Source organism: Mauremys reevesii, linkage group 1, assembly GCF_016161935.1.
Source record: "Mauremys reevesii isolate NIE-2019 linkage group 1, ASM1616193v1, whole genome shotgun sequence".
In the NCBI taxonomy this organism is placed as follows: Eukaryota; Metazoa; Chordata; order Testudines; family Geoemydidae; genus Mauremys; species Mauremys reevesii.
In genome coordinates, this window is record NC_052623.1 from 198,476,776 (window position 1) to 198,728,957 (window position 252,182).

Genomic DNA, 252,182 nt, shown 5'->3' on the forward strand with positions numbered 1-252,182 from the left:
ATAATTATACTTAATACTGGCTGGCAGCCGAACTACTCCCAAAACCATAAATAAACAGATTACATTTTCTTATGCCTTTATAGGTCTGAATAATCTAGCACAGCTAGAGGCATTAAAAAGTAGTTAATGATAATATAAAAAGTGTTTTTTTGTTACTTACTGAGCCAATTAAAGGTTCATAATAGTGACTGCATGACTAGACACAGTAACGTGACATATGTACTGTTTATGGACACAGTAACATATTATGTATTTTTAAGTGTAAGGCATTACATTATAACTTTTTCTATAACTGAATAATTAAAATATATTTGGAAAAAAAATAGTCCTGGAGCTGTAAAACACCTGTAAGGAGAGTTCCCTTTCTTGCAGAAAGGTGGGAAAAAGCACTTATTTATAGTCTCTCTCGATCTGGAATCTGGACTCATTAGTGCACAATGACAGGTCAGTGTAAAGCACTGTATAAGTGCTTGACCTTGTTAAACATGTAACCCATTGAGCTGCCATTGCACAATGCATTGCAGAATCCATACATCCTAAAAGTGGTACTCTCATTGTTGCTTGGAAATACTCTGCATATCCAGTCAAAACATTGACAAATGCCTTTAAAAGTTTAAAGGTGTTTGGATGCTTAATGGAGTAATCAGTGTTTTAATTAGAGAGGAGCAGCTCTTAATATTCTGATTTTGAAATAATTGATATTAGTTGTACAAGAGTAACTCTCATAAAGGCTTAAATCAATCTACTATATGCTAAAGTAGCTATGCTCTTTGGGAAACATACATAGGGCCAGCATACAATCTTATTTACAGGGGTATGAAGCCCCTTCATCTTTAGTTGACTGTTCTTGCCAAAAGCTACCCCATCAGGGCTGGGGACAAGGAGGAAAGGCTTTCAAACCACATACACTGATTTAGCTGCACCTAGTACTTTAATAGCATTTTAAACTGCTGGTGAGAGGATATATTTATCTAGCTCCCTGCCACCTTAGACGGTATCTGATGAGATATAATCTCTGATGAGATTCACTCAGGAATACAACTGTAAACCTTAATCTTTCAGACTGAAGGGATCACAGAGTAGTCTCAGAGGTGGTAGGTGTTATGGGTAGAGAAGAAAAACATTGGGGTAGTGGGAGAAAATTGAATGACTTCTAATGAAGTTATGTTCACCCCCAAAGCAGCTGTATTACTGCTGCAGCTGTGGTGAAAGTAACAAGGCTGGCTTACTTCATCTAACATTAAGTCAAATTTCTGAGCCTCAGTCCCCCGCTTGCTCTTGAACAGTTGAATATTTCAGTCAGGCAGCAATTTGGCCCTCTAGCCAAGTGGCCAAGTCAAGAGTCCTCTGCACCCAGGCCAAATAAGAAGTTAAAAACAAGGCTTCTACAAATGCTCCCTCATTTTCTCCAGTTGGAGTCCTTCCTTTTGGTTGCAGGGTTCCATCAGTTCTTTGCTGTTGGATGGGCTCTTCAGGAGTCCATCAGTACCCTGGAGTAGGTGAAGATCTCTGCTGGCAGGTTCCCCAACTTTTTCACTCCTGATATACAAAGGTTTCTGCACTACCACTCTAATTGGCATTATAGGCAGGACTTATGTTCTCCTCTGCTACACTACATAGCCCTGGACCCTTCAATCACAGAGCAGCTGTCTGCTGGTCTCTCCATCCATCTTCCTAGCAGTCCTCTACCAACCCCCTCCATGGCCCTTTCAGTATGCCTATCCCACAGGGGAATCACTACTCACACCAGCAAGCTACTGCTGTACCGTCTAGCTTTCCCACAATGAAACAAACCAGATCTTGCCATATCTCTAGTTTCTCTTGTGCATCTTTTTATAGGCTAACTCCGATCTCCCAGCAGGCCTTGCTTCTAACCCACATTCACATGACCCTCTGGGGACTGCATTTTCAGGATCAGAACATACAGCAGCGATCCAATGCCTGTCCTAAAGGGGACAGTACAGTATACACTGTTTTGCAGTGAAAAGTAAGTGGCTGAGTCCTTGAGAGCCATACACCTTGTAGCAATCCCACAGGCTCTCCTAATGAAGCTGGCAGTTCTCCTAAGAAAGCAACACACAGGTATAGGGCTGCAGCCCACAGAATCAAGTCTCTTACCTCTGCTGCCAGGTGTAACACTGACAGACCCTGGTTGTCAACTGGTGGGACTGAACCTGGGGACTCTGGAGCTTAGTGCATGAGCCAAAAGCCATAGGCCTATTAGCCAAGGCTGTAGAGCAGACTCATTAATCTCCCTTTCTCTAAGTGGTCTCAGTTCCACTAGCTGGGACAGAACACCACACCCAGGAGATGTATGGGTTACATAGGCACTCATATAAACTGCAAAGGAATATGACCCAATTCCATGGAGCTAACAGTTGGCAACCCAGAGCATGTAGCTTTTTTCCTGCAAAGAGAACATGAAAGGAACCACAAAACCAAATTGCACAAGAAAACAGCAAAAAATAAAATGAGGCCAAAAATATATAATAAATTTTAACCAAAACAAGAGATGGTGACAGTTATAATAGGGGGTGGTTATGAAAGGTGCCACTAGTCAGTATATCTTACGCAGGGCTCCAAAAGGAAAAAAAAAGGTTAGAAACTACATCTATAGAGAAAGTCATAAACTGGCATTTCAGCACAGGAAGCAGAGTTATTTGCAGAGATGATAGTGAAATGACAAACCTTTCATAGAATCATAGAATTCAAGATCAGAAGGGACCATTATGATCATCTAGTCTGACCTCCTGCAAGATGCAGGCCACATAAGCCGATCCACCCACTCCTTAGCAAGTGAACCCTGCCCCATGCTTCGGAGGAAGGCGAAAAACCTCCAGGGCCATAGCCAATCTTCCCTGGAGGAAAATTCCTTCCCGACCCCAAATATGGTGGTCAGCTGAACCCCGAGCATGCGGGCAAGACTCTCCAGCCAAACCCTCTGGAAAAGGTTACATCATACCAGGCACATAATTGACCTATTGACTAAGCCCGTTATCCTATCATACCATCCCCTCCATAAACTTATCTAGCTTAATCTTAAAGTCGTGGAGGTCCTTCGCCCCCACTGTTTCCCTCGGTAGACTGTTCCAGTATTGCACTCCCCTGATGGTTAGGAACCTTCGTCTAATTTCAAGCCTGAATTTCCTGACTGACAGTTTATATCCGTTCGTCCTCGTGTCCACATTAGCACTGAGCTGAAATAATTCTTCTCCTTCCTGGTATTTATCCCTCTGATATATTTAAAGAGTGTAATCATATCTCCTCTCATCCTTCTTTTGGTTAAGGAAAACAAACCGAGCTCCTCAAGTCTCCTTTCATACGAAAGGCCTTCCATTCCTCGGATCATTCTAGTGGCCCTTCTTTGTACCTGTTCTAGTTTGAATTCATCCTTCTTAAACATGGGAGACCAAAACTGCACACAATACTCCAAATGAGGTCTCACCAGCGCCTTATATAACGGGACTAGCACCTCCTTATCCCTACTAGAAATACCTCGCCTAATGCAACCCAAGACCGCATTAGCTTTTTTAACGCCACATCACATTGCCTACTCATAGTCATCTTGCGATCAACCAGGACTCCTAGGTCCTTCTCCTCCTCCGTTACTTCCAACTGGTGCGTCCCCAGCTTATAACTAAAGTTCTTGTTAGACATCCCTAAATGCATAACCTTACACTTCTCACTATTGAATTTCATCCTGTTACTAATACTCCAGTTTACAAGGTCATCCAAATCTCCCTGGAGAATATCCCGATCCTCTTCCGAATTGACAATACCCCCCAACTTGGTGTCATCCGCAAACTTTATCAGCCCACTCCTACTCTTGGTTCCCAGGTCAGCAATAAATAGATTGAATAAAATCGGACCCAAAACCGAGCCTTGAGGAACTCCACTGGTAACCCCCCTCCAACCGGACAGTTCCCCCTTCAATACTACCCTCTGCAGTCTCCCCTTTAACCAGCTCCTTATCCACCTCTGGATTTTCACTTCGATCTCCATCTTTTCCAATTTAACCAGTAATTCTTCATGCGGTACCGTATCAAACGCCTTACTGAAATCCAGATATATGAGATCCACCGCATTTCCCTTGTCTAAAAAATCTGTTACTCTCTCAAAGAAGGAGATCAAGTTGGTTTGGCACGATCTACCTTTCGTAAATCCATGCTGTAATCTATCCCAGTTGCCATCGGCCTCATGCTCCGGAACCATTCTCTCTTTTAAGATTTTTTCCATGACTTTGCATACTACAGATGTTAGACTAACAGGCCTATAATTCCCCGGGTCACTTTTTTTCCCCTTCTTGAATATAGGAACTACATTAGCTAATCTCCAGTCAGTCGGTACAATCCCCGAATTTAGGATTTATTAAAGATTATCGCTAACGGGCTAGCAATATCCTCGCCAATTCCTTAATATTCTAGGATGAAGATTATCCGGGCCCCCGATTTACTTCCGTTAAGCTGTTCCAGTTTGGCTTCTACCTCAGCTACCGTAATGTCTACCCCATATCTTCATTCCCATCGGTCCTCTATCACTATTCCTTAGCCCTTCATTAGCCTCATTAAAGACCGAGGCAAAGTATTCGTTCAGATATTGTGCCATTCCAAGATTATCCCTAATCTCCACTCCATTTAAAGTTTTAAGCGGTCCCACTTCTTCTTTCTTGGTTTTCTTCCTATTTATATGGCTAAAAAACCGTTTGCTATTGGTTTTAATCCCCTTCGCTAGATCCATCTCCACTCGTCGCTTTGCCTTTCTCACAGCTTCCCTGCACCCTCTGACCTCAATAAGGTAGGTTTCCTTGCTGATCCCTCCCATTTTCCACTCCCGGTACGCTTTCTGCTTTTTCTTAATGACCCCTCTAAGACGCTTGCTCATCCAGCTCAGTCTAAAACTGCTACCTACGAGCCGTTTCCCCCTTCTCGGGATACATGCCTCTGACAACTCCTGCAACTTCAACTTGAGGTCGCACTTAGGACTGTGTTCCCAGTTTCCATTTAAAAAATGCAGAGAAACAATAACCACTGGAGCACAGATTTTATTAATAGGATTGTATAGTTGTACATGTGCCTAAAGTAATAACTAGACACATTTTAAATAAACAGAAAGGACATCTGTATTTACAATATTTAATAAATGACAATGCAAATAAGAATGATGATGAGGCAGACTTCTGTTTGGAAATACAGCTGTTGTCAAGAGCTGCCTCCAGTCATTCTTCCTGTCCAATATTACTATTTTAATAGCTAAATTGAGAAAAATGGCAGAATGTTTTTTAATCCTGAGGGAGGGGGCAATCAGGAAAGAACATATTTTGAAGCTGATTTTCAGAAAAAGAAAACTAAAGCTTGGAAATAAATCATCCCCAAAATAATTGACTTCCATGAAAACAAAAAATTGAATGTTTAACTTTTAGTGTCTGTAAGGGATATTTCATCCTAAGAGTAACAATCTAAGGAAACAATTCTGCTCTCAGATCTCCATGGTAAGTCTGAATTCCAATATTCTGCATCCATCCTATGAATGAAGCACATGTTTCAGAGACATACAATTTAGTTAATGTGAGGATAAGAAGCTTTCACTACTAGTACTAAACCTTCAGAGAGAGCTCTGGTGAAAATCAAGGGGTCTAGATGTAAAGAGATATTTTCAAATAAATTTGTGGAACAGGTTTTCATGTATTCACTGTTATAACCTATTAAGATTTTTATTACAAGTCTCACAACATATGGTGTTTTTCTTAACTGTCCTGGAAGTTATAATTGAGGGAGACTTTCATTTTTTTAAAAGCAAGTTTCTAGCCCTCATGGCTGTAGAGAAATACCTGAAAATGTGATATTTAAAGGTTCAAAACCCAGCATGCCAATATAAATATCCCAACTGATTATTGTTAAAAAAATCTCATGGCTTTTTAGCACGTAACTTTTTGAATTTGGGGCTGGAAATACAGTATATGTCAGTAAAACAGGCACAACAAAACCCTTGCTACCCCAGGGGCAGATTATAAAAAGTTCCTCCTAACCTGAGGCAAGATCCTTAGTTACTGTAAAACAGCAAAGCCCTCTCCCAATGCATCAGAGGGCTTAGGGCTGATCCTCTGGGCCTGGCTCACCATAGAACTGACTCCCACGCCCTATAGAAAACCTAGATCTATCCCCATCAACTCCTTCCTCTTTCTTTCTTTCTGTCCCCTCTCCTTCCCCAGTTCACCTTTCCCTCTCCTGCACCTCCCCAGGCTCGCTAGTGCACCCACCCAGCTACACCTTTCCTCCCCCTCCCCTTAGCCCCTGCTTCTCTCGCCCCCCAAACCAAGAAGCACAGCGATAGAAGCTGGGGAAAAGAGGTGGCACCGGAAGCCCCGCCTCTCCCAGGCTAGCCCTTTCATTGGCCCCTTCCCTCATCAATCCTACGCTAGGGGCCAGCCTATTCTCTCCCCCCCCCCCCCGCCCCCTCTTGGCTGCCGAGGGGCGCCAGCCCGTTCAGCCCAGCCTTGCCTCCCACCCATTTGCTGCCTGACCTGTCAAGCAAACCCATTCCCCTTTCCGATTGGCTAACGTTCTGAGCCTTAGGGTCCCGCCCTCCTGGAAAAGCGCCCGTTCTCCCCTCCCCACCGCGCATGCGTGGGAGTGACTGTTGGGCTCAGGGGCGGGGTGGGTGTTTCAAGGAGCGCAGCAGCAGCTGCGGCGGCGGCGGCGGCGGCCGGACAGGGGGGGAGGGACGGGCGGAGCGGAGCGTTCGCTGAAGCCTGGACGTGCGCGCGCGCCCCGCTTTCCAGGAGCGGGGCAGCCCCGGCTCCGCGGGGGCGTTGCTGCGCGGCGCCTCCCGTTGTACGCACGCCCCCCCCCCAGCCCAGCCCCGCCCCGCCCCATGGGGGGCTGACTGGCGAGACCCGGGCCGTGATGAATTAACTCCCCGCGTTTTCCTGCGGGGGCAGCGGCCGCCCCCGAGCCGCGAGCGAGCGCCCGCCCGCCCGGAGAGTCCCGCTGCTCTGCTGCCTGCCGGTGCGTGCCCGGAGCCGGGAGCATGTGGGGCTGCGGGGGGGCGGCGAGCTGAGCTGAGCTGAGCTGCCCTCCGGAGCCAGGAGCGCGGCTGGGATTTAACACGCTGCTGGGGGGGGTGGACGCGTCCCTGCCTGTGGGACTGAAGCCCGGCGCACGAGGTGGGAGGGAGAGAAGGCGGAGGGGGGAGACTTACCGGGGGCACTGCTCGTTTGGCTTTCTACCCCCCCCCCAACCGCCGTCCGCTCAGATTGGACAGAGAAGGGGCAACACTGTCTCTCCTGTGAAACGAAGCTTCAGGGAGCTTGGATTTACAGAAGAAATTTCCTTCCTGCTCCTTAAGGTTTTCCTCCTCTTCAGTTTCTCACTCTTTGTACAAGATAATACACCGTGTGTATGGCTCATGTTGTTGTCCTAAACATTTGCTCGTCGCAGGCATGTTGGCTTTTCTTTTTTTTTTTAACGTGGCAAATGGAAGTCCATATGCCTTTGTTGTCTGGTGACAAGCTTGTGTCCCTGGTGAGCTGTGAGTGTACATGATCATCTGTATGTTTATTGGAGTCTTTGGAAAACCAAACAAGGGAGTGTAAGTGATCTTCATTAGTGCTAGGTTCACCAGTGGCTTTTATTTCTTTATGGGGAATCTAGGGAAGGTGGAAACAGAAAGTGTGTACTCCCAATTGTGTGTGTATGTATGGGTTTGTTTTTTGTTTATGGGGTAAAATCAACTCCATGTCTGTCCACTCACAAGTGTAAATTTACCTTCAACTTGTTTATGTATACATTGACAACAAATCCAGGGTGACTTGTCAGTGTAAACTCAGCCCAGGTGGGTTTATACTCTTCATCATAAAAAGTTAAGCCAGTTCCCAAACATACTTTTGTTGTTCTGACCGGGGAAAGGAAATGGTACTTCACTGTATGGTTTTGTTTTTTATGATAAAATGTTTTTAGGACACCTTATGATAATTCTCTTATTTCTTTATTTTTGTTAAGATCGGATCCCAGATGGCCAATTCCCTGAATGGCCGGAACCCAGGTGGCCGAGGAGGAAACCCCCGCAAAGGGCGTATTCTGGGCATCATAGATGCTATTCAGGATGCTGTGGGGCCCCCCAAGCAAGCAGCTGCTGACCGCAGAACTGTGGAGAAGACTTGGAAGCTAATGGACAAAGTGGTAAGTTTTGTGTGTATACATATTGTATTCGCCTGTTGGGGAAGGAAGCTATTTACATGGGTCCATGTGAGAATCTACATCTTCCTGCAGATTTTATTCCTTTGCCATGTGTGTCCTTCTTTGAAAAGAGTCGGACTTACATTTTAGGTCAGATAAACCTATTTGTGCAGTTGCTGGCCTCTGGTTATGTTTTTTTTTAAATAGTGTTTGAGTGAGGAAATGTACATGTTTGCCTGAAGTACTGCTGCTCTTGTTGGTCAGAGTCCATCAGAATAACTCAGATTTGTAAAGCTGTTGGGAGAAAACTACTTGTGCATCAAATATTCCTTATGTTTCAAAGTGGATCCCATTTAGTCAGTCTGCAAACAAAACCTCTTGAGCATGAAACTTCAGTTAAGCTAATCATCCTATAAAGCACTCTCATGACAGTCATATGCATACATGTTTGTTGGTAAGAATTGTGCCTGAGAAGGAAATCACTCTCTGATTATCCCTTAATGGAGTAAACAGATTAGTAAGAAATCCTTTATTTTTAAATCTTTTGTCTGCATTTTTCATGGATTTTTTTAAAAATTACTCTTACATCTTCTTTGCTTAACTATTTGTTTTGGAACTGGAAATGTATTTTATTGACAGTTATTGTGGGTTGGTTTATAGATCTTGTAGCATCTACATGTTGCTTTCTCAAAGTTGCACATTTTATTAAATACTACACAATGGAAGTGACAGCTTTCTATAAACTAAGTACAAATTAGCTAAAAAGGTGCCGAGCTAAAGTTAGGAATAGTTTTCTTACAGTCTGGGTAACAGTCTCAGGAGGCAGAGTGATTAGGTAGGAAAGGGCTTGATTTTTGAGGATAATCAGCACAGGGAAGCTTTCCTTTAAGATAACGGAGGATTGAGGTTTTAATACCTGATAGTATCAGGCCCTAGAACCAAGGGAGACGTGACCCTAAGGCTTGGTCTACAGTACAGAGTTAGGTCAACATAAGGCAGCTATGCTACAGTGTAAGTGCGATGCCTACACTACAGCCTTGCTCTTGCAGATATAAGTGCCCTACTATGTGGACATAAAACTCCACCTCCACAAGAGCCATAGGGCTTATGTTGGTGTAGTTAGGGTGACACAGTGTTGTCTTTATATCAGCTGTTGGCTGTCATTCTTGTCAATTTTATGGCTCTGGGCCAGGCTGTTGTCTCTGCTCCAAGCCGAGCTGCCACCCAGGCTCCCTGCTTGGGCTGTAGTCCAAGCTCCCCATTGAGAGCCCTACTGGCCCCTGGGATCCCCGCTCCCTGCCAGTAGCACAGCCGGACTCCAGCTGCGGATCTCCCCACCAGAGATGAGAAGCCTCCGGTAGCTTCTCCACACTCCCGGCTGGGAGCAGGAAGGCGAGAAGCCCGGGAGGACAGCTGGGGTCCAGGCAGGCTCTTCCACCCCCTCCTTCCCCCCACTGTCCCTTGTAAGTTGGTGGAAGTGCTGTGGTGGCAGTAAGTCAATCTAACTTAGGTCGATTTAAGATTGTAGTGTAGACATGTACTAAGGATCTAACTCTGGAAAGTTAACTAACTCCCTGTGGTTCATTTCATTTATTTTTAAAATACAGGCTTTTTAATGTAGAGGTCTGTGTGGTGGTGGTAAATAATTTTCATTTATATAACTTCAGGAAATCTTGATGCATCTTGCTAAGCTAGAATTATCAGAATCATTTATTGGAACCTTTATTTGCCATTCCATGCTGATACCACTAGAATAGGGGTTCTCAAACTGGGGGTCGGGACCCCTCAGGGGGTTACGAGCTGTCAGCCTCCACCCCAAACCCTGCTTTGCATCCAGCATTTATAATGGTGTTAAATATATAAAAAAGTGTTTTTAATTTATAATGGGGGGTCGCACTCAGAGGCTTGCTATTTGAAAGGGGTCACCAATACAAAAGTTTGGGACCCACTGCACTAGAATATTACTTGTATTTATTAAAATAGCCCCTAAAGCTAATTCTAAACTGTGATGTAAATGGGTGCTACTCCCAAGACTTAGTGGAGTTGTTTCTATTACTGCCAGATCTGAATTTGGTTGAGTTCTGTAAACAGGGAATGTGTCATAATTAATATTACAAATATAGGCACTTGGAGGCAGACACTACTCTTCAAGATGAAAACATCTTCCTACTGAAAAGATGACATCTGTCTATATCATGTCTGAAACAATAGAGGGAATGTACAGTTTGATATTTCCCTCTTTGCAATAATATGTCAGACCATGCAAAAAGTCTTACAGTGCATTTTTCCTTTGGTTAGTTTGAATCTTAATCTCATTGTTTGGAATTATGGATTGCTGTCACTCAGTTTTCATAGAATAACGTTGTCATTACTACATCAGTGCATCAAAACAGACTGTGTGGCATGTTCTGCAGAATTATTTGGAAAGGCTACACTTGTTTTCTTTTTGGTTTCACTGGATAAGTGTCCTCAATTTTGATCTTCAATGTGTCCTCTTTAAGATGCTGTCAGTTAATCAAATTTTATTTCCAAATTGCATTAAAGTATACCAGACAGGGTGATGTAATGGTGTCCAAATGCTGTAACTTGCTTGAGTTAAGCATTTGATACTTGTAGTGAAGAGAGCACATTTGAATAAACATAATGTTAAGTCGTCTTGACTTTCTCAGCAGTAGGCAATGGGAGGTAAATTTCTCCTCCTATATAAATAAAAAACAAGGATTAAAACCAGAAGTAGTTAGAAACCTTCCCAAGTAACTGTTGGTTTAAATACTGTTGTGGGCCTGTATCCTGCAGTTTGGTGAACCTTAGCATATGCATGCCCACACAGCGTCCCAGTGAACTCAGTGGGTCTCTGCATAATCATAGGGGTCCCCACTCAGCGATCAGACTGTGGTTTCAAGGCCTAAATTACTAGTGGTAATATTTGTCTTTAACTATAATCTCTCCTCTTCCCCTATCTGTAGAGAACAAGACAGAGAGGTTGTTTTGCCCAAGGACACAGAGAGTCACTGTCAAGACTGGGTTTAGATCTCAGAAATTTCTGGTTTCTGTTTCCTATGCTCATCACCATGCTGTCCCTGCTCTTTTTCACTGGTTGGAATTCCATATCTGAAGTAACTTGAGTAGCAAAACATTTGTTGCTCTATTTACAAACGTGGGATTATCCCAAACTACAAATCACTCTTGATAAAATCATGCAAAGTAAAATAACTATATTGTGGGATTAGGGTTTTTGGAGACTACGTAATGGTGTATGTAAAGTTCATTAGCAACATCATGCAAATCTACATGTGCATATTACCTGCCATGACTTGGAATTGTTATAGTTAAGGGTCTGTCAATTTTGAGACTTCATGATTACTCTGTTTTTCATGGTTTTATATTTTAGCTATGAGAACAGGATTAAGGCTGCAATTTCATATACAGTATCTCATCTTGAAATCTCTTTGGTACCAGTTTAAAAAAAAGCCACAACTTTCCTTTGGTAGTTGAAAGAACGTTGTCAAAATTGATGGAACAAAATGTGATGGCATGACATTCTAGATAAAGTCCCCACTGGTAAATATTTACTACTGAGAATACTTGCAAAAAATACAAAATTAATTGTTCCTGATCCAGTCTTTACTGAGTCTTGTATTTACAAGTAAACACATCAGTGCATATGGGGCAGTGTCAAGCTGAATCTAAACTTACTTTTTATAAAGTTTACTGATACACAGTAAAGAGAGTTAAGTTATATGTTTAACAACTCCTGATTAACAATAGTTTTAATATCAATTATTTTTTTTATATTTCTGTACAAACTCCTATTTTTGAATGGATAAGCAGTAGTTGCATCAAAATGTTTTTGAGCATTGGTTTATTTCATTACCTTGCATAATATCAAGCTTTGGGTGATGCTCCTGTTTCATGTTCCAGAAAGTTGGACATAATTTCCAGTGGTAGTTTTGTGCTAGTGAACACATCATATTTGGACTCATAATAAAGTTAATTCTTTGATATAGTGGATGACTGTTTTTCCCAAAATAAAATGCAGCACCTACATATGAGAATAAATTTCAGATTCAGTTAATATTGGTGCGATAGTAAAATAATAATTACAAATCATTAAAGTCTTTATAGAAAGTGTATTGAAGATGCATTGGAAAGGCCTTCTAACATCTGATATTGCAGCAAAATCATAAGCATAATAGATTTCAGAATCTAGAAAACAGAAGTACATTCTTATACGGAGCATGCCTTTATCTCAGAAGGGGGCAAACTAAGGCCCATGGGCCACATCCAGCCCATGGGACCGTCCTGCCGGCACCTGAGCACCTGGCTGGGGATGCTAGCCCTCGGCCCCTCCCCTGCTGTCTCTCCTCCCCAGCAGAGTGACGCCGCTGCGCGGGCAGTGCTCTGGGCGGCAGAGATGCGTGCTCCTGCCGAGCAGAGTGGTAGTTTGTCTGGCTCCGACAGGCACGGCAGCCAGACATGCTGCTCTGCTTGGCACGGTAAGTGGGCCAGGGGGTTGTATAAGAGGCTGGGGGCCCTGGGAGCAGTCAGGGGACGGGGAGCAGGGGGCAGTTGAAAGGGGCAGAGGTTCTGGGGGAGGGTGCGATCAGGGGATGGGGAACGGGGGGGTTGGATAGGCGTGGGATCCCAGGGGGCCTGTCAGAGGGCGGGAGTCCCAAGGGTGGATGAGGTCAGGGGATAGGGAGCAGGGGGTGGTTGAATGGGGCGGAGGTTCTGGGGGGCGGGGGTGTGGATGGGGCAGTTAGGGGACAAGGAGCAGTGGGGGTTGGATGGGTTGGGGATTCTGAGGGGGGCAGTCGGGGTTGGGAAGTGGGAGGAGGTGGATAGGAGGCAGGGGCCAGGGTGTTTGGGGAGGCACAGCCTTCCTACCCAGCCCTCCATCCATCCAGTTTTGCAACTCCAGTGTAGCCCTCGGGCCAAAAAGTTTGCCCACCTCTGCTTTATCTTGAGAGTAGCAGGGGAAACCTACCATGTAAATGTGAGAGGAGATTAACACCTTTAATAGTCTGGCTATTCAGAGCTCAGAGTTCACATTAATTTTGAGTGTTTCAAGATAGTGAAATTGTGAAATGTTTTGAAAGAAGATTGTATTTGTGATCCCATGTATGAGTACTTCAACTTTCAATCACTATGGGATACTCTGAAGTACTAGGGGGAAGTATGGTGGTTAAGCAGCACGATAGAAAGTAAAATTCATGTATAAACTGTATTGTTGTTTTATCATGGTCCACACCATAAATTTTATCCAGATAATGGAAAGCAGGAAGAACAATTTAATTTGCTGTTTAATATAGTCTAAGGACAAAGCACAATGTGTACCCAAAGCTTGCAGTATTGGCTTTGTGATTATGCAGAGCACATTACTAAAAGAAGTTACTTATAGAAGTGATGCATTTTTTTAAAATGAGGGGATGCCAAAATCCATTTTTTTCTGCTAACATCCAGTGTCTCTATTGAGTACAGTTAACGAGTGTGAAACCCAATGTATACATTTGTTATTCTTTATAACACGCAGTATAACATTTGAAATGTATAACCTTCCAAGTCACTTAACTTCACAGTACCACAAAGGAACCAATTAAGTAAATCATAACCACAGAGTTCTTCAGTATATGAACTGGTCCTTACACTGTGTTTTAAATATTGATTGAAAGTCTTATGGCCACACACCTCTCTTGTGGAGAAAAAAAAGGATCAAAATTAAAAAAAAAGAAATTAGTTACAGGGGAGCATCCCTTTGCCTGTTTCTGAATATGTGGCAGTTACATGGCATGAACAGTGTATCAAAGCACTTCACTTTTTGCTTTTAAAGTAACACTGCTATGTTTGCATCCCTGTGTCCTTATTAAGACAAGCACTGGTACATAATGGAAGCTGTCGAATCCGGGATTTGACAACCCACTGTTCTCTCGGGTGGAAGTCACCTAACAAAGGCCTCTTCATCCATTCTGGTAAGATGGCCTCTTCCAGGTGTCTTTTTCTACCTCTTGGTAATCTACCCATCTGCAATGTACAATGCCAATGCATTTATAGTTAATGCTGTCTTGGGGGCAGTGGGCTTTGATGGGTGATTCTGCACCTTGTGATCTCCCCATTTTCCCAGTAGCCAGTCTGCCATTTTGTTTTTTCAGGATTCGTTCTTTGGAATTGTGTGTGCTGTGGCTTTCTGGAGATCAGAAGTGTTACAATATCTTGCTGCATAGCCACTTTCAACTGTGTATGGTATTCTGAGCCAATTTGTTTGTATCTTGTGATGTTTCTGCACTATGTGGCAGAAGATGCTGGTTAAGTAGAGCCTTTCAAATTGTAACCTTGGAAATATACTAGTCACTGATACTCTAATTGTCACGTCCATTGGGTTCAGCTGATTAGAGAGAATTTAGTAGGAGTCATAGTCAGCAGATACTTATTCTGTTGCCATTAGTAACTTTTCTCACATGGGGCTTGACCAGCATTTAAACATATCCTGGTGTGTAAGTGTTGCTGTGCTTTGCTTGGCAGTGTAAAGCTGTTTTATCAAAGCATTAAACCTGTGACCTTTAAAAACAATTTTTCAGAAAGATCATCATGGAACAAACAGAACACACAGTTTTCTACATGAAATCAAATGGCTAAATAGGTGCAATGGAAATCTCTTCCCTCTAATGTGAAGATACTTTAAAACACTGTCTAACTTAGTCATATTTGTTTAAAATTTTTTATCCTACTACTTCAAAGTGTTATCTGTCTAGGTACTTACTGTGTATGACCCTCATCAGCATACTTACTGAGCACCTCCCATGCAGTTAAAGAGAAACAAAGTGAATGCTCTCTCTCCCTTCCCTGCCAGTAAGATAGAACTTGAATAGGTATCACCTTTTTTTTTGGTATGTGTAGAATTGATTATTTTTTTTTAAAAGAGCTATTGGGAGGGAAAGCTACATAGAAGAAATAGGCTTTGCATTTGGGCCTATGGCCCTTGAAGTTCATATTCTTTGTCTCTTGCAGACACAAATTCCATAGTCTAGGTCCAGTTCCCCTGAAAGTTTGCCTCATGAGGGTCTCCCACACAGTTGACTGTTTGAGCCAGTGAAGAGAAGCTGTGAAGGGAAGTCAGAGTGGTGGAAAAAAAGGATATGATGTCTAGGGTAGCTCTGAGCGGTCCCATGGAAACCTTTGAATATAAGGACCCCATTTAATTCTGCACTTTAGGTAGCATCTTACTAATAATATAATCATATTTTATTTCATTGTTGGAGTTAAGATACATCTCAATGTGAGAGAGGATATCACAGTCTGCCCTTTCTATCTAATGGAGAACATGGAGAATTGTAGTGATGTGTTCACAGTGACCCATGTTGATGAGTAGATGGGTTGTTGCATTTTTTGTGCTAACTAGAGATGGTTTTTCAGGGTGAGAGTTTCATTCCATGTGAACTGCAGTAGTCAAACCTGGAGATTACAGCTATAAGGATCACTGTGATTAAATCTGGTTCTGATAGGATGGGTTGCATACTCTAGCCATGCACTAGAGGAAGTAGATTCCCCAGTATCACAGTGATAAACATGGTATAATATGTTGATATCCTGTTATGCATAGGATACCTCAAGGATCTTGTATATGCATTAACTTGTCTCAATCAAGGAAAAGTTTCTTTTTCAACTTGCTCAATTGAATGTTTGTTTTTTCTTTGATAGATTAAATGCCTACATGCTTAATCCAAGTCACAATAAAAAAGTAATCAGTGGTCTGATTCATACCCTATGCTATTGCTAGGTTTGTGTCATAAAGCTCAGCGTAGCGTGACTTTGTTTTTCAGAAAGGTATGTACTACGAGAGCTCGGTTGCTTTAGGAAGCCTTTTACGTCAACTGTTGTCATTTCTTGTTGCTTACTGTTAATGTGAACCCTTGTGGTAAGTCTCAGGACATCCTGACTCTAGGAGCCATATGGTTTACACAACCAACTCTTTACAGACACCTTTCCTCCATACTGAAATCTGGTCCACTATAAAAATAAGTGTAGAAAAACCTTCACAACCTTAGTGAGTGGGTGCTTGGACTCTTAAGCATTTGAACTAAACTCCAGCACTTGTTTTGTGATAAACTTATTAAAATGATAAAGTTAAGAGGAGTTGAGTTTTATTGTCGAAATATTTTCATATAACTGAAGGGCTAGTGCTAATCTTGAGGTGTCTAGTACTGTTCTGTAATTGGTCTCCATGTAGTCTGCAGAAAGTGAAGCATGGTAAACCAGACTGACCACAGAATCCTGTTGTTAGCTATATATGACTGTATTGGACTAAAAGAGACTTTCTAAAGCACCTGAAAGAGGAACTTGAGTCTTGTTTTTTCACAGTGTCCCCTTTGTTCAACTGTCTGGCCAACCAGCCATAGAAAATCCTCAACCAAAATAAGCAACTTGTGTATATACAGGCAGCATACCCTGTGAAATAGTGTGTTCACCTTTCTGGTATACATAAAGCCACCTTTCTTTCACTTATACTAGTATGACTTTTCTCTTTGTGCAGCGTGTCTTTAAACATATGAACTAATTATTTTAATCATCCGGTTTCCTTAGGAGGAGTTAAGAGTTTTAATAATTTCAGTTTAATTTTTAAAAAGTGGATCAATTTAGCATGATTGTAACTTTCTGGGTTTGTTTTTTGGCTGATATTTTGTCCGAATAAACACTTTCTTGGGCTAGATGCTCCAAGGATGTCATCACCCTCTATTTGTGATTATAAAAACCCTCCCATAAAAAGTAACTGACACAAATCATTTTTACTTCAGATAAAGTGAAAGGGTGGAAAGAGGAAAACTGCTGTTGAAAAATACACCGTGAATGAGGGCCAAGAAAAATAAGGGAGAAAACACATACAAATCTTATGTTTAAATGCTTTCCCCTCTGTAATATAAAAATTTCTCATCAATGGTTGCCAGTTTGAGTTCTGTTGTTGTGTCCTACTTGGGCTAGTAATAAGTTTTAAAAGTCAGAACTGAATTAAATTTTGACTTCGCTTTACCAGTACAAAAACCACCCTAGACCTAATTACAATATATGTATATAACACTTACATTCAGAAAAACTGCAATGTGCTTTCCTTCTGTCTCCACTCCTGCCAAATATGGAATTTTCCACTCTGTTTATGTTGCAGCATGGAATTAGTGACAATTTTAAGATATGGTTGGTATCTCAAGACTTTGGAGGGTTAGGAATTTAGGCTTTGTACCACAGGAAATAGCTTAGAGTTTCTAGGGGGATGCCTCGTCCCCTGGCATTGTCCATGATACTGGACTTTGAAGTCATGACATTAGTATGAATAGAAATATTTGAAGATTACTGTAACAGGGTCAGCACCTGCCTCTCATGAGCACTTCCTTTCTCAGTGCCTGCAATCTTTCAGTTCTGTTCAGCAGGGCGGCACGCATCTCTTGGCAGGTCTTCAGCGACTCAGTCCTCTGGCCCTGCCACCTGCGCTATCCCTGTAGGCCTCCCTGGGCTCTGGTCCTCAGCCTGACCAACAGGGTCTATCTCAGTACCCTAGTTGGTAAGCTTATATATGAAGGTTCCTTCTCTGGGGTGGAGCAGCACCCCCATGGTTTCCTCCCTTGGGGCTTGTCGTCTGCCCTTTAATTCTCCGACCCTGGCTCTCCAGCTGGGTCAGTCTAGATCAGTTCCCTTCCGGGGTTAGCAGTTCTACAGACAGTCTCTTCCCTGGGCCTGTCTTCAGTGGGTCTTGGTGGCTGGCCAGAAGCTATTCCCTCTCTTCCCTGGTCCCTTCTAGCAATATCCGCCTTAACCCTCGCAGCCAGCCAGGAGCACCTCTTGCTTCCCCAGTCCCTGCAAGCAGACTGCACTCACTCTGGCCCTACAGCTCCTTTTATATGAGCCTGCTGGGCACTCACTGGCTGCTCCCTAAAGCCACTGTAGCCTACTTGGAGGACCTCTCCACTGCTCCTTTCCTAGGATGGGTGTGGCAGGCCCCTGAGGCTCCTGCAAGGGGCCTTTGGGCCTAGTCCACCCCATCCCAGTTACATATTAGTGATTTAGCCACATTACCCCCCAAAAAGGGAATCCTCAACTCATGCCTATAAAACCTGTATTTCACACTACAATTTATTTTCTTATAAGTATTTTCATTGATTTACTACATATACATATGTAGAGTGTGTGCATATGTACCACAGTAATTCTGTATAGAATCACACATACGGGGACCACTTAGTTCATCAGTGAAATAGAACCATCTGTAGGGTGGAATGCAGCAGCTCTAGGGAACTGTATGTGAAGTCTATATAGTAGTTTAGAACAGAAAAATGAAGTAAAATACCATCTTCAATTAAAATTACAGGAGAATTTAGGTAGCCAGAATAGAACTGCCTTTAATTGGTATATGGTCAGAACACAGGACTAACATTCTGCTCTTTCAAAGTGGATAGTAAGGGTCATCTTGAAGTTTGCATCTTTAGTGGCATAGTGTCCCCTGCGAACATATGGGACATTAGTTTAGTTCTAGGTTGGAGTGAAGAATGGTGCTCACTGGGTCATTAACACAATTTCTTGCTGCACTGGGATTTAACCTACTTAGTCATGAGATCTAACAAGATCACAAGACAGTTTAAAAAAGTCAATTACATTTTGAAGGCAGTAGTTTAAATAAGTGCATAGATTACCCATAAAGGAGCAGGCTGTCGTGGTTGGTGTAAGAAGCACTTTGTATGGTAGATTTGATTCAAATAAATATGTACAAAATAGAAATCTATTCATTTGAAGCTTATTCTGGTTGTCATTTGTTTTTAAAAGGAAATTAACTGAAGTGTTTAAGTTTTTAAATGGGACCAATTATATATAATGACTCAAGATGCATGTAGATGCCATCTTTTAGTAGAATCCTGAAGTCGCAAATGTTGAGTTTATAATAATGCATTTTTTGGGGGGTCTCTGTAGTATAAGTGGTGCAGAGCAAGCAGGCAGAGGTGCTCCTATTAAAAACACATGCATAAAATGTGGAGAGGAGTGGCTAGGACTACTGGATGATTCTTACAAATGCCAATAAAAGGTTAAGTTCTCCATAAAGTAGACAGTAACAGTGACGTCAGTGGCACTGCATGGGATATAAGTCAAAGCAGAATTTTTAGACCTCCCTGCTTGGAGGCCTGAAAAGTATACCTGCCTCTGCTTATTTCAAGATGTCAAATCACTTTTTGCCCCTATGTATTTCTTTCAGATGTGCAGTGATCAGAAAGTGCCTTTTTTTAAACACTGTTGTTTTTGCTTCTAGGTCAGACTGTGCCAAAATCCCAAACTTCAGTTGAAAAACAGCCCACCTTACATACTTGACATTTTACCAGACACTTATCAACATTTGCGACTTATATTGGGCAACTGTGACGACAACCAGAAACTTGCACAACTCAGTGAGAATGAATATTTTAAAATCTACATTGACAGTCTCATGAAAAAATCAAAACGGGCTATAAGACTCTTTAAAGAAGGCAAGGAGCGGATGTATGAGGAACAGTCTCAGGACAGGTAAGAGAAATATTTACATATCAATACAGATTGTCTTGCTTGTCCGCATTTTTAACATTGTTTATCTATATGCACAATGTTTTGACATTTTAGTTATTTAAAGAGGAAAATATTTATTGTTTGGATGCAGTTACCCTGCAAGTCAATCAGTAATTCACTGGTTTTGTTCCACTAGGTACTCTTTGTGTCAATGTACATGAATTCAAAACTAAGGGCATTTCCTTTATAAAACATGTATTTCTTTAGAATTACTCCTTCAGCTGACCTACAGTATGTAGCTCCTTTCCTAAGAGAGAGAGAGAGTGCGCCTCTAGTTAGAGCATTGCCAATGTAATCTACTGCTTATAAAGAGAAATTGAGAGATCCACTATGGATATTGACTGACATTTTCCCCAGCAATAAAATGGAACAAAACTGTGATGCTTAGAACTTTTGGAAAGATCACGGGTCGCGTAGGGTGCTGTGATCCTTCAGAGTGGTGCTGAGAAGTCTTTTGAAAGGTCTAATTGATTTCTGCTTTGCTGAGAGCTGGTGCTGTTAACAGAACAGTGTTGTCCTTTTTATGTGTGTAGCAGTCAGTATGCACTTGTTAGCTTTTAGCTTAATGTATTTTTTCAGTTTTACTGGGTGCTCACTTCTGATTTAGAAAAGGTATGTGTTGGGGTGCACTTGTATCATGGGTCTGCGCTTCCGTAATGCAAGAATCTTCATTGGAATATTCTTTAGATTAATCCAAACAAACACAAGATGTTGTATTTTTAGAATTTTAGCCTACTGGGGGAAATGGAGGATTGCCTCCCTGCAACTTTTTCTGCACCTGTATTCAGGACCAGTGCTGCAGTATAACAGTTTCACTGCTGATGAAACTCTATGGACAGAAGCAGTGAAAATGAACAAGTTCTTATAGAGGTCTCTGCTGTTGCTGCCTCTAATTTAGAATGTTTTCCTGACCAACCTGCTAGTGTTAAAAGACCACAGCTTTATTATGTACCACAGTCCCGTATATTAGCTCAAACTTGGTTAAATTGTAGAGAATAAAAAAATACCCCACTCCCACACCTGCAGTTGATTGCGTTTGAGAGACTGCATGTCTATGAAGACTTTCAGACTAATGTACTGAAAGAAAGAAAATGTGATATTTGGCTTATTTTAGTGCTAAGGAAGTTCTGTCCTAACCATCTTTAGTATGGGTCCATAAGCATCTGAAGGGATGTTTTCACTGGAGATAGTATGTGACCAGAATGCAACAGTGATTTCTTCTTTTAGCATTCCATTGGTAGTGTATGCAGAAGTCATTGTGCTTAAAAGTTTTCATTTCCTTTGATGGTATGGGAGATTGGACTTAAAAGACTGCATTATGTAAACAGATTTTATTTTGACTTCCCCATAGCATTGTTAGTTGTGTGTTTGGTACAATACCTGCAAAAAATTAAAGCAATTTTCAGTGTCACTTCTTCAAAAACAAAGCCTGATTTGGTTTGTACAGGCACTCAAACCTTCCCTTAGGGTCTATATAGGTTAGAATAGATGTTAGAGAGGTTTCCCTTCAGTTTTCTGCTTCAAACTCTGGATAATAGTGATGATGGCGACATAGAAATGTGTTTTGTGAAGCAGGTGGTGTATCGAACTCCACATTTCCTTCTCCTATCTTTTACTAACTATCAGGGGTTTTTTTTTTGGTTACTCTTATAAGTTGATCTAGGAAAAAGTATTTAAAAGCAAGCCATATCAATGCAGTGTATTGGCCACCAGTAGCTACTCAGGGTTTTGTTGTGAGTTAGTATCTCTGGAAGTAATGATTCTCCTCTTCTGCTTGTCTAATATGGAGTGAAGGTAGGAAATGGGATGACTACAGTATAGAAGAGTATAAAAAAAAAATCAAATCAAACACCTGTTACTTGTGTTTAAATGGGCAGTGCTGGCATGTGTACGTTAGACATAATGGGAATTGTGGTCTGCATGCAATTTTTGTACTGATTTAACTATTTCAGTTAAGGATATGATTTTTCCACCTAAATAGTTAAATTGGTTACCCCCATGCCAGTGTGGATCTAGCTATATTGGCGTAAAGGTGTGTCTTAGTGGTATAGCCTATTCTCCTCCTGTGATCGGAATAAGCAAAGTACTGTAAGCAGCTTTATACTGATATAACTGCATCCACACTAGGCAGTTGTATCACTTTTTGCCAGTATATTTAAAGGAGTCCAATTTTTCTTTGTAGACAAGTCTCAGATTCTTATGTGCATGTTATCTTAACCAGGAAAAAGCTGCTAATGCTAAAAGACTAATCCTGGGAATGATATTATTTTCCTACACAGAGTTAATTCTGAAATACTGTATAATTTAAGACTTTAAGCTTTTGAATGCTTTAAAGATTGATATGTCACTTCAACAACTCATGCTTCATGGAGCATTTTTGTTGACAATAACATAAATGAATGGTAATCTATATTTCCAAAACTATTTCAGTGCACTCTCACTCTCTATTCTGTGAGTGCATTGCTGTGTATGTGAACATCTACCAAGAATGTGTTAGCAATGATATTTAGTTCCATATGTGTCCCGCTTAAAAAGTTGAATGAAAACAGCTTAACTTGCCAAGTCCCATGTTCAGGGCTGTCTTTCCCCTACAGTAATTTGACATACCTAACAATTATGGTCTTGGCAGGTAAGTAAAGGAGAATGTTATTTTTAACATTTGTTTCTAAATGTATTTGTTTCAGGCTAATATAGGATTTATCAATGCTGTCAGAACATAAGAGCTTAATTTTTTATATGCCCCCCCACATACTTTTTTAAAGGACATTTTTCAACTTGAAATCTAGTCAGTTCTCAGACAAGCAAGCCAACAACAACAACAAATAATTAAAAGCAGTTTGACACCTGGCCAATTGGCCAATTTTTGTGGGTTTAAAGTCACACTTTCTCTTTTGTAATCAGTACGGGTCTCCCTTTTTGCTGTGAAAAAGGCCCTTGTGAAAAGGGGAAACTGACAGTTTGACAATATATATGTGTATTTCTTTGTTTACTTTTAATATAAAGGAAAACTGACTGGAGAAATAACTTTTTTTCCTGATCTTTCAGTTTTAGTAATGTTACTTGTAATGATACAGTAGGCTTAAGAAAATGCTGATAAAAATAATGACTTTTTGATCTGAGGTGAACACTGTTTATAATGAAGAACTGGTAATAAATAAGATCCTGTGAAGGAGGTAATATAGTCACTCATTTGGATCATATGCTGGCATCTTAAATAAAAATTAATGATGAAACTCTAGTATCTGGTAATCTAATTATTTCGTACCAAACTGTACATGACCACTGTGTAACCACTTTTGACTATCATATATATTTTGGTTGACCTATGGGATAAATGTCTTGCTAAACATTGATGGTAAAAGAAAATAAATGGCTTATGTTCACTAATTAGTTTATAATTTGGTGTATAATGATCCTAATCCCTTTCTCTCTTCCTCCTGTATTAAACAATTATTTTCTCTTATTCCTCTTTTATGAAGTAGGATATACAACTATCCCTTTTCATCTAAAAGAACTTCCTGCTCAGTCAGCATCTAAAATGAGGGCTCTATTCATCACAATTCACTATGTACATTGTATAACTTTTCATATAGATTTTCTTTTATAATTTAAAAAGGTTATAAAAAGCCTATTAAAATGACTGGGTCAGGTACAACTTTAAAAAAAAAATGGCAGATTCCTATGCTTTGTTGGGTCTTGTTTTTGCTTTTCATTTATTAGGAAGCTGACTAAAACTGGAAAGCATCATTTATGTGAAATATAAGCTTCCGTTTGGCTTGCTGCATCCTAGAATTGTCCATCCAGAAAAAATAAGACTCCTGCAGGCTGTCTGTTTTTTCAGACAGTTATGCTAGTCACGCACAGAATTTGAGTTATCGTAGAAAGAAGGGGTTTGGAAAAGGGGTGAAGGGCAAATTACATTTATGTTCATTAAAGATGTTGAACTGATAGGCCTTGAGGTTAAAACCACTTAGTTTCAGTGTAGTATATGAGATGACAGGGTGAGTTTCCTCCAGTACCCTGCAAATCATATCCTGGAAGAGATGCCTCCTAGTGATGTAGGTTATTTATATTCCAGCAGTGCCCACCTTGCAGTGTGTGCTGTGTATGCATACCTGGCGGTCTGAGAGGACAATAAGCAAGTGAAGGGTAATTGAGAGGGATAAACCATACAGTCAAAATATATACCTATTTTTATAAATTGCTCACTGCTCGCCGGAAGCTGATCACACATCTCTGTGTGTCTGGGGGGTGGTCTCCACGCACCACCCTCCCCCTCCCTGCAGGCAGTCCCCGCAGCTCCTATTGTCCACAGCTCCCCGTTCCTGGCCAACGGGAGTGGTGCCTACAGGCAGGAGCAGTGCACTGCCTCTCCTCCCCCCCTCACTCCCACGCGGGAACATGTCGGCCACTTCCAGGAGCCTGCCTTAGCCCTGCAGCACTGCTGGACTTTTAGTGGCCAGAGACTGCGATCTACTGGCAGAGGCTCCACGATCAACCAGTCGATCGTGACCTACCAGTTGGTGACCACTGGGCTAGACTGAAGGGCAGTGAGCAATTTATAAAAATCAGCACCCCATGCCCCCGCCTGCACTCCCTGCCTCAGCCTTGAGCCTCCTCCCAGAGCCTGCACCCCAAGACCTCTCGTGCACCCCAGCCCTCTGCCCGATCCTGGAGTCCCCTCCTGCATCCAAACTGCCTCCTAGAGTTTGCACCCCAACCCCTGCCCCAGGCTCAGCCCAGAGCCCCCTCCTGCACTCAGAATCTCTCAGCCCTAGCCCAGAGCCCACGCCCCAGCCCGATGAAAGTGAGTGAGGGTGGGGGACAGTGAGTGGGGCCTTGGGAAAGGGGTGGGGTAGATCCTGGGTTGCACTTAAATTTAAAAAGTGATCTTGTGCGTAAAAAGGTTGGAAACCACTGGTTTAGCCGTTGTCAGCTACTAACAAAAGTGGGTCTGGAGGAGAGGCTGGTGGCCTTTGGAGATCAGCTGAAATAGGGTGCCCCTGGTGTAATGGGAAGGTGTGAAAATGGTTGAGATAGATGGGGAGACTGGGTGAGAGAGGGTTGTGGCTGGTATTATTGGTAGGGGAGGCTGGGGTGAGGTGAGAGGAGACAAGTTGGTAACTTAGGCTATGGCTACACTTGCACTTCAAAGCGCTGCCGTGGCAGCGCTTTGAAGCGCTAAGTGTAGTCAAAGCGCCAGCGCTGGGAGAGAGCTCTCCCAGCGCTGTCCGTACTCCACCTCCCTGTGGGGAATAATGTACAGCGCTGGGGCTTTGACCACACTGTCTCTTTGCAGCGCCGCAATTTGCAGCGCTGGAGAGGGTGTGTTTTCACACCCTGCTGCAGCGCTGCAAATTTGCAAGTGTAGCCAAGGCCTAAGAAGGAATAGAATTGTGTAGGACTTCAAAGGCGAGGACAAAATCCCTCTCAGTTCCCATGGCCACTTAGTCTTTTGGCTTCTTTGATGAGGCGTAGCACTTTCAGATAGGCAACCCACTTGGACACTTCAGTTAGTGCAGAATGCAACTGCTTATTTGCTGGTGCCTTTTCATTATATGTGTTCATGCACTAGAAAAGCTTCCATTTTGTTTCTGCATGGTGTTGTGCCCTATAAAGAGGTCAGTGATTTAGGGTCTTTGTAGTGTATTCCTCTTCTCTCCATGCTGTCTCCATTGATAGTTGAGATCAATTAAGGGTATGTCTACACTGCCCACATTACAGTGTGGTTGCAGCAGCATGGCCACGCCAGCGCCGTGACGTGGGCAGTGTAGACACTCTATTGCCAGGAGAGAGCTCTCCTGACGATTTTAAAACAAAACAAAACAAACAAACAAACAAAAAAAAACCCCACCACCCTGAACGAGCAGTGGTAGCTTTTCAGTGCTAAAACTTTTGTTGCTTGGGGTGGGAGTGGGGGTTTTCCACACCCCTGAACGACTAAAGTTTTAGCGCTGAAAGTGGCAGTGTAGACAGTGTAGGATGGTTGAATTAACAGACCTTGAACTGGAACATCCAGATATTGATGACATGTATTCTCAGTGGAAACCTTTCTACTCTGGAAATTACTGTTGTCCTGTCGTTCCCTACTGTGACAAAGTCAGAGTTTGGTGTTGGGATGTTTACGAGGGTATCTCAAGTTTAGGGGAGTTCAAAATTCAAGTTCAAATTGTTTTGGCTGGTGGCTTTAGTAAAGGCACCTAGACTTTGATCAACAGATTCATTATATAACTGGAATACAGACATTCAAGAAAGACACTAATTGGGATGCTCACAGCTGTCCTTAGGGAAATAGTCTTTGGCCACTAGTTCATTTCACATCAACTGCTGAGCAACTGTTGAAAGGTAATGAAATTTGGTGTCTGCCAACCTAGGCTGGATTTGAATCTGTGACCTTGGGGTGAAAAATTCCACATCCCACTAGCAGTCCCCTGAGCCATCCAGTTTTCCAAACAGTTGATGTCTTTTTTCTTCAGTAAATCCTGGACTGAACTTTTTAGTCCAGAGTTACATATCATAAAGTAGGATGAATCTGTGCTCCGTTGTGATCTGGCTATTCCTATATTGAGGCTGTCTAAAAATTAAATTTTATTTCTGAAACACATGTTTTATTCTGATCAATTCAAAAAGAGAAGCTTTGAAAAGAAAGCTGAGCAGCTTTCACTGGAATCTAGGCTTCAAAGCTCTTCCCTGTGATTTAAGTAGTCACTTGCCATTTTTATATGTTTATCTCATTTGTCCCCCTCCCGCATCTTGGATATTTATCAACATCTTGAATTTGTTTTCAGTACCACAGGCAAAATTTTCTGTATCCATTTTAAAATAGATTAGTAGCTGGAAGATAATTAGTAATGTTACTTTGCAAAATAAAACTGCAAGGTGAAGAAAACCTCTTTTGAGGTAGGAGGGCAGGTGGGTGGGTATGCAGGAGGTGAAAATGGAAATGAGATTCTCTGAAAGCTTTTAGGTTGCAGTGAGATTCCACTCCCTCCCCCAATCCTGACCTGAAACAAAAAGTGTAAGAAAGCATTTTTTCATACCTTAAGCATGTGAATAATTGAACTTGAATTTTGCAGAAGTAAAAATCGCTTGCTATTTTCTATAGCACTAATCTAAATTAAACAAGAAAGGTTATTTAGACAAAGGCCATGTCTACACTACCCGCCTGATCGGTGGGTAGTGATCTATCGGGGATCGATTTATCGCTCCTCATCTAGATGTGATAAATCGATTCCTGAATCGACGCCCGTACTCCACCTCTGCAGGAGGAGTAAGCGGAGTCGACGGGGGAGCCGTGGTGGTTCACTTGCCGCCGTGAGGACAGCCAGGTAAGTCGAACTAAGATACTTCGACTTCAGCTACGCATTTTAGATTGATTTCCCCCCCCCCCACCCCCAGTGTAGACCAGCCCAAACACCCTCTTCAGAGAGCCAGACAAAGAGTTTTATTGCAGAGGGCAGGTGAGAGCATGTGGAGGCCACAAATAGTGACTTAGTTTTAAGACAATTTCTAGCTTACATATGGATAAGTAGGCTACATTGCCCCAGTTAAAAAGCAATTTTTCAGTTCCTCAGTGTAGAGTTTTTGATCCCTTTCACTACTTGGAGTACATTACAAAATGAGAACAACGTATTAATAGCAAAAATAACCAAATGGTAGTTATTAATTCAAATTGGAGAGAAGGAAGAACAAAGTTTAAAACCACAGATCTTCTTGATTTGAAAATGTTTTTATTGCTTTAACTCCATATCCAGAAGGGCAGATGGTACATTTTGCCTAATTGCAGTTTTCATATGGAACTTTATTATAAACATGAGGCAGCATTTTCAGCTTTAATATAAACTCTCCTTTAAGAGTTTTCCTGAATATGGTATTGATGATCAAAACTGAGCACAGTTCAGTCATCTGTGGTGGGAAATCCAGGGCCTAATTCTCCACTGGTTGCACCTTGCGTAATCACTTACACTGTGCTAAGTGGGTATAAAATGCTGTCAAATGAGAATGGTAGCATTATATACCCACTTTGCACAGGTAGAAATAAGTGTTCTCACACACAGCAGTGTGTAATTGGGCCCTGGCTAGACTCTCCATTTGCTGTTTGTTAATCTCCTTTAATGACAGATGCAGAGCTGTTGCTTGCTTTAGGACTAAGAAAGGCAACTAATTTGATGTCCATCCTAGTAGTGTAGTTTCAGCAGAGAAAAGGAGGTAGTTGAGAGGTTTTCAGCTGGAGAAAAATGGGTGGTTTTCTGGGGTCTGACTGTCAGGCTGCCTTGAGTGGCTCATGACAGTTGGAAAACCGTTCCCAGAGAGTAGTTATCAGTGAGTTCACAGTCAGGCTGGAAGGGCATAATGAGTGGGGTCCCACAAGGATTGTTCCTGGGTCCGGTTCTTTTCAATATCTTCATACATGATTTAGATAATGTCAGAGAGCGCACACACACACACAGTTTGCAGATGATACCAAGCTGGGAGGGGTTGTAAGTGCTTTGGAGGATAGGATTAAAATACAAAATGATCTGGGCAAACTGGAGAAATGGTCTGAAGTAAATTGGATGAAATTCAATAAGGACAAATGCAAAGTAGTTCTTCCTAAGTGGAGTAATCAATTGCACACATACAAAATGGGAAGTGACTGCCTATGAAGGAGAACTGCAGAAACGGACCTGGGGGTCGTAGTGGATCACAAGCTAAATATAAGTCAACAGTGTAACAATCTGGTAAAAAAAGCAAACATCGTGCTGGGATGTATTAGCAGGAGTGTTGTAAGCATGACACGAAAAGTAATTCTTCCACTCTACTCCATGATAAGGCTTCAGTTGGAATATTGTGTCCAGTTCTGGGTGCCACATTCCAGGAAAGAGGTAGATTAATGGAGAAAGCCCAGAGAAGAGTAATCATACCAGAAATGATTGAATGTCTAGAAAACATAATCTGTGAGGGAAGATTGGAAAAAAATGGGTTTGTTGAGTCTAGAGAAGAGAAGACTGAGAGGGGACATACCTTTTCAAGTACATAAAAGGTTGCTACAAGGAGGAGGGAGAAAAATTGTTTTTCTTAACCTCTGAGGATCGGACAAGAAGCAGTGGGTTTAGGCAAGGGTGGTTTAGTTTGGACATTAGGAAAAACTTTGTAACTGTCAGGGTGCTTAAGCACTGGAATAAATTGCATAAGGGGAGGTTGTGGAATCTGTCATTGGAAGTTTTAAAGAGCAGGTTAGACAAACACCTGTCAGGGATGGTCTAGATCAGTGGTTCTCAAACTGTGGTTTGGAACCCCAGTTTAATGGGGTTGCCACGGCCAGCATTAGACTACCTCGGATCCGTGGCTGAAGCCTGAGTGCTTTAGCCTAGGGCTCAAGCTCTGCCCCCACCCAAGGTCACGCAGTAATTTTTGTTGTCAGAAGGGGGCCATGGTGCAACAAAGATGGAGAGCCCCTGGAAGATGGTACTTAGTCCTGCCATGAGTGCAGGGGTCTGGACAAGTAGACCTCTTGAGGTCCCTTCCAGTCCTATGATTCTGTAATGGAGAGTGCCAACCTTCGGGCAGACTGTCAAAAGCCGGGCAGACATCCCAAACTGGTGCTATGTTCTCTAATTAGATTTCACCAATCCAGTAATAAATGTGAACTCCTAGACCACAGTAACAGTTTTACCATGGAGTCAGTCTATGGCTCCTTGGGATCTGCAGTATCTCTTGCTACCCAGACAAGATGGACTTGGTGATAAATGGTCCCTTGCACCAAAAATCACAAAATATTCAGGGTGCATCCAGTCTCAAGAGACCAGTCACTTACCCAAGATCAATTTGTACCTTAGGTCTCACACCAAAGACAATGCTTGTAGCTAATCCTGTAATAAACTAACTATAGATTTGGTAAGGGAGGGGAGTAAAAGTAGGCAACATATATGCACAAATGAGTTCAGTCTATGGTTCGAAAAGGTTACAGAGATTTAATGATCTGTCAGTAGTGAATGTCTTTTCATTGCTTAACCCGGGGTCTTCCCTGGGGATCTCTGCTTTTTGTTTCTTAGCTCCCTCCTGTGAGATACTCCAAACAGCAAAAAGATGTAAAGGTCTTCATGTTAGCTGTTTTTATTTCCCTCTTCCAGCATTCAGCCTAATGGGATGAGGCCTTTTGCATGTACTTGCCCATGGGCGTATAGGTCTGTCAAAGCTTTTGTCCTATAATGGCCTATTTAATTTTTGATAGTCCTCTTGGAAGTGCAGGGGGAGTTCACAAGTTCAGAGCAGGCATTTTTACAATTATAAAACAAGCTTATATTTTTCCTTCTATGGAACACAGACATTACAAGTGAGATTGATGCATGCAGCAATTCACAAGCATTTCATAGAGTCTAAACACTAAATACATTCTTATAAGACAGATGATTCTTTTGAACTTAACCAAACCAGGTCACCTGTATGTTAGTTTCCAGCTCTGAGTTTGTCAGTTCTTAACTAAGCCTATGGCCTTGGCCAGAGCAGGCATTTAGCTTACCAGTGTCACAATGACACTCTCTTGGTTACTCAATTATGATTAAATCTGCTTTGGGGCTTGAAGTGCCCATACCCGTTCCTGATCTGTGGTAGCCCTTGCTACCTCTTCCCATGGTACACACTGGAATAGCCCCATCCAAGACTAACCTGTGCTTGTGCAAATATGCCTCTACCTAGAGTGACAGATGAACATAGGAATGGCCGCACTGGGTCAGACTAATGGTCCATCTAGCCCAGTATCTTGTCTTCTAATGTTGGCCAAATGCTCACTACAAATACTGTTTTGTGTTCTGGGATTTGGTCAGAGCGGTGGTGACGACATACTGTGGCCTAGTAGTGTAGACAGAACTGACTTCTAAACTTATCAGAAACTGGAGCATGCCCTTGGGTCTTCTATCTCTCTCATGAAGATACTCCCTTCACCCACAGTCAATTGTGTGGATGATTTTTGTGGAAAGACTGCTTCTCGTTTTTTCTACCTCAGAATTCTGCCTTAGGCAGTGTTCTATGTATAGGCCTATGATATCTTTAATGCTGGTCAGTGAGTGCTAGTGAGAGGACCTAATCCTGCCAGACATCAGGACACACTGAGAAAACCCATAAGAAAAGATACTTTTCATAAATCTGGGCTATGTGCTGAAATATTTTTAGCATTATCTAATTTTATCTTTAGGCTGTTTTAAATGTTTTCCTTCACAGCCCTCTTCTCCCTCTGCATCTTGATATTGTTTGTAATTACAATTTAGAAACATGAAAGAATGTCTGTTTTTATTTAAAAAATGCAAAGGAAGTTGGTGAATAATCACGTTTCAGTGGCACATTTGCTGTATAGCTTATAAAAGCTCTTTTGGCACTCTTCAACAAAAATGAAGTAAATATAGTTTATAAAACAGATTACAATGATAATTCCGTTGCCCAAAGAATTCCTGGTCAGAAGTCAGGCTAGGAATATACTTTTTTTGTTAGAAACTTAACTAATCAGAACAGGTGCCACCAGGAAGCCATGCATTATAGTCCAAAATAACCCTTATCTGAAAAGGAATGGAATTATATATCACCTGTCAAAATGATCCATACAAATGGAGAAAGAAAGTTTGGGGAAGAAAATCTAATGATGGAAAATGTTAGCGATTGACTGTTCTGTTTATTAAAATATAATGTGCAAGAAAGCTTAAAGGTACTATTAAGTATTGTTTCTTAAAAATGTCCTATAATACCGTGAAAAAACATTTCCCCCCGTTCTGTCCTTTAACATTTAGTGAATGTTCTTTTCTTTTCCCATTTTTTTTAAATGGGGCCTGAGTTATCATAGCTGTTACTGTCCAAGTCAAATTCAAAGGATTCTTTTATGGCAGAGCAACTTTATTTTGTGCACCTGCATTATTGATGATGTCCACACATTCGCAGGGTAGCCTTGTTTTTGTAGGTCTTACCATTGCATCACATTTAAAATATTTATCTAGTAGAGTCTTTTCTTGCGTTAAAATTTGGAATATCAAGATGTAATAACATTTTGTGTATAAAAACTGACACTATCTCTTTTACACAGGTGGTGAGATTAATATGTTGGCATTTTTCATCCTTTTCTCATTCACCCTTCATTTACTTCGTTGAACAATTCCAAATATGTGTTTTTTTTTAACAATGCTATTTGTCTACTAGGAACATTGTTTTGTTTGCTACTTCAGCATTAAAGGGAAAAGTGCTATTTGCAGAAAATAATGAAAAGAGTAAGGAAAGCAACTCTTAAGAATTTTCTCTTTTTTGAGTATTTTTAACTATATAAAAAATGAAAAACAAATTGATAATTTGTCCCTTTTTTATGGAACAGAGAACATAGCAAGCAGTGAGCCGATTTACTGTCATCACTGTTTCATTTTGTAATGTACATGAATAATACATTTCAGGGCATTTTTGTTTTGCAGCCGATGTGGCGCTAAAGGATTTTTATTATTTAGATGTTCTTGGATTTGTCTCTGGCATGTGATAAAACACTGCATTTCAGCCATAATTTGATCAGATTACCTGTGCGGGTATTGTTAAGTGGTCCTGTATTGTACTAAAAGACTTTTAACCGTGATCTCTGTTCACCACCTAAATTCTTTTCAGTGTGTACTTCCATATGACTGAGTTGATACAAAAAAGTGGACTGACCTTGTGAAATTAGTAAGGTTTTGACATACCAGAATTAAATTAAAACAATTGTTTGTTAAATAATATTTGGTCATAAAATAACAAAAATAACCAATTTTTACCAATTTTCTAGCATATCTGTAATTCATTTGGCTTGTCTCGATATGATGTAGTGTTATAAACTGAAGAGGAATCTTAAATATTGCAGGTATACATTATTAGTGAGAGAAACAAACCTTTGGAGACTATGCACTGAAACCTGTAATAAAAGGAGATTATGATTAAGGGTGGCAGGTATTTTTATCCCGCTCAACTAAATTTAATAGGGCAGCTTCTGTGCAGGTGAGATTTCAATGGTCTCATGTTCCATTTTCCCACTATAGGGATATTGTTTAGAAAGGGCTCTTGAGCAAGTATAGAGTCTTCTTGGAACTATCCAGATGAAGTATAATTCCAATTTAGTGTCTAGTGTGCATCCTCTTCTGGGTGACTACATTGTGTGTACCCTCTGAGGGATGGACTCTGACCTAGCCGGTCTCTTCCATCTCGATGATCCTATAAGAGCCTTGTAACTGTACTGGCACAGAAAAATCTCTCCCTATAACAAGCAATCAGGACTGTTACACAGTTTACTAGAATTGGGGAGATAATTCACAAGACTCTTCTCTCCCTTCTCCTAGGATAAAATAACAAAACTACTTGGTTTTGAGGTTTTAGGTAAAAATTAATAATTATCATAAGAGTTTTGTCTTCAGAATTGCCCCCCTCATTCTGTAATCCTAGTATGCCTCTACTAAACAGATAAAACTGGCTTGAGATAGTTTCTTTTGGAGCTTTGGTACTAAATAGATTACATACAAAATCAAACCCACAACCTTATCTTGTTTATCATGCTGGCCTTAGATTTGCATCGAAATGTGAGATTATATCCTATAGGAGGGAAAACAGCAGCCAGAGTAATAGTTCATGAAAGTCACATGATCCCTAGACAACTGGTATTGATCCTTTGCTTGGTTCCAGGCCTACAAGGCACAGGGCACCGTTCATTCTCATGAGTTTGAATGGAAGTTCAGAATGCCCAGCATTTGGGAAGTAGTGTGCAGTTTGCAGGATTGGGCCCTGAGTTGCTGCCTGATGAAGGAAAGAGTCAACACAATTGATTAGAAGTGGGTGAAGTAAGCTCATGTGAATGTCTTGGGTCTCTACAAGCCTGGCTAATTATATCTGGGCTCCGGTTTTCAACTGTTTCTAAATATCCACAGACTAAACTTGTGCAAAAATCATATTTGGGTAAACAAATGAGCAATTTGTGTATAGCTCTGATAGCTGAGCCCTAATGGCTTCTGTATTTGGGTAGGAAAATTTTGCTGTTGGAAATTTTAGACTCACCTGAAAAAAAAATTGAGAAACCTTTTAAATAAGTTTACTATGTTCCTGTTTTGTTTTGTTTTTTGGTACCAGACGTCAGTGGTATCTTATCTTCTACCAGCCTCTCTTCTTTGTCCAATAAAAGAATTATTCCTTGTAGTCTCCACATATAAAATGTTCAACACATTTAAGGAGGTTTACTTACATTACACTAGCAAAGAATCCTGTGGCACCTAACAGACGTTTTGCAGCATGAGCTTTCGTGGGTGAATACCCACTTCGTCGGATGCAAGTCATGAAAGCTCATGCTGCAAAACGTCTGTTAGCCTATAAGGTGCCACAGGATTCTTTGCTGCTTTTACAGACCCAGACTAACACGGCTACCCCTCTGATACTTTACATTACACTGTTAGGAACCTGATTTCAAGCTCTAGAAGTTATTTTGCTTAAAACAGGACATTTCTTATCTGTACTGAATTGTTTCCAAAATGACTAAACTAGAAAAATCTGTGTATTATTATTACCAATTAAGAAGAATGAATGCATCTCAGACATGCTTGTATTCATTTCTGTTGTTTCTGGACTATTTTGCAATGGAGTAGGTTAGTAAACAAAACATTCAATTTATCCATCTCAGAGTTGGTTTCTAGTCATGAATATCAATAGCAGAATAGTATAAAAATGTAAGATTAATAATGAAACCTGTTTTACTTAAACATCTAAAATTTGTTTTAAAGTAACATTATCACCAAACCAAATCTGCTTTCACATTAGTGGGATATGTACCTGAGGGCAGAATTTTGGCTATTTGTGTATTCAGTTTTGACACAGTGTATGATTGGAACCTGCAAGTTGAAGCAAATCCTCAGAGGGTATAATACATGAATACACTTAAAATGATATGTTATTGAATAGGTGGGGTTGATGAAACATCCAGAAGTTATTTGGTTTTGTGTTCAATTTTTAAAGTAGATACAAAAGGTTAAATGTGAGATGATCCTCTTTTTATGTTACATTTATAGAATCATTCTATTTTTTGCTTTTTGAGTCCAAATTTGCCATGCACTGAATCTTTCAGGCAAACTATCTTTCATGAGATCTAGTACCTAGTTTTGAAGGAAAAAAAGCCAACAATTCTTGCAAACTCACTAGTTTTAATTTAGCCAAAGTAATGGGTGGATCTTTTGCTAAAGTGATTGCTGAATGTAGGGATGCATAAGTTGAATCTGCCCAATAGAAAAGCGTGGTTTATGCCTGAAGAGTTTAGGTTTAGATACCCATTTAATAAATGGTTCAACTAGTTTTGAATCCATAGAACGTACAAGCCTTGATTATGGCAATGGAAGTACATTGGGAGTCTCTTATCATACTAAGGATGAAATCCTGCCAAAAGTAGACATTGCAGTTTAAATGTAGTCCATTTGCATTTGGACTCTGTTCAGAGAAAGGAGATCCTGCCATCTTTTCTTAGCTGATCCCTCTTTATATTCTTGCAGGTGCATAGCATTGAATGGACTTTTCTGAGAGCACTTTTTTCCTTTGTGGAAATTCAAAAAAGAATATAAAGGTGATAACCCCTAGTTACGCATTCTTCAATGTTCTTAACTTAAGCATATTTGTGAGCTCTTAAAATACTATCAGCCACTACATTGTTGCACTCATCTCTGGTGCAGCCTCATATTAGTAATACAGAAGACAATGCCATCGTATTTTAGCTTTTAATTGCATCCATTCCCCCCATTTACCAGTTGTTTATTTTACCAAAATGTTAATAAGAGGGGGGGAAACTATTTTTAACAATTAAATATTGTGCTAATTACTTTCATCTATTAAAAATTGTCACTGGAAACTGCAGGACATGTGTATAGTTGATAGAATTTGGGCAATGTATTATAAATAATACAGAATAATTAAAGCAGAAGGGAGTGCTGTCTAATTGTTAGAGCAAGGATTCTGGACTCCTGTTTTTTTTCCGTAGTTGTGCCACTCACTATTTGACCTTGGACAATCACAGGTAAATCTGTCTATAAATTATCCCTCTGTAAACCTAACTATTATTATGAGGCTTAATTGTTTGTAAAGCACATCTAGGACCTCATATACGGAGTGATAAACGTATTTTTGTTAACACAGTACACCTCTACCCCGTTATAACGCCACCCGATATAACATGAATTCAGATATAACGCGGTAAAGAAGCACGCCGAGGGGGCGCGGCTGCGTGCTGCGGTGGATCAAATCAAGTTCGATATAATGCGGTTTCACCTATAACACGGTAAGATTTTTTTGGCTCCTGAGGATAGCATTATATCGAGGTAGAGGTGTATTGTTTTAATAAAGTACTCTTTGATACAGTGGTATACCAAATGTGATGTGATCATTGCTGTGGTAACCAAATAGTAGAAGAAACAGGCACAATTTACACAATTCAGTCCCAGGACTGTAATAACTTCACAATTTTCACATTTGCTTTCCTGCTTAATGAATAAATATCTTCCAAGCAGGAACTAGCAGCACCTCTTTATTGGCTGAATTCTTCGGTTTTTTAGAATGGTATATACCCTATAGTCTGTATGATGCATGTTGTGTGCAGCGTAAAACAGATTTTCCATAAGGAAATAACATGGGGAACTATATTCTAAACTGTTTTCTGTCTAAATGAGAGAGTTGCCTATTGCCAGACTAAAATAATATTCTGTTTGTTTTAAAGCAGGATAATGGCAGGTTAGAATTACTTTTTGATTTGCAATTCGGTTTGCATATCTCTTTTTCCTCTGTAAATCGCAGTATAGGCAAATAAGCCAAGATTCAAAGCAAAAAGTAAGCAACATCCTGTTCATGTGTTTCCTTTTTCTGTTAATCCTCTTAATGAATGCCCTATGAGGAATGGGTTCTAATCACTTACAGAGCACAGTAATGTAAAAGGGCAGTGCTCAAGTGGGAGGTGTTCAGCAATAGGGTTCATTAGGATACCAGCTGGTAAACAGCTGGCCTCCAGTAGGCTCATAAATGTGGCCATTAGCCATCTAGTTATATGCTTGTAACAGCCCAGCAAGGTTTGCCTGAAAAACGTGCCTTGTTAAAAAGTGTGATCCTGCTGAGAGAAGGCTCAGTAGGTTTTTCTTACTCGTTAAGGCAGGTGACTCATTTTCCCATTCTTGATAAAGGGAATTGGCAGTGGCTGTGTCTCTCTGGAGGGTGGGCATGGGGGAGAAGATTTCAGGTGGTTACTGAGCAGCCACTCCTGGTCAAATAGATTGAGCTAATCTTTAATCCAGCGAAGGAATGAGTTTGGATTTAGCGTGGTTTTTAAAGCTGGCTGGTAAAGGTATCTGCATAGAGTGCCCCTCTGAAAGATTTATACATGTTAGGTTTTTTTGTACTTGTCCTCTGTAGTGTGTGAATATAGTATGAATAAGCAATACTCTCACATTGTCAACATATGAAGCAACTGTTGCTGCTCTTTTTATGTTAACTGTGTGCAGGCACATGATTACTCTGATGTTTAAAAAGGCAATAAAGTTAAAATTGGGGATTTCTATAGCTGTAATGCATTACTGGAGGGGAGACTGAAAGATGTTTGCTATAATTAGATTCCCTTGAATTACAGGCTCAATCCAGCTACAGGAGGGTGAGTGGGAGGGAGGGTGATCAAAAATATTAGGAAAGGAGGGGAAACGTACACAGAACTTAGAAGAGAGAAAATGATCACTGGCATCTGTCGGGATATGGTGAAAGGTACCCATGTGCCAATCCATGGAACACAGGAATGGTGGTAAACACTGGTATTTATAGCAATGCTTTTGGATGCTTTTGGCTGCATTGTGGCTACGCAAGTGTAAAATCAGTATCAGCTTATACTCTATTATAAATGTATGTGTCATCTGTTCTTTATATTTCTCCTTTTCCAGGTTTGTCGTTGACAAGAAATACTATCTACCCTAAATATTACCCTGTACAAATAAGCAGTGTTTTTAAGAGCCTTGTATGGTGCCATCAATTGACAACCGTGATGAAATTGTGCTGTGTAGTTATGCAACACCCGTAAAATCCATGCATGATCTTGCATCAGAATTACACAGATATCTGTGAACTGACCCATTAAACATGACGAAATAGTAATTTGACCCTTTCTGTCTTAATTGCATTTCTTTTCGTTTGTTCTTTCATTCTTCAAAGAACATGTCCTCTTCTATTTTATCTTGTGCATTTATGTCTGGAAACATATGACCTTTTCAGTTTTTAAAGCTCAGCTGAGATGGGAATCTTGTGTGGGAGAAAATGTACAGGTATTGGTTCTGCTGCACTTAGTGTGGGCTATTAGCAGAAGTACTGTAGCTCTTGGTTTTTCAGTTTGCTTTGTAGCAGATGGTCTTTCTATTGTTCCACTAGGCTTCTGGGAGTCTGGCCCACTGTAGTGGGTGTGTACTGTAGCAAAAACAACTAAAAATAACAGAATTTCGTTTATTTAACGGATGCAATTTAATTTAGTAAACTGTACTGATTTAGCTGAAAAACTACCTTTCTCTCTGATTTTTTTTCCAATATGTTTAATGAAGATTGACACATTTAAGGCTTAATACCCACAATCTGGTATGCACTGAAGTTTCAGGGCTAAATCTTAATTCAAACAGATTAATTGTCAGGCCCACTCTTTGGGCATAATTGTAGCATATGTACTGGAGATTCATTTGAGATTATGAACTGTCCAGATGAGTGTTTTAAGAGGCATTCCTGCTGTCCCACATCAACCAGCTGGGCTTTGAGCTAAACTTCCCATGAAGACAGCAACATGTGTACACAATGTGTATATTGTACTGGTGCCTACTCTCACTCCTAAAGATGTGTCAGCATTTCCAGAATAACTCCCTGTTTTAAGAGCCTTGTTTTTAGTTACAAAAATTGGCTCTGGGTTGATGCTTGATGTACAGTCACAGCCATCCTATCTTTGGTTGTAAATCTTGTTAGATTGTGTAGAGACGACCCAATCTAATCTAGTTTATTTGATTGAGACACCTCCAAACAAGGGGGCAGAACTGGTGATTCAGTAGCTGACCCTCTTCCTACAGTTTAGTACTGACTCAGCACACCTGCATCTATGTGAAAGAAATTTGTAAAAGCTGCCATCTTTTCAAAGAGCTCTAAAACACTTTTAGCAGAGGAGGAGGCATTACCCTTGGTGTTCTGCCCAAATTCCAATTGGGAATTGCATTGTGCCTTCCTAAAATTCCTTAGTAGATTCAGATGGATTCAGTGTTTGTCACTTTCTGACCTAAACTTTCTCTGGTATGTATTAATTAAATTCTGTCATCTTTCATTCACTGCTCCCACTCTCCCTTGTTAGGTATATTTCTGTGGTGACTGTGCAAAGGGGATGCCTGTCTAGTGTGCAATTGGTTTGTCAAGTGTTTTGGAAGGGTGTCTCGAGATGAAAGGAATTGCATAAATTCCAGTATCTACATTTCATCAAATCTTCAGCTTTTGAATATGCTGAGGTAAGATATGAGTGAGTCCTCAAATTAAATATTTCTTTGGTTAATACTGAACTCATGCCAATGACTGGCGTGCCTCATTAATAAGATTTTTATTTGTTCTAGAGGAGTGTATTGATTCTCTAACAATTGTATATTGTATCTGAGTCTCAGGAACTTCAAACTATATAAAATAAAACTGAGGATTCCACTACTGCTGATTTACTGACATGAAGGACACCTTTTATATTTATCATATCAGTAGTTCATTAATTGACATCTCTCTTGCACATCAAATTAATCATTAGAAACTCACTGAATAGTGAGAATTTGTTTTAAAAAAAAATCATTAATATCCTAAAAAGCCTTGGCATTCTTTTGATACATTGCAGAGATCTTTCTATATGAGATATAACCCAGCAGAATGGATATGGAGACTATCTTGATGGAATTAATACAGTCAGCAGGGCAATTTAAGTGTGGCAATTTAGTTGAGTCTGTAATCTGTGGGTGACTTAAATGAGAAAGGATTAAGGCTGGTTTTTTGCTGTGACTTACTTAACCAACCTTCCAGCATTTAATTGTAGATCATTTTTTAAAATACCATAATGTGGTTTATAATGGTCTATCTGTTCTTACTTATATGAAGTCTTACATCTGGGAATTGCATCTGTCTGCTCATACTTGCTCAACAGTGTTTTGTTTTAAACTAGTATGGTTTTAGCACTGTTTGAAGTGGTCTTTAGGTGGGTATGGATTTCAGCAACAGCAGGCAGACTAGACAAACATGCGATATAATAAGTCGATCAAGGCTCTTCAAGTTTTAAAAATCTTTTTAGTTCAGAGTTGACACTGCTGGAAGCAGCTCCTCTGTAAGTCTCTGATAGGCAAGGCTGGTTTAGCAGAATGCAGCATCTGCAGGTAAGATCCATTCTGCCATACAATCAGTATGTTCACATTACCAAGTATCTTGTTGGGTGCTCCCATGTTGCAATATTGTTGCATGTGGAATTAGTTTTTTCTGGAGAAATGTTGCATAGGTTGCTTGAACCCTTGAATGGAGTTGAATGTGATTTTAAACCCTGGAACAAAGAATAGGGGAGCCTCTTTGACTGTAACTTTAATAGAGGAAAAGGTGATCTTGGATAACTGGGTCTGAGACCACTTAGGTTTTTAATGACTATAACCTATTCTCTGAACTGCACTGGGGAGCGATTGGGTAGCCAATTCAAGTCACAGTACATCGATATTCTGTGCTCACAAGCAGATTGCTCTCTGAGGTGAGTGAATCACTGTATTCTGCACTGGTGAAAGGTTGAGTCCCTTTCAGAGATAGCCCTAAGGAGAACACGTGGCAGTAATGTAGTCTGACAGTCACAAAGACACAAGATTTTGTGTAAGGCTCTGTGTGGTAGATTCAACCTTGACTATAGATGGGAAAAGGCACTGTGTGCCACCGCTAATACTTATGGTCACAGGATTAGCACCACACATTTAGGCAGTCTGTATCCTAGTTTCCCCATCTGCAAATTGTGATAATACTTAGCTATCATGAGGCTTAATTCATTCATGTTTGTAAATGCTTTGAGCTCCTTTTAACAGAAGACTGGTGTAGAAATATGACTGTATTGGAATACCGCTATATAGTTAATTCTTATCTCAGATGCATAGTGGTCATATTTGTGTACATTGTCCCAGAATCATCCACTACAAAAACATCACCGATTGACAGCAATCTCAAACAACATTAAGACTTTGCCATCGTGTTGTTAAAAGATATAAAGATAATGATGGATTGCTGCTGGAATACTGCTAAATCACACCAGTGCCAAATACAGAGATAAAGTAACTCCTTCTACTGAAGATTCTTATGGTTATATATCCCAGGATCTCATTAGCCTTTGTGGCCACATTGTCTCACTGTGAGCTCATGTTCAGCAGACGACAACCCCCAAATCTTTTCAGTCACAGCTTCCCAGGATAGAGTTCCCCACCCTGTGAGTATGGCCTGCGTTCTCTGTTTTAGATGTATACTTTTACGTTTATCTGTATTAAAACACAGTTTGCTTGTGCCCAATTACCAAGTGATCCAGATGTTCTGAATCTATGACTTGTCCTCTTTATTTGCTACTCCTGCAATTTTTGTCATATATGCAAACTTTGTCAGTGATGATTTTATGTTCTCTCCCAGGTCATTGATAAAAATGTTAAATATCTTAGGGCCAAGGACCCCACTAGAAATGTACCCTCTTGATTCTGATGCTTAGGTGCTTTCTTACACTTCTGAGTTAGAGGTAAGCATAGTGTTACCAACTCTTGGGGCATTATGTGCACAAATCCATAAGTGAACTGCAAGATTGTAGCTACTTGGCACAGCCTTGAAATGTACACTTTCTCTAAATTTTCAAGCCAGGGAGGGAGAAGCAGTATATTTGTTTAAAAAAAAATCTTCTTTCTCCAAATATAAGAAACATATTGCTACAGTTGTTAGCATTTTGACTTATTCTTAAGTTGCTATTTGACTTGTCTACAAAGTGAGCATGGTGGCAGATGAGAGTTGTCAGTAAATCTAGTTTTTGGGGTTGTCTGTTTTAAAAACAAAAATGGTAGAACTAGTTCTAGCATCATTAGTGTCACGTATAGCAAGAGTTCTCTTTACCCATTCCCCACCTCATGGAAAATCTCTTGGAACCATATGTTTCAGATCAGAGGATCCTTTACAAGTTAATTTAAAAGGAAAAAAAATCTTCATTTTTGGCAGGCTGTTTTAAAGATTTTATTTTTTGAGATAGCCTAGGTCTTGCTACACTTAATCTACAGCATGGGAATGCAAGTGTCCCGTAAATCAGTGAGAACAAAATTCCTTTCCTCCTGCCGTTACTGTATCAGGAGGAGGATGAAGCAGAAATTGTTAGGACCCCTATTTTTAAAGGAAACTAAAGCTGCTAGACCAGGTCAGCTATCCCATAATTGTTGCCTGGAGGAGACAAGAATATATATATATATATATATATATATATATATATATATATATATATATATATATATATATATATATATATATTTATATATATATATATATATTTTTTGAATATCAGGGTTGGAAGGGACCTCAGGAGGTCATCTAGTCCAACCCCCTGCTCAAAGCAGGACCAGTCCCCAGACAGATCTTTGCCCCAGATCCCTAAATGACCCCGTCAAGGATTGAACTCTCAACCCTGGGTTTAGTAGGCCAATCTCAAACCACTGAGCTATCCCTTTAAAACTGGTTGGTTGTTCCATTGTGGGCATCTGTGCACAAGTCTGCTGTGTACCCACTAATTGATCCGATTTAATTTGAATTTCCCCAACAATTAGTGTCTCAGGATTGTTGACTGGTGTCTTTCTCTGTCTTTCTGTGTGTGCCTCACTGTAGAGCTGGCTTGAGGGAGGACTCAGCCAGAAAAGTTGAGTGTGATGTCTTGGGGGTTTAGGTCACAACTGGATTGATTCCATGAGCTCACTCATCCTCTGGATTGTTGGAATCTCCGAAGCTGGGGCTGAGGGACAAAACCTAGTGGTGAGAAGGTGAAGAGGGAGAAAGAAATGTAAATGGGAAGACCTTGTTGAGAACTGTAACTAGTGGTTGTCACTAGATTTGTTTTGCCCATATTTTTGCAACTAATGCACAGTGATACATGTACAGTCAAATAACCTGTAGATCTTTATTCCATTTTAGAATATTTAGTAAATAGTGACTCTACATCTAAACTTAGCTTTTATTAAATTTTATCAAGATTCATGGGTACATACTGGCTACAATATTACCTTATGTTTGCTTTTTTAATTTGCTGCAAAAACTGATTTATTTGAAATACATAATTTTTGTATTAGACTGCTTTCTCATCATACTACTTAAGTATAGTAAATTAATTAATATCTAATAACCTTGAACTTGTTGCAAACAGTTAAATTGTTTAATTCTTCAGTATACTTGATATCTCGAGTGAGGGACCGTTCATTAATAACATATAAGGTGGAATACTGACCTTACTGAGGTAAATGGAACTATGAATTTGCCCATAATTAACTTTTTTTGTAGCACTTTTCATCCTTTACCTTCCATTGTGAAATGCTTTGAAATTTAAGTATTCTTTTCCTTATTTGAAAAATGGGTAAACTGAAGCATAGAGAGATTAAGTGACTTGTCCAAGGTCACAAGCAGGTCAGTGGTACAGCCAGGAACAGAATGCAGGTCTTCAGATTCCTAGTCTAGCATCCTACTACTGGACCATGCTGAGAATTTTTATTATCTACAAAGGTTTAGGACATGGAAGGACAGGATGAGTTAGGAGTTACCTGCTTTTACCCGGAATACTGCACTGGACAAACATTACTGATGTGGGATCAGATTATAAAGTGAGTCCAAAGCAAAACTCTTTACAGAAGAGTTAGAGAAGGGAATAGAGAAGCACATAAGATGTATCTTTAGCAGAGGAGAATTGCAATTTATGTGAATCGTTGCCAAAGATGTAACTTAATTTATACACTTGCATATATGGACTGTGGCTGTAAAGTGCCATGCACACACATGGTGGTGCATAATCATTAAAAGTAGAACAGCAAAGCAGAAATTCCGAAGAACCTGTGGATTTTTCTAACATCTGCCCTTTAGCAGCATAGTGAGATGACTTGGGATGCATTTTAAAGTGGCTGGTTTTAATTGTTATGCAAGAGGATTTTAGGGAGTGTCAGGGGTCAGGCCAGCTACTGGCCTGCTCCCTTGCTAACTCTGCTGCTAGGCAACTAATAGGTCCAGCTGCAGTGCCCTGGAACTCTGATTAATTGCAGTGCCTGATTGGCTACAGGCTCAGCTGCCTGATTTATAAGACCAGTGCAACAGTAGCTCAGCACCAGATGGTCAATGTACATGCCTATGGATTCTCTGCTTTCCTGTGCTTGCCTCACTCCTTGCCCTTCTCTTTCCTTGCTTCTTCCCTGCTCCAGCCTAGACCTTGCCTTGCTCCCAGCCTTGCTACTGCCTCAGCACCAGCCTTACGTGACTCCAGCCAACCTGGTTTTGACTTGTAGCTCTGATTCCTGGCTCTGACTCTCTCTCACCTCTTGGCTAAGATCACACTTCTGACCTTTGGCCCTGGTTCTTGGTTCCGACTCTGTCTTGGCTCTGGCATTCACACTCTGACTCTTATTCTGACCTCCTGCTCCGACCACTAGGACAGACCACCTGTGAACCGGTCCCCTGAGAGGGAGAAACTTCATTGTGTGTTGCAATGAATGAAAATCCATCAGTTTTGGTGTTAAATTATATGCAGTATTGGAAGGTGTCTTTTAAGCTATACTTTGTGAAATTTTCACACTAAACATGTACAAAACCTTTACATATTAAGGAAACAAAGTGGAGCAGCAAGCATTGACAGTAATTCTTTTTATGATGAAAACTGTAACTATTGACCTTTTACAAAAGCAAACAGATGTCTACGGAGGAAGAAAAAAGGGTTTGAAAAACAAATGGTAATAGGTCAAAAACATTTTGTGGTGTCAGCTTGCTTGAAAGGTCTGAATTCCTAAAATTATATTGGGTTTTGACTTTGCCAACCACATTGTGAAAAGCAGTGGTGCTGTCCAGCCTGATTTTTATGGCTAGCTTGTCTGAGGGTAGGTCTTAAAACACTAGAGCAGCATAGCCATGCCATTGCAGCTGTGCTGTTGCAGTCCTTCCGTGTAGACACTACCTAAGCTAATAGGAGGGGTTCTCCCATTGGCATAAGAAATCCACCTCCCCACGAGGCAGTATCTAGGTCGATGGAAGAATTCTTCCATTGACCTAGCACTGTCTACACAGGGACTTACATTGGCCTAACTACACTGCTCAAGGGTGTGGAATTTTCACACCTCTGAGTGATGTGGTTATGCTGACCTAATTTTCTAGGCCTGAGAAACATTTAGGGTATGTGTACATTGAGGGGGAGGGGGGGAAACCGAGCCCCCCTGGCAGTGAGTCCATACACAGGTCAGCTGACTAGGGCTTGCAAGACTTGTGCTGTGGGAGCGTAGACAGTCCTGCTCAGGCTAGAGCCCAGGCTCTGAAACCTAGCAAGCGGGGTGGGTCTTAGAGGCCAGGTTCCAGCCTGAGCAGGAATGTCTGCTCTGCTATTTTTAGCCTTGTAATGTGAGCCCAATTCAGTTGCCTGCCAGATTTATTTATTTATTTATTTTGTAATATAGACGTACCCATAGGCTCTGAGAGCAGCAGTCTTTATCCCTGTTTTAATTGCTGAAAACATGAAATTGTTTGAAAGGGTTTGGGGAGTTGCAGTTTCTCATTCTGGGCCTGAATGTCTTTTATGAGGACGCATTCACAGAGGGACCAAACCCCATACATATGCTGTTCTTTAATGGGGGGGAAGAGGGAGGGTATCCTTTGCTTCCACCATTCTTTGCTGCTTCAGAAATAATGAGGTCCTAGAAGACTCGCTTGGTGCTCTTCCTGTACTGCGCAATGGCCTTTTGAGGCTGTGCCCTGGGATAATTTATCAGGAATTCAGTGGAGTTTTCCCTGCAAAGGGATGTTTTCACCCACTCTTCAGATGTTAGTGCTGCCCTCAGTACTTAGAGGGGACACAGAGAAACCTGTATTTGGGTTTTGGCAGACACGTATGGAGGAAAAAGTGTCATTTATGGGAAGAGGGAATGTGGTGTAATGACTAGTACGGAGAAGAAAGTTCTGGGTTTTAATGTTATGCCACTAATTGTAAGACCTGGGACAGTCTCTCAACCTTTCTGTACCTAAGTTTACATATTTTTGCAATGGTACAATATGAGGTGGCTGTGTCGAAAACTTAGATCCTCATAAACTCTGCCCAACTTCAACCTAACCATATAGTTGGCTAATTTCTCTAAGTGCCTAAACTTTTGCTAATATGTATGCACAAAGCCCCCCAATGTAACCAAGCTGCTTTGGTGCTTTCTCTCACCTTTGGGGCCTGATCTTAGGCCCCCTCGCTCTCCTCTGCATTTTCTCCTGGCTAGTTTAGACAGCTCACCAGTCAGCTTGCTAGCTTTTGTGAATCCCATTCTGAGGAGTCTAACTTACTGCATGGACTAGGAAGCCTGGGCACCTAACCTGAGGCTGTGAATTCCACTGGGCAGCCGGTGCTTAAAGTTATGTGTTGCAGTGCTCTGCGAAGTTCCCTTCATGGATTTAACCCTATGAATTAAATAAAAGCCAGTTTAGTTCTTTTGAAAACCATTATGGGGATCTTGAATGTTACTCTCACTAAGATTGCTGCTATAATCTTTTTTTTTTTTTTTTTAAGTCTAGTAAATTCAAAACCAAAGTTTACACCATCTGACCTTCTGCATGGGAGGAGAGGATAGTGGGCTTTTAAACTTGAATTCAAAGCTTGTGTTTTCAGCCCAGTGTGACTTAAGATGACTTTTTTGATGAGTGGAAGTTTGTCCATTCCCCACACACACAATTCCTTTTAGTGCTGGAGAACTTAGTGTTTCCATTTTGCATTGTGGAAGATTTGCATTTCAAATGTACATGCTTGTGTTAGAGCTCTGTATAACTGAGAATGAGTTGTCTTCCTGGGGGTGGGGAAAGAATCCAGTGCTTTCACATGATCTCATTGCTTACAAGGAACAGTTTATAGTGGTGTATAAATGTGTTCACAAATATTGGCTTTTCAAATGTACTGTTTTGTTATAAAAAAAATAACACCAGCCGGTCCTCAAACTGAAGACTTTCATAGAATTTGGATCTCTGTTTAACTCTTACTCCAACTGTGTATTATTTAGACTTGTGAGAGTGAGGTTAAACAGGATGTAGTCTATTGATAACAGAGATTTCCTGTCTCTCTTCTCCCCCCCTTCCCCCGCCCGCCTGGGTAGAGAGTTTGGGGTTGATGGAGGACTGTTGTAGCCTTCCCTGACCAATCATCTGTTACATGTGTTGAGAGACCAGCTGGACATCAGTAGCCCAGCATACACATACTGGTGAAAACTCACTTAACCACATGGGGATATTTTAGGTCTGAGCTTCAAATGGCTGGATAGGACCCTTCACTGCAACCTTTAGACTGACTAATGTGACTTATGAGAAATGAGTGCTGTGGGAACAGAGGAAACTGTTATGTGTGGGAGAAGATATATTTAAAAAAATGTTCCATAGTGATGAACAAGTGGCTCAGGCAGCATAATTCTTATGCAATCTACAAACTTTAAAAGCTGTGAAATATTTACAATTACATTTTAGAGGGAGAGGCAAGTGACATGATTTTTGGATGAATTGATTTTTGTCTGTTGCATACAGAAAGGTGAATGCACTTTAATTCACGCAAATCCATTACACATGTAAGACTGGGAATTACAATCAGTGTAGTTTTCATGCATTTTTGATTGTGCAGTGTGTGTGCGTGCGTGCAAGCCTTAAACAGGATATCATGTCTCATTGTCCTGAACTGGACTTCATATTTTCCAAGAGACAGAGGTAGAGCAAGAGCAGTGGAACAGGGTAACAGTTTTCCCCCTATAGTTCAGAGAGAAAGGAATTGTGTAAATCATCATGTGATCTCGTTTGTGCCCTGAAAGAAGTGAGAAATTTGGACTTTGGGAGATGCCAATTTAAATTTCCCCTTCCTTTATTTTATTTTAGTTTTGAATTAAATGTTTTTCAGGGAAGGGAATACTTGAGGGTAAGAAATTAGTTTGATAGAGCAATAGCCATTGAGAGCTTTTGTGGGAGCCCTGCCCTATTCAAAATAGTTGTTTAATTTAGAAAAAAACGTAATTTGAGATTTAAGAAATGTCAAGGTCTGATCTATAAATGGTCCAACTGTTTTGGTTGGTGGGAGGAAAAAAGACATTTTAAAGGTCAAGATATAGTCTCTTGTGTATACTGTAATTTTTTCATTAATAAATTCATAAAGGTTTTGAGCTTGCAGATTTGTTTGAACTTGTACTGACCTGATATCACAACAGTCTGTTAGATCAGTGGTTCTTAACCAGAGGTCCAGGGCGCACTAGGGTGCCACGAGCAGGTTTCTGGGGTTCTGCCCAAATAAATCAGAATAGGACAGGTGTTAGACTCACTGGAACCTGGGGCTGAAGCTGAAGCCCCACTGCCTGGGCTGAAGCCGAAGCTCAAACAACTTAGCTTTGCGGGTCCCCTGTGGCGTGGGGCCCCAGGCAATTGCCCTGGTTGTTACTCCTAATGCCAGCTCTGGCTTTTAATCTACTGGAGATGCAGAAAAAGAGTTGTTGTGGAACAGGTGGGCTGTGGAGTTTTTATATCATGTTGGGGTGGGGGAGGAAGAGGGCTCAGAAAGAAAGAGGTTGAGAACCCCCGTGTTAGGTCATTGATCATCACAGAGATATGTACATAACATATTATGGTCAAAAATGCATTTGGTTAAGAACAATTAAAAGCCAGCTTTTCAAAGTTACACCTGCATAACTGAGTGCATATTTTTGCAGGTGCCTAATTTACAGTGTGTGCATGTCTCACTATTACCTTCTGTTTCCCCATCTGTCTGCATCGATGTGTTGTACCTAGACATGTACTGAAATTCAAAGCTCTTTGGGGAAGGAACCATCTCTTCGCTACATATGTGTATGGTGCCTACCACAATGGAATCCCTGGTTGGAGTTTATAGAAGCTACCACAATATAAATAAGTGTGTAAGAAAATCGGGTTACATGTGCTCATGCATTGTTGGCTAACTACCAAACTGGCTGTATGTATGGACAAATATGTGATTTACATTTGTACACACGGGAGGGGGGGGTTAGGCATGTGTGTGTCTGTGTAAGTAAGGTGAATACAAACATACGTGCAACTTGTAGGAACTTAACTTTGAAAATGTTCCCACAGTAAATTAATTATTGTTGTAAATTACATTAGTTTACATTAATTTTATTTTCTTCCATGAAGAAATGCACTTATTCTGTCTCATTTAATTTATTTTAAAGCCACTTAACAGGCTCCTCTGTTTAAAAATAAATATACCTTTTACTGATTATATTCTACTCCAAATGATATTTTTCCTTAAAGATTCCTAATTTCCGGATGTAATAAAACTGAAGGCAGGCAATCTCTGAGTACCTTGGGCTCAGCATATAAGGTGACATTTTCCTTATGCTATAATGCTATAAAAATTCCTTCAACTTGAATGTTTTATTACAAATAAAAAATGCCCTTTTTGCTATCAGATAGTTAGGATCAATTGGGTAAAAGCATTTTTCTTTCTCAACGCATATGCTTAGAATAAATAATAACATTTAACACTTTGCTGGTTAAAAGCTGACTTTTTTAAGAATCATCACTCCAGATCTGTAGCTGCTGTTCAGTTTATTTTTCCATCCTTAACTTGAGAAATTTAGCACCCATATGCCTGTTTGGCAATCTGTGGACAATACAATACTTACAATATCAAACATGGGACTATACATTTTAACAGGATTTTATGTGCTATTAAAAGGAATTTGTTCTGCAGGGCTGGCATAATTTTCAGTCTTTGAATAAATTATAACTATTCAGGCTACAGTATAGAGTTCTAGTTTAATGCTTATTGATATTGTGTGTTGTGGTGTATTAGAACACTTGGATCATTTAAAACTTTTTTTTGGTGCTTCTTTTAATATAATTTTCCACGTTCCCTGAAAATATCTGAAATCTATTGTGCCTCAGTAACTTGCAGGCTTCATTGCTGGTGCTCCCTAGCAAAGCACTCTTCTTTTAAAATCAATAACTCTTCTATTGTACACTCTCACTTTCTAAGCAACAAATAATCAAAATAATTGTTTGTTTATATGGTTCTTTTCATAAGTATGAAGATGCTTTCCAAATACACTGCAACAAGCAAATTATTCGTGCAAGCAGGTTGTGAGAGACTCCATGGCCTAAAAGTGCAGCGTTGACTAAAAAAGTATGAGTGATCACATGTGCCTCCCAGTGCTGCATCTACTCCCACTAGAGTAGGAGGGTAAGTGAGCAGGACTGACTTCTGCTGCTCCTGAGTGAGTGCCTTCAGCTCCCATACTTGCTGGATGATTCTGTAGCCTGGACGTGATCAGTTGGGGTTGTGTATCAGCCTGTCTCTCATCAGTGCTGGCTCATCTTAATTTCATATTCAGTGTGTTATTGACCTGCTGTTAACGTTGTGCTATTTGCTTACATTTCATTGATTATAATAGTCTGTTTATAGAATCTCTCCAGTGTGCTCTTAATTCTAGAAAAAGGTCAAGTTAGTTGAAGCTGGAGAACTAGTGTTTTGCAGACACTGAAATTGTGCCAAACAGCAGCACAGAAGAAGTTATTGCAACTTCTTCTGCCTTTTGGAGAGGTCACACAGAAAAACTCTTGCATTCCTTCTGCTACTGCCTAAAATAGAAGGCAAGTTTGTACTTCACCACAACAGCTGTTCATCACTATGTATGGTGCCAGTAAAAAGAGAAATATTTTTCATGGTTGGCTTCCTCTCTGTAACATGTTTTGGTGAATTCTGCTAGCACTGCAGTTAGCATTGCAGTCCAAATACCTTTGTGTAAATCTTGATGCTGTAAGGACAGCCTGCTATTAATCCATTGTTATGGTATATACTGATCCTAATGTACATGTCTCAATTCCCAACTTCCTCTCTCCTAGTAGAACTGGAAGACAAAAGTCAGAACTATGTTGTATTTTAACTGGTCGTTCAGGGTGAGATTGTGTTGTCGGGATGTTGCACAAGATCTAATTTTTTAGGCTCATAACTTTTTTGAAAAGATGCTTACTGTGTGTAAAAAAAAAAAAAAAAAATCTTTTGGGGGCCTGTGACGAGTGCCATTTGCGTTTGTAAATTTGCTACTGCCACTTTTCTGTAGCTAATGTAAAGTCTTTATTAAGAGGTGGGTAACTCTGACCTTTTACATTCTCCCTTTGCTGTTCTTAGAACCTAAAGAAGTCAGTGTAGCTAATTTGCTCTATCTGTGTTAGCTAGGGAAGTGGTATTGGATGTCTCCATAGCAATCTGTTCCATATGTTTCAGCCTGATTGTTTCTGGAAAGGTTCTAAAGCGGTTTCCCTGGCCTAATGTATCATTTACAAAACACCCCAAATTTTGCTAGGCCTGTAACTAGATAGGTGTGTCTACCTTAGAGATTATAGTTAAGGCTGCGAGTCTGTCATGGAGGTTGCAAAAGTCATGGATTCTGACTTTCTGTGACCCCTATGAAATTCTGCAGCTGCAATGTCCAATGTGGCTGAGCCCAGGGCCGCCCGAGCAACTGGCCGGGGCCAGCCATACTGGCCGGTGCGCCTGGCTCTGGGGGCTTCCTGAGCAGCGGCTGGGGGACCTGTCTCGAGGCCCCCCTCAGAGCAGCGGCGCTCCAGGGCAGCTAAGATTTAGTCAGAGGTGTTTATAGTAAAAGTCATGGATAGGTCATGGGCCATGAATTTTTGTTTAAGGCCCGTGACCTCTCCATGACATTTTATGAAAAAATAGCCTTAGGGTCTTGTCTTAGCCTTAATTACATTAAGGCTACGTTTTAGTCACAATGGATATTTTTAGTAAAAGTCGTGGGCCGGTCACAGACTGTAAACAAAAAGTCATGGGCCCGTGACCCGTCCATGGCTTTTACTAAAAATATCCACTGTGACTAAAACTTGGGGGGTTGGGGAGGTTTGCTCTGTAGGGGTGGTGGTCCCGGGGTGCCGAGGGTGCTGGGGGAGAGGTGGGGTGGGTTATGGGACATGACCTGGGACACCCGCTGGGGTGTGTGAGTTGGTGGGGCTTCCTACTGGCTCCGTCCCTGCAGCCAGTAGGGCAGTGGAGGCAGGGGCCAGGTCAGGGGCTCCTCCGTTGCTCCTGCCACAAGCATCAGCTGCTGCAGCTCCCATTAGCCGGGAACCGCAGCCAATGGGAGCTGCGGGTGCAGGGCCTGCGGGTGCGGACACTGTGTGGCGTGCAGACCCCCCCCTGCCACTGCCTGGGAGCTGCATGGGGGCTCCCACCCCAAGTAAGCACCACCCTCCCGCACCCCAAAACCCCTGCCCATAGCCCTGAGCCCCACACACCCAAACTGCTGCTGCTGGCCCAGGGCACCAGCTGCTGCAGAAGTCACAAAGTCACAGAATCGGTGACCTCCGTGACAGACTCGCAACCTTAATTACAGTCGCTATAGGTGAAAGAAACAGGGATTGAAAAATGTTAAACCTCACTTCAGTTTAGACTGGTTGTGTGTGGAAGAGAGACAGTAAATCAGGGGTCAGCAACCTCTGGCACGCAGCTCGCCAGGGTGCTTACCCTGGCGGGCTGGGCCAGTTTGTTTACCTGCTGCGTTGTCAGGTTCGGCCGATCACAGCTCCCACTGGCCGTGGTTTGCCATCCCAGGCCAATGGGGGTGGCGGGAAACTGGGGCCAGCACATCCCATGACGCTTCCCGCCACCCACATTGGCCTGAGACAGCGAACCGTGGCCAGTGGGAGCAGCGATCGGCCGAACCTGCCGACGCAGCAGGTAAACAAACTGGCCCGGCCGTGTGCCAGAGGTTGCCGACCCCTGCAGTAAATGCTTCATTGCTTTCTCTTCTTCCATCAAAGCTATATGTTCAGTATTTAAGAACAATAATAAACTGGTAAAGTTTGCTTGTGCTGGAAGAAAACAAATTTTTTATAGTAACAAATTATATTATTGGAAACTTTCAGAGGAGAACTCATTAATCTGTTTTTTTTTTTTAATGGAATGTGTCTGGTGTAAACTGAACATACATTCTGCATGTTGGTGTTTATTCAGACTGCAAAATAATTTGTGTATCCACCTTAATTTAAGGTCCACCAAAATTTACACAGCCTGAGAAGAATTTTGTAGTACACTAAATATTTTCCCTTTATCTCATTTCTACTTCATCAGTTCCTTCCACCAACAACTTCTTCCTATTAGAACATTAAAAATCTTCGTAAAATAGCTTATTCATTGTAATGAGGAGGAAAATGGATTTAATTTAAATAGAACTTCCATATTTTTTTAAACAAATACTCTTCTGGCCTTTTTTTTTTTTTTTTGGCTAATAAATTCATGTCTGTACACAATGTAACAAAATTCTCTCCAAGTTTGGCCCTTACTAGCACTCCAAATCCGCATGGTCTGCAGAGCTTCAAATTTGAAAGGAGGCAAGAGACATTTTCCCCATCTTAAGATCTTTAAAATCTTTAAAGTCTCGAGCAATAATTTGAATCCCTTCCCTAGTGTTGTGAAGTAGTGGACTTTCTGCCAGAAAAAAATGAAGCTTAGGAAACACAGTGAATGGATAAATTAAAATAGAAATCTTAACCCAGTGTGGACAGGTTTGGCTCTTTCTTTTTCCTCATGTTTCTTTCATGAAAAATTCTGTTTTTTTTTTCATTTCTGTATTCCAGCAAAGCATCCCTGTCCATGTTTTTTTCCTCTTGTAACTCTCCTTTCCCTTGCTCATTATCTCCTAGATTAAGTCCATTTTCATATGTCTAGTGTTCATAAACAGTCAAAGGTTTTAAAATATAATAAAAACTGAGATCTTGCTGATACATTTGATTCATGGCTACTCTCTTGAAGTGAATTAATGTTAAAATGTTTTTAATATTGGGGGCAGAAGCGAGAAGGCTACAGGAAAGCTGAGATCCAAGGTACACACGAGGGATACCGCTCTTTTTTAAATGTCTCTTTAGCAATTAAGACCTTAATTCAGCAAACATTTTAAGACTTTGCTTAACTTCAAGCATGTAAGTCCATCCTTCTTCAGCAAGACACTTAAGCATATGAGCAGTCCCATTTGAAGTCAGTTAGCTTGCTCACATACTTAAAGTTAAGTACATGCTTTGCTAAATCGGGGGCCTAAATAAAATAAACATTTCTTCTGACTGAGGCTCCAGTCCTGCAAAAACTCTCTGATGTGGGTAATCGTACTAACTTCAGTGGGACCATTCATGTGTATGTGTGTGGGATTAGGTCCCAATGTGTACTGGACTCTTGTTCAACATACATTTCTTTAAACAAATATTAAAATAATTTTCAGTCGTAACTCACTTTGATTCCCCTTCCCACCCTCCAAAAAAACAAACAATACAAAAGAGGAAAAACCCTCTTGATATAAATATTTATACTTTCATCAGTTCTCTTTTGTAACAGCCTCAGATCTGCAGTACAATTACCAGCAATGCTAATTGCTATTTATAACTCATCAGAATCGGGGCATACTCATATTTATTTTGTAATTACTGTTGGAGTGAGTTGGTGATCCAGTTGTGTGTGTTTATTCCAAGAACTAAGGCAAGGCAAACTGGGGTTTGAATGTATATCTCGCTATTTCTATATTGGTACTAAATGGCTCCATCTCTGCAATATCTGAGTCCTTGACAGCCATCCAATGTATGTAGCTCACTGGGTTGATGGGAGGGCAAGGAAGCATTTTGTCCTATTTTACAGAGGAGGAACTGAGGCATGGAAAGACTAAGTGACTTGTCCAAGGTTGTACAGGAAACCTGTGGCAGACACAGGAACTAAACCTGGTCTTAGTCCTAGCTAGTGCCTTAACCACAAGACCTCCCTTCCACCAGCTTTCTTTTTCGTTATATATTCTTATAAAGATGAACTGTAAATACATATTTTAAAAAACCGACTAAACATCCAGTTGTATGTAGTAAGTGTCCTAAATAGCAGGAGTAGAAAAGGTATTGGAAATATCTTAAGCCAACCATTTTTGTTTCTGGCCCCCATGCAGTGTGGCTACTATGTGAAGTGATGCCAATCCTGCACCAGTTCACTCAGGAAAGATTTTTCGGGTAGAGTTGCTTTATACCCCATAGGAAAACATGCTTATACCCCTTAAAATATGAAATAACATACCTGTTAAAAAGAATGCAATAAAATTAAAGTGAAAAATGTACTATGGCCTTGTATGCTATAGTGAAGATCTGATGGAATCTTCATACTATAAAGTTGCGGAAGGAGGTAAATCATAGCTGAGTAGGAATTGGAAGGTTTGTCGATAGGGGAGCTGAAATTAAAAGGTCACGTTAATGTAAACTTGTACTGAAGGTGGTCTGTCTCCGTAGTGGTTTTTTGTTGGTTTGTTTATTTTCCCCTCTTTGAGAGTTAGTTCTGCTCCTCTTGTTTTTGTCCTTGTTGTGTGTGTGTGTGTGAGAGAGAGAGAATATGATATGAGCAAAGTGCGGAAGATACATTCTTCTTTTGTTAATCATTCATATTTTCATGTTTTGGAAATAAGTTTTGTTTCTATCATTTTATCCTCATTCTTTCTGTCCTTGGGGGGCAGCATGGTTTGTGGTGAGGGTGCTGGGGACCCAGGACTAGGATTAGACATGGGGGGTTCTATTTCTGGCTCTGACAGTGACTTCCTATGGCACCTCTCTGTACTCATAGTTTCCCCTCCTACCATTATTTTAATTGTAGGGTCTTTGGGACAAAGACCTTTTCTTGCTATGTGTTGGTATAATACAGGAGTCGACAACCTTTCAGAAGTGGTGTGCCGAGTCTTCATTTATTCACTTTAATTTAAGATTTCGCGTGCCGGTAATACATTTTAATGTTTTTTAGAAGGTCTCTCTCTATAAATCTATATATTATATAACTAAACTAGTGTTGTATTGTAAAATAAACAAGGTTTTCAAACTGTTTAATAAGCTTCTTTTAAAATTAAATTAAAATACGTATCTTACGCCACAGGGCTCAGGGCAGGGGCCTGGGGTGTGTGCGGGGCAGAGGGCAGTGTGTGGGAGGGGGGAGGGGGTGGGGGAAGGGTCAGGGCAGAGGCCCCCCCTCTACTCCTGCAGCCCCCAGCCGGCTCACCCACTCGGGGCCCCGCACCGCACGAGCGCAACTAGCGCCCCCTGGCGAGATAGTCCCCTCTGGCTGTGTCCGGAGGAGCCACTCCAGGCGGCGCATGACTCCGCGGTATGCGAGCTCCTCGCCCCAGGATTCTCTGGCCACCAATTCCCTCTCACCCGCACCTACTACGCGCTCAGCGCTGCCCAGCTGCGGGGCTCTCCACTCCTCCCAGCTCATGAACAGCAGGTACCGATCCATGGCCGCGGCTGGGCACCTCCTCCCAGGGACGCCCAGCAACTGGCGCTGCTGCCACCGCAAGCCTCTCCCACCTCCACTATCCCCGCTTCCGCGTCCTGCCGCCGGGAGTCAGGACCGGGTCCCACAGTGAGCCCACTCCCCTGGCGTGCCGCCAATCCGCCATGGCCAGCTTTACCAAGGTGGCCCAGGTGAGTGGGCCCCTCCACGCCCCTGGGCAGGGCTCCTCGCCGGGTGTGGGGACGCGGGAGTCCACGGGTAGGCTGCTGAGGTGGCTCCTCTCTCGGGGGGCGCGAGCTCTGCCCCTCACTGGCTGTGTACCCTCGGGGCTCTGGCAGGCAGCAGCGTGCCATTAAAAATTGGCTCGTGTGCCGTCTTTGGCACGCATGCCATAGGTTGCCGACCCCTGGTATAGTACCTAGCAAATAGGGCCCCATTTCAGCTGGGGCCTTATGTATGCTACCTTAGTACAAATAATCTTATAAAATTAGGTGAAGGGCAAACTTGCGTGTAAAAGCTAAGGTTGGTTGTCAAATTATATACATGGAAGAAACCTTGCCTTGTACAGAAGCACTAAATGAAATGTGAAGCTAGAAGTTGGAACTTTGAATACAGTGGATTGAGTTTGTGAAGCTTATTTTGTTTTTTATTGGAGATATTAACAAATATTATCTTCAGTTTTTCCACATTTAAAGTTACTTACCATTATAGATGTATTGATGACTAACATGTAAATGAATTTACCCATGCAGACTAAATCATGTATTCACATTTCTTCCTTTCTAGAAAGGTGGTTCTTGAGAACTAGTTAATTTTCTATATAACAGGACTGATTTCTGTAAAAACTGCTTTGCCTTTGGGTGTGACTGATGAATCTCTGAAATTTTTTCAGCTTGTGTGGTCAGGCACAAAAGCCAATCTCTTTCATAGCAAGATGCATACCATATTATAAAATAGGAATTATTTAAAATAAGTACTGTCAAGTAGACTCATAGTTAGATGGATGCTATAATCTAATAAGTATTTTCCGTCTCCTTGCAAAGGCAGGGTATGGTTCCATGTGATTATTTCAGGCTGAGTATTTATGTACCTTTTATGTTTGAATCTTCTTTAAGCAAAGAGAGAAAGGGGAGGTTTGGATCTTAAAACGCTGAATTGAAACTCAGGAGATTGGGGTTCAAGTCCTTGCTTTGCCACTGACTTGTATGTGAGCTTGGGTAAGTCAATTCTCTCTTTATCATGTAATTTCCCATCTGTAAAATGGGGAAAATAATTTTTCTCCCTCCCTTTGTCTATTTAGAATGTAAGCTGTTCAGGGCAGTGACTGGCTTTTTATTATATGTAGGACACTTTGCACAATGTGCCTCTGGTTTTGGTAGGGGGTTCTCCTATTGTAATACTATTTTTAAAAAAAAATGTGAAAAGAGCATTAAGGTTCCAAAGTCAAGTACTCAAAACGTAGGAAATCCCAGAAATAAGGTTGCCTGTTCAATCTTAATTCAGCCGATTTATAAGTATGCATTATGCTCCAGTCTAAGATTACATGAACATATACTATTTTTTTCCACACTATCCCTGCCTCGTTCAGTGACTGGTTAGTTACTGAGTACTTTATTTTCCTCCTTCAGTGTGTGACCCCATGTCTTATTTACAGCATACCAGCCAAACCCTGCACTGAATATGAAATTAATAATTTCCTCATGGAGACAAGATGGATGAGACCTAGGACAAACATGACTACAACGAAGCTATATACCATAATTTCCTTATGGGCATATGTCTGGCATTGTCATTGTAATATCTGAGTGCTTAACAAATGTTAATGAGTTTATCTTCACAACATCCCTGTGAGGAGGCTAGGTATTGGTATTCTACCCATTTTGTAAGTGGGGAACTGAGGCACAGAGAGATTAAGGGCAAAATTATCAGGTGTCTGCTAATTTTAAAGGCCCAACTAGAGCAGTGGTTCTCAACCCAGGGGCTGCTTGCAGCCCAATCAGCACAAAGTTGTGAATCATGTGACATCCTCAGGGCCTTACAGGTAGTATATATATTTGTGTGGATGTGACCCATGTAACACATAAAAAGCTGAATATGCAGCCCACAATGGTAAATAGGTTGAGAACCACTGAACAAGAGTCTGTCCTCCCCTCCTGCCCCCCCCAACCTCCCAGACTATTTAGAATTTTTATAGCATGTCACATATTCAAACCATAGCTCTAATTTACTTCAGTTGTAGTTGAGTGCTTGGCACTTCAGCTATTTTGGCCCGAGGTGTCTCGTATTTGGTATGCAAAAAACAAAATACAGTGACCATCTGCGAAAACATTATTTTTTAAGTGACTTGCCCGGCATCACATAGGAACTTCTGTGGCAGAGGCAGGGATAGACTAGAATTCTGCAGGGCAGATCCCCTGCATGGTGTACTGTACACCTTCCAACTTCTGAATCATGTTAGATGGGGCCCTGTGGACTACACTCCTTCACTACACAGCCTTGATTCATCTCCAGAGTACATCTATTCTGTGAACTTAGAGGCAGAGGCCAAAGACCCCAGTGAGACTTGGTGCCTCAACATGTTAGGCCCTGTGGAAGCACGTGGATAGACATCATTTCTGTCCTGAAGAGTTTACAGTCTCTTACTGACCTTAATTTTAAAACTGTATATTTAGTACTAGAGAGGTGAACATCTTTTTTGAGTCCCTGTAGTTTTATTGGTACAAAATTTTTAAAGGCTGAATTTGAGGGCCAGTTTTTCTGGGTAGTATATGGTGCAGTGATTCCCCACCTGGGGTTCACAAAATGTTACAGGGAGTTCTCCGGGAGGAAAAAATTCCCTAATGGCAGAGGTGTCCCTAGGGACTCTGGGCAGCACACGACCAGCAGTCCAGTCCAGTCCCCTGGACTGCTAAGAGCTAAGCAGATCAAAGCAACCATATCTATCACACTGAGGAGATTTAAACTTCAAGGCTCCTTATAAGAAATGGAAACAGAGGTGGATATTTTTTGCTGTTTTTAAAATTAAATAGGCAGCTAGTATTGTTTTTAAAATTATTATGAAGAACAAGTTTAAGATTTGTTGTAACGTGCATTGTTTGCCTGGGCTGCTCAAGACCTGAATGCTTGTGTAGGAGGAACTCTTTGAGTTGGCTTCTTAAATATCTTCCTGCTGTTTCACATCTGATATTCCTTGATGAAACATAGGAGCCTTGTCTTATAACAGGCTTATTCAAAGTGATACGAGCCACGAAAGTGAGATCTTGGAAGAGCGTTGCGTTTTCATAATGTAATAAAAATACTGTAAAGATAAAAATTAATAATAAAATTTGTTTTTATGACATGCTTATTACACACTATATTTCCAAGATCACTGCTTTTATAATTTATACTCCGGTAAAGGAGAAAATCCCTGGAAATACTCATTTTTAAGAGGGGGTTCGCGAGACTTGACATTTTAGTGAAAGGGGTTCACAGGTTGTTAAAGTTTGGGAACCACTGATATGATGGAACCGGAAAGGAAATGAGACACCAAGTTAAAACAATATTCAGAGCAAATGAGTGGGAGCACTTTTATGTCCTTGTGAGTACTTGGGCTGGAGCTTCTGGAAGTCTCTTTAATGTGCCAATATCATCTTGGTCCTGAAATGGCGGAAGTGGCTATGGAAATCTGAGGCATGGCCAAGAGAACCGGGTTCTGCCACACATGATGCTTAGCCAAGTGGCACAGAAACTTGTACAGACTCAGATATGTTCACACCAGAATACGATATAAAGGAGCTCGGAGAGTAAAGCACATTCAGGCTGCTGTGAATTTTTTTTGTGTTAATTTTATTTGACCTCTCAGGAAGTGTGTAAGACCGCTGCATTAACCGTTGCAGTTGTGCTGTCTGGCTGAGCTGTTGTACAGATACTGGTTCCTGGCACAACTTCTGTACTGGGTACCGGTTCCTGGCACAACTTCTGTAATGGGTGCTACTGCACAAGTCTGTTGGCTAATGGCACCCTCAGTGGGTGTGTCTGATTCTGTACAACTGTGGGCACTGTTTCCTTTCCACCAGGGTCTAGAGTGCTGCCAAGTGTCCCACTACAGCTTGCTCCCTTTTCTAACAGTGACTTGAAAATGAGCTAGTCAGGGGAATTTCCCCATTGCTGATATCTCTTCGCCTACACTGTTCTCCATACTTCCATAACCATGGAAAACTACTTCCAGTCACTCCCACTGAAGCCTGGCTAACTGGCTACCTGAGCTTGATGCAGGGAGATGTATATAATGTTCCCCTAGTGTAGTACATCCCCTCTCCCCAGCATACCTTTTCACGTGAGAGTGGACGATTAAGTCTGTGTATATATGAAGTGTGAGACTATGGGGGGGCATGGTTGCTTTCTAATGTTGCTAACTGCTTTGCATGTAAAGAAATAACCTATTAATAAACCATGCTCAGTAACTTCAAGGAAGCTAAATATCTCACATGTGCTGTGGAAACCTATTCATGTTATGAAAGACCTCCACAGCTTTTTCTGAAGAAGCATATGTAACAGATGTTTTGTGTAGGAAGTTGCATTGTGTGGTATAAAATGGCTTTTAATCTGGTAGACAGGAAAATGTTTTTCATTAGTGTTCCTCTTTTTCTTTTTTTTAACTTTGATACTGGCCAAAAAACAACACAAGTTTACATTTATGAAAGAGGAAGTAAATAACTGCTAATGGATGCAAATAGTTATAATGGAAAAATGACTTCTCACTAGGATCCACAAATTAAACTAAATATTTGTTGTAAGCTAAACTTAATAAATTAGGATGAAAAAAGAGAGAATGTAATAAAAAGAAAAACCTCTGTGCTTTGCTGTCCTATCAAATTAATTCTAAAAAATGGCATTGATGTTTATTTTAGAGGAACTGTCCCTATTTATTAAGTAAAATATCTCAATTTTCCAATTTCTCCCTTTGAAAAGCTCTGTTAATCAATGGATTTCAGAGCGATGCTTTCAAAAGCTGGCAGGTATAATTATGTTCATTTTTAGAAGAAATTTGAATGAAAATACTCATGTTAAAAGACTGGAAGTCACTTAGCATGTCCCAAAACTTTAGACAGAATAGACAAGTAAGAAAGGGATTAATATAAAGTTGTCTACAAAAGTTCAGCCAGAGGAAAATGGAGCCCCATCCCAGGGATAGCATATAATGACCTGCAGACATGTGAGACCAAATGCCCCATTGGAAATGACAAAAAATGGCAATCCGAGATGAATATAGAAAATATGCCAATAGCTTTATTATTGAGAAGGAATGTTTGTTGCTGCTGCCATCAACAATGGATTTGATAATTTTTTTGCGGGGGAGGGTGGAGGTAGTAATCAGATTTAAGACGTGTGTTCTTTTGTGTGTGACTTAACAAGTGAACTGTTACACAGTTTTGGCGTCTTGGAAGGGCAACCTGCCCAAGAGATTAGAGGAGAGAATCAGTGATATTTCTACAGGCGCACTCTTGATCAGAATTGTGGACTCGTTCTATTGATCTAAGCATTCCATACTTAAGGAAAAGAGACGCTAGCAGCAAGGTATTGTCTGAGAGTAAGAAAAGTGAAAGAATCCTTGGCTGATGCTAATATCCGAAAGAATGGAAGCATGAAGTACCCAATGGATAGTGCAATATCCTAAAAATATTGTGAGGAAACCTGGGAATGAAGAGATAATTTTGTACTTGTCAGATTTTCCACTTCGTTACATAAACTTTTCTGAGACCAACTTGCAGGCCTAATTACTTTATTACACATGTGACAGTTATTATGAACATATATTTTACATTTCAGCTACTGCAAAGCCCTTTTTCACCATTATCTATCTACATTTTAAATAAATGATACAGGAAAGCATATGCTTTGGCAGGAAATTGAGCAGATGCATGGTGGCCTTGGCTTTTACTGCAGAAGTACCAAGTATCAGAGGGGTAGCCATGTTAGTCTGTATCCACAAAAACAACGAGGAGTCTGGTGGCACCTTAAAGACCACCAGATTCCTCGTTTTTGTAGAAGTATGTAAATCCTACCAAAATATGCAGGTGGAAGGTTTCTGAAAGGGTCTCCAAATTGTATCATGCTTTAAAAGAGGACATCTGAGCAACCCTCAGAAGCAGACTTTGTCTCTTAGAAGGAAAATGAATGAGACATAGTTGAGGGGTTCCGTTTTTGTTTAGTTTGAGTCTGTATTACATACATGTAATAGCATCCATTAACATAGCTTCTGAGCATTTCACAGTCTGTAATGTGTTTATCTCCCCGGGTGTTGGGAGGATAAACCAGAAAGAGTACTGTAATCCCCATGTTACAGATGGGGGTAAAACTGGGTCCCAGACACACTGAGGGTATGTTTACATGGCAGTTAGAGACCCGCAGCTGGCCTCGGGCTAAGAGCTGTTTAATTGCAGTTGTAGATGTTCAGGCTCGGGCTAAGCTCTTGGACCCTACCACCTCGCAGGTTCCTAGAGCCCTGGCTTGGGCCCAAGTTCAAATGTCTACACTGCAATTAAACAGCCCTGTGAGCCCAGGTCAGCTGTGAGTGTCTAATTGCAGTGTAGACATACCCACAGTTACTTGTGCAAGGTCATGCAAGTCTATGGTGAAGCAGGGAATTAACTCTGGGCCTTTGTGTCCCAGTCTAGGACACACCCACGAAAGCTCATGCTCCAATACGTCTGTTAGTCTATAAGGTGCCACAAGACTCTTTGCTGATTAGTCTAGGACCCTAACTCCTAGGGCAGGGGTAGGCAACCTATGGCACACATGCCAAAGGCGGCATGCGAGCTGATTTTCAGCGGCACTCACACTGCCCGGGTTCTGGCTACTGGTCTGGGGGGCTCTGCATTTTAATTTAAAATGTTTAATTTCTTAAACATTTTAAAAACCTTATTTACTTTACATAGAGCAATAGTTTAGTTATATATTATAGACTTATAGAAATGAGAACTTCTAAAAATGTTAAAATGTATTACTGGCACGCGAAACATTAAATTGGAGTGAATAAATGAAGACTGGGCATACCACTTCTGAAAGGCTGCCGACCCCTGTCCTAGGGCAACCTTCCAAATGAAATACAAACACTGATGCAGCAGTTCCCATCACAGATTTGAGGGTAGGCTGAAATGGCTCATTGTTTTCTCTGTAAACCTTCTTGCTACATAATTTAATGTATGCCAAGGGCTTTTCAGGTATTAAATATTCATCTTGCTTCAACTATCCAGAAGTATTTTAATGAAAGAAAGTTTTACCTCTTTTCACATAACTTTGACTGAATACTATACATATTAGACATTTTTATTTTAACTTTAGATGCATTGGACAGTGGTGATTTTTAGTGATCTGTTGCTTTATTACCACATAGTAATGTGATAAGAGTTGTATTGTATTTCTCTTTGGGAGGTAAACATTTTTAAGAGACTTAACCCGCCAGCCAGTTATTTAAGTGGATTTTTTTACGGGACTTCAATCCATAACAGAGGTAAAGAAGAGAGGGATTCAGCATTATCAAATTAAAATTCACTTTGAATTTAAGTATTGTCTACAGTACTTTTGTAAAATATTTTAAAACTGATGATAGCAGCAGTATTGTGACTAATTTCTTCTTGATCGTAAATTTGTCACAACCGACTACAGGTTTTAATAATCTACCTCAAACAATGGATGATGAGTTTTCTGACATTTATGCTGAATGTTGCTTAGGGAGACCATGTTACATGGTTATGAAGCTGAACATCCTGTTTTATAGAGTTGATTTGTCCTCTACTGTTTCGTGCTTTCATTTATCACATAGAAGGAAAAAATTGGTTATTATAGGCACAAGTTTGACTAAAATGTTCTCTGGAGTTCCTTTTTTTAAAAAAAATTAGCCTATCGCCAAAGCTTCCTCTAACACAGAGAAAAAGTTAAAATAAGGAGTCATTCATTTTCTGTGCCAAACTTTGACTGACTTAACAGAGATTTTCTTTTTTAAAGTTAAAGTAAGCATGTCTAGAGATCTTATTCATATAGAAAACTGATTAATAGATTGATATAAGTAAAGAAGTGCTGTTTCAGCTAAAACAATATTCTGTTCCTTTTAATGTGAGGCAAGACCTGTTATGTTCTAATCAGATAGAAAACATTTCTTACCTCCCTCTCTCTTCCCCCACCTGCACCCCAAAAAGCCACAGTTCAGCCACATCAGGATGTTTCAAAACAACTATGTTTGAAGAAAGTTAGCTATTTTAAAGGGCAAATATAAACAAGATGTAGTTGGAGCTGACTTCACATTCTCTCCTATGATTCCAAATACACATGCGGGAGCTCTGAAATGCTGTTAGAATAATTAAGTCTGTACAAAAAGAATCACGTTCTAGTAGTTGATACTGGCTGTTTACAGGGTAATACCCTGCTAATTTCAACCTCATATAAGCAGTAATATTAGCGCTAGCTTTACTTGACTCACAGAAGTAACTTAAGTACCTGAATAATTATTTCACAAGTTTAATCAAATCAGTAGACTAGAATTACACATGCAGTATAACTTTCAAATAGAATTTCTCATCCAATTTAGATAAAATGGGAGTAGAGATCAGGGGCGGCTCCAGGCACCAGCACGCCAAGCGCGTGCCTGGGGCGGCAAGCCACGGGGGGGCGCTCTGCCGGGTGCTGCGAGGGCAGCAGGCAGGTTGCCTTCAGCAGCATGCCTGCGGAGGGTCCGCTAGTCCCGCGGCTTCAGCAGACCTCCCGCAGGCTGCTGCGGGACCGGGGACCTCCCGCAGGCAAGCCGCCGAAGGCAGCCTGCCTGCCGTGCTTGGGGCGGCAAAATACCTGGAGCTGCCCCGGTAGAGATTTTCAAATTGCACAGAGCTCAGGGTAAAAAAAAAATCTAAAGTTTAATAGTATTTCTGGCAACTTGATTCATATTTTGCAAGGAAGCTCCCTGTATTTGCTCACCATGGAAACTGTTTAGGGCCAATAAATTTCTAGTAGTTAATGTGGAATAAATAAAGCTACAACTTTCACTAGGATAAATATCAGTATTCACTCAAATATATATTTATACATTATGTGCACTAAATTCAGAGAAGGCAACCTCCCTTTTGGAAATTGTTTTAAGCACCAAACAGTAAAAGTTAGGAAACTGAACTAAAAGTTGCTACATCTTATCTCGCTCTGTATGCAACTGTAGTCACTTCTGACATTGCATGTGCAGTAATACATAGATACCATAGGGTAAGTTAAGAATGCCATGAGAACTTTAATATATAATAAGCATTTCACTTTTTTCCAAATGGAAAGTTGTCTCAACCTTAACATTATTTGACTTGTTTTTGTGTAAGTTTTACAGTTATGTTTCCTAGAAACACTCTTGGACTCAATGTTTAGAGGTAATTTATGAAATTCCAGTTCTTAAGTGAACTATAGTCCTTGGAGACTCTTAAATACTTACTGTTTAAAAAAAAAATCTAATAGTTGATAAAATTGCTACATTTTGTGTGATTGTCCATTTATATCATGTGCAGGATACTGTCACTGCCTGAGCTCCATCTACTGCTCCACAACAGTAGCTAACTAGGAAACACTTATTGTTTTGTTTTTATAAGTTCTCTACGTGTGTGAATTGGTTAGTACATGGCTGAGATTGTGGACATTTTTGGTGACCTAGTCTCTGACATCTTGGAACAAAGCAGTAAACCCTAAGTAATTGTTTCTGCAGCTAAAGAAAGAAAATAAACAGCAAAATAATGTAATTTGTATCAGGAAGAAAATTCTGAAGGGTAATTGCTCTTTTCAGGTCCCAAAAGTAGGCAATGGTATTAAAATAATTAAACATTTTTATTTCTTGGAAGTATCACCCAGTTTTTTAATCTTAAAAATGGATGTGGACATAGTGGTCCCATTACAAAAACAGTTGTACCATCCAGACATACGTGTGTTAAAACTGTGCAACCACTTAATCATATCCATAGCTCCTGCCCTTTTCCTTCCTGGTGTACATTATATCCTCAACAGTCTGCCAGGTCCATTGAGTAGGTCAAGATTGTGTAATCCTCCCTTATGCTAGTGTGCATTTACTCACATGAGTAGTGTAAATTAATTCAGTCATGAGTAAATGTTGCACAGTCTAGTCCTTAAGTCATTCTCTGCACATGGCAGGAACATGCCCTTTCTGTGAATCGCCTACTTTGCAAGTTGGTTCTATAAAGTAATTAAAACCACCGGGTAATTAAATGATGTATTGTTTTAATTCATTAATTTAAACTGATTTTTGACTCTGCAAGAATGCTGCTGCTGTCTTGACGAATAATAGCTACCTCAAATTCTGAGGGGCGTACTAGCCCCCTAGCTTCTCTGTGGCAGAGCTCCGTGATGTCCTGACTAATCTTCAAGAGAGTCAGTATAGTGTGGAAAGGGAAATGGAGTGCGTCTACCACAGCATGTGCAGGCAGATCTTTGTATTTCCTGTCCACATCCCCAAACTGGGTGTGGCATGATATGTAGGCCCATCACCCCTGTCTGACAGCGTGTCACTGTAGACTAGATAGGGTAGCTCAATCGCACTGTCCCTGGTGGAATTCCACACCACTGAACTTGGGAGTCTTTGCCTTCATGCAGAGATGTGGGAGGGTGGGGGTGGAGGATGGAACATTGAATTCCACCTGTGGAGAAGTGGGTGGGTGTGGAGGAGAAATTTTAGCTTTGGAGTTGTTTTGCGTGTGCTGCTGACTACTAGGATGGATGGATTTCCCACCGTTGGATTTGATTAGCACTTTGGGAGTGGACTCAAGCCAAGCCACAAGGCCCTGACTGGGCTCTTTGCTCATTCAGTGCTGGATTCAAGATTTAGCTCAATAGCATTTAATGGCACTAATTTAAAGTAAATTTTACATATTCCAATGAGATCACACTTTATAAAATATACACCTGCAGCTTGATCACGGTTGTACTTTTTGTAGTGTTTTCAGAATGGCTTTTTTTACTTGAAATCTGAAGCCATAATTTGACTTAAATGGACAGGTATGGCTTATCAAAGAACAGGTGCAGTTATAAGGGTATTCATGTAACTAATAAGGGATCAGTATCAGATCACTAAGTGATTTGAATAGTTTGCTATATTTAAGCTTGTTATACCCTCAGTAGCTATTATTCCTGTTCCCTTATCTTTTTAAAAACTTTTAAAAAAGTTTTTGTTCTCTTGCATTAAAATAGCTAGATGGTTGTTATAACTTTTTCCTTCATGACTATTAAAGGACATGATGAAAGTAATATATAGTTAATGATTTTGAATAAAATTAAGTATTTTTGCTTAACCTATGATGTAGAAGCCAGCATATGAAAGCTTGTGAATGTAGTTTGACTTTCTCTGATATTTGTCTTAAACCTTTTGTTGTTGAAGTGGAAATAACAGGAACGTTATCAGATTTAGTTACCTTAACTGTCTAAAGCATCTGTTACCTTAATATGTGAGCATCAATTTAATAATCATTTAACTTTATTTGAGGATATTTTCTCTTTTAAAGCTCACACCGAATGAGCTTATATTACAACATGGGTAAATGAGATTCCCACTTGTCATTTTGATTTTTTTTTTTAAAACTTTATACAAATATCAGAAGTTTTCCCATTGTTAGCATTAACGCACTAGTGACTAGATTCTGGCTGTCATTCACAAAGAACAATATAAATTCTACTTTTCTTTTCTAGTAAATGCTGCCTAGTGAGTAGAGCACTGGACTGGGACTCAAAACACCTGGGTTCTATTCCTGGCTCGGCCACCAGCCTATTAGGTGACCTAATGAAGGTTGCTTCACTTCTTTGTGCCTCAGTTAATGGTAGTGATACTGACGTCCTTTTGTAAAGCGCTTTGAGATCTACAGATGAAAAACACTAGCTAAAAGCTAGGTATTTATAGTAGTGGTGGTACTGGGAACTTTGCTTTTCACTTGCTGGATTATTTTGTGGTGAGCATCTCTTGAAATTGTTGTGTTCACTTTCATTTTTACCTCATTTTGACTGAAATGCATGTAGCTTATTTGCATAAAGCAACAGTAGTTTGACAGTTCTGTTTTAGGTAAACCGATAAGGTTACTTTCATTTAATGTCTTCTGTATACAAACAGGTGTGGACATACTATTCTTCATATATGGATACATATTCCCTATACCAGTGGGAACTTTTTAGGCTTCTGTTAAACAGGCATCCACACCTTCTAGCTAAGTGGTGCCTAATTGGTGTCTTCCTTTGGATCTCTCTGGTTCTTTTTCAGTCTCTGTGAACATCAGACATACTTCATATATCATGGTGAAAAACCAGCTTTACAGGGAGTGATTCTTTTTGCAGGTCAGTGCTCAGTTTTCAATAGTGAGGGTCTGAATGCCCTATCAAATACAAAAAGAACAGGAGTACTTGTGGCACCTTAGAGACCAACCCATTTATTTGAGCATACAGATTAACATGGCTGCCACTCTGAAACCTATCAAATACAGTCACTTTTTTCAAGATTAGAGAGCATAGAGCCGTCAGGTTCTCCCCAGTCAGCCTCCGGGCAACTCTTGGTCAAGCTTCCTCTGTAACAGTGGCATCACTATATCAACATTTGTGGTGGGACCAGTGAAATCCATTCATTGGTGCTCTGCTCCTACTGGAATGTAGACTGGAATATGCAGACTTGGGCATCAGAACCATTGGCCCCACTTAGATCTTTTACCTTAGAGGGGAGATTCTGTTAAATAGCTGTAAATGGGGCAAAGAAATTACTCTCTTCTAATTCTTTTCTGAACGATTTGGAACCTCAGCTGCCCCAATGGCAGGAATGTCACTGCTTGATGCTTGTTGCTTGTAGAACACAAATATTAAGCTTCTGACCTCCTTCCTAGAGGTTTAATGAGGGAAGGCCTTCACCCTTTAACTGCTTCCAATTCCCAAGCAATTCTTGATTTTTTCTGAGAGGTGTTTCCTCTCCTTTTTGGTCACTAGCCATTTTTCACTTTGGCCTTTTCCACTCTGGACCTCACTAGACCTAACGTTCTAGAGCCCCTGGCTGTTTTTCTGGAAGGAAAGGTTTGTCTTTCCTTGTTTCAGGGATCTGTACTCAAATAAAGCACTTGTTTTAGACCAGTCTCCAAGCTTCAAAGAGTATTGTCCTAAGGAGATTTTAAAGGAAATTGTTTCCGATACCACCTCAGCTTGGAAAAATGTATGAGGGTGACTTGTCAGTCTCTTCTGCCACATATTCCCTTTCTGAAATATTGGAAAACAATAGAGGTTTTTGTGGGGATGAGAGGAGGATTTCTCCTGAGATGGACTTCTTAAAATTATCTCCTGTTCTATCAGTTTCCCTAGAGAATGTCTGTCACCCTAGGGATGAGACAGCAAATGTGGCTGTCAGGGATAATGCTAAACTTTGTAGCTGCTCTAGACCAGCCTAAAACCCCTTACATTCCTGCACTTGCTCTGAAGACTTTGCTGGGGAAATCACCTGTATTTACCTGTGTGGTAGAGCTGACCCACTCCAGGGGCATGAATGTTTCTGATTCTGCACTGCCTAGTGCTATGAGACTTGAAAACATGCCTCTTGGAAGCTACCGATAGTTACAGTATGATTTTCTATTCACACCACTTATACATGGTATGGCCCAAGATACTTTTACCAGCTTCTTCAAGGTAACACAGACATGGGTCATTTCTACACACTGGGGACTATAGCAGCATAGCCGTGATGCTGTAGGTATGCCCACATAATACCATAGAGTACATGTAGCCTACAGAGATGGAAGGGAGTTTTCATCACTGTAGGAAAACCACTTACCTGAGCGTTGGTAGCTAGGTCACTTGAAATATTCTTCCATTTACCTAGCTGTATCTGCAGGGGTGAGGTTGGCTTAACTGCCCTCCTCAGAGGTGTGGATTTTTCACATCAATGAGTGCCATAGGTACATCTACCTACTTTTTTTAAGTGTAGACTAGGCACAGCTCTGTCCTTTTGAGTCAGTCTAGATCAGACTTAAGGACGTTCCTAAATTCAAGATGTCAATCAGTGAAAAAGGAATAAATGGAAGATTCTGCCCAGTTGGGAGTCCAAACTTCAGACATAGTTCTCCTCTCCCCCGCAATGCATTTTTCCTATACCTCAACTCAGTTCTGTTGGGGTTGCTGTGCATTTCTTTTACGTGTCCTCTGTCAGAGGAATAAAAAGTAGATTTTTAAAGGTCAGCTTTTTAAAAAAAGATTTCAGAAGTTAATTTAGCATTTGAATAATGACTAAAAAAGTGATTCAAAATTTTGTTTCAGTGGTATCTTTTTATTGTGCACAAATCAAAAGACTACATAGGAAATTTTTATGTTACAAAAATTGCTTTAACTCTGAAAGTTCAGCTATGAGATGTCAACAGGAAGTTCAGATGCACCATAAAAGGTGTTCTGAGATAGTAGCTGTGTTTGTGTGTTTGGTTTTTTCCTAAGTAAACACTGATTTACAAACACTGGTATGTTTCAGTCAGAATATAAAACAGAAAAGCAACTGCATGGCTTTAGAGCAGGTAGATCTTAGAATGCCTTGGCTTGCTTACATAGCTAGCGCACAGTAATGTTCATGTATTTTTTGTCATAGAAACTCTGCAAAATATATATTTCTAGTGATTGTCTGTCTCATTGCAAACTGACAGTGCAAGTGGGAACCATCTATTTTTCATTTCATAATAATAGGGATCTTTCTATGTACACAAAGATGAGCAGGTTTTGGATGGTCCTTAACTGATCAAAGGGCTGGTCAAACTTTTAAACATGAAAAGCAAGTCCCTCTCTCCCTTATGTGAGTTTTAAATGAACTGCCTTCACAGCCATATCTGTGCATAAAGAAGGTACTTTAAAAGAAATCTCCAGTCAGGATTTATGAAAGATTAGAAAACTAGTAGATTGTCTCCTTAGATTTATTGCTAATTGAATATGGGAGAAAGCCATGCTTTAGTTTTCACTGCCTTATATTTTCTACTAAATGTTATAATTATAAAAATTATTCATCGGCAAAGGCAATCATCTTGTAGTTGGAGACTAGTTTAGTTTTGTTTCCTGATATGGACCGAGACCTTCAGCAATGAACACACTCACAAGGTGATCCACCTTTTGGTGACTTGCTGATGCAGTACGTGTTTAAGGAAGTATTCTCCTGTTGGTGTGTAGGAAATGCATGCGCATCTCTTAGATTAATATTAATAGGAGTCTCACATGTAAATCCTCAACATGGACTTTGAGAGCCTATTTCTCCGCCATTTAGTGTTGGAAACTACATTTGTGCAATGTGGGCATATAAAACCATACAATTTTAAATTGACAGTGAGTGTCTTACATCCTCTCTGTGCACTCATGTTGTACAGGAATGCAGGGCAGTGGAGGATCAGATCCTATTTTTCTCATTTCTTAAGGCTAAATATATACATAAACACATTCAAATGTCTTTTCTTTATTTATAAATATACTTTTTTTTGGTCTGCATTATAGCCTTCAACCTGCCTGAGGGCAAAAGCACTATCAACGATTTTAAACACAAAGAAAAATAAATGTCCTATGGATACATAGGATTTTACAGAGAAAATCTTTTATGCATGAAGGAAGGAAACTTCCTTTAAATGGAAAATTCTCACAAAGCAATATAGCCAAGCTGTCCAGTGTGGCTGTAATTAAGGGTATGTCATAGTTTCCATTAGATACTTCCGTATTCAGAAGCTTGCGACTTGGTAGCAAGACTACAGGGAAAAACAGTTTTTGCATTGCTTACAAAAATGCAGAAGGGAAAATTGGAAGTTGGTACACTCAAACATTCACTGTAGCACAGAAATGTAAATAACATTTTGTTTCAATTTAAAATCTCTCCTTATCTTAATTTCTTGTCTTGACATGTTTGTCTCTGAAGGTAAAAGCCCAATCTTCAGAGCGGTTTTCTTTTTACTATAGACCATGTTGTGACAACTTCAGTGTGATTTCTGGGATGTGCCTGACTCATTTGGGGTGGGAGAAGTCAAGGGAGCTGTGCACTGTAATTTACCCATGATAGCACTCTGTGCACAGTGGGTTTTTTTGTTTTTTGGTGTGGTGTTTTTGGTCCGGAGCACTTAAGAAGTTGTATATATTCATCAAAAGAGAAATATAGATGCGTGTTAAGCATTTTATTTGGGCTGAAAGCTCTTAATAGTGCCATATAACAAATACATTGTGACTTAACAGGTGATTGATTAGCTGAAGCTTTCTAAAACCTTCAGGTATTGTTTGAAGTTATTTCATATGGGAAAGTGACTAGCTACTTCTGCAGTGCTTACCTTCCAGTAAAAATGCATTGCTTGGTATATAACATACTGGGTGAAATCCTGACCCTATTGAAGTTTTGCCATTGACATAAATGGGACCAGGGTTTCATATACTACGTTTCAGTATGAAAACTACTATTGATTTAAAATGCTAAGTGTCACAAAGAAGGATGCCGTATTTCTCAGTTTGTTTCAGCTGCTAATACAAGTTAAAGTGATAGGCAGTGGGCTCTGTGATCATCTTTCTTGCTGACTAGTATTGTCTCATTATTCACATGCACTCTCCTGTTTGTCTGTATTCATCGGTTGTCTCTTGTAAGCACTAGGACCATCTCTTTTGTTCTGTTTGTACAGAACCCTCAACCATGACTAGTGCTCCTAGGCACTACAGTCATACAAATAATAAATGATCAAATTTTCAAAAGAGATTCAGTTTGAACTGGGTATCTAATTCCCTTGATCTCCCTTGGAAAGCCAAGCCTTTGTTACCACTACTTTTTAAATGGTATGTGTTTTCAAACAGCTTGCATGTTGGGGCAAATTGTTGGAATGAGGACATTGATAAGTATGATATGATTAAATGACCGTGTCATTTTGGAGGAAGAGGTCTTGTTCTTTTCTGACAAGTGTTCCAGTAAATGTGCTCCAATAACATACAGCCTGAACAGTTTAAGAACTATTTTATCTCATAATGTTGCTTTTATAATAACTCTTGTGGTAGGTACTGTTGCTATTTAATGTTTGGTTGCATTAATCCTTTTAAAAATTCATTAAGGATAATTGGATCAGAAATAGTGGATGGAGAAAATATCTATCCATTCTCCGTTTTAGGATTTTATACTGCCACCCATTGCTATATTATCTGTGCACCTTCCATGTAAAATCAATAGCAATAATGAATCCCATATGAACTGCTTTGGAGGCTTGACATTTCTCCTTTTTGATGATAGAAGCTGGTCTGGTTTAATTTAAAACAGAATTTAATACAATGTAAATCCTAGAATGTTTCCACCTTTATAAAAACCTGATGTTTTCCTCCTGGTTTTGATAGTTTCTTACATAATATCTTGATGAGGTACACATGTAATTTTACTTACAATACTGCATATTTGTGTCACAAAACCTACATTTTATCTTAACTGGAATAATGCAGTATTTTAAATGGATGCTTAAGTGATGTTTAGAACAAATATTCAATCCTCTTTTTTGCACTGGAGAACTTCCAGTAGGTTTTTATTGGAATAGGTACATGCCAGCATTTCACACCCACTAATTAAAAATACAAGTCGTCTCCCCCCACCCTAGTTTCATTATTTTTTCTGTTGATACCAGTACTGTGGGTATGAGCACCACGAGTTGAGTCAGTAACTACAGAAGTTTGAGTTGAATTAGTATTTACTTTGTTTACGGGTGAGTCTGGAAGTTTTTGCACTTTAATTCAGTAAACCATTTAAGCATATGTTTACATTCATCTCTAGCTGTTAGCTCTATATGCTAAATTCACATTGAAATCATTGAGGCATGTGCTTAAGTACTTTGCTGAATTGGGGCCTTAGTGCTCAATTCAGCACAGATGTATCTTCCATGGTTTTTCACTATCCTGGTTTAATATGACCAAATTGTTAACTTGGTTTAACTGTTGAAATCTTGTTTAAACTCCTCATTTCCATAGTGTTTAGGAACTAAATATTTTTATTATTTACTCCAAAACATATCAAAAGTACTGGTAACAATGTTTAGCTAAAACTGGTATGAAACTGGAATCAATGTTTAGCTAAAACAAATATATTTATCTTGACAAACTTTTAAACCCTTTAGTTTCAGCTCAATGTCACGAACTGTTTGAGAATATAGAGTGCTCACCACACTTCAGATGTGTTATCTATATAATTATAAGAAGAATGTTATGTGTAAAATGAGTCAAATTTTCCTGTGAAATCTTTTAAGTTCTGTTAGATGAGATGTGTTCCCCAATGAACTTGATTCTGTTCCATGGTCTGTTGCAGGGATGGAGCTATGGGGCCCTGACCTCCTTTTGGTGCCCTGCACCCCTGGAGTGAACATACACCAGCATCCTGTGCTTTAAAAAGCATATGCACTGCTATAATGGTTGAACTTTGTACAGAAATACAGGGAAGAGGGGGAGTTTTCTTACTTTTTCATGAGTGTTTTAGGTGCATTTCCAATGCTTGAGCGTTACATGACTTACAGTTTTGAAACTTCACTATGCAGAAGAAAAATGCAGCTTTTAACCATCTTAATTTAAATGAAGCAAGCACAGAACGTTTCCTTACCTTGTCAAATCTTTTTTTAACTTTCCCTTTGTTTTTTAGTTGTTTACATTTAACATGGTATTGTATTTGCTTTTTTGTGTGTCTGCTGCTGCTGAGTATGTACTTCCTGTTCCAAATGGGGTGCATGGTTGACTGGTCAGTTCGTAACTCTGGTGTTCTACTATATATGTATGAATAAAGGCTGCAGGATTATTATGGTGAAATCCTGACCCTGTGCTAAACAGGAATGAAATTCCCAAGTGCAGGAGAGCTTTCCTGGTGTCACGTATCTCTAGGACAGTAAGGCTGGCACTGAAGGGGTGCACAATGTCTCTGTGATCAGATCCTACAGCAAATGAACTCCCCACCACTGAGCCTTTGTGCATTTGGTCCCCCTTTTCCCCTGCAGGCCTGGGGGCTACATTAAGCCCTGAAGAACTGTGTGGGTAGTAAAGTGGGGATTGGGTAGGGAAGATGGTATTAGAGATGGGGGGAATTAAGTAATCCTTTATTGGCATAATAGAGAGCCTGGGGACCTCTTCTTCCTTCTGATCCCTTCTCTGGTTGCCCTATGGGACATTGCAATAGCCAGCTGGGCCTGCTGTTTGGGCATTGTGGCCCTTTCAACAGTACTGCAGCTGACCAAGTCATCTTTGCAGAACTATCATTTTGGAATCAAGAGGCTCTGCACATGCATTGTGGCTTCCAAATGTTATCCTTTAAGGATCTGAAGGGTGTTGACTCATGGACTCTGCCTTTTCACTGCGGAAAGTGTGGGCAGGGGATTCACTTGCCTTGTACTGGTTATGTACGGGGTGGATTTCAATGGGGCATCTTTGTGCTGTAGAACTCTGTGGGAACAGGATTAGCCTATCTCTTTGCTGTCAAAAAAGGTGGGGATTTTACAGCAAAATAACAGGAAAGTTACCTCACTGTAAAATCCTGGTGGAGACAGAGCACCCATAGATTTTAAGGTCAGCACTACACCTTCTCTCTCCCATCTGAGGTTGACCTTGCCTAAGTATTTACCTTGTAGTAAAATCTACAGTGCCTTGACTCTACTAGGAACTTTACAGAGGGATTGGTACTGTAAATTAGTTAACCTGAGGTAACACTCCTATTTTTTTAACAGTGAAAACAAAGCCTCATACTGCACCTTTGTCACTTAAATACTTAACCTCGAATCCCTTCTACATCTCCTTGATTTCTGGCTGCCACTAAAAGAGTCAGGTTGCCCCTATCCGCTCGATCTGTGATTAAGCATATTCTCTTGTGAACTATTTGAGGCATTAATCATTGTTTGTTTTCTTAGTATTTGCAATTTAAATGTTATCCATCATCACTACTCTATTAGTGGAGTAGGCTGTAAAGTTGCTTACCGTTGTTGAAGTCTTGCCCTCACCAGAGTTTGTCTTTGTATTTGAAACTGTTCACAAATATTGCAATGATGAAATGAGTTTCTAAACAGGGCGTGTGTACACACAAATAAGATAAGGCTCAGAAGTGGTGACTTCCTGGAACTTGGGGAATAGTCTATACCATGGCTTCAGCTAACACAGTTCTTTAAAAGAAAGATAGCACAGTTTCAGTATACAGGCTCTATCAGTTAGAAAGCTGTCAGCCATTAGCAATCCTTGCAGGTAGCAGGATTCTATAGTAGTTCCATTGTGGGCAAGGCTTCATATTTGATGCATGTTACAGGTGTCACAGGCTCACTCTGGCATCTAGCCCAGAAAGGCCAAACACCATTTAAAAAAAATTAACTTCAAAATAAATGTACCCAGTGTCTTCATGTTGAGTGAGTTTTTCTTACCTACCTGTACTTGAACTAATGGATTGTGCTAAATGGGTGTTTTCCTTCATAACGGGATATTTTCAACTAACTTCTTCAAATGTGTTTATATTTCCATTGCTGTAATACCCTCCTCAGAGTGTGAAAACAATTTTCTTGCCTGTTTTGAGTTTGTTTTTCCATTTACCAAACATGCACTTGCAGAACACTGCATCAAGCAACTTGCACCCTACCTTCAGTAGTGCTTTTTTGTTTGTTTGTTTGAGTGCATGGATTTTCAGAAAGTGCTGATCAATCACTACCTCATTTCATGTCGGTGAGAGAAGTATGTAATCTATATTTCTAAAAATCCTGTTCAAGATGTCTCTAGTTGGGTACCCTAAAACTGAAGTACCCAAAATTTCTGGTCACTGCTGAAAATGTTGGCCTAGACAGTAAATCCTACCAAGATTTAGTTATACTGATAGAAATATTACAAAATGTAACTGATACCAGTATTTGAAAGGTCTCCTTCAACACTTTTTTTCTAAGGTTTCCTTAAACTTTAACAGTAGATTTAACAAGCACATCTAGACTGCCAAAATTAGTTTTGTAAATTGTAGCTGGAAGTGTAACTACAGCTGTAATTTAGTTTGCCTGATCACTTCCATTCTAAAGCCATCTTCTTATTTGCTTATAAATTTCTTCAGTTTTTACTTGTTTGGCCTGAAATTTTCCAGACATTTTTTTTTTTTTTTGCTTAAGCAAAAATCACCTGTCCATTTTTCATGGGGGAAGTGGTATGGAAAAACTTAAAATTCCACTTTTTTTTTTTTTTTTGGTGTGGCAACACTGGGTTGGGATAGAAAGCTGAAATCCACCAAGGAGAAAATCTGCAATTGGGATATGTGCCTTTTCGTGGTCTTCTGAAAAATCTGTTCTGATTTGGGTCAAGTATAACTTGCAGCATGCATGTGTACTAACTTTTAAATAGATTTTTAAAAAAATATGTAGTAGTCAGTCACTCTAGGAATTTGGCCACCCCAAGCACGCCGGTCCCACGGCTCTGGGGGACCTCTTGCAGACATGCCTGCGGAGGGTCCTCTGGTCCTGCGGCTCCGGTGGAGCATTCGCAGGCATGACTGCGGAAGGTCCGCTGGAGTCGCCTGCCGCCCTCCCGGCAAAATGCCGCCCCAAGCACGCGCTTGGCACACTGGGGGCCTGGAGCCGGCCCTGATAGTAGTATAATGACATTGGTCACATGTGCGGAAGAGTGGAATTATAAATCAGACAAAATGTGAAAAAATTGGAAAAGGTGCCTATTGAAAGAGTTTGGGTTCCAGATTGTTTCTATTCAACCTTTTAATATGTGTATTGAATAAGGCAGCGGTTCCTCAGGAAGACTTGACTCAGTGAATTTGCATGTTGAGCATGATGGAATGTTCTAATGTTATCTAGCAAATAGTTCCACATTATGGAGTAACCCAGCCCCTACTGGGTGGGATGTGCGTTATGATATAGTTTTCAGTTACATCATCATATACTATTATTTCTGCAGTACCCTGCTTCATTCAGTGCACAGATTGGATTTTACATAGTGAATGAGGCAGGGGGTATGTAGTGGAAGAGAGACTTGGTCTGCAGGTGTGAATATCATTTTGAGCCACACCTTGTGTGCAATATAAACAAGTGCAAACCAATGTACTTAGAAATTGCCATGCTGTAAATGAAAGGAGATTTGGACCTTCACTGTGCAAGTTGGACAGACTGCTGAAGAAGTCTAAGGTCCACTCATTGAACAGTGATGATAAAAGTTGTAGGTATTTAAATATTCACTGTGCACAGTCCAACACGTGCACTGAGTGAGGAAAGTTCCTGCTGCAATAGTAGCATGTGATCATGCAATTAAAAGACTCTCTGTACAGCTGTAAATAACTACACAGGTGCAGCTTAGTGGAGAATCAGGCCCAAAGTTGGAATGGTAGAGTTTTACATTTGCTTTGCACTCATTTTGAACAGGTGTAAACGATTGCACAGATATAAGGCAGTGGGGGAATCAGGCCCCCACAATACATAATCAAGAACCAGATTCTGCAATGAGATATGCACAGAGGAATTCTGACAAGTTCAAGTGTTTCACTTTGCAACTGTGACATTCTTTAATGTAGTTTTAACTGAAAAAAGGTACGGATAGCTTGATTTTTCTTCACTCAGTAGGCCTGCGGCTGGGAGCCAGAGTCTGCAACCCACCACCCAAGGGCTGAAGCCCAAAGCCCAAGCCCAACACCCGCAGGAAGGTAGGGAACTCACACTGGTCGCCTGCTCCTACAGTGTTTGTGCCTCCAAAAGGACAGGGACCAACCCCTGCTGACAACCCTGGCGGTCCATCGCCCCATCCCCCCATCACTACCCATGAGGCTGTAGCCAGAAGAAAAGTCCCTGGTGGCCTCATGCGGCCATGGTGGCTGCATTTGAGAAACACTAGTCTAAACACCAAGGCATAAAGGTGTGTTCCAGAAATTCAGAAGTTTTCACACTTGCCTCTGACTCTTTCTGGCTTTGAGCAGGTCACTTCACATCTCTTTATCGCAGTATCCCCTTCGGTAGAATGGGGATAATAGTTACCTACCTCAGAGATGTTATGGAAGAGTAAATTATTATTTTTACAGTGCTTTGAAGTTGCAGAGTTCTATATAAGGCTAAGTATAGCTAAAAATGCCCTAATCTCACTAACAGAACAGTAGTACATTTCCAACAGTACAAACACCTCAAGAGGCAACAGGCCAGGAATACAGGTTAGCTTTTTATCTTATTTTGTGTTTGCACTGCTTATAATAATCACAGTTTGGCATTTCCTGGCTGTCAGCTAATTAACTAGTTAGTTCATTACATCACAGGAAATGCCCTGCACTGTGGTTTTTGCTTAGTTACTTGACAGATGAGTGTTAACACAATGGAAAATAGGATAAAATATTTAGATTGCCATAATCAAACAACTGTTTGAAAATATATTAGGCAAAATCTTGCCCTTTTGAACAGAGTGGTCTGAGCTGTGATAAAATTCCCAGAAACTGCCTGGTGGCATAGGGAATGTGTGAGGTGGTCTTATTTCACCTCTGTACCAGAAAGGAGCTGTGCTGGTTCCTACCAGTGTGTGCTGTAATATATGCACAGTGGCTGGCCATTTTTTTAGCACGCGCACACACTCACGCACGTCTACAGGCCCACCAAGGATCAGAACCCTGTTGCACTAGGCACTGTATAAACACATAAAAAGAAACAGTCCTACCCCAAAGGGCTCACTGACTAAAAAAGGATGGGAAGGGAAACCAGCACGGAGAGGTGAAGTGACTTGACCCAGGTCTCACAGCATGTGCGCGGGAGAGCTAGGAACAGGATCAAGATCTCAGTGTTCCATGCCCCTTAACTAGCAGGCCATCCTCCTTAGCGTGCTAACCAACCCCCATGGCTCTCTTGAGCAGTATCTGGGAATCTTGCACTGCTGGTGCACTAAGGTGTAAAATATGCTGTCGTCCCCTCTCAGCCCTTGTGCATCTGCCATGATGCAAAAGCCTATTCCAGATATGGCAGATAGGAAGACCCTCATCTACTTTTTTCCTCGCATGCAAACAAACATAGTGGCCTTCCCTGTATACAACGTAAATACGGGAATTGAATACACAGTGTACATGGGGAATTAACATTCCTTCCTCACCCCCGCAGTGATGCCCTGAAGCATGATACGCTCCTGTTAGTGCATATAACTGAAAATGTTGATCATAAAATTATTCATCCCCTTGTTACTAAAGTGCACACACTTCTTCGCTGCTTTAACCACAACACAAAAGCAATTTGGAGAAATTGCAATGAAATTGCTTTAAAAAACAGAACAATACCACTTGCCATAATTTTAACCTAAATAAAATGTTTTCCCATACTTTGCAGGTGGCGGGAAGTAGTTCTGTGCAGACTATGCAAAAGAACTAAAGCAAGCTTAAGGTGATCCACAAAAATGTTGCTGTTTAGAAACTGACTGCTGGATTTTACAGCATCTAGAGAGTTCATGTTTTTACTTTTAGCCTGAAGCACATGAATTGATGTCTGATACTTTCCCTGCTCTTGTTTGATTACAGCATGTCAACTGGACCTTGCTGCAGCTATTGTGTTCAAACATGGCATACTTGTGTTTCTTCTGTAGAAATCTTCCTTGCTGGTTGCCCCATTCTACCACAGCCTTCTGAAACCCTGTTAGATTAGGGAGCTCTCATGAAACATTGAATGTTATGAGTGACATGTAGATTTTTGGGGTGAAAATTACAGGACAATTTGGCAACTTGTAGGAGAATTCTGTTGGCCATGCCATCATAAAATAACTTTTTAGCTGATGTAGCTTGAAGTTGTCGATGGCTATTGAAACATTTGAGTTACCATTCTTGGTATGCTGTGTATGTAATGCTCACAGTAGAACCTGGAAGCAACATTTGTGATTTTAAAGATTTAAGTAAACTTCAACATCTGAAGGGACAGGAGAATGGTACAAGGTATATCTGTTCAATATAACAGGGTAGTAACAGTCTGGCTGATTCAGATTGTTGTTTTGGTGGAGAGAGCTGTAACAAATATTATTCATTGAATGAGAGCCAGTTATATTCTTTCAGCAAAAATACACGATTATTCTGTGACCAAAACACAGTTCTTACCCTAAATATATCTTTTATTTAGTGCCTTTGCATGCAGTACTTGCATGCACAAGTCATAGCTTAGATATGTAACCCATAGATTTTTGTTACTGAATTTAACACACACACTTCAGCCAAACCCCATAAAACGTAACGGGGAAAATGTTTGTTTAAATAACTGTAAGTTAATGATTTCAAGTGGATTTGATTATAATAAATAAATGTAGATCTGAACAATGGGAAATTATGTATATTCAATAGCTGTCTTATAACCTTTGACTCTAGAATGTAGGAGTGTGGCTTGCTGGACAGTTATTGCATTTCTATGAGTTACTTGACAATAGTTTTTGCTTATTTGGACTCTTATTATGGTAAATGTAATGTATTCTAGACCATGGGAAAAAGATGAAGCACTCCTATTACAGTACCATATGTGTGTAGTTCATTGGCTGAGTTGTCTCCATGATGTGAAAGAGGCACAGAGGAATTTTGAAATAAAAATGGGTCTCTTGAAATGTAACAGTATGACTGTAAGTATTATTGAAAATTGTAGTATAGTGATGGTGCCAAAACAGAATCTCTGGTACTTAGACATAGGCCACTAGTACTCTTGTATATGTAAACATTGATTAAAAATAGAGTAAACATAAATCAGATTCCATGTAAATTGCCTCACAAACTACATCCACATGATGGGTTATATCATTACTATGTGTAACAAAACAGAATCGGTAGTAAAAGCTATTGAAAGGAGAATTACAGATATTTCTATAATTTTCAAATTGGTAGCTGCAATACAAAAGTCCCTTGATGGAGGGGAGTAATTCTATACTAGTAGCAGCAGCAATTCTAAGTAAAAGCAAAATCAAATTAATTTGATCTATTAAATCTCCTCTGTTGGGCTAAAGATAATCTATTCTGTAAGGTTTCAGAATGTTTCCACACTTACTAGAACTCAGTCAGACACTGTGTGCAATTCAAGGGAGCAGGTGTTATACCACAAACATAGCACTTTTCCTCTTGAAAGCACAATACAAAACTTTGGTCTGGGTGAAAACAAAGTTTCTAGCTCTGGTGTAAGTATTTTTAAACTCTTCAAAAATATGTAGAAATCAAGAATGATGCAAAGCACTTAGAATTCTAAGGGGCATAGATGGGGGAAGGGGATGTATTTGCTGTCTACTTACTGAACGTAGGTGCATGGAAAAAAAAATCTACTAGACAGATGTCAATGTTTTAAGCACTGTGCATACCTGTGATCCTGATTGGGGCCTCCTGACACTACTGCAATACCACTTACTACTAATAGAGACTTACACCAGAACTTTGGAGAAGTTTGGCTCCCGAGCCAATATTTGCAGCTCTGATCCATCTTTAGATCAAACCCCAGGGATATTCCCGTAATATTCTCTTCGGGCCAGACCCTTAATGTTGAACAACTGCAAATCCTGTTGACTTGAACTCAGTGGAAATTGTAACTGCAAACAGTGGGTTATCAGCACCTTTTGGATAAGGCATATATATATATATATATTTTTAAAGACCCGCTTTCCCAAATACTGGTATATAGCATATTGTAGTAAGGACTTGTATAAAAGTAGATCTTTCAAAACTGAAGAGACTATCATGGATGGGAGTATTTCTTTCACCCAAGCCTTACTCAGAACCTTTATTGAGGTCAACCAGTGTATATGATCTGGGTAAAAACTATTATAATCAGGGGCGGCTCTAGCCATTTCGCTGCCCCAAGCACGGTGGCACGCTGCGGGGGGGGTGCTGTGCTGGTTGCCGGTCCCACAGACATGCCTGCGGAGGGTCCGCTGATCCTGCGGCTCTGGCAGATCTCCCGCAGGTGTGCCTGCGGATGCTCCACCGAAGCCGCGGGACCAGCGGACCCTCCGCAGGCACGTCTGCGGGAGGTCCACCGGAGCCGCCTGCCGCCCTCCCGGCGACCGGCAGAACGCCCCCCGCGGCATGCCGCCCCAATCACGCGCTTGGCGTGCTGGGGCCTGGAGCCGCCCCGATTATAATTATTATTACACATTCTTTGTTAATAGAACATTAAGGTTACAAAATCAATTTCTCAAAAGTTAGGAGATGCCAGAGTTAAGATTGCCTGTGCAACCTTTATTTGCCCACCTTGTGCATGTGCATTATGATAGGGTTCAGTTGCATGATGTCATACAATTTTTTAACTCCAGGAGCCTGCCTCGTTTAGTGCCCAGGATTCAGGGTGCTCTACTTTTGAGCAACTGCTAGATTTTTCCCCCCCTTCTCGTTCAATGCGTGGGCCCTGGGCTTATTTACTACATGCTATTCAAACCCTGCTCTGAAGTTAATTAATTTTCTCATGGACATTTCTATGGTGCTTATGATTATAGTATCTGAGTGCCTCACAAACATTAATGAATTTATCTTCACAGTATCCCTGTGAGATGAGGGGGTTGTCTTATCCCGACTTTATAGACGGAGAACTGAGGCACAGAGCAATTGAGCTCAAAAGTTTTCATTAACTTAGGCATCTCAAACTGGGGGCCCAATGACCTGACTTTTCAGAATACCTTGAATTAGATAGTCCTTTATGTTCAGAGCACAGCCCCCATCAACTTCAGTTTCAGCTGTAAGTGCCCAGCACTTCTGCAAATCAGACCTCAGAATCTTTGGGCACCAAAAAAATGAGGAACACACAACTAATGACCACCTGTGAAAAGTTCTATGCCAGTATCACAAGGCATAGATAAGGAGGGAATTCAGCTCTCCAGAACAGCATTCAGCTACCTTAGCCATGAGATTTTCCTTTCTCTTCTTGAAATGCCCTGCCCCATTTACTGTACACCTTCCAGATTCTGCAACAAATGAGGCTGGAGTCCTACAGAGAAAAGTCTCCTTCACTGCATTATCTCTGATTGATCTTGTGTGCCTGATCCATCGTACACATTGAATGAGGCAGGGATCTTGTTGCAAAAAATAGTATGTGATCATATAATTAAAGACTGTATCATAATACCTATGCACAAGGCAGTCTCAAATCCTTTTCAGATGTGACTCTCCTGTCCTTGTTCCCCACACCTGCTCCCACTCTCCTTGCTGTATTCCCAGTCCAAGTTGTTCTCCCCTCTACCCTCAGCCCATTGTCATTAGATTTCTTGTTACAATCTTTTTTCCCTTCCTCCTGATCTGTGTTTTCTCTCCTGTCCATTTGAATCAAGTGGCATCTTTCTCTGTGCTGCAAGAGTGGTCATTGAGAACACAAGAGAGACAGGCTCCCTGCTCTCAGTTCCAGTGCCCAGCCCCACCCAGGCCTTGAGCAGCTGAGAGCCACCATTACTGGGAAAATCTGGCTTCAGCGCTGTAGCCCTGAGCTGGAACATGTTCAGTCACACTGTGGGGATGGAGCATGAATGGTCTAGTCAGCATTAGGAACTTTCAGAGCCTTGAGCTTTCTCAGTCAGGAAGGAATCTTTGAAGGTCTCTACAGAGTGTGTGTGAACTGCAGTTTTTCAAGGGCTTCTAAATTTGACCAGATTTGAGCATATTGTGTCAGGGATGGCAAAAGGCACACCCCTGACACAAAGGCCACCGACTGCCAAACTTCAGGTCCTTGCTTCAAAGCTTAAATTCCTCCACCCTCCCTAGCAAACAACCTCCCCAGATTTTTTGTAAAATGATTCTTTCATTGATTCAAAAACTTCCATAGATTTTTAAGACTGGGAGGGACCATTATGGTAATCTAGTTTGACTTTCTATATAACACAGGTCATGCAACATCCCCAAAGTAATTCCTAGAGCAGTGGTCCCCAACCTTTTTGTGGCCAGTAGCACATTTGTGTTTTCAGAAGAGTGTGGTGGGCACCAACAATTTTTCAAGGCTTATTTTGTTTTTGTACATTAAATAATACGAAAAAATGTCATATTTAATATCACATAATATATGAATCCATAAGATAAATAGGTAATTTTACATGTAAAAGGTATTAATTAAATTATTCGGCAATTACTCTTTCACCTTACCATGTGAATTTGCTCTTTTTTATCTACCTGTAAGAAAAATTGAGGAGTTTTTACAAAATAAATATCATAAACAGTTTTCATCTTATTTTTAAAAGTAAAACATTGTTGAACTGCTGGTCCAAGTATATTTATTATTCTTACTTTAACACACAATGAAGCCTGCAGCCCTGGAGTTCTCTGTCCCCGACAGGCGTGGGGCCGCAGTTTCTCTCCAGCTTAAGCCGTGGCCCCGTGCCTGCCGGGGACAGAGAACTGCACCTGCAGCCCTGGAGAAGCCGGAGAGAAGCCGCAGCCTCTGGTGTCCCTGGTGCCTGCCAGGGACAGAGAACACCGGCACCTGCAGCCCCGAGTTCTCTCTCCCCGGCAGGCGCCGGGCCGCGGCTTCTCTCCCCTGCTGGGCACTAGGCGGGCGCACATAAATGCCCCGGCTGGCGCCATGGCGTCTGCGGGCACCACGTTGGGGACCACTGTCCTAGAGTGTATTTTATAGAAAAATATCCAGTCTTGATTTAAAAAGGTCAGTAATGGATAATCAACCACAACCCTTCATAAATTGTTGCAATGGCTAGTTACTCTCACCATTAAAATTTTACACCTTATTTCCAGTCTGAATTTGTCTAGCTTTCTGACATTGTTATACCTTTCTCTGCTAAATTGAAGAGCTCGTTCAGTGTTTTGTCCCTGAAGAGTTACTTGTAGACTATAATCATGTCACCCCTTAATATTCTCTTTAAACTAAATAGCTTGGGCTTCTTGAATCGGTCGCTGTAAGGCATACTTTCTAACCCTTTAATCATTGTTTTTGCATCTTCTCTGAATCCTCTCCCATTTATCAACATCCTTTTTGAATTGTGGACACCAGAACTGGATACTATTCCAGCAGCAGTCGCACCAGTGCCAAATACAGAGGTGAAAAAACCTCTTTACTCCTACTTGAGATTCCTCTGGTCATGCATCCCAGAATCACATTAGCTCTTTTGGCCACAGCAGCACACTGGGAGCCACCTCCTCAAATCTTTTTCAGTCACTGCTTCCTAGGAAAGAGCCCCAATCCTGTAAGTATAGCCTACAATCTTTGTTCCCAGATATATGCATTTACATTTAGCTGTATTAAAATGCATGTTGTTTCCTTATGTCCAGTTTACCAAGTGATTTAGATCACTCTAAATCAGTGACCTGTTCGCCATTATTCATCACTCCCCCAATTTTTGTGTCATTTGTGAACTTTATCAGTGCTTTTGTTTTCTTCCAGGTCATTGATAAAGTTTAAATAGTATAAACTAAGAACTGCTTCCTGTGGGACCCCTCTGGAAACAGATCTCATCAGTGACTGTTCCCCACTTACACGATCAGTTAACCAATTTTTAATCCATTTCATGTGTGCCATGTTAATTTTATATTGGTCTAGTTTTTAGCACCAAGTCAAAACATCTAGCAAAAATCTAAGTACATTATATGAATGCTATTACTATTATAAAAAAAAATCAAGTTAGTTTGACAGAATCTAGTTTCCATAAACCCATGTTGATTTGCTTTAATTACATGACCCTCCTTTAGTTAATTATTTATCAAGTCCCATATCAGCTGCTCCATTATCTTGCCTGTGACCCATTTCAGGCTGATGCTTGTATAATTGCTTGGGTCATCCTGTTTACCCTATTTACAAATTGGCACAACATTAGCTTTCTTTCAGTCTTTTGGAACTTCCCTGTGCTCTAAGGGTATGGCTACACTGGCGAGTTGCAGCGCTGGAAAGCCTCCACCAGCGCTGCAATTAGTAAGTGGCCACACCTGCAGGGCACTTCCAGCGCTGCAACTCCCTGGCTGCAGCGCTGACCGTACACCTCACTCAGCATGGGGAATAAGGATTCCAGCGCTGGTGCTGCAGCGCTGGTCATCAAGTGTGGCCACACACCAGCACTGTGATTGGCCTCCAGGGTATAAGGATGTATCCCAGAATGCTTTTATAAATTACTCTCTTTGTTTTGTTATGCAGCCTCTCTTTGTTTTGTTATGAACGAGCTCCCATCGGAGCTCCGGAGCTCCTCTGTTGCTTATCTAAACAAACAGAGCTCCTGTTTGTTGTGATCATCTGTACCTGGCTGTAAACAATCAAATGAGAGGCAGTCAGGGAGGGAGTGAAACAGTGGGGAGTCGTGTTGGCTGCAGGCTGTTTGCAATTAAGAGTTAAGACTAAGGGGTCGGAAACATGTTCTGATTTTTCAATGCAGGAAGCTAAACACACAGTGTTGGCTCCAAAAATCCCCTCTCTCTTCCCCCCCCCCCGCTCCCTGTCACACTAGACCCCACTCCACCCCCCTCTTTTGAAAAGCACCTTGTGGCCACTTGAATGCTGGGATAGCTGCCCATAATGCATCACTCCCAACAGCGCTGCAAATACTGCAAATGTGGCCACACACCAGCGCTGGTAGCTGTGAGTGTGGCCACACACCAGCGCTGGCCCTGCACAGCTGGATGACCAGTGCTGCAAACCGTAAGTGTAGCCATACCCTTAGACTTACTGAAAATCAGCATTAATGGTCCAGCAAGGTCCTCAGTGAGCTCCTTTACCTTTGCTGCATTCTTGGAAATGACTTAACCATTTTGGTTTAAATTTTGCCCCAAAAATTTACTAAGGGAGACACCTGGACTGTAACATTTTTGAGCAGCTAATCTGACAAAATTATAAGCAACTGGTTCTGCCAGCCCTGACTATAATATATTGGTAGCATGTATTATTTGTAGCTCCCCAGTCAAGATCAGGGCACCATTGGGCGAGGCACTTACTGTAAAAACACATAGGCTATGGCTACACTGGCGACTTGCAGCGCTGGAAAGCCTCCACCAGCGCTGCAATTAGTAAGTGGCCACACCTGCAGGGCACTTCCAGCGCTGCAACTCCCTGGCTGCAGCGCTGGCCGTACACCTCACTCAGCATGGGGAATAAGGATTCCAGCGCTGGTGCTGCAGCGCTGGTCATCAAGTGTGGCCACACACCAGCGCTGTGATTGGCCTCCAGGGTATAAGGGTGTATCCCAGAATGCTTTTATAAATTACTCTCTTTGTTTTGTTATGCAGCCTCTCTTTGTTTTGTTGTGAATGAGCTCCGATCGGAGCTCCGTTCTGTACCTGGCTGTAAACAATCAAATGAGAGGCAGGCAGGCAGAGTGAATGAAACAGAACGGAGCCGATCGAGCTCCGTTTGAACTGCTTATCTATAAAAACAAACACTGATCACAGCAAACAGGAGCTATCTATACCTGGCTGTGAACGATCAAATGAGAGGCAGGGGAAACAGTGTTGGATGCAGGCTGTTAGGGTTCGCAAACATTTTGTGATTTTTCCAATCTCTCTCTTCCCCGCTCCCTGTCACAGTACACCACAGAGTGAAACAGGGGGCAGTCCGTGTTGGAGGCAGGCTGTTTGCAATTAGAGTTAAGACTAAGGGCTCATGAACATTTTGTGATTTTTCCAATCCAGGAAGCTAACACACAGTGTTGGCTCCAAAAATCCACTCTCTATCTTCCCAGCTCCCTGTCACAGTACACCACCCTCCACCCCCCTCTTTTGAAAAGCACGTTGGTGCACTTGAATGCTGGGATAGCTGCCCATAATGCAGCACTCCTAACAGCGCTGCAAATGCTGCAAATGTGGCCACACACCAGCGCTGGTAGCTGTGAGTGTGGCCACACACCAGCGCTGCTCCTACACAGCTGGATGACCAGTGCTGCAAACTACCAGCGCTGCAAACCGTAAGTGTAGCCATACCCATAGGTAGACGTCGTCTCTGCCACATCAACATAATTCACTTCAGCAATGCTGTTTGAAAGGTTTTATATTGTGTTTAGTGAAGTACAGCTCTCTTGTGAGCTGAGAGCATGTTAGGGAAATCATCTTTTTTTGTTGGTCATAATTGTAAATAAACATATTTAAAGCCCACTGAAAACAACATGACTGCCACATCTCTACATATTCATTATTTATTTCAATTAATATATAAATAGAAAGCACCTATCCTAATTTTCAGGCACTTCGGACAAACTTCAGAACTGTTTATAGATACATCATTTGGCCTATAACATAAAGCAATATTAAATTAACGCGTTCAGATCTTAGTATTCATTTTAAAGGCTGTCTAGAGAAGTGCCAAAGGAGCAGAAAGAGTGATTCTAAGCAACTGTTCATGAGTAGAAGGGTGTAATAATGGTTGATCGGTGAATAGAAGTAGACAAATTAACATCCACTATGCTTTGCTTCTAGACACATCAGCTTTAGTTACATTAAATCATGTTTTTTCTGTAGACAATTTAATAGCTCAATTAAGAGCTACTGTTGTAAAATCAATAAATATGTTAGTGCTTAGTTTGTTACTGATAATGTAATGAGATTAACTGTTTACAGAGTATTTAGATTTGTAAATATTAAACCATTTATTTAGTCAGTATGAATTAGTGGATTTGAGTTTGGCTCTCTTCTCTCTTCCCCCATTTTAACTAAGATGTTAATTTTGGCTGATCATCAACTGTTGTCTTTGTAAACTGTTACTTACCTAACATACTGACTTACTAAGTGTACTAAAGTAAGTCTTTGGGACTTGTTCAACCTGACTGTGTCTGGTATCTCTTCAGCTATATGGGGAATGGAGGTGTGTGTGTGTGTGTGTGTGTGTATATTATATATATATATATATACACACACATTAAAGCTACAGCACGTCATGGCATTGTTTATTTTCCCCATCTTACTCCATCATTGTTTCTTAGTGTGACCTGAGAGATGAGCGCACACTTTGGTTTCCATAGACATTCAGTGTTTGTCTTCTTTACGCTATTGATATGGGTTTGAAGACTAATCAGGTTTTATTGATGTGGATGCTTAACATTACGCCGAACTGAGGCTGCTAACCAGTATCACATAGAACATCAGATAGGTATGACACGTTTTATGGGCTGGATTTAAACTGGAGACTTAAAGGTGAAAGAGTCCATATGCATTACCTAGTACATGAGCTATGAAGTCTGCCCACAAAATCAATTTTAGTCAACACTTCATATTTATTTCCGTGGCTAGTGCTCTCTAGATTTTTTGTTAGCTTGATGCTGAGCTCTGTATAAGCTTACAGAGTTTATGGCCACTTGTGGGAACAGGATTCAGGTTTTTGGATAATAGCACAAAACTGATCTCATTTTAAAAATCCAATTCCTCTGAATTAGCTATTCTATTTTGTAAGGGCTAAGTTTAACTTTGGTTACGGTTCTTTCTTTGCGAGAATAATGATTACATATTTTTCATCCCATGGATAGTCTTGTGGTATAGTGGCAATGAGACCTATTCACATAAATATATAAGGCACTGCCTCAACAACCTCAATTTTTGTACTGGGGGAGCTGTGTAATGTTTACTCTCTGGGTAACCAGCTTGTGGGCTGCACAGCCTCAGACTTCAGGAGAACCTTAGTGCTTATTGTTAACAAAGGTCAGCTTATTTTGGGTATGGAGTGGCTGCTTTTGAGCCACCCCAAATATAGTCCACTGATAAAAGACCTGATTGGGAACTAGACAGTTACATACCACAGCAGTTTCTAACTGAAGAAGAGGAGAGAGGGGAAGAGCTGCTAAGGAAAGAAGCAGTACTCTAGAAGTAGTACTTGTGGTCTAAGAGTTTCCAATGGCAAGGATTTTCATTCTTTGCCTACCTTGTTTCTTTCTTTTTGGCTTTCTTTTTTCATCATTCCTCCTATAGAAACAAGAAAAGGGAAGGAACACCAATAGGGGAGGCTTTAAAGTGGTTTTTAAATTGAGGGGAAGAATGAAGGTGTGAGGTAACACTGGTGAGCAACTTCTTTTGTTTCAGCAATCCCCCGCCCCCTTAGGAAACTTCCAGTTTTTCAAGCACTGAGATTGTATGATGCTCGTTCAGCACTTGGCAGAAAAGGACTGGCTAAGCATTTACCCAGAGGATAAATGTTATGAGTAAGTTCTTTCCTGTTGTTGGCAAACTCAACTTTTCCAGGATTCATGAAAAAAGTGGTAATTACTTGTGTATAAATGACTGGTTATGCATATATGAGATGACACAATACAATTTACATTTACGCAGTGCTTTTCATTCAAAGTCCTCAGTGTATTTATTTGTTTGTTAAACCTCACAGTACCCGAGGGAAGGAGGTATTCTCATTTCCACTTTACAGGTGAATAAACTGAGGCAGAGAGTTTGTGACTTTCCCATGGTGTTTTGGCAGAACTAGGAATTAGCGCTCCAATTATTCTGACTCCCAGACCCATATTTCAGACACCGGACCATGCTCCCTCCATTCCCATGCTTTTAAAAGTGATTTCTACATGCATCTCAGAGATGAACTGACCCCCAGAGGCTAGAAACAATTTTCTCTCACAGGGCATACTAGCAACAATCTTCAGTTGTTTTTACTTCCCTCAATTCATTAAGTAGGGATAATTTGTTAACATTAGATGGTTGTATCCCATGCAACCAATCATCTACAGTTACATGGAATGGGACACTGGTCCACTCTTGGTTTTGTCCCCTGTTGTCCCCCCACACACACCCGTTTTCTGTCTATAAGACAAGAAGAAAGTTCTAGGGGAGTAGGAGAAAGGAATGAGGCTGGGGCCAGAGTGGCATCAGGTTGCAGAAAGTGAAATGTTACTGGCTGGTATCACAGACGTTGGCAGTCCCATTATGTATATCTTCTGACATTCGTCCTAGGTAATTTATGGATAAACTCCAGTGCAGTCCTGATCATGGCATTTCTTACAGCATTGGCAGTTGATGATTGACAGCCTGGTACTCATGTCAGAAGGAGACTGTATTTCATTCTTTGCAGGAGGAAAGCTGTCAGGTATTGAAGAAATGTGTTAATTTGGGGTTGAAGGGGAAGGAAGAGATACTCAGCATTTATAGAAGAGGCACAGTTAGTTTTATTGGCATGTCTGTGGTTCTAACCACCATGGTAACGGAACATCTAAAAATACTATATTAATGAAGAGAGACAAGGTGGGTGAGGTAATATCTTTTATTTGACTAGCTTCTGTTGGTGAAAGACAAGCTTTCAAGCTTAAAAGCTTAAGTCTCTCAATGATTTTGCGAGATAAGGAAGTGTTATCTCCTCTTTACAGATTGGGAAACTGAGGAACAAAGGCTAAGTGACATACATGGTCACACAGGGATGGAGCCAGGGAGAGAGAACCCAAGCCTTCCTGACTCCAAGGCCTGTTCCCTAACCCCAAGACCATCCTTCCTCCCTTACTGTTGCTGAGTGCAATATCCTGTGAGTCTTACTGTATCCGGAACACGTGGATCTGAAATGTTTATTTTAAATATAACTGATCATGGGAACATGAACTTTGTGTATGCTTTGGATTTTAAAGCTTTATCAACTTGCTTTTTATATTTTAGAGTTTAAAAAAACCATCAGTTCACCTTATGAATGTTCTCCAAACTTGCTTCTAAATTCATAAACACTTATGACTTGCAGGTTTCCAAGTTAACAGAGCTTTCTTAGTGTATGTATATATTCCAAATAAAAATTATACAGTGGCTTATTTTTTCTTTAATAGTTGATTGAACTACTTTTGTTTTAGACATGATTTACAAAAGTGTTTGCTGATTTAGTCTTGATATAAAGACATTTTAGATCTAATAGACTTCACTCTGGTGCTTTCCTAATGAAAGAGGGATTGTGTTGCATTTTTTGAACTTGAAAACCTGACAGCATGAGTGATCACATAACTTACTGTGGCAGATTGCTGCCTAACAAATCTGTACTCTTGTGCAAAGATAAAAAATCATTTATTAAATGCATCAAAGGAAGCAACCTCATAGTAATCTAATTTTCAGCATGATGTAACTGCACAATTAAACAGTCTGTCATTCATGTTATACCTCCTAGAGAATCTGACTTCTCTTGCACATGGTTAGAGATTTCTAGGACTATATAGACATTTATTGCAATACGAGAAGCAGAGCAGTTACTTTAATCAAGAGGCAACTGGTCGCATACAATAAAAGCTGTCTGCATAGAATGGACTCTAAAGAAAATAATAGGCAGGCAGATGTGTGTTTCAGTTTATTTGCATACGTTTAAGTACAGTTTATCAATGTGTCTTTGTAATAAAAATTGTCTGATTTATTTTATGGGCCATTCAGTGATTACAAAGATGGAGGAAGACATGGGGACCTCTGTTTCGCTTTGTATATTTAGGTACATAATGGTCCTATCTAATGACTATGATGATGAGTGTATTCTCTGGGGCTTTTTGATCTGTAGATCTCGGAGTGTTTATCATTATTCCCATTTCAGAGACTGGGAAACAGAGGCACAAAAGTGTACTAGTTTATCAAACATACAGCAGATCAGTGGCAGGACCAGGAATTGGAACCCAGGTCTTCCAACTGCCGTGTGAGCCGGACTGCACCGCCTCCCATAAAATAAAATTTTGCTTTCATGTGCAGCATGAAATGTTGGCACAGCCAAGTTTTTAATGTTGTTCCATCTCAAGCATGCTTAAATTTCCTATTTTATAGAGACTGAGGGGTAGAACTTCTCTTTAAAAATCTTTATTACTTGCTAGTGCCACTCTAGCTATTACAGTTGACATACCATAATATTTTCTTTATTAAGCCCCATTTTCAGATGATTATAATAGAGTGATGAAAATTCCTTCTGGGCTGAAGTGTATGAATCTCAGATGGCTTTGTTTTCGAAAACTGCTTCTGACAAGCAATTGCTTCATAATGTAGGCTAATTGCTTTGAACATTTATATACTCTTACAGTTAGAAATGAAAAAAAGTATAGTCTCTGGAGAAGATCCTCAATTGGTGCAAGTCAGCAGAGCTCCATTGACCATCGTGCACATCCCTTGACTGCGCTGGAACGCTACCAACTGAAAATTTGACCCTCCATAGATTATCTATTAGATACCTATACCGCTACCTCGATATAACGCCACCCGATATAACATGAATTTGGATATAACGCGGTAAAGCAGTGCTCCGGGGGGCGGGGGCTGCGCACTGCAGTGGATCAAAGCAAGCTTGATATAACGCGGTTTCACCTATAACGTGGTAAGATTTTTTGGCTCCCAAGGACAGCGTTATATCAAGGTAGAGGTGTATATGTTCAATGTGAACAAAATACAGCCTTTACTGCAGCATACAGGGTTTTTGTCAAAACACGTTTCCAGAATGCTTATTGACTCTGTGTCAATGCTTTAGGACTCTATCTCTGCGTAGAAGTTGAAGATACTGAATGGGTTCAGGTGGGCTGTGGAAACTCAGCCTGAATGGGGAATGGAAAAGTCTAATTGCCTATGCGTTGGAGATCAGGCTGACCCAGCAGAGGAGTACTTGCATCTCAGTAGGTGTTGGGCAGGTGGCAGATGGAGGAGTGAGTCATGCAGCCTATAAAATGCAGTCTATATACAGTTAATTAGTGGCAAGATATTCCCAAGTATTACCACAGAGTAATTTTTCTGTATAAGATGACTTTAATTTGTACTTCTGATTTCCATGTGGCAATCCAGAAAAAAGGATCTGATCCCTTCCTGCATCATGGCTTCCTCTATTCTGCCATGGATTACTTGGTCTACACCTAAAACTTAGCTTGACCTGGCAACGTCATGGAGGGCTGTGAGAAATGTCTTACCCTGTGCAATGTAGTTAGGTCAACCTCACCCCCAGCGTAGACACAGCTAGGTCAAAAGAAGAATTCTTCCATTGACCTTGCTACTGTCTCTCCAGGGGGTGGATTTACTGGAGTGATGGAAAACCCCTCTGTCACTGTCGTAAGTGTATGCTACAGGGCTACAGCAGTGTGGGCGGAGTGCAGCAGCTGTGCCAGTGTAGTGCTTGTAGAATAGGCATACCGGCATGTGCTCACTTGCACCGTGCCTTCTGTGAAGTACATATGGGATTCCTATATGAATTTGGGACTTTGGAAAGAAGGGCTGTCTGGATCTATAGAGAACTTAAAAACCCAAGTGTTATCTTCTACACCAGTTCATTATTAAAATAGTTCAATATTTGGGCCCTTAGCATTTGAGCACCTCACAGTCATTAATAGAACTCTTCACAACACTCCTGTGCGGTAGGGAGGTATTAAAAATGAAGTGATTTGCCCAGTGTCATATAGGACATTGGTGGCTGAGGTGGGAAATGAAAACAGGTCTTTGGAATCTGTCCAGTCCCTTAGCCACTAGACTATCTTCCTTATACTATGGTTTATTAGCCCTAATTAATGCAGGGGAACTGCAGTCATGTATTATAATGAACTGTGCTCTGTTTATAAGATGACAGTTCACTTTTCTAGCCATCACCACAACTTCAGTTCCTGAAAGAAGAAAAGACATTCACATACAGGGTGAAATTCACTGCACTCAAAAGCAGGGATATTTAGGCTCTATACAAGTGGAGTGTGGGACAGTTCAAGAGAAGAAGTTAACACCTCCAAGCCAGTACCAGGGTGCCCGTATGCTTAAATAGTAGCTGTAGACCCTGCAAGCCAGTTACTTCTGGAGCCACATAAATGTGGTTTGAAGCCTCTTTTCTGGTCTGCACTTAGTACTATACCAGTGTGGCTTCTTGGCTGTCACGGGAGTGCGCAGCCAGCATTCAGGGAGTGCGCAGCCACTTCGGTAGAGCAACTCCACAGGGAGATCCTATGTGTAGCTCCTCTGTGGGGGGATGAGGGTGGTAACACATTTCCCAAATCAAGGTGAATTGCACTCCCTGAGAAGAAAACAAGAAGCACTAAAGTCCTACTTCCATGCACCACCCTTAGACAACACAGTACACCCCATATCAGTTTTAGCTTCATATCCTTCAAATATAAACACCATAGGCAAGATTCTGGCCACCTGATCCATCTGCTGAGGGCTGCATTGGTGGTATAAGGCAGGCAGAAAGCCATCTTATTCAGCTGTTCCCCTAGCATAGAGGAATCCCCAGATGATGTAGAATCTGTATACTTGGCTTTGTGGTGCCTCTTTCCTTCTGGCCACAACATAGGGGGCATATTGGGAGCATAGTGGTGAAGTAATGGCTGGAGTTCTGCCACACTCTGGCAATCCCCTGCTGCAGTAGAGCCTATTAGGGGGACTGTGCAGCTGAGCATGATTTAGAGCCGCCCCAAGATTAGGGAAAGCGACGGTTGATGCAGAGACCTTTCTGCCTTGCCACTCTTAGCTGTGCTGACCACAGCAGAGACGCTAGCTCTACAGTTGATAGTAAGCCTTTGCAGGGTTGTTCCTACATTTCTTGTGTAGTATTTCAGGTTTGTTTTCCCTTCATTATTCAAGTTGGTTAAATTATTAGAAGGGAATTGACGTTGGTTTGCATTTATCTGTATAAACAAGAATGAGATTACTTTGCCTTTTTTTAATATAAGGGAATTCATACCAGATTTTAAGTGAGGCATCTTACATTTATAACCTTATGGTGCTGTCACTTTGGGGGAAATGTTATATAACCTGAAATGTTATTAACGAAAACATCATTAAAGTGAATTACAACCTCTGTGTTTGGATCCATAAAAACATCACTCTAATTTTGGTATAAGATTACTAGGCCTTTATCATGCAGTGATGGGACAATGTATTGCTTTCTTTCATATGATGTATGTGTTAGACAATTTTACCCGCTAATGTTACTGTTTTCTCTCTCATTCCAATACCCTGACCACAAGTTTTTATTTAGAATCATAGAATCGTAGGATTAGCAGGGACCTCGAGGTCTTCTAGTCTGGTTCCCTGCATTTAAGGCAGGACTAAGTATTCTCTAGACCATCCTTGAGAGGTGTTTGTCCAACCTGTTCTTAAAAACCTCCAGTGATGGATACTTCACAACGTCCCTAGACAAATTATTCCATTACCTAACTACCCTGACAGTTACGAAGTTTTTCCTAATTGTCCAACCTAAACTGAACCTGCTGCAATTTAAGCCCATTGCTTCTTGTCCTATCCTTGTCCTTCTCCCTCCTCCTTGTAACAACCTTTTATGCACTTGAAAACTGTTATGTCCCCCTGTCAAGGCTGATTCCCCACAGTGCAGTGCAGAGTGCAGGTGGGAAGATTAAAAGGACTCTAAAATTTATACTTGGCTCTTTTAACTTAATAAACTCCCAAGGTTACAGCTTTTCTGATTTTTTGGAGGATGCTGCCCCTGCCACCTGCAAACCCAGGAAGGTGCACTTGAGAATTCCTTCCTGTGGGGTACCCTCAAGCCCTTTCACCCCTCCTCTGGGGAAGAGCTGAGATGAAAAACGAAGGAAATCAGCTGTTGCCACCAGCTAATTAAACACGTGCACAAATGTCTTAGGACACAAAAATCCAATTCTGTTCTTTAAAAAGGTAAATTTTATTAATAAACAAAAAAAAAAGAAAATTCATCTGGGATTTAGGCTTTTGCTAGATTAAAAAAAAACAATTACAAGGATTAAGCATCAAGAACAGCTCTCTCTTGAGGTCCAGCTTAAAGGTTACAAGCAAAACAAAAGCACCTGGGCTTAGCACAGAGGAATCCACAAGCCATAAAGAAATAAAAGGGATAAACCTAATCACGCCTTCCTAGACATTTCCTGATTTATTTACATAACTGGAATTTTAGATGAGCAGTTTCTAGGTATGATACTGATGATTTTTCATACCTGGCCCAAGCTTGCTCCCTGTCTGCCTCTCCCCGAGAACAACAGACTGACAAAAGAGGAGTCTGTTTGAATTTTAAAAAGTTCTAGCCTTCCCATTGGCTCTTTTGGCCAGGTGCCTACTCACTTCCTTTTATCTATGCATAGCAGTGAAACTTTTTAACCCTTTACTGGTAGAGCAATTGGAGAACAGCTACTAAGAGGGATTTTTATAGCTGCTGGCTGGGGGTTCAGAAGAGGGAGCTCCCCCCCTTTCATTTATATCACACTGCCTCAGTCTTCTCTTCTCCAGACTAAACAAACCCAATTTTTTCAATCTTCCCTCATACGTTATGTTTTCTAGACCTTTTAATTGTTTGTTTTTTGTCCTCCTCCCCCGCCCCCCCCGGACTTTCTCCAGTTTGTCCACATCTTTCCTGAAATGTGGCACCCAGAACTGGACACACTACTCCAGTTGAGGCCTAATCAGCATGGCCTAAACCAATGGTCTCCAACCTTTTTACGCCCAAGATCACTTTTTGAATTTAAAGGCAATCCAGGATCTGCCCCACCCCTTCCCCAAAGCCCCGCCCCACTCACTCCACCCCCCCTCCCTCTGTCACTCATTCTCCCCCACCCTCACTCACTTTCACTGGGCTGGGGCAAGGGTTCAGGGTGCTGGCCCCGGGAGGAGGTTTGGTGTGTGGGCTCCCACCTGGTGGCACTTACCTCAGGTGGCTCCCAGTAGACGGCGCAGCGGGGCTTAGATAGGCTCCCTTCCTGCCCCTGCCCCATGCCACTCCTGGAAGAAGCCAGTGCTCCTCTGTGGCCCCTGGTGGGGGTCATGTGGCTCCATCCGCTGCCTCTCTCTACTGGCACCACCCCCACAGCTTCCATTGGCCACAGTTCCTGGTCCTGGCCAATAGGAACTGCGGCGGTGGTGCTTGCAGGCAGGAGCTATGTGCGGAGACCCCTTCCCCCCCACCCTGGGGCCGCGGGGGTGTGCTGGCTGTTTCTGGGAGCAGCATGGGATCAGAGCACACAGGAAGCCTGCCTTAGCTTAGGCCAGTGGTCACCAACCAGTCGATCGGGATCGACTGGTCGATCCTGAAGACTCTCCTAGTCAATCGTGATTTCCGGTGGTGCATTGGGGCTACCGCTATCTACTATGGATTCTTCTGTAAAATATGTATTAAGTACCTGTTGCACTAATTGTGCTTCAAAAGTTTATTTTATGAAATGGGAACTCAGTGACTTAGCCACTGATTAATAATGATCTGTAAGTCTATTTTAAAAATACCACTTAAACTGAGAACTCAGCAACTGTAAGTAATTCACCATGTCCATGTTACTTATGTCCAATCTATTTCAGTAAAAATATGAAGTTTCATAACTCTTACCAATAATTTCAGTTTTTTGGGAGGTTTCTTTATGGATAGCAGATAGAAAATGCATAGAGGGCAGCATGGTCTAGTAGATAGGACTTTGGACAGAGACTTAAGTTCCATTCCTGGCTCTCCCGTTGGCCTGCTTGATTTTGAGAAAGTCACTTCACCTCCCTATGCCTCAGTTTCCCCCATATGTAAAATGGAGATAATGATACTTACCTCCCCTTGTAAAGTACTTGAGGTCTACTGATGAAAACACTAAATAAGAGATGGGCATTAATATATTTTCAATGAAACCAAAGAAAAACTTTTTCATTTGAAAATAATGCCTCTGACTACTTCCCCAATTTTTCTATAGCTAAGTTGTTTGCAGGGCAGAGCCACTGTTGTATAATTAAATGGCTACCTGATCATAGAACAGACACTAATACTTGGCCCGTGTTCAGCATGATACTTTATCACTTACCTCACTTTCAGCGCAACTTGTCCTATTGAAATCAATGCACTGTTTGACCATGTCAAACTTTCTGTCCGCTTAGCTCTTCCCGAACTGGTTGAATCTGTAATGATATGGGCATCAGTCCTCCAGATGTGGAGAGCAGATGGGAAGTGGGAGGAGGATTTAAAAAATATAATTTACTCTGAGGTGGACCCTGGTGATTGAAAAGGTCACTGTAGATGGTCATTGCTTGCACTGTGTTTCAGGCCTGAGTCCTGAGAAGTAAAAATAAAGAACATATGGGCCTAATTAAAGAACAAAGGAACTAGGGAGTGGAGGAGATGGAGGGGAACAAATCCAGAAAACAAGAAACAGTTGGACACCCTAATTATAGGCATCTGATTTTACTGGATTAATTAAAGACTGCAGAAGAACTAACCCCACAGCCATTTTCGGGGCGAGGCAAGGCAGTATATTAATTACACTTTTTTTAAAAAGACTTGTGTTTTTATTATTCTTTTTATCATAGCTTTCCTGATAGCAAAACCTATAGTAAAAGCTTCAGTTCAGCTTCCATTCTAACTCTCTATTTTCAGTTGCTCATGAGTTCTTCAGTATTCTTCTATTTGGGCTGAAATTTTCCATGTTTATGTCAGTCCTAAGTTGCATTTCCTTTTGGGACGGCTTTTGGAAATCAATTCAACTATTTGAGTTAGGTGAGCAGGGAAATTTTTTTTCCTATTCTGAAAAATATTTATTTTTCTCATGGGTAACTTCATCAATTGTACGTCTCATGTATCTAGAAAAGTAACTTTGTAACTTAAGAAACTTTGAATTATTCTCTTAAAAAAATAAAAAAAAGCTACAAGCAATTAGAAAATGGTTACACATAGTCAGTAAACATATTTTATTATGTTTTGGTTTAATTGTTTGCAGCACTACAGAGTTGTAAGGGAGGCTTTTAATTTGTGTAGTCAAAAATGGTTCTTCCCTTAATTTTTAAAGATTAATTTATCCAGAGATCTGCTACATTTGTGGGCTGGCCCTGAGGCCTTTACCACAGAGTTAAAAACCCTGGATCTTTCTAAAGGTGATAAAAGATATCCCCACAATGAAAGCCATGGGGGAATTTTTCTTCCCAAAGCCTCTTCTCACAAACTCTTTCACAAGAATGGATGATCTGATTTGAAGGATGCATTGTTCTTTTCACTATACTAAATGGGATTTTTTTTCACCAAAACTAAATTGCTGCTGTTAATGAACTGATGTGAAACCTGAAAATTTACAGAAGTGAACTAGTAGCAAAAGTCTTGATTTTGTTTGCCACTGAAAACTTGAAGGAAACATTAATACTAGAGGAGGCATATTAAAGAAAACAAGAAATAGGACGTATCTGCAAAAAGAGAATAAAAGTGTCAGGCAGAATGAGTGGAGAGTTAACACTGTCCTTACACCTCTGGAAAACTGGATTGAAAGGTGGTACGTCACACATGAAAATGTATTTAGTGATTATCCAAGTCCATAGTAGTTGTCTGTCTGATATTCAGCAATTAAACAGTACAAGGATGGGGCTTGTAGACAATCCTAAGATACTTTTTGATTAAAGAACTTTGAGATCCCTTGAATTATCACAAACAGGTGCTAAACAGAAGCAAATTCTATTCTGTTGTTGAAAGTTGTAGCTTAAAGCTAAGTATAAATTGTCAGTGGAATGTGTGAATACTTGCATTGCAAATACATGTTAAAACATATGAAAAATATACTAAAGTGTGTTAGTCACTTAGTTACTGGGGCTTGAATTGGGGGTTCTTTGTTTCCCTTTTATCAGACGATAATATAAACAGCAAGTTGAAAGACCTATTAATAGTGTTAAGGTTTTCCCTCTTTATTTTTCTTATAATTGCAGGCGAAACCTTACAAAGCTGTCTCTGATCTTCAGCCACATGCTGGCGGAAATCAAAGCAATATTTCCTAATGGCCAATTCCAGGGTGACAACTTCCGTATCACAAAAGCAGATGCTGCAGAATTCTGGAGAAAATTTTTTGGAGACAAGTAAGTATTGCTGGTTAGAAGCATTGTGAATTCTATCTTATAACATGCATACAGAGAAGTACTGTTTTAAAGAATGCAAATAGAATAGATAATTAATTTTTTTGCCAGAGATGCCATAATGATTTTGCATTTAATTTCTTTATGGTTATTAGTTTCAAGAATTAAAGGTTGGGTGCATTAGTTCTGCTTCTGTAGGTAAAAATACACGGAAAGAAAAATGAACTATGGGCGGTATGAAAGGAAAATTAGGAAAAAAGTTTTGTTTTCCTTTTAGTCTTTAAAATTGTGTTGCTGTAGAGGGTGCAAAACCCATGACCCATTATTTTTTTCATTTTCTTAAAATTACTATGAATTTTGATCCTTTTCTCCAAATTCCATAAACAAGTCCTGTTTGCTTTTCACTTTCCTGGTGGTTTCCTTTTCTAGTTTATCCTTCCATGTGTTAAGCAAAATCTTAAATTTGGAAAGTAACGTAGGCGAAGACCAAATTTTCGAGCAAGATAGGAATATAAATTTTTGTTCTTGTTAATCTCTAGGCAAGAGAGAGTGGAGAATCTAGGGTGACCAGCAGAAGATGCAGGTGCTGCTGTCATGTGCTAAGTTGCATACTACTTAAGTTGTTTTGAAAATACTGGCCTATACTTCTTCTTCATAGTACCATGTTATAGAAATTACAGTACTCTCCTCTAATCTCAGACTAAAACCACTACTTGCCTCAAAATCCTCTTCTGCTAACCAGTGTAACATTAGAATCTTCATAGTGAAAACAATAGAACACTTACTCCTGTCCTTAATCCTGCTGAATGTGTCAAAATGAGAGAAGATACACAGGTGGAGGTGAGATGATTTAGATCCTTGAAGGTGAGGGTGAGAAGCTGCTGTCTCATCACTCCAGAAATATTTTCCATCCTTCTAGTAAACTAAAAGGCACTTGCTCCAAACTGTCAGAAAAAGATAGTTTCACCTTAATTAGATACTGGCACTCCAAAGATTATGTCTAAACCATATAATTTAGGTTAATTGAGACTCTTGGAGTAGAATAAATACAGTTTATCATTTTTGATGGGTTATTGCGTCTAGGGTGAATTTTAAGATCTGTTGGGGTGTGTGTGTGGGGGGGGGGGGTTGCAAGGGACCACAATGCATCGTATAATGTATATTGTTCTTGCCTACATGTCCTGCTACAAGAGAATTACCAAAGACAGAATTAGGAACTTTAACTGAATCTGATGTTCCCTCCCCATATTGTTCCATTTTCAGTGAACAAGTTTACTGCCTAACACATACTCTCAGATTAGTAATGTTTGACTATATTTGTGTGCTACTTTACAAATATGTTAAGATGGAGTCCCTGCACTGAGGCCCTTAGAGTCCAATTCTGATATGACAGGTGGAATAACAGTTAGAGTGCAGGAATAGATGGAAACAACACATCTGTGTAGATGAGTTCTGGGAGGCGTAATGAAAGAAGCGAGTTTTTAGAAGAATACGCTGTACAAGAAGGAGGGGGTTGTGACCATACAGGATTGTTTAAAAAAACTGGCAACTAAATAGAACACTTTAAACATAATTGTAACATTATTTCGTAAACACTTTATGGGCTTTACACCGGCTGTAGATGAATATGTGAACACAGTCTTGTCACGCCTTCATTATCAGTATTTATCATTACAAAACATGTATAGTGGCAGGAACAGAAAAAGAGGTTGGCGAGATTCATAGATTTTTAAGGTCACAAGGATTATGATCATCTAGTTTGACTTCCTGCATAACATAGGCCATAGCATTTCACCAAGCAGTTCCTGAGTCAAGCCTCTAACTTCTACTTGAGCTAGAGCATGTCTTTTAGAAAGATACCCAGTCTTGATTTAAGACACTTCAAAGGATGGGTAGTCCACTATGGCCATAGGTAATATATAAATAAAATAAATATAAAATAGCCGTCTATCTCAAATTGTCTCCCCATATAAGTACTTATAGACTTTGATCAAGCCACCTCTTAATCCTCTCTTTAAGAGAGGTGGACCTGAGCATGTTTTATGCTGCCATTTGGCCCTGCTCAAAAGATCTTTCAAAACATCAAGCGTCAGAAAAAAATTTTTTTAAGGATTTTTATTTTTATTTTCAAAGGCTCAGGGCATGTTACTTAAAACCTCCTATGATAGAGCACCCCCTTTTTAAAAAAAAAGTCAGTTAAAATGCCAAGTTGTAAATATCCGGTTTTAAAATGCCTGCACGTTTCTACTTTTCATTTAGTGTGTCCTTCTTTTCTTAGTTATCCTTAGAGTTTGCTCCTTGGTCCCTTCCCCTTTTTCCTTTTATGTGCTATCCTTGGGTAACTTTGCCTGCTGTCCTAGCTGCAACTTCCATTTCTTTGCTGGATACTTGCAGATTGCAACCATAAATCTAAATCCAACTCTGAACTCCACCAATGCCTTGTTCATTTCCTTCTGACCCCTTCTCTTTATCTGCTTTTCCTGAGCCACCTGATTTAGTGCCTCTCTTCTCTGTCTTGACTCTTTTGTGTTCATCCTCTTTTTGTGCCACACTTTCCTGGTGATCTAATTTCTCTATTTAAAAAACAAAAACAAAACCAAAAAACTTTCCAGGTGGATTCTAATTTAGACTGTAAATTCCTTTGAGCCGGGACCATGTGTGTTATGTTTTGCATGGTGCCAAGCATAGACAGACCTCAATAAATAGCTGCTATTGTTAGTAGGCTGACTTTTTAAGAAAATACCACTCACCCATGATTAACAACCTCACTTCTCAGTAGTAAACAGTTAATCTGCTCTCAGTGTCCTTGGCATTCGCCCAGGTTTAGTTAATTGTGTTTAAGTAACAGTAAAGCATGTAACAGCATGAATGTTGAATACATAGATGAGTAAAAGTTATTGTCTTGCATTACCATTTAATCTCTTTATGAAATGAAATGCCTGAAGCCTTTTAGGCATGAATTGTCTTTTAATTCATCGAGTAACACACGGTGATATGCCTTTGGGGGTCACATCCTTTAAAGTGGGCGTGTTATGACAAATTGGTCTGCAAATACTTAAGTATCCCTTTCCTAGACTTAGTGCATGCTTCAAGTTTTAGGGTGTTGCACACAATGTAATAAACGATAAAATCTCCAGTGTTCATACTGGTAAATATGTTCAATATTTAATTCATTGCTCAAACATAGACAGTATTTTCAAACCAGCCTGCCGAAGTTTGGCCCCTTAGACCTAAATTTAGGTCCCAATTCTGCAACTGGCTCTCTGCCATCAGATTCCTGTGTCAATGCTGAACCCCAATGAAGTGAATGGGGATTTGCATGTGATCAAAGGTCTACCTCTGTAGAAGAAATGACAGGATTGGGTCCTTAGAGACTTAAATAAAAGTGATAGGATTTTTCAGGATTGCTGGCCACCCAAAAATCCCATTGAAGTTGGCGGGAGCTGTAGGACCTATGGAAAAACAGCCCACATATTTAGGTTTCCAAATACTGATTTAGAAGCCTAACTTTAGGCACCTAGATGTGAAAATTTTGGCCCATATAACCAACTTCAATGAGGTGCCCTTAAGAACTATTACAGACATATGCATTGTAAGCATATTAGTATGTTGCTTCAATATAGATACAGCTGCCTTGATGGGTACTGGTTCATTGACCTCCTGTGTCAAGCTCCTTTTGCATCAGCACTTTTAAAGAGAGCACATTGCGAGTGAGATTCTAATTGCAGAGGGAAAAAACCCCAATAACTTCTTGAACAAAAATCTTATTTTTTTGTTCAAACAAATGAAAATTTTGGAAAACGGCACTATTCAGGGCAGCATGTATGCACATGCTTCATGGTAAGCATCTATTTAATTGCCTTCCTGAATTAGGGCTGTCAGATACCTACGAGGATTCTGGTATGTGCATAATTCATAGAACACCTTATCCGGAGGTCTTTTACTCATTTTTACTTTACCCTTATTCTGAGGACAATGGGAGTTAGCTCAGGTAAACACTAAGTAAATTACCTTGAGATTTGGCTCCTAGAGAAATATGGAAATAATTATGTTTTGTGTCACCCGAGCACAGAGATGGAATTATTTTTGTTTATAGCTGATCATGTTATGATTTTTCAGAGTACAATTATAAACATTTTCTAGTTTCTTTGAAAAAAATAATTGGAAACCATCCCACAATCTCTTTTTCACCTTGTTTTGTTGCTGGAAGCACATCAGGGTTTTTTTTCTGACTTAATTTGAAATATCATAAATGAAGCTTTAACAAAAGTCATGATTCATTATGTCCTAGGCCTGCTCTTTAGATTATTGTGTCCTTTGGGTTTTGTCTAGCAGCAAAGTAAGACATGCTGCTCTTCTTTTTTATGTGGATATACAGTAAATTCTCAAAGATCAATTCCTGGCATCCAATCTGTGCTGAACACTTATTTTTCTCTTTGACTGCTCTTCCCAAATGAATTGGAAACTTTTAATTTTGTTGCTCTATAACAGGGGTGGGCAACCTTTCAGAAGTGGGAGTCTTCATTTATTCACTCTAATTTAAGGTACAACGTGCCAGTAATACATTTTAACATTTTTAGAAGATCTTTCTATAAGTCTATAATATATAACTAAACTATTGCTGTATGTAAAGTAAATAAGGTTTTTAAAATGTTTAAGAAGCTTCATTTAAAATTAAATTAAAATGCAGAGCTCCCTGGACTGGTGGCCAGGACTTGGGCGGTGTGAGTGCCACTGAAAATCATAACCATAGGTTGCATACCCCTGCTCTATAATAAGCAAAGTGTTATTTTTCCAAGAACATGTGTTGCTGTAATTATTCTTTTACAACCATCAGGCCACTACAGCCACTTTAAGGCACATTCTGCGGGTTACCAATATATGTATCATAGCATGCTTGTCTTCCTTCAGAATTTACAGCGAGCTGTATGCACAGCCAGATGGTTTCAAATTGTTTAATTAAAAATACATTAATAGGTAAGATAACCATTAGAAGTTCCTACTGACCATTTATCTAGCCATCAGTTGACAGTTTCCCTTACCCATCACAGAAGTGGGTCTCATGAGCGTATTTGAAGGAAGACAGGGTTTAACAGATTCATTCATGGAGGGCATTCCATTAATTTCCCTCTGTGATGGGTTAGATCACAGAAACCCCCTTGGGGATGCCAAGACTACTACTGCCCCTGCTTTCCCTGCCAGTTTGGGACTCCAGAGCCCTGCCTGGTTGCGCCAGACACACTTGCCGGCCACAAACACAGACCCAGGTCTGAACCACGTCCCACAAACTGCAAGCTTAACAGAAAGCAGCTTAAGGAATGGTCCTGTCTTTAACACTTAGATGCCCAACTCCCAATGGGGTCCAAACCCCAAATCGTTTTACCCTGTATTGTTTGCCCTCTATAGCACTGATAGAGAGAGATGCACAGCTGTTTGCCCCTCTCCCCCCAGGTATTAATACATATTCTGGGTTAAATAATAAGTAAAAAGTGATTTTATTAAATACAGAAAGTAGTTCCTAATAGTAAGAGACACAACAAAGTGAATTACCAAGTAAAATAAAATAAAACTCGCAAGCCTATGCCTAATACAGTGAGAGAACTGAATACAGATAAAACCTCACCCTCAGAGGTGTTCCAGTAAGCTTCCTTTTACAGACTAGTCTCTTTCTAGTCTGGATCCAGCAATCACTCACACCCCCTGTAGTTACTGTCCTTTGTTCCAGTTTCTTTCAGGTATCCTTTGGGGAGAGGCTCTCTCTTGAGCCAGCTGAAGACAAAATGGAGGGGTCTTCCACGGGCTTAAATAGACATTGTATTGTGAGTGGAGGCCCCCTCCTCTCTCCTATGCAAAGTCCAGCTCCAAGATAGAATTTTGGAGTCACATGGGCAAGACACATGTCCATGCATGACTGAGTTTTTACAGGCACCCACATGCTATCTTGAATGTCTCCAGGAAGACTTCTTATCTGGATTGGAGCCTTCCAAGATCATTTGTTAGGTGTTTCTTGATTGGGCACTTAATTTGCACATTCCTTTCACAAGAAGCTGGCCAAATGCCTTACTAAGGCTATTTAAAATCAAACAAGTATACAGCCAACATTCATAACTTTGAATACAACAATGACGTGTATACAAATAGGATGAATATATTCATATGTTACATGGCATATGTAACATAAAACATATCCCAGTTATGTCATAGATACATTTATAAGCATATTTCCATAAAGTCTTATGGGGTGCACCATCACACCCTCCTCCTGAACTTATTGCCAGAGACTTGGACATTGTCCACGGCGAAGGCAGTACATATAAAATCCCTGGGCTGGACCCCACTCCCTTGTGAAGCTTTACCTATGCAGAGATATTTCCTTCCTGCCTTGAACACAGTTTTATCTCTTATAACCATAGCAAGAACAACATATTTCAATGGGGTGCTTTGGATTGGTAAGATCCCCTTGGATACCCCACTCTCTGTTCCCAAAAGGTTAGCTGGGGGGGCGCTCCCATCCGGGAGACCTGACCCTCAGTTTTCCCTTAAACCCTGATCCACAGGAGAGGGGTCTGGCATTTTGAATGCAGATTTTTCACCCTTCTGGGAAAGTCCCTCCCTACAAAAGGTGAACAGACTCTCCACTCGCCCCCCCCCCCCCCACACCTTCCATCTGGACTTCCCTTTCTGGGCTCCCCTCTGGGTCAGACACTCTTGTGTCTCCCAAAAGGGAAGGTGACCCTGGTCCAGTTGTGGGCTCACAGCTACCAGCTATGACAGACCCTTCACTGGCCAGCAAAATTCCCCTCCTTCCACTCAGGTTGGGCTTGCTTCCAGCTACAGAATCCCTGGGGTCTGTTCCGCAGCGGTCACCAGGACCCCAGCTTCCACCTTTGGGGGACGTGTCTCTGTGCATCCCGCCAGGCCCTGGCCCCTGCAACTTCTTGTCAGTCAGCAGCTGGGGTGACCCCCCTGCTACAGGGTGGAACATTCCCCTCCCCTGGGCAGAGACAGGACCTGCATTTTTCACTGTTACAGAGGAACTCCTGTTTCCCCAGCAGTCCATGTGACACTCTCTCTCCCCTCCCCCCGCCCCCAATGCATGGCTTTTAGCACAAGATTCCTTCTCACTGCTAACCAACCCTGGCACAGATTCTGCCACATGAAATAAATAATTCCCTAGTAGAAACGGTGCAAAATTGTGTGCTGCTGTTGCAACTTCAGCTCAGCCTGCAAATGACTAGTTTGCATGTATACTTTAGCTAAAGGTGCAAGAACTTTGTAACCTCCCACCAGTTCTAATTCTACCATTTTCCCTGGGAACAAATCCTTCTCCTGGATCAGATCCCTCTTAACCACAGAAATCTCGGCACCGATGTCCCTCAATCCAAGAAGCACTTCACCATTGAGTTTAACAGCATGCATATGCTCATTGCTTGGTTGTGTGGAAGCAACCTTTACAAAAACCCTGTGTGGAAAGAGTATCAGAGGGGTAGCCGTGTTAGTCTGGTTCTGTAGAAGCAGCAAAGAATCCTGTGGCACCTTATAGACTAACAGACGTTTTGCAGCATGAGCTTTCGTGGGTGAATACCCACTTCTTCGGATGCACTTCTTCTTGCATCCGAAGAAGTGGGTATTCACCCACGAAAGCTCATGCTGCAAAACGTCTGTTAGTCAATAAGGTGCCACAGGATTCTTTGCTGCTTGTGTGGAAAGAGGCAGCCGCCGGGATCTGAGAAGCAGGAACTTCATGTGTTACTTGCTGCCTGTTTCCTCTCAGCAAGGACCATTTATTCCTCAGGTGCTCAGTGGACTTACAATGATAGCACCTCTTGGGCTTCTCTGCTTGTACAGGAGATTTGGGACGAGTAACAGGGCAATGGGGAGGTGAACGCCCAGCCTCCTTTTTCCCAGGGGTAAAACGGTGATTCTGCTTTCCACCAACCCTGTACCCCTCTGCCAGTGGTTTAATTGCAGCTTGTGACTGCTTGTAAGAGTCTGAAAACTCAGCTAATTCTCCCTCTGCAACCACCTTTTCCCCACAAATACTGTTTTACATCTTCACTGCACATATTCAGGAATTGTTCCTGAGTAACCAAATCGCACATTCCTTCAAAGCTTGTAATGTCTTTCTCCCTCACTCACTTATCTACCAAATCTCTCATTTCATTTACATAAGCCACATTACTCAAACCAGATCCCCTCTTAAGACTCGTGAATTTAACCCTGTAGGTTTCAGGTGTAATCTGAAACTGTTTCAAAACCAGTTCCTTAAATTTACCATAATTTGAAGCATCATCAATAGGCATCTTATTGACTATGTCCAGAGCTCTGCCAGTCAGTTGTGTTATCTATGTGGTCATCTTTTCATCTTCAGGGATTGCGTGGAGGGTGCACAGTCTCTCAAAGGTGATGAAATATTCAGCAGTATTGCTGGATTCATCATACTGTGGACATAGTCACTCCCATTTGTGGATTTTGGGGGAAGTGGCACAAGTAGCTGGAGGGTTTTGTCTCTTCAGCTCCATAACAGCCAGTTCATGCTTCTGGGCCTCCATCTGGGCCTGTATTTCTTTCTCTCTTAAATCCAGGGCTCTTTTGTGGGCAGCCTCCTCCCTAGCTGTTTCTGCCCCCATAACTCTTCTGTGTGCAGTTGCCTCTGCTTCTTTGAGTTTCAATTGAAACTCCCGGTCCTTTGCCTTCTCTTCTGCTTCCAGTCTAGCTAGCTCTAGTTTAGTTGCTGCTTCACTGGTAGTCATTTTCCTGCTTTCTTTTGCAGGGCCACACCCCTTCTGCAGTTCACTGAAACTGGGATGCACTCAGCTCAGGGGCTTCTTAGTTAACAGAGACTTGCCCAGTGTTCAGCCTTTCTAGGCAATTTGCAACCTGTGCAGTTCTAGCTTCTTCTGATCTTCACTCTTACTTATTTTGCTTCCTCTTCTGTCCCTATTTCCCTTACCTGAAATAAGCAAACAGAAAATAAACAAACAAATCCCTCCTCAAGATCCATTTCTATGGTTTCTAAAGGAAACTGCCAAATGATAGTGGCCAGATAAATGGCCATGAAAGACTTCTGCATGGAAGAATGTGTGAAGATGCTTGTGAGAGAAACAGGCAAACTGACAATGAGGCTGCCATCCTCCACGGACCAAAGTGAGTGGAAGGTTTGTGGCACATTAAATAATAGACAATTACAAATCAGGGCTAAGTATTGAAGGAGCTTAAATGTAAGGATCAGAACCTTTTATATGACACAATGGGGAAAGTCAAGTCAGTGCAGGGACTCAAAGGGTTGACGTGGTCAGAATGGGGGCAGGAAGATGATCTTAGTAACAGTGTTTGGAATGGGCCTGCAGGGAGCAAAGAGGCCAAGGAGAAGTAAGATGCATTAACCAAGATAGGAGTTAATGAATGTGAGAATTCTGATGTGTGGAGAGAAAAAAGGCTGGGTCTTAGAGGTGTTACAGAGGAAGAAATGACAAACAGGCATATATTTATATATCTTAGTCTAGAAAGAGAACACAGTCAAAGCTGGTATCCAGGTTAAGGGACCGAGTCACAAGGATGATGGTGATTATGTCCATGACGGCTAGGGGGATTTTTAGGAATGGAAAATCAAGAGTTGTTTTTGCCATAAGTTTTAATGATAGCAAGATATCCAAGAGAGAGAGGCTGATATGCAGGATTGGATAGATGGAGATAAGTCATGACTGGAGAGAGCAATTTGTGGGTCATCTGTGTGGAGATAGTTGAAGATATGAAGAGTTAGCCAAGGAGAGGTCCTTGTGGAATACCCACGGAAGTTGGGAGACGAGGAGGTGGAGAACCCCTGAAAGGAGCTGATGGAGCTGTCAGGAGAAGAACCAGTGGACAGATTCACAAAGAGCTAAGATAGGGAAATATTTCAATAAGGAAGGTGTTTATCGATTATGTCAATGTATGATAAGGTTGGAATAAAGACTTGGTGATCCAGGGGATAGTTGGAGATCTTGAGGCAAGTAGTTTCAGTAGTGTGAAAGCATCTTTTTCTCTAGTTTGTTTTATTTACAGTGAAACTAAATGTACAGCTTAAATAGTAACATTAAATGAAACTGTGAAATTGTAGGGCATGTTATCAGCAGTTCCATTTGTTTACAGCAATTTTAGTAACCCCAAATGCATTGTAAACATGCACATAAAACATAATCTGATAATTTTTTCATTATCCATATTTTATTACTCCATAGCACTTGAAGTTAATTTTTTCCAGTTCCTCACTCATTTTAATAGTGTTTTTGCAGCTTTTATTTAGTTTCTGCTCTTTTCAAAAATGTTCCGAACACGATAGAGAGCAATCCTGCAATGACAAGGAAAGTGGGCTAGATGACCTAACAGATTTTTTCAGTCTCCTAATTTCTAAACTACTATGAAGTCATGCACTGCTTCCAAGTGATTTGAAGTCTGTGATTTATGACTCTTTATATTGCAAAACTAATCAGTAGCACAAATGTAAGTGTTCTTCAGATTTTCATTTCTATAATTCTGTTATTTGATATCTGTTCAGCTTTTATCTTTATTGCTAAACCTTCACAAAAACCTGCATTTTAGTTATGGATTTTTGTTATTTTTTATGAGGCAAATAGTTATTTCCCCCTTGTTTGTGGTTTTAATGGAAATGGAACTGACTTGGTTCTTTGCTACTTTGGGCATGTACATTACTGCTGCCATTACAGCTTTGAGAAAAATAAGTAATTGCCGCTTCTATGAGACCAGATTTTTTTCCCCATGGAACTAGAAAAATTGTGGTTGACTTCTCAATGGCAGATAAGTGGGGTCTTTTTAAATTGATATTTAAGGCTATAAGAAAATGGTGGGCCACAATTTTGTTGCAGAAACCACAATTTAACACACGCTGCAACTTTTTATAGTTTCTGCAAGTTTGAATGGCATTGCGACCTGGTGCACAGGATTGCAGTGCCACTCAGATGTGGGGTTTTATGGTTTGCAGGGTTTTTTGTTTTGTAAACAAACTTTTTTTAATGATACCGCAAGTTTAACAAACTGGCTGCAACTTTTAAACTTTCGTGCAGCCTTCTCGATACTTAAAAACTGGAGTAAATATTGTGTTGGTCACTGTATTGGCTGAAACATGAGATGCTACATTTTGAGCTATATCAGACTTATTTCTTCTATGAATTGGGCACAGAGGGGAACCTGTAATGCACTAGTGGGTTGTTTTACACTGTCACATTGAGCTTGAACTTGACAATGTTTGTAAAACCAGAGAGACAAGCCTCGAACAAATTTGTTTTAGCACACTGCTGCTTTGAGTAAGTATGCCTCGGTCTGTTATGTCATTTCCCAGTCAGTCATTGCACTATGGTCTTGATGTCACTAGGCCTATAACAGTCAGTTCTGTGGGATGGGGTGGATTCCTTGTTAGGGCCATGTTCATGTAAATTAGCATGGAGGCAGGTAGCACGGCCTCTTCCCGATCTTTTAAAAAAACCTTTGTACTGAATGAGTAGATCAACCACTAGCATGGGTTCCCCAAATACTTTCAAATGAAACAGGAGTATGGTCACAAAAGCACAGTGATCTGAGACTGACTTTGCAGAAGGCCTAACTTGGATCCCTGGTAGCGTGTGTTGCAATTCCTGATGTAGACAGAGAAAGGAATTTGGAGAAATGGAGACCAACCCCACTTAAATATAGAAGGCTTTTTTTCCCAGCCCCCGGCTGTTCCAGAGCATGCCCGCCCACAGATGGTTGTGGCCCTTGATGACTGTGGGTGTTTGGAACCCATTGTTCACTAGTGAAGCCATGGTGGGTAGACAGCTCTGTACAGCTATGTGCTGTGCTGCCTCAGGAAATACTGACATGTAGACTCCAAAGAGAGACTGCTTAGGCAAGGGATACATAGTCCCTTACTCCTTCTTTATTCCCAGAGCCTTGCCCTCCTTTCCCTTCCCTACCCTCCTGTGTTAGGCTTCAGTTGTATTTCTGACACATGGGGTCATCATTGTAACTGTTGTATAGAATGGGATGGCATGATGGAGCAGAAGTGCTTTTTCCCCCTTGTGACAGATCTTCTCAGGCCTTCTTTGTACTGACTTGTACAGTAGTTTGCTCTGAGCTTCAGAACCAATGGAAGCATGAGGTCCATTTTTCATACTGCAGGGCATTCAGAGCAATATTCTAGGAAAGCTGTGTTCAGTGATGATAAACTGAAACCCACATCCGTTGCCTCAGACATTCAAAGAATTTTGTTTAGATCTGGGTGACTTAATTTAAAAATTCAAGCATTCGCTTTGGACACAGTCATGCCCCTTTTGTGTTTGAATTCTGCAGCATTTCGGAGAGAGTCGTGCTGGTGTGGATGTTGGCAGAATGTCAGTTTCCAAGTTACACATTCACACCAGAGGTGCTTCTGAGCTCCTCTCTTTTGAGAGAGGAGAAACAATGGCATGTGCCCCATCTGACCAATGCAACTCAGATATTGCACATTGAAAGTTCAGAGATAATTTAGTTTTTAATCCATAGTTGTTGGTTCTTTTAAGCAAAACTTGCAAATACTTAAAAGTTTCAGAAAATCCCGGTCTGCTCCTGGATATTCTATGAGCAGAAAAAGAAGCTAAATCCATCTGTTAAATTATTTGTTGTGAATTACTTGCTGAGCTCTAATCCTGTTGCTTCAAATGGCTTGGAGGAAGCTTGGCTTGGTGTTTTAGAGTGTGAAGTATCTTGGAATCTTGAATAACCCTACCCTTAGGGGCAAATGCTTATTGAAGCTCCTTTTTACATAAGAAGGTGTCTAAAACAAAGCTTTTACTCTGCCCAGAACACACCTCATGCCACCAATTTGTTTTAAATGCAATTACTATTGACACTCTATCAGAGAAAATAGAAAGGCAGTCTTCTCCACTAGGAGTGTTTTCTTCTGGTGGGAGCCTCAGATGAGAGGAAGACCAAAGGTGATTATCAAGATACAGTCAGGTCTGCAGTGAGGGACAGTGTATATGAGAAACTTTTTCTGCATTGGGATCAAACACAAGCTTCCTGAAGCTTGAAAGAGGACCATTTTGTTGCTAAACCAGCATGGGTACGCTCTGACTGCAACTGAAAGGGAAATCAGTGCAGAGACTCCCATTGATTTCAGTGCAAGTTGGATCAGGCCCTAAACGAGCTTTACATTCTTTCAGTTTAGAAAAGTTCAGTTTCAAATAAATAAATAAAACACACCTAAATACATAACAGATGGCCCTCCTTAGCTCCCTAGTGTGTTAATTCAGGTATACGTTTCAAGCCACTTCACATATTTATTCCTTTCTTAGGGTATGTCTACACTACAAGACTATTTCGAATCAACTTAAGTCGAATTTGTGGAATCGACCTTATGAAGTCGAATTTGTGTATCCACACTAAAAACACTAATTCGACTGTGAGTCCACAGTAACGGGGCCAGCGTCGAATTTGGAAGCGGTGCACTGTGGGAAGCTATCCCACAGTTCCCGCACTCCCTGCTGTCCATTGGAATTCTGGGATTTCCCCCCAATGCCTGCTGGGGGAAAAAATGTGTCGAGGGTGGTTTTGGGTAACTGTCATCATTGAACCGTCAATCACGCCCTCCCTCCCTCCCTCCCCGAAAGCGCCTGCGGGCAATCTGTTCGTGCACTTTTCTGCTCAGTGACAGCACGGGCACCACAGCACTGCGAGCACGGAGCCCGCGGCAGTTATGGCCGTTGTCAACTCCTCGCACTTTATCGTCCACCTCTTCCACAGTCAGCTGCTGAGAAATCGGGCTACTTTTCAATGGTGCTGCGAGCACTGGTGGACCATGGGGGACGTTTTACCAACATCAACGTCGGGTGGCCAGGCAAAGTTCATGACGCGCGTGTTTTCAGGAACTCTGCTCTGTTTAGACGCCTGCAGGAAGGTAGTTTCTTCCCGGACTACAAAATAACTCTTGGGGATGTGCAGATGCCTATAGTGATCCTCGGGGACCCAGCCTACCCGCTAATGCCCTGCCTCGTGAAGCCCTATGCAGGCACCTTGCACAGCGACAAGGAACTCTTCAAGTACCAGCGAACAGCGTGACCTGTGACTGTTCAGTTTCTTTACAGAGAAGCTGAACCTGCCCCTGTTTCTTTACCAAGTTACTGTTGACCAGCATCTGCAGTTACATACCCCGTCCACCCCGCTTCCCCCACTTCCAACACACGTTTAAAAATAAAATACATGTTCCACTGTAACTTTACAAAGGTTTCTTTATTGATGACTTTGCATTAAAGGGTTGAAACTGGGACGCAGACTGTGCTGGGTAGGGTGTGCGGTGATGTAAAGACCACCTCTAAACTCAAGGAATGACAGGCTCCTGCTCCCAGAGCGGTCTGTGGTGCCGGACTGGTTGTTTCAACGGAGCCTGCCATCCCTCCTTTTTGGGACTCTGTGTGCGGGGGCTATGTGACCTTGCGGGGGGGGAGGACGGATACAGATTCCTCTGCTGCGTGGCTCTGTGGTCCAGGACAGGGACCGTTGCATGAGATTTGTAACCTCCCTCCCCCGCTACAAAGTCATGTACCCCCCCACCCACACAGAACCTGCAAACCACCTCCCATACTGACCAGGGTGCCTACTGACTGCACTGTGTGTGTGACCTGCTGCTGATCCTGCCCCTGTCTCTGTACCCTGCTAAAGGTGACTGTCCTATGCAATTACCAACCCCCTTCCCCACCCCCCCCTTCAAACACAGTCTTCTGTACAAAAGCATGACGGAAACAGTAATTAACAGCAAAGTATTTTTAATAATTAACCAGACAGTCAGGGGATGAAACGGGGATTGGGGCTAGGGTGAGTCAGGAAGGGAAGGAATTCTCAAAAATTACGGTATGAGAGCTTTTGGGTACTTGAGCACTCTGCTGGGGTGCAGTGACAGTTTTCACGGCCCCTGGCAAAACTCCTTCTGGTTACTTTGGGTGACGGGAGGTATGGGACTTTGTGGCGGGGGAGGGCGATTGCAGATGCACTGCGGGGGGGCTCTGGTCCTCCTGCCTGCGGTCCTGCAGAACATCCACAAGGCGCCGGAGCGTGTCCGTTTGCTCCCTCATTAGTCCAAGCAGCGTTTGAGTCGCCTGCTTGTCTTCCTCACGCCACCTCTCCTCCCGTTCGCTGTGTGAGCGCTGCTGCTGAGAGAGGGTCTCCCTCCACTGGCTCTGCTGGTCTGCCTCGTCTCGGGAGCAGCCCATAACTTCAGCGATCATCTCGTCCCGTGTCTTTCTCTTTTGCCGCCTAATCTTTGCCAGCCTCTGTGAGGGGGATGCTGTGGCAGGTCTGGAGACAGTCGAAGCTCTGTGATGGGAAAGAGGGAGTGAATTCCTTGCAAAGATACATTTCTGCGAACAATGAATACAGTCTAGTCTGTGTCTGTGAACAACACCATGCACAGCACCTATCTCGTCCGCACTCCTGCAGCAGGCAATCCGGAAAGCATAAACTCTGCCCCTGTTCTACCCCATCGCAGTGTCCCCTGACCCTTGCACTTCTGGGTTGAGATCCCAGTGCGTGATGGTGCAAATTTCATTGTCGCGGGTGGTTCTGGGTAAATGTAGTCAGTCATTGCCAGACAATCATTTCGAGCCCGTTTTCCCTGGATTGCCCTGGCATACGCCATAACATGGCAACCATGGAGCCTGTTTTGCCTTTTGTCACTGTCACCGTATGTGTACTAGATGCCGCGGACAGAGGCGATTCAGCAGCGCTACACAGCAGCATTCATTTGCTTTTGCATGACAGCAGAGATGGTTATCAGCCATATTGCACCATCAACCACGCCAATGTAAATTGGCAAGGTGATGACGGGTAGCTGTCCTATTGCACTACACCTTCTGCTGCTGTCATAAGTGCCCCTGGCTGAGATCGGCCGGGGGCGCAAAAGACAAAACTGGGAATGACTCCCCGAGTCAATCCCTCCTTTATGGTATCTAAAAATAGAAACAGTCCCGCCTAGAATATGGGGCAACTGTACTAGGGTTTTAGTGTATCAGAGAACTACAGAGCACAGCCGCTCTGTGTCAGATCCCACAGGAATGACGAGCTGCGTGCCATTCACAGGGGGTGCCCCTGCAACAACCCTACCTGTTGCTTCCCTCCTCCTCCAGCCTTCCTGGGCTACTGTTGTAGTGTCCTCCCATTTGTATGCTGAAGTAATAAGGAATGCAGGAATAAGAAACAGTGACTTGTTAGGGAAATGAAATGAGGGTAAGGCAGCCTCCAGCTGCTATGATAGTCCAGGCATTACAGAATCTTTTCTTTACACATGAAGGGCGGGGGCTGATGGAGCTCAGCCCCCTGTTGCTATGATGAAGACGGTTAGCAGGCCGTCTACTTATGGGCTGATGATGAGGACAGGTAGCAGTCGTTTTGCACCATCAGTCACCCATGAGGCGGGGGAGGGGGGGCGAGGATGCTACCGTAGCGTGCCGCAGCATCGTGTCTACCAGCAGCATTCAGTACACATAGGGTGAAGTTTACAAGAGTCAAGAGACGTTTTCTTTCCCTTTTCCTTCTGGGGGTGGGGGGTGGCTGTACATTGACGAGCTATGCCCTGAACCACCGCGGACCCTGTGTTTGACCCTAGAAGCATTTGGAGCTCAGCCAAGAATGCAAATGATTTTCGGACACAGCGGGAACTGTGGGATAGCTTGCGTCCTCAGCGCCTCCCCCCCTTCCCTCCATGAGCGTCCATTTGATTCTTTGGCTTCCCGTTACGCTTGTCACGCAGCAGCGTGCTGACTCTCTGCTACGCCGTCTGTCTGGAGATTTTTTTAAAATACTTTGGACCGGGCGTAACATTACGGTAATTTTCCTAATTAGATGCAGGAGTCGCCAAGCGAGATCGCCCTGAGGAGTGTCACTGAAGGAGATAGAGAGCGCATGCTGCGTGAAAGCCAGCACAAACCAGGGGCCTATGCAGCCGTGCTCGGGGAGGCAATGCTCCCTGAGTACCTCATGAAAGCCTGGCACGGAAAGGTGTGCTACCACGGAGCACCCAATAAGGCAGCTCTCCCCAGGAACCTCCTGCGGAGGCTTTTCGATTACCTCCAGGAGAGCTTCGTGGAGATCTCCCAGGAGGATTTCTGATTTATCCCCATATATATAGAGACCTCCTTTTCACATACTTCAGATTCCTGTTATATTAACAATAAAAGTTTACATGTTTAAAGCACTTACCGAGTGATCCTTCCCCTGATTCAGGGTCTGGGTTAACGGCTGGGGAGGGTTGGTAGGGGCTCTCCGTGAGGGTGATGAAGAGATCCTGGCTGTCAGGGAAACCAGCGTTGTAAGCGCTGTCGCCTGCCTCGTCCTCCACAAACCCTTCCTCATCTTCCTCGTCCGCGAACATCGCGGAGGAACTGGCTGTCGACACTGTCCCATCGTCAGAGTCCATGGTCACTGGTGGGGCAGTGGTGGCAGGCTCCATAGCGTCCGTTTGCCGCTTTGATTTTTTGGTAGCCTTGTCTGGGGTCCTTGATTTTCACGCGGCGCTGCGTTGCATCCCGCCTGTATCCTCTGTCTCTCATGGCTTTGGAGACCTTCTCGTAGGTCTTTGCATTCCGTTTTTTGGAGCACAGCTCCGAAAGCACAGACTCCTCACCCCACACACCGATAAGATCCAAGACTTCCCGGTCAGTCTATGCTGGGTCCCTCTTTCTATTCAGAGATTACATGAACTCCTCTGCTGGAGAGCTCTGCATTGCTGCCGGTGCTGCCTGAGCTCGCCCCGATGTCCAACCACGAAATGAGATTCAAACTCTCCAGACAGGAAAAGGAATTCAGATTTTCCCGGGGCTTTTCCTGTGTGGCTGGTCAGAACATCGAAGCTCGGACTCCAGAACATCAACAGAGTGGTGCAGTGTGGGATAGCTCCCGGAGCTACTAAGTTCGATTTGCATCCACACCTAGCCTAATTCGACATAGCCATGTCGAATTTAGCGCTACTCCCCTCGTCGGGGAGGAGTACAGAATTCGAACTAAAGAGCCCTCTATGTCGAATTAAATGGCTTCCTGGTGTGGACGGGTGCATGGTTAATTCGAATTAACGCTGCTAAATTCGAATTAAAGTCCTAGTGTAGACCAGGCCTTATATATTTTCTCTCTGATTTTAATTAATTGTACAACAGCACATCCAAGACCATAACAAAATAGCACATGTAATACATGTTTATGTAAACAAACGAAAACAAACATACAGCCTAATACTTCCTGAAATTAGTACTGCTTCCCAGAAGACATCAGAAAAGACACAAACTGTTGCTAAACTTATGTTTAAAAAAGAAAAATCTTATTTTTTGAGCAACAAACAGTTTGAGTGAATTTACAGTGAGGATAGTATATTTATACTATCTTCTAGTATTCCTAATATGAAACACTCCCCAGAATAATGCCGCACTAACAGTACATTGTACAGCCAGTAATCACTTATATAATTCTTAAATATAAGAGACAGAGAATGCACTTGTTCAACCTAATTCTGCAGAGAGCCTAACATGGTAGGCAGTGTCATATTGCATCTCCCTGATGAACACAGCAGAGGTGCGTAACCCCTCTCTCTCCAGACAAGTTCCCACTGATCTGCCTCATCTCATCAGGCATGTGCAGAAATACCTGCCAACATCTAATGCTTGGCATCATTAGTGGCATGATGCAACAAACAAAACAAAGAGCCTGGAAAGCATTAGCTGTAAATACCTTGTACAATTCAAGGCAGAAAAGAGGCAGACTGCATTTGGTTGTAAACCAGATCCTGTTTTCTTTTATTGTAAAGGGAGCAAGCTTTCTCTAACATTATTTAGTAGGCTTGACAAACGTACTGTTCTCTCTAAATCCTTACCTCAGCATTCATTTCCTCAGTTTCCTTACCAGCATCTGAAGTAATGTGTTTGGATTTAAATAATAAAGACACCTGTACAAAATTGTAGACCCCTAACATGTAATAATATACCAGAAATCACAACAGCATGAAAATGATCATTCAAACAGGAACTCAGCCACCTACCAAAGCTCCTTTCCACTGCTTTACTGTTGTGGGATGTTTACACTCAGCCTTTTCTAAATACTCTCATATCCCCATCTTTTGCAGTGTTCCTGGGAGGCTGCAAAATTCAGGCTACTTTGGACTAAAGTGGTGGTGCTGGGGAAACAAGTTTCATAGTCCTGGAGACCTCACAGAGAACACCCTGCTAGCAAACAAGGAGGGCTCCAGATCAAGGACTTCTGTTGACCTCAGCTGTCAGTATGGCATAGGGAAAAGAGGCAGTCCCTCAGGTAGTTAGTCCCCAAGCTGGTTAGTGCCAAAAGCTGCATAGTGACTTTCAGAAGCAGAAATGAGAATATTTCAACAACACACAGTTCTTCTTCGAGTGATTGCTCCAATGCATTCCAGTTAGGTGTGCAACTTTTTTCCCCCCCCCCGGGGGGGCTGGGCGCCTGGAGTGGGCGCCGCTATGGCGCTAAATATATACCCCAGCCGGCCCGTCCGCTCCTCAGTTCCTTCAACTGTGGAGTGCTCTCTGCCCTCCACCACCCTAGCCTTCACTCTTCGTTTTTGTATATATATAGTTAGTTGTATAGTTAGTGTTTCAGTTCTTATAGTTGTCTTAGTATAGTTGTTCTAGATAGTAGTTGGTTAAGGGGCTTCCCCTTTTCCTCTCCGGGTGCGGGCTCATGCCCAGGGCACCGGAGCCCTGCGCTGTGTGCCAAAAGCCTATGCCCGTTGGAGATCCACACGACGCTTGCCTCCGTTGCCTCGAGAAGGACATCGCGTTATCTGTTCTGCTTTTAAGCCACGGACACGCAAAGAACGGGACCACAGGCTTAAGCAGATACTAACCGGCGCACCAGCGACGCCGCACCGAGGACCTCCTCGGTTCAGAGCGCACGCACCACGCGCCCGCCGCCCGAGGTCCCCGCAGGCCCCCCCCCGCGGCGAAGACCCGCACCGCTCACTCGCCGCCAAAGCCATAGCTAAGTCCCGTGCTGAGGACTCAGCTAAAGTGCCCCAGTGGTGACGCGCGCAAGGCAGACTCTGGGCCGTTGACTCCGCCAGGTCCCCGGTGCCGTCGGAGTTGAGCCAAGGCTGCGAGCTAATTCAGCTCGTGAGGCGCGAGCCTCGGCCCCGGCACCGCCCGGTGCGGGCTGTTCCGTCGGCTGGAAAACCAGCGAGGATGGTCCGACCTCCTCGACACTCGGTCCGCGGCGCTCTACGCCCGTCGCCCGTCGCCCGTCCAGCGATCGAGATCCGCGCCCCATCCCGGTACCGTTCGCCATCGCGCGCGCGCGCGATCGCCCGTCCCGATCGTCATCGGGGTACGTCGCCCGCCGCGGTCGGTCAAGGTCACGATCCGCGTCGGCGGCGGCGAGTCCCGGTCCCCGATCCGCCCTGCCCGACACGCCGAACTCGCCGCGCTCCGCGGCGGCCGTCCGCTCGCCGGAGAGCTCCGGGCCGTCGAGCTCGGCACCAGCGCGGGCCCGTTTGTCGAGTCTCCACGGACGGACACCGGGCCTCCAGACCATCCTCCGCCCACCCTGGCCTGTCGGCATCGGTCGCCTCTGGCGCGGATGGCACCGCCACACGCTCGCGCGCCCCCCCACCACGACCATCCGCAAGGTGCTCAGCAGTGGGGATTCTGGGTGCCCTGGGGTCACGGCGCAAGGCATTCTCACCTCCCGCGAGCCCTCGATGCCGCGGGACCACCAGGCCCCGTCCAGCCTGACCTGGCTGAGGCACCTCGGCCCCTCCAGTGGAGGCCATCGCCTGTCATCGCCCCCGGGACGGCGGTGGCTGGGACTTCTGCTAAAGATTGACCTCAAGGCCCACCAGGAACTACTCCGTCGGGTGGCGACGGCCATGGGCCTTCCGGTGGCAGAGGTCCAGGAGGATGAGGACCCCATAACTAATGTGGTCGGTTCGGACACTCCAGTGCGCGTGGCACTGCCTTTGTGAAGACCATACAACCACGCTCTGGCAAACACCGCGTCCATCCCTCAGCCCTCGCCTATGAGTGAGTACTTATACTCGCGCAACCCGGACTCGCTTGTCGTGCAGTCTGTGAATGGAGGATGGACCTGCTAGGCGGCGGACTGCAGATGCGCATAGCTAACCAAATGGTCCTCCTGGCCAGGTATGTGTTTGACATCTTGACATCCCTGGCAAAATATACGAACTTCTGCCGACAACTTCCCGCCAGGAGTTCTCAGCGATGCTCGAGGAGGAAAGACGTCCTCACGCTCGTCCATTCGGACAATAGCGACAGGGGTGGCGATCGTCGCATCTCATGGCTGCAATCCTCACGCTCCCACAAGAGGTGCAGTACACGCTGCAGGACCTGCCATTTGACACGAAGGCCTATTCTCCGAAAAGACCGATTCGCGGATACAGACCTTGAAAGATGGGAGGTCTTTCCGGCAACAGGCCCTCGGTCCTTCCCGCAGCAGCGTTACCGTCCGTCTACGCGTCAGGGACAAAATCACCGCCGCTTCGGGTAACCCAGTCCCAGGCCTCTTCCGCCCGCAAGGGTCCAAGCAGGCCTTTGATGCATCTCGGATCCTCCCGTTTGTTTTCCAACCGCCTCGAATAACATCGGACAGCTGGGTTCTTCAGACTGTCCAGTCGGGATACCGTCTACAATTTGTTTCCTTCCCACCCACCCTCCCTGTCCTCTTCAGGGACCCATCTCACGAGCAAGTCCTCCTGCAAGAGGTCCAGACTCTACTGAGCGTGGGTGTCATAGAGTAGTGCCTCCAGACAGACGGGGCAGGGGATTCTATTCCGCTATTTCCTTATCCCCAAGGCGAAAGGAGGGTTACGTCCTATTCTGGACCTCCGCGAGCTGAACAAATACCTGCTCAAGCCCAAATTTCGCATGGTCACCTTGGGGACCATCATTCCTCTCTGGATCCGGGAGATTGGTTTGCCGCCTCGACATGAAGGACGCTTACTTCCATGTCACAGGCGCTTCTTTCGGTTTCTAGTCAACAAAGACCACTACCAGTTCGCGTGTTACCCTTCGGACTCGCCACGGCACGAGGGTGTTTACAAAGTGCATGGCAGTGGTAGCAGCAGGGCGCCAGATCCATGTCTACCCCTATCTGGACGACTGGTTGATTGGGGGCAGTCGCGGGGGCTAGTACAGCGACAGGTGGCGGAAATCCTGTCCCTCTTTCAACACCTCGGACTGCTTGTCAATGCCGAGAAGTCTCCTGCTCCCCGGGCACAGTGGGTGAATTGGCGGCGCGATCCTCGACTCGGTGTGGCGCGCCTGCCTGCCGCGGTCTCGGCACCTGACGATGGCCTCCTCATCAGGAGCTGGTCAACTTTCCGACCACGACGGTGCGGTCATGCCTCCGCCTCCTCGGTCACATGGCATCGTGTACATATGTCACAGTCGTGGCTGGCGCGACATGGTGGTCACGGTCACGACGACCCTCGAGTCCCTCCGCTGGTGGCTCGATGCGTCTGCGCTGGGAGCCGTTCCACCCTCTCCGTCCGTCCGCGACGCTGACCACGGACGCCTCAGCGCTCGGTTGGGGCTCACCTGGGGACCTTCACACGCAAGGCCTCTGGTCGCCCCAGGAGCTAGCTCTCCACATCAATGTCCGGGCGATCCGTTTTGCATGTCACGCCTGGACCAACCTGCAAGGCCGCTGGGTGACAGTATTCACGGACAACACAACAGCTCTAGCCTATGTGAACAAGCAGGGCGATCCTCCTCTGGGACTTCTGCGTGACCCACTCCATTCACCTGGCCTTTCTTCCGGGAGTGCAGAACACGCTAGCCGACCGCCTCAGCAGGTCGTTTCTCTCCCACGAGTGGTCCCTCCGTCCCGACGTGGTACACACGATTTTCCAGAGGTGGGGTTTCGACCTCTTCGCCTCCAGGGCGAACAGGAAGTGTCTCCAGTTCTGCTCTCGTTCGAGGCACTCGCCGGGATCTCTGTCCGACGCCTTCCTCTATCCGTGGCAGGCTCATCTCCTCTATGCCTTCCCTCCGTTTCCGCTAGTGCACAGAGTGCTCCAGAAGCCGGAGGGATCGAGCCACCATGATACTCGTGGCTCCAGCATTGGTACACCCTGCTGCTCGAGCTCAGCCCATCACCCTCCCATTGTGGCCGGACCTCATCACACAGGACTGGCAGACTCCTCCACCCCAATCTGCAATCTCTCCATCTTACAGCCTGGTTCCTGCGTGGTTGACCCGCAGAGAGGGGATGTTCACAGCAGGTCCTGCTTGAAAGTAGAAAGCCTTCCACCCATGGCAAAATGGAGGAGGTTCGCTCTGGTGCGACCAACAGGGCTCAACCTTCTTCGTGGTACCCATCACTACCATCCTGGACTACCTATGGTACCTTAAGGAGCAGGGTCTGGCGGTTTCCTCTTTGAGAGTCCACGGACCATCTTTTCCAATCCGATGGTCTCCGCTTCCTGAAGGGCCTCTGCCCGACCTGGGACCTGAACCTCGTCCTGGCCAGACTCACGGGTCCTCCATTCGAGCCTATGGCCACGTGTTCTCTACTCTACCTCTCCTATAAGACGGCCTTCCTGGTTGCCATAACATCGGCAAGGAGAGTCTCGAGCTAGCAGCACGGTGGGGGGCCCCCCTATACCCCTCTTCCACGGGGATAAGGTGCAGCGCCGCTCACCCCGCCTTCCTACCAAAGGTGGTCTCGGCCTTCCACCTTAATCAGGACATCTTCCTCCCGGTCTTCTTCAGCAACAGCTCCACACCCTCGCGTCCGTAGGGCGCTGGCTTTTACATCGACGGACAAGGCCTTTTCGCTCCACCCAGCTCTTCATCGCAGTCGCTGATCGCATGAAAGGCGAGCCAGTCTCTACCCAACGCATTGCCTCCTGGGTGACCCAATGCATCCGGTCATTGAGCCATGTCCCCATCCAGGACATCTGCAGAGCGGCTACCTGGTCTTCCCCACACCCTCGCTCCCACCACAGCGTTGGTGCAGCTCTCCGCAACGTCTCACTCCCCCCCACGCTAAGGTAAGGCTTGGGATTCACCTAACTGGAATGCATTGGAGCAATCAACTGGTGTTCTTCGAGATGTGTTGCCCAATCCCATTCCAGACCCGCCCCCTCCCCACCGTCGGAGTAGCGGCAAGAAGGAACTGAGGAGCGGACGGGCCGGCTGGGGTATATATTTAGCGCCATAGCGGCGCCACTCCAGTAACTGGAATGGATTGGAGCAACACATCTCGAAGAACACCAGTTACTACAGGTGAGTAACCGTCTTTTCTCAGCCTTCCTAGGGACAGTAAATGATGGTCAAAGCACAACAGGCCAGACCCAAAACTCGTTGAAATAACTGGAAGGGCTCAACCTTTTTTTAACACCTGTTCTGGAAGATTATCACAAAAAAATTCAAACATTATTTCACTGGCTTAGTCTCTCGACTGTGAACATTTCTGTCATAGGCTGAGTTGAATTGTGCATAAAGGTGTCTGACCTTGAAGTTTTGTATCTATTTTATTTTTTAATCAGGTGAGGGGTCATAGCATTAAGTGAATAGAGCATGGTAGGTCCTGTACATCAGTCACATCCAATAATCATTTTCTTTATGAAACTATTGCAGATGGAGAGCAATCCTGACAATTCTGTCATATCACTAGTTTTTGCTTGCATTGTATTGAGATTACAATTGCATATGAGATTAATTTTAGCTTTAAGGGTTTGGATTTCCTCTTCTAACACTTGCTACTCTAGTACTGTGACCTTGATGCTGTCACCATTCAGAAAGTTTAATGAGAGACTCAGAGGAAGTCTAATTTATGATTACCGGTTTAATTCCTGTAACTGTGATACCTAAATTCATACATAACTGTAGTTTTTAACACCACGGATGCACGGAGGTTTTCCATCTTTGTACTTTAAAGTCAGTGCAACATTTTGTTCTTTCTTTACCGTGATCAAAATTTGATGTGCGTTCTTTTTTAAATGGCATCTGATGTGGTATCTCTCTTCAGTTCTTTGTGGTTTCCTGTTTTTCATACACAGATGAACATATCTGATGAGATCTGGTCAGCTTCATCATATATTATGATTTATGATTTTCTCAATACAAGCTTCAAAATAACATTTAGATTTCTAGATCCAAAGGCTTTTATGAATACAGTAAAGGCCAGATTAGGGTTTTTCCCTGCAGCAGAAATATGAATTCAAGTCCACAGTGTTCTGCTTTCAGCTGAAAGCTCCTTTTTAAAATTTAGGTGAATTGGCATGTATTTATTTAGTGCGGAGCAATCAGATACACCTCTGCCCCGATATAATGCAACCTGATATAACATGAATTCGGCTATAACACGGTAAAGCAGTGCTGGGGGAGGTGTGGGGGACCTATACGCTCCAGCGGATCAAGGCAAGTTCGATATAACGCAGTTTCACCTATAACCAGAGGTGAAAGTAAGCAGGTACGGAGGAGGACCGGTAAGAAAAGGAGACTGCCTGAGGGAGAGAGAAGCCTGCCCCCTGCATAAGAATAGTTTAAACTCAGCTGTTCCCTGAGTGGTTCAACCCTTGGGGTTAGGAATGGTTTCTGGCATCCTTGTTAATTTCACTCACAGTAGCTGGGGGGGAGTGGGGAGGGTGTGTTGTCCATGGCAGGGGCAGTCCTTATCTGACCCCAGGATGAGGGGATCTTGTCTCCAGTACTAATATACACAACAAATACAAGCATTTGGCTGCACAGTTTAAATCCAGAGCTAATAAAAGCAGGTGGAAGGGGAAAACTCACTGTCACATTGGTTTCTCGTCTCCTCCCTCCCCCTCCTCCAGCCAGACTGCAGACAAGGCTCTGCATTCCTCCGCCCCTGCCCCCCCTCCCGCGCCCCAGCAGGGGTTCTCCTCTAGGCTCTAGCTTGCAGTAGGGACACTGGCTGAGATGCCTGCTGCTGCTGCCTGCATAAGAATAGTTTAAACTCAGCTGTTCCCTGCACAGTTCAGCCCCCAGGGTTAGAAGCCATTTCTGGCATCCTTGTTAATTTCACTCCCAGTTGTTGCGGGGGGGAGGGTGTGTGTGTGACCATGGCAGGGGCAGTTCTTTTCTGCCCCCGGGTTGAGGGGATCTCCTATACACAAAAAACACAATCAAAATCAGGAACCATTTCCAAGTTCAAATCTATCCCATTCCCTCCCCAGCAGAGGATCATGGTTGTGATGTCCCAACTGCTTGCAGATCCTCTTTGAAATGTTACTGAACCGTGCAGGGAACAGCTGAGTTTAAGCTGTTCTTATGCAGGAGGCAGGCTTCTCCCTGCCTCAGCCAGTCTCCCTGCTCCCTACTGCAAGCTAGAGAGAAGCCCCTGCAGCTGCTGCTCAGTGCCAGGCAGGGAGAAAGCATGGAGCCTAGTGTCCGCAGCCTGGCTGGAGGAGGAGGGAAGACACGGAGAAAAATGTGACAGTGAGTTTTCACTTTTTCAGGCTTATTCCAGTAGTAAAGTTTTATTACGGACAGTCCTAGTAGTAGTAGTAATAGCTTTATTTTCTCTATCTATGTCATGCAGTGGGAGGGATCCATAAAGTACGTAGGAAGGTGGGTTGCTTGCGATTGGACCATATGGGTAAGAAATGTAAATTACTTTCACCCCTGCCCAAACCCCAGGGCTCCCAGCCGCCTCTGCAGCTGGTAGCTCCGGGGGTGATTTAAAGGGCCCGGCTCCTAGCTTCAGCTGAATCCCCGAGCCCTTTAAATCCTGATTTAAAAGCCTGGGGATTTAAAGGCCCCACCTCTTCCAATAGAGGTCACGCCTCTTCTGGTTGAGGCCCCTCTCCCTCCACAGGACTCTGGAGTACCAGCAAGTCCTTTAAGTTACTTTCACCCCTGCCTATAACGCGGTAAGATTTTTTTGTCTTCCGAGGACAGCGTTGTATCAGGGTAGACATGTATAACTATCATTTTCTTATACAACTCCATATTACTAAGTAATCTGAATTACTTTGTACATGTGAAAAGGAGATGTGAAAATATTTGTGGAATAAAAATGTTGTGGGGCTTTTCTAAAGTTAGTGTAAAGAGCAGAAGCCCGTCTGTAGCATGTGTGAGGGTTGTGTCTGTGGCTCTTTAGACTCTTTTAGCATCCATAGACATACAAACACGCTTTAAAAACGCAAAATCTTACACATTTTAAAGTCTTGCAAATAACTACAGATCACCTAGAATGTGATCCTGTAAAGTAGGCCATTCTCTACTCCTACTGGGCATTGAGGTTAGTCAGGGGTTTAATGCCTCACAGAATTTAGATAGTAACCTTTATAAGGACATCTGGGGGAAGAGGAAGCAGCAGCTGTTGACAGGTGGTCTGCCATGGCTTGTAAAGGGTTCCACACCTCCAAGTGGTGGGCATCGGGTGGGGTCCCAAATCTCACCATCTTCGTTAATAGTGGTTGGCAGAAGAACCTTTCAGTTTGTGTTGACAGATGAGTTTGAAGGGACGTGGGATACAGAAGGATAGGGAGGGGAACTGAGGTGAACAAAATGCGACTCTACTAAAGAGGATCAGTTTAGCATGTCTTTGTTCTGAATTGCTCTTACCACGCCTGCCACACTCTGCTCCAGAGCTACGAATAAAAGCAGGGGCAGGTACTGCCCGTGGCAGAGGGATAAGGGACTCATTCCCTGTTAACGCTGACAGGATATGTCAAAGCACTCAGCCGGCCTCTGTCTAACAGAATGAGGCCTTCGATGCATTTCAGCTGTCCTTCCTCCTTAATGGTAGCACCTGTTCATCCTCTATTGAATTTGTTTTCAACAGGCTCCTTTTTCTCCATGCTGCTAGGACGTGGGGCTGAGGGGTGCCTTCCCCCAGTTCCTCTTTTCTGAAGGATGCAAGAAGCAGGATTTCTTCCCCTCCCCCCCCCCCCCCAGTAGCAGACTCCCAGCCTAGTAGCATCTTGAACTGTTGATTCCTCAAGTACCAAATCCCTTCCTTAAATGCTCAGGTAGACCGTGTTTCTAGTCTGGAGAATAGAGCAAGATTGCTCAAACATTGCTTCAAAGTTAGCTACTAAATTGGATTCAGAAAAGTTTAGTTTGGGTTATTTATGGAAGAGCTTTCAAATTTGTGGCCCTGTAGACATGGTAAGAGCTGCACTCTAATATCCATGTAACTGTTATAACCCATTACCATTGCTGTCGTCCTGAAGTTTTTCCTTTGTTTGTCACTACTACTCAATTCTGTAACAATTTTCTCATTTCTAAAAGCAATTTCTTTGGGAGGAGATTGGGGTTGGGAGAACAGCCATATAGTCAAATAGAGCAAGCCACACTCGTGGGCAGTATGTTAAAGAACCTTTCCCTTCCTTAGGTTGCTGATCTGAACTAAGCCTTGAGTAATGATGTCATAGCAGTTATTATCTGAAGGTTGTTAGCCTGTACAAAGTGAGCTGGTATAAATGAGCCTTAATTACAAAAACTCACGTTGGGCGCTAAGTAGCATGCTTGTTAGTCTGCACAGAGGCCAAGGACCATGAAGACAGAACTTCCTGTCCATCCCAGAGGTGTTTCCTTCAAGTCAAGATTGGGATCATGTGGGATGGTTTGCTGGACCTGTTCTGTGGATAGATAGAGGATTTCAATCTTGGCACCAGAGACTCCATCAACTTTCCCTTGTACAAAATTCACTTACAGTAAAAACAAACCAACAAAAACCCCACCACACCATTTTGGGAAATAATTTGGCTTGAATATTTAGCGTAAAATAAGAGGGAGATTAGCAACATCGTTTTAATGGAAAATAAGATGTACTAGCATTTGATTGAATCCTTGCAAAAAACTGAGCTTTAGTTTTTGTAGCAAAATCAAACATAATTAAATTAATGTCAAGCTTGAGTTGTGTGTCTAAATAAGAAAATGTTTTCAATATGCCATCTTATTAAATCATTTCTCTCCCCCTCACAGAACTATAGTGCCATGGAAAGTGTTCCGGCAGTGCCTTCATGAGATTCATCAGATAAGCTCTGGTTTGGAAGCAATGGCTCTTAAGTCTACCATTGACTTGACCTGCAATGACTACATTTCAATTTTTGAATTTGATATCTTCACTAGACTATTTCAGGTAAGATTTTTAAAATATTCAGCATTATGGAAGAACTTAGGTCGGTAAGTCTCCAGATGAACAACAAAAGTCAGATGGTTGGAAAATCATGAATAACTCAAACATTAGACCGTGGAACTAACTTTGTTTATTTTTTGGTATCAAAGCTTACGTTTTAAAAGATACACCCATGAAACAATATGTGCATAGTTTGTGGACATGGCTACCCTAACTGTGATGCAGTTGTGGCAACTCATGCATTTTTTTCCTGCATTCAGATTTCACTAAAAAATGTGGGTCTGGGTTGCTAATCTAAAATGTGTATACAAATGTATAATTAATGTGGCGTATACATCATATCTATTCTAAATGTGGGCCTGATTCTGCTCCTGTTTAAGTTAATAATAGTATTTTTGCCATTGAGTTGAGTGGGAGTAGGATCAGGTCATGTGTTTGGCAATGTCATTTTAGTTGCTGAAGAATTGCTGAGAGTTTTACTGTCTGTCTGAACTAAACTAATACAACTAATTGTGTACATATGCTATACAACTTTTGTATATGTGTATCCATTCTACATTATGTACTTTAATGTGGACACCATTCTAATGATTGAGCTTTCTGAGGACTGGATAAAAATATCCATATGGATATATTAATTCTTAAATTTCCTCACTTTAGCCTCTCCTTTGTATAAAGGAGTAATTATTAGGATGCAATTCTGGTAAATGAAGTCTATCACTTATTTAGGCATTGGCTGTTTTTTTTTCTTTGTCTGAAGTGTGCATTGACAATTTAATGCATTGTTTGTGAAAAAAATTGTTAAAGATGTGCTCAAAATGTGAAATTTGGATCCAGATCTGTTGAGTTTTTTTGAACACACACAATATTCTGGCATATTCGTTTCTGGGGATTTGGTATAGTCCATTAAAGGGCTAGGGACCATTTGCAAAAGTTGGATGATAGTAGGGTATGTTGAATCCAGGGCTTTTGTTTCTTTATCATCTCTAATTTTCACCAAGTGAAATTGCCAGAACCAATATAAGTCAAAGTTAAAATTGTTCAGGTGTAACCCATCTCTATTTAAGCTGAGAGTCTCAAAACACAGTTAAAGCATTCCCCTTACAGAAATAACCGAATGCATCTTTTATCATTATATTTCAAGGATTTTTGAGGGTTTTTTGTTTTTGTTTTGTTTTTTACTGGTGCCTTTGCTAGAGCTAGTGCAAAACTCAGGTATTTTGGATTTCAAGGATTTGTGTGAATTTTTGGCTCATATGGTTTTGTACCTTCTGAGCTTTGCTTTTGAGTTTGGGGTTTGAGTTAAACAAAACACTCATGGCAAAATTCAGTTGAAACACTTAAGCTTTGCCTGGTTTGAATAAGTTTCTATTCCAAACAAAAACTTCTGTGTTCACTAGAAAATTCTGAAATCTTTTTGTTGAAGCTGAAATGGTTTTCAGGTTGGTAACTGTAAAAGGCTCCTGGGGGATACCAAGAGCTGTGGGGGCATTGTGTTACCTCTCTGCCTCATTAAGAATGAGTTTTGCTGGCAGTTACTAGACTGTGTCAGCTACCTGCCCCTCCAGTCTGTCTTTCTCACCAGCAAACCTCTCCAGGCTCTCCTGGTCCAAATGTTGCTAGTAGGTAACAATTGGAGCATTCCAGCCCATGAGCTCCTCAGAGATGTTTCTCTGCAATCCGCAGCCCTTCTGCTCTGCATTTACAGAATATATTAAGTTTCCTGCTGTTAGTCAGTACATCACAATTTATTAAATACACTCTTCCTGTCAAACACAGCACTGAATTGGCCTCTAGTAAAAGTAAATCAAGTTCAACAAAAGAGCAAGGATAAAGTGATACCAAGTAAAAGAGATAAAGATAGAGATGGTTACAAGCAAATAAAAGTGAAAACACATCTAGAAGGCTAAAACTTCATCTAGCAAGATACTGTCTTTGTTCAAGATGGTTTCTCTCACCAACGGTCTCTTTTGCAGCTTTTTACTGTCCAGCCAGGCCAGGAGCCAAAGATCAAATCACCTGGCTTTGTCTTCTAGGTGAAGGATAAAGATGGAGTTGAGACATTCCTCAGGGTACAAGCTGTCCGATTGAACAGTAGTGTCCCCTTAATTCTATAACCTGGAGTGCCTTTTACACTGCTTTGCTGCCAGAACAGCCACACTTGCCCTGCTCATATACAGCCACCAGCATGTAAAATCACTCCCAGCTGTGTTACATGAATGCTGTCCCAGCCATTCATGAAGTACACATAGGGTGACACCCACATATTCTTTAATCCAAGCCTTGTTCCCCAGAAATGTGCATCTTGCACTGCTCAGTACCCTCCTGGACTATATAAGCTCACAGAAACTCCATCATTCCAACACTGGGTAATGATTATGTACCAGCCTAAGTAGAGATTCCCAAACACTTCAACCAAACTACACTGGTTTAGAGAAAACATTAAAACAAGTTTATTAATGATTACAGGTAGCAATACATATAAGTCAGTATTGCTCACAAAAGAAACAAATGGATAAATACACAAATTAATTCCTAAACTTTACAAAGGCTAATAGGTTTAAAAGCAAAAAAGGGTTACCTCACCATCAGCGGTAATACATTTCACATGCTACATCCCTTTCCAGTCTGGGACCACTCTTCCCTTCCCCCCCTTTGTTCAGTTCTTCAAGAGTCATTGTCATGAGCAGAGAGATGGAGGGAGGAGAGGGGTTACGTGGAGGTCACTGTCTCTTATTTGTATAATCTCCTCATTTCTTTGAGGATTACTTCCTGCTGGGGTGTAGACAAACAGTTCCCTGTGTACTTGAGATTTGAACCATATCTTGTTTACATCTCTCCATTGCTGAAGGATGGCTTCTTAAGTAAACGATAGCCCACTTGACTTTGATACCTGTCTGGGGTTGCTAGTGTGTCTTTGTCTCTGAAAACTCTTACCTGAACTCGCAACATTTTTCAGTAACAATGATATAGGAAAATATCATAATTTTATATGCAGTGATGTTACACACATTTCAACAGGATACTAATATTCAGCTGATTGAGTTTTCACATGATATCTCACAAGGCATACTTTGTACAAAATATATCATAACCTTATAGATATGGTGAACATGGGATACAGGACATCATAGGATTCTCTCTTTTCCCTAAGGGATTGCCTTTGTCTTACAAGTCAGGAAGGCTGCCTGGGGATTCAGGCTCTGAGTCTCTCTAGGATACAGGAGCCATGTCAATTCTCTGTCTCTTGAGTTCAGGCAGGTTTAGCTTCATAATTTTGTTTATGACTAATATGTAAATTGAGGTAAACCCACACTCCTTTATCTAGGACAGATGTGTTCATCATCTTTATCTAGGCTAAACTGTCAGGTCTTAAACATGTTCCAGCAACATCATACAGAGAGAATTCATAACTTTATATATAAGGTTAGCACATTCATTTTACAATGATATTGATAACTACCATGTTACTAGCTTTGATATAATACCTCAAAACATATTTTGTACAAATATTGCAGTAGTGTGTAGGGCAGAGGTGGGCAAACTATGGCCTGTGGGCCACATCCAGCCCACGGGACCCTCCTGCCCGTCTCCTGAGCTGCTGGCCTGGGAGACTAGCCCTCTGGCCCTCCCCTTCTGTTCCCCCTTCCTCGCAGGCTCAGCTCACTGCACCGACGGTGCAGTGCTCTGGGCGGTGGGGCTGTGAGCTCCTGGGGCAGTACAGCTGCAGAGCCCAGCCTGACCCGGTTTCGGTGCTGCGCAGTGGCGTGGTTGGCTTCCGCTGGGCAGTGTGGCTGCCTGTCCTGCTGTTCTGGGCGGCGCTGCTGTAGCGCTGCCAGCCACCAGTGCTCCAGGCTGTGTGGTAAGGGGGCAGGGGAGTTTGGGGTTGGTGGTGGTGGTCAGGCGGTGGGATTGTGGATAGGGGTTGGGGCAGTCAGAGGGCAGAGAACGGGGGTTGAATGGGGATAGGAGTCCCAGGGGGGCAGTCAGGAAAGCGGGGGGGTGGAAGGAGCAGCAGGAGGCAGTCAGGAGCATGGGTTCTGGGGGCGATCAGGGGACAAGGAGAAGTGGTGGTTGGATGGGGTAGGGGTCCCGGGGGGCTGTCAGGAATGAGAGGAGGGGTTGGATGGGACAGTGGGAGGGGCAGTCGGGGCAGGGGTTCCAGAGGCAGTCGGGGGCCAGGGAAGGGGGTGGATGGGGCCGGGATCCTGGGGGGGGCTGTCAGTGGACAAGAAGCAGGGGGAGTCGGATAGAGATCAGGGGCCGGGCTACGCCTGGCTGTTTGGGGAGGTACAGCCTCCTCTAACTGACCCTCCATACAACTTCAGAAACCCAATGTGGCCCTCAGGCCAAAAGTTTGCCCGCCCCTGGTGTAGGGTGTGAATACAGGGATGCCTAGGATCACAGTAAACAAACCCAAACCTTGGCTTAGGGGTTTGACAACAAGAGGTTCTAAGAGGAACACTCCTACTGACTATACCATAAATTAATATAGTTTGGAGTAACGTGCATTTATTCTTCGTAAGAAAGCTGTCCTGTTTTTTCCTGCTCTGCTTACAAATCTGACACATTCCTTTTTGCTCTTTTAATCTCTATATTAACTAGAATGATGAAAAGGGAAGGCAGTGAGCTGAGAGAGACATTTTGTTCCGGCCCTGCGGTGTCTTGTAGATTGTGTTACACTGCGGAGTTGAGTCTGAAATAGGATTTATTTTCCTTGATCCATATACCAACAAATAACTGATTATATTAGTTTCTGTTTACTATATTATCTGAGCATTGCCTCTGATTCATTACCTTGCTTACTGTTAGATAAAGTGGATCAACAAGACCAATTTATGTAAGAACAGAAGATTGGTTAGGATTAATTTTTAATTTAAGTACAATCCTTTTAAAAGAAGCAGAGAGAACACTTGCCTTAGAGGGGTGAGATTCTCAGCTATTGTATATCTGTGTCATTTTATTGAAATCAATTTACACTGGCTGCGAATCTGGCCAAGAGGCTACATGTACTTCCCTAGATTTTTAAGATACTTCTCTAACTTCTTTGTATGTGTATCAACAGTGTTAAAAGTTAAGTTGCTTTTTTTCTCCCCATGCAAGACTGTCACTATAAGTGTAGCGCTACAGTTGGTAGTGTAACATTTTGGATGCTTTAAAACAATAGAGCCTTTATTCTGTCATTGTAAGCAGGTCCCAGGAAGTATAGTCTTTTTGTAGTACAAAATATTTGCATATCCTTCTTCCCTTTTTTACAACTAACTTTCTCCTCCTGATTAGGCTTGATGGCACTCAACTTCTGCATTCTGCTCTCACTGAAGATTAGGATGTAGGGAGGAAAATGAAAGAACTTTTCTCAGCATTGCATTTGGATTATGGAATTCTCTTGCATGTGTCATTTTGTGCAAATTTATTTTTAAAGACATTAATCATATTGAAAGCATTTAAACTTTCTTAGGCATCTATTTAAAAAATCCAGAGTTTCATCTTGGAATATCCAATATGAAAAGTTCTAAATAAAAATGTTTGTGTTCTGTTGTTTTAAACAGTGGGAGGATAAGTTTGATTAAGAACTGTTTGACTTGTGAACTGGAGAGCTCGCCTGAAGAATTGTTACTCTGACAGAGAGAAGCTACTAAAAACCTTCATAACTGACACATTTTATCCCCACTTTTCTAGCATAAGCAGCATGTTTCTAAAAAAAAAAAAGTCACCTGTAAATGGAATTTGCATAAGAGAGAGTTGAATAGACTGTCTCATCCCGATTTCCCTCTTCTATTCTGTTCCTCGACATGCCCCAACCCACCCACCCCCACAAATTCTTTAGCCACTTAGAGGCACTACTGTCTTTCAAAATGTTGGTTGTTGAACACTCAATATTTTTATGTTGGTACCTGAAATACCTGAATAAAAGATGTTTTATTTTGATTGAGGTAATAATCTGGTAGGTCAGGTGTGCTTCAGTGCTAGCTCTTTGAAGTAATTGTGACTCAAGTGAAGTGGCAGTGATAATTTATCAATACCCTGAAAGTAATACTGTCACTGTTCATCTCATTTCCTGGCCATAATGCTGGTATGACAACTGACAGGATCAAGAAGTATAGAATAATAAAAAGGATGACAGTTCAAAAATCAGTGCTTCACTAGACTTAGTCTATTAGTATAATAATGCAGCATCTTGTCTGAAAAAGTAAAGCTGTAACGTGCTTCTTTGCTATGCGTTCATACAAACTGTGCAGCTTTCATGAGAGACTTTTGATGTTATCTTGGGGCCCAATTCTGTGAACACTTAACTTTACTGGGACTACATAGGTTATTATCAGTGAACCCTGAGATACTGATCCTGCAAAGATCTTACACAAGTGCTTAACTTGACACTTTGAAGGACTCCTAACAATGCATAAAGTTAAGCACATGTGAAAGTCTTTGAAGGATCAGGGCCTTAAACAGCTATATTGCATCAGTCTTGAGTTTTTTATTCTAACACATACTTATAATTATCTAACTGGATTTATCATTTCATTATTTGTGTGTTCTTTTTAGCCTTGGGGTTCAATCTTAAGGAACTGGAACTTCTTAGCTGTGACACACCCTGGGTATATGGCATTCCTAACATATGATGAAGTCAAAGCAAGGTTACAGAAATACAGCACCAAACCTGGGAGGTAAGAGGTTTCACTCATTACTGCTTTACAAATAAACTTGCTGTTTCTAAAGCTAAGTAATTCTACTGGATCCATATTCCTGGGTCAAATCCATTTGTTGTCCGGTTCTGGGGGAGTGAATTCATAACTTGATTAACCAACATCTTTTTTTTCCTTGTCAAAGTAAAGCTGTATGATCTCTAATACATAACAGTTTCTATATAAAAACTGTAGTTGAAGCAAACTTCAAGCCCTATTTTTTGTAATGGGATGCAGTTTTGCCACCCCGAATGCTCAAAAAACAAGAGTGAGGCCTCAAGCTTTTTTTCCTTTGCACCCTCAAGGGCTAGAAACTTATTTTGAGAAAATGCTGAGATTCCCCTCACTTTAAGAAACACCAAATGAATCCGTGTAATATAAATAAATAGTAACAACATCTTGAGGCTTGGGATAACATCAGGAGAGTTAGTAATATGGGGGATGACTGATCATGCATCTGGGGTTTAAAATGACAACTTGTGTTGAAAGCCAGTGGTCCCCAAAACTTTTTACTTTGCACCCTCCTCACCCGTCTGCGTCCCCCCACCCTTCTGGAGCCACGACCCGGTCCTGGCCCCAGCTCTGGGGAGAGGGGGCATGGACGGGTGCAAAGTAAAAAGTTTGGGGATCACTAGCTTTCAGAACCCCCACTGTAAAGTGTTCCAGCGCCACTGTTGTAGTTTAATCAGTATTACTTACAATATGTTGTTGTCAAAAGCGCATACTTGCCTCATCAGTAATTGTCTGATATCATAGGAGCTGTACATTGACAAAGTTAAAAAGGATCAAATTTGTGTGTGTGTGTAATTTTTAAATAACTTGTGTTACTGTACCTGTTGAATTATTCAACTGAGCTAACTTTCACTATTTTTGTTTATACTTTGTACTATTTGTGCTTTCCCTTCACTCAGTTTTGGCAGATGCAAAAACATGAGTCACTTCATTCTTGTTCAGTTGTTTTCTAGCTAGTTTAGAGCGACCATATTTCCCAAAGAAAAAACGGGACACCTCATGGGACTAGCCCAGCCCCCTCCCCCCCCCTCCACATGTGGGGCTGGACCGAGCCGCTTGCCCTGATCCCTGCGTCCTCCACCCCTCTGCTGGCATCATTGCCGAGCCCTGCCTGCCCCTTGCATGGTGTTGGGACTAGTGTCGCTGCTCGCTCGAGCCAAACTCCTGCCTGAGCCCGGCCTCTCCTCCCACCCCTGCGAAGCTGGCATTGCCACTCACCCCCCTGCACCACTTTTTTTGACAAAACTGGGCATTTGTCCTGTTTGCTCTTCTGAACCGATCACCAGTTGGCATGAGCAAATGGGACACATGCCCAGTTTTGCCCAAAGAGTCAGGACAGCCGGGATAGGGCTTAAAAAAGGGACTGTCCCAGCCAGAACAAGACATGTGGTCCAGGGCCAGCTCCAGGCACCGGCACAGCAAGCAGGTGCTTGAGGCGGCCAGCGGAGAGGGGCGGCATGTCCAGCTCTTCGGCAGCAGTTCGGTGGCAGGTCCGTTACTCCCTTTCGGGCCCGCGTGCGCACCTTTCTCCCCCCCCGGCCACCGCTTGAGGCGGCAAAAACACTGGAGCTGGCCCTGGTATGGTCACCCTAAGCTGATTTCACTTTCTTTTTCTCACCTTTCACGTTCTAATGTTTAGATCTCTAACACTTTAGGGTCACACTTATGTCTGACCGAAGAAATCTCCTGAAAATTGGCAGGATGAGGGGAATGTATTGGAAAACAATTTCCAGTATTGGATTTTCTCTTTTAACAAAACCTAAATGATCTCTTGTTACCTGGCCTGTAAAGGAATCTTGCTTTACCAGTTTAGATAACAAGTTGATACTGATCTCATGCATGTATGATAAAACCCAAATAAAGATGTCATGAAGATTTTCAGAGTAGTGTGTTTTAGTTGATCATTAATGAAGTAAAAATAATGACTGTGGGGTTATGAAGGAAAAAAAAGGTCTTTAAAAGATTCATAGATTTTTAAGGCCAAAAGGAATTATTAGATCATTTAGTGTGACCTCCTGTAGAACACAGGCCATAGAATTTAATTGTTTTCCCTTTAAAGTGTCCAATAACTAGTGATTAGCTAAAGCATATCTTTCAGAAAGGCATCCAATCTTGAACTGAAGACTTCAAAAGAAAATCTTATCCAAAGCTGCTTTAATGTTCCGTGTTACATAGAATTAATTTTAAGACCAACTTCTCTCTCTCTGATTAGTATCACTAGGGAACTTGTTAGGTTACTTACGTGAAATATTAAACCTTCCAGAGAGAGAGAGCTGATATAAAGTGAAATTGCTTGTTCACTTTAAAATGTTCTGGCAATTCTGAAGCTTTTGTTCAAAAGCCAGTAAATAGAAACAAGTTACTCTTCTGGTGAAATCTTGGCCTCTCTGAAGTCAATGGCTGTTTTGTCATGAACTTCAATGAGGCCAGGATTTCACATTTTATATTTATTGTGGAGGAGGTACAACTTTCAGCAGTGATATTTCACACTACAAATCTGTTCACCTCTCTGTGGCTGGTTTTCCTGTTTGAGCAATTAAAAACAGTTGCTGTCTGACATTGAAGATTCCATATATTTTAGTAAGAGCAAGAATTTGCTCCCACATTCTTGCCTATAATTTTCCATTCCCTTCTATTGTGCAATGTGCTGTGCATGGTTTTTACTCCTGGCTGCTACCTGTTCTACACAAAAGTGACTGAATTTCAGTCATGCTGTATATATGTTATCAGAGAAACTCTTTTGAGTACAGTACTTCAGAATAAAATAGGCCATATAAATATTGGGGCTGATCAAGATTTTTTTGAAGTGAATTTTAAGTCCCAGAGTCCCAATCCAGTGCCTTAACCACATGACCACCCTTCCTTTCCATTTGTTCTCCCAAGCATTTTTATTAGAATTGACTTTGTAACCCGTTGTCCTCCAGCTACATTTTCAGACTGAGTTGCACTCGACTGGGGCAGTGGGCCATTGGATACGTAACTGGTGATGGAAACATTTTGCAGACTATACCTCACAACAAGCCTTTATTTCAAGCTCTAATTGATGGCAGCCGGGAGGGATTGTGAGTACAAATGATAACTTTCATTTTATAAAATATTGATGTATTGCTTTGCTAATTCATAATTTAAAGCTTCAAAAGATGCTTTAAAGTATTAGAAGTAATGGATGATATGGCTGTTTTGTAGTCATTTGGCAATTCATGACTATTACTTTCATTCATCTATAAGACACTTATTTCAAGGTAATGCATTTAACCAAAGTTGACCATATTTTATGGCAGATAAATTCCAGGGGAAATGAGATTGGGGAGTTATAATTTAAATTTTCTTTAATATAAAAGTCACAAGTGCGTAAGCTGATCATGCAGTTCTGCTAATTGCTCCTGTGTAATACTGGACAATGGATATTAAATATATTTGATAGCTTTGCCTATGTCTTATAGGTAAAAAAAGTCCCAGGTTTTTAATATTTTGTGTGTGTGTGTGCGCTTGCGCACGTGCACCAAACTTCAGGTTCTCTGAGGTATTCCCTGAGAAGTTTGATCTTTTTATAAAGGTCTCAGGAATTTAAAAGTTCTGTGCAAAAGTGTAACTTTTCTAAGAGTACATCTGTTCTATGTGGTGAGTGCCACAAATAGGCATCTGTATCACTCTTGGGGTGTGGGTGGGTGTGTGTGTGTGTGTGTGTTTACACATTTGGATTACTTTTAAAAGTAAATCCGAGGTTGTTGCTCTACTTCATAAAATCATAGAATATCAGGGTTGGAAGGGATCTCAGGAGGTCATCTAGTTCAACCCCCTGCTCAAAGCAGGACCAATTCCCAACTAAATCATCCCAGCCAGGGCTTTTTCAAGCCTGACCGTAAAAACCTCTAAGGAAGGAGATTCCACCACCTGCCTAGGTAACCCATTCCAGTGCTTTACCACCCTCCTAGTGAAAAAGTTTTTCCTAATATCCAACCTAAACCTCCCCCACTGCAACTTGAGACCATTACTCCTTGTTCTGTCATCTGGTACCACTGAGAACAGTCTAGATCCATCCTCTTTGGAACCCCCTTTCAGGTAGTTGAAAGCAGCTATCAAATCCCCCCTCACTCTTCTCTTCTGCAGACTAAACAATCCCAGTTCCCTCAGCCTCTCCTCATAGGTCATGTGCTCCAGCCCCCTAATCATTTTTGTTGCCCTCCGCTGGACTTTTTCCAATTTTTCCACATCCTTCTTGTAGTGTGGGGCCCAAAACTGGACACAGTACTTCAGATGAGGCTTCACCAATGTCGAATAGAGAGGAATGATCACATCCCTCGATCTGCTGGCAGTGCCCCTACTTATACAGCCCAAAATGCCATTAGCCTTCTTGGCAACAAGGGCACACTGTTGACTCATATCCAGCTTCTCGTCCACTGTAACCTCTAGGTCCTTTTCTGCAGAACTGCTTCCTAGCCATTCGGTCCCTAGTCTGTAGCAGTACATGGGATTCTTCCTTCCTAAGTGCAGGACTCTGCACTTGTCCTTGTTGAACCTCATCAGGTTTCTTTTGGCCCAGTCCTCTAATTTGTCTAGGTCCCTCTGTATCCTATCCCTACTCTCCAGCATATCTATTACTCCTCCAAGTTTAGTGTCATCTGCAAACTTGCTGAGAGTGCAGTCCATGCCTTCCTCCAGATCATTAATGAAGATATTGAACAAAACCGGCCCCAGGACCAGCCTTGGGGCACTCCGCTTGAAACCAGCTGCCAACTAGACGTGGAGCCATTGATCACTACCCGTTGAGCCCGACGATCTAGCCAGCTTTCTATCCACCTTATAGTCCAATCATCCAGCCCATACTTCTTTAACTTGCTGGCAAGAATACTGTGGGAGACCGTATCAAAAGCTTTGCTAAAGTCAAGGAATAACACAGCCACTGCTTTCCCCTCATCCACAGACCCAGTTATTTCCTCATAGAAGGCAATTAGGTTAGTCAGGCATGACTTGCCCTTGGTGAATCCATGCTGACTGTTCCTGATCACTTTCCTCTCCTCTAAGTGCTTCAGAATTGATTCCTTGAGGACCTGCTCCATGATTTTTCCAGGGACTGAGGTGAGGCTGACTGGCTTGTAGTTCCCCGGATCCTCCTCCTTCCCTTTTTTAAAGATGGGCACTACATTAGCCTTTTTCCAGTCATCCGGAACCTCCCCCCGATAGCCAGGCATTTTCAAAGATAATGGCCAATGTCTCTGCAATCACATCCGCCAACTCCTTGAGCACCCTCAGATGCAGCGCATCCGGCCCCATGGACTTGTGCTCATCCAGTTTTTCTAAATAGTCCCGAACCACCTCTTTCTCCACAGAAGGCTGGTTACCTTTTCCGCATACTGTGCTGCCCAGTGCAGCAGTCTGGGAGCTGACCTTGTTTGTGAAGACCCAATTAATTCAATTAATATTCAATTAAAAGGATAATTTAAAATGTTGAATGCTAAGTGGTTTTATCTGAGCAAAGTATCAGGATTCCTGTCTTGTAAAACAGAAGATTTGTTTTATTGTTGCTACTATAACGTTTCTAGACAAGAACAACAGAAAAATAGTTAAGGTTGAGAGTACGTATCAGTCATTTAGGGTGAGTGCATTACAGGAATGTTGTAATTATCCCAAATCCAAGTGTTTTAAACCCAGACATGTTAAGGTATGGAAATACCCAGTCAGGAGACCCAGGCAACCTTAACTCGGCCATTTAGTGGCCCCAGGCAAAACGATATCATTATGATTTATCCATTTTAATATATAGTCCCAGAAGAGATATTAAACTGATTTTTGTGTGTGTGTGTTAAATAACTCGTGTCACTATAAAATGTAACTTTCAGTGAGGTCGAATCCCTGCTTTCGGTATGAAACTCAACTGAACCTTAACTAACATCAAAATAGTTTTCTTCCTTACCCTACTATTTTAATATCCCTAACTATTCTCGTTTTAAGCCCATGCACTCTAAATATAGTTTCTGTTCATTATTTACTTAAATATAAACATAGATACAGTATTCGTCCCTTGCTATCATTTGTGTTCCATTGTGCTGAATTCTCAGCTACATGCATCACACTGAGCAACTAGAACTATGCAGATGGTCTTGAGATCACTGAGACTCTGTGGATATGCAGGCCCAACTAAGCATATTCTGTTGCAAGATGACCTAAGATAGTGCCAAGGATAATTTTAGTATAGTTAAATTCTGTTTAACCAATTGTCAGTTGTTCAAAGAAATTGGGAGTATGCTCAGGAGAGATAAGGTACATTTTAATCAATATCTGATATTTTTCTTATTGGCTATCCAGAATTTCATAGATTTACTTTAACCATGAAAATTGTGGGAATATAAATCTTAATAATAATTTGTGTAATTTAGCTATCTGTACCCAGATGGACGAAGTTATAATCCTGATCTGACAGGATTATGTGAACCTACTCCACATGATCACATAAAAGTTACACAGGTATGTTGCATGTTACAAATTCTGTTCCATATTTGCTTGGTGTCCTATCCGCCAGTGATAAGTTTTTATTAAAATATTAGATAAAAATTATTAAGATTATGTGGTTGACCAAAAAGGGGTTTGAGAAAGAACTGGATGGCAAGTCTTAAAATCTAAAGGTAATGGTAATGCAGATGTCTCTTTTTTTAAAGTTGTTTTGATTTTAACCATGTTTTGGGAGGGGGAAACTTTCACAGCTTTTGATAAACATTTTCTTACATTGTGTGCTGAAGGGGTTATGAAGTTGAATATTTTGTAATAGTGATGTGGGGACAGGGAAGTAAAGTAAGGCTTGGAAGTCTCTTTGAAGTCTGAATATCCAACTGTATAGAGCTTGCAGAAAGAAAGTACATGGGGTATTATCGGAAGATTACCATTTCCTAGTGTGTCTTATTTTTTCCCCATGTGTGCTGTACAAACTGGAAGGAATTCAGGGGAAAAGAATACATTATTAAAAGGCTGAAGGGAATGACTTATTTGGGAAACTTAAAATATCTAAATATATGTATAGTTTGTCTAAGCAGTGGCATGACACCAGTCTGCAGACATTTGAAACTAGAGGAAAGGGAATTATACTACTTTGTACCATGGTATACAATTGGAAGGCAAGGAAGATTATAGGCTAGTTATTAGGAGAATCTTCCTGACAGTGACTTTTATAAAATTTGGGATAGTCTCTGGGGAAGTTGTGGAAGAGCTGGAAAGCTTTTATATTGACCAGACACAACTTTATACAATGTTTGATTAATTATTCTTGTGTTGACTGCAGAGGAAGGCCCAGATGACAATTCTAAATGCTGTTTGTGTACCATGTTTACAGAATTTACAGGAAGAAAAATGTTATTTGCAACACACAGGATTAGTGGGAACTCATTATTAAAATGTCTATCCCTGAGTAGGAGATCTTCTAAAATGATTGTCTGAGGAATGTGTGGAAAGTTCCAGAAGGCTGGCACCCTTCTTCTCCCTGTGTTCTTTATACTAATGTTGAAAGAATGAAGCCTAGGGCTATGTGGATGTTTTTACATGCAGGAAAAGGCCACCTGGCCCAAAATTCTTGCCCTTTTTGATTGTTTAAGAACCCCCTACTGCTCTTCTGAATAGTTCCCTTCTTCTCCAAAGATCAATCTTGATGTATGTTGAAGTCAAAGGGACAAATCCTCACCTCTTATTCTAGCTGCATTGCTTGGCTCTGGCAGTGGGAAAGCTGGTTTTAACTGACTGCTGCTGATTCCCCTGGTATGAAGGAATTCCTAGGTGGCATAAATCCAGCATAGCTGGCTCTATTCTAGAACCCTCCCAGTACCTTCTCCAGTACTGGGGATGTGGCTGGAATGCTGCTGTTGTCCATGAACCCGGGATCCCTTCAAACATACCTAACTGGTATAGTTTAGAACACAGCTGGGGTTGCTAGAAACTATGACACAGGCGATGTAGAACTGGCTCCAGGAGCAAGTTGCTGCTCATGGCTCATCTGTGGGGAAGCACCACAACTGTGCTTGGTGCATACTGGTGGCAGCTGAGAGTCTGGGGCATGCTCTTTACTTTTTCCCAGTACCTTATTCCATCTGCTTATTGTCATGTGACTTGGGTCCTTAATTTAGTCAATTTTTCCTAAACTTGTGAACCTCCTTTCCTTAGTACTAAAAACTGTATCACAGTGTAAATAATTTGCCTGCCAACCTTCAAACCCTTTCTCAATCCTGGAAGCTTTTGCTACATCTGTGTTTCATCTATTATATATAAAGATTCCAGGGTTGTCTTATCTTGTCTGTCTTATCACTCTGAAAATAGAATGTCCGTTGAGTCAGTGTGAAGCGATGGAAACCGCTACCAGCATGGTTGAGAGTGTTTTGTTCAGCATATCACCAGGTTTAATCGTCAGTGGGCTTTGTGGTCTGTTATCATCCAATTTTTAATGTCAGTTTTTTTGACCTTAAGTATTGCACCCTGGGCTGTGTACAGCTGCAGTAAGGTGTGTATCTATGCGATGCCGAGAGTCCTAGACCACTGTGATGTCAGAGATAACTCAACCAATCACCATGCTCAATTTACAGCCAATTTACATGCAACAGTTGCATTGGTTGTATGGGCAAGACTGTACAAATGATGGATTACCTGGCCCAACTGCCATAGTTCTCCAAAACCACCCACAGAACCACACAACATACCCCTCTATATAAGAGAGCCCCTCACCACAGCACACACCCACCTGCACAAATCAACACAAAATCCCCCAGCGCCGCCGCCCCCTCCCCAGTAGCCCCTCACTGCAGCATGCCCCTTTATTTGCCACAAATCAACACAACCAGGACCCATAATAGCCCCTTACTGCAGCACACACCCCTCATTCGCTTCCTGCACAACTAAACAGAAACCTCCCAGGGCAATCAACACATCTCCCAGCACACCTGTAGACACGAATCACCTGAATTAACACACAAAATGACCCAAACCACACACACTCTCCCTTAGTGCAGCACACAGCCCTCATTTGCTACCACGACAAATGAACACAACCACACACACACACGAGTAACACCAAACACATGTAGCCCCTCACCTCAGGACACACCTTTCATTCACCTGCACAAATCAGCAAAAATCTCCCAGAACTACACACACTCGCCCAAGTCATCAGTTTACAGTTTGTTAGCTGTCTGGGGAGTCGGGCAGCGCTGCTTGCCCCAACAGCACAGCAAGCGCACATAATGCTTCCAGACGCACCCAGCCATAAAATTGGTACCCACATTACCCAAATACTCACCATGAAGCCATAAACTTGAGTTATTTGTATTACAGTAGCTCCTAGTGGCCTCTACTGGGATCAGGGCCCCATTATGATGATTACTGAACAAATACACGGTGCTAGAAAGAGACCCTTCCCCCAAGAGCTTCCAATTGAAATAGACAGGTGGGAGGGAATAAGGTAAATGCCATTCAGCGAGTCTGTGCCATCAGTTACTGTTCAGTAGCATACAAGAAAGAAGTTCAGTCTTTATTCCCAAATAGAGAGTGAGCACATCCCCATAACCACCATCGCAGACGGCACCCATGTTGGCACTCTTATGGGGAGGCTCAGGACTGAATGAGATGTGCAGAATGAGCTTCTCTTCTTACGCTGAGGGGTGGTCTCTCTGTATATAGGTTAGGGCAGATTGGGGAAGCTCATGTTTCCGTTGACCGTACTATATCTGTTCTGTGCATAAATAAAAGAATTGGTTCCTCGCAGCTGTCAGTCTAGCAGTTTGCACCAGCACTAGATTCACACTAAAAATAAACTATATAAAAATCACTGTTATTGTGACTCATAATTTACCTCCTATTCATTCTCCACTGTGACCTCCAGACCCTTGTTCATTTTCCTCTTCTAAATTACAAGCAAGTAAGGCAGTATCCTTTCCTTGGCATTGAAATGATGATTGAGAAAGGCATAGCCCTCTATAATAGCTGATCACATGGAGAAGCCAGGTCACAGCTTCCCAAACTCCAAGCTGTGGAATGATGAAGTTAAAGCAATCTCAAAGCTACTTACACATATAAAACCTGAGAGCCAGAAACAGAGCTGTGCGGTCCAGTGCTTTTTCATGTTTTTGATTTTATTAATGATACTTATTATTAGATTCTGGACCCCTCCCCCTAAATTTTCCAAAGTAACTTGTTGTCCTAAAAGTTGATGATGGAGTTAATACTGTTCCTTTTTTATAATTTGAATATATTTCTAATAGTAAGATCATTTAGAAACACACATTTTATTTTATTGGTAATGTTTATAGAAATGGCATTAGAAGAACAGATCTATTAAATGTATTTTTTAAGAAGAAGAAAAAAATTGGATTGTCTGTAATCTCCATATGGCTGTCAAATAGATGTTACAATAGTGCCATGTACGGCTAAGAAAGGTAAGCCGGGTGGGAAGTCCAGTATAATGTGCTTGCCATAAGTAGTATTTAAGCATATTTCACAATTTACTGATCATACTAGTGACACTGACCTTGACTTTCTCTTGTTTCAGGAACAATATGAATTGTACTGTGAAATGGGTTCCACTTTCCAGCTGTGTAAAATCTGTGCAGAGAATGATAAAGATGTGAAGATTGAGCCTTGTGGACATCTCATGTGCACTTCGTGTCTTACAGCATGGCAGGTACAGTCATAATTCAAGCAGCAAATAAGGATGGATTGCTTTATTATTCCCCTTGCTGTTTTCAGTGTGTCTTTATTGTTCACCTCATCCTTTTCTGTAAGGTCACAACCAGTGATACACTTTTAAAATGGTAAACTCAGTACAATTTATGGGTTTAATTCTTGCACCTGGGAAAGCGAATACAGGAATCCTTAGCATCTGAGCTGCGTGGCCTGGTGACTGCATTTGCTGATTGCAGCTATTAGAAACCTTTTGCCAGATCAGGGCCTAGTGAGGAGATGAATGCTGGGCCACTGGTTGCCCACTCAACCACGAGGGTTGCTTTATGAAGTGAGCCGAGGGAAAGGTGAGGGCAGGCAGCAGCTGGGAGTTATATAATTGACTATACGAGTTTTGTGATGCATGAGGTCTTTATAGTGTTCCCTAGTGATCAGTTCACATGAATGAGGGGACAAAATGCATTTGAGAGTTTTTAACTACTAGGTCACTGGTTCAGATTGCACTCATGACGGTAGTAACAACACGTTTACCTTCTGATAGTGATTGGCCTGTGGAAAAAGAGTTCGTGATCTCGGTCCACTTCGCAGCGGATGGTGCCAGCATCACAAAAACCCACCTCCACAGTTTTTTATTACAGTTGTTGGCTGTCTGTGAAATTATTCTCTCACTTACAGAAGTGAATGTGCTGGAAAGAGCTTGTGGTGGCACAATTTGGGGAAGTCTGTCCAGCTCCTGTCCACGCTATATCAGTTCTGTGGAAAAAGAGCGTTAGTGCCTTTAGTTCAGCATATTTAACAAACAGGATGACTTTAAAAATTTCAGCGAGAGCGGGTTGCAAACCCTTTAAAAATGCAGAGAGAGGTTATTCCTCATTACAGATCACAGCTTTAGGATTTCTCCTGATGGTTCTTTTGAAAATTAATCTTTTCAGTATTACTACTTTGAGCAAGTTGCCTCATCTTTCCTCTGCCTCTGTTTTGCTGTCATTTAATGTGTTTGTACATGGTGTACCACAATGAGGTGCCACTCTTGGGGTGCAACTGTAATACAAATAATGAGTGAGAAGAATAGAAATAGAGGCCCTGATTCTTGTCTCATTTTCATTGTTTATGCCGGCATACCTCCACTAACTTCAGTGGAGCTCCTTCTGGCTCAAAATCTGATCAGAAATCTTTTTCAGATTCCCCGCTAAAGTGTAATCATTAGCAAGGCAACTCTTAATGAAAAAATGAGCACTGGGTTTTTCTTCCATTAGCAATTACATTTTCAATTTAATCAAACTTCATTGCAGATTTAACTCCTGTATAATTAATGAGAAGATGAAGAAACATACTGTAGCAATGTCAGTTGTTACAGGCTGCCAGTGGGTTAGTGTTTAATTGCTGTCATAATGGCTCATTAGACATGCCTCAGGAGAGATTTCCAGTACTTTTTTCCCTCATAGTGAAACATCTGTGTTATTTAATAAATTGAATAAGCAACTTCAAATCTTCATAGAATGCTAAACATGATACAGTGGAAGTCAGTTTGCAACGGTCTTTTATTTGGGAATCTTTAATTTAGCTTATTACTTTTACATTACACAGACAGTAAAAGGATCATTAACAATTCTTTCCCCCCCAGAAAACTCTTTTTTCTGAACTGTAACAGTCTGTTCCGTTAGGAGTGTAGATGTATACAAAATTGCATTATTCTACATCATGTCTAAACTTATGCAGAGTATGGGAGCTGCATATTCAGTTTTTCCAATAACATAGCTATATACATGTTTATGCATGAGTCAGTATATTTTGGCATGTCTATGCCTGTAGATATCACTTCTTGTTTTCATTTACTATTGTAGCATGCAAAGCTCGGTTGATGGCAATTTTATTTTTGTGTTACTAGACATGATTTAATATTTTGGAAAAGGTGAGGGCAGACTGGCAGTCATGGAAAATGGAATTCTCTGACAAGCCAAGTACAGTACAAGCAGCATAAATAGAAGCCTCCTTGCACTGCCATTTTAGCATGCACCAACATTGTTCTGTAGGGCTACTTCTATGGTATAACTGTGCAAGGGATGCTAGCCCTAGGGAGATATTTCTTGTGACTGTGTAATGGTAACCACTGTAGGTCCATGCAGTTCATGGCATCTCTTCTCAGACTTTCAACAATGATGACAATTGTGATGGTTTCTTTTGTGATATGGCCACAAATGCTGTCAGAAGTAATTAGTTCAACTTCTTTCACAATGGCATCCCAATGGTACTTAGATGACAATTTACATTCAAGATGGATTGGATTCGATTGAAACCAGTTTTCTGAAGGTGAAAGGCTACGTATTTCAAGGCAGTTTCCTTAACTGATTATTTCTGAGATGTACCATACTTGTGTCACCTGATATTACCATTTATGTAAAACCGTTTTGTTCTGTGGCATATATTTTTATAGTATAACTAATTGCAGTCAGAAATACGTTCAATTTTAGGGTCTCTAAGGACCCTGTTCAGGAAGATATGTAAGCACACCCTGAACTTCAAGCTCAATAGTAGGACCATTGATTTCAAAAGGAGAACTCCATGTGCTTAAAGGTAGGTGCTTAAATATCTTCCTGAATAGGGGTTTGTAGGTTGAACTTGTAAATGCTATGAACATGTATTACTTTGTACAGTATATTCATATTAAAAGTTTTCATAAGTCTTTGCTCATATTCAGCAACACAATGGTCATGTGCAGTTGTGTACGTGAAAAATGTTGACACTTTGTACTGTTTAGTTAGCTTGGCGAAGAGAAACTAGTTTGACCGGAAGCATCCCCTGACTAGATGGGGCACATAAAGTGTCTATAGTCCACTGTGAAAACTACTGGTAGCAGAGAAAACAGAGTAGTAATTACTTTTTGTGGAGGGGGAGGGGAGTCTGCTCTGCAACATGTTAGTTGCCTAGAAAAGTAAAAGGAATATATGATAGATCCAACCACAAAAGAGATTCCCTCGAAATGAAGTTGTGTTTAAACTATTGGTTGGGTTTTGGGCCCTAGTACTGATGTCAGCCCAATAAATCAAGAAATGTGTGGGATACTATCTCAAAAAATAGGACAGGGATTGAAAGTCTTTATTTATTTTTTATTTAGCATTAAAGGATAAATATACATGCTTGCTTTACATAACTCTGCTTAGTCGGTGAGTAACATGCCTACTCCCCATATTTAGTAATTAATGTATTGGATCTTCAGATACAGCAGTGAAATTCAGCACTAAGCTTGTAAATGGAAGCACTTGGGGGGAAAAAGTTACTGCAGACATGATACAGTCTAGTTTTCTTGCCTTAAGGGGTGGTACACTGATAGACTGTAAAGCATTAGTCAGAGTACTAATGTTGACAGACTATAGGCTACAGTAAAGTATTGCCAGATAAAATAAGGTCTGTTCTTTCATCCTTAAGAACTGAATTGAGCTTGCTTGAAATTTCAGGATAGTTTTTTGTAAGCGGCGAGTTAATACTGATGCCCTTATCGCTCTTTACCCAACTCTTTATCTAACATTACAAATAAAAGGTGTCAGAATTACAGATAGGAAGACCTGAAACCGTGACATAATTTCTGAATTTAAATCAAATTAGTTTTGATTTCTACAGTTCAGATGCAGATCTGAATTAATACAATGCAGAAGTGGTCACATACACATCATGCCAGTCAAAAACAATTTTTTTTGGTAGTTACTTTTACTACTACTCTGTAAGATGTGATCTTGTCCATTAGAGCTTTAAAATATAGTTGAAGGGCCAAATCTTGCTTGCTTTACTCACCAGTGTAGTCTATGGGAATACTCAAATGAGAAAGGCAAACAGAATCTGGCTTTTTGAAAGCCACTGGGTATACTACCTTGGCATTTCTTAGAGATGTTTCATCAAAGATTTTGATGACTGACACAAAAATCATGTGTATGAAAAGGTCTTGACCTAATTTCTTGCAGAGCTAACAAACAGAAAAGCTTCTGTTCATGCGTTTGTTAACAATGCAGTCAAATATCACTGAGAACTATGGTTTTGGATTTTCTGTTGTGTAGCTGTGAATGAGCATTGAAATGTAAGCCTAAAAGGCAAAATGTTATATTTGGCATTTTGGTGGTTTTAAGCTAACAGTTTAGAGAATTATGTTTTGATGATGATTTTTATTTAAAAGTCAACTTTAAAAAAACAAACACTCATTTGCAATGATGACCATGTTTTTTTATTTATTTATATATGTGTGTGTGTGTGTGTGTGTGTGTGTGTGTAATTCAGGCCACTAGTGGAATGAATTACTTTGTCCAGTAAAATATCTGTGGATGTGTTTCTGATTTGCACCAAGATCTCTTTACACATTGCCAGAATCTGATAGAGGGACCTTAGCATAAACAAGAATATGACCCTCTATTTAAAAGAATACTTTTGTTTTTGTGCAGGAATCCGATGGTCAGGGCTGTCCTTTCTGCCGATGTGAAATCAAAGGAACCGAACCAATAATTGTAGACCCTTTTGATCCAAGGGATGAAAACTCCAGGTGCTGCAGTATTATAGATAGTTTTAGTATGCCCATGCTAGACTTGGACGATGATGATGACAGAGAAGAATCTTTAATGATGAATCGGTTGGCTTCAGTACGAAAGGTAAATGTTTAACAATTGCATCATGCTGAATCAAATACATTTGTAAATCTGTAGTAACCAGTGAATAGTGTAATTGCACATTAAAAGTTCTTGTAGTTTACCGAATAGATCTCAGGATGCTGAAGAACTATGCATTTCATAAAAAACAATAGCCGTAAAAATGAATCAAAACAAGAGTAGAATATTCTTGTCTATTGAATAGGGAAAATGGGTCGCCTTCTCATATTTGGTAAATTGGGTAACTCATTTGAGTAAAGTGGAGCTACATCAGTTTATACCAGCTAAGAATCTGGCCCTGGTTTGGTATTAGGCTTTAAAAAAAAAAAAAAATCAACTTGTAGCAGGTTTATCTTTGGCCCTTCTCCCCCTTAATCATTGACCTTAGTTGGAATCCTTTGTACTCCTTGTTTTTGGTATAGTTGGCTGGATATTGTGAACCTTATTGCTTTTTTTTATTTACACATTTATGCCAGTTTATTTTAAATTGGTAGTATTCAGATTTTATTACTATACTGGGGTCCAGGTACTCTCATGGAATGTTATCTTTTTTTGCATCACTGTCTTTTAAAAAGTGCTTTTTGTACAAAGCCTTGTACAAAGGCCACATACTAGATCAAATATTAATTTTGGAATTATTTCTTCAACCTATAACAACTTAATTGATCATTTCCCAATCATTGTGTTTGCTTTTATTAAAGAGCACTCCATTCTTTTATCCCAGAATGTACGTCAATCAATGTCCTCATTTACGTACAGTATGTTTGGGGTTTAACTGCCATTTCTGATACTCTTCCAGACCTCTTATGTCAGAAGCATCATTATCTCTCTCTCTTGAAAAACTGCCTGATGTTGGGAACCTATTCACCACCACCTCTCTGCCTTTTTATTGCCAACCATACCCTAACTTCTGTGTGTGATACTGAAGAACTTTTAGCCTTAAGTTGATCGGCTTTCATAATATTACTTTTATGACCAGGTATAATACAATAGGCTTTTATCAGAGATAAATTGATTAAAAAACCATCACTAACCATTAAGTACCCAACAGTAGTATATAGTACAGTGAAGAGCAAGGCATAAACTAGATTATTTAATTTGAATAGTCCGTGTTCAGCATTTCACTCTGTTGCTTTAAAACTATTTTAAAAGCTTTCAAATTCATCCTCCCCACTGCCCATGAATCTTACTTTACATTCAGCAAAGGCCAGATGCTAATCATTTTAGTTCTGAAGACTGGAAACATTGTCTTTCCAAAGTGACTCCAGCCTTTTTCCGTTCTTGGTTGCCCCTGAAGTTTACAATTGAAAGTGAGTTGGATGAATTTCAGCCCAGTGTTCCCTCCTGATCTGGAAGGTGTTCTTGCAACGGCCTCTGCTTGGATTCAGTGCCAGTTAAGGGGTGCAAATACCTTTTTCCCCATGGCTTTTGCACTTGCTCCAAGTCTTCCTAGGTTGCAAAGCCAGAGACAGGATATGGTCCAACCACTTTTATCAATACAGTATCAATCAATCAATGCAGCTGTTAAAGGAACAGTCTGGAGTGTTACCCACACAGTTCCGGAGCAAGAGAGAGAGTGTCCCAAGGTCCCTGTGAGGTTGTTGGGGAACAGCTTCAGGGTTTATACAGAGCCTTTTGGTAGTGCTCTTTCAAACATTTGCTTCTCTCTTCAAATCACTTCATATTCAACATTTCTTCTGAGCCTGTTAGAAGAAACACTTTTCCCTGTGGCATTACATAGGTTTTAATCTTTTTCCATTCTTTATTGGTTTCAGTAAGTGCTTTTTAATGTGTTTGAGGCTACATGATGGCTCTGTCCCTCATGGCTCTATTGCACAATGTCGCTTGAGTTGCTTGTGCAGTAGAGATGAGATGGTAAACTCATTCATTTAGTTCTTTCAGCCAGTCCATGCTGCATGTGCCTTCCCATACTCTAAAGGTAAGTGTCTCAGAACAGATCATGTGTATTTCCAGAAAATTGAAGAGCAGTTTATAGGCACTGAAACCGATTTTACTGTTGTTCCCATCTCTGTGGCTGAACTGTGACCACCCATTCCTTCTGTCTGCTCCTAGAAATTTAAAATCGCTTTGATCCATTTGCTTTTTGCAGGGCATCACATAAGGTAGTAAAGACTTTCTTCTTACTGCTGTAGAATATTGCTGTATCAGGATACTTGCTTTCTTTAACACTATTGTGTTTTTTCTGTTGTCTTATTATTTCAATTTGTTGGTTGGCCTCCCAGCATATATCCCGAGAAAGGGAAAACGGCTCGTAGGTAGCAGTTTTAGACCGAGCTGGATGAGCAAGCGTCTTAGAGGGGTCATTAAGAAAAAACAGAAAGCGTACAAGGAGTGGAAAATGGGAGGGATTAGCAAAGAAACCTACCTTATTGAGGTCAGAGGGTGTAGGGAAGCAGTGAGAAAGGCAAAGAGCCGGGTGGAGATGGACCTAGCGAAGGGGATTAAAACCAATAGCAAAAGGTTTTTTAGCCATATAAATAGGAAGAAAACCAAGAAAGAAGAAGTGGGACCACTTAAAACTTTAAACGGAGTGGAGATTAGGGATAATCTTGGAATGGCACAATATCTGAACGAATATTTTGCCTCGGTCTTTAATGAGGCTAATGAAGGGCTAAGGAATAGTGGTAGAGGGACTGATGGGAATGAAGATATGGAGGTAGACATTACGGTATCTGAGGTAGAAGCCAAACTTGAACAGCTAAACGGAAGTAAATCGGGGGGCCCGGATAATCTTCATCCTAGAATATTAAGGGAATTGGCGAGTGAAATTGCAAGCCCGTTAGCGATGATTTTTAATAAATCTCTAAACTCGGGGATTGTACCGTTTGACTGGAGATTAGCTAATGTAGTTCCTATATTCAAGAAGGGGAAAAAAAGTGACCCGGGTAACTACAGGCCTGTTAGTTTAACATCTGTAGTATGCAAAATCATGGAAAAAATTTTAAAGGAGAGAGTGGTTACGGAGCATGAGGCCGATGGCAACTGGGACAAATTACAGCATGGATTTACAAAAGGTAGATTGTGCCAAACCAACCTGATCTCCTTCTTTGAGAAAGTAACAGATTTTTTAGACAAGGGAAATGCGGTGGATCTAATATATCTTGATTTCAGTAAGGCGTTTGATACGGTACCGCATGAGGAATTACTGGTTAAATTGGAAAAGATGGGGATCGAAATGAAAATCCAGAGGTGGATAAGGAGCTGGTTAAAGAGGAGACTGCGGAGGGTCGTATTGAAGGGGGAACTGTCGGGTTGGAGGGGGGTTACCAGAGGAGTTCCTCAAGGTTCGGTTTTGGGTCCGATTTTATTCAATCTATTTATCGCTGACCTGGGAACCAAGAGTAGGAGTGGGCTGATAAAGTTTGCGGATGACACCAAGTTGGGAGGTATTGCAAATTCGGAAAAGGATAGGGATATCCTCCAGGGAGATTTGGATGACCTTGTAAACTGGAGTATTAGTAATAGGATGAAATTCAATAGTGAGAAGTGTAAGGTTATGCATTTAGGGATGACTAACAAGAACTTTAGTTATAAGCTGGGGACGCACCAGTTGGAAGTAACGGAGGAGGAGAAGGACCTAGGAGTCCTGGTTGATCGTAGGATGACTATGAGTAGGCAATGTGATGTGGCCGTTAAAAAAGCTAATGCGGTCTTGGGATGCATTAGGCGAGGTATTTCTAGTAGGGATAAGGAGGTGCTAGTCCCGTTATATAAGGTGTTGGTGAGACCTCATTTGGAGTATTGTGTGCAGTTTTGGTCTCCCATGTTTAAGAAGGATGAATTCAAACTGGAACGGGTACAAAGAAGGGCTACTAGAATGATCCGAGGAATGGAAAGCCTGTCGTATGAAAGGAGACTTGAGGAGCTCGGTTTGTTTTCCTTAACCAAAAGAAGGATAAGAGGAGATATGATTGCACTCTTTAAATATATCAGAGGGATAAACACCAGGGAAGGAGAGGAATTATTTCAGCTCAGTGCTAATGTGGACACGAGGACAAACGGATATAAATTGTCAGTCAGGAAATTTAGGCTTGAAATTAGACGAAGGTTTCTAACCATCAGAGGAGTGCAATTCTGGAACAGCCTACCGAAGGAAACAGTGGGGGCGAAGGACCTCCATGACTTTAAGATTAAGCTAGATAAGTTTATGGAGGAGATGGTATGATAGGATAACGGGCTTAGTCAATAGGTCAATTAAGTGCCACACTGGTAATTAGTACAATGGGTCAATGATAGGATATTGTTAGCCTTTTTCCAGAGGGTATGGCTGGAGAGTCTTGCCCGCATGCTCGGGGTTCAGCTGACCGCCATATTTGGGGTCGGGAAGGAATTTTCCTCCAGGGTAGATTGGCAGTGGCCCTGGAGGTTTTTCGCCTTCCTCCGAAGCATGGGGCAGGGGTCGCTTACTTAAGGAGTGGGTGGATCGGCTTATGTGGCCTGCATCTTGCAGGAGGTCAGACTAGATGATCATAATGGTCCCTTCTGATCTCGAATTCTATGATTCTATGATATGGGATTTTAAATCAAATCTACATTGCTGATCCAGACTCATATTGTGCATATGAAATGCAGCAGCATAAATCTAGCTCTTACTACTTCATTCACACATGCTCATTTATTACAGGGATTTGTAGGGGCTGTCTCTCTATAGCTCCCTATTTGTGCACCATTAAATTAAAGCACAAACGCATCATCCCTGAAGAGCTAATAAATTGACTGTCCTAAATCACACGCTGGCCAGTAAAGGTCACCTAGCTGAGAACGCTGCAGTTATTTTATTTTTAAACTATTTTGCCCCATGTCCTAGCAGTGGCCAGATGTGGGCTGTGACAGGCACACCGGAGGAGGCAACTTCCAGAGATATGTCCACTCCACTGGGAGGGCTCATTTGCCTCGGCATTCATCACTGATGATAAACAGCAAGAGCATTCTGTTTGATCACTAATATCCTGGTGCTGTATCAAAGTAGAGGCAGTCTTAGAGCTAAGCACTGTCCTAAGCCACGAGGATGAAGCCCATGAATTGCACTTGGAAGCATATTATGAGATAGCGTAGAACATGAATCACAGATGCTGTATGCTCATATCATCCTGCTCTGAGGAAGGATGCGTGGGCATGTTCATCATTAACTGAAGCTCCTGAGTGGTCTCCTTTGAGAACTCTGAATAGAGCACATTGCAGTTGTTCAGCCTAGAGGTAAGAAAGGCCTGTGTACTGTGACAAGGTCTGCAGTCTCTGGCCAGCCAAAGATGGTTAAACACTGTTTTTGGGGAATCTGTGATTCCCTCAGGATACATTTTCCTACTCACCATTGTCAGCTCCATCTTATCGTATTGAAGGTAAGTCATCTGTCTTACAAAGTCCTATCTCCGCTGAGCAGTGTGGAAGCGAAGAGAACACAGAATCATAGTGCAGTAAGGAAGCAGCATGTTGATGATACTGCAACGCAGAATTGCTCACCATGACCTAGCAGCTTTGACATACATGTTTTAACCAGGTGGAGGTGGCAAGATAAAATCCCCCAGAACCCTTCAGTAGAGATTCTATGTGGAAGAAGAGTAGTTGCTTATCACAAACCACCTTGGTTTTTCTAAAGGAATCAGTGGAATAAACAGTTCACTTTTTTGTGGATCCTGTCATCTTAGCTAGGTACAGTAGAGCTCCTATTTTTCCAAACTAATTGGGTATTGAGAAATTCATAATTTTAAAAAGGTTTATAAAATTGAACATTTCAAAATTAGAGCAGGTGCGGTGCATAAGCCATATGATGCTTTACATCACTTTCTTCATATTCTTTGAACCATTGCAAGATAATTTCCAATGCATTTAAGGCATTGTAATGTGAAGGGATGTTGACTTGTTCAACAACATCAATTTCATCATGCAATTTTTTTTTTCCTTTGGAGAAAAAATGGTTCATATAATTGGTCTTTTGTAAGATTAGTACTCATAAATTGAGCATCTACTGTATTGCAATGAATCCTCAGCATCAGTTGTACTAAAGTCTGCTGAAAGATCCAATAAAATTTGTGTGTTCACCTAGTCTCTCTCTCTCTCTCTCTCTCTCACCAGGAAACTTATTTCATTAATGTTTCCAAGGTGTGTTGAGATCATTGGATCGCATCACTATGAAATGCTGATGGGAGATAATGCTGTGTCCATTGTGACTCTAAGCTATGGAGCTCTCTGCCTCCATGGAATCAGATCAACTAAATCAGTCACTGCTTGCAACATTCCTTTTCTCACCAGTTTTGTTTTGTTGTAATTAAGCTTTGTCTGACCTTCTTTTTTTTTTCTTTATCTTCTTTAGATGCATATCAGGGAATATATCTTTATAAATGTGTATGATACAGGTCTGGGTAAACATAAAATACTGTTTCTCTTTTTACGTTTAGAATAAATAATCCCTGTAAAGAAGATACTTGAATCTCCAATAGGTGGTTTGAAGTTGTGAATAATCCATCCAGTACGCCATTGTCACAATGGTTGAAATAAAAATGAGTTATCTGCCATATTATCTTCACCAGACCTGGCTTGATTTGCAGGCTGCTTGAAAAAAATCAAATAAAACAAAACAGAAAAAAGTCCAAATAAAGTTTATGGTTAGGAACAAATAATGTAGATTTATAGATGCTAGGATAATTGTATCAGCTGAATAAAAACATTACTGTTATGGTAAATCACAGAGGGGAAAGCACTAAGAGAATAGGAGCCCCATGCAGATTTTAGTAGGTCAAAGTAAATTAATATGCTGTGGGCACATTTTCTGCTCTAAAACCATGTGAAAAGTTACTTTGTCTGGGGATATCTGCAGCTCTCTAGAATTAATTTGATAGTTGTCTCAATGCACCAAAAACGGACTTTGGTTCACACTGTTGTCCTCAGAGTAGTTACGAGAAGTCAGCAAGACTGAAAGCTGCTATTTGTCATGAGAGCAGGCTCTGTACAGAGGATGAGTAAGTGTGTGTTTAATGAATCATGAATAATGAATCTTGGCTCTCAAGGATTTGGAGGGGTTTTTACTTCCCCTTGAACTAATGGCAAACTATTGTTTGTGCATTATTAATTCGATCTTAATTGCGGTGTCATATATGTTCTGAAATGTTGTATTGCCATAATGCTAGAGCAGGGGTCGGCAACCTACGGCACATGTGCCAAACACGGCAAGCAAGCCGATTTTGAGTGGCACGCTGCTGCAGTCCCGGCCCCCAGCCCCATTCAGCCCCCCTCACCCACCGCCCACCGCTCTCCCCTGCGGGGGCAGGAGGCAGAAGCTTGGTCCTGCGGCAGCCAAGCTTCCCCCCTCCCCCACTTCTTCCCCCAGTGTGATGCTTTCCTGCCCCTCCCCCTCTCCTTCTCTGTGCCAATCAGCTGATGGCCCTAGCAAGGGGGAGGGGGTGTGCACACAGCTCCGTAGAGGAGACAGAGAAGAGGTAGGGACGGGGCCTTGGAGAAGGGGGTGGAACAGGGCATATCCCTTCCAGCCCCCTGCCATGAGCTGCTCATGGCAGGGGGCTGGGAGCACCCCTACGAGCCGAGCACCCCAGCCCTCTGCCCTGACCCCCCACACACACACTCAGCCTTCTGCCTTGCACCCCCACACACCCTCAGCCCTCTGCCCTGCACCCCCACACACACTCAGCCTTCTGCCCTGTGCCCCCCAGCCCTCTCCCCTGAATCTCCCCCCCCCCCCCAGGTCTGGGGTCCCAGCTGCAGGCCCTGCTCAGCCCGCTGCCAGCCTAGGTGAACAGAACCCCAGGTTGGCGGCGCAAGATCAGCATTTTAATTTAATTTTAAATGAAGCTTAAACATTTTGAAAACCTTGTTTACTTTACATACAACAATAGTTTAGTTATATAATATAGACTTATAGAAAGGGACCTTCTAAAAACATTAAAATGTATTACCGGCACACAGAACCTTTAAATTAGAGTGAATAAATGAAGACTCGGCACACCACTTCTGAAAGGTTGCCGACCTCTGTGCTAGAATTTCAACTTTGACACAATGTGTAAGAGAAAACAATGGGGGAAAAAATGGACTCAAACATTTATCTTAACTAACTTCCTGCCTCCTCACAGGTCAGTGTCTTCTTGATGAGTCATCTATTTTATTGCAGTTTTGATCCAAAGATTATACTAAAGAACTGGAAAATCTTTGACTTCATAGTTCCCAGTGTCTGAGAGCAACTGGGGAGTTTCAGGAGGCATTGTACTGCCCCTTACAGTGGGCTCTAACTAACAGGCTCAGTTTATCCCTCTGTAAGTCTCCCATCACTTGTATTTGTAATTAACCTTCTTCTGCTCCTTCTCCTGTCATTTTTTGGTGGTTGTCTTATTTATTATTTGTTTTCTGTCTTCTGCTCTGTCTTGTCTAATTTTGGCCTCAGTCCTTCTACCCTTTAGGCACATAGGCCCAGATTTTAAAAGGTAGTTCGATATGGCTGTGCTCAGCATCTCAACACCTAACTTATTTAGGAGCCCAGATCTTGTTTTCAAAAGGGACTGTCAATGGACTTCAAACTCCTAAGTGCTTAAATACCTTTTGAAAATGAGGTTTGGGTTCCTAAGTCAGCTGAGCATTCTGATGCTAAGCACAGTAATGCCTAAATGCCTTTAAAAATCTGGGCCCTACATATTAACTTACGTGTGTAAGTAATTCCATGGCTCTACTCATGCACTTAAAGTTCAGCCTGTGTTTGCAGGATCATGACCTTGGACTGCAAATACTTTAGGATGGGGACTTTACTTTTTTCCCCTAATTCTGTAAAGCCCCATCGAAACTTACAGTGCTATATTAAAGTTAAATGATGATTAACTTTTTAAATTACTCCTTCCCTCCCTCAGGCCATTCTGTCTTCTGACATAAAAAGTCAGGGGCACAGTATTCAAATATACTCTCTTTGAAAGGGGTAATAAAATAAATTTCAATAGGGGCATTTCAGATGTGCTCTCTGCTTTCTGATGTAGCATAAACCAAATTTGTGCCACTTGTTTTTCATTTACTGCAGGCTGGCTAACCTGCACATCAATTGCACAACTTTAAAAACTTTTATAAGGTTTTATTTAAAAAAAAAAAAGAATGGGTCTGGCAGGCTGGAGTAGACAGCTGGATCTCATTTTTGCCGGTTTTGTTTTGCTCAAATGAGACCTCAGAGCAGATAGAACAATCTGATCCAGCTGTTCTTTTTACAGTTAAATTACTTCACATTTAATAGTGTTAGATTCACATGGTTACCAGTAGGTTTTGAAGTTCACAAACTAGTTAAGATTAATGGTGGTGATAACTATTTCAGTGGTGCTATAGATTTGGAAAGAGGGAAATGCTCAGTTACAAAATATAGGTGATCTCTAACCAGAAATACTAGATTTTAGGAGACCTTAAACTCTGAATTAGAGATGATTTAATTAATATACTAAACCCAAGACATTATAAATAATGCATTTGGTTGGACTGACTGGCCAAGATCAGATTGGCAGCCCTGTTTATGTAGAAGAATGTGTACTTAGCCATGTTGTTTCTATGTTGTTTTAAGCTCTCATACAACCTTGAAGTAATTCCAGATGATATTAATGCAACTGGGGTGTAATCACTCTTATGAAAACAACATGAGCTGCTCTAAATAAACCAAGTTTCCAGTAGGTTAATGAAGATTCAAGGAAACTTACTCATTTAGGAATCCCAAAAAGTCCAGTGCTGGTGCAGATCTGTTCAGAACGTCTTGGACATTTCTTGTTGCAATCCTTAAAATATTATTGTGTCTCCTTGCAGTACATTGTGATCCTCACAATTGTACTGAATCAATCATGTTTTCAGGCTTTAAAAAAAGTGTCATGCTAAGATTTGTAAAAAAGACTCTTGGATTCAAAAGCAGCTGATTTAGCAATTGGATCAGAACAAGATCCTCCGGGAGTTGTTGTAGTCAGTAATAGTTGCATTCTTATTCTTTCCTTATGTCTGCATCCACTAAGAGAGAATAGACATCGCATTTTGCTGCTAATTAACACATCAGACCGAGTAGCACAGTTTTGATTCACTGCAAACCTGAAAGATCATTCTGCAGTACTATTGCAAATTAAGTTGTAACTGCTTTCCTTTTGCAGCACTTGTGCCTTATTGATGAAGCTCATGTTGTTACAAAGGAGTCTGTGCTCTTTTCCTTAATATAATATTTATTGCACAGGTCTATATTGCAGCAGGCCCTCTGAGGGGTAAAGATTTCTGTAGTTTGTCATTGTCAGATTTATTCGTGCTTGTTTGTCTATTAATCACTTGTTGTTTTATAAACTGTTTCCTAGTCTAAGCTGATTAATCCCTCTATTCCTTTCACTGAGTAACATGTGCACAGAAATCTCCAGTGACATACACAAAATCTGGAATTCCCATTGCCTTGTATCTACTTTTAAGAAAGCATTTTGAAAGAGCTCATCTACTAGCTTCATATGTGTACTCATGCTATGACCAATAGCCTTGTTCTGCATACCCGTCAACTTTCATTTAAAATGGATGGGTATCTATGCACAGTTATAATTACTTCACGTGCAAATGCAGTGCAGCCATCTCTGTGGTGGAATGTCACAAAGTTTAACATCAAACAGCCATATAGCCAGAGAACACTGTTAATGTAATTACAGAAATTAGAATTTTGTGAGAACACTTGGTGCCATAGCCTGTCCTGGCTAAAGTACCCTGGGATTTTTTACTATAAATAGTCAGGACCTCAACTTTAAGACTTATCCAACATTCCAGTCTCCCTTTTCTTAGCACCATGTAGTAATGTTGATTTAGTGCTGCCTGGAAGGGAAGAGAAACAGTATTTTTGCAACACCTGGATTTTCCTTGTAGGTCATCATCCAACTTCTGGCCAACACCAGCTCACTTTAGTCTGAGGTCTCGTGTATTTGGTGGTAATAGTAAGGCTATAAACAATGACAGTTTCAGATAGGCTGAATAATTTTTCTGCTGTTTTCAACCAGGAAATTGAAGTAAACACTAATGAGAGCCTTTAGCAGACTTAATGATGGTATGAAGATTTCCATAGATGCATAAATTCCAAGGCCAGAAGGGACCACTGTGATCATCTAGTCTTACCTCCAGTCTACCACAGGACATAGAACTTCCACAAAATGATTCCTAGAGCACGTATTTTAGGAAGAACATCCCATCTTGATATAAAAATCGCCATGATGGAGAATCCACCATGACCCCTGTAAATTGTTCCAGTGGTTAATTACCCTAATTTTTAAAAATGTATACTTTATTTCCAGTTTAAATTTGTCAAGCTTCAGCTTCCAGCCATTGGATCATGTTATACCTTTCTCCACTAGATTGAAGAGCCCATTATTAAATATTTATTCCCCATGTAGGTATGTATGGACAGTAATCAAATCTATTAGCATTCTTTGAGGGTTTCAGCAAGCATGTGGGCAAGAGTGATCCAGTAAATATAGTGTACTTGGACTTTCAGAAAGCCTTTGGCAGGTCTGACACCAAGGCTCTTAAGCAAAGTAAGTAGTCATGGGATAAGAGGGAAGGTCCTCTCATGGATCAGTAACTGATTAAAAGATAGGAAACAAACGCTAGGAATAAATGATCAGTTCTTCGAGTGCTTGTTCATGTCCATTCCAATCAGGCGTGCGCATGCCACGTGTTCGACAGCCGGAAGATTTTTCCCTTAGCAGTATCTGTAGGGTTGGCCTGGACTCACGCCTTCATGGTGCCCAATATAAGGCCCTGCCAAACTGACCCCGACTCAGTTCCTTCTTACTGCCTGTGACAGCTAGCTGGAACTCCCTACTGCTCTTGCCTCGCAAGCATGTGCTTCGCAGTATCTCTATCCCCGTGTACATAGTTAGAATAGTAGTTATAATTAGTGTATTTTTTTCTTATAGGTTTCCTTTGGGGGGGAGGTCTTCCCTCCCAACATTTTCCCCTGGCACCAGGGTATGCCTCGGTCCCTGGGCTTTAAATCATGATCGGTCTGTGGCAGGTTATGCCAAGTAGTGACCCACACTCGTCGTGCCTTAAGTGTTTGGGTGAGGGGCATCTCAGAGACCGCTGTACGATATGTAAGGGTTTTTGCCCTAGGATCCTTAAGGACAGAGACCAGTGCCTCCGAGTTCTACTTATGGAGGCAGCTCCTCAGCCCCAGTTCAAGCGTGCTGTGCCTGACCTGGCCTCGAGCACCACATTTTCGGTGCGCAGCAGGCTGGCACTGTCAATATGTGAACCAGTGCCGAGATATAAGCCCTGAAAAAACTTGCCATTTAAAAAAAATGTTTACCAGTGTAATGTGAGTCAAAAGACACTAGTGTTCTCTAAGACCGGAGCGGTTGAGGTACCTGCCACCACCTCGTCCGGCGATGAAAAGGCAGCTGGTACTGGGATCTGATCACTGCCCTGTGCTCCTCTGGTGTCCCGTGTGCAAGGAGCACAGTTGGTGCCGGGGTCAGTTCTCTGAAGTCCTCTATTATCTGAGAGAGATCCCATGATGCAGTGTCATTAGTGCCTATATGAACCATCCCCAATGGATCCTGGGCCATCAGCTTCAGAATACTATCCAATCTTTGAGTGACATTTCGTGTCTTGGCTCCAGGAAGGTAGTACGCTGTCTTATTATCCACCTGTTCTTTTGATTCTTCTGAGTATTGAATCCCCAGCAAAGATGGTCTCTCTCCCTTGCGTGGCTGGAGAATTCTTTGTGGGTAAGCTTGCTTTTCTTATAGGTTGGGCCGAGCTACCATCGCAAGGTGTGTTCTGTACATATCACCATTTCCTTGAAACAGCTGAATCTTAAGAAGTATTTTCCACAGTTTCCATGTGAGGACTTGTTGACTGGAAACTTCCAGCTGTGTGGAATTTCTCCTGCTTCTCTTCTTTCTAGTACTCACAGCCTGTCCAATCTTGCCTGTCCACAGCCATGTGGAATGCCAATATGATTTACAAACTGCCAGGCCTACTCTCTGACATCCTCTCTTTCTGACTCTTTGATGGCTGGCTCCTTTCTTCCTTGAACCTGACGTACTGATGTTTCCCAAACGTGGCTGTCATGGAACTCTTCAAACCAAGAATCTTTTCCTCCAGCACAATCACCACCTTGCACTTCATGCACAGGAAGTATCTTCTGGTTTCAGGCAGGGGAGAAAACATGGTGCATCCATTGCAGGTTGTCATCACTTTTCCATCCCCATCCATCTGGAAATCACGTGTAGAGCTGAAACTGGAAGGCAACTTTCACACTTCCTCTCTCAACTCCCTCTGGAGCTCTCCAGCTAGCTACCTCTGTTCACAGTTCTTGTTTGTCTAGAACAGGGATCGGCAAACTTCGGCACGCAGCTCGCCAGGGTAATCCCCCTGGCGGGCCAGGCCAGTTTGTTTACCTGCCACGTCCGCAGGTTCGGCTGATTGCGGCTCCCACTGGCTGCGGTTCACAGCACGTCCCTCGGCCTGCGCTGCTTCCCACATCCCCCATTGGTCTAGAGTGGCAAAGTGCTGCCAGTGGGAACTGCGATCAGCCGAACCTGCGAATGCGGCAGGTAAACAAACCCGCCCAGCCTGCCAGGGTGCCGTGTGCCAAAGGTTGCTGATCCCTGGCCTAGCAAATGACTTTATATACCAAGTCTCCCTGCTTAGCTTAGCTCAACTCACCTCCGCCCCTCACCATCAGGGAGTGATTATCCACTCAGAGACTTCAAACAGCCAGGCTGATCAAAGCCTGAAGGGTCAGAACAAACTTCCTTATTACTTTGACACTTGTGGGTTACCAGCCATGGTGTATGGAGTAGAAATAGTCACATAACACATAGATATAGCAAAGAATCCTGTGGCACCTTATAGACTAACAGACGTTTTGCAGCATGAGCTTTCGTGGGTGAATACCCACTTCTTCGGATTCTTCCACTGCTTGCATCCGAAGAAGTGGGTATTCACCCACGAAAGCTCATGCTGCAAAAAGTCTGTTAGTCTATAAGGTGCCACAGGATTCTTTGCTGCTTCTACAGAACCAGACTAACACGGCTACCCCTCTGATACTTAACAAATAGATATGGAGCTTAAAGCTTATCACACAGCGAAATGGGAGAATAACCTAACAGATGGGAAAACATCTTGAATTCTGAAGAATAAAGTGTTGGGCTGATGAGTCAAGAAAAAAATGAGGAGCATTCACAATAGTGTGCTCAAAAAAAAAAATCCTCCACATAGAAGCACTAGAAAAACATTCATGTAGTATAATAGACTGTAAGGTGGCATGTACAAAACCCAGGTCATGTTGCTATCAGAAATAATTCACTGCATTCAGATTTTCTGCTGTCATCTGTTTAGGCATTTTATATAGTGCTCATCACCCTCATATGAGAGTTCTTTGCACAGAAAAAATTAAAAAGTTTATTCAGCGAAGTTAATGTAATGGTATACTGAAAGTGCAACTCTGAAAACTTATTCTAACCCTGGTTTCTATATTTGACTGATTTTAACTTTGGATTTGCTCAGTGTACAAGTCAGGTGTCTCTCCTCCCTCCCCCCACCCCCCAAACTCCTAAGCACAAACTGAAATCTGAGAATCAAGCTGGGTTCTTCCTTGGTTATGTATCATCACCCCCAATAAAGATTCTGCTGGCCAAATCTTATGGATGCTTGTGCAACTCCATTATCTTCAAATTAGGCTTCCACAGGTATAATTGTTAGGAACTTAAACGTAATTGTTTAGTATGGTATGCCACAAAGTAGAGTAACGGGTTCATTCCCTCTTAGCTGTGCTAGTTTGGCAGGGCTAACAGAAGCAAACTCTCTTCTCACTTATTTAGGTAAACTGTGTGCTAGTCATTCTTTCTTAACCATTTCCTCCCCCTCCCCCCCCCCCCCGTGCAACTGTTGATCCGATAGGCAGTGGTCCCCAACGCGGTGCTCGCGAGTGCCATGGCGCCCAGCAGGGCATCTGTGCGCGCCTGTGTACTGTCCGGCGGACCAGCATCCACCGAAATGCCGACGAGAAGCAGCAGCATTTTGTCGCTGCCGAAATGCTGCTGATGCCTCTGGATGATGCTGTTAGTCAGCGGCATTTCGGCAGCGACACCTATCGATGTTGCCAACTGCTCGGCGGCATTTCGGCAGATGCTCGTCCGCCAGCCGCGGTCCTCGGTGGCTCGTCGTCCTGCGCCTGCCAGACAAAAAAGGTTGGGGACCACTGTGATGGGGGGTAGAAGTCTTCCTGAGTGGTAGCAAAGGCATGAATGCTAGTATTAACTGACTACTGGCATATTAACTGTTGGCACCACAGCTCAGAGTTGATCTACCTGCCACCACCTCGTCCGGCGATGAAAAGGCAGCTGGTACTGGGATCTGATCACTGCCCTGTGCTCCTCTGGTGTCCCGTGTGCAAGGAGCACAGTTGGTGCCGGGGTCAGTTCTCTGAAGTCCTCTATTATCTGAGAGAGATCCCATGATGCAGTGTCATTAGTGCCTATATGAACCATCCCCAATGGATCCTGGGCCATCAGCTTCAGAATACTATCCAATCTTTGAGTGACATTTCGTGTCTTGGCTCCAGGAAGGTAGTACGCTGTCTTATTATCCACCTGTTCTTTTGATTCTTCTGAGTATTGAATCCCCAGCAAAGATGGTCTCTCTCCCTTGCGTGGCTGGAGAATTCTTTGTGGGTAAGCTTGCTTTTCTTATAGGTTGGGCCGAGCTACCATCGCAAGGTGTGTTCTGTACATATCACCATTTCCTTGAAACAGCTGAATCTTAAGAAGTATTTTCCACAGTTTCCATGTGAGGACTTGTTGACTGGAAACTTCCAGCTGTGTGGAATTTCTCCTGCTTCTCTTCTTTCTAGTACTCACAGCCTGTCCAATCTTGCCTGTCCACAGCCATGTGGAATGCCAATATGATTTACAAACTGCCAGGCCTACTCTCTGACATCCTCTCTTTCTGACTCTTTGATGGCTGGCTCCTTTCTTCCTTGAACCTGACGTACTGATGTTTCCCAAACGTGGCTGTCATGGAACTCTTCAAACCAAGAATCTTTTCCTCCAGCACAATCACCACCTTGCACTTCATGCACAGGAAGTATCTTCTGGTTTCAGGCAGGGGAGAAAACATGGTGCATCCATTGCAGGTTGTCATCACTTTTCCATCCCCATCCATCTGGAAATCACGTGTAGAGCTGAAACTGGAAGGCAACTTTCACACTTCCTCTCTCAACTCCCTCTGGAGCTCTCCAGCTAGCTACCTCTGTTCACAGTTCTTGTTTGTCTAGAACAGGGATCGGCAAACTTCGGCACGCAGCTCGCCAGGGTAATCCCCCTGGCGGGCCAGGCCAGTTTGTTTACCTGCCACGTCCGCAGGTTCGGCTGATTGCGGCTCCCACTGGCTGCGGTTCACAGCACGTCCCTCGGCCTGCGCTGCTTCCCACATCCCCCATTGGTCTAGAGTGGCAAAGTGCTGCCAGTGGGAACTGCGATCAGCCGAACCTGCGAATGCGGCAGGTAAACAAACCCGCCCAGCCTGCCAGGGTGCCGTGTGCCAAAGGTTGCTGATCCCTGGCCTAGCAAATGACTTTATATACCAAGTCTCCCTGCTTAGCTTAGCTCAACTCACCTCCGCCCCTCACCATCAGGGAGTGATTATCCACTCAGAGACTTCAAACAGCCAGGCTGATCAAAGCCTGAAGGGTCAGAACAAACTTCCTTATTACTTTGACACTTGTGGGTTACCAGCCATGGTGTATGGAGTAGAAATAGTCACATAACACATAGATATAGCAAAGAATCCTGTGGCACCTTATAGACTAACAGACGTTTTGCAGCATGAGCTTTCGTGGGTGAATACCCACTTCTTCGGATTCTTCCACTGCTTGCATCCGAAGAAGTGGGTATTCACCCACGAAAGCTCATGCTGCAAAAAGTCTGTTAGTCTATAAGGTGCCACAGGATTCTTTGCTGCTTCTACAGAACCAGACTAACACGGCTACCCCTCTGATACTTAACAAATAGATATGGAGCTTAAAGCTTATCACACAGCGAAATGGGAGAATAACCTAACAGATGGGAAAACATCTTGAATTCTGAAGAATAAAGTGTTGGGCTGATGAGTCAAGAAAAAAATGAGGAGCATTCACAATAGTGTGCTCAAAAAAAAAAAATCCTCCGCATAGAAGCACTAGAAAAACATTCATGTAGTATAATAGACTGTAAGGTGGCATGTACAAAACCCAGGTCATGTTGCTATCAGAAATAATTCACTGCATTCAGATTTTCTGCTGTCATCTGTTTAGGCATTTTATATAGTGCTCATCACCCTCATATGAGAGTTCTTTGCACAGAAAAAATTAAAAAGTTTATTCAGCGAAGTTAATGTAATGGTATACTGAAAGTGCAACTCTGAAAACTTATTCTAACCCTGGTTTCTATATTTGACTGATTTTAACTTTGGATTTGCTCAGTGTACAAGTCAGGTGTCTCTCCTCCCTCCCCCCACCCCCCAAACTCCTAAGCACAAACTGAAATCTGAGAATCAAGCTGGGTTCTTCCTTGGTTATGTATCATCACCCCAATAAAGATTCTGCTGGCCAAATCTTATGGATGCTTGTGCAACTCCATTATCTTCAAATTAGGCTTCCACAGGTATAATTGTTAGGAACTTAAACGTAATTGTTTAGTATGGTATGCCACAAAGTAGAGTAACGGGTTCATTCCCTCTTAGCTGTGCTAGTTTGGCAGGGCTAACAGAAGCAAACTCTCTTCTCACTTATTTAGGTAAACTGTGTGCTCGTCATTCTTTCTTAACCCTTTCTCCCCTCCCCGTGCAACTGTTGATCCGATAGGCAGTGGTCCCCAACGCGGTGCTCGCGAGTGCCATGGCGCCCAGCAGGGCATCTGTGCGCGCCTGTGTACTGTCCGGCGGACCAGCATCCACCGAAATGCCGACGAGAAGCAGCAGCATTTTGTCGCTGCCGAAATGCTGCTGATGCCTCTGGATGATGCTGTTAGTCAGCGGCATTTCGGCAGCGACACCTATCGATGTTGCCAACTGCTCGGCGGCATTTCGGCAGATGCTCGTCCGCCAGCCGCGGTCCTCGGTGGCTCGTCGTCCTGCGCCTGCCAGACAAAAAAGGTTGGGGACCACTGTGATGGGGGGTAGAAGTCTTCCTGAGTGGTAGCAAAGGCATGAATGCTAGTATTAACTGACTACTGGCATATTAACTGTTGGCACCACAGCTCAGAGTTGATCTACATGATGCAGTGGTTAAAACACCATCAGCTTCCAGTGATCTTTCTGCAATGATGTTCCTATCATTGCTGGATCTGCAGGTAGATACGGAGGGTGAAAAAAGTGCAATGCAAATGAGGCCACAATGAGCAAATAAGAAGAGGAGTCATTTTACATAGTCACTTTTCAGAGTAGAACCATATGAGAGAAGGCCATAACGAGAAAAACAGTGACGAGTGTTCTTGGAGATGCATTCTGAAGATGTAAAAGCAGCAAAGAATCCTGTGACACCTTATAGACTAACAGACGTTTTGCAGCATGAGCTTTCGTGGGTGAATACCCACTTCGTCGGATGCAAGTAGCGGAAATTTCCAGAGGCAGGGGTGGGTGTGTGTGTGTGTGTGTGTGTGTGTGTGTGTGTATATATATATATATATATATATATATATATAAGCTTCTTGCTTGCATATATATACCTGCCCCTGGAAATTTCCACTACTTGCATCCGACAAAGTGGGTATTCACCCACGAAAGCTCATGCTGCAAAACATCTGTTAGTCTATAAGGTGCCACAGGATTCTTTGCTGCTTTTACAGATCCAGACTAACACGGCTACCCCTCTGATTCTGAAGATGGTTGTTCTATCCGGTATGGCCTCAAGGCACACAGGTGTCACATTCTAGGGTGCAATCCAGACCAGTGAGGGGCTGTCACCACCTGCACTGCAACCTTGGGTGCCTCACAATGCTTTGTTGTTGTAGCTTCCAACCTGGGCCTCTCACAAACACCATGCAGGTCACTCCCTGAGTGTCTGTGTATAGCTACAGCCCTGATCCAGCCACTCTGACCCCAGCAGCCTGTCAACAACACACCAGCCACACTCTGGCTCCCAACAGCCTTGGTTACTACCTTCAGGGTGAACCCAAAACACTCCCAGTCCCTGATTTTCCCAAAAAGCATGTGTTCTGCACTACCCAGGCCTCTCCTGGAGAGTTCAAATATCGGCGATTCCTTGCCCCCCTGTACAGGAGTCAATACACAAGAATTGACTACTGTAATTGAAGTTACCAAACAATTCAGTTTTAACACAACACAACTGGTAAAAGGACTGAGACTAAACTTGTTTACTGCAATATCGAATGCCTCTGTTCTAGTAAAATGGATTTTTTAAATTATGGCTCCAGAATGAGGAGTATAGTTATGCACATGCATGACTTTTAAGCATGTGCTCAAGTCCCATTTAATTAGTGAGCTTAACACATACTCAAGTGCTTTCCTGAATAGGTTCTTGAGGCCTTGTCTACACTTAAGTTATGGCGACCCAGTTACATTGTTCAGGGATGTGAAAAATCTACACCCCTAGCACATTATAGTTCAGTTGACCTAACCCCGGTGTAGACAGTGCTAGGTCAATGCAAGAATTCTTCCGTTGACCTAGCTACCATGTCTCGGCGCTACAGGGTTTCAAGTGTAGACAAGCCCTGAGTTCATGATGAAAGATAGGTTATTTAGCCTTTGTCAGTATCTCAGCATGTGTAAGACTCTTACTTAAGAGCAGATTAGATAAAAACAAAACACAGTAAAACAACTTTACAGCTAACTGATCTGTCCTAGCGATTTGGTATTTCACTTCTGCTAGCAGCCTACGCTGGAAAGTGTTTGTCTTTATGTATTCATTGTAGAGGTGGGACGGGAGTGTTCGTTTATGCTCTGTAACTCGTTCAGGTTCCCAGCTCTCTGTGTGGTACGAGTTCCAGAGTGCACCAGCACTTCAGGTGCTGCTGCTCTGTGTGCATATCCCCACAAGTATTCTCTTTTCCTTCCAGTATGCGCTGTTTCAAGCATTACCCACATCTGTGTTTTGAATAAAGATGTTGTATAGATATAACTAAAATGTCTGTTTCAGCAGGGTAGCCATGTTTATTTGTATCAGCAAAAACAAGGAGGAGTCCTTGTGGCACCTTAGAGACTAACATATTTATTTGGGCATAAGCTTTCGTGGGCTAGAACCCACTTCATCAGATGCATGAAGTGAAAAATACAGGGGCAGGTATAAATACATGAAAGAATGGGGGCTGCTTTACTAAGTGTGAGGTCAGTCTAACGAGATAACTCAATAAATAGCAGGATACCAAAGGAGGAAATATAACTTTTGAAGTGGTAATAGAGTGGCCCATTACAGACAGTTGACAAGAAGGTATGAGTAACAATAGGGAGAAATTAGTATTGGGGAAATTGTTTCAGTTTTGTAATGACCCAGCCACTCCCAGTCTCTATTTAGACCTAATCTGATGGTATCTAGTTTGCAAATTAATTCCAGTTCTGTAGCTTCACGTTGGAGTCTGGTTTTGAACTTTTATTGTTGAAGAATTGCCACTTTTAGGTCTGTTACTGAGTGACCAGAGAGGTTGAAGTGTTCTCCTACTGGTTTTTGAATGTTATGATTCCTGATGTCAGATTTGTGTCCATTTATTCTTTTACGTAGAGACTGTCCGGTTTGGCCCATGTATATGGCAGAGGGGCACTGCTGGCACATGATGGCATATATCACATTGGTAGATGTGCAGGTGAACGAGCCTCTGATAGCGTGGCTGATGTGGTTAGGTCCTATGAATAGATACTGTATGTGGACAGAGTTGGCACTGTGTTATAAATTAGATGAGTTTCAGGAATGGGTTGCAAAGCTGAGTATATTAGTACCACGGACAGGGCCTAATATGAGAATTGAAACCCTGGGAATTGGATTTATCTTTAGATTACAGGGTACATTTGCATTCCATTTTTCTATATTTAGATTAGTCTTTTAAAAGAAAACTACTTAATTTGCAATGTCAATGTGTATTTTGTGAAGAACAGGCTGAGACAAAAATAAGCTTAACATTTATCATTATTGGACATTAAAAAAAAACTTATACTAAATGTAATATTGGTTTACAAAAATTGAATTTGATCAAGGGAAATTTATAAATCAAATGAATCAGAAATGATTGTTCTGATGCATCCCGGCTTGAAGATTTTGTTTACTGAAAGCTTAGAATAATGTATTCAGCTTTATATTGAAGTGTGATTTTAAAATGACCTATGATACAGTGTGGTAAGTGAAAGATTCAGTCTTCATTGAATACCTTTTAAAAATAATAAATAGAATCCTAAATGGAATGCTGCATATAAAATAAACATTTACCAAGAGGAAACTACAAGTATTATAGTGAACTTTCCATCCCTGTTCCTGCTACTGCAATAATACATAATTTAATTTCTTTGTATCTATTTTTAAATCTTTCAATAATCTTACTTAAACTGTCTCAGTAAAAGTTGGAGGAAGAATGACATTGCAGCAGTTCATTAAATAATGCTGTCCTTGCAAAGTGAGTGTCCGTTAATCAAGAGAATTAAGGTGGTGAGCACTTCTAGCAGATGGCTAGAGCACCTTCCAAATATCAAATGCCTTAATCAAGCAATGAAAGCTGTAATCTTAATGGGATCAGGTAAACACTAGTAATGTGCTCTTTTTTGTATTGAAGTGCAATGAAAGACAGAATTCACCAGTGACTTCTCCAGGATCCTCTCCACTTACACAGAGAAGAAAGCCACTTCCAGACCCCCTGCAAATTCCCCATCTTAGTCTCCCACCAGTGCCTCCTCGTCTGGATCTCATTCAGAAGGGGGTAGCACGGTCACCTTGTGCCAGCCCTACTGGCTCACCAAAGGTAAATCTTATTTTATCATGTTTCTGTCTAACTGAATTATGAGAGATGATGCTTGTTAGTTTTAGGGTGCATTTTTTTTAAAGATTGGCCAGTGCATTTTTTTTTAAAGTTGGCTACATCCAAAATATCCCCTAGGCCTTCTACCAAGTCCCTATGTAATTCTAACATGCCCCAATTCACTAAATAAGGACCTGATCAAAGCGTCCTTTAAATCAGTGAAAAGACTTGTTGCCTTCAGTGAACTTTGGATCAGATCCTATGGCCGTCCCCCTATATGACATCTTGCAGAATCAGCTAATGTAGGGTCACCAGATGTCCCGATTTTATAGGGATAGTCCCAATATATTGGGCTTTTTTTAATATGGGCTCCTATTACCCCCCACCTCATCCCAATTTTTCATACTTGCTATCTGGTCGCCCTAAGCTAATGACACACAAAAATGATTTCTTACTTTGATGGCAGTGTCACACAGGCTTAGCTCCAAGCTTACATTTCACTGTTTTGATGGCAGTGTTACATGTGTTTAGCCCCATGCTTATATTTCACTATTTTAAAACCATGGTATTGACATTCTCTGATGGAACAAGTCCCTCTAATAGTCCCTGATTTGCAACATTAAAAAGCAACTGAAAGTACTCTAAAGTACATTTAAAAGATCATTATCTGCATTAAAATTGCATGCTGTAATCAAATGATGATTTACATTCTTTTCCATAATGTCCTAGCAAGAGAAAATTATGCAAATGTCTGGCTATCAAAAACTTAGTGTGATAAATTAGGCTCCATGTTTCAAGTAGGTTTAGAAAAGAAAATAATAAATGTGTATACAATGAATACGTACAGTATTTGTGTATGAAGAAAACTGGTGATTTAGAACAGTTTTAAAAATCATATACTTGAAAGTCTGAAGGAAAACATATATAAAATACTGGATTTAAGTGTCTTAAATTTCCTCGATTATAAGAGAACCATTTTATGATAATTGGTGTACAAATGTAAGAATTAGCTTAAATGTTGAAGGCGTGTTTTGAAATCTGTATTAGCATGTATGTGTGCATGACAGTCCAATGATAAACATGCTATTTAATTTATCAGCATTTTGCCTTTACACTTGACACTCAGCTTCCTTTTGAAATTAAATTTAATTCTAGTAGCATAATACTTAGCCAAAACAAATGAAGTATATAAAAATGTTTCCTCATCCCTATCATTTTTAATTAACTCTGTCATTTAACTTAAACTGGAGCTAAAGAGGCTATGGTCTTACAGCTAGTGCTCAAATTCACTCAGTAGCACAAACTTCTTTGAGTAGCGGCCCTATGGGCTCCACTTCAGGTGTGCATATTTTTAGTTAGCAATGTCCATTCAGCCCATGCATGCGTTCTGTACCTCCTTGTGCTGTTACTGAGGCTATGTAGGAGTGCAAGGGCAAACCATCCTCTGTTCCTTCTCAACTGCCTCAGCCTGAGACTCAGCCCTAGCGTGTTCTCCTTGAGTGCTCCTTGACTTTTCTAATGTTTCTATAGTGGTTACGATAGTTTTTATAGTTAGTTGTTATAGTTAGCTAGATAAGCTGTGAGAGGATTTTTTTTTTTCCCCTGGCAGGACATGCCTGGCTCACCAGGTTTCAGATGTTGCCTCTCTTGCCGAGAGGCTATATCTCTTTAAAATGGCCACTTTAAGTGTGTCCGTTGCTTGGGGGAGTCCCACATCTCCCAGAAGTGCAACTTTTCCCTGGCCCTCAAGTCCAGGGCAAGGAAAAACACGGAGATTAAACTCAGATACCTAATGTTGGATTGCTCCCTTTGGCCAGCTTCTGAGTCACATCAAGAGGACTCCTCAGTACATCTGTCTCCTGACAGATCCGGTGCCTCTTCTACGTCGACGCACACTTCCCCTAAGAAAGGTGAGACTTTGGAGGCTTCAGGGAAGACTTCCAAAAAGAGGAGCACGGACAGTCACTTTAAGGAAGCAGCTCAGAAAAAGTCCAGGTTCCTGGAGAGGTCTACAGCCTCTGAAGACTTAATCTCTCAACTTGGTACTATTGAGTTGAAGGACACGCGTCTGGTATGAGCCGGGCAATAAAATCCCTGAGCATGAGAAGAGAGGTGCCTTCGTTAGGGCCTTGCTACCTTTTACCAGCAAGGAGGGCTGCCGTTGAGTCCAGCCAAATGTCAGTACCTATGCATTCAGCTCAGCTGTCAGTACCCCAGCATGCAGCACCCTCTGCACCGAGCAAGAAATGGCACTAGACACCATCGGTGCCTGCTTTGGTACGCCCGCTTTCGGTGGTATCATCAGCTTTGGTGACTCTGGCCTCGGCTTCCAAATTGGTGCCAATCCCTTATTTGGTACCGCAGGAGTTCAGATGTACTAAGGACCTCTTAATAATAGATGAACCCACCGCTGGGTACTGAGTGTCTTTTGATACTGAGACCCAGATTGCTGGACTACCTCATCTGGGGGTACCACAGGACTCTTTGCTGTTTTCTGTGGGTGCTCCTCCTTTAGAGGAGATAGAGGAGGATGAAGGAGATCTCCAGTTAATATCCTCTATTTCTTCTGAGGATTCTCCAACATATCCCTTCAGGAATCCATTCTCTGACAGTCATAGGGAAAATCAGGCTTATTATCAAGGGTGGTGGAACCAACCCTGCGAGCCACCTCCACTTCCATATTGGGCCCCCCAACGGCTACCCTGGGACCCTTAGGCTACCTATTGACAGCAATTTGCCAGACCAATGGTACTGTCTCAGGGAGGCCAGAGTTGTACAGCACTTTCCTCCCCAACCAGCTCCCCCACAGGAGGAGACATTTGAGGAGCAGGAAGCTAAGGCAGGTAAGGAGGCCACCCCTCCAACACCTATTTCATCCTCATCTCCGGATGAGGTGATTATGCCTCCACCACTATCCATAGTAGATTATTTTCAACAATTTCTAGACCTTATAAAAAGCATTGCTGTCATTCTTTAAATTCCTCTGAGATCAAGGATTTGCAGCACAAACTGTTGGCTATCTTGCAGTCAGCAACACCCTCTAGGGTGGCATTACCCATCAGCGAGGAGCTCCTAGATCAGACTAAGACAGTGTGGCAGATATCTGCCACTATTCCACCCATGTGTAAACAGGTGGGTAAGAAGCATTATGGTTTCCAACAGTGCAACATTGATCTCCTCGACAGAATATGTGGAAGAGAGTGGGGATTCTTCCGGGCATTGTTGAAAGTTTATTTGGAGTTCCCACTGGACCTCCTGGCATGTAATCTTATCTGTCAGTGTCTTGCTGTTAGAAAGAAAATGAGGCAACAGCATTTGCTGTCACCTTGGCTGAGCGTTGCATTACTGGCTGGGATCCCATGCCAAATCCCATTAAGGCTCAAATGGGTGAAATCAAGGCTTTCAGTGGACTTTTTCCACCTTTCTAGGCACGCCAAATTCAAGGACTCAAGTAGTGCAGTGGCTTTATCTGTGTTGCTGATCTTTTCTTATTCCCTCAGGAGAGACTCAAATTCTTCTGTCCAGCAGAGGGAGAAAGCCTTGCGGTGGCCACATGGGATGTACTACTTAGCGGTCAATTTTTAGGATGTTTGTAAAACGACCGTAGCTTCACTTACCAGCCACACTGAAGCAGGATTCCAATGCAGGTTGAAGACAGGAATTGCCCTTGTTGATCTGTCCTCAGCATACAATACTGTCTGGAGGCAGGGCCTCCTCTTCAAGGTCTCCTGTGTCATTCACTGACAGTGAACGATCCCGGCAATGACTGGGTACCGCTGCTTTAAGTTACTCCTCAATGGCCAGATCACTAGACCAAGAACTCTTAACTTGGGCATTCCTCAGGCATTTGTCCTGGCCCCAATACTTTTTAATCTATATGCTGCGGATATACCAGCGACAGAGTCAAAGAAATTCATGTAAGCGGATGATATTGCCCTAGCAGTTCAGCATACAAGCCTCCATACCATCAGCTGCACCCGAACCCGAGATCTTAGCACAATGGCTGCTTATTTCCAATGCTGGAAATTTACTCCTAATCCAAAGGAAATCCACGGTAACTGCTTTCCATCTGAGCAATAAAATAGCTAATACCAAACTTGATGTGCAGTTCTGTGGTGAGAGCGTCAGCCATGACGCTAATCCAAAGTATCTTGGCATTATACTGGACTGGAGTTTGACCTTTTGACAACACCTCTAGAACACCTGCGATAAGGTCAGGTCTCATGTTGTGCTTATCAGAAAATTGACTAGAACATCATGGGGCTCGAGTCGATGGACCTTACAAACCGCAACAATTGCCTTGGTATATTCTGCAGCTGAATATTGTGCACCAGTGTGGTCTCATAGCAGTCACACTAAACATATCTATTCAAGGGACACCATCGTAGGACCTAATCACATCAGCCACACCATGAGAGACTCATTCACCTGCACATCTACCAATGTGATATATGCCCGCAGTGCCCCTCTGCCATGTACATTGACCAAACCAGACAGTCTCTACGCAAAAGAATAAATGGATACAAATCAGACGTCAAGAATTATAACACTCAAAAACCAGTCGGAGAACACTTCAACCTCCCTGGACACTCTAACAGATTTAAAAGTGGCAATTCTTCAACAACAAAAACTTGAAAAAGAGAGAAACTGCAGAACTGGAATTCTGGTTCTGCAGTTCTGAACTCTATTGTGACGTTCCCCCTTCCATCTGTGGGTTACTGTTCGGAGATCACCTGAAGTGGAACACCCATAAGGACACTAGTCGAAGAATGGGTTACTCGTTTTGTGCAATAATTGTTCGTTGATATGTGTCCCCCTGTGGGTTCGCCACTACCTGTCCTACTTCCCCTCTGCTTTGGACTCTTTAGGGAATGTTTGAGTGGAGAAGGAACTAAGGGCAATTCGCCTGTGCACCCCTAGGTATCTGTCACAAGGAGGCATAAGGCCCCTGCATGGGCCGAAAAGACACTGATCACTGAAAATCTCTGATCAAGGGCTCGAGGGGTGCATGCACCCCTGACACAGAGTAACCTACTCTTTAGTGTAGTACAAAGGGAAAAAGACACATTACTCCTTCTTTTTGAAGTATATATTGAATTCTTTGCACTCCACACAGAAAATGTACTTTTCAATATTGTATATAGTCCACTGTTCTTCTGTCAAATCAAAAAATGTCAGCTACCTCCGCCAAATACCACTATTTGGTAGAAAATTACATGTTGTTAAAAACTTTGCAGTAAAGCTGTTTGACAAAAAGTTGACTTTTAGTCGAAAAACAAAACCCTAAACATTGAATTTCAAGGTTTGCAATGAAAAGTTGGAATTTTTCACAGAAAGACACTTTCCACAAAAAATGTTCAGTCAAAAACCCAATTTTCTTTGAAAAACAATTTTGACAGAAATTTTTTGACCAGCCCTACCTTATAGCCCTCTTGAAAAACTTCATTAAGTAGAAGCTAGATTTAGCCACCTTTACTCATGTTGAATTGCACCTTAGAAGTAGTTCCACTTATTTCTGTGGCGGTTTACTAGTGGAGTAAGTTAGTATTTAGTTTGATTAAAGGACTTAGACTGTTGCCCTAGAAATTCATTGAGGGAGTACCTGCAGTGTAAGGCTAAATGCAGTGCTTTCTTCCTTTCAGCAAAATTGTGGGTTATTTTTCTTGCAGTGTTTAATATTCGTAGATTCGCCGGCCAGAAAGGACGATTGTGATCTGGTCTGGCATGCTGTATACAGTAGAACATCAGAGTTACGAACACATTGGGAATGGAGGTTGTTCGTAACTCTGAAATGTTCATAACTCTGAACAAAATGTTATGGTTATTCTTTCAAAAGTTTACAACTGAAGATTGATTTAATGCAGCTTTGAAACTTTACTATGCAGAAGAAAAATTCTGCTTTTCCTTTATTTTTTTTAGTAGTTTACGTTTAATGCAGTACTGTACTGTATTTGTTTTTCTGTCTGTCTCTTTTGTCTTTGCTGCTACCTGATTGCATGCTTCCGGTTCAAAATGAGGTGTGTGGTTGACTGGTCAGTTCATAATTCTGGTGTTCATAAGTCTGAGGTTATACTGTAGTACAGGTTATAAAACTTGCCCAAAATAATTCATAGAGCATATATTTTTGAAAAAACAATGCAACCTTGCAAAATTCTATACCATCCAGGCACAAAATTTGCTTACCTTTTACCATGATGATTAATAGTAATGATTCTGGGGGTGGTGGACACCTCAGATGACTTGTGGAGCGTAATTTTGCAAGGTGGTGTTAATCTAATTCTTATGAAAATACCTTATTTTCTCATATACTACACTTATAGGAGCTTTAGAACTCCATAGATATATTCCTTTGATCAGTTTCCTGCTTTTTAAAATATACTTGGGTTCATTATTTTTGTGAACAGTTTTAAAGTATATTTCATTTAATGTCTAATTCTGTTCAAATCTGAACAAGAGAATGCTCTGACAGAGGAAATGTACTGTGTGTGGACTGCAAGCATAAATATACAGTGAGCATGTCACCTGAGTGTGTCTTGAACAAGTTTGTTCTAGTAGTAGATGGCATGTAAAGAGCAGAGTTGACCATAGGTGCATGTGTGTCCTAAACAAAAATGGGACCTGTCCATTCTGCCTTCTGGTCCCTAACCACTGCTGCTCCATGCTCCTTTCCTCCCTCCCTCACCACCCAGTCCATTTTACTGTGTTATTCCCCACTCCAAAAATGTTTTTTTCTGCAGAAGACATTTTGAGCTTACAAGTATGTCCCAGAATCCTTTGCATGGCCTGTAGCAGTGCTTCAAAGGAGGTATTGTGGAAGCCAGAGCAAAGGAGGATTCTGGAGAAGTTTCATCACTCAGAGATGCCAGCCCTTCCCCCTCCTACCTCCACCCCTGCAGAAATGGGAATATGTTTTCTGAAGGGAGAGTTACTGATCAAGAACCCCACCGGTGTAGCAGAGGGGGTTTGGGATTGGCATATTGATGTGTCCCAATACTATTATGATGCTACCGTAATATCTCGCATCTTAGACAAATGCCTGCTTAGCCTCTGCCTGAAGTTTGTCCCTTAGACAAAGGTAAAGCGGTACATTTTCATGAGTTGTATATCCATAGACTTGACTTATTTTAATTTCTGGTTTTGTTTAGTCTTCTCCATGTATGGTGAGGAAACAAGATAAACCCCTCCCAGCACCACCACCTCCCTTGCGAGATCCTCCTCCACCTCCACCTGAGAGGCCCCCTCCTATCCCGCCGGACAACAGGATAAGTAGACATTTGCATCTTCCTGAAAGTGTGCCTTCCAGAGACCAGCCTGTACCACTTGAAGCCTGGTGCCCCAGAGATGTGTTTGGGACAAGTCCATTAATAGGATGTCGAATCATAAATGACAGTTCCCCCAAACCAGGACTTACTGCAAGTTCGAATATAAATGGAAGGCACAACCGAATGGGTTCTGACCCAGGATTTATGAGAAAACATAGACGCCATGATTTGCCTTTAGAAGGTGCCAAGGTAAGAGATGCGTGGCACAAAGTGTGAAGCCTAATTTTATGTGTTAATCCAATGCGAAGTCTCACATTGGTTAAAGTGTCATTTATGCTTGCTGATGTCGATCTGCTTCATTTGAAGCTTTCCTGTCGATACTTAATAGAAAGCCTGTAAATAAGAGAGACTCGTTAAACTCTGATTTAAAGCAGCAGTAAATGAGGTTCAGTTAGAATTTAATTTTAACTTATAGCCATCACAAAAATGGCAGCGCAGGAAAAAACTGTTCTAGATTTGCTATATTCTTCTAGCAAATGATCCTTAGAGTTGGTGCTGTTACTGACTTCAGTTATATGTTTTCTTTGGAAATACCATATTAAAGTTACATATACGTTTATTGATAAATGCTCCAGTCTTAGATGAGATGCAGACTCTGTAACCACAGCAAACCACAAAATATGTGTAAATAATAAATGCACATCATAGCTTATACATTTAAAAAAATTAGAACAAATTATAAATCAGATTGTGTGTGAATGAATATATATATATATATATATATTTATGCATAAATTGAATGTATAAATTGCCTTTTTAACAGTAAAAAGAGCACATCTACATTGTGATTAAAAAGCCACAGCATCTAGTCTCAGAGCCTGAGTCAGCTGACTTGGGCTTGCAGGGCCCGGGCTGTGCACCTATAAAACTGCAGTGTACATGCTCGGACTGGAGACCAAGCTCCATGACCCTCCCCTATCATAAGATCTCAGAGCCCAGGCTCCACCCTGAGCTCTCGCATCTGTACTGCAATTTTATAGCCCTGCAGCCCGCAAGCCCAAGTCAACTGATCCAGGCCATCTGCCGTCATGCCATGGGTATTTTATCACAGTGTAAATGTACCCAAAGTGCCCTTAGTCACAACCCCACATGCTGCAATCCTCAATTTGATATTATCACTCCTGTAGTATTAGCATAACTAGAACTGAGCTATGCTTGTATCTCTGCTCGTTCTTGTTGCAGTTGATTGCAATAACATCAATTTTTGCAGCTGGATCTTTGTCTGGTTCTCTGTACTCCTTCTGTGGACTTGAATAGGGAGCTAGAGGGCACCTGCTGTTGGAGCTGCAGTAACCAGCACTGGCTGGTAAGGCAGACATGGGTAGCTTGGAGGTAGCAAGTTTTGATGTGAAGGAGTCAGCCTTAGAGGCTGCCTCATCAGCTCTCTGTGATGAAGGGGATTGGGAGATGGAAGATGATGCTATTTGTAACTTCCCTTCAAGGCCCTGGCTTTCTTGTGGCCCGGAAGGGAGAGGCCTGTGTAATTCTCTCCTGGGCTGGGCTGAGTAGTATGTTGTGGCATGGGCAACTTCCCCTGTCCACAAGTATGGCACACATTCGTTCAAATTATTTCTAACTCCACTAGCATTTTGAGCCAGTGAGTTCTGCATCCAAAACTGCAAGTAAGCTCAAGATTCATTATGGGAGCTCTGGACAATTGCATATATGATGTCCAAATAAATGTGATTTAATTTTGAAAATGGAACAGACTTCTAATGCTGCTTTTTAGTACTAGAGTCCTGATATTGAAAGCTATGAAATTGGTGGGTGAGGCAGAGCCACGTTATAGCTGACATTCTGATGTGATCAAAAATCACTCTAGAAAATGTACCCAAAGCAATGAAAATCTAGTGAAAACTCTGCTGACATCTTAATTAACCTTAACGGGAAACAATATCCAGATTAGTTGTTAAGTTGGAGAATGTGCTTCTATTTTAACTACCTTTCACTGTCTTACAAGCTTCATAAAAGAAATGATACACATTTTACTGTACTGTTAGCATCTTTCCTGAGAACAGTTATGTATAGGGCCATCTAAAGACCAGTAGCTGGTATTGGAGGTAGAAGGTCAGATACAGTTTGCCTCTTATCTAAGAGTAAATATCCCATATTAGAGCAAAAAGAACAGGAGTACTTGTGGCACCTTTGAGACTAAAAAAATTATTTGAGCATAAGCTTTCGTGGGCTACAGCCCACTTCATCGGATGCATGTAGTAGAAAATACAGTAGGAAATTACACACACATGCACACAACAGTGGGTGTTACCATACACACTGTAAGGAGAGTGATCAGTTAAGGTGAGCTATTATCAGCAGGAGACAAAAAGAACTGTTTGTAGTGGTAATGAAAATCGCCCATTTCCAGCAATTGACAAGGAGATGTAAGGAACTGCAGGGGGAATAAGCATGGGGAAATAGTTTTACTTTCTGTAATGGCCCATCCACTCCCAGTCTTTATTCAAGCCTAGTTTGATGGCGTCCAATTTGCAAATTGATTCCAATTCAGCAGTCTCTCGTTGGAGTCTGTTTTTGAAGTTTTTTTGTTACAGATCTAAAAGTTGCAATGTTATAACTGAGTGACCAGGGAGATTGAAGTGTTCTCCAACTGGTTTTTTGAATGTTATAATTCTTGACATCTGATTTGTATCCATTTATTCTTTTACGTAGAGACTGTCCAGTTTGGCCAATGTACATGGCAGAGGGACATTGCTGGCACATGATGGCATATATCACATTGCAGTGCCCCTCTGCCATGTACAGACTAACACAGCTACTACTCTGAAACCATATTAGAGCTGTTCTTCTATATTAATGATTTAATGTTAATTCTCTTGCTCCAGTGTGATTGTGAGTCTTGTCTTCCATAATGGTTTGATGTAGGGTTATTTTTAGATATTTCAAAATAATAGGATATCTCTTCCATAAGGGTCAAATGTTGCCCTCAGATGCATGTCCATGACTCCTATGGCAAACTTGCATGCACACAAGTCAGCAAAAACTATTTTTGGTAATATACTTTCAGTGAATATAGAACATCAGACAGAGCCTTAGGGATTTACCCAGTTGACTGCTAGTACATGGTACCTAAAGCAAACATATCGCATTTCTGTGGCCAACATCAATGTAGAGCACATCATAAAACTTGTCAGAAGTCCAAGTTTGTGTTACATGAGTATCATTGTGGTTGTCTGTCATAAAATACGGCTTTCACAAAAGGTGCAGTTGCATCCTTCAGGAAAATGAATATATTATGCAGAGCTTTTCGTTAACTGGAATATTAGGATGTGGCTTTCAGCCATTAGGCCTCGATTTGTGTATGTGGAAAACTACATGCGTGCTTTCAGGCATCTTTGCTACTGGGTTTTGCAGGTGCAAATTCTAATAATGGTGCATGTAGATGTTAGAATTTTTAATGTATACATTGCAAATGTTTGCACATGTAAAGTGCAGAGGCATGTATGTATATGCAGTTTTGCACATGAATAAATTCAGAGCCAGCACTTAATAAATTATGTGGAGGACTGGCTTAAAATTTGTCCCTTAAGCAATGTTTTTTTTTTTATTTTGTATCTTTACGTACTGTTCCATTATTGTTGTAGTCACACATCAGCAAACCACTCTCAAGTAAAATTGGGATTAAAATGAACAATTGACATGGTACAAAAAATAAAAAAGCCCAAACACGCATCCTTAAGGAATTTCTTAACATTGTGCTTCTATGAGAACATTACAGTTGATTTGTAAAGGACAATAGGAATTTGAGCCTTAATGAAGTTTTCTCATATGCTCTTAATGTGTTATACCTATGTCAGTAATGCACAGTTCTGACAATTCCCCTTATTTTTAGTCTCTAAACTCAGTTTAAGACTAAAATGACAAGCTAGGTACACTGTATTCCCAAAATACAAGGCTTTGGTAATTAAAGTCTCTTGGCCTTGTGGTTATTGCCAGTATAACTGGAAAAGTGTATATCCTAAGAACATAAGAACATATCGGGTCAGACCAAAGGTCCATCTAGCCCCGTATCCTGTCTACCAACAATGGCCAATGCCAGTTGCCCCAGAGGGAGTGAACCTAACAGGCAATGATCAAGTAATCTCTCTCCTGCCATCCATCTCCATCCTCCGACAAACAGAGGTTAGGGACACCATTCCTTACCCATCCTGGCTAATAGCCATTTATGGACTTAGCCGCCATGAATTTATCCAGTTCTCTTTTAAACCCTGTTATAGTCCTAGCCTTCACAACCTCCTCAGGCAAGGAGTTCCACAAGTTGACTGCGCTGCGTGAAGAAGAACTTCCTTGTATTTGTTTTAAACCTGCTGCCTATTAATTTCATTTGGTGACCCCTAGTTCTTGTATTATGGGAAAAAGTAAATATTTTTCCTTATCCACTTTCTCCACATCACTCATAATTTTATATACCTCTATCATATCCCCCCTTAGTATCCTCTTTTCCAAGCTAAGGAGTCTTAGCCTCTTTAATCTTGCCTCATATGGGACCCGTTCCAAACCCCTAATCATTTTAGTTGCCCTTTTCTGAACCTTTTCTAGTGCCAGTATATCTTTTTTGAGATGAGGAGACCACATCTGTACACAGTATTCGAGATGTGGGCGTACATCCTAACTTACATTGAGTACTTCCTTCTAGTGCTCAGTTTTTGTTTTTTGATTAACAGATATTTGTGTATTCAGGTTTTTTAGCTTGAATTTCTCGGTCCTTTAAGACAGGTGAGAGGAATACTTTCATGAAAACAGAGTATATCCATTAATTCTTTGCTAACTCTGTTTTTAAAACTAGACAAAACAAATAGCTAAAATCCTATATTGTAGTACTTGAATAACTAGTTCCAAAGGTTAAAAAATGGCTTTGAAAATTAAGATGGTCATAGAATGCCTTAGGAATAAAAAGAACTTGCATAATTTTCCAGTAATTACAGGAGATCGTCTTTAACACTGTAAAATAGTACTTTTCAAGTACTTAAAATGACCAATTTGAGACTTTCTCCAATGAAGGCTGATTGAATTACTCCATTTGTTTTTCAAGCAGGTGAAAAAATGTTGAATTTTTAATTAGGAAAATATTATTTCTGAGGAGTTGGTTTTCACCCGCTGTATATGCCTGAAAACTGTAGGTTCTAAAATTAGGCATCAAGGCAATGAACATGTTCTTCATCAGAGTGGAATGTTTGACTTCCCTACTGATATCAGAGACTACCTTTTTCATGTGAGTTAATAAGTCTTTTTAATGCCCCTGGGACTTAATGTATTGCCTGAACATTGTATAGCTTTGCCTTTTAAAACTGAAAAATTACCATTTTTGTATTGTCAGTGTTTATTTGCAGGAAGGCACACAATTTAAAATATTGATTGGCAGCACATGTTGCTACTTTTTTGGCTATCAAATGTGAAGCGAAAGTATTGTAACATAAATATTTAAAATTGTATTTAAAATTATTTAAACATATAGCTTTGAGATTTTATTGACTGCCGGCCCTATCCTAAGGCCAATGGGGTGAGTGGGCTTTGTATCTTGCCCTAAAACCTCTTTACTCTTAACAATCTTCATCTAATTTTCATGAAAACTGAGAAATCTTTTCCATAAGTAGAAGATGCTGATTTAAAGCTGTCCAGCTCTACGTGTAAAGACATTGGATAGCTGTGGCCTTAGCAATGACCTAAGAAAAATATTCTTGATTCCACTGTAATCAGTTTTATCAAGAGGTTCAGTAATGATTCTTAGACCAGTCTATTAACTCTGAGCTGCTCTACTGTAATTTAACTTTCTTTAGCTTGGAAAATATATAACTTGTATTATGAAGAGAGAGAGAGAGGATGGATTTGTGGTTTAAGTCACTACAGTTGAAAGACATGAGTTGCCTCTTCTGTTTGCTGTGTGACCTTGCGCAAGCTGCTTAACCTCTGTGTCTCCATTTCGTAAAGTGGATATTGTACATACTTCAAAGGGGTGAGGTGGGAATTTAATAAGTGCTGGTAAAGTGCTTTCACATGATCCAGTGAAAGGAGCTCTAGAATTCCATGATATTGTTTACAGAGTGACTACCAAATTCACACAGAGAAAGCACCAACCCTTACATCCAGCTAGACTCTTGTTGAAAGCCCTTTAATTTGAGTCATGTTGTAAGAGAGTATTGGGTTTACATTTACAGTTCCGATTATAGCTTGGTAGTAGTGTTTCATGGGTCCAGTCTCATGGCTGGTAGAGGTGTCATGTTACTCAATCCGAGTAGCCAACCAATGTGAAAATGCCATGCCATTGAGCTCTGGAGAGGCCATATACTGGCCCTTTCACCAGTTGACATCTAAATTGTCATCTTTAGATTTCAGGCTTAACCTATTTGGATGAACAAGGCCATTCACACCTCTGCATTGCTGTTTTAAGTCTGTCTGCCAGTTCTCAAAGTTAACATTGCATGAGTTTTAATACTTGATTAATGTTTCAATCTTTATGTATAATTTAATGAAAGCTAAGATTCAGGAGCACAAGTCTGCAGCAAGTGTTTGCGCTGTGTCCATCAGTTCAGACTTCAAACTCCTGGCCGGGTGGGCGAATAGACCTTTCTGAACTTGTAAAGCACTACACTCCTGTGATGCTGTATAAGTAACAATATCCGAGTAACATTTCTGTCCATTTTTCAGGTATTTTCAAATGGCCATCTAGGAAATGAAGAATATGATGTCCCTCCTCGACTTTCTCCCCCTCTCATAGCTGCCTCCATCCTCCCTAGTATTAAGTAAGTTATCTTTATCTGGTGTTCTATTATAAAAGAAATGCATTAATTACATAGACAATCACACTGATTCTGAACCGCTGTAAAAAAGAGAATTAACTAAGTTCTCTTGGTGGATGTATTTCCCATGGGCTTTTTTAAAGGTAAATTGTGTTGACTAAATGGGAGCAATTGTAATGCTAATTTAACATGTCACATACATTTTATAGTAAAATGGGATGAATTCTGGCAGGCATCGTGTATAGGCTCCTGGCAGTAGGAGTGCAGAATGGAAGTTAGTCGTTCCTATTTCAGTTCCCCTCCTAAGCCCACAGAGAAGCTACTGAAAGTCATTCATTAGAGGAGTTGTAGGACAAGGTCTAGAGGTAAAGAGCATGGTGGGTGTGATCCCCAACCCAGCAATGGTGTTTATATTTTCTGCGCTCATTCCTGCATCTAATGCTTTACCTGGGGTTGCTGCTGGCCAGACAATAATCCCAGAGTATGGCCGTTGTTGCAGAGTACAGTATAGGCACCCATTTAGTTGGGATCAACAGATGTCACTTTCCTCGCACTAGCCAGAATGTGGCCTGATGAATTTTGTCATTTCAAGATGTAGGCTACTCTTGAGCTTTGAGTTGTATGATTTGTTATTTGATGCCAAGATGTTCTCAGCAACAAGTGAATCTTCTGATTGGGCTGTGATTTCCCCCAGGATTTTCTACAGAAGCAATGGATTCTACAGCACTCCAAACCTTCTTTTGTAAATGAGTTGTACTCTATGGATATTTTTTCTTTGTAAATTGTATTATCCTACGATACTTGGCCCCTGTGATGGGTTGCACCCCTTAGGAAGGGGGAGGGATAGCTCAGTGGTTTGAGCATTGGCCTGCTAAACCGAGGGTTGAGAGTTCAATCCTTGAGGGGGCCACTTAGGGATCTGGGGCAAAATCAGTACTTGGTCCTGCTAGTGAAGGCAGGGGGCTGGACTCGATGACCTTTTGAGGTCCCTTCCAGTTCTATGCGATATCTCCATATATTATTATTTTAAGTCACCTGATGTGCTGAGATACCACTGAGTCTACCTGTTCTCCCAGCCTGGGCCTCCTTTTACCTGTCTTGCTGTGCCAGGCTCTTAAAACCTCCTCTAACACACACACAGGCAGGGCCACACCCAGTTGCAGATCAGCTCTGGGAAGACTCAGTTTAAGGGACTTGCTCCAGCATTTAGATGTGCACCTCCTTTGGAGTACAGACCGAAAGATATATTATAGTCGCCTCTTCCCTCAATGTGGAAGAGGGTATGCACAATTTCTTGCCCCCTTCCAGTTAGAAATCATATAAACTGGGTTATATTATAATCCAGAAATAAATGTATTAACTATAAATATGTATTTTAAGTAGTTAAGGTAGTAGCAAACAGAGCAAAGCGGATTACTAAGAAAATAAAACAGACCATGCAAACTGATCTTAATACACTAAAGAAACCGTTTACATGTAAATTCTCATCCTAAATGTGGTTCTAATAATCTTCTTCACAGGCCAGATGCCCTTCCAGCTTGGGCCCAGTTCTTTCCCCAGTTGTTTCCAGCAGTCATCTTGGGTGGGGTAGCAGGGCAGAACTGATGGTCCGGATTACCTCACTCCTCACCCTTAAATAGGATTTGCATAAGGCAGGAGCCCTTTGTTTCCCTAGTTTGACCCCTCCCCCCCCTTCCCTTAACAGTGGAAAGTTACAAGAAGTCCCTGGTAATGTTTTAGTATCGGGTGACAAGACCATTTGACTCTCTAGGGCCCTTGTAGCCATTCTTCATAGGCTGACCCACAGGTTCACAGGAAGACTAAGCTCTTCTACAGTCTATTGTCCTTGTTGATTGGCCATCTGCCCTGTCTGGCTTTTCCGGTGTTGTACCTGAAGGGTTGGCAGTGGGTATCACCCAGAGTAGCATAGTTGAAATACAGATACATATTCAATATTCCTAATTTAAGATACAGAAATGATACATGCATACAAATATGATTTACTGAATGTGATTATCCTAACATTTCCAATGATATCTCATATGACCCATCTTGCATAAAGTATATCTGTTATGTCATATTAATATCATGAGCATATTTTCATAAAGAATATGGAATGACACATCACAGCCCACCTACACTATGTAGTTCTTCCTTCGGCACTGAAATAGCGTAGCTGTAGTTGTGCAATAAAATAATCACATCTGTCAACATGGCACCTATTGAAACAAAAAGAATTGTAACAGTAGAATGTGACATTGCCAAATCTTTTGAAATCTTTATAAACCCTATTTGCTGTTATATTTAGACACAGCAGGAAGAGAACAGCATTAAGGGTGAATGTAGCTCAGAATGTCATTGTTCTGCCACTCGTTACCAAAGCATAAAGGTTATAATAAAGCTGCAACTGACAGGAGACACTTTCATTATAACTAAGGCTACATTTTAGTCATGGATATTTTTAGTAAAAGTCATGAACAGGTCACACACTGCCTCCACCCGGGAAATGCGGCCAATGGGAGCTGCAGGGGTGGTGCCTGCAGGCGGAGGCAGTGCGCAGAGCTGCCTGGCCACGCCTTTGTCTAGGAGCTGTGGGAGGGAGATGTTGCAATTTCTGGGGAGCCCCCCGAGGTAAGCACCACCTGGAGCCTTCACTCTGTCCTGTGCCCCAACCCCTGTCCCCTCCCACACCCAAACTCCTGTTGCTGCTGCTTAGGGGGTGGGGGGTCGTGGTGGCCTGAGACTTGCCCCAGTAGCAGCCAGTGCAGCTGGCCAGGGGTTGCCTGAGCTGCTCAGGCGGCCACCGAACCAGGTGCACCGGCTGCTGCAGAAGTCATGGAATCCGTGATTTTTGTGACCTGTGACAAACTTGCAGCTTTAATTATAACACATTTTCATTTAGTCACAACTTTCTAGAAAAGTCACCCTTTGAGTTGAAATTGTTTGTATTTAATCTAAGTTCAAAGGTGAATATATTTTGGACAATATACTCTAGCCATTTTTATTTGAGCTTTTGACTTTGAGTATAGGAAAGAGAGGGAAGCTTGATAGCTAGATATCTCAATATTGAAACTGGACATCTGTATATTGAAATAAATGCAGGCATATATAGTCCAATAATAATTTCAAATAAACACAGGATAGTACATGCATATATTTAAATGTTTGATTCCTGTAGACTGTGTGAGAGAGAATATTGGGTAGTGACCATTTCAGAGGTTAAAAATTGAAATTTTTGTTGCAGAGGAAATTGTGATATTTCAGCATTTATTTTCATACTGAACAGAAAGTTCTTCTTCGAGTGATTGCTCATATGCATTCCAGTTAGGTGTGCGCGCGCCACGTGCACGTTCGTCAGAAGATTTTTACCCTAGCAACACTCGGTGGGTCGGCTGGGCGCCCCCTGGAGTGGCGCCGCTATAGCGCCGAATATATACCCCTGCCGACCCATCCGCTCCTCAGTTCCTTCTTACCTCCCGTGTCGGGTCGTTGGAACAGTGGAGCGCGGCTTAGCTGACCTCCACTTCCCTAGCTACTCATAGTTTCTCTCGTTAATTCTTGTATATATAGTTCAGATTTATATAGTTGTAGTTAACTTTCTCCGTTTGTAGTATAGTTAGTGTATTTAGTTTACAGGGGTTCGGGGATTATCCCCTTCCCCGCACCCAGTGCCGGGTACTATGTCCGGTTCACAGGGTTTCAAACCGTGCTCGGCCGGCCACTAGCCGATGCCGACAAGAGATCCTCTCCTAAGTGCCTCGAGGAATCTCACCTAACAGATAAGTGCCACATTTGTAAGGCCTTTAAGCCGAGAACAATAGGGGAGCGAGACTTTCGTCTCAAGCAGCTCCTGAGGGAGGCAGCTCTTACTCCTCCACTCTCGGCACCGAGCACTGGTCAGTCTTCAAGAAGCGCTCCCTCGGCACCGGATCGCCGGTACCGCCAAGGCCTCTCGGCACCGGCCGTCGCCGGCACCGACGTCCGCTCAGCACGGATCCCTCTCCTGGAGGATGAAAAGGCACAGGACTCCTGCTGCGTCCGAGCCGCCTGCTCCGCAGCCTGAGCGCTATACTAAGTCGGACCGCCCAGCACCGATACCTGCCATGGCACCAACAATATTGGCACCGTCGACTCCGGCCACGCAAGAGCTGTCAAGTCCGGTGCCGGAAAGCTCCCTGGGACGAGCTGTGGTTGAGCTCACTGTTAAGCTGCGTCAGAGCTGCCTGCTCCGCAGCCCGAGTGCTATACTAAGTTGGACCGCCTGGCTCCGATACCTGCCGCGGCACCGACAATATCGGCACTGTTGACTCCGGCCACGCAAGAGCCGTCGAGTCTAGTACCTGAACGCTCCCCGGTGTGAGCCATGGTTGAGCTCACTATTCCCTCCACGCCGGAGACATTTCCACGTCGAGGGAGTTGATTGCAATGACAGCGCCTGCGCTGCCTCAACCCCCGGCACCGCCGGTGCAGGTTATATAGTCGATCGGCAAGCCTGCCTTGATCAGACCACCCTGCGTCGGCACTGCAGAGCGACACCATTCACGATCGCGGTCCCGCAGATGTTCTCGGTCCCGTCGCCAATCCAGGTGCCGACGCTGCTCGAAGTCCCGGCACTGTTCTCCATTTCGGTACCGGTCGTACTCGCAGCACCGATCAGCGTCCCGTTCGCTGGCCCGGTACATTCGGCGCCGATCCGACTCCCATCGCCACTCCCGACGTCGAGCCTCGAGATCTCGGTCGACCTCCCGGCACCGCTCCGGTCGCAGGTCCCGTTCTCGCTCTCGGTACCGGTATGCCTCCTGGTACTGATCCCCGATGCCGTGTCGAGCGATGTCAGCTAGAGAGGGAGACTCTGCCCAGGGCTTTTTAGCTCCTCCATGGCCATCCAAACATGCATCACTGTCGTCCTGCGTAGACAGTTTACACGCGCAGGACTGTGATTCGGATGTGCACACCAGAGTCTTCCAGGTTCCCCAGGCCCAGGACCCTGACCCCATCAGTGGTCACCCTGTACATCTTGGGCGTGCCATCAGGCCAAAGGCCTACCTGTGATCCCATCTCGCTCTGTTCCGTCAGAGCACTGGGCGCCAGAGGCGACAGTTAGCCGCCCCCCTCCGACCGGTATGGAGGAAGCCCTGGACTCCCACATCCCACCGAATCAGGAGGTCGTCCAGGAGCACGAGCCCACACAGGACCCGCTTGTCCCCGGCCTTTCTTCCTCCTCCTCCTCCTCCCCAGATGAGGCTGTGGCAGGAGCGTACTCCTCAGGCCCTCCTCTAATCGACTTGGGGGGGCCATCAGGACCTCCTGAGACGGGTGGCACTCAATATGAATCTCCAAGTGGCGGAAGTCTCGGAGATACGGTATCTGGTCGTAGACATTCTGTCGGCTGACGCCCCCACTAGAGTGGCCCTACCGTTCGTTCCGACGATCAAGGCCAATGCGGATACCATCTGACAGCCTCAAGCTACTATCCCGCCCGCGGGCACGGGAGTCGAACACATGTACATGGTATCCTCGAGGGGCTACGGGTACCTATATGTACACCCCCGCTCCCTTGTCGTCCAGTCCGTCAATGAGACGGAACGCCAGGGCCTGCTGGCACCAGACCCTAAATCGAAGGAGGCTAGGCGAATGGACTTACTGGGCCATAAGATGTACTCGGCAGGGGCCCTGCAACTTCGCATAGCAAACCAGCAAGCCCTGTTTAGCCGCTACTATGGGCGGCGGTGGGCAAATTTACGGAGTCGGTTCCTCAGAACTCCCGTTAAGAGTTTGCTGCCCTCCTGGAAAAAGGGAAGAAGGTGGCGAGAGCTTCCCTCCAGGCCTCGTTGGATGTAGATGACTCCGCAGCCGCAACTCTGGCCTCGGGTGTTGCCACGAAGCGCATTTCATGGCTCCAGTTATTGAGCCTTCCCTCGCAGCTGCTGCACACTATACAGGACTTGCCCTTCAATAGCAAAGGCCAGTTCTCCAAAAAAAAAAAAAAACTTGACCCAGGCTGCAAAGCCTAAAGGACAGCAAGGTCACTGTGCGCTCCCTCTCCGCATGCACACGCCGGTGACTCAGCGCCGACCTTTCTGCCCCCAGCCTCACCGCCCTTACCCTGCGCCTAGACAAAGATAGGACTTTGCCAGCAGGCGTCGCTGAGGCAGTGGTAGGCGTCAGTCAGGACCCCAAAGCAATTCCTCTTGCAAGAGGGGCGGATGCTCCTCACCATCGGAGCTATAGAGGAGGTACCAAAGGATGAAAGGGTCAAAGGGTTCTACTTCCACTAATTCCTAATCCCCAAGGCGAAGGGAGGTCTCAGACCTATCCTAGACCTGCGGGAACTCAACAAGTTCATGATACACCTGAAGTTCCGCATGGTATCCATGGGGACCGTCATCCCATCCTTGGATCCCGGAGACTGGTATGCCGTCCTCGATATGAAGGGCACGTATTTTCACGTTGCCATTTATCCTCCACACAGAAGGTACCTACGGTTTGTGGCCAACCGTCATCATTTCCAGTTTACGGTCCTCCCGGTTGGCCTCTATACAGCCCCAAGTGTACTCAAAGTGCATGGCTGTAGTTGCTGCCTCTCTCCGCTACCGTCGGATACACGTTCTCCATATCTAGACAATTGGCTCATTCAAGGGACCACCGGGGCACAAGTTATCAGTCATGTGGGCGTCGACAAAGATCTATTCCTGTGTCTAGGCCTGATGATCCAGATAGAGAAATCCACTCTGATTCCCACACAGGGAATAGAATTCATTGGGGCCATCCTGGACTCCAGTCTCGCCAGAGCCTGCTTACCTCAGCCTCGGTTTCACACGATGGTAACAATTATACAAGGTCTACGGCAACTTTCCGACAACTTTGGCTCGCACTTGCCTAGGTTTCCTGGGTCTCATGGCTGCCTGCACGTTCGTGATATTGTGATATTTCAGCATTTATTTTCATACTGAACAGAAAGTTCATCAATGACTAAATTTGGAAATGTCAAATGCTTAGTTTGACATCTGCTGAAATTGTCACTGGTGCCTCAGGGCCCCATTCTCTTTTATGGGCTGGGCTCCCTGGCTAGACCACATCTCCCATGATGCACAACAGCCGCATGACTTCCATTGTGCACCACAACAGGCAGCCAGAAATGGGATTGTGGTGTATCATGGGAGTTGTTGTCCCACCAGGGAGTCTGATGGACAGAGGTGAAAAGGAGCATGGACATCTGAACTACAGCTCCCCGGAGACACCGCCGCAGCTCAGGCAGACAAAAATGTGTGTTGAATTGATGCAAAATGAAATGTGTCGATTTGGTTTGACAAACAGAAACATTTCAGTTTAGGTTAATCTGACCAGAAACTATATTGTTTCCCTTTGGCAGAAATATTTTCCACCAAAAAAAATTGATGGAAAATACACACCCAGCTCTAGTTTATTTCATGATGACTCACTGTTTTTTGTTTTATGTTAAGAAAATTTTGGATATCCACACAACTACTATAATTGTGCTGCATGGTACTGGTGTTAAGGCAGAAAAATTATCACTGTGCATAATAGCAAATACTACGTATGTCCCATTTTAAATTGACCCAGTTAAAGATCTTACTTTGTCAAGCTTGGGTCTAGATTATTATATGAAACCAGGTTGACATTGGTGTTGCACTTTTAAAAACTAATCAGCTTAATGAACGCAGACCATATTTGCACCAACAAAAATTGCTTTTGAGCATATAACATGGATAATGTTGAGCCTGATGTAACTTGGAATGCTTGAGAGACTATTTTTCAATTTTTTTTCCCTCTAAAATTTGAGAGCCGTTAGCCCTCATAAATATGTCAGACTGTTTTCTGTTTGGTCAAAGATATTCTGTCTTCCCATAGCTGTTCTGCTGCGGTCTGACCTAAATCACCCATCTTTCCTATTCTCAGGCCTCTGTTTAGCCATGGCTGGCAGCGAGGTCACATTATACAGAACTACGGGGTTTTTCTGTTATTTTCACAAAAGTAATTCCAGCGTCAGGACTACAGACACTAAGATCCTTTCCTTTTATTATTTTCTGTTCCCAGTTAGAAACCAGATCTTGCAAAGTCATGGACTAGGTTTTTTAATTTACTGTTCTTGGAGCCTGATCTCATTTACACTAAGACCCCTTTCCACTGCCAAATGTAAATGAGAAATCAGGCTCAATGTGTGCCACCTGAAGTATCAGACAGCAAACTAAATTTACATAGAAATTAAGGAAATATTTTGAAAATATTTTTACTAAGTATTAAATATCATTAAGATAAAAATCACCGCTGCTATTTGTTGCAAGATAGAGCCTTTTTAAAAACAAATTCATTGGATTTTTAAACCATCTAGTAGTAGTAAAAAATATTGGGGAGCACAAAATGAACAAATTAAGACTCTTTGAAAAACTTGTGGATAATTGTCTTAGGGTACGTCCATACTTACAGCCGGGTCGACTTCTCAGAGTTCGAACTATCGCGTCTAATCTAGACGCGATAGTTCGAACTCCGAACGCACTCCCGTCGACTCCGGAACTCCACCACCGCGAACGGCGGTGGCGGAGTCGACGGGGGAGCCGCGGACTTCGATCCTGCGGCGTCTGGTAAGAAGTTCGAACTAAGGTAGTTCAACTTCAGCTACGTTATTCGCATAGCTGAAGTCGCGTACCTTAGTTCGATCCCCCACCCTAGTGCAGACCAGGCCTTAGAAATAGATTAAAATAAACACTTGAGACCAAAATGCCGTGATTAATTCATTAAAAGAAAAAGGTGATTAAAATAAGCTGCTCAATAATAATAGCTGTCATATGTAGCATTTTAATTAGTAGATCTGATAGTGCTTTACAAAGGAGGTCAGTATCATATCCCCATTTTACAGATGGGGAAACAGAGGCACAGAGGAGCAACATGTATTGCCCATGGTCATCCAGCAGACCTGTGGCAGAGCCAGGAATAGGAGCCAGGCTTCCTTAGATCCAATTCAGTGCTTCGTCCACTAGGTCGCACTGTCTCCCTTCTGAAATTTCATATATTTTGTATATCACTCATCCATTTGTACCTTTCCTACAAGTTTGGGAAGATATTCCCATATGTCTCACTTTCCTTGCCTCTGCCATATTTGAATACAATAGTCTTAAGAATTCTTAAAAAAAAGTACAGAAAAACTTTTGAAAGAACCTTGACAACAATGTTTTGCAGTTGCAAACAACTGTCAATAGTTGCAGAAGGGTTTATATTTTTCCTTGTCTGATTTTTTTTAATTATTATTTTAACCAGATATGCCATATCATTTGGGCTGCTGTTAACTTTATGATTTCTACGTTGTCCTGCTAATTCATCTTCATCTTAGGCCCTTGATCTTCCTGCAGAATCTCAAGTTTTGTCTAATATCCTTTGAACATGTTGAGTTGACTTTATATTGCAAAAGAACATTCCCCTCATAATTAAGTAAAATGCATACCCCACTGGTAGCACCTTCACGAAGCACATGGCTTGCATTAATTTGTATTTTCCACTCTGTGACTGAATTTCTGACCTAAAGTGCAAAAATAATTATGTTGGTATTGGACTGTTCAAAACTCCATATTATTGTATGGATCACTAATTAACTGCATCATTTTTATGTCTCAGTGTTCCTTGTTAAGTGGAATTTAGTGTGAACTTTTTTACCCTTTCCTATGACTTGCATGCCCTCAAAATCTGCTTTTTCTTTTTTAGCAATTTCAATTAATGGGCTAGTTTGCATTGAAGAAAGTTATGAAAGTAATTTTTCAAATCATGCATACAATAACACGTCTTTGCTCAAAAAGCTGTCCTATTTCTAGCAAAATCATGCTTGCCTTACTTATGTGAGTAAAAGCAGCAAAGAATCCTGTGGCACCTTATAGACTAACAGACGTTTTGCAGCATGAGCTTTCGTGGGTGAATGCCCACTTCTTTCAACGAAGTGGGCATTCACCCACGAAAGCTCATGCTGCAAAACATCTGTTAGTCTATAAGGTGCCACAGGATTCTTTGCTGCTTCTACAGAAACAGACTAACGCGGCTACCCCTCTGATTATGTGAGTAAGACATTTTTGCTTTTTTGCTGCTAATATTGGTTTATCACAGCAGGTTTTTCTCTGTGAGAAGAGGCTTGCAATGTAAATAATTTTGAACAGTCAGTGTGCTCAGAGTTCCTCCGGTAAAACTGAGATGGCCTCAGAATGACTTGACAACTAGTGACAAAAACCTATTTTGATTTAATAGCTTTCCCTGATTTGCCTTTGGCCATCAGTACCCTTCATGAAAAAGAGAGTGACAGCTGGCTTCTTTTCAAACAACCAGAAAATATTGAGACACCATTGATAAGGATTTGGCTCAACCTTTCAAATGACAAACATTGCCAAATGGAGGTGGGAGAAGGGGTCGGACTAAAGATTACTTCAGTGGGTTTTGTTGTTTAATCCTTTGCTTCTCTTTACCTCTAAACAAATCCTTCCAGAACTTTCAAAGTAGTAGTAATCTTAACAATGTAAATATCAAAAATAAATGTTAGAAATAACCCTTTCCAAATATAGGCACTCTACGTACTTCATATCGCAGGTTATAATGGAGTGTACATCTGATATAAGCAGTTTTGTAATTAAATCTCTGAACAATGTCTAGAACTACACCTGAAGGAAGCAATCAAAGCCTCTCCTAAAGTGTCAAATAAATAAATTTTGGATAACTTCAAATAAGTCGGTAGTAGATATCCATATTATAAAATCCAGCTCTGAGCACAAGTCTGTTTGTGAAACACAAAATAATTTTTATCTAACAATTAAAAATTCCATAGAAATATCTCCCTGCTTTCGTTCTTTATTCCTATCTCATTAGAATAGCATTATGCTAATTGAATAAGGAAGGCTTAGTAACAGGCAGGTTTTTTTTCAAGAATAGCCTTCTGTTCTTTCTATGGTATTCTCGGTTAATTTATAGTACTTAGCGTATATTTCATAAAACAAAGAATAGCAAACTATTTCTATACTGGTCAGCATTGGACATCTTTTTTTCAAACCATGGTGTTGCAAGAGTTTAACTTAGAGTGGTTTTAAAGGTTAAAAAATATAAAATAGTCTTCAGAGGAACTTGGGCTTCAAGGTAGCAGTACCTACTGATCTACAAATCTGAGAGAAGTCCTCTTGTGCAGGTCTTTGAACTTCCTCTCTATGGATTCTGACCTATCCTCATCCTTCTGTTATATTCTTCCATCCCTTTTGTGGTTGGCACAGGGCAGTGACACAAACATCTTGTCAATTTTAACTAGGAATATGAAATCAAAGATCGGAAAAAGCCGTTTTAGCCTGAACTGCTATATTTACAAAAGGCCTTTTGCTCCCTCTACAGAAGGTGGTTGAAAACTACAGTACAGACAGCTATAGAGCTTAGTTCCATAAATCTTATTCTGTTTTTCAGTAGAGATCTGCCCTCGGTTACTGTGTTCACAAAATAAATTGGATTCCTGCTATTCACAGCTTGTTTTTTTAAAGTCAAAAGTATATTAATGATTGCAGGAAAGAACCTCTGAGAACTAAGAAGCTCCAGACTTTGAATATATTTAGCAAATGCAGCACATACATCACTCTAGTGCAGCAATCGTTTTGCTTTCTCTCTGCTTTTGCAGGCTCATGACCTGCTAGATCTATAGTGGCCACACTTACCCTTTTAAAGTAGCATCTGGAGTTTGGTAGTCATGTGGCACTACGTAGTATAAATGATGAAAAACACCACTTTCCATCAAGTAGAAGTGCACTATGTGCCAGATGCTTCAATATTTTTTGTTTGTTTTGGGGGGGATTGGGTTTGGGTTTTTTTTGGTGAAAACAGGAAGACTGGCATGGCTTGATAGGGGGTTCAGTTCAGTTCTGTTCCCATAATAAAATCAGCTGGACCAGAGGACTAGAAATGAAGCCCACTCCCCTTTCAAATGCAAGTCTCTCTGACTCTCAGCCCTCCCGCAGTACCCCATTAAACAGATGTGCCTTGCAGTGTGGCTTTAAGGTCAATAGATTTGAGATTTTATAGACCATGTAGTGATACAGTGCATAAAAATGGTCAGGAACATACGTGCATTTGTTCTAGGTTTCTTAAATTAATTGTGCACCTTTTCAGAATGAGCGGTACACCCATTACTGACTGCATGATATTTCATAACCTGATATCCAGATTATTTTAAGGCAGTTCACTCCTTACTATTATGATTCAATTAGTTTAAGACTCAAGCATTGTCCATGACAGTTTCATTTAATGTTGGAAGTAAATGACAGCCATAATAAAGCTTTACCATTTCCTACTCAGGGTGTTTTATGAATTTCTTTGATTAGATGTGTAATGTAATCATTATAAACATAGGTTTACAGTAAGGAACGGAGACCCAAAAAAACTGTTGTTGGCTAGAGATGGAACGTGTCTAGTCATCACTCACGAAGAACAAAGGACAGAATATCAGCCTTATTTGTAAAGATTTTCTCTTTTCATAGTCTCACTTTTCATGTGTTGCTGCTAGCCGAGGAATTACATTTTGTGTATACTCGGTTTATCAGTAGAGTACTTTTTTCTGTCTTTGTATTTTTAAAGCCAATCGGATACTTGTTACCAAGGCCAGGTAGAAGGACATGGGACTGACTGTATGGGAGGAAACCTCTTTCCCACGCTGTGTATTAGTAATATTTGACTGCTCTTGCAACCTCCAGCACTGCAATAGTGATTGCTTTGTTTGTGTTTATCCCTCTTCCTTTAGCAGGGGACTTGTTGGATTTGTGTGGCTACTGACTTACTGCCAGTGTTCCTGCTTATTCCTGCCCGATCCAGTCCCATCCACATGAGTGTAAAAGGAGATTCCTTTGGGCTGAGCTTTGCCGAGTACAAGCAGTGTGCACGCCCCAGAAAGTACTTCTGTGCTTCTCCTCCACAATTCATCATGACTAAATTGGGTTCGCTGGGGTTGGGGCCCTCTGCATCAGAATAGGGGGGTGACAGATGAAAGGGACAGGGTCCTAGAAGTGCCTGTATTTTTATTGTTAACTCCAGTGTAGTATGCGTTCAGTCTGATCAGAAAAAGCAGGTCTCTTCATTGCTTCAATAGTGAGCCAGGCCAGAATCAAAACCTGAATTCTGGGAAAGTTTGGATCTGCAGCCAAATCTTGTAAGTCAGGCCACACACCAGCACTGATTTCCAACCGGTAGCTCCTCAACTACAAATGACATCTTCATAGACATACTAGAATGCACCACATCCTAGTAACAATGAGAGCAGTTGTCTGGGAAGATAAAATGACAATTCAAAAACTAAATCTGAAAAACACAGACAAACATGTTACGGGCAGTGACATTGCTAGAATCAGACTTCACAAAACTGGTGGCATACTGTGAATGTCAGCTCTCTCGTTGAGCCCTTCAAAATACTGTTGCCTTTCTGTAACCTTCATTTAGCTCCTTTGATAAATATAATCAGGTTAAGCTTCTTACCTGGATGTTTTGTATTCTAAATCTATTTAATTCTGCATGTCTCTCTGCCACTCCATTTGATGACAAAGTAGCTCTCTCGCTGTCCAAGGTTTACCGCCTGCTCTGCTGTACAGTTTTAAGAATGTGTAGTATGAGAAGGGAAAAAACAATCTCATAATTTTGTTTAGTCTGACAGGATATCTCTCTGTGTTACAGTTATTATAAACTGGTGACATTTACGATAAATTGTTTTCTTTAGTGTTGGATGAAGCATGGTGCTTCAACAGTTAAACTAATGCTGGGCATGGGTTTCTTTCACCCTCTCTTAGATGCGTCATTCCTGTAACAAATTCCCTTGCTGAGAAATCGAGGGAGCATGTAGAAGAAGATGAGTACAAGATTCCTTCATCCCATCCTGTATCCCTGAGCTCCCAACCACCTCACTGTCATAATATAAAACCTCATATTAGGTAAGGTAATTTGCAGCATTGCACTGCTTTGGAGAGGAGAATAAAATCATTTTAGAATGAACTTTTGACAGGTTTTCTAAAATCTAATTGGTTATAATCATGGTGAAGCTGCTTGCCTTCTGAATGTCTAATCTTTTCATGCTTGGATTATTCATGCCCTTTTATTCCCCTGGTGGAGTTGAAGGAGAATAGAAGCCATAAAACTCTGTGGTTCAGCATATTTGTATCTCTGTGGTTCAGAATTTAAGTAACAAAATGCAGAACACAGTTGAATCAATACACGGTGACTATCAAAATACAGCAGTACTTCCCACGGTTTCGCACTCCCCTTGTCTCCTGTGTACCAGTGTTATAGCAACTTCTTTAAATTTTTAGAGCCCATTTCACAGAAGACCTTCCTGTGTGTTTCACAGGGAGAAAACATTTTTCATTCAGACTTAATATCTCTCTTGCACTTTAAATATACCTTAAAATAATATCCCCGAACTGTCACAGTCTCTGAACCATTAATGGGTTGTGGCAAGTAGATTGGAGTCAAGAGAAATTGCAGATGAAGGCTGTGTGGCTCATGACGAATCTCTTGGTCCCTGACTCATACAGCTAATCTTAGTGTGCGGAATGAAGATAATAATCAGGAGAGAGGCTGAAATATCAGAAGGGACCAATTACTAGTAGTCTTATAGGTCAAAAGTACTATCTTAAAATCAGTTATTGATCTACTAAGTTCTGACTCTTCTGCAGCCTAAAATTCATTGATACGTTAGGACTTTTTTTCCTTTCAGAATGTGATGTCAATGCAATAAAACTCAACTTTCTCCTCATTCCAGACTTAACCAGTTAAGGTCTGATTTTACATGTTTAATAAAAGAGATTTAGCCCAGTGTGGTGAAAAAGGTCACGTTCTGACTACTTCATCTGTTGAAGTTATAAATTCCTGGAAATATAGTCTGTTATTAACAGAAATGCAGACATGACCTTCTGTGCATAGATGTGAATGTTTCACTGATCTTTGAGTGTTTTCTAGTCATGTACCCTTAAACTCCCACCTATTCTTCTGGGGAAAGATGTTTTGATTTTTTTAATAGACATTCAATGTTACTGCATAGAATTGACTTTATGGGACAGACAGGATTTTAAAACTTTACATGTATGGGCCTATTTATCAGGGGTTTGATTTTGTTTGTCCCACTTGGGAACCTTTCCACCAAGTCAGCCATGTAGTAGAGAGATGAGTTGCCTATATGAATGGAGGAAGAATGGATGAACCACGAACATGCAGGAAAGAAGGAGAGTGCTGCATAGGAATAAACTCCATTGGCTCTACAGCTGCTTAGGACTCCTACTATAGGGGAAGTCCCCAGATAGAGAATGATAGGAAGTTTCCATTCCCTTGGTACCTCCTGTGTGGCACAAAAGGAGTGGAGTGGGGCTGAGAATCTTGTTCAGTATTTTGCAAACCATCACAGTTATGCATTTCAAAGCTGAATTTCCCACCATTCCATCTGCTATTTGTTTTTAGCCTTGTTGATCCATAAAAGAGATTACCTTTAGCAGGTCATGGGTCCCTTGGACCATCAGTACTAGCCTAATGCTAATCCAGAACATCCCACACAGAAAACGTCCTTAATTGATAGTTAAAGTTGCTGCAATGATTTCATGTAATAACTCCTGTTCAAATTACATATATAACAAGAAAGTGAGGCCTAAAATAAAAACCTGTGACACTTAAGAAAGTACGGAAACGACCTGTTGAATGAATTTATATAAATATTCCAAATGTTACATTAACTTTCTGCTGTTAGCTAATGTCAGTGCTGAAGTGTAAACATTCAAAATTATACATTTCACAAACAACATTGATTCTGACCAGCAGCATATACTTAAGAACTGGAGCTAGGCGATATTTTTCATTCAAAAAAGGTTTTTTGACAAAAAAGGACTTATTTTGAAGATATGACAATTTTTGTGGAAAATCGCTCTTCCTTTAATTTTTGTTGCTGTTGAAAACACAAAACCTGAAATCTTTTTGTTTTTCAGTGTCTGAAAATTTTGTGTTTTTTCCACAAAAATTAGAAAGAAATTAAATGATTTTTTTTGTTTTTATAAAAAAAAAGGCACCCCTTCTCACCTCTTGTTTTTCAGCAAGCTCCATTAGGAGCTTTTTCAATGCGTTTTTCATAAATAAGTGAATTTATTCAGCTGTGTAACTAGTATACATTTTACTTGCTGAAAGAGTTTGTAATTTTATGGAGTCATACCAAATTCCTGTTGTCACCTTCAAAACGCATCACAAATGTTTGGTAAGCATGGGTATGCCTATTGGCCTCTCCATTTTGAAGTTAACTTGGAGATTTTACACTCTGGCTGGCTGCCTCATGAGAGTGCCTAGTTTTCTAGCTGTGACAAGGACTTCATAAGGGGCCAAAATAATCTTAAAATTCTGGATTGAGCCCAGATACTTTAAAGGAGATAGACACAGCAGTTGTTATTGTGGATGTCATGTAGTTCTCTGGCTATTGAATTCCAGCATCCCATTCTGCGCTTTTTTAATACATGTTTAATTTAAGACTTAAATTAAACCACCTGTACTAGTATTATAGTACTCTTCCAAAAGTCATACTATAATATACCAAATTGATTGCATTGTGCTTTTCTGGCTAGATTCTTAGTCAATTGATTTGTTTTGTAGCTGACTTTTTAATCTTCTTGCCAGATTTGTGTGTTGTGGAAGGAAAGGAGAGAAAAGACGAGTGTCTCAGTATAACAGTCTAATTAGGCCCCTACTAATGTAACACAATTGAATCATTCTGTTTACAATGTTTCTCCAAAAAATATTTCCTTAAAGAGGAAAAAAGTACCTGAGATGTAGGATGTGGGGTGTTTAATACTTGCTTACTTTGTATTTCTAGTGCAAAGGATATGTTATGGCCAAGACTTCCTCGTTGGCAGGGAGTTGTGTTAGGGCACTTCGTTGTCAGTGGAAAGTCGTCTTTCCTCCTTGATAAGGAGCCAAGGGTGGATTATTCTGTACAGTATATTTTCAAGTGACTTAATCAGTCTAGCTTCAAGGGACTCAAGCGATGTTTCTTTCTCCACTTCTGTTGGAAGACTGTTCTACAATATAATAGGTCTTACCAATAGGAAGGTTTTTCTTCAGATAGTCAGGAAAATAATTATTCTTTATTTTCATTTCATTATTCCTATTTATAGCTCCTGGGACCACACACAATTCCATTTCCTTTTTCCTGTTTATATGCTTTAAATAATTGCACATGCTTTATTCATCCATCCCTTCCATATGGCCAGCATATGGTGAAACTCTAGATCTGCTAATGGTGAAACTCTTGATCTCTCTAGCTTGAAAGGGTCAATGATTTGTGAGAATGGTGTATGTAATGTGACCTATAGCCTTCCCCTAACTGAAGAAGCTTATTTTGACCATTCCTACCTATACAAACTTTGCAGTTCTTGTCATAGAGTTGAGGTGCCTCCATTCCCCAGTTGGTTTTTAACACTTGTTCAAGTAGCACATAATTCACTATTGGGTTATTTTAGTTTCCTGTTAGTATCCTGAGCCTTTTAGCAGAGTTATCATATTATCCACTAAGGATAATTTGTATTTTTATGCCAGGATTTTCCATAGCTTTTTACTTTACTGCCTGAATCACCAGGATTGCTACTTCTGGGAAGTTTTAGCAACCAATTTGACACTTAGGCTTCTTTTTACAGAACAATTTGTTTCCCTTTGGAAGAAAGGATAAAACTGAATATAAAAGACAAAGCAATACACCACTTTTTTGACAACAGTGGATCTAATGGAGACTCGCTAAATTGTTTTGGGCAGAGTTAATTCTTTTATTTTAAGTGTTTGACTAGGAATATTACGGACATGCACTATTTCCATGGGTTTGTTCTTGTTTAAAGGGTTTTATTTCCAGTGTATTTACTGTTTGATTTCAGTAATAAAATAAGGATGAATTTACATATGTAACTTTACAATATGGAGAAGTAGCGTATTCTAGTAGACTGAGCTTTGGGTTGAGAGCCAGGAATTCCTAAAGTCTAATCCCAGCTCTTCCACTATTTTGCAATGGAGGCTTGCGTAAATTACTTAATTTCCGTGCCTCAGTTTCACCATCAGCAGAATAGTGTAATTTCGCAGAAGGCTGTTGTAAGGATTAATCTGTTACTGTGTAATATGCTTTGAAAGTGAAAAACACTATATGAGTGCTTAAAAAGTTGTTATAACTTGCATTCCTCCGTTTGTTTTGATGTAATCTATGTAGTGCTATAGCATTCATTTTGTGATTTGTGGGATGAAAACTCAGGTGGTTGGTTGATTTCTTCCTTTGATCTATTCTTTAAGGGTGTGCGAGAATGGTCAGTGTGCTGCTTCAGAGATGAAGAAATCCAAAACCCCGGAGTTAGGTGTGTTTTTATTTATTTGTTTGTAACTCTAGAAGAAGCCAACCAGTCTGACACAATTAGAGGTGCCATAAGAAAGCATTCACTTCTTGTTGTTTCTTTGTTATTCAGGAGATGCCTTTGATGCATCCACTGCTCCAGTATCTTTACCACCTGCACGGCCTCCTACCAGAGACAACCCAAAACACAGCTCTTTGCTCAACAGGACACCCTCCGATTATGATCTTCTGGTGCCCCCTTTAGGTAGCAGACCTTTTGCTGTTAAATCTTTAATGGTTAACATAGTTAAAATCAACCAAATACCAAGCTTACTGCAAAACAAAATATAATAAATTCATAGGTTTATTAAGAGTTTCAAATGATGTGGGCTAGATTATTTGAAGAAAACAAGTGTAATTATGCAGCGATCTGCAGTCAGTGCCTGTCTCAGTCCAGGCACTGAGCTCTTTCACCTTTACACATTAACATCCGAATCCCAACATTAGTCAGTTGGTGAAGACTGATCCCATCATAGAAGGTGCTACACCTGTTTACTGCAAAAAGGGAAAGTTTACCATGGCTGTGTCAGGATTTAGTGTCGTGCCAGAAACGGATGCAACGGCAGTTTAAATTCATCTTCTGATGGTAAACAATAGAGAAACCTTTTACTCTAAAAATCAGATTTTAGTCACTTAATATTGGAATTAGTCAAATTTCAAGTTCTCTAAATTTGGGGAAGGGGCTGACTTTTTATGTGCGAATTTGAGTTTTCATTTTATCATATAAAAGGGAGTGACTAATAGCACCACTGGAGATAATAAATCTGAAGTTTGTTTCCTTTACATCAAGAGATTAAGGTCTAAGACAGAGTACGATCAGTGCCCAGAATCATCAAACATTGCCATTCCTAATCCTAGTCCCCAGTTCCCTCTCCTAGAACCTCTTAACTTCTCCAGTTCATCAGACACCAACCAAGCCACCCTCTCAGCCATGCTGGGGGTCTTATGCTTTCCCTCTGCCATCTTCTATAGCAGGTGCAGGCAAACTTTTTTGGTCTGAGGGCCGCATTGGGTTTCAGAAATTGTATGGAGGGCTGTGCCTCCCCAAACAGCCAGGCATGGCCCGGCCCCCACCCCCTATCTGACTGCCCCCGCTTCTCGTCCCCTGATGCCCCCCCTCCCCCAGGACTCCTGTCCCATCCATCGCCCCCTGCTGTCTGTCCCTGAACCTCCTGCCCCTAACTGCCTGCCGCCACCCCATCTAACCCCCCTCTCCTTCCTGACTGCCCCCCCGATCCCTATCTGCCCCCACCCCTATCCACACCCCTGGTCTCTGAGTACCCCCTGAACTCCCCTGCCCTCTATCCAACCCCCCCTTCCCTGCCTACCCCCTTACTGCGCTGCCTGGAGCACTGGTGGCTGGCTGGAGCCAGCCACGCTCCGCGCAGCACAGAGCACTGGGTCAGGCCAGACTTTCTACAGCTGCATTACCCCAGGAGCTCTCAGCCCTCGCAGCCTACGGCGCAGTGAGCTGAGGCTGTGGGGGAGGGAGGACAGCGGGGGAGGGTCCAGGGGCGAGCCTCCTGGGCCAGGAGCTCAGGGGCTGGACAGAATGGTCCCATGGGCCGGATGTGGCCCGCAAGCTGTAGTTTGCCCACCTCTGTTATATAGCCTGCCCAGAGCTCAGTTGTGAAGTGTTGCTCCACTATGCATGCCACCCATTTTTTTTTTGTCTGATTGCTTTCACTCTTTGATTTCAGTATGCTAACCCACTATGCATTATAAGGTGTCTTAGCTCACACTCCAATTTCATAGTGCGGTAACAGAGAGTGCAGAGAGCAGCACAAGTGGGAGGAGTGGGAATTGCACCCTTTAATAGCCCTGAACTTGCACCTGCCTGCTCCTCTCACATAATGTAGAGGGTGAGGTCTCCCACGAATCCCCAGGACTGCACTTCTTGGCCTCTTAGGCCAGATCTGCTTATCCCTGTGTAAGGTGACAAACAGTATACATCAAATCCAGCATGGTCAGCACATTTTATTTATTTATTTTAGTTCACTGAGTTACTGGTAACATAGCTATCATCCCTCAGTAATTTTCAGTGTGCTCTTTTATTTCACTTGGGTGCAACATCTGCAGACTGGCCACCAACACGCTGATTATTTTATAACCTAGAGTAAACCTTTAAAAAAAAAAAACTGAGTATACTAAAAGGTCATTCACAGCATGTTTTAAAGCATTCAGTTGAGCCAGTCTTACAATTTCATTATTGGAGTCACTGAACTTCTGGAAAACCTTAGGAGTAAGAGCCTTTGTTAGCAGCCATGGAAAATCAATTTTAAGCTTCCCTCTGTACTATTCTTAATGAAGTTTTGCTCTTTAAATGCAGGCGAAGATGCATTTGACAACTCCCCACCATCACTTCCTCCACCTCCACCTCCTGCTCGGCACAGCCTCACTGAGAATTCCAAACCTCTGGGCTCAGGAAGCAGACCCTCTTCAGGACATGAACTGTTCCTTCCTCCTTCGGGTAACAGTTGGCAAGCAAACCAAGTTTTTAATGTATTTTCATTTACAACAGAAGCTTATATGAGCTGATAAAGTTGTCATTGCCTGTTAGAAGTACCTTTGCCCATAGCTAACTGTCTAAAAACTGGAGAGGTTAGTTTTTAAAACTATAGAGATGAAACCTCTCAGAGAATATAAAATAGTCTCTACTTTTCTTTTCCCCATGTAATAGATAAAATCAATATTTTCATACTAGACAAGACATTTTGGTAAATAACATTTTTCTGATAGGAATAGTTATTTTGAAGTGCCAAGTTTTTCATTGAGTTCTGTGGTGCCAGTGTGCATCATTTGTCCTATCACCACAGAGTATTAGTTTCTATAGGACTATATAGTGTACAATTTAGTCGTCTTTTTGACTGGGGACTACACCAGAAAAGAAGGGCAAAGAACAACAACTTATATTTGATAGAACTGTCACTGTCAAATCTTACTTCTAAACTATATAAATTGTAAACCTCCCTGATTGCAGGGAACTGCAGTTCATCCCATTTTTGTTCATGAAATTCATATCCCCAAATCATTGTCTATTTCTTTCAGTCCAGATTTCAGCCTGCATATGGCACAGAAACTGTGCTACTGTCTTGATTGGTTTCCTCCTGTCAATGTACAGTGGTTGGGGCTCCATGCTGATTAAGTTGGTTCTGTTTGCTGCCTCTGATATAGATTAGTCCCAAAATGATTGTGGACGGACTTGTGGGCTGGGATACATACTATAGCTGTTGAGGGGTTCCCTTCTTTCTTCTTTGGGAGGTTTCAGAGGATTTTTTGGCCAATTATCTACCTATCCTAAGGATTCTATTTTGTGGTGAACTGCAAGGCTCTGTATTGTCACGTCTCTTCTTTCAGCAGGTATGTGAAGCTCCTGAGGGACACAGTAAGGCATTTTGGGCAGTGGTGTGAGCAGTATGCAGCTGACAGGCAGTTCTGTCTTGTTTTCATCACACCCTGCTGGTGTGTAGTCTTTGCTTTCCCAGAGCATGGATGACATTGGTTGTTAGATTGAGAGCAAGCTGGCTAAGGCTCCAGACAAATTAGCAGTGACGCTAGTGGGTGGCAGAAATGATCCCGAAAGATGGTTTGCTTACCTGTTAGAGAGGTTTTTGGTTGTCCCTCTCTTGTCTAATAGGCTCACAGATTAAGAGGTAATCTTGGACCCCATATCCGCCATCCTGCCAAGATAGATAATTAGTTAAACTTTATTTTATTTTTAACACAACCCCACGCCCTTAGCTCTGATTCAGAATACTGTTCTTTTACCGGTAATCCCCAAATATAAACGCAGTGAAAAATCTGTTTGAAAAAGAAACATGTTGTGTCCACATTAATAATACACATTGATCTGCCTCCACTGCATGTCGATGTAAGTGCATAATTTTTACCATAAATCAACAGTCTTATGTACTTTTCCTTTTAAATTACATTACAGACACAACATTATTCTCCAGGAAGAGCAATTATAGAAATACTTTACTGAAAAATTCTACCATAATTTGACACCTTAAATTTGGATAGTTCCCACTTAACTACATCACTTAAAAGAAAATAGTTAAATTCCGAAATCAAGATGATAAAATAGAATACACAATAAGAATCCATGGTTCAGAGTTGAGGTGGTTGTGTTGTGTTAAATGTGTATTCCTTTACAATAACTTGTTCATTATGTGGACAGTGTAAGGTTTATTATGTCCTTAACTATTCATTCCTTACATTTAAGTGCTTAGGTCATTAGTTTTCAAACTGTGGGGTGTGCACCTCCTGTGTGGGGCGGGGGAGGCAGTGAAGTTTTCAGCCAGGCCAAAGGACCTGGTGCTCTCCAGCTCCCAGAGGAACAGCAGATCCTTGTGTGAACTCACTTCCCTTTCTCCACTCACGCGGTCTCTCTCACACACGTGCGCACGCACCCCCTCTCCCACCCACCCTCTTGCTGTGCTGGGAGTCAACATGGTGGCAGCACTACCACGCGCATGTCTTTGCCCCCAGCATGCACATGTTCACACAGGGAAGAAGGCAGAGCCACCTCACACATGCACTAGTGCTGCTCCTGGCAGTGGGATTTCAAATGGGGCACATGATCCTTCTTCCGACACGTGCTGGTCACGTGGAGATTTTTGTGCCTCCCACCCTCTGCAGGCTTTGAACTTGGCACCATCCAGATTCCCCTTCCCCTGTGCCAATGGGGGAGGCATTCCTAGGACATGAATCTCCAAAGGCGGGTGAGTTGAGGTACCGCTGGCTCAGGTTTTGTTACTGTTGTCATATGTAAAGGATGTTGTCACTTAGCAACCTGAACTGGGTTTTGAAATGTTCAGTTGTTTTTGGAATGATCTTCTGTAGTGGTGTTTGTCTCCCAGAGACAGTAGTTAGTGAGCCAACGTTTTCAAACATAGGTAGCAGAATTAAACTTCTAAATCCAGGCACTTAAACTGACCTGATTTTTTCAAAAGGGTTGAGCTCACAACAGCGCCTGTTGTACCCAATGTCAATTTAGGTGCCTAAATATTGAATTAGGAGCCTAAGAGAACACGTTTTTGAAAATCTTGGCATTGATGATTATTGCGTTGTCATTTATTTGTCTTGCAGTAGTGCCTAGGGGCCCCAGGCATGGACTAGGACCCTGTTGTGCTATGCGCTGTACAAACACAGAACAAAAAGACAGACTGTGGGCAGGTCTACACTACGGGGGAAAATCGATATAAGATACGCAACTTCAGCTACGTGAATAACGTAGCTGAAGTCGAAGTATCTTATATCAAATTACCTACCGTCCTCACGGCGCGGGATCGATGTCCGCGGCTCCCCATGTCGACTCCGCTACCGCCGTTCGGGTTGGTGGAGTTCCGGAGTCGACAGGAGCGCGTTCGGGGATCGATATATCGCGTCTAGATGAGACGCGATATAACGATCCCCGAGAAATCGATTGCTGCCTGCCGATATGGCGGGTAGTGAAGACATACCCTGTGAGCTGTCTGGGGCAAGAACTATCACTGTAAAGGTCAGTCCAAAAGTCATGTATGTATTTGGATATTTAAATGTGTCTCCAAGAAATACCACATTGAAAGAGGCATGGCTCTAGAGGTGTAGACATGCATTAGCAAAAATGTTGTTTACAGGGTCAACCAAACCATCAGGTAAAATAGTATTTTCAATACTTCTAACATCGCTACCTACTGTTAATGCTACAAATAGTTTTGTTGCACGTTTTCTGTTTAAATGCTGTATTCCTTTTGCTCAGCAAAAAAGGGGGGGGGATAATTATCTGAAACATTTAGAAATCAAGTTTACATTTTTCAGTTCACATCACACTATTGCAAGGAGTTGTATCAATCACATATAGTAAATCTGCCATATTTCATTAACACACAGCAAAAAATAACAAAGCATAACAATGCACAAAGTGTTTGTCTTTTAACTTCTCTTCTGAAATGGCAAGCTCATTTGAAAAATACCCCTCAACTAAAAGCTTCAAGTAAATGTGTTACAGTACAAGTACCTGAGAGTAATTAGATGAACCCAGGAGACACTTTCTGACATTTTCTGCTATCTGTCAAGATCTGAGTGTTGAATAATGTGCTAGTACTCTGTACTTTTCTTGACACAGTTCAATTCACCATCCATCTTGTCAAATAAGCCACTGCATATGGATGACTTTGCAAGTTACAAGAATCAAAGGTTCATGCTTGTGAATTGCAGGGACAGAAATTACTCTAAAATTGAGTAGCGTTGATAAACGAATGTTATCTGCAATTCACAAGGTTATATGTAAAATATTTGGAAATAACATAATAATTTAATGTAACTTATAAATGTTCACACAAAATCTGGAAAGAACATTTTATGGTCACTTAACATTCTCCATATGTACGTATTAGATATGATCTGTACTGTCATTGTTCATTAATCTTATAAGTGCTTTTGACTACACGGAGACACATGCTTGTGTGGATTGATATTTCATTCTTTTTCTGAATATTTCTTTAGACACTGATTTCCAAAGCCTTATTATGATTGGTGACAGTACAAGCCTTCAGGTGATTTCCAAGCCATGCAACAGATGTAGTGAGTGTACAGCCAGGACCTGATCACCACAAAAAAAACATACATATCCCTACACCCACTGTGGTAAATGGATTGAAGACTCAGTTGAGGAAAGCAACCTGTTCAGGACAGCTCTTAAGCATTGCTTAAAGTTGAGCACTTGCTGAAGTACTGCCTTCAATAGGGGCCTAAAAATGGAGAAGAGAGAATTTTCTAATCTTCTGCTTCGACTTTTTAATCTGTCTTCAGTAATTGGCAAAGACAGACACAAAGCTTGCTTACTCCTATCACTAGTTTCTTTAATATGTGTTAGGGAGGGAGACTATATTAAGTTAACCACCTCCCCTGGTTATCGCTAGACATAGTTACATCCCCACTGTGTGTGTGTGTGTGTGTGTATGTGTGTGTCAGTCAAAGGGAACACTCCTGTTTGCATTCACCATCCCTTCTCTCCTGAAGCTTCTTGTTCATACAGCTCTAATCTGGCCCCGTGTGCATGAACCTTGCAAACGTTTTTAACTTTAAGTATCCTTTTGTTTTTATAGATCTCTTTTTTGATCCGGCTACTAGTGTAATTCCTTTGCCTCCTGCTCGAAGATTAACAGTGGAAAATGTCAAAACGAATAGAACATCCCAGGACTATGATCAGCTTCCATCCATCTCAGGTAAGAATAAAAACTGTGCTTAGACAAAGTACCAGCCTAAGAAAGCAAGTAATCTTAGCTCAGACAAACTGGCAGACATCAGCCAGTGCTCTTGCATTGCTATCCTGCTTGTTAGGAAAGTCTGCTGGTATTCACAATAAGAGCTGGCAATTCTCTTCCTACAAAAAAAAAAAAAAGATAGGTAACCATCAAAGGAACAGTGGAGATGGATCTTCTGAAAGGACATAAAATCCCAGAGTGGCTGGTCCATCCTATGATCTGTAGGGTGGGTAGACTAAAAGAAAAATTGTTTCCCCTTTTATAGGTGAGTCCTTTTAATCCTAGCCATAGACATTAAATGCTTATGTGAATTCTGGTATCCCTTTTTTCTTCTTTTTTTAAGATAAGGGATTTTCCCTGTTCTTTTGGAGATCACAAGAGATCAGAAGTCATGCAGGGGCCACTGTGCCTCTTGATTCCAATTTTATTCTCCTTATATTGCTCTGTGGACAAAATATAATTTAAACCTCTATATTGTTCTCTCAGATATTTACCAATGTGACTTCTGTGGGCACCGTAAAACATTTTAAAAATACACAGGAAACCCAAAAGCAACTAAAATGCCATATCCAGTTTGTAACAGCCCAGTCAACATAATGTAACAAATTGAAAAGATGGCCATAGTATATAACATCTCTGATCCAGAAGGAACCTCAAATGTTTCACAGTCTAGTTGTAATGGATCCAATCCTATAATTGGATTCACATGGCTGGACCATTGCCCCCACACAGATCCAATGACAGACTAAAAGTTTATAAGGAGCTACTATGAAGGAGCTACTATAAGTTGGGTGTATAACTGGTTGGAAAACTGTTCCCAGAGAGTAATCATCAGTGGTTCACAGTCAAGCTGAAAGGGCATATCAAGTGGGTTCCCGCAGGTTCTGTTCAATATCTTCATCACTGATTTAGATAATGACATAGAGAATACACTTAAAAGTTTGTGGACAATACCAAGCTGGGAGGGAGTGCATGTACTTCGGAGGATAGGATTGAAATTCAAAATGATCTGGACAAACTGCATAAATGGTCTGAAGTAAATAGGATGAAATTCAGTAAGGGCAAATGCAAAGTACTCCACTTAGGAAAGAACAATCAGTTGCACACACACAAAATGGGAAATGACTGCCTAGGAAGGAATACTGCGAAAAGGGATCTGGGGTCATAGTGGACCAAAAGCTAAATATGAGTCAACAGCATAACACTGTTTCAAAAAAAGCGAACATAATTCTGGGATGTATTAGCAGGAGTGTTGCAAGCAAGACATGAGAAGTAATTCTTCCACTCTACTCTGCACTAATTAGGCCTTCACTGGAGTATTGTGTCCAGTTCTGGGTTTCACATTTCAGGAAAGATGTGAACAAGTTGAAGAAAGTCCAAAAGAACAACAAAATGATTAAAGGTCTAGAAAACATGACCTAAGAGGGAAGAATAAAAAAACTGGGTTTGTTTAGTTTGGAGAAGAAAAGACTGAGGGGGAACGTGATAAGTTTTCAAGTACATAAAAGGTTGAAGTAGGAGGATGAAAAAATGTTTTCGTTAACTTCTGAGGATAGGACAAGAAGCAATGGGCTTAAATTGCAGCAAGGGAGGTTTAGGTTGGACATTAGGGAAATCTTGCTGTCAGGGTGGTTAAGCACTGGAATAAATTGCGTAGAGGAAGGTTATGGAATCTCCATCGTTAAAGATTTTTAAGAGCAGGTTAGACAATCACCCATCAGGGAGGGTCTAGATAATAGTCCTGCCATGAGTGCAGGGGGCTGGACTAGATGACCTCTCAAGGTCCCTTCTAGTCCTATGAGTCTATCCTTTTATGTATAGTAGAAAACACTTAATACACCAATTAGTGTACTCACCTTTGCAGTACAACACAGCAGCTATTTAAAGGGTCACTGTCAACTATAAACCTAGTCAGTTAAAAAGAAATAAAGTAATAGTAGTTTCATTATTACCCTAGTCCCTGAGTCCTTTGCCTATTTGCAGTCAGTTTTCCTGTTCTTTACAAATGTATTTTCTCTCCTTTTGCTGCAATGAAAGCCCATACAATCAGGGGAAACTGGCTAACAGAGGCCCTGAGCTAATCATGTGAGTAGTTTCACTGAGTTGTGTGCATGTAGCTGTTAGGATTGGGCCATGATGAACTGTTGAGGGCAAACAGTGAAATTGTACGTATGTAAACTATTCTCAAATGCACAAAGTAAACACATTGAAAAACATGTTGTTGTTTTTTTTGTCTGTCAGTTTTAGCAATTGTAGGTGTTACTTGCAACAACAGTAGGTGATAGATTTTTCCAGCCAAAGTGTGATTGATATATATTTTTAAACAGTAAAGTTGACATTGTTCCTTTAACAGTATGTTACACCAGTATACTGCAGTATAGATCAGGAAGTGAAGAACACTTTCCAATTGAAATTACAGGCAGGATTAAGCATGAAAAGTGCCAGGGGGATTTTTAATGATCACCACTGTTTAGAACCTCAGTTTGATGTCTCAAATAAATGATAGCGTTTTCAAGACTACAATTCCCCTAACAGAATGCTGGTGCTCACTATTTAAATAGCATTGAAAATGGGTTTTATAGCACGTGTGTTAGTTTATAAAATCTTAAGGGCAGGGCTCTTGCCCCATTCTGCTAGGCAGAAAGACCCAGATTCTGACTGAAGGGCTTCTAGGTGCTGTTTTAATATACATATTAAACAAGCTAATTATCTTAAAGGTATTAGAGAGACAAGGTAGGTCAGGTATTACCTTTTATTGGACAGACTTCTGTTGGTTAGTGAGACAAGCTTTTGAGCTTACGCAGAGCTCTTCTGAAGAAGATATTACCTCACCCACCTTGTCTCTCTCTAATATCCTGGAATTGACGTGCCTACAACAACACGGCATACCGTTTTCCCTCTGTGCCAATATAAAAACACAATGGTTGCTTCATCCATTCAAAATAGAAGATAGTGAATTTTATATTATTTCTAAGGCTTTTCTTTAAAGCTCACTTAAAAAGGACTTGCTTGCTTTTCACACGGTAATTTACATTTCTGCATAATCTTTTAATGGATATGCTTTTTTTCATGGGACTGGTGTATTTTAAAGCCCTCCACAAAGGAAGCTGATGTAGAGAAGTTTTTAATTTTGCAAAATGACTGCAAGATGCTTGCTATTTAAGATTTCAAATAGTTTTCTTGATATTGCTTAGTAAATACTTCATTACTTAGATGTTTTGCATAACCATCTTCTTAAAATATCCATATGCTTTAACCTATGCTATAAATATACTAATCCAGCATGCTGTGTACATAATAGTTTTCCATTTAATTTGAATTAAATGACAACTGTTTGTTAAATCATGCTATGCTATAATTGGAAAGTTGTATTTGTAGTGGTTGTAATTCCATCCTATGGAATTAATAAGTTTCAGAATGAACAGATTCAACTTACTTCAGGTTTCCAAAAGATAACCTTGTGTGGAGACTATAACTTAGTGTTTGAGTTATTCCTTAACCATTCATCTCTGATAGCCAGCAGTAGTTCATTCAAAACCTCTTTTAAGATTGCTGTTGGATCTGTGTTAGAAAGGAAGTGAATGTAGTCCACTCATTAGAGCAAATTCTATTCCTAGCACTTCCACTGACTCACTGTACACCTTGTCACTTGACCTCTCTGTGCCTCAGACTGTCTATTTATAAAATGGGAATAATACCTGCTTCACTAGAACGTTCAGCTTAATTGCTGACTTGTAAAGGCAAATGTATCTATCAGGTATATTTTGAATGACAGCCCTTTAGAATTCTTTAATATCAAGAAAGTAGGTGACGTATGGTGAAATATGGTATGTTTTTTTTGTCTGACACCTGTCACTTTGGTATCTAAGTACCAAACACAGCAATTTATTTAGCACTGAAAATTTAAAAAATGGCTCTCAATTTCCACTTTTTCATTGTTCCATAGGATTTATATATAACACAAACATTGTGATGGTGTAAATTCTGAGGGAGTTCAGGTAAAAATGAGGGGAGAAATCACTAATTCTAGAATGAACACACACACACGAACACACACACACACCACCTTTTCTTCTCTTGCTCAGCTGCGATTTCCACTGCCTTGGACCTTTGTGCACTCAGTTACACCTGTGGAAAGTGGGTGTAACATGCTACAAATGGTATGAGTGAATGGAGCAGTCTGACTTCTGCACTCACTTTGCTCAAATGTAAATGACTACCCAAGGTGCAAGGTAGAGGAGAATCAGTCCCCTTGTGTATACATGTATTGTATCTCCTTAGCATTGCACTTGTATGCTCTGTGCAAAATGGGTTCAAAGCTGTGCGCCTTTCGGAGCCTGCCTATGATCTGGCCTTTTTAATGCACTGTTATGCCATTGTCCACATTGCTCCGGGGTCCGCTAATAAATAGAAATGTAAAGTCATGCTTTGCCCTCTTTACATTATTTATAAATGAGAAAGGAAAAGTTCATCTGGCTCAGTGCATTTTTGCTATTGTTACATACTTAAAGGTTGATTTAAATATAGTTCAGACTCATCTTGTCTGCAAGCATCTGCATGAGCACTGTGATGCCTTGTAAAGCCCCAGGCTTTAGGGCTCTGAGGAAGATTTACACGTTCTTAGCATCCTGCAGTGAGGCACTGAAGTTCGTCACTTGGGCTCCCTGAGCTCCTCAAAATGCGAGATCCCCTTGGCTCTCTAATATACCCTTGAAGGTGTTTTTTCCTCTACCCCAAATAGACTTGTCTGCCTTCCTCCACTCCACAGAGACCCTCACATGACAAGCCTGCTTCCTCACTCTCACCCACCAGCAGGCGTGCTTGCATGGTGCCGCTAATCCCTGCTGCTTCCCAGACTGGTAGCAGCAGCTGATGGGGACATGTTTAAAAAGCAGGAAGGGAACAGAGGGGGTGGCTCACTGCAGGGGGAAATGAAGCAATTTGGCATCATTACCTGGGCAGCAAGAGTCCTGATTTATCCCTGCCTCTTAGCAGCCTAGGAGGCCTCTTTCTCCCCGCCACAGACTTTCTCCCCCTCACCTTCTGCTAGTGAACCATACTCGTTTATTAAATTAGCTGGTCCCCGTGCGTTATCTGCTTTTGGATTAGCTAGTTTCCTAAGGGTTGAAGGCAGCATGGAAACAGAAGTGTCCGTGATTGAGGCTGGCTGCTCAGAGGCTGAAACAATTAATTGAAATATACGAATATACAATTAACTGAAAATTCAGCTAGAGATTTTTTTAAGAATCCAAGGTGGCTGACGCATCAGTGTGTGTGTGTGTCAGGAAAGAAAGGCCTGTTTAAATGCCTCTGATGGAAGTGCAGTTTAAGCTTAGATTCTGAGCTTAAAAATACTAACAGGATACTCATATTCCGCAAAAATTGTATATGGACGTGAAGATATTGAGAGAGGTGTCAGCATTTTAAAAAAACAGGGAATTGAGTTACACAGAGTGAGGGCTGGAGATTTAAAAGGACCTGTGCTATAGAGACATTGGTGGAGTGAGAAGAAAATGCATGTGTTGTAAATCTTCAAAAAGAATTTAAAATGGTCTGCCTAAATGACACGATTGCTTCAGCAGGATTTAGGCAGCATGAAGTTTTTAGTCAAGGAAAAAACTCCAGGTTTGGGTCCAAATTGGAGATGCCAGTACTAGTTATTCATTCTCTCTCTCTCTCTCTCTCTCTCTCTCTCAAATTTAATTATTATTTGTTCTTTAGATACCAGTACTTTTCCTCATAATCATTTTTCTAAAATTGCTTTGATAGTCATATTTTTAGCCTCAGATTTACATACGTTATATTATTTGTCTTGTAATTTTCTAATATTGTACATACTTTCATTTTAATTATGGACCATATTCTTCAATAATACTGTAAATTGAATTTTGTAAAATAAGTCCAAATTCCTGATTTTACTTATTCCCCTCTCTTACTGGTAACTAAATTTCCTGAAATATAGCTAATCACCTAATCCTACAAGTATTTCACACCCCTTTCTCTAGTAGGCTCAAACCTGCCTTGTGTTGTCTTTTTATCATTAGCATTTACATAGCACTTTTCATCTTCAGTGTCCTTTATAAAGACAAAATAATCTTGTCTGCTGTTTTTCTAATCAGCATGTTGTGTAGAAAATAAGCAATGTTTCCAGCAAAAGATTAAACCCAGTCTTTTAATGTGAAATCTGAATAAAATTACTCTCATCTATTTGTTATATTAACCCCACCATCTTTCTAGAAAAATATTTCCTGGATCTTGTCTGACTTAACAATAGAATTCCCATACTGATACATTCAGAAAAGCTTGTTGGCATTAAAACTGAGTCAGGAAATGCATCTCGAAAAGATCTACTCCAGGGGTCGGCAACCTTTCAGAAGTGGTGTGCCGAGTCTTCATTTATTCACTCTAATTTAAGGTTTCGCGTGCCAGGAATACATTTTAACGTTTTTAGAAGGTCTCTTTCTATAAGTCTATAATATATAACTAAACTATTGTCGTATGTAAAGTAAATATGGCTTTTAAAATGTTTAAGGAGCTTCATTTAAAATTAAATTAAAATGCAGAGCCCCCCGGACGGGTGGTCTGGACCTGGGCAGTGTGAGTGCTACTGAAAATCAGCTCACGTGCTGCCTTTGGCACGTGCCATAGGTTGCCTACCCCTGATCTACATAAATGACTAGGTTGATCCATTGGAGACATTAACGTGCTCTGTGGGATTACAATCCAGATATTCTCCCTGTATAAAATTGAATAGCTGTATAACTTTGATAATGAAATTATTATGCTCCTTTGCATTACACGATATATCTGGAAGATTTGAAAAAAAAAAATGCTATTGCCACCAGTATAAATAAACTGGAAAATGTTATTGCCATCAGCTTTCTCTAATTACATATTGGAACACTATTTATTGTCAGTAGAACTTTTCAGAATTCTTCTCAAAGGCTTGAAAGCCTTAAAAAAAAAAAAAAAAAAAAAAAAGAAAAAAGAAAAAACTTCCCACTCAAAGCATTTTTGCTGTATGCCATCTTGTATTTAAGCTTCTTAGTGTAGTCTCAGCAAGGATAAAGGGGTTTGGGCAAAGTCCCAAGTTTACTCAAGTCCTAACCCCTTGACTCTGAAAAGATTAGAAGCTGTGGCTATTAGCTCTTTGCATCAGCACATCATGATTCTTAGTGGCAGTGTTAACTGTGAAGGTTAACATTCCTATGAAGCACTACAGACAGGCTGTAGCATACCCAGCCAACATCTGAAATGTATGAACTGTGATATTTGGGGAGGAAAATTTAGGGATCTTTTTCTCACCACTGAAATTCATTGGACTATTAATTTTTTTGAGGGACAGAATGAGGAAATAATGATTTTCCTATGTAGCAAGCACCCTTGACATGCATGAAATAAACTACAAATGACTGAAATATGTGCTCATGATGTACAAATGAGTGCTAGTTTCTCCTCTTCAGGTTTATTTGGTGAGAGTCTTCTTTTACATAGTTTACTGATTTGTACAATTTCCTGAATAAAAGTGTGACTAAATCCTTGTTGGTGATATTAATAAAATCTCATTGTTCAGAGTAAATGACAATTAAAATTCAGTTTTAATTTTTACCACTTATGTTTGTTTTTATACTTTTTTGCCTAGTTTGGACAATGCAAATATAGGCTAGTCCAGGGGTTCTCAAACTGGGGGAGGAGGGGCTCCTCAGCGGGTCATGAGGTTATTACGTGGCTGGTCACAAGCTTGTCAGCCTCCACCCCAAACCCCGCTTTGCCTCCTACATTTATAATGATAAATGTATTAAAAAGTATTAATTTATAAGGGGGGGGGGTCACACTCAGAGGCTTGCTATGTGAAAGGGGTCACCAGTACAAAATTTTGAGAACCACTGGACTAGTCACTTCCACTTTCAGATTCTTACTGCATTACTAACACAAGGCTGCACTGTTTAGGTTGTGAACACTTCTGGCGAATGTTCTAATACAGTTTCCACCAGAATTTCAAAGCTAAAGAAAGGAATTCATTAGAACAGTCCTCTTAATAGACTTTGTAAAACTTGGTTTTGAGTTCTCCCTTAACTTGAGGCCTGAACTACCAAGCACTACCTTGTTACATCGTGTTTAAACCAGTTTGTAGTGATTGTCTCTCTGGTTTTTTTTAAGCAGATGGTTCACAAGCACCAGCCAGACCCCCTAAACCACTTCCTCGCAGGACTGCACCAGAAATCCATCACAGAAAAGCATACAACTCTGACACCTCCTTGGAAAATGTGGATGCAAAAATTGCAAAACTTATGGGAGAGGGCTTTTCTTTTGAAGAAGTGAAGAGGGCACTTGAAATAGCTCAGAATAATGTTGATGTGGCTCGTAGTATTTTAAGAGAGTTTGCCTGCTTTCCTCCTCCAGTCTCCCCACGTCTCAATCTATAGCAGCATGCAAGTCCCTGCAGGAGATGAATTCCATGGATGTGTGTGTGTGGAACTGAGAGCAAGAGAGAGAATTTGAGAGAGAAGTTTTCTTCTCTTGTCATCCTTAGAAGAGGGTCTGTTTCCAGCAGTTTATCAGAGGAAGATGGCTGCTCTGATCAAGACTCATAGATGGGCCGAGGCTTCTGTATTTTTGCTAGCCATACTTTTAAAATCAGGGTTGAACTGACAAAATTATTTTAAGAAGTTTACTTCCCTTGAACTTTGAATCTGTGAAATGCTTTTTTCTTGTTTACAAGTTGGCAAGTTGACACTTGTACTGTGTTCCTGTTTAGATTCCCTTGTACGGTGGTCAGTTCAGCGGTAGCATTTGCCACATTTTCCATGCTGACCACCTCATCAACTAAATCATTTTTTCCAGAAGCTCTGTATTTCCATTTCTCCTTTTATAAGAGGCTTTAATGGTTTTTGCATTTCAACTTATCAAACAAATGCAAAAAAAAAAAAAAAGTATGTGGCCTTCACTACTGAGTGTTTTCTTCTGAGATTGCTTTGTTATTGAGAGAGGAAAAACTGAATGTATAATGCATTATTTTTTGTCTATGAACTGCCTTTTTAAAGGTATTTTGACAGTGACGTTGGGCAGCTTTTCTTTTTATTATGGATTGTGTTACCTATAGTCTTCAAGGTCTTGATCCATGTAGTTTCCAGTTTAAAAAAACACACATGCAGTAATGAACCTAAGAACGTGACATATGACAACTTTTAAAAATGTGAATGCAGATGTTGATGTTGTACTTAAGTTACATACCAAGGGCACCTGTTGTTCATGCCTTATGTATCCTTAGGCATACTGAATAAGGGGGAATCTTGCTGAACTATGTTAATGATCAGGTAAATTACAGTCCTGTCTTCTGCAAAGTGGATGACAGTTAATTTCCTGTTTGAGTGATTGTCCTCTGGTTCATCATGGCTTTAGGGACCAGTTCATATTGACATGGGAACTTTAAATCTTTGATGCACTGTTAAGTCCTAATGCTACTGTAGGAATACTTTTTACAAAGCTCTTTAGTAATCTTTCTGTTCACACTATTGCATTAGACTGTTTCATACTCAAATTCACTATCCCTGCATAGATGGAAACATCTTAGATCTCTTTGCCATGGGTGGAACAGTGTTACCTCAATCTGTTGTTTTTTTGTTTTTTTTTAATTTAAAGCACAAGTTGATTCAAGCCAAATCAAGTCCTTTGTTTTTTGTTCTTGCTGGACTCTCCAATTAAGAGTCCAGACTTTCCACAGTAATTCTCATATTGCTGCTTTCCTGTTCTTGTGGAAAACACTGAAATTCTCTTTTTTCCACTCATCTTACTGTTGAACAGATGAACCATGTGGAGGGTAGAGTAGTTCCAGTATTTTAGAATATGGCCAGTACATGATCTTGCAAGTTGTGATAAACTTAGGTTGTGGTATATATTTATTTCCTTTTTATCTTTCGTTTTTCTCCCTTACTCATGGCAAGTTGTAAAAGTTACACCACTTAGAAGATCAGATCTCAGCGACAAATGGATTTATTTTAAAGATTTAAGGACAACCAAACATCTCAAGTAAGGAATTCAAAGTCACTGAGAAAACCCAGTGGAAATTACCATTATATATCTAGACTTCCATTTCATTAACAGCTTATTTTTTTAAAAGAAAGAAATCATTCCTTTTCAGGATCACAAAGCATGGCATGATGGCCATCATTAATCTGCCTTGGTCCAGTGAAACAAGATGATCAGAGGTATTTGAGCTACAGGGATGAGTTTCTGTTCTATTTCAATCTAAGCACATGATTTCATGTACTAGAAAAGGGCATTTGCAGCTTCCTTTCAGTGTTCATTCTTTGGGTAGGGATAATAAAAGCTTTTGGCTGAAGTTTTACTCAGTGCTCTCTGTTTAAGTAAACCCCCCCCCCCCTTTATTTTTTTGGCACAAAGTATGCTGTTTTCAGCTCTTTTAATTGGTTTCTTTCCTGCATCATATTGATAACATTCTAGCATTTCAGCCAAATATAAATTCAAAATGATACATGCTGTTAAGGTAAATGTTGCAATTTTATTAGAATTGCTTAATTATAGCTCTAACATAACTGCCAGTAATAGCAACGATGGGAAAAAAATGCATTGCACGGAGAAGCAAACCATCTGCAGACCATGTGTTTGAATTTCCAGTCATATTGGATAAAACTGGCACAGATGCTCTCATTTTCTAAATTTTATTCAGGAGTTTATAATAGACACCACCATGTTTCAATTAAGAAGCAAGAAGAACAGTCATGTAAAATATTTTTAAATTATTTCTACACAAGCTCTTTCTAATTTTTTTTAATAGCATTCCCAGCCTGTTTGGCATGACTTGTTTTTTGGACATGTGTTTAAAAACCTTTATAATGTAATAGCATAGGTAGTGGCTTTACACTCTGAAAATTCCATTCAGATTGGCAGAGGCCCTGGGTTTTTTTGCCTTCCTCTGTAGCGTGAGGCACGGGTCACTTGGTGGAGGATTCTCTGCACCTTGAAGTCTTTAAACCATGATTTGAGGACTTCAGTGGCTCAGATATAGGTTAGGGGTTTATTACAGGAGTGAGTGGGTGAGATTCTGTGGCCTGTGTTGTGTAGGAGGTCGGACTAGATGATCATAATGGTCCCTTCTGACCTTAAAGTCTATGATTTGCTTTATCATCTAAAGATCATAGAATCAGGCACTCTTACACAATGGAATATGAGATGCCTCAGACCTGTTTCAGTTAATATCTTTAAAGCCAAATTGAGTGAAATTGCCTTGCTAGACTGTCGATGTTTACTGCACAGGACTTAATGGGCTCGAGAGGGGTAAATCTGACAATTTGATTCCCTAAAATGTCTTTAACAATTTAAAAAATAAAGGTTTAATCTTGCAAATGCCTGTGAACATATGTAACTTTAAGCACACAACTGACTGTAGTGGGTATACTCGAATGAACGAAGTTGCTCAAATGCTTGTGTATGTAAAAGTGGGGCTTATGGATGTATTTTCTATAATGGACTCCTTTAGACCATCATGCCAACATCTGCATTTATTTCCTTGATGCAGAATTGCTGCATTTTAACCAGATTTGCTGAATCTGAAGGTGAGCAATACTAATGAACATCAGCAGCATGGATCCGTTCCAAAGATGATAGGTTAAAAACTGAAACTGCACTGAAATAAATTAATTCCATGTGATTAACCAATTAATGCGTTGGCTAGAATGGAAACCTAAAATGGCCACTGATCAAATGGGTCAGTGTTTCATAATCCAAGTGCACATCTGGCAAAGACTTTTTCGTAAAGTGAATTTAGATTTTTTGAATCCAAATCATTTCCTCTCATAATTTTAGCTTGAAGCTTTACTTTGCACTGATTATTCTGAACTGGTAACCATTTGAATTTGTGTCTTAAAGCTGGACAAATCTGGAAGCAGATGAATGGTGTATTTTAAACGGATTCAGGTACTGCTTCTTGACCTGGAATTTAGTGCTTCTAGGAATGATTTCCTGAAAAGGACTGCAATAGTTTCCATTTTGAAGGGTTTTCTTCCAAATAACTATTTTATCAGAAAATGCCTTTTATAAACTTGTCTAACGTGATAAACATAGTGATGTGTTCAATTAATTTATATTTTATTCAACATTCTTTTTCAATTCTGGTTATTATGTAACCTCAAGTACTTTATCTGTTCTTGTAAGATATTTTATAAAATTAATGTTAACAGAATGCCAAGTTGGTCCTTGATTTTCAGTGGTTTGGCTCTGATCTGAATATTGCTGCTTGTGGCTTCAGAAGCACATAGTTATCCTAGATTATACTTTTATAGAGGTTGGGCACTGTCTTAAAGCCAGAAAGACAAGTGAAATGGTATTAAAATATGGTGAATCAAAATATTTAAAACCACCCCCATTGCTTAGGGTATCAACTACATTCCAGTTATTTCACTTTCCAAATTCAGCTAATAAATTAAAAAAAAAAAAAACTAAAAAATACCCACAACCTAAAATGACATTTTACAACTTAAAAACAGTGCAGAATGAACGTATCTGTATAGTAGAAGGAAACTGAATCATAAATACTTAGTAGTTATTTAAGCATCATTATTATTATTCTGTTTTCTGAGGTGCTAATGAAATTCCAAAGTGAAGAAGCTATAATGCCAAAGACGAAGTACTTTATCACAATGAGGTAACTGGATTTTTGCAGAGAAAAAGTGCACCAGAGATCACTATTGTTGCTGTAATAAAATGTTAGCTCAAATCCTGCTTGCTTTACTCACAGATCCCATTTGAAAAAAGTAGCCTGTGCACATAGGTGAGCTAGATTTCCCCTTTACATAGCATTCAAATTCCGAAAATGTTTAGAGAAGATGCTCTCTGGGGAGGAAAACGTGATGATCTCCATTAAAAACCTCAACATTTGCCACTTCGCCAGTTACACAGGTAAGCTGAGGCCTGGAATGCTGAGGTTTCAGTGGTTCTACCTGCACGTGCTCAGCCATTTTCAGAGGCGAGGGTGCTGTAGTTCACTGGCCGTATTAATACAATATCAAATATATTAGCCTGTTTGGTTTATATTTTAGTGCAGTGATTTTTCATGTTGTCATTTTCTGTCACTTCCTTTGTTTTGCCTCTGATAAGTGTGAGCAATTGAGGCCACTTGGAATCTTTTAGGGAGATTTTGAGGTTGGAATCCCAGTCACTTTATTCTGGATGAAATGACTGGATCCACTTATCCCCTACGATGAAATGACTGCATCCCTGTATTCCAATCGGACCAGCGGGTCCACCCTCAGGACAGCTTATTTAGGTTTGGAAATAAAATGTGCTATCCTGGAGCTTTAAAAATTACACTTGCCCTTAAGAGATATTTCCTGCCCCTTAAGGTGAATTCCACTGAGTTCCTATTCAAAATTAATAAATAATCCCACTCCTTTCCTGCAGGACAGAAGGAATTTCAAGGCTATGAGATTGTATGCAGGAGGCTTTCTCTTCCTAGGCCTACTTTAAAGAAAAAAAAAATTCATCCTAAATGAGACTTTGAACTTCCCACAGCTGCCTGTAATAGAGCTACCATATAGGAACCAACCAATGTAACTACATTGGCACTGGTTTCAGACAAATCAGTCGGCCTTTATTGTTTGAGATAACAGCTTTGGTAACTAGCAGCCTGGGGGAGAGAAGGTATTCACACAGAAGGAGGAGAATCCTGTATTAAAATCCGTAGGCCTGTCTTGCTCATATGCATACAAAATATAGCCATTGCAATGGGCATATTTTCAAGTATAAATGTTTCATCATGAACTGTTTTGAAATGCCTGGGCTAGTCTACACTTACCAGCCGGGTCGACGCGGTGAGTTCGACTTCTCGGAGTTTGAACTATCGCGTCTAATCTGGACACGATAGTTCGAACTCCGGAAGCGCCGGGGTCGACTTCGGTACTCCACCACTGCAAAAGGCGGTGGCGGAGTCGACCTTGGAGCCGCGGACTTCGATTCCGCGGCGTCTGGACGGGTGAGTAGTTCGAACTAGGGTACTTCGAATTCAGCTACGCTATTCACGTAGCTGAACTTGCGTGCCCTAGTTCGACCCCCGCTCTTAGTGTAGACCTGCCCTTAGAGAATATCTGGCATAAATGCTCCAATCCTGAATTAGTATGTCTTCCCTCAAAGAGATCTTCTTTGAAGAGATGTCTGCTGTGCAACAGAATGTCATGGCATTAAAAGTGTCAGAGGACAAAAATGCTAAGTGGTAGAATACCTGAAAGTCCTAGCAAAGTAACCAGGAGCCTGATACAGTGTATTGGAGGAAATCCTCCTAGTAAAAAGCTCCGTTTATTGATTTGTTTGTAGGTTGTGTGTGTGTTAATCTAATGAAGTGGAAGTGGGGAAGAGAATCAACCAATGCCTGCTAAAGAATTAGACTTGGAGTAAAAAACTAGGCTACTGTATTTCCCTTTGTTAAACATCTGTTCCATCTGGACAGCTGAACAGAGTGCGTATAATCAAGCTGCTTCTTCGAGTGCTGTCCCTGTGGGTGCTCCACTGTAGGTGACGGTGTATCCCAGCCGTTGATCGGAGATTTTCGGTAGCAGTGCCTGGTTGGGACGCACACACTCAGTTGGTATCTCCCGTCCCACTGGAATCTTCCTGAGCACGTGCGTCCCGCACCCTCCTCAGTTGCTTCGCAACCATCCTCGGCCAAAAACGGGACTCGGAGCAGTGCTGATCCTCTTCCCTGGCTTTTGAAGGAAACAATTACAAAGAACTTAGAAAGAGTTAGAACATCCCAGTTGTTTCCCTTCTTTTAAAATAGTTACTTAGTTTAAAAAAAGAAATTCCTCAGGTTTGTCTCCCACTGAGACACTCCCCCCTGACATTACTAGTGCAATAATGCCAGGGGCTTCAGGATTCAAGGAATGCGCTTCCTGTCAGGACTTTATGCCAATGTCCGATTGACACTCACACTGTGTGAAGTGCGTTGGCGAGACACATGTCCCTGCCAAGTATGTCCACTGCACGAGCCTCAAAACCAGGGCTCGTCCTGACAGGAACCTGCGGCTGAAACTGCTTCTCATGCAGAAATCCCTGCAGCCGCCTCTGGAGACGGGCAATGGCAAACCCTCTCCCTCACGCTCCCTGGCCAGGTCTGAACTGACTGGGAGCATGGCTTCACCCTCTCTGGAGCAGAGGCAAGAAGCTCTGCAGCTGCCTATGGAGCAGGCCAGTAAACCTGCTCCCTTGCCAGGTCAGAACCGACTGGGAGCGCGGCTTCACCCTTTCATGTGAAGTGGCAGGAAGCCCTAATGTCTCCTCTCAGAGACACTCAAGAGGGTAATTGATCTCCTGCAGGGTCTTTACCCTTGGTGCTGTCAGTGCCGAGAGCAGGCAACTCTGACCGCCCCTGCACTTTACAAGCAAATCTCACTGGATTCTAAAGCAGGGACCCGACTTCCCGCACAGGGAAGCTCTCCTCGGCACCGGTTTCCCCAGCACCAACAATGGACCCGGTGCCGACGAGTTCCACCCCTGGCACCGAGCCTGCCTGCTACCCCCGAGCAGATTCAGACCCCCTGCGGGGCTCTCACAAACGGCTCTCGGCAAAGTGAAACTAAAATCACTCCAGGCTGCCACTCAGACTTCATGCTCTGCAGCACACCAGCACCAAGGGTAAAGACCCTGCAGGAGATCAAGGGAGCAGCAACAATTCCTGCATCAGCAGGATATCTCTGTGGCTCCTAAGCCTGACTCTCCGCTCCGGGACAGGGAGCACTCATTGTTTGAACAGCAGCTCTCCCCATGTGACCTGGATACTTTCACTGATAGAACGGCACACAGCAGCAGGCAGAGTTCTCCCTGCCTGAGTCTTCCCCCACCCACCACCAGAGCCATACATACCCCAAGACATGGAGCATCATAAGAATCAGGCTCAGTTTCCCTACTTTGTCCCCTAGTGGCCGGGACCCATCTTTTTCCTACCCAGTGCCCTGGCCTCAGTGGTAGGCTCCTGCCACCGCTCCTCCTTGCACCCCCCTCTACTGGACCGCAAGCTTGTCCTATGCCTATATCCCCAGCTCTATCAACATCTGGAGCTCCTGAACCCCCTCCTGAAGACGTGGGCTATAAACCCTTCCCTGTTTTACTGGCTCCTGCCTTGCCATCAGCTGCAGAAGTTGCCCTTATGCCTTCACCTCCACAAAACATGGACGACTTTTTAAGAGAATGGCACTCAGCCAGGACATCCCTTTGGAGGAAGTCCAGGAGACACAACATAGGTTTCTTAAAATCCTCCAACCCTCTGCACCTTCAAAGATAGCACTACCCATAGAGAGAGCTCTCCTAGAACCAGCTGGTACTCTCTCGCAGACCCCTGCCTCCATTCCACCAACATGCAAGAAAGCTCAGCTGTCTGGTTTTATAGGGACAGTCCCGATATTTGGAGCTTTGTCTTATATAGGTGCCTATTACCTCCCACTCCCTGTCCCAATTTTTCACACTTGCTGTCTGATCACCTTACAGGAGATGCATACGCTTGCCCTTCTCTATCCATCTGTATAATGATTGGGAGGAAGATGCTGGAAATGATAATAGCAGCATCTTCAGATTGTCCTGTAAATGTTTATCCTCACAATAAAAGTGGCTTATTTTTAGGAAGGCTTATTTTTCATCTGCTGGTTAAATATTCCAAACTCCCAGGATTGGGAAGCACTTGTATTATCAGGTGTCCAAATATACCTCTTTGCCCTATCTAGATCTATTCCTGTAATTCAACCTTGCATAAATATCGTCTTTCAGACACTTCTTCTCGGAGCATTCACCATCATCTTAAACTCAACCAGGGCAAAATAGCATCCCCCAACTCCCTCTGCTACCTACATTCCTTACTATGTCTGTTAACACCACAATTTTCCCTATTACGCAGGCCCATAAACTGGGGGTTGTTTTTGACACTTCCCGCTCCTTCCCTCATGTTCAGGCTGGGGCCACCTGTTGATTCATTCTCCTCAAATACTGCAGCCTCCTCCTCCTTGGGTCTTTTTGCTACCAATCTTGTTCTGCTTCAGACCACCCAAAATGTTGCTGGCAAAACCCTTTTTAAGACCCCGTGCTCTCACGATCTTTGAGTCACTCCATTGACTATTACCCCGTATGTAATGTCCAGTGCTTGTCTTCAAGACCACACAACACCTGTCCACATTTCTGATCCTTTCCCTTTTTCCTCACAATTCCCTCTGCTCATGACACCAGCAGCGCAGGCTTCCTTCCATGCTCCCGTTTATGTTTAGAATACTCCCCTGGAACTGTTTGTCAGGACTCCTCTGTCACCTCCTTCAAATCTCTCCTGCTTGGAAAAAAAAATACAGTAATCAAAAGGTGTATGTGTCTAATTGAGTAACCCCCATTTTATTGCTGTCACCCTCATCCCCACCCTGTTTATAACTCTGGTGGTGTCATGCTGAGTTTGGGCTGTAAGCTCTTCCAGGCAGGGATGGGGTCTTTTCTTGTTTGGGGCAGGTAATTAGCACATTTCTGGGATGCTCAAAACAGCTAATGAATAATCCCAATAACAGCCCTTCTGTTTGAGATGGCCAGTTTCTGCATTAGAGAGAGTATGACGCTTGCCTTGCAAACGTGGTTTATAGTTTCCTGAACCATAGGGAGGTTGAGGGGAGGGAGGGATCACATGTAAATCTGACCTTTTACTATATTTCAAGACCCGTTTGGAGCTCATTACTTCCAGTGTTGGAGGAGGAGAAGAAGAAAAGCTTAATTTCATAAAGCAGAACAATTATTAATAGTAATACCTAGCTCTCATATAGCACTTGTAGCAGTAGATCTCAAAGCGCTTGACAAAGGAGGGGCAGTACCATTATCCCCATTTTACAGATGGGGAAACTGAGGCACAGAAGTGGAGTGACTTGCCCAAGGTCACCCAGCAGGCCAGGAGTGGAACCCAAGTCTCAGTCCAGTGCTCTATCCAATAGGTCATGCTGCCTCATTAATTTGAAATGAAATCACTAGACTGAGGTGGGTACTTATCTTGTTAGGGCAAAAGACTTTATTTCAGGGGTCTGATGTCAGGGATTAGTGGATACAACAAGACTTCAGAGTTCTCTTAGAGGGATGGTCTGATGGATTGAGTCACAGAGACCCCCTTGGGACTGCCACCTGATGTGCTGAGACTACCTCTTAGCCCGTTTTCCCTGGCAACTTGGGACTTCAGTACCCTGCCTTGTTGAGCCACACACGCTAGCCTGCTACAAACACAGACCCAGGTCTGAACCACGTCCCCCACAAGCTGAAGACTTAACTGAAAACAGTTTAAGAAGTGCTCCTGTCTCTAGCACCCAGACACCCAGTTTCCAATGGGATCCAAACGCCAAATAAATCCATTTTTACTCTGTATAAAGCTTATACAGGGTAAACTCATAAATTGTTCACCCTCTATAACACTGATAGAGAGAGATGCACAGCTGTTTGCTCCCCCAGATATGTATTACTTGCTCTGGGTTAATTAATAAGCAAAAAGTGTTTTTATTAAGTATAAAAAGTAGGGTTTAAGTGGTTCCAAGTAATAACAGACAGAACAAAGTAAATTACCAAGCAAAATAAAAAACATGCAAGTCTAAGCCTAATACAGTAGGAAACTAAATGCAAGTAAATCTCAGCCTTAGAGATGTTCCAATAAGCTTCTTTCACAGACTAGACTCCTTCCTTGTCTGGGTCCAGCAATCACTCTCATCCCAGTAGTTACTGTCGTTTGTTCCAATTTCGTTCAGGTATCTATTTGGGGTGGAGAGGCTATCTTCTGAGTCAGCTGAAGACAAAATGCAGGGGTTTCCAGGGCCTTTTATATTTCTCTTATGGGCAGAAACCCCTTTGTTCTCCTGTGCAAAAATCACAGCAACAAGATGGAGTCTGTCGCCACCTGGGCAAGTCACATGTCTGTGAATTATTCAGCTTTTTGCATAGGCACCGACTTATATGGGGCTCTGGGGCTTTAGCCCCATGAATAACAGCCCAGAGCCCTCAGCCCAGAGCCCTCTGATTCCCGGCCGCGGCTGGGATTTAAAAGGGGGCTGGCCCCGCGTTGCAGGCAGCCAGCAGGCAGCCCAGAGCCCTCTGACGGCTGGGATTGTTCTGGGCTGCCCGCAGCAGACAGCCCAGAGCCCCGGCTGAGATTTAAAGGGCTCTGGGCTCCTGCCGCAGCGGGCAGCCTGGGATTTAAAAGGGTCTCAGCTCTCCCGGTTGCAGGCAGCCCAGAGCCCTTTAAATCCGCAGGCAGCCCAGAGCCCTTTAAATTCCAGCAGCGGCTGAGATTTCAGCCCAGAGCCCTCTGATTCCCGGCCCCGGCTGGGATTTAAAAGGCTCTGTGATCCCCGGCTGCCAGCAGCCCAGAGCCCTTTGAATCCCAGCCTCTGTCCGCTGATTGCCCCCTCCCCAGACTCCTGCCCCAACTGCCCCAGAACCTCCACCCCTATCTAAGCCCCACTGGTCCTTGTTCCTCCCGAGACCCTGCCCCTAACTGCCCCTTGGGACCTCAGCCCCTATCTAAGCCTCCCTTCTCCTTGTCCTCAACTGCCCTCCTGAGACCCCACCCAACTTCCCCAGGACCGCACCCCTACCTGTCCCCTGATAAACCTCTTAGACTCCCATGCCTATCCAATTGCTGCCTGTCCCCTGACTGCCGAACCTCTGCCCCATCCAACTCCCCTGCTCCTTGTCCCTTGACTGCCCCAACTCCCTACCTCTTCTCCAACCCCAAACTGCTTACTGTGCCACTCAGACCAGCGTATCTGGCTCCATGCAGCTCCAGACAGTTGCTGCCATGCTCCCCATGGAGCCCACAGCCCTCTCCCACCCCAGCACCTGCCTTCCAGATTTGAACACCTCAAAATTCAGGAGTGCTCAAGCTCGGTTTGGGCAGCTTTACTTCATTTCTCCCAAATCAGTTTCCTGCAAGGTGCCAACTGAAGGTGTTGGAGAACAGAGAGATCAGGTGGCCTCCTAATGCCTGGAAAAGAGACAAAGGCCGGAGGAGGGAGTGTCAGTGCCTGTGCGGACTTCTGGGAAGTGCACGGTGTGGAAGGGGATGCTGTGATGCTTTGGAACATCTCCATACAAAGCCAGTCAGGACTCTGGGAGCCTCTCTCTCGGAGCATACTGTCTCCAGGGCAAGAAGCTTACACCTTCCTGGGTCTGACTCGGAGCATTCAGCATGCCCTTCCACGTCATGCACTTTCCAAAGTGAGTCTGCCCAGGCTGGTCCTGGGGCAACCAGAGGTCGCTGCACCCCAACTCTGCAGTCAGATGTGACTCTCAGCCAGACAGTAAAACAGAAGGTTTATTAGATGACGGGAACACAGTTTAAACAGAGCTTGTTGGTACAGAAAACAGAACCCTCTGTCAGGTCCATCTTGGGGGTGGGAGCCCAGAACCAAGTTCTGGGTCTCTCCCAATTTCCCCAGCCAGCTCCAAACTGACACTCCCTCCTCTGGCCTCTGTGTCTCTTCTGGACAAGGAGGCCACCTGATCTCTTTGTCCCCAACACCTTCAGTTGGCATCTTGCAGGGGAAACTGAGGCACCCACACAGTATTCAGAGAAAATATTAAGAACATTCCCACTTCATCACAACAGATGCAACAAAATATAATACTGTATATTGAAGTAGGCAAGTGCTGCTTCTGACTTTCCACTTTTAATTGACCCTTGTAATCTTGTGGCACTGACGCGTTGTAGCTTCATTTTATATCCACCACCATTTTGGGCCCCACCAAAAATTATACAAACCTGCCGCCTATGGCTTTTTGCAGGCAGTTGCCTTTGTTTACATGTTAGTTTGAATGTTCCCAAGAAAGCTCAGATGTGGATTGGTGTCTCCCAAAGTCCATTTCTAGTTAAGTACTCCCAATTACTTGCATAGCCTCTTCACACTGTTGACAAAATTTGCCTTATGTGCTTTTTACAACAAACACTTTAAATACAAGCATAGAGCCAACGCTCATAACTTCAGGTATAAAACTGATACATGCATACAAATAGGATGAATATATTCAGTAGATCATAACCTTTGCAAAGATGTGTTACATGGCATATCTAGCATAAAACCTATTCCAGTTGTCACATTTACACTCAAACATATTTCTATAAAGCATTATGGGGTGCAACATCACAGAAGATAACGTACAACTTCTGGATCATTTTGTCAGTGGGCAGTGAGACCTTTATGATCCTACTTGTTCTTGGGTCACCTTGCTGTGCAAGTTATTTGTGGTTACGTTATTTACTCTAAGTTGACTCTTAAGTTCTCTCTGCTTTTAACCAGATCTGCTGTTGCTGGTTCCTTGTTTTCCCAGGACCTAGCTGAGACAGGGACTTGAATGAGCTGGCTGAGGCTCAGGCTAGGAAAGATGAACCTAGTAACTGGTAAGGGAAGGAAACTGAGGTTGATCTATCTGTTAGTGCCAAAGAGCATCCCAAGAGTGCAATACTCTTGTAGTCCTAGGTGACTCCTTTTATTATTGAAATCTGCAGTTGTGATCTTCCCTTGCTTTTTCTGGCCCTTGCCACATTCACCCAGGTCTTTGTCAGATCCAAGCTGGATGGCTACAAAGCATTCCAGAAGCCATACACTCAAACACTTCCGGTAATGCAGAACATGCACTTGGCCCTTGCTTAGTAGAGTGAGACAATAGTGAGTGTGTTGTATCCTGTGCTCTAGCAACTACCCTAGTTTTCCATGATAGAGTATACGGACTGCAGGCTGAGCCAGAGTAGGAAAGAGTTAATTTTCTGCCCTGGAGACAGGGAATTAAATCACTCCAGCCCCCACAACACCTGCCAGAATCAAGCCTGCAGGTAGAGGAGGAACCCCCAGCTGCAGTAAATAATCAGGTAAGTAACAGAGTAAAAGAGAGAACAGCTCCTGTAGGCTGCAGTCCTCAGCCTTATAAATCCAGTTCTTTCTGATCCCCTGGCAGCCTTGTTTTCCCTGCCCTGCTCAGGGAAAACAAGGCTGCCAGGGGATCAGAAAGAACTGGATTTATAAGGCTGAGGACTGCAGCCAGCCTGGGACACAAGGGGCTTCCTGGGGAAGGGAAGCCTCTTTTTCCAGAAGATAAACAGAACTGGGAGGATGGGACAAGTTTATATTTGGTAAGCTACAGCTGGTTTGGGGAGAGGGCAAAAAAGGTGAAAATATAAAAAATGTTCCTGACCTTAGTTCAGCATCTAACTTTGCAGCAGTGTCAAAATGTTAAACTTCTATTGGCTGTAGCCATAAGGGATTCCAAGGACCAGGAATTGTCATGGTGTACACACAGAGTAATACCGTACTCCTCTGATAGTCCCATAGGTTTCAATGGAATTACTAGAGGAGTAAGATACTGCTCAGCATGAGAGAGGCGGTCACCCACTGGCCCTTTGCAGATCTTTGTAACTTCTCTCTAACCCTAATGATAAGAACTTGGGTCCAGACCCTCAAAGCTATTTAGGCACCTAAATACATTTGGGATCTGGCCCTCAGTGCTCCCACATTTTCTGTGTACTAACAGCTAAATGTCAAGTTTCCCCTTAGTAATTTGTATTGAATTTGCAGGGAAAGGCAAATGACTGACTATAAAACATTTTTTTTTCTTGTTTTGGTGGGGTTGCAGTTCATATTTAAACAATCTGTCTATCTTAGTGTTTTATATTACTGCCTGTCACTGTGGTATCTGGGCATTTTCCATGTAAAATCAAAGGCAGTGGCACAGTTCCCAGTGGACCACAGGGAGTCTCGGGTTCTCCTCCCTATTTGGATTATTGAAATGTCTGCCTTAGGCTGCATGGTTGATTTTCATCTTTTTTTTTTGTAAGGGAAAGGAGAGTGAGCTGGAAGTGTGTTGATTTTATGAGTGCCATTCTTGTTCTAGTGGAAAGGCTTTATCAATCAGTTTTCAGTTTTTGGAAACTATCTCAAACTCTTTTAATGGAAGGAAAAAAGCTGTTAAAATCAAATGGATTTTATCTATACATCTGTGGAATAGGGTGGTGGGTGGGTTTGAAAGAGAAGTGCTCTCCTGCTGTTTTTTCCTCCTTGATTAATCAACAGCTGACAAATCTTCTGCTCTCTAGTCAGTTACTGAAATCATACCAGCTTACCAGTGCTGTCTTTTTGACATAGCAATTACAGTGTTTCAACAAGACATTATCCATCTCTGGGTGGTAAGCCAATGACGGGGGGGGGGGGGGGGAAACCTAAAAAACAAAACAAAACTGTAAATCTGAGGAAATGGGGGTGGGGAGACAGAGGAAGCTGCAAAGAGTGAGTGAAAAGGAATAAAAATGAAGAAAAATGAAGCAAATGTTCCCTCCTGAAAAAATAGTAAAGATGTTAAATGGAAAGGACAGAAAATGTAGCACAAAGCCCAGTATGAAATTTTTTTTTCAATGGAGGTAAATGGGAAATGTAAATTTTTAATGCCAGCAATTAAATGAGCAGATAATTAAAAACATCATTAAAAGGGGATATTTGAATCATATTAACTCCAAGCCACAATACAGAAAGGCAACAGCTTTTTGTTCCTGATGAAATATTTAGCTAGGATTAGAAAATATTCATAAAATGTTGTGATATTTTTAACTTAGTCACTTGAAAACCTGCAATTTACTGAATCCCACAAATGAATGATGAGTGAATGATAAGGAAGCAAACCATGGTAACACATGACAAAATGTATTTTGTTCCTTAGTTTGTCAATTGTCTTATAACCTGAACACGCTATAGTGAATGTACTGTAGTAGTTTTGTAGAACCTATGAAATCTAAACATTGAGACCCCCACTTCAGCATAGCATCTGCTCTTAGATCTTTGCACGAATTATAAAGCATATGGGTTAGTGTGGTGGCACTGTATCTGGACCTGGAATCTTAGGTGTCAGAGGAACATCATTTAGCCTTATCAAGACACATTGCTCACACAATTTATCAAGGATTTGCCTATCCCATCTATTGTACTATATATCACTGTTAACCATTTCCTCCTCCTCCATGCAAAACTTCAAATGGTAGTTAGATTTTTTTCCCCCTCTGTATAGAAATCTAGGTCTCATTTTCAGTGCAATGATTGTAATTGCAAAAAATTGCCTCCGTTTTTGGACACTCAATCTGAGGCAGGGGCGGCTCTACAAATTTGGCCGCCCCAAGCAATCATGCCCGGGAGGCGCCCCCGAGCCGTGGGAGCAGCGGACCTGCCGCGGGCATGACTGCGGAGGGTCCGCTGGTCGCGCGGCTCAGCTGGACCTCCCGCAGCTGCGGACGGTTCGCTGGTCCGGCGGCTCCGGTTGAGCTGCCGCAGTCATGCCTGCGGGAGGTCCAGCCGAGCCGCGGGACCAGCGATCCGTCCGCAGTCATGCCTGCGGCAGGTCCGGTCGTCCCGGGGCTCCGGTGGACCTCCCGCAGGCATGACTGCGGCAGGTCCACCGGCCCAGCCTGCCGCCCCCCTGGGAAAGGGCCGCCCCAGGCGGGTGCTTGCCCCGCTGGGCTCTAGAGCCGCCCCTGATCTGAGGCCTGATTTGCTGAGCACTCAGCCTCCTTTAAGGTGTATCTAGTAGAGCACCCAAAATCACAGATCACTTTTGATAATCTTGGATTTTTAAAATGTATGTATTCAGAATAACACCATAGAGATGACGATAATAGCTAATTTTTATGTAGCGATTTTCATCCATAAGTCTCAAAGCACTTCACAAAGGATGTTAGTACTGTTATCCCAATTTTACATATGGGGAAACTGAGGCACATACGGGGTGAAGTGACTTGCTCATGGTCAGTTGGCAAGCCAGTGGCAAAGCCAGGAATGGAACTCTGATCTCCTGAGTCTCTGCCTGGTGCTCTGTCCAGTAGGCTACAATTCAGTCATGTAGCTAAACTTCTGGTTATGTTAATTGGTAGTTAGTGGGAGGCACAGCCACCTTTGAATTACACTGTAATTGAAATGTAACTACACAACATAAAGTGTAACCAAAATTTACTTGTACTCTTGATACTGGAGATTGGATTGTACATTTTGTGAAAGGTGGTGGATATAGAAATCTGTAGAATACTTGTTCCTTATTCTAGATTATTTAAAACTCTAGCAGTGATTTTAAACTTTGGTGGCCCCCTAACAAATGTTGAATGGAGGTGGAAATCTTAGACATAGTCTGTGGACCCCGAGGGGTCCATAGACGACAGGTTGAAAACCACTGTTCTATGGTAATGACAACCATTCATGGACTCCTTAGACAGAATCTGCAGCCCTCCAGGGATCTGCAGACCATAGGTTGAAAACCACTGCTCTGTAGCACCTGGTCACAGTGCAGCATAGAAGTGATGGACCAAACCTTGGTACATCACGTACTGATTTCAGTCCAAATTCTCTCATTAACTCCAGCAAAACATCTGATCTCCACACAACATAAATTAGATCAGCTTAGTTTAAAGGAAAGTCAAACTATTGTAGATTATGCTATTATGATCACCAGTGAAGTGTTGAATAGATAGGTGAAGCTAATGACGCTTACCCTATTGTACTCGCAGTCTAAATTGACTGTGTGCTGAGGGGCATGGCCTCTCTTCAAAAGGTTATCTCATATTTTTCTCCTTCCCTTTCCTCCATAGCTGTTCCTCCTCTTCTTTTTTTTGTCGCTTCTCTTCTTGAAATTTTAAGTACCTAAACCAGTGGCAGTCCTGTCCATTAGCTTTTGTTCTTGTTCCTACTGCCCTAGGTCAGCATTCCTCTCAGCAGCAGACATAAATGCACTTTACAAAGGGCTTGTTAGAGCACAGAGAGGAACAGAAGAGTCAAGTTGAACAGGGCAAGTGTGGGGCTGCTGTGCAGAACGGTGGGGAAATGTAAGGTGAAAAGCCGATGTGGGACAAAGAGCAACAGGGAGAAAAAAGGACTTTGCCAATTATACTGGTCTCTAAAATGATGTGAAATTGTACCAGTCTTCCCTCAAAAACACTGTTGAGGAGCATTTCCCCCAGTGCCCACTCAGTGGGACCCCGTAGTATTGCCATAATAGATTGAATATTGGTCCATCAGGTCTGGAGTCTATTCTCAGGGGTTGCCTTAATGCCTGATTTGAGAGAGAGAGAGAGAAACATCCCATAATGTATGTGTTGTCATAGGACAACACCGGTCCGTTAAAAAGGAAAAGGCCAGTGCTGCTGTGAATGGTTAGTTGACCCTTCCCCTACCCCTCCAATTAGGCTTGAGAGGGCACCCGTTTGCATTCTCCTTCCCTTTAGGAAAAGTCAGAGACCTGGTCAGTCAGACCCTGTGAGGAGTTAGACACACTGGAGGTGCAGGTGAGAGCTGAGAGAGACAGGAAACAGCAGGTAAGAGCTGCTTGGGAGAGAGCTTCAGGAGTCCCAGTGGAGACTGCTGAATTTGGATGGGAGCTTTGACAGGAGCATTGGTGAGAAGTGACTAAAGCCAGGGACTCCGACAAGCAGATGGGTGGGGTGGAGGGTCCTTAGGGCAGATCCAGTTTGGTCAGGCTGATCCAGCAAGAAGGTTGTTGCAATAGGGTGGATCTCCTGAGGGTAGGACTGCCAGGTAGGGATGCCTGGAGAAGTGGAATGCTGCAGGAAGGGGAGCCCTCAGGGCAAAGACCTAAGTGAAGGGCTGCGGGAAGACTGTCACCCTGCGGCAGCGAGGCCTGGAGAAGCTGCTGTTGCCTCTTAGGTGGGTAACCTGGAAGTGATGCCCTTGAAGAAGGGAAGGGGAAAGTCCATTGTATCCTTATGTTCATTGTGGAAATTGCAGAGCAGTTTTACTTCAAGGCTTTGGGGGAATTATTGCACCTGTGTATATGAATAAATTAAGCCCAGGTAGGCTTTGTATTAGACAGTGAGGGAGTATGTACTTTGTGGGTGGCAGAAAGGGGAAATTGAGGCAGGTGCACCTGTCATGCTGCAGCTTGGCTGCTGGAGGGTGCCCTAGGCAGGGCCATCCTATGACATCTATACACAATTGTGTAATGCAGTATGGTGGAGGCAGTGGTGACCAGCCATGTAATAGACTTGAATACTCCTATCTTAGCACCCATAACTACCACTTTGTAGTAGTCATTACAAAACATCTGGTCTTTTTTCAGTATCCAGCCACATTGTCTCTTTGTTACCTTGAGGAGATTGAAAACAAAATGCCCCACAATTTTACAACTTTATCATGTAAATTGACCATGTCTAGTGGTATCTTAGCTATGGAGATTGTTCAGTGAACGACTGTCACACAGACGAGCCTAGCCTAAATTCTTATAATTGGAGAAAAGCCTGATTTAAGGCTGAAACAAAGACATAACTAAGCCTATTCAAAATATAATTAAGGATTAAAAATCTCCAAGTGCCAATGTCCTATTTTTGGAAATGATTTAGGCAGTTAGGAGTCTCTCATTGAAAGTCAAATGAACTTGGATCTTAAGTGCCTAGGGTCCCTTTTGAAATTGGGATGTAGGTGTGACGCTGTACCCCATAATGCTTTATGGGAATATGACATAACTGGAATACATTTTGTGCTGCCTGTGCCATGTAATATATCTCTGTAAAGGTAATGGTCTACTATATCTATTCATCCTATTTGTACAAATATATCATTTTGGACTTGAGGTTAGGAATATTAGCTGTATACTTGCTTGATTTCTAAGTAAGTTTTGTGAGGCGTTTGGTCAGCTTCTTTAGGAAGGAATTCTCAAGGTTACGTACCCAGTCAGGAAGCACTTGGGGAACAATGCATCTTGGAATGCTCCAATCCACATAAGAAGTCTTCCTGGAGACATACAAGATGCCATGTGGGCAATGGCTTCTGCCTGTAAAGACTGAGAGTCATTCATGGACATGTGACTAGCCCAGGTGATGCCAGAACTCCATCTTGGAGCTGGACTTTGCATAGGAGTGAGGAGGGGGTCTCCACCCACAAGAGAGTCTATTTAAACCCCTTGGAAACCCCTCCATTTTGTCTTCAGATGGTTAAAGAGAGAGCCTCTCCATCCCAAAAGAGACCTGAAAGAAACTGCAAGGGGGTGAGTGATTGCTGGACCCAGACTAACAGGAGATTAGTCTGTGAAAGGAAGCATTCTGGAACTACTGAGGATCTTATCTGTAGTCAGTTTCATTAGACATAAATTTGCATGTTTTATTTTGCTCGGTGACTTACTTTGTTCTGTCTGTTACTACTTGGAATCATTTAAATCCTACTTTCTGTATTTAATAAAATCACTTTTTACTTATTAGTTAACTCAGAGTATGTATTAATACCTGGGGGAGCCGAGCAAACAGTGCATCTCTCTCTATCAGTGTTATAGAGGGCGAACAATTTGAGTTTACCCTGCATAAGCTTTATACAGGGTAAAACGGATTTATTTGGGTTTAGGCCCCATTGGGATTTGGGCATCTGAGTGTTAAAGACAGGAACACTTCTGTTAGCTGCTTTCAGGTAAACCTGCAGCTTTGGGGCAAGTAATTTTGCCATATTTGGGGTCAGGAAGGAATTTTCATCCAGGGAAGATTGGCAGAGGCCCTGGAGGTTTTTTGCCTTCCTCTGCAGCGTGGGGCATGGGTCACTTGCTGGATGATTCTCTGCACCTTGAGGTCTTTAAACCATGATTTGAGGACTTCAATAACTCAGACATAGGCTAGGGGTTTGTTATAGAAGTGGATGGATGAGATTCTGTGGCCTGCATTGTGCAGGAGGTCAGACTAGATGATCATAATGGTCCCTTCTGACCTTAAAGTCTATGAGTCTATAATTCAGACCCTGGGTCTTTGTTGGAGCACACAGGAGTGTCTGGCTCAGCAAGACAGGGTGCTGGGTCTCTGAGCTGGCAGAGAAAGCAAGAGTAGAGGTAGTCTGGACACATCAGGTGGCCGCTCCCGGGGTGGGTTCTGTGATCCAACCCATCACAGTAGACTCTTTTAATTCAGGAAAATTATTAAGTTATTTGCATGACGAATGATCCTGATTTTCCCTGGCACCTATGTTATCGAGTGATGACCAGAAGATCCCTAGTTGCTATGGAAACTCAATTGCTCTTTCAAAAGTCATAATGGCTCCAAAATTGGTAGCTTAGACCAGACATTGATGTGGTTTTTTCTATAAAATGTGAAGTGACTGACAAGAAGTTACAGAAATTATGACACCTTAAATACAGTGGTTTAATTTTTTTCTGTTACTTCTGATCAGAAAAAAAGAGAGGAATGCCGCTTAGCTTACTGGACTCAAAGGTAAGAGAGTCCAGTGAACTAAGTTTCATTTCTCTCTTAGCTTTTTCCCAGTTATAAAGTGACAAAAGCTTTAATTGACAGAATGTAGGTGCTCATTTTAACTTTGAACTTCAAACCATAGCTAAAGATGGCTGCGTCTAGGATCTTAGTATCTAGCATAGGAGCAGGCAGGAAGAAAAATTCAAAATGCATATTAATAAAAAAATAATTTGATCAGCCTTAGTGCACACTGGTGACACCAAGAAGGTCAATCAACCAATCAGAATTGTGGCAGTGGTGTCTCAGAAGAAATTTTGATTTCGTTTTGGATTTCTCACTTCCTGTCCTAAACGTTTGCTCATGGTTAAATAGCTGCTACATTTTATTTCAAGGGAGCTGAAATTTAGCAGTGGGTGAACTATTTGTATGTGACTTATAAACTTTTGGGATCCTTCTGAGTAAAAATTGCTACTGCATATAAATGGAAATTCTTCAAGTGATAGCTCATATCAATTCCAATTAGGTGTGCAGGGGCCATGTGCATGGTGGTTGGAAAGTGTTTTTTTCCCCCTAGCAGCACCTGTCAGGTCGGCAGTGGAGCTCCCTGGAGTGGCACCTTCATGGTGCTCAATATATGACCCAGTGCTGCCTTAATTCCTTCTTACTGCCAGTGACAGTCCCTGGAAAAGTGGCATCTTGCTTCACAAAACTCCACGTTTCCCTGGCATGTTTGTACTTTGTAGTTCTTAGTTCTTAGTTAGTAGTTAGTTAGCAGTTGGGCTTGCGGGGGGGGGGGGGGTTACCCTCCACCCCAACTACGTTCTCCTTGTGGGGGCTTACATGCCCAAATCCCAGGGGTTCAAGCCCATGCCAATGGGCAACCCCCACGACACTTGTTTAAATCATAGAATATCAGGGTTGGAAGGGACCTCAGGAGGTCATGTAGTCCAACCCCCTGCTCAAAGCAGGGCCAATTCCCAACTAAATCATCCAAGCCAGGGCTTTGTCAAGCTTGACTTTAACCTCTAAGGAAGGAGATTCCACCACCACCTCCCTAGGTAACCCATTCCAGTGCTTTACCACCCTCCTAGTACAAAAGTTTTTCCTAATATCCAACCTAAACCTCTCCTACTGCAACTTGAGACCATTACTCCTTGTTCTGTCATCGGGTACCACTGAGAACAGTCTAGATCCATCTTCTTTGGAACCCCCTTTCAGGTAGTAGAAAGCAGCTTAGAGTCCCACCCCTTTGGAGCTGGCCAGTGGGGTGCATCCCAGAGAGGAACACCCAGTGCTGAAGTCTTTGGAGATGGCACCTTCGACTTTGGCCCCGCAAGGGGGACTGTCGAGTCTGGTGCCATTGGATTCCCCAGGCCAGGTTATTGAGGAGGTGGAATTGCCATTCACCCTGGACACCTTTGAGGCCGTGAGGGACCTTATCGCCATGACAGCGCCGAGGTCCCCCAGCCTTTGCGCCAAGCCTCCGGTACCACAAGGCATGGCGCCATCTTGAGGCAAACAGGCGATGCTCCATCCCTTGGCACCGCGGAAGGAATCACACCACCACTCGCAATCATGGCACCAGTCAGACTTGCAGCACCACTCCAGGTCGTGCCAGCTCTCTTGCTCATGACACTGATCCTCACGTTGATCCCCGTCACATAGCAGGTCCCTTTCCCGGCACTGGTCATCCTGGCTCCGATCTGTGACCCCACACAGATCCCGATCGTGGCAGCACTTCCCATCCTCGCTGCATCGCTCACCAGTCTAGTTCCGTTCGGCACCACCTTGGCCATTGCAGTCCCGGTCCCCATCTTCGGACTCGGAGACAGGTTCTAGATACTCGGAGCGAGACCATCACCGGTCGGGCTGTGGAAGGCCTGAGGTGGGGGCAGGGCCATGGCTTGCACAGTGGCAGGGACCGGCACAGTGGCCATTTTGGACCCCATGGGCGTACCACCAGGACACCCAATCTAAAGGTTCCGGGTCAGTGACCTCTGTACTGCAGGTGCTTGAGGCTTCCGCCAGTCACCCCACCCCTAGGGGTGCTGAGGAGATACTGTTTCATTACCTTCCCCTGGAACCAACCCCAGTTCCTGAGCCAGATCCAGGTGTGGCTGGCCCAGTCAGTGAGGGAGGACAGGAGGCCCCTGGAGACCAAGAAAGTTGGGAGGACCTTGTTCCCCCCATTAACCTCATCATCATCTTCCCCAGACAAGGCGGCTGCAGACACCTCCATCTTGGGACCACGCCCCATAGAGAGCCGTGCCCACCAGGACCACCTTCTCAGGGTGGCGCAAAATATGGGCTTGCAGGCCGAGGAGGTGGTGGAATTGGCGGACCCAATGGTTGACATCTTGGCCCCAGAAGGTCCATCAAGGGTGGCTCTACCCTTCATCAAGACCATAGAGCCCAATGCTAAGACCATTTGGCAGATCCCGGCCTCCATCCCTCCCACTGTGAAGGGTGTGGAGAGGAAGTATTTTGTCCCATCTAAGGGATAGGAATACCTCTTCATATACCCGCAGCCTTGCTCATTGGTGGTGGCTGCAGTAAACAAGAAGGAGAGGCAGGGACAACAATCCCCAGTGCCTAAGTCCAAGGATGCTAAGTGCTTGGATTTATATGGGCACAACATATACTCTAGGGGGTGGGGGGTTGCAACTCAGGATTGCCAACCAGCAGGCAATTCTGAGTAGGTACAGCTTCAACTTCTGGAACTTAAGCATCAAGTTTAAGAGCTGGTGCCAACTGAGTCAAGGGAGGAGTTTGGAGCTATAGTGGAGGAGGGCAAGGTGGTGGCACGGACCTCTTTACAGGCCTCGCTGGACACTGCGGACTTGGCGGTGCACACCTTGTCCTCTGGTATCGCCATGAGGTGTAGCTCATGGCTGCAGGCCTTGGAATTCCCACCGAGGTTCAACAGACTGTGCAGGACCTGCCTTTTGATGGGGCTGGTCTGTTTGCAGAGCAGACTGACTCTAGGCTGCATAGGCTAAAGGACTCAAGGGCTACAATGAAATCCTTGGATATGCATACCCTGGCAACCCAACACAAACATCTCAAGCCTCTATACCAGCCGAGGCAGAACTTTTATAGAAAAAGGGGCAGGAATGGCAGATGAAAGCCTTCCAACCCCCTGTCCAGGCAGGGCTAGGGCCCGACTAAACCATTATCGGGTCCAAGCAGGCCTTTTGAGGGAGCCCCTGAGCACAGCACAGCACGCCAGCCTCACTTCCAGATCCTACCCCATCTCTTTTGAATAGTCTGTCCCACTTCTACCATGCTTGGTCCCAAATAACTTCAGACCACTGAGTCCTCCATACAGTAGAAGTGGGATATTCTCTCCAGTCCTCCTGCTCTCCCTCCCACCCCTCTTCCCTGTCCCTCTTCAGGGACCCCTCTCACAAGCAACTTCTCATCCAGGAGCTGCAGGCGCTCCTTGCCATTGGAGTGGTGGAGGAAGTTCCTCAGGGGCAAAGGATTCTACTCCTGATGCTTCCTAATCCCCAAGGCCAAGGGGGGTCTCAGACCCATTCTAGATCTGCGAGGACTCAACAAGTTCATGGTAAAGTTGAAGTTCCGCATGATCTCCTGGAGCACCATTATTTCCTCCCTAGATCCGAGAGATTGGTATGTTGCCCTCAACATGAAAGACGTACTTCCATATAGCGATTTGACCTGCACACTGGCGATTCCTATGCTTTGTAATTGATCACAAACATTATCAATTCAGTCTTTCCATTTGGCCTCTCAACAGCCCCCAGTGTGTTCACCAAGTGCATGTCAGTCGTGGCTGCTTTTCTCCATTGGAGGCAGGTGCAGGTATACCCCTACCTCAACAACTGCTCAGGGGCTGCACCAGGGGGCAGGTGGAGTGTCAAATCTGATTAGTCAGATCCACATTCGAGTGACTGGGTCTCCTCCTCAGCTTGAGCAAGTCAACCTTGGAACCCACCCAAGGAATAGAATTTATCGGGGCGGTGTTGGACTCTGTTCAGGCAAGAGCACTTTTGCCAGAGCCACCAAGGCCTCCCGCAATACCCCACCATTACAGCAAGGGGGTGGTTGAGTCTCCTCGGCCACATAGCAGCCTGCACTTACATGACCCGGCATGCTAGACAGACTCAGGCCTCTACAGGCATGGATCGCTTCAGCCTACCACCGGGGATGTGACAGTTTGAATTCAGTGGTCTTGGTGCCAGGGCAAGTGCTCAAGTCCCTTCAATGGTGGCTCAACCCTCGGGCAGTGTGCGAAGGAGTCCCCTTCAACAGCCCTCAGCCTTCCTTGTCCCTGGTAATGGATGTGTCAGCTCTGTGATTGGGTACATGCTTTGGAGACCTCCAAACGCAGGGCCTCTGGTCACAGGACGAGCTCTCCCACCACATCAACATTAAGGCACTAAGGACAGTGCAACTAGCATGCCAGACCTTTCAGGCCAGACTACGAGGCCTGTGCATAGCAGTTCTGATGGACAACACCACTGCCATGTTTTACATCAACAGGCAGGGTGGGGCCCGGTCCTCTCCCCTATGTCAGGAAGCCCTACAGCTCTGGGAGTTCTGCGTAGCTCGCTCCATCACCTGGAAGCATCCTATCTACCAGGAGTGCAGAACACACTGGCAGACCACCTCAGCAGGTCCTTCCACACGCATGAGTGGTCCATTAGGCCAGATGTCATACACCTCATCTTCCAAAGGTGGAGATTTCCCCAGGGGAAAAACTTTCCGACGACTGTACATGCGGCGCACACACACCTAATTGGAATGGATGTGAGCAACTCATCTTGAAGAACAAGAGTTACGAGAAGGTGAGTAACCATTTTTTCCCCCACCACTATGAACTGAAGTTTAATAAGACTATTCGGCTTCCCTTTACCATCCCCACCAATGACATTCATATGATCTTGTATAGAATTTTGAACTCTTTTATGGCTATATTCACCACTAGGCTGATGTTTTCCAGTTGCCTCCCTTTTAATCTCTACACAGTGTGCTGAACATGTTTATCCTAGTTCCTTTTAAACTTCAACTTGGTTTACCTCGTTGTCTTCTCTGCTCATTAAAAGAACGATTTTTCATTTCACAGCAAACTTTCCTTGGGAAATGTGAAATCCCTCTGATCCTCTCTCGCCCATCCTTGCCATGTATTGTGCACTAGTTACAGTAGTCCATGAAAGCTCTTCAACTGCTCTCATCTTCCCCATTCAAGATCTTGATGTGCTTAACAAAGTTTTTTCTTTTTTTAAAACTGGATTCTTTCTCGATGGACAAGGGAACATTTAGGGGCTATGATGGCTCCTTTCTTTACAGCTGCTTTTTCCTTTAGAACTGAATGCTGCCATTTCAATAGAAGCGGATCATTAGCTGTTCCTCGGCAGTTTGTTCCATCCTAAAATGACCAGCTTCCTTTAATTGGACAGTTGGTTATGCAACTGCTGGTGACTGTCTGCCCCATTCTCTGTGAAATCTTGTATGTTGTTTAAGACAAAGTTTGTCACACTCTTCTTCTCTAGACATTTAAACCCATAAAATTCTGGGGAATCTTGCTCTTATTCTTAGGCCTGGTCTACACTGGCGGGGTGGGGAGGAGGGATTGATCTAAGATACGCAACTTCAGCTACGAGAATCTTAGATCAACTTAGATTGACTTACTTCACGTCCTTGCGCGCAGGATCAATGGCCGCCGCTCCCCCGTCGACTCCGCTTCCGCCTCTCGCTGTGGAGGAGTTCCGGAGTCGTCAGGGAGCGTGTTTGGGGATCGGTGTATTGCATCTAGATGAGACGCAATACATCGATCCCCGATAGACCGATCACTTGCCGCCAATCCGGCGGGTAGTATAAAAGCCAACTGGCTGGCTGGCATTAATTGCTCTCTAAGTGGTCTTGGTGCTACTAGATGGGACAGAACACCACACCCAGAAGGTGTGTGGGTTACACAAGCAGCAGTGTTGGTGAGGCAGTACTAAACTCCCAGGATGGCACTAGAGGACTACAGTTGTATAGTGCCATCTTTGGGACCACTTGTCATTAAAGCTGCCATGGCAATTGTAATAAGAGTAGAGGAACTGGCCTCCATGTCTGCCCCGGTGATTGTAATAAAGGTGTGACACAAGAAACCAAACTTTTTCTTGGCTCAAGTAATGTGATGTAGATCAGGGTTACAAATGGTAAGGGAATATCAGCTGATTGCAGTGATTTTACAGTGACTGTATTATTACTAGTACTGCAGTAACAATTAGAATAGGTTCCCACAGCCCCTGTTCCTCAAAAGCTTCTAATTTAAATAGACTAACAGACAAGTGATGTGAGAGATGATGTAGGATTCTCCCTGAAGTTGAGCTGGGGAAGTTGATGAAGTTGTGATGCAATGAAAGTTATTTTATTTTTAGTACCACTTCGCCCTGTATCAATTCTCAAATCATGAAGAAAGCTTTTCTGAGCATGAAAACTGTTAAATGAAAGGGCCTAGTGGATGCCATGTGAGGGGGGAGGGGTTGTGTTGAATGACCTAGTCACTGGCTGGTTAACAGCTTTTGTCACCATTGACCTAGGCAGAATGTTAACTGGCTATGAAGGGCTGAAAATTTTCATAGCACATTGCTTTTTCATTGAGCCATTCACCTTGCCTGAAATGTACTTTTAAAGATCTAAATGATATCTTGTGCATTTCTTGGTTACAGTGATTTTAGCATTTCTTATCCACCCTCGGAGGGAAGCACTGACAGCCCTGCTTCCTTCAAATATTCTCCAGTGGATGACATTCATTATAGCTGCATAGCTTCTCTGCCTCAGATATGTGCGGTGTGTTCCTTGAATGCTGTCATTCCTGCTTAACACAACCCTCCCTTTCTCTCTGCACCATCAGTAATTGGAATTCTTTTCACTGCATCTTACCCTACTCCCCCTCACCATGTGCAAGATCTCTGAAAGTTTCCTCCTCCTTTCTCCTAATTACTTCTGTCCCGTGCCAATCACAAATCAAAATCTCTGGCCATGAGACTGAAAACAATGCAAGACAATGATCAAGTCAAGTAAGATTGAAGATCAAAAGGTGTGTGTGTGTGGGGGGGGAGGGGGAATTGCACCCGAAGTGAAGATGAATGATAAAATTGACAAATCTATGAAGTTGGAGAAGGAGATTTATAGGCCCTTCGAGGTTGAACGAAGGGATTTTAATGACAAGCAAGAGCTGTATTGCTGAGGAAGTGAACCTCTTTGCTCCCCTTTTCATCAGGGAGAGGGAGGGAAAATCTGCTGCAGAGAGGCTTTCAAGGGTGGAGATCAAACAGAAACAATGACTGGACTAGTGGGTCACCTCAACCCAGGCTGTTTTATGTATTTAAAGAGCAAATAGAAACCAAAATGGGGCCTCAATTGCACTCCTAAAAGAATAGGCAGCTGTTCTGAAACGACGGGTGGCTTTTGTAGCTCAGTACAGGCACAGGTTCCCAGTCTCCGTTCCAGCAGAGCTGAGCTCACCATACAGAGGGGATTGGGCAAATGTGGGTTTTGAGCCTTCTGGATCCTGGAGATGCCTGGGACCCAGAACAGGGGCTGCTGTAAATTATGTTCTGCTGCAGGGTCTCGATGGGTCAGTACAGTATAGAATAGCTAGAGTGCAGCTCCACTGACCCCAACCACAGCCCTCTTTTCCCTAGCCAATGCAGATGGCACGGAGCCATCTCACCAGCCTCCCTGACGCTGAGGGTACTCCCCGGGCTTCTGTTCCTCCAGTTACGCAGCCCCTCTCCATTGGCTGGGGATATGTGATGGGCCCATGGTGACCATTTAGGAACTCTGCCTTTACCTGAGAACTTTTAGCTAGAGATCTTACCAAAAAAACCCCTCTTCTTTCAGGTGGCATTTGGATGCTCCCTCCTTCTTAATCCTGACATAAAAATCCCCTTCCAGGCAGAAATTAAAAACATGCTATCCTTCCATAGCATGCCCAGCATTACTCTCCGCTTGTAGAGGGGGAAATCAAAGGTAGCTGAAAGCAGAGAGGACCCATGCCTGCCGATAGTAGTGGGGATGGGGGAGGAGCAGAGTCAGAGCAGCTGGCTTCAGCAGTGTTACTAAGCATGCTCAGTACGTAAAGCTGGGGACGCACGTAACCCTGCATACCACCCTGCCCTCCCCATAGCCTCTGCCTGAAAAGTCACTACCAAATAGTTTTAGTCCATGAAAAGCAGTTTTGGATATTCCCTGGCTGTTTCCAGTATCACCAGTCTTCTGGTGCCAGAGAATTGGTACTATGGAGTAACAAAAGTGAAACTGATAACACATTGTCCATACAGAGTGAAATGCAAACAACTCAGACTGAAGTTTTTGGAAAGATCCACTAATACTGGGAGCCTCTGTTCTTCAGTACCCAATCCGAAACACTGAGGGGCTGATTTTCAGAAATGCAGAACATTTGCAGCCTT

General features: G+C 42.2%; 1 protein-coding gene and 1 long non-coding RNA gene across 9 annotated transcripts; one reads left to right on the forward strand and one right to left on the reverse strand.

Annotated features, from left to right (window-relative positions):
- Positions 1–6,706: 6,706 nt before the first annotated feature.
- CBLB (Cbl proto-oncogene B) lies at positions 6,707–224,741 on the forward strand. Of its 7 annotated transcripts, none has more exons than XM_039487025.1 (19): positions 6,707–7,004; positions 7,998–8,177; positions 19,456–19,706; positions 101,681–101,827; positions 130,756–130,912; positions 137,453–137,574; positions 140,529–140,666; positions 143,982–144,069; positions 148,124–148,255; positions 152,682–152,885; positions 174,638–174,823; positions 181,966–182,331; positions 188,803–188,897; positions 202,694–202,834; positions 207,201–207,262; positions 207,371–207,502; positions 209,627–209,767; positions 214,389–214,508; positions 222,708–224,741. In XM_039487025.1, exons 2-19 carry the CDS (start codon positions 8,010–8,012, stop codon positions 222,971–222,973), a joined length of 2,916 nt encoding a protein of 971 aa, XP_039342959.1. In that variant the 5' UTR covers positions 6,707–7,004; positions 7,998–8,009; the 3' UTR covers positions 222,974–224,741. The 7 variants fall into 7 exon arrangements, with proteins under 7 accessions (XP_039342959.1, XP_039342977.1, XP_039342981.1 ...); XM_039487043.1 differs by having other exon boundaries at positions 6,710–7,004; positions 222,711–224,741; XM_039487047.1 differs by lacking the exon at positions 6,707–7,004 and adding an exon at positions 7,144–7,344.
- Positions 126,646–147,012, reverse strand: LOC120371390. Of its 2 annotated transcripts, none has more exons than XR_005584315.1 (3): positions 146,876–147,012; positions 130,276–130,409; positions 126,646–126,840 (listed from the first exon to the last, which is right to left on the reverse strand). It is a non-coding gene; the product is annotated as an uncharacterized LOC120371390 (long non-coding RNA). The 2 variants fall into 2 exon arrangements; XR_005584316.1 differs by lacking the exon at positions 146,876–147,012 and adding an exon at positions 132,492–132,575.
- Positions 224,742–252,182: the final 27,441 nt, after the last annotated feature.

What these genes read in the sequence shown, in the direction of transcription:
- CBLB (XM_039487025.1), top strand. Translation starts at nt 8,010, where the DNA reads ATGGCCAATTCCCTGAATGGCCGGAACCCAGGTGGCCGAGGAGGAAAC. An exon ending in TCTTCACTAGACTATTTCAG is followed by an intron (nt 130,913 to 137,452) that starts GTAAGATTTTTA and finishes TGTTCTTTTTAG; the next exon opens with CCTTGGGGTTCAATCTTAAG. An exon ending in ACTGTTCCTTCCTCCTTCGG is followed by an intron (nt 209,768 to 214,388) that starts GTAACAGTTGGC and finishes TTGTTTTTATAG; the next exon opens with ATCTCTTTTTTGATCCGGCT.